The following is a 288,358-nucleotide window of genomic DNA, read 5'->3' on the forward strand; positions in this document are numbered from 1 at the left end:
GAGCCTCAGGAGTCCCCCTGGAAATCCCCGAGCGTCTACCCCCATAACCAGAGCCTGCCTACTTTACTACTTTGTGCTCTTACCTACACCTCTGACTTTACGGGGGGCTGTCCCCCACCACCTCTTTCGGAGAAGGAGTTAACCTAGAGCTCCAGTTAATAATAATTCCTGGGCGTGATAAGAGTGTTTTAACCTACAAACTCCTCTGAAGGTTCTCTAGCCTGCCTGACAGGCTCGTCCGGCCACATGTGATTGCTCACAGCCTCCCAACCAATCTTGAGAGGCGCAAGATGCTTTAAACCCTCTAAAAACAGGTTCCTTAGAAAAGTTAGAAAACTATAAGTATAGTGGGCTAATTAGAAATTGTATTGGTGAAGGGTTTTTCATTTGTTGAGCCAATGTTTGTTGCTAAGTCTCCATATCCCCTGCCCTTACACACATTAATGAATATATAGAATTAACCTTTGATATTAATCACGTTAGACCTTAGGCTAAGTAAATTCTTTCCTTAACTAAAACCCACTACACCCTCACCCTGTAGGAATGTAACTTTATTTGGGTGGCGTCTGTTTTGAGAATAATCAGCCCTGGAGAAATAAGTGTCCTGATTGACTGACCGCTGTCACAAAGAGAGGGTCGTAAATTGTCAGCAGGCCCCCCTGGCCAGAAGATGATGTAACACCCCTAAGACCTCTGTATACATTTGTGTGAAGCACCTGACTTTAATAAAAGTCAGGACTGCTGTCCCCACGTGACTTTTGTATAACATCTCAGTGTATAAAAACAGACTCTGGAAAATAAAGAATTGGGATCAGTTTCTCGAAATACTGGTCTCCCCATGTCTCTCTCTCACTCTGGTTGAGTCTCCATCTGGAGCGCGGAACCCACCATGCTTACTAATTATGCCTGGGCTTCTAAGATCCGACCGGGGAGGCCTCAGTGTCTCCTCTCCTTCGGGAGAACGGAAGGACGCCTGCGGCCTACGTAAGTGGTGCAAACTTCTTGTCTTGAAGTTTTATTGGTCTCCCGCGTAAACCAAGCTACTCAGCCTCTTTTCTCCACTGAATTTTCCTACTGAGCTATCCTTATTCTATTACTCTTTATATCTTTAATTAATATCTAATTGAAGCTATTGTATCCTGATCTTCGCCTATGCCGTCTCTCCTTCGAATACCCTGGATCAGCCGGGGCTGGTCCTCGGCAGTTGAGCATCTTAGATCTTGGGGATTCACAAACATTTTCTCACCTGGTTTACCAAACAAAAATGAGTATCATCATTCCATCATATTAGGTGCCTAGAATAAGCAAATTCCTATTGAAACTGAGGCTTTTATATCTTGTGACTTGACCAAAGTTGCACAGTTTTAAGAGTTAGAACCTGAAAGGATATTCAGGACTTCTGACTCCAGTGTCCCTTCTTGTTCTGTAAATTTTTAAACATCTTACAATGCAAGGCAACCTTAATGCTTTTTTTACATGGCAGGGTACAAGTCACAGTTCTGGCCAAAGCTTTCTGTTTGAAGCATGAATATTCTGGACACATGAAAAGCAGTACCCTTTCATCTCTTAAGAGTGGACAGTAGTTTCCACTACCCACATTCAAGGTCATGGAGAACACAGGTGACTTATCACTGAAAAATGTAACCATTTATTGATCAGGAAGGATCAGTTATAACCACTGATTCCCATTCAGCGCTGACAGTTCCAGAGAGCAAACAGAAGGCAGAAGTCTGGCCAAAAAAAAAAAAAAAAAAAGCTTCCATAATCTTGGACCTGAATTCAAATTCCTTTCTTCTGGGCTTAGTCTCACATTCCTAGAAAGCAAAGTTCCTATTTGCACTTGGAAGAAAATACATGCCGCTTATGCAAAATCGTTCATTTTTCTTTTTTCAAAAGCTCGCCACACGCCACCTGGTGGCAAGATTCTGAAAACGCAAGACTGCGTTTTTCCTCCCTCTAAGATGACTGATGATGCTTCTGAACTGTGGTGTTGGAGAAGACTCTTGAGAGTCCCTTGGACTGTAAGGAGATCCAACCCGTCCATCCTAAAGGAAATCAGTCCTGAATATTCATTGGAAGGACGGATGGTGAAGCTGAAACTCCAATACTTTGGCCACCTAATGCTAAGAACTTACTCATTTGAAAAGACCCTGATGCTGGGAAAGATTGAAGGCAAGAGGAGAAGAAGACGATAGAGGATGAGATGGTTGGATGGCATCACCGACTCAATGGACATGAGTTTGGGTAAACTCTGGGAGTTGGCGATGGACAGGGAAGCCTGGTGTGCTGCAGTCCATGGGGTCGCAAAGAGTTGGACACGACTGAGCGACTGAACTGAACTGAAAGATGACCTTTGCTCCAAGTCCCTTCCCTTGCTGTCCTTCTGTACTTGAAGTACCACAAGGTGGCAAGAATCAGTGTTTTCCTTCTGGCGACTGTGTATTTTTTTTTTCTTTCCAATTTTGTGTTCATGACATTGGATTTGGGGAAAGGAAGAAGTCATAAGCACGTGGAATTGTGATATCTTTTTGTCTTTCAAATGAGATCCAGGTTCCAATTGTCGTGAAATTCTAGATTTGGTTCCGAGGCATCCACCCCTACTGCTGGAGGAGGCGGGGTTGGGCTGGGTGTTGGGAGAAGTGCAGCAAATGGGCGTGGACTGGACCACGGAGGGCTCGGATTCAGAGCATCTGCGGCCCATCCCTGATGTCCTCAGAGTAGATACCATTCAGGAGAGCAGAGTTCTTGTGCAGCGCCGTTCTTTCCCAGACTTCAGAGACCAGGGTGAGAATCCAACCACAGCGACATCTGTCGGAATAGGTGCTGCAGCCACAGGGCACACCCTCTGCCATCCCGCCTGCTTCCTGCGGGCTTCAGAGAACTGGGGAGATGCGACTGCTTCCAGATCCAGACTGATCCAGATCCAGACTGCATCTGGGATGCAGATGCCTGCGACCGCATCCTAGCCTCCGGACACATTAGGACACACGCGTTCTTGGGACTGGGTGCTTTCCACTTGGCAGTCAGGCTTGGATCTGCAGGACCTTCTTTCAGACTGCATTCATCCAGTCCTCGGCGGATGGCTTTGCGCTGATGAAGCAGTTTGAGAATGGAGCAGGGTTTCTGATGAGAAAAATGGGCCGAGAGAGATTTTCCTGGCCTCTTTCATTTGTGAGGTTCTCTCTCAGCTTCCTTTCTCTCCTGGTCCAACTCACCAGTCTTGGCTCAGTCAGCTTCCAGCCATCAGAGGACTATTTCGCTTCTTTTCATTTCCCACGTGTAGGCTGCCTGTTTGTTTTTTGCATTTTTTAGCCGGGCTGTGCAGCATGTGGGATCTTAGTTCCCTAATTAGGGATCAAATCCCGCGCCCCCTGCTTTGGAGGAGCCAAATCCTAACCACTGCACCGCCAGGGAAGTCCTTAGAGTGAACTGAGCTGAGCATCAGGACATGTAGGACTGCTTTTCCCAGTTCTTCCCCTCTATTCCCCGCAGTTCTGAGCCTCAGTGAACCATCATGGGCTGTTTGGAGGGCTCCCGCTTGATTCAGTCATGCCCAACTTGCACCTTACCCCTTGTGATTAACCTGAGGATTTGGGGTCCTTTGTTTACATCTGCCAATCCCTTCACAGCTGCATCTCAAGTAAGATTTGGCTGGCTAACTGGGAGACAGGATGCTATGGACCATCCAGAGAATAATGATCACAATCTAGCCCAGATCATCACAAAACTGCTGTTGAAACAATTCACAAATCCAGAGTATAAATGATATGTTTATGAATTTAACTAAACGACAGACTGGAAATATTTTCACAGGCTTGGCTCTTGCTGGTTCAGTTGCCTCTTTATATGGCAAGAATGATACTATATGTTCTATAGAATGGATAGAAAATTATTTCAGCATTTCTTCCAGCACAGGTGGTCCTAGTGAGTTTGGCTGATCATTTAGAAAAGTTCCTTTCAGCTTCTCAAGTCCTCCTTGACTGGGCCCCTTCTTGGGTTCCAGCAGGTACCCAAGGTGCCAGGGGAGCCTCTGGGAATCCTCTCTTCCAGTTATGGAGAACAGCCTGTGTATGTGAGGGCCCTTGGGTAGGCTGAAAGTGGTCCTTCCAAAGATCGATTCCACAGAAACTGTACTCTTGTATGGAAAAAGGATTGTGAGATGGGGAGATTATTCTAGATTATCTGAGTGGGCCCTAAATGCAGTCCCATGTATTTTCATAAGGGGGAGGCAGGGACTTCTCTGATGGTCCAGTGGTTAAGATTCTGAGCTCCCACTGCAGGGAACCCAGGTTTGATCCCTGGTCAGGGAACTTGATCTCACATGTCAAAACCAAGACCCAGCACAGTCAAATGAAAAAAAAAATCTTATTGATGAGGCAGTAAAAGTTATTTTTTCAAAAGAAGAGGGAGGCAAAGGGAAATTTGACCATGGAGGCGGAGACTGGAGGGAAGTGGCCACTAGTCAAGGAGTGCTGGAAGCCACCAGAAACTGGGAGGGGCAAGAACAGATATCCTCTTATCTTCCAGAGGAAGTGTGGTCCTGCAGACCCTGTGATGTGAGCTCAGTGATTCCAACCTGAGACTTGTGGCCTCCGGAATGGGGAGAGAGTAAATCTGCTTTGGTTTAAGCTTCCAAGTTTGTGGTCGTTTGTTCCGGCCACATAGGAAAAGAATACAACCCTGAAGCTTCAGTTTTGTTAGCGTCACACCAAACCCAACTGTTCTGATATTTTAGGGTTTGGGACAAAAGACTGAAGGTTGCGGGGGGCCGGGACTTCATCTTCAGAAAGGTTTTGAAGATTCCACGTATCTGCTAAGAAAGGCAGTCAGGTTATGACTGTGTTGACTCTGGGTGAGGTCGGGGGGCTCTTTGAGATTGCTCAGTTCCCCACGGTTGGCCGTTTCTCTAGCTGTCCTGCTCACTTTTATCTTTACCAGGAATAGAAGGGCTGTAGAGACTGTAAAGGAGGTGCTGGAACACTGAATTCTTCCATACGGCCAGTCTGGGGAGAAGTAGGAATACAATCCTATGAAATAAAATCAAAGTGGCAGTTTTGAAGAGGGACTGGAGAAAGAACATACGTCTCTGGGGGCTCAACACAGGAAAATAGGAAATCTGGGACTGGGAGTATGGGATTAGCAGAGGCAAATTATATGTATTATATATAGGGTGGATTAGCAACAGTAGCATCTCTGATTCAATGGACCTGAGTTTGAGCAAACTCCAGGAGACAGTGGAGGACAGAGAAGCCTGGCGGGTTATAGTCTGTGGGATCGCAAGGAGTTGGACACGACTGAGCGACTGAACAAAAAGCAACAAGATCCTACTGTATGGCGCAGGGAACTATATTCGATAGCCCGTGACAAACCATAATGGAAAAGAATATGAAAAAGAATATGTATGTAAATATAGAATGTAGATAAAAGACTATATTTATGTATACATCTATGCATATAATTGAGTCACTTTGCTGTACAGAAGAAATTAACACAACATTATAAATCAATTCCACCTCAGCAAAATTAAAAAAAAAAACACACCAGACAACCATGAACAGACTTAATGCCAACCGGTGAAGATGGAAGAAGGAAGCTCTTGGTCTGTAGCATTATTGTTCCCAATTATTGTCTCTCCCCATTCCTGTAAGAAGAGTCTCCATCTCTGCTTGCTGTCATGGAGTTCACCGTGCATGACTTTGGGAGGAGGGTGCTTTCTCACCTCACTTGTGTCGGGCTTAGCATATGATTTGATTGTGCCAATATGACTGGAAAGGGCAGTGTGCCAGTTCCCTGGAGAAGCTTTGGGAACCATCAGAATGTTTCTTCTGCTTTCCCACTTCTCTTGTTCTAACAAGGAATAAGTAGGTTCCCCGTGGGGACTGTTCCTTTGACCTGCCACCTCCCTCTCCCAACCCCTGACCAGAGACAAGGAGGGAAGCCACAGCCGGCCCTCCTTCTAACAAGTAGTAAGAACAATCTCTGTGGTTCTCAGCCTTTGATATTCTTGGGTTGGTTTTTCCACAGAAATCCATAACTAAGTGGAAATGAGGGGAAGATGAGAATGGAGCCATCCCTTATCACATGGTCGTTACTGTAAGTGGGAAGGCAAGAATTACAGTGGTGTTGTAAATGCATTTTCAGAAAAGGAAGTTTGTACGGGTGGAGGAAGGAGCTACTGTGATCAGGGAGGTTGCTAATAAGAGGGAACTTTGGACTTTCAGAAGGATATGGAGGTGTTAACACAATGAAAAAATAAGGGGAAACACCCCAACAGAGAGTTGGGGGACACATCCCAGCAAAAGTAGAGAATTACATGTGAGACTGCTGTCCACAAAAAGCCCAGGTGGAATGACCGCACTCGCGTTGTGTTGTGAATTTCTTGCAAAGGGATTTGAATTTCATATCCAAATCTCTGGAAAGATAACAAAAGGTTTCAAGCAAGACCCATAGTATCACATTCTACTGGATGGAATGGATGACCTCTTGGGTAGGGGGATGTGCTCAAAACATTTATAGAAGGACTGAAAAGAGCCAGTGAGTTCTACCACGTCCAGAGTGTTCCAGGTGCTTGGTTTCCAAAGGTGTTCTCCAGTGACCTCACTAACGGCAGCAGTAGCAGATTTCAATTTCTATGAGCAAATACACAGAATAGTATTTGGACAGTCTTTGCCCTTTAAATGGGGGACAATATGAGGTCTTCTGAGTGTGTGTTAAATGAGTTCCTTATGTTTTTCCCCACTTGGCCAACGGGTCACTCCTTAGTTGAATGCCCTTGGCTATTTCAGTCTCAATTATCATTCACTCTATTCCCAGAATGTGCCATTGGTTGAAGAAAGGAAATGTAAGGAACACAGATTTTAAAACATTGCAAGTTAGCAGTAGAAATTGAAAATATTTCTTCAAATTCCATTCCAGTAGATCTTTATCATCAGTTTGAGTTATCTTCCATTACTGATCAAATGTTTTAGACATACATTAAATGTCTCTGGCTTAAAACGTAGGTTAAACAGAGAAAATAGAGTGGTGGGTATATACCAATTTTCCTTTTCATTCAATGGGAATAAATGCTATTCATACTCAAAGTGTGATTTGCAGAAAAGTACAGTTGACACTTCAGCAGCGTGGGTTTGAACTGTGTGGGCCCACGTGTACTTGGACTTTTTAAAAATCGAAATACAACAGTACTGCAAGATCCTGGGTTGTTTAAATCTGAGGATGCAGAATGTCAGATAGTATGGAGGAAACACGGACGCAGAGGGCCGACTATAAATTGTACACAGATTTTTGACTTGAGCAGGGTTGGTGCTTCTAACCCATGGGCTGTTCAAGGGCCAACAGTACTTGCAAATATCACGTTCTCTCATCTTGACAATTAGAAATAAAACATACAAATATTAAACCCCTCCAAATTTTAATGCAAAATAATGAATTCAGATGTTTAGGGAGTGTAGGCAGATTCTGCCTGTATTTAATAGCTTAACACAGGGCTGATCTGAATACATATTTTGACATAAATTCGGTTTTCAGTGTGATATGTTGCCATTTTAGCATTTTTGACAACAAAAATATTTTTCTTTTTTTAACTTAAAAAATTGTTTGATTGAAGTATAGTTGATTTACAATGTTGTATTAATTTCTGCTATACAACAAAGTGATTTATACATTTACATGTATATATATATTTATATACACACACACTTTGTTATATTCTTTTCATAGTGGTTTATCGAAGGATACTGAATATAGTTCCCCATGCTATGCACTGGGACCTTGTTGTTTATCCAGGACAGACTTTTATTCTTTAATTTTATCAGAGTATCATTGATTTCAGTTCAGTTCATTTCAGTTGCTCAGTCTTGTCTGACTCTTTGCAACCCCATGAATCGCAGCATGGCAGGCTTCCCTGTCCATCATCAACTTGCAGAGTTTACTCAAACTCATGTCCATTGAGTCGATGATGCCATCCGGCCACCTCATCCTCTGTCGTCCCCTTCTCCTCCTGCCCCCAATCCCTCCCAGCATCAGGGTCTTTTCCAGTGAGTCAGCTTTTTGCATCAGGTGGCCAAAGTATTGGAGTTTCAGCTTTAGCGTCAATCTTTCCAATGAACAACCAGGACTGATCTCCTTTTGAATGGACTGGTTGGATCTCCTTGCAGTCCAAGGGACTCTCAAGAGCCTTCTCCAACATTACAGTTCAAAAGCATCAATTCTTTGGTGCTCAGCTTTCTTCACAGTATTAATTTCTGCTATACAACAAAGTGATTCAAATATATATATATATATATACACACACACACACACACATACTTTTTTATATTCTTTTCCATAATGGTTTATCACAGGATTTTGAATATAGTTCCCTGTGCTATGCAGTGGGAACATATTGTTTATTCAGGACATACTTTTATTTTTTCTTTTAATTTTATTGGAGTACAGTTGATTTACAATGCTGAGTCAGTTTCAGTTGTACAGCACAGTGATTCAGTTATCCATCCACATGAATTTATTCTTTGTTGGATTCTCATATTCTCATATTCTCTATATGATAACCTATTTCTCATATAGGTTATTACAGAATATTGACTGTAGCTTCCTGTGCTGTACAGTAGGTCCTTGCTGGTAATCTATCTTATATACAGCAGTGTGTGTATGTCCATCCCCCAAATATTTTTTCTGTATAAAAAATTTAAGGGAAATTAAATGACAGATTTACTAAATGAGGATCAGTTAAAATGCATCTTTATGAGTTAGCACAGGATGAGGCTCACATCAGAACCTCAATCTATATTTATTGAATAAATGAATATATATTGTTAAGGGTATATTAAATAAATTTTATAATAACAATCTTTCAAAGCATATAGATCTAAAATAGTATATTTTTCTATATAAAATAACTTAGATATCATAGATTAAGTAAGAAGGTGAAATAATGTTAGAAAATCTTAAGAAAGCTTGAGGTTCCCTCTTATTAAAGGGCACCCATCCCCTCTGGTAACCCCAACCTTGTTCTCTAATGAGAATTAGTTGACTGTGTTAACATGCTGTCTTTACGATGAGGGATTCTAGGTCAGGCCCTCAGCCCTGGCTGTGGGAGGCACTGTCCAGACGCTGCAGTCTGTGCAGCCCAGTGTGGTTCTAGGTCGTGAGTACTGATGAGTGCACATCTGTGGGCCAGGAGCTTCCCTCTCCTGCCTGGAGCCTGAATCTAACCTACCCCCGCCCCACCCCCTCCACCTCACCCCCCCCACCAACCACCCCTCCCCCCCCCCCCCCGCCCCCACCCAACCCCGTCCCAGCCCAGCTTCCTTCCCTGCAGATCAGCCTGAGCCCCTGCCTGTGATTATGGCTGGGTCATGGGACTGTGATGCTGAGAAAAACTGTAACAGGAGAAGGTGTGTGTGCTCAGCGTCCAGGCGGGGCTTGGAAGGTGACCCCCGTGTCTATTACAGTCAGTGTATGACTTTCACTGGGCACATGGCAGCTGCGATCGCTCCTTTCTGAGCGGCCTGGTTGAGTCTTTATATACAGGTCATAATATGCAAACGTGTGTGTGTGTGTGTGTGTGTGTGTGTGTGTAGAAAGGAGGCGGGTGGGTACAGGAGAAGGGCACGAGTTCATAAAGAAAGCAGAAAGAATCACCAGGATGGGAGAGAGACAGAACTGGGGAAGCCATGAATCCCACCTGAACGAAAAATGGTAATTTACTCTGCGAAAGGGCAGAAGGCGTCATCTGAGAGCTCCCATTGTCTACTGGTGAAAGGAGTAACCTTTCTAGAGAGAGAGAGATGCACCTGGGGAAGGGGATGGGCAGGCGTTGTTCTTGGAGGTGCTGAAAGGGACTGTGGCTTTTATTAAAAGAAGAAAGGCTGGGGGAAGACAGGTGTTGAGAGCGGGCAGAGTTCTAGCGGAGACGTTCAGGTGCCCCAAACAGAGGTCTCACCTGTCGGCTGTGACTCCTGTGGCCACCACCACAGGTGAGGACGGTGGGGAACCCGCCTCCAGTTCCCACTCGGTCTCTCTGGGATGGATACCAGCCGAGCACACATTTGGTCTGAAACAGGCAGCCTGGATTCTCCCTGGTCTCTGGGAGAAGGAGCTCAGGTATTTACATGTATGCATCTCAGACGGTGAATTCCGCTGGGCTGACAATCCTCGCTGATGTTGCGTGTCTCTGCAGAAACGGTTCATTCAAAAGGTGTTCTGAGCTCTGTTGGCACCAGTGATCAGGGGACTCAGTTCATGATTCCCCTTTGTGAGCCGCTAAAATTCACTACTTGGAGTTCGTTTCTCAGCCAGAAAGTCTGTCGAGTGAAAGAACTGCTGTCCAATTTCTTGTTGTTTCTGGAAAACAAGCCAGGTCTTGTGAGGGTTTTATTGTTGCCTCTTATGGGTTGAATTATGTTTATCCAAACTCATACATTAAAATCTAACCCCCAATAGCCTAGGATAGGACTTAAATTTTTTTTATTGGAGTATAGCTGATTTCTTATGTTATATTACTCTCTGCTGTACAACAAAGTGAGTCAGTTACACATATACATATATCCCTTCTTTTTTAGATTCTTTCCCATATAGGTTATTACAAAGTACCGAGTAGAGTTCCCTGTGTTGTATAGTAGGTCTTAAATTAGTTATCTATTTTATATATAGTAGTGTGTATATGTCAATCCCAATCTCTCATTTATCCCTTCTTGCCTTCCCCTCTTGGTAACCAAGAGATTGTTTTCAGCTTCTTTAACTCCACTTCTGTTTTGTAGATCAGTTCATTTGACCTTTTTTTTTTTTAGATTTCACATATAAAGGCTTGTGAATAGGACCTTTTTTGGAGGCAGTGTCTTTGCAGATATAATTAATTATGACTTAGCCCTGCTGGAGTAGGGTAGTCCTTTAATAAAAGGAGATCTTTTATTAAGTCCTTAATAAGAAGGAAATTTGTATACAGACAGTCATACAGGGAGAATGCCATGTGAACATGAAGTTGCCCACCTATAAACCAAGGAGTGAGGCCTGGAACAGACCTTCCCCTCGGTCCTCGGTAGACACCAACCCCCTGACTTCTTGACCTTGGATATTGACCTTGGACTTCCAGCCTCCAGAATGGTGAGATGCTATGGCAGCCCTAGCAAATGAATACACTGACCGTCAGTGGTCACCAATCAGAAAAAACCAACATGTAGACATAGCAAAAGGAAGTAAGTTTCCAAATGGTGGCAAACCTTTACCGTCTTGGCGGAGCCCACATTGCCTTCCAGCTGTTCTCTGACTTTTGCTTTCAACTAGAGCCCCACAGATCCCATTTGAAATTCCTCAGAGCCATTATAATAGGTAATAGAGTATATTCTTTGTTTGCATTGTTTATTCTTTCTCCACCCATGCCGTGTCTTCCTGAGAAGAAGTCTCATGCCCATTTGACTGGCTTTGGTTTGGGCCTTATAACTTGAGTTGGCCAGTGGAGTGTGGGTGGATGTAACAGCTTCCTCTCTCTGCCAAACAGAGACTTGTTTTTTTTTTTTTAATGGGTGCACCGAGTCTTCATTGCTGCTCACCAGCTTTCTCTAGTTGCAGCGAGCGGGGGCTACTCTTTGTCATGGTGCAGGCTTCTCGTTGCAGTGGCTTCTTTTGTTGCGAAGTACAGGCTGTAGACATGCAGGCTCAGCGGATGTGGTGCATGGGCTTAGCTGCTTCAAGGTATGATCTTCCCAGACCAAGGATTGAGCCTGTGTCTCCTCCATAGGCAGGTAGATTCTTAACTACTGGACCACTAGGGAAGTCCTCAAACAGAAGCTTTCAATGGGGTTACTCTCTTTGTTCCACTCTCTGCCAAGAGCCTATGGGGTATCCTGGGTCCCGAAATGAGAACCTAAGTAGAGTCCAGCTTAGCCCAGGAGAACCAAGAAAGTGACAAGATCAAGGAACAAATGTTACAGGGTTCACACATTAATATGACGCAATCTGACACATACACAAATGCATAACATTAGCTCTGTCATGTTGGGTTTTGAGCTCGGAATTTCCATGTGCTGTATTTAATGTAGGTGGAGCCTCCATATTGCTGTTGTATTTCCAGTCCCATGTTGAGGAAACAGGCTCAAAGGGATTAAGTAAATTTCTTGAACTCCCATGGCTGGTTGTGGCAGAGCTAGGAAGTGAATCCAGGTTATGTGGACTCTGAAAGCAGTGTTCTGGACTTCCCTGGTGGTACAGTGGATAAGAATCTGCCTGCCAGTGCAGGGGACACAGGTTGGATCTCTTGTCGGAAAGATCTCGCATGCTGCAGAGCAACTAAGCCCATGCGCCCCAACTACTGAGCTCGTGTGCTGTAGCTACTAAGCTCGCGTGCTAGAGCTGGTGCTCTGCAACAAGAGGAGACACCGCAGTCAGAGAGTGGCCCTGGCTGGCCGCAACTAGAGAAAGCCCGAACACAGCAACAAAGACCCAGGACAGCCAAAAAGTAAAGAAATAAAGGGCTTAAAAAAATAAATAAAAGCAGTGTTCTCTCTCCCTTCAGGGATGCCTTCTTGTCATCAGTTATTCCTATGGCCCTATACATGCTGTCAAAGAATTCCTATTGCAATTGCTTATATTACACTGTGTGTGTGTGTGTTTTTTTTTTTTTTTTTTGATCAAAATCCTATTGGACCTCGCACTCCATTTTTACACCCAGGACTAGAATTCAGCACCTGGAGTCTGGCAGAATGTATCTCAGGCTATCCTTTCTAAGTTCTCAGTCAATCTCTCTTTTTCTTCCCAGTAGTTCTTTCAAAGTTTCCCATCCTCTTGAAGTCTTTAACCTCACCACTTCCTTCTCAGTCTTAGCAAATGAGCTTGTCTCTTTAATCTCAGACTTGTGCGTATATCAAGATTGTCTGTGGAATTTATTAGACAGATTTCCAGGCCCCATCCCCAGAATTTCTGAAGAAGTAAATCTTCTGGGGTAGCATGTTGGAGTTGACTTTTCCACTAAGTTCTTTGATGGGCTTCTCAGGTGGCACTAGTGGTAAAGAACATGCCTGCCAGTGCAGAGAGACAAGACAGATGTGGGTTTGATCCCTGGGCTGGGAAGATGCCCTGGAGGAGGAAATGACAACTCATTCCAGTATTTTTGCCTGGAGAATGCCATGGACAGAGAAGCCTGGAGGGATACAGTCCATTGGATCATAAAGAGTTGGACATGACTGAAGTAGCTTAGCACACCCTGTTTTAGAAACTAATGGAGGACAAAGATTATTTTAGAGGTCTGTGGCTGCAGACTCATCTCCACTGCCAACTTCAGTGATGCGAGCTGCGGTCCTCTCCCTTGTCTGGGACAGCGTCCACCTTCACAGGGGAAATTCATGCCCTGCTTTTAGGCAGATAAAGGGAGGACACAGAATTTCTCTTTCATCTGTTGATTATCAACTTCCTCCAGTCAAAATAATACTTATGCCAATGTGACTTATTTTGGGGTGACCAATCCTGATCCCCTTCAAAATCTTTATCTATAGCTCCATGGCCATTATTACTTACTGAGCATTTATCCTCTTCTCGGTCTCACAGACACTTTAAGAAGATCTTGTCTTACATTGAAGCCATCTTTTCTCTCTCCTTTACTAGGCTGAAGTCTCCTCTTAGAGTGTCTAATTGAGAATAACATCAGCATTACTCTGAATTAGCTAGGATTAGGATTGAATAAACCCCAAATAACAGTGCATTAAAAAAAGATGTTGGGCTTTCCCATAAGAGGAAATTCATAACCAAGCTAATTCAGGCTGGTATGATGGCTTCTTATGTCCACACACCTATCTTTCTGACCTAATGTTATAGAAGATGGTTTCTGTCATGTGACCCTGGCAGGGTCACAATTGGCAGGATCTCCAATGCCGAGATCCTGCCATTGTGTGATTCCAGGCATCAGAAAGGAGGAAATGAAGAAGGTCAGCTAAGGCTATAGGGGAGTCTGATTATGAAACATAGTGCTACCCTGGATTCATACAAATTGCCTCCATTCATACATCACTTCTTGCCAGAAATACTTCCTGACTTTCCTCATCACCCGGTTCAGGCTAATTTCCCTCCCTCTGGGCTGCCCTGACGGCCTGTATAGACTTGTAAACCAAAGGGAAGTAGGCACACTATTTTGTAATTGTCTATTTCTCTGTCCATTTTGTGGCTCAGCTGGTAAAGAATCTGCCTGCATTGCGGGTGACCGGGGTTCAATCCTTGGATTGGGAAGATTCCCTGGAGAAGGGAAAGGCTACCCACTCCAGTATTCTGGCCTGGAGAATTCCATGGACTGTATAGTCCACGGGGTCCCAAAGAGTCAGACATGACTGAGTGACCTTCACTTTACTTATGTCCATTTTCTCCCAGAGTCTCAGACTCTTTGAAGAAATGAACTATGTCTTAATTGTCTTTGCATTTCTAGGACCTACCAGAGTGCCTGGCTCTCAGTAAATGTTTGTTGAATTACCGAACATGCATCCAGAATAAAACAGGTTCTAAAGACATATCTATTTCTCTAGGATTAAATCATATTTACATCAAGGTTTCTAAAATTTTTAAAAAATGTAGTAGAAAATGGGCACAATGTCAGGATTTTGTCATAAAACAAGTCGCTGGTGCACTTGAGTGGGAAGAGATGATCTTACTTGGCATTTGAGGGGTATGGATTTTGGATAGGAATGTGTTTTTTTGTTTTTTTTTTTTTTTAAGGCACCTACCACCCTATTTTCACTTAGGTTTACTGGAAGTTGGTTAAAAAAAAAAAAAAGGAATGTGTTTTAATTCTGATTCTGACATTTATAGGGCTTCCCTCGTGGCTCAGATGGTAAAGAATCTGCCTGCAATGCAGAAGACCCAGGTTTGAACCCTGGGTTGGGAAGATCCTCTGGAGAAGGGAATGGCTACCCAGCCCAGTATTCTTGTCTGGAGAATCTCATGGACAGGGGAACCTTGTGGGTTACAGTCCATGGGTCACAAAGAGTCAGACGCAACTGAGCGACTAACACTTGCACTTTCACTGGCATTTGTAAGGCTTACAACCTCAGTGAAATTGTTTCACCTCTTTGAATTTTGGAATCCTTTTCAGTAGAAATGACTGCTTTTAGATTGGGTTCTGTCTCTGGGTTGGGAAGATCCCCTGGAGAAGGGAAAGGCTGCCCACTCCAGTATTGTGGCCTGGAGAATTCCATGGACTGTATAGTCCATGGGATTGCAAAGAATTGGACACGACTGAGGAACTTTCACTCACTCACTCATACTGTTGTAAGGAGTAAGGTGAAATATAACATGAGAAATCTTGTTGAATGCTTGCCATGTGGGAGAAAACCAACAATGCTATGGTTAGTTCTTTCTCCCCAAACTCTCAGTCTCTTTGCTTGATTCCTCCCATCTTGGCCCCCTTTCTTCCCAGACAGATATCAAGATTTTAAAAAATTAATTTATTTATTTGGTCACGCCACACCAGGATGTGAGATCTTCTAGGACCAGGGATGGAAACCATGCCCCTTGCACTGGGAAATTGGAGTCTTAACCACTGGACCTGGGAAGTCCCCAGAGAGACAGCATGTTGATGGAATACATAACTCTGGATATAAAGATGGGAGTTTGAATCTCAGCTCTGCCACTGTCTGTATTTGCTATGTTTTTGTACCATGTAAGCTGTATTCATTTTATTCCTTAAGTTACATTTCTTTGTTTCTCACCCAGCCCCTCCCATAGCGCTATGCGCAGTTTATCAGTCACATAGATTTATTCATGAAATACCCATTGGGCCCCTATGGTGTCTAGTTAAAGAGCCGCTCCTGGAGGGAGGATGTTCAAGGCAGGGGAGGGTGGACCAGTTCTGGGAGGAGGTGGCAGCTGCGGACCTGGCAGGTCAGGACCGGCCGGCAGCCATCCGCTTGGCCAGCACTTGATTGGTGGCACATAGAAAGAAATGAACACCAATCAAGAAAGATGACCTTTCGTGGAATTCAGCAATTTACAAGCAGCTGCAGATATCCTGGGACCACCACCCGACCCCCCGCCCCCAGTAAGAGCAAGCAGCTTTGCCTGGCTTTGCTGTTGGACTCGCATCAAACTTGTTAATATCAATAAGCAAGAAATTGAGCTTGTCTTTGTGGTGAGCCTAATGAAGCCTTTGTGGGTGCTCAGAATTTCTCCCTTTGATTTCCCTCTCTTTGCCTTTTTCTGTTTCGCTTGATTTAATGTCCTTCTTGGCAGCGGCTCTTTCACTTTTTATTTTCGAGCAAGGGAAGGGAGTTGGAGAAGAGAGAGAGAAGTTTAAAACCTAAGGAAGACTTTGAAGTGAATGTTTACACTTTTTCCAACTCTGATGCGCTTAGATCCTGCCCAGTTCAAGTCTGGGGACTCTCTGCCCTGGGTGGTGAGGGACAGGTGGTGACGCAAAGGTAGGGTCTGGTTATGTGGTGGGTTAGAATTCACTCCAAGGGCGAGCTGAGTCCCTCCCTCTCTGCTGAATCACTTCTCACTGTGCTGTTTCTCAGCTGGCAAGATCGGTAAATTATGCCCCATCTGACTTCTAAATGGTAAGTTATGTTGTGGATAATACGATATCCATTTCCAACTGACTGAAGCCAAAGGGAGACTTTTAGCTCATCTTGCTGAAAACTCCCAGAGTAAAGCTGGCTTTAGGTAATGTCATTAGAAATTGGTTTCTCTCCATCTCCTGGCTTTATAGTCAGATTTACTGGCAGGCTTCCTATGGTAGTCTTTAGCAACTGCAGGATAATATCTACCCAAGGTTAAGCTGGGCTTCCCTTGTGGCTCGCTGGTAAAGAATCTGCCCTCAATGTGGGAGACCTGGGTTTGATCCCTGGGTTGGGAAGATCCCCTGGAGGAGGGAAAGGCTACCCACTCCAGTACTCTGGCCTGGAGAATTCCATGGACTGTCCATGGGGTCCCAAAGAGTTAGACATGACTGAGAGACTTTCACTTTCACTTCAAGGTTAAGTTTAACAGAAGAAAAGAAAGACAGAAAGAGAGAGGGAGGAGAAGGTGGAGAAGGAGGAGAAAGAGAGAATGGATCCCTTTCCTGATCCCTGAGATCAGGAGCCCAGTGGAGGGGCCCGCCGTCTTCTAGGATTGGGGTCTAGACCTCGTTGGAAAGGGCATGTCTGTGGCTCACGGATGGCAGAGAAGTCACTGTGGGGCCTGGACAGTGTAACTTGTTGGAAATCTGTTCTCTAGAGTTTTCCAGAAATCCTCCCTCTAGGGTGCTGGACAAAGCTGTTGGTGGAAGGTGTCTTACTGCCAACTCTCCACTGCAAAACTGCTAGGAATAAGGCCCAGTAATCCCACTACTGGGCGTATACCCTGAGAAAACCTCAATTCTAACAGAGACACATGTATCCCAGTGTTAATTGCAGCAATATTTACAATAGCCAGGAATGGAAGCAACCTAGATCCCCATTGATAAATGAACGGGTAAAGAAGATGTGGTATAAATATATATATATATATATATATATATCAGAAGGGAATATTACTCAGCCAGACAAAGGAATGAATTTGAGTCAGTTCTCATGAGGTGGATGAACCTAGAGCCTCTTATACAAAGGGAAGTAAGTCAGAAAGAGAAAAACAAGTATCGCTTATTAACAAATATCATGTATATATACACATATGGAATCTAGAAAAATAGTACTGATGAACCTAGTAGAGAACAGACTTGTAGACACAGTGGGGGAAGGTGAGGGTGGGCCAGATTGTCAAAGTAGCATTGACACATACATATTGCTGTGTATAAGATGGATAGTTAGTGGGATGCTGCTGTATAACACAGGGGTCCCAGCCCAGCACTCTGTGGTGACCTAGAGGGGTGGGAAGGCAGGAGGAGAGGGAGGCTCAAGAGGGAGGGGAAGTATATATTTATATAATTATGACTGATTCACATTGATGTATAGCAGGAAACCAACACAGCATTGTAAAGCAATTTTTCACCCATTACAAAAATAAATTAAAAAAACACTTAAGAACACAACTGCATGGAGGAGGGTGATAGCGAAGTCTTCAGTCCTCCTGAAGTCTGCTGGGTGCTGGAGGCCTGCTGCTGCAGAACTGCCTGACTGTCCCCAGGGACAGTTCTGGGGAAAACTGTTGGTCTCAGGGTGTTGTTAACCGCTGCACACTGCAGGAGCCCCGCACGTGGGATCCGCCTGTGGTCAGACCCCTGATGAAAGAGCAGAACCGGGAAAGAAACCCCTTCCTTCTGAACAGTTTCTTCATCTTCCTCCCTTTACTGATGAGGCTTAATATTGTGTCAGCTGACAGAAAAAAAAAACATTAAAAAGGGCCCATATTCCTTTTTGCTGAGCAGGCAATCCATTGGTAACAGGTGCAGATCAGGAGTTGAAGGCAATCTGAGTCTCTCCAGGGAAGCAGGTTAAAAACCACCACTGTAAAGCCAAGGGCTTCGCTGGAATCTCAGCCTGGGTCAGGATGAGCCCCTGGAGAAAGAAATGGCAAACCACTCCAGTATTCTTGCCTGGAAAATCCCATGGATTTTGGCAGGCTATAGCCCATGGGTTGCAAAAGTCAGACACGACTGAATGACTAAACCACCACCATAAAGCCAAGAGGTGGAGAGGGACTAATGTGTTTGCTATGTAAGGATGGAAATAAAAGTAAATATAAACTAAATAAGGAAGTTTTTTACAGATAATTATGACAGTGTACCATGAAGAATGTGGTTAAATTAAATCTTGGCACATGAGTCTAAAATTTTTTAAAAATTTGCTTTTACCATAACAAATATTCATACAATATATTTTAGTTCAGTTCAGTTGCTCAGTTGTATCCGACTCTTTGCAACCCCATGGACTGCAGCATGCCAGGCCTCCCTGTCCATCCCCAACTCCCGGAGTTTACCCAAACTCACATCCATTGAGTCGGTGATGCCATCCAACCACCTCATCCTCTGTCATCCCCTTCTCCTCCCGCCTTCAATCTTTCCCAGCTTCAGGGTCTTTTCAAATGAGTCAGCTCTTCGCATCAGGTGGCCAAAGTATTGGAGTTTCAGCTTAAACATCAGTCAGGACTGATTTCCTTTAGGATGGACTGGTTGGATCTCCTTGCAGTCCAAGGGACTCGCAAGAGTCTTCTCCAACACCACAGTTCAAAAGCATCAGTTCTTCAGCACTCAGCTTTCTTTGTAGTCCAACTCTCACATCCATACATGACTACTTGAAAAACCATTGCCTTGACTAGATGGGCCTTTGTTGGCTAAGTAATGTCTCTACTTTTTAATTTGCTGTCTAGGTTGGTCATAACTTTTCTTCCAAAGAGTAAGCGTCTTTTAATTTCATGGCTGCAATCACCATCTGCAGTGAGTTTGGAGCCCAAAAAAATAAAGTCTGACACTGTTTCCACTGTTTGCCCATCTATTTCCCATGAAGTGATGGGACCAGTTGCCATGATCTTCGTTTTCTGAGTGTTGAGTTGTAAGCCAACTTTTTCACTCTCCTCTTTCACTTTCATCAAGAGGCTGTCTAGTTCTTCTTCACTTTCTGCCATAAGGGTGGTGTCATCTGCATATCTGAGGTTATTGATATTTCTCCCAGCAATCTTGATTCCAGCTTGTGCTTCATCCAGCCCAACGTTTCTCATGATGTACTCTGCATGGAAGTTATATAAGCAGGGTGACAATATACAGCCTTGACGTACTCTTTTTCTTATTTGGAACCAGTCTGTTGTTCCATGTCCAGTTCTAGCTGTTGCTTCCTGACCTGCATACAGATTTCTCAAGAGGCAGGTCAGGTGGTCTGGTATTCCCATCTCTTTCAGAATTTTCCACAGTTTATTGTGATCCACACAGTCAAAGGCTTTGGTCAATAAAGCAGAAATAGATGGGTTTTTTTTGGAACTTTCTTGCTTTTTTGATGATCCAGCAGATGTTGGCAATTTGATCTCTGGTTCTTCTGCCTTTTCTAAATCCAGCTTGAACATCTGGAAGTTCATGGTTTGCACACTGTTGAAGCCTGGCTTGGAGAATTTTGAGTGTTACTCTACTAGTGTGTGAGATGAGTGCAATCGTGTGGTAGTTTGAGCATTCTTTGGAATTGCCTTTCTTTGGGATTGGAATGAAAACTGACCTTTTCTAGTCCTGTGGCCACTGCTGAGTTTTCCAAATTTGCTGGCATATTGAGGGCAGCACTTTCACAGCATCATCTTTTAGGATTTGAAATAGCTCAACTGGAATTCCATCACCTCCACTAGCTTTGTTCATAGTGATGCTTCCTAAGGCCCACTTGACTTTGCATTTCAGGATGTCTGGCTCCAGGTGAGTGTGATCATACCATCATGATTATCTGGGTCATGAAGATCTTTTTTGTATAGTTCTTCTGTGTATTCTTGCCACCTCTTCTTAATAGCTTCTGCTTCTGTTAGGTCCATACCACTTCTATCCTTTACTGTGTCCATCTTTGCATGAAATATTCCCTTGGTATCTCTCATTTTCTTGAAGAGATCTCTAGTCTTTGCCATTCTATTGTTTTCCACTATTTCTTTGCATTGATCACTGAGGAAAGCTTTCTTATCTCTCCTTGCTATTCTTTGGAACTGCATTCAAGTGGGTATATCTTTCCTTTTCTCCTTTGCTTTTTGCTTCTCTTCTTTTCACAGCTATTTGTAAGGCTTCCTCAGACAACCATTTCGCTTTTTTGCATTTCTTTTTCACGGGGATGATCTTGATTCCTGTCTCCTATACAATGGCACGAATCTCCATCCATAGCTCTTCAGACACTCTGTCAATGAGATCTAATCCTTTGAATCTATTTATCATTTCTACTCTATAGTCATAAGGGATTTGATTCATATTTGACAATATATTTAGTGTCCAACAAATACTTGAGTTACCTAGTCTTTTGGGATGAGGTATATCTCTTCATTAGTTTGAAGACTAAAGGAAATATTACCAAAGCTGTGATAAGAAGAAAACAAACAAAAAAAAATAGAAAATTTAAAATATAAATAATTTTAAATCTATTTTAGAGAGATAAAACTTTTAGAATACAGAAGATTTATTTAAAAAGGGAAAAAGTGCACTGGGATGACCCAGAGGGATGGTGTGGGGAGGGAGAAGGGAGGAGGGTTCAGGATGGGGAACACATGTATACTAATTAAATAATTTTCTATTAAAGAAAAAAAAAGGGAAAAAGTCTGAAAAGAGATGATTTTCTTGGAGTCACAAGACTTGCTGATTCAATTATATATAAATGAAGTAAGAAAACAGTGAGGTCATAGAAAGTAGATTGTCACAAAGTAGATGGTTAAAATAAACCTTCTGTGAGAAAAATAGTTTGCAATCTAGTGTTCTAATAGTTTTCTGTAGGAAATACTGTAATAAATATTTATTTCCCAGGACTATTAAATCTCTCAATATCACAGGAATGTTCTTTGATATTCTTAGGAAACCTTCTCAGACAGAAACTCAACTTTATGCTGACAGGTCACAGCAAAAGTCTACATTTAACTTAGAGTTTTATCATGGGTTGCCTGTAAATATTCACCAAGCTTTTCCTGAAGCCTAAACAAGATGGAGTATCCAATAGAATACTTTGTCTTTTCAAAGTTCCCATTCAACTGTCTTCCGGTTTGTTTCAAGGGTGCTCATTATCCTGCTAATTAGGTTTTGTAGCCTTTGGCTTCAGTTACATTTTTTAGTCAAGGCTGAATTTTAAAATCTGGGGCACCCCTGAAGGAGAAATGCTATCAGCAGGCTGTGATGTCTCTGGTGGGTGCTAGGAGCCCACATGTACTGTGACTGTAAGGTATCAATCCGGACTTTTACATTTCAGCCTGCTGGGGACTGGAGAAATGAGTTATCATACCAAGGCTAAGTGTTTTAAAGTCAAGCATTCTGTTCTTTTTCCTTTGTGTTCCCCGAATGAATTGCAGATGTATAATAAATGCCATGTACGTACCAAAATGGATTCTCCTGCTCTTTTGAATTCAGCAGCCAAACCGAAGAAAATGTAAATAGCAGGTAAATAATGTTACAGGTGATGGCCCAGATCCCCACCTTGGAGTTTATGCTTTTGGGGTTCATGCTGTTGTCGTCTGAAATATTTCTGTGTGCAGAGTGATATTTTCTTGTGGGGCCCCAGAGATACCTTGTTTAAAGCTCAGAGCACACAATTTTATTTTAAGTGCATAACCGACATTATAGGATTTCTCTCTCATATATTCCAAGTTAGGGAGCAAATGGTTATTTACCAGGGCCAAATAGTGAGTGGTAATATGCGAATAATATCCATCTCTGAGCTTAGGAAAACAAATTCAGAAATTACTCAGCACCATCTGAATCTGATAAGAGATGCCATTCAATCTGGGCTTTGCTGGAGCTGTAAGGAAAACTCATCTGGCAAAGGGTCCTCCTACATAGTTATCCATTAAAATTTTTTTAAAAATCATTTTTATTTATTTATGTCACTGTGCTGGATCTTAGTTGTGGTATGCGGGATCTCCGATCTTCATTGGGGCATTTCCCAGGGATCCAGTTCCCCAACCAGGGATTGAACCCAGGTCCTCTGCAGTGGGAGCATGGAGTCTTAGCCACTAGACCACCAGGCAAGTCCCTGGGTTTCTTTTTTAGAGGGGTTGCTTCATCTAAGTCTTTTCAAAGAAACATGTTGACATATAGGGACAGCCTCCTGCTTTCAGTGTGGAAACTCAGAGCAAAAGTTATGGAACATTAACCCAACATGATGAAAGCACTTGCCTGATGGTTCATGCCAAAAATGATGTATGTTTCACTTTGCTACCAGGGCCACTCCACTGTGGGTGAAGGGCAGCTACTGTGTTTTTGAAAGAGCATGTGAACTCAACCAGGTACTGCTTCTCATCTCTTGCATGATTAGTGTCTAGAGACACTTAAGGATGTTTGTGTTTACAGGAGGATGGTGTGTTCTTTCCTTTGGGGAGTCTCCGTGTGTTTAGAGGTGTGGGTGTGTACGTGTATATAGGTATACAGCATAAACAGGTGTATGTGTTTAAAAAACCCTAGACATAGGTAAAACAGTTGGCCGTTGTCTATATTTTATGACGTAAATGCTGTCACTGAAAGCTTTTCCTCATCTGATCCATCTACGTATTTTCCCTACTGGCTTTGTCAGTATTCATGGAGCCTAAAATCCTGCTGGTTATTCATGCCTTTAATTAAGTGATGGGACTGACAGAGGCCTTTGTCAACATACAAATATTTGAGGGTAGCTAATGTATCAAGTAATTAGCTACAGTAACTTGGCTTTTGGTTTATGTGATTTGCCAGAAACAATTAAACAGATCATTCAGCAATTAAAAACCGGGGATTTTTTTTTTTAAACAAAAGGACTAGTGTATGTGTGTGTGTGTGTGTGTGTGTGAGGTTTTCTTTCTTTCTTTTTTTTAGTATTTATTTATTTGGTTGCTCAGGCAGCTCTTAGTTGGGCTTCCCAGATTGTGCTAGTGGTAAAGAACCCGCCTGCCAATGCAGGAGATATAAGAGATGTAGGTTCGATCCCTGGGTTGGGAAGATCCCCCGGGGTCCATAGGGTGGCACAGAGTCACGACTGAATTGACTTAGCATGCACGCAGGCAGGTTTTAGTTGTGGCATGCGAACTCTTAGTTGAAACATGTGGGATCTAATTCCCTGACCAGGGATGGAACTATATGGAGCCATATCAAACCCTAAAAAATGGAGCTGTATCAAATCCTAAAAGATGATGCTGTGAAAGTGCTGCCCTCAATATGCCAGCAAATTTGGAAAACTCAGCAGCGGCCACAGGACTGGAAAAGGTCAGTTTTCATTCCAATCCCAAAGAAAGGCAATTCCAAAGAATGCTCAAACTACTGCACAATTGCACTCATCTCACACGCTAGTAAAGTAATGCTCAAAATTCTCCAAGCCAGGCTTCAACAGTACATGAACCATGAACTTCCAGATGTTCAAGATGGATTTAGAAAATGCAGAGGAACCAGAGATCAAATTGCCAACATCCTCTGGATCATGGAAAAAGCAAGAGAGTTCCAGAAAAACATCTATTTCTGCTTTATTGACTATGCCAAAGCCTTTGCCTGTGTGGATCACAACGAACTGTGGAAAATTCTTCAAGAGATGGGAATACAGACCACCTGACCTGCCTCCTGAGAAACCTGTCTGAAGGTCAGGAAGCAACAGTTAGAACTGGACATGGAACAACAGACTGGTTCCAAATAGGAAAAGGAGTACGTCATGGCTGTATATTGTCACCCTGCTTATTTAACTTATATGCAGAGTGCATCATGAGAAACGCTGGGCTGGATGAAGCACAAGCTGGAATCAAGATTGCCGGGAGAAATATCAATAACCTCAGATATGCAGATGACACCACCCTTATGGCAGAAAGTGAAGAAGAACTAAAGAGCCTGTTGATAAAAGTGAAAGAGGAGAGTGAAAAAGTTGGCTTACAACTCAGCATTCAGAAAACTAAGATCATGGCATCTGGTCCCATCACTTCATGGGAAATAGATGGGGAAACAGTGGAAACAGTGGCAGACTTTATTTATGGGGGCTCTAAACTCACTGCAGATGGTGATTGCAACCATGAAATTAAAAGACACTTACTCCTTGGAAGAAAAGTTATGACCAATCTAGACAGCAAATTAAAAAGCAGAGATATTACTTTGCCAACAAAGATCGGTCTAGTCAAGGCAATGGTTTTTCCAGTAGTCATGTATGGATGTGAGAGTTGGACTATAAAGAGAGCTGAGCACCGAAATGATGCTTTTGAACTGTGGTGTTGGAGAAGACTCTTGAGAGTCCCTTGGACTGCAAGGGATCCAACCAGTCCATCCTAAAGGAGATCAGTCCTGGGTGTTCATTGGAAGGAATGATGCTGAAGCTGAAACTCCAATACTTTAGCCACCTGATGCGAGGAGCTGACTCATTTGAAAAGACCCTGATGCTGGGAAAGATTGAAGGTGGGAGGAGAAGGGGATAACAGAGGATGAGGTGGTTGGATGGCATCACCGACTCAGTGGACAAGAGTTTGGGTAAACTCTGGGAATTGGTGGTGAACAGGGAGGCCTGGGGTGCTGCAGTCCATGGGGTCGCAAAGAGTCGGACACGACTGAAGTGACTTAGCATAGCACAGCACAGCACGTGTCCATCAGGGAGGTTCCCAGAGTAGTAAGTTTTGATGAGGTGGTGGTGGGTGGTGCTTGAAGAGGAATCTGGGAAGGTCTGACTGAGTTTGCGAGGTCCCAGATTTTATAATATGCTTTGTTGAGTGTCTCAGAAAGACAACTTGGATGACTAAGGCTCATCAGAAGGTCATGGGCATGGAAGCAGGCGAGAAGGGACAATACATCTCCAAAAGGTGACCAGAATGCTGCAGATCAACTTGGCTTATGTCATAAGTTTTCTGAAATCTGGCTCTGTCTCTGCTTTGCTTCATTGTAGTTAAGGGTCAGTGTATGTACAATTCGGATGCAATAAGAGGATCTGACCATTTTATATTTAACAAATTATTAAAAATATTTATTTACTTATTTGGCTGCTTCAGGTCTCAGTGGTGGCACGTGAGGTTGTGGTTTGCGGGCTTAGTTGCTCCCTGGCGTGTAAGGTCTTAGTTCCCCGGCCTAGGATCGAATCCTCATTCTCTGCATTGCAAGGTAAGTTCTTAACCACTAGACCACTAGGAAAGTCCCCTAATTATTTTCTGCTGCCTACATATTAAGCAAATAGTCTCTCACTCAATATGCCTGCTGCTGCTGCTAAGTCGCTTCAGTGTCTCCGACTCTGTGCGACCCCATAGACGGCAGCCCGCCTAGGTGGATACATATATACAACTTAAAAGGAGATGTGTAATAAGTGCGTATTTGTATTCCCTGAGGAAGAAGTTTGCTATGCACTTATTATCTTACTCCCATGTACACAGGCTTTTTTTTTTTTTTTTTTAATCTTTTGGTTGTATTGCATGGCATGTGGGCTCTTAGTTTCCTGACCAGAGATCAAACCAGCGCCCTTTGCATTGGAAGCCCAGAGTCTAAACTTCTGGATCACCAGGGAAGTCTCTGCTTTTTTTTTTTTTTTAATTGAAGTATAGTTGATTTTGAGGAGGGCATGGCAACCCACTCCAGTATTCTTGCCTGGAGAATCTCCATGGACAGAAGAGCCTGGTGGGCTACAGTCCATGGGGTGGCAAAGAGTTGGACACGGCTGAGCGGCTAAGCACGGCATATACAATTGCCGTTGATTTACAAATGTTGTGTTTGTTTCAGGTGTACAGAAAAGTGACTCAGTTATACATATATGTTTGTGTATCTAATCTTTTCAAATTCTTTTCCTATTTAGGTTATTATAGAATAAGGAGCAGAGTCCCTGTGCTATATATAGTAAGTCCTTGCTGGTTATCTATTTTATATATAGTAGCAGGAGGAGAATGGGACGACAGAGGATGAGATGGTTGGTTGGCATCACAAGCTCAGTTGACATGAGTTTGAATGAACTCCGGGAGTTGGTGATGGACAGGGAGGCCTGGCGTGCTGCAGTCCACGGGGTCGCAAAGAGTCGGACACGACTGAGCTGAACTGAGTGGTACACAGGCTGTACCTGAGACATGAGGAGATGTGGCTCATCACTGTAAATTCTGACACTACAGTGTCAGAATATACATTAAATACATTATATACATTAAATAACCCATCTTGAGTCAATGAAATGAAAGAAACACTGAAAGTCGAGTTGTTGTATAAGAGGCAAAGTTAGTAAAACATGAAAGTTGGGGTAAGTTTGCAAAACCACCAGGTGAGTTTAGGTAGGTAGAAGGATAATCTGCTTCAATAATGTGCTGAGCTACTGGGATCGTAGAGCTCTTTACCCAAATCAAGGAACTCCTGGTTGCCCTGGCTGCCGCTGCTGCTAAGTCGCTTCAGTCATATCTGACTCTGTGCGACCCCATAGACGGCAGCCCACCAGGCTCCTCCACCCACAGGATTCTCTAGGCAAGAACACTGGAGTGGGTTGCTGTTGGCTTCTCCAGGTTGCCAGGGCGTCCGCAATCTTTTTCTTCTTTCCGTCCACGGAAAGCGATTTCACTTCCTTACAGCAGGTGGCAGCATTGCTGGCCTCAAGCGCTTCTCAGCCACGGTTGGCTGACTGTGTGTGATGCATCTGCCACGGCAGAAACGCTTGTTTGCATTACAACAGACTGTAGCTTTTTAGAATTTCATTAGGAAGAGAAAGACTACTCTTACTGCTTTACAATCGTTTAACATTTTCAGTATGTCTCTAGAGCAGGCAAATAAGGTAGTTGTGGTACAAGCTCCTGTGTGGCTATTTCAAAGTCAGAGATAAGAATTTGTTAACTTCTTGCCCTCAGTGAAAATAGATCTGCTTTTAATTGTATCTACAAAATAATGTTAGTGCCTACATCTTGGCCAGGCTGCAATCTGAAAATAATCATTGTGTTACTAAAGACCAACTCAGTTGTCAGCTGGAGAAATTATTTTTTTACATATTTTTTCCTGATTCTGTTCATATTTTGAAAAATGCCTTGTTAAACAATAGTAATTGGCAAATTCCTCCCATTTTCTGACTTTTATGCAGAACATTTAAATTCTTAGATTATCAGCTTCTTGAGAGTAGACATTGTGTCTTGATTATGGTGTATTATCAATACTGATAGAATATTTGTAAAAATCATGATATTTCGTACAAGTTGAGTGCCTACTCTGTGAAGGAGTCTTTGGGGCCTAGGAAAGAAAACAACAGTTTCAAAGGCCCTTGCTGAATCATCTAACTTCGGAGAAAACAAAACAGAACTTTAGGTCCCACCCTGATGCTCCAGGCCGGTTACATCTATCTGGGACTTATCAGTCCCTGTCCAGAAACCTTCCACCCCCTACACCTGCCCAGGAGACTTATCACCCCCTGTCCAGAAACCGTCCACCCCCTCAGTTCAGTTCAGTCGCTCAGTCGTGTCCGACTCTTTGCGACCCCATGAATTGCAGCACGCCAGGCCTCCCAGTCCATCACCAACTCCTGGAGTTCACCCAGACTCAGGTCCATTGAGTCAGTGATGCCATCCAGCCATCTCATCCTCTGTCATCCCCTTCTCCTCCTGCCCCCAATCCCTCCCAGCATCACAGTCTTTTCCAATGAGTCAGCTCTTTGCATGAGGTGGCCAAAGTACTGGAGTTTCAGCTTTAGCATCATTCCTTCCAAAGAAATCCCAAGGCTGATCTCCTTCAGAATGGACTGGTTGGATCTCCTTGCAGTCCAAGGGACTCTCAAGAGTCTTCTCCAACACCACAGTTCAAAAGCATCAATTCTTCGGCACTCAGCCTTTTTCACAGTCCAACAACTCTCACATCCATACATGACCACAGAAAAAACCATAGCCTTGACTAGACAGACCTTTGTTGGTGAAGTAACGTCTCTGCTTTTGAATATGCTATCTAGGTTGGTCATAACTTTCCTTCCAAGGAGTAAGCGTCTTTTAATTTCATGGCTGCAGTCACCATCTGCAGTGAGTTTGGAGCCCAGAAAAATAAAGTCTGACACTGTTTCCACTGTTTGCCCATCTATTTCCCATGAAGTGATGGGACCAGATGCCATGATCTTCATTTTCTGAATGTTGAGCTTTAAGCCAACTTTTTCACTCTCCACTTTCACTTTCATCAAGAGGCCTTTTAGTTCCTCTTCACTTTCTGCCATAAGGGTGGCGTCATCTGCATATCTGAGGTAATTGATATTTCTCCCAGCAATCTTGATTCCAGCTTGTGTTTCTTCTAGTCCAGCGTTTCTCATGATGTACTCTGCATATAAGTTAAATAAACAGGGTGACAATATACAGCCTTGACGTACTCCTTTTCCTATTTGGAACCAGTCTGTTGTTCCATGTCCAATTCTAACTGTTGCTTCCTGACCTGCATACAGATTTCTCAAGAGGCAGATCAGGTGGTCTGGTATTCCCATCTCTTTCAGAATTTTCCACAGTTTATTGTGATCCACACAATCAAAGGCTTTGGCATAGTCAATAAAGCAGAAATAGACGTTTTTCTAGAACTCTTTTGCTTTTTCCATGATCCAGCGGATGTTGGCAATTTGATCTCTGGTTCCTCTGCCTTTTCTAAAACCAGCTTGAACATCAGGAAGTTCATGGTTCACGTACTGTTGAAGCCCGGCTTGGAGAATTTTGAGCATTACTTTACTAGCCTATGAGATGAGTGCAATTGTGCAGTAGTTTGAGCATTCTTTGGCATTGCGTTCACCCCCTACACCTGCCCAAAAGACTTACCTCCTGCCCAACTACAAATGCCATCTCAACTAAAGTATACGAAAAACATCCCGCCTGATTAACGTGTCCCTTATCGATCACACAAACTTCCCTATAAATATGGAGCCTCCCTGATCCCTCTCCGCGCTCAGCCTGGTGCTTAGGCCGGCTGTTGCCCCTCCTTGCCTGAATAAAGGTAACCTACTTCTATTGAGGTCGTCTTTCCTCTTTCTGCCTCGGCCAGAACTATACCTTACACTCTGTGCTCGCCTCTGTTCCAGACATTTTATGTATATTAATACATTTAATTCTCATACCGTGGTCTGAGGTATCCCTCACAGGTATCCCCAATAATATCCAATATTATTGTCTCTATTTTATGGATGAGGAAATACAGGCATAGAGAGGTTAAACCTGTAGAAAATCTCCAGAATATGATAACCTTGGATAGTTTCTGGTTTCTGAAAAAAAAATTTTTTTTTTCGTTTGGTTTCCCTCAGAGTGCTAAATGTGTGAGTTCCTTAAAAGTTGATGCAAGGCAACATTTCACATATTTTAAAAATTGTATTTTGCCATTTATGCAAATATTGTGTGATTCCACTTGTAGGCGGTACCTAGAGTAGTCAAATTCATAGACAGAAGAGGCAGAATGGTGATTGCCTGTGTCTGGAGCAAAGGAGAAATGGCAAATTTTTAAATGGATGTAGAATTGTAGCTTTGCAAGACAAAAAAAAAAAAATTTTCTGGAGATCTGTCAGCAAAACAATGGGAATATACTTAATGCTACTGAACTGTACATTCAAAAATTGTTAAGATGGTAAATTTTGTGTTATATTTTTAGCACAGTTAAGAATTTAAAAAAAAAGTAACTTGTCCAAGAGGGACAAATAAAACATCGTATTTTGTCATTATGTAGTAGATTCAGCTTGTAGTTAATTAAAATTTCAATTGCAACTCTTAACACATTAAAATCATATTTGTTGGACCAGGAAGCAAAATAGCTTGTTTGCTTCTGTTCTTTTAATGTTTCTAACAATGAACATTTAAAGAAAACCCATTGAAATGCCAAAAGCCCTTGATAAGTAGCATTAATGGTAAGCAAACGTTTTTTTGTGTGTGTGGTAAAAAACACAGCACTAAATTTACCATTTAAACCATTTTTAAGTGAATATTCTGCTAAATGTATTTAATTGTAGTGCAACAGCTTTCTACAACTTTTTCGTCTTGCAACACTGAAACTCTATACCCACCAAACACTAATTTACTGTGCCCCTCCCCATTCCATTATATGCATAGATCACATTTTCTTTATCTAGTCATCTGTTGATTGACCTCTTGGCTATTTGTGTTACTTCCACTTCCTGGCTATTGTGAATGATGCTGAGATAAACATGTGTGTGTAGATTTCTCTTCAAGATACTGCTTTGAATTCTTTTAAATGTACCCCTAAAATGGGAATGTTGGATCATGTGGTAATTTTAAGTTTTTGAGGCACCTCCGTCTTGTTTTCCATAATGGTTGCACTGTTTTACATTTCCATCAACAAGAATTCCATTTTTTTCCACATCTTGGCCAACTTTTGTTATTTTTTGTTCTTTTGATAGTGACCATTCTGATGGGTATGAGGTGATAGCTCATTGTGGTTTTTATTTTCATTTTAGAGGCATTGTATTTATTTATTGTGCCAGGTCTTAGTTGCAACGTGTGAGATCTAGTTCCCTGACCAGGGATCTAACCTGGGCCCCCTGCATTGGAAGAGTGGAGTCTTAGCCACTGAACTACCAGGGAAGTCCCTGTGGTTTTGATTTGTATTTCTCTTATGATTGTCTGAATGTCTTTTATATGGCCATTCATATATCTACTTTGAAGAGCTGCCTACTCAAATCCTTTGCCCATTTAAAAATGGTTTTTTTTTTTTTTTTTTAATTGTTGAATTGTTGAAGTTCCTTATATCTTTGGGATACTAACTCCATGAGATATATGATTTGCAAACATTTCCTTTCATTACTTAGGTTGCCTTTTTTCTTTGTTGATTTTTTCCTTTCATGTGCAGAAGTTTTTGTTTAATTTGTCTTTTTTAGCTTTTATTATGGTGCTTTTGGTGTCATATCCAGGAAACCATCACACATCCAGGGTCCCAACATTTCCCCACAATGTTTTCTTCTAGTTTTATAGTTTTGGGTCTTACATATAAGTCTTTGGTTCATTTTGAATTAATTTATACAAAAATTAATTTACGAAAATTTTATACAAAAATTAAGGTATTAGGTAAGGGTCCAAGTTCATTCATTTGCATGTGGATATCCAGTTTTCTGAGCACCATTTGTTGAAGGGACTGTCCTTTCCCCTTATGCAGTCTTGGCCCCTTTGTTGAAAATCATTTGCCATAGATGCAAGAATTCATTTCTGGCTCTCTCTTCTACTCCATTGGTCTATAAGTCTGTCTTTACCATACTGTCTTAATTACTGTCATTTGTAGTAGGTTCTGTGACACTTCCAACCTTGTCCTCCTTTTTCAAAACTGTTTCAGTTATTCAGGGTTTCTTGAGATTCCTTATGAGTTTTAGGATGGTTCTACTTCTGAAAAAGTGCCATTGGGATTTTGACAGTGATTGCATTGAATCCATCGACTGCTCTGGGTACTATGGGTATTGGGTAAACAGTTTTAAAATTTATCTGTTTTTATCTTTGGCTGCCCTGGGTCTTTGTTGTTGTGCTTGGACTTTCTCTGGTTGCATTGTGTGTGCTTCTCTTGTTGGAGGGCATGGACTCTGGAGCATGGGCTCAGTAGTTGTAGCACATGGGCTTAGTTACTCCGTGGGCATGAGGAATCTTCCTGGACGAGGGATCAAAAGATTCTTAACCACTAGCCCACCCAGAAAGTCCTCGGTAAACAGATTTTAAATAGAGACAGAAAGTGTGGATCCCAGTACAATGTGTTAATTTACTAAGTACTCCTAGTTAGTAAAGCTTACCATGAATATGGTAAAGTAGGAAGAATCCTAGTCTTTGAGATGGGAGATTCGGATTTAAATAATTACTTTGCTCTGTGACCTCTCTGAGCCATAGTTTTTTCATCTTTAATGAGGATAATAATCCTTTGTGTCTCTCAGAATTATTGAGTGGATTGGATGAGTTAATGACAAAAGAGCATTTAGGAATATTAATAATTATAATTATGAAATTATAATCATACTGGTAATGCCTTACATTTATATGTCAAATTATATAGAAGTCTATGCTTTATGTCAGAGTAGACCCAGGTGGCGCTAGTGGTAAAGAACCTGCCTGCCAGTGCAAGAGAGATAAGAGATGGGGGTTCAATCCCAGGGTCGGGAAGATCCCCTAGAGGAGGGCATGGCAACCCACTCCAGTATTCTTGCCTGGAGAATCCCATGGACAGAGGAGCCTGGCGGGCTACAGTCAGTAGAGTCGCAGGAATCTGGACATGACTGAAGTGATTTAGCTCACATGCAGATTAGCTTAGCTTGTGAAATGACTGAAGGTGAAGAGTAGTGCGTGTTTGGTTTTTGTATGTGTCATGTAGAAACACAGCAAATTTATGAGCGAGCTCTTTGGTGGTGCTGACAATGCTGGTTAAGATGGTCTTGGATGATAGTCCCAACAGCAAGAGACAGTTTTACTTAGGAAGGAGATAAATCTGTAATTTGACTCTCTTCAGTAAGCCCACTTACTTAAGATAACCCCTTATTATAAGTGTGAACTTTTAAAAAAGTAGAATTTCTTTTTTTCATTATTGTTTTGCTCCTCTCACCACCCCATCACTGTTAACATTCTGGGGCAAACTTCCTTCCTGTTCTTTTTTATTCAGATTTTTACATGGCTGAGCTCACACTGTAGGTGTAATTTTGCATTCTACTTTTCGTATTGAAAAACAGATTGTAGGGACTTCCCTGGCTGGTGGTTCCTTGGTTAGGGCTCCCTGCTTTCAGTGCAGAGAGCTCAGGTTCAATCCCTGGTCAGGAAACTAAGATCCCACATGCTGCATGGTGTGGCCAAGTGAAAAACCTTCTGCAGTCATTTTCCTGTGTCTTTAACTCTCCATAAAATCACATCAATGACTGCATAATATGACGTCACTTGGAGTTATACTAATTCATTTAACCAATTGTCTAACATTGGACTGTTAATATTATTTGATTTTAAACAAAAGAATCTGCCTGCGAAGCAGGAGACCCAGGTTCGATCCCTGGGTCAGAAAGATCCCCTGGAGAAGGAAATGGCAACCCACTCTAGTATTCTTGCCTAGAGAATCACATGGACAGAGGAGCCTGGTGGGCTGTAGTCCATGGGGCTGCAAAGAGTTGGACACGACTGAATGCTAACACTTAGTTACCCCCATTATGGAAGCAGTGATGCAGCTCCGGCTTTGTTTCTTAAGAGGACGAGCCAGATTCTCTGGGTCTAAGAACTAGGGTTTCTATGAGAATTTCCCATTACGGAGGATGTGGAAGTCTCTCTGAGGTTCAGTGGGGTCTTCAAGGACTCTCTAAAATCTGTACCTGCGTTGGGCCCAGTGTTTTCTTTTGTAACGATGAGAACAGCACGTGGTGTTCCCATTTCCTCTTCTTAAACCATCACCAGGCTGTCATTTCAGCAACATCTTAACAAATGAAAATCTTCCTCTGAGTCAATAGTAATTATAGAGATTTATCACAATTGCCAATCAAGGTGTTCTGAAGAGACTCATCTTTCTGGTTAAATTAGCTTTCACTGCACGAAAACAGTGAGTTATCTTTAGGAAATCAATTGCAGGGAAATCACAGCTTTCACGGAGTGATATAACCTTGCCAACTGTCTTGTTATACATAATTCCTCTCCCAAGAAATCCAGCTGGGCTCATGTGACTTACTTTTTGCATTCGTATTTCAATGCAGAAAATATGGACAACTCAACTTCTAAAAGCCCAGGAAGGAGGTGGGGGCATGGACCAAGATACTTGCAGCTACTAAACCATCACTCCTGTAGAAGTCAGTAAGGTAGAGCATTCATCATAAAGGACTTTAATCCAGTGGATTTGGGGGAGAACAGTTGGTTACAGGTGGTGGATATTATTGGCTGCTGCTGCTGCTGCTGCTGCTAAGTCACTTCAGTCGTGTCCGACTCTGTGTGACTCCACAGACGGCAGCCCACCAGGCTCCCCCGTCCCTGGGATTCTCCAGGCAAGAACACTGGAGTGGGTTGCCATTTCCTTCTCCAATGCATGAAAGTGAAAAGTGAAAGTGAAGTCACTTAGTCATGGCCGACTCTTCGCGACCCCATGGACCCCCTGCAGCCCACCAGGCTCCTCCATCCATGGGATTTTCCAGGTAAGAGTACTGGAGTGGGTTGCCATTGCCTTCTCCGATATTATTGGCTACTCTTTACATACTTACACTAGAAGAAACTCTAGTTGAAAGGTGTATGTGTGTGCACTCAGTAGCTCAGTCGTGTCCAGCTTTTTGCAACCCCATGGATCCCACCAGGCTTCTCTGTCCATGGAATTTTCTAGGGAAGAATACTGGAGTGGGTAGCCATTTCCTACTCCAGGGGATCTTTCTGGCCCAGGGATCAAAATTGTATCTCTTGTGTCTGCCAATCCATGCATTGATGGTTTCTTTCCACTTAGGGTAATGACTGACCTCTTTAAAAAAAAAAAAAAGTAACGTAAAGATTTCCCTGATGGCCCAGTGGTTATGGAGCCCACAAATTCTGAAGCCCATGCACCACAACTAAAGATCCTACGTGATGCAATGAAGATCTTGTGTGCTGCAACTAAGACCCAACGCAGCCAAAAAAAAAAAAAAGAAGAAGAAAACAAAGGAGTAACATAGAAAGTTTTTCTGAAAAACATTGACTATATGGAGTGATCAGGGATCATTTCCTGCAGCAGTCGGAGAAGGTTCGTTTTAGTGTTTAATCTCTGCTGCAGGTTCCCACATCAAATGTATGGCTCATTGATGCTATAACAAGATGGTAATTAATATGCAATTAACCCAGAATTACTAGGGAATTACCATGTGATTTTTAAATGAACTTGACTTAGCAATTTTTATACTTATTGGCTGTGCCCAGTGCATGTTTTCTTCCTGGAACATTTGTGAATATACTGAGTGATGCCGGTGGTCATGAAAATCAGATAGAATCTTAGACTTTCACATTAGCCTGACTAGCCTTGGCTTGCATGTGCATAAAATAAATATGCTATAATACACTTTGCGATTGGGAGGTTATTAGCAGAAGGCAGAAGGACTTCTTTTAAGTTACGTGTCAGTATCATGTTAAACACTTCTTCCTTGAGTTGTCTCATTTAATCCTCACCTCAACACTCTGGGATCAGATTATTACTGTTCCCATTTTTACAGATCAGGAAACTAAAGCACTTGCCCAAGCTCACAAAGCTAGGAAATAGCAGAAGAGGGGTTTGAACCCAGCTAGTGGACTCTGAAGTCCACATTCAATGGCTCTTTCCTTCCTGTGTTCTCTAGCAAAGGCCCCTAGGGGCGGTGTGCTAACAGTCATTCATGAAAGCACAATAGCTTCATCATCTCAGTCTGTTGGGTATTGCCTTTCTTGAGAATATCAGAGGCACTTTCTCTGTATAGAAGCTTGCTCTCTCTCTGGTAGATGGGTAAAGGCAGGATCTGGGGAGGGACAGATTGCAAGGACTGCTCTCTCTTCCTAGTTTTGCCCAAACATTTGTCTGATTTGGGGTAAGTCACTTAATATTTCTAGCCTCAGTTGCTTCATTTCCTTTTTTAAAATAGGCAATTTAAAAGCTTACTTTTCATTTGCAGTTACTACAAAATATTGGCTGTATTTCCCGTGTTGTTTAATGCATCCTTGAGCCTGTCTTACACTCAATCCCACTTCCCCACCCCTATTTTGACCCTCCCTGCTTCCCTCTCCCCACTGGTAACCACTAGTTTGTTCTCTGTATCTGTGAGTCTGCTTCTTTTTTTGTTATATTCACAAGTTCCAAGTTCATCCATGTTGCTGCAAATGGCAAAATTTCATTCTTATGGCTGAGTAATATTGCATTGTATAAATATATATATATATATATAAATATATATATATACACCACATCTTTATCCATTGATCTGTTGATGGACACTTATGTTACTTCCATATCTGACTATTATAAATAATGCTGCTATGAGTATTAGGATGCATGTATCTTTTTAAAGGGCTTCCCAGGTGTAAAGAACCTGCCTGCCAGTGCAGGAGATATGCAGGAGATGTGGGTTTGACCCCTGGGTATGGACGATCCCCTGGAGGAAGGCACCAATAATCCGCTCCAGTCTTCTTGCCTGGAGAATCCCCTGGACAGAGGAGCCTGGCGGGCTATAGTCCATGATTGCAAAGAGTCGGACACGATTGAAACAACTTAGCATAGCACAGCACAGCACATCTTTTTAAATTAGTGTTTTTGGGTTTTTTGGCTATAAACCCAGGAGTGGAATTGCTGAGTCATGCTTCATTTTCTTTTTTGAAGATAAAATTGCATGAGATGAATTACATGAGATGAAGACTCCTTCCAGAAACTGGATTTTTAATTCTATGGAATGAATCATTTTAGACACCTTCCTAAATTCTCATACAGTTTCAGGGGCTCCATAGCATAGTTCTAAAATTGTGAATTTTAGACAGAGGGCCTGGTTAGGAGCATCATGACATTATTCTGAGAATCGCCAGGGTTGGAGGAAAGAAGGTGTGAGGCAAGGAAGTCGAGACTGGGCTCTGATGGGGAGAGTCAAGGAGAAAGGCTGGCATTCGTCAGGGGTCAGACACAGTGAAACTCGGAAGGGAAAATGACTGAACGTGAGAACTGTGGACGGCAGGACCTAAATGGAAAATCTGATCTGAAAGTTAAATGATGTCTAGGGCAGTTTGTTGGTGTCTAAAGAGTTTTTGGAATAGAATAGAATGGAATAGAATAAAGTAAAAGAATATAATAGAGTCAAATAAAATAAAATGCTAGGCTTCTCTGCCTGGACAGTGGATGCTCAGTTTTTAGGCAGATTTCTGTGCTGTTGGGATACAGGGCACAGATACGCGCTGGATCGCTCTCTCATTTTGCACAGGCAAGACCAGTGTTGTTGCATTTGGGGAGCTTTGCAGAAGTTTGTGCATTTGGGAAAGGGCTCCCCAGGGGCAGGCACAGCTCCTTAGGAATGTGGCTTGGGAGCAGATCATGTGTTTGAGAGAGAGGTGATCCTTCCCACCGGCCGTGGTCCACATGACAGAGACAAGACTGGGTGTGTGGGTCTGGTCCCCCGTTTCCTGCTTAGTCGGACTCCCTCATGTTTATATTCAACCTGCACGCCCACCCGCAACGCTGCCACCTTGGGAACAGGGGTCCTAATGTTGGAAGAATCAAAGGCTTAGCCCATGTTGCTACAGGGTTAAGGGTCCTCTATCTATGGGGATGCCCTTCTGTCTGCAGAGTGGAACTGAGTCTCCCTGATTCTGATCCTTCTGTTTATAGGCTGTGGCTTCTGATGTCTGTCGGGGATGCTAATACTCTTTGATTCTCCAGGTTGACAGACTGGGGAGATGGCACGAGGGCATCAAATCAACCTGCTAGTCCTCGTCTTTCCTCTGGATCTCATCGTGAGCTTAGGGGCCGAAGTAGTTTATGGCCCGCTGCTGCCTGGAGAGGTTGTTGGGGGAACCCCGCTCTGAGAAATAATGTCCTTGCACTAACTCAGCCAGCATCTGAGCAAATCAAAAAAGAGGGTCATAAGCATCCGGAGTCAGTACCTTTTCTTTCAGAACGGGAAGGGCGAGGGCCTTGGGAACCGCAGCCTTTGAATCAGAGCCCAGAGCCAAACACAATATGATGGCCTTGCCTGTGCCCTCAGCATCCCCTGGAGCCCTGACTCACAAATCTATAGAAGGCGGCAGCTCTTTACCCTGAAGGGGCCTTGGAGCATCCTCCAGTTCTATGGAAGCTTCTGTCATTGCTAGAAGCAAATGCTACCCTCGGGGCCCCCAGGGCTTAACGGTACAGGGCCTCTGAGCATCTTGGAAGCTGGATGAGGCAGGGATGGTGGGTAAGTAGTCAGCAGAGAAACTAGCTGATAAATGTTTACGAAAGAACGTATGACTTTTTCTCTTGTCCTCATTTGTTACGGCAAAAGCAATCCAACAATGTAAAATGAAATAAAAAAATAGAAAAACATGACCCCTAGCCCTACATCTCTATGCAACTATTTTCACTTTTGCACATTGACTCTGGTTCTTGTGTATAGTTACACAGTTGTACATCAGTGATGTAATTTGGATTATATTATGTGTCAGTAGCCGGATACTAAATCCCTTCTCCTATTTCTTCTTCCTATCTTCCTGTTTCTCAGTTTTAATGGCTAGATACTATTCATCTGTTAAAGTAAGAACATACTTTCAAAATCCTGCTCTTTAACTATTATTACTTCTCTGCCTTAATATCTTTCTTGACTTCATCCCACATGGACAGGAAGAAGTACATATCATGTTTAAACTTTAGAAAATACCCTGGGCTGGCCAAAACTGAGAAAATGGAAACACGAAGATCTTGCTTTCCATCCTTGTACTTTATATCACTTGTCATCAGTAAATTTATATTGGAAAAGCAGCCTGTAGTTTGTAAAACTATTTCAGGCATGTTATGAGATCCTCACCACAAGTGCATGGTAGAACTTTTATTACTTTTACAGATGAAGAAAAAGAGCCACATCAAAGGAAGCTGTGGTTGCAGGACATAAAGTCAGACTTCTGACTCACTGTCCAGTGAACTCCTATTCACCCTTCAAAGCCCAAATCACACATAATAATTTCTCAGTAACTTTTGTTACCAGTGCTCTCTTAAATTTCATTCTCATAGAATGAAAATTTCCCTTTCTTACTTTAAAAAATTGTGGTAAAGTGTACACAACATACAATCGATCATGTTAATCATTATTAAGCTCAGTGGCATTAAATACTTACAGACTGTTGTGCAACCATCTGTCTCCAGAATGTTTTCATTATCCCAAACAGAAACTCTGTATCCATTAAATACCAGACTACTTATTCCCTTTAACCTTTGCTTTTGAACTGTGGTGTTGGAGAAGACTCTTGAGAGTCCCTTGGACTGCAAGGAGATCCAACCAGTCCATTCTGAAGGACATCAGCCCTGGGATTTCTTTGGAAGGAATGATGCTAAAGCTGAAACTCCAGTACTTTGGCCACCTCATGCAAAGAGTTGACTCATTGGAAAAGACTCTAATGCTGGGAGGGATTGGGGGCAGGAGGAGAAGGGGACGACAGAGGATGAGATGGCTGGATGGCATCACTGACTCGATGGACGTGAGTCTGGGTGAACTCCGGGAGTTGGTGTTGGACAGGGAGGCCTGGCGTGCTGCGATTCATGGGGTCGCAAAGAGTCGGACACGACTGAGCGACTGAACTGAACTGAACTGAACTGAACCTCACTTATTTCTTCTGTTTTTATGAATTTGCCTTGAGTAGGTACAGCATGTAAGTGGAAACACATAATATTTATTCTTCCGTGCCTGATTTATTTTACTTAGCATTATATCCTCAAGGGTCTTTCATGTTATCATATGTATCAGAATTTCCTTTCTTTTGAAGGCTATAAAATATTCATGCGTGTGTGTGTGTGTGTGTATCACATTTTGTTTATATCTGTTGATGGAGACTTGGGTTGTTTCTCTTTTGCTTATTCTATATAATGCTGCTGTGAACGTGGGTGTCTAAGTGTTTTAGTCCCAACTTTTGTTTTTTGTTTGTTTGAGTCCCAGCTTTTAATTTTTTGAGAGTGGAATTGTTAAAATCTATGTTTACCTCTTTGAGGAGCCACTGACCAGTTTTCCACATTGGCTGTGCCATTTTATGTTCCCACTCGCTATGCCCAAGAGTTCCAGTTTCCCCTTACTAGAAGTTATTTTTGATAATAACCATTTTAATGGGTGTGAATTGGAGCTTCATTGCCTTTTAAACATCTATTAAACATGTCTCTGTTGATCACTCTATGCCTTGCCCCATCTTGCATGGTTTATATGCCTGAATCCTTCTGTATAATCTACAATATAATAGCAGTGGCTTCACAAAGATGCCCTTATCCCTGGCAGTTTTGAGTATGTTACTATATACAGCATGAGGGAATATGCAGACGGACTTAAAGGGAGAGTGACTCTGGATTAAGTGGGTTAATAATTCTGAATTATTATTTGAGTGGTCCAGTCAAACCACATGAATCCTTCAAAGTGGAAGAGGGAAGCAGAAGGTGGGTCAGATGTGAGTGAGGACTTGACTCCATATTGCTGGCTTTCAAGAAATATGGCAGCCTCTAGAAGCCTCTAGAAGCCGTGAACTGTTCTTAGCTACAGACGACAAGGAAGCCAGTTCTATGATCACATGGAACAGAGCTCTGCCAATAACTGGATGAACAAGGAAATGTACCCTCCCTTGGAACTTCTGGAAAGAAACGCAGCCTTGCCAACACCTTGATTTTAACTCAGTGAGTCTGTAGGTATGACTTACAGAACTGTAAGATAATGCATTTGTGTGTATATGCGTGTGTATTTGGCTGCGAGGCATGGGGGATCTTAGTTCCTCAAGCAGGGATCAAAACCCATGTCCCCACCAGTGGAAGTGTCAATCTTAACTACTGGACCGTGAGGGAAGTCCCTAAACTTGTGTTGTTCAAACTGCTAAGTTTGTGATAATTTATTATGGCAACAGAAAAGTTAATATAGTCACAAAGCTAGTAAAAGGCAAGGTTGTACCCGAAGTCATATTGCAAAGCCCATATTCTCGCCATATATAATGTTTCATATTTTAAAATGTTCCAAGTCCAGGACTATCCTACACTATGTTAAATTAGAAAATAGAAGATGTGGGTTTTTTTTTTTTTTCCCTTTGGAAATAACCTTATTGTTGAAAAAAAAAAACAATAGAGCTTCTTCAAAGAGAGTCAAACAATACATAAAAATGCACAAAATACAGTAAAAGCTCCCAGAGACTGCATAACCTAAAAATCAGCAAGCACTAACACCATTCTCACAAATGTCTTTCTAGAAAATCTGTTTTGCATGTGTGTATGATAAATATTTATATTTTATATACATTTCTGTAATTGCTTTCTTGACTCGACAATTTTTCATAGATATCTTTGTGTCAGTAAATATAGATCAAACCCATGATTTTAGGTGACTGAGTACTATTCAATTGTATGGATATTTCATAATTTATTGAAGCAATTCTTATAAATGGACATTTATGTTGTTTACACTATTTAGCTCTTAAAAACAATGCTGTGATTAATGCCTTTTTATCTCATCTTACTCATTAAATATCCTATAAAGGTAATTCCTGGGAGTGGAGATGTTCAAGGAGTATGCATAAATTACATTTTTATATATTTTGAAAAAATACCTTCCAGGATGGTTTTATAACTTACATTCTCAACAACACTGCATAAATGAGTCAGTGTTTCTGTAAAGTCATTATCACTAGGCTTTGTTAATCTTAGTCTTTGTCTACCTGATAAGTAAAAAAAAAATAGATAAATGCATCATTATTCTTTTGGCTTTGACTTTTTGGTTACTATCACAATGAAATTTTTAAAAAATGCTTTTTGATCCCTCGTATTTCTTTCTTCATGGGCTGCCTGTGAAAAATTGATTTGACATAGTGTTGAAGTATAGACTTTCAACAGACAAACCTGGTCTGAATCACTGCTTCATCATCTGTTAGTTGTGAGAGCTTGGGCAACTTACTCAAATCGTCTAAGCCTCAATTTTTCCACCTGTCAAATGAGTGTAACATTATTTACCTCCTAAGGTATCTGAGAGATTTAAGGGAGGTAACTGAATACTGAGAGAAATATCAACAACCTCAGATATGTGGATGATACCATTCTAGTGGCAGAAAGTGAAGAGGAACTAAAGAGCCTCTTGATGAGGGTGAAAGAAGAGAGTGAAAAGTTGGCTTGAAACTCAACATTCAAAAAGTGAGGAACATGGCATCAGGTCCCACCACTTCATGGCAAATAGAAGGGAAAAAGTGGAAGCAACGACGGATTTTCTTTTCTTAGGTTCCAAAATCACTGTGGACAGTGACTGCAGCCATGAAATTAAAAGAAGATTGCTCCTTGGAAGAAAAGCTATCACAAACCTAGACAGCATGTTAAAAAGCAGAGACATCACCTTGCCAACAAAGGTCCATATAGACAAAGCTGTGGTTTTTCCAGAAGTCATCTATGGATGTGAGATCCAGACCATAAAGAAGGTTGAGTGCCGAAGAACTGATGCTTTTGAACTGTGGTGCTAGTAGACTCTTGAGAGTCCCTTGGATTGCAAGGAGATCAAATCAGTTAATTCTAAAGGAAATCAACCCTGAATATTCATTGGAAAGACTGATACTGAAGCTCCAATACTTTGGCCACCTGATGTGAAGAACCGAATCGTTTGAAAAGACCCTGATGCTGGGAAGGATTGAAGGCAAAAGAAGAAGGGGGCTGCAGAGGATGAGTTGGTTAGATAGCATCACCTAGTCAGTGGACATGACTTTGAGCGAACTCAGGACCCAGTGGAGGACAAGGGAGCCTGGCATGCTGCAGTCCATGGAGTCGCAAAGAGTCGGACATGACTTAACGACTTGAACACCAATAACAACAATTGAAAGCTCTCAGGCTATGCCTGGCATCCAGTAAAGTTTTCATAAATATCAGTAATTATAATTAATGAGATCTTCTGTTTATTCTTTGTGATTTACAGGAGCTCCAACCCCAAAGAAAGGCAATGCCAAAGAATGCTCAAACTACCGCACAACTGCACTCATCTCACATGCTAGTAAAGTAATGCTCAAAATTCTCCAAGCCAGGCTTCAGCAATACGTGAACCATGAACTTCCAGATGTTCAAGCTGGTTTTAGAAAAGGCAGAGGAACCAGAGATCAAATTGCCAACATCCGCTGGATCATTGGAAAAGCAAGAGAGTTCCAGAAAAACATCTATTTCTGCTTTATTGGCTATGCCAAAGCCTTTGACTGTGTGGATCACAATAAATTGTGGAAAATTCTTAAAGAGATGGGAATACCAGACCACCTGACCTGCCTCTTGAGAAACCTATATGCAGGTCAGGAAGCAACAGTTAGAACTGGACATGGAACAACAGACTGGTTCCAAATAGGAAAAGGAGTACGTCAAGGCTGTATATTGTCATCCTGTTTATTTAACTTATATACAGAGTGCATCATGAGAAACTCTGGGCTGGAAGAAACACAAGCTGGAATCAAGATTGCCGGGAGAAATATCAATAACCTCAGATATGCAGATGACACCACCCTTATGGCAGAAAGTGAAGAGGAACTCAAAAGCCTCTTGATGAAGGTGAAAGAGGAGAGTGGAAAAAGTTGTCTTAAAGCTCAACATTCAGAAAACTAAGATCATGGCATCTGGTCCCATCACTTCATGGGAAATAGATGGGGAAACAGTGGAAACAGTGTCAGACTTTATTTTTGGGGGCTCCAAACTCACTGCAGATGGTGATTGCAGCCATGAAATTAAAAGACACTTACTCCTTGGAAGGGAAGTTATGACCCACCTAGATAGCATATTTAAAAGCAGAGACATTACTTTGCCAACAAAGGTCCGTCTAGTCAAGGCTATGGTTTTTCCAATGGTCATGTATGGATGTGAGAGTTGGACTGTGAAGAAGGCTGAGCCCCGAAGAACTGATGCTTTTGAACTGTGGTGTTGGAGAAGACTCTTGAGAGTCCCTTGGACTGCAAGGAGATCCAACCAGTCCATTCTGAAGGAGATCAGTCCTGGGTGTTCTTTGGAAGGAATGATGCTAAAGCTGAAACTCCAGTACTTTGGCCACCTCATGCGAAGAGTTGACTCATTGGAAAAGACTCTGATGCTGGGAGGGATTGGGGGCAGGAGGAGAAGGGGACAACAGAGGATGAGATGGCTGGATGACATCACGGACTCAATGGACCTGAGTCTGAGTGAACTCCGGGAGTTGGTGATGGACAGGGAGGCCTGGCGTGCTGCAATTCATGGGGTCACAAAGAGTCTGACACGACTGAGAGACTGAACCGAACTGAACTGAGAAGCTCTTTATCCTTTGACATGTCTTCCCAGGTGGCACTAGTGGTAAAGAATCTGCCCCCAATGCAGGAAACTCAGGTTCGATCCCTGGGTTGGGAAGATCCCCTGGAGAAGAAAACAGCAACCCACTTCAAAATTCTTGCCTGAGAAATCCCATGGACAGAGGACTTCAGTACCTGGGGTTGCAAAGAGTTGGACAGGGCTTAGTGACGAAACAACAACAGCATCCTTTGAGGTGGACGTTGCAAAATACTTTGTGTGAGTATATTTTAAACCTGTAGAAATGCAGAGGAAAAACACACCTGTACAGTCACATACCTGGTAGGGGACCACACCATCAAAACTTAAGCTGTACCCTAAACAAAACCCGGCAGTCTTCCTAACTGGTTAGATCTGGCTTCATAAACCCTTTCATTAGCATGGTATTAGCCTATCAAAGGAGAAGGAAATGGCAACCCACTCCAGTGTTCTTGCCTGGAGAATCCCAGGGACGGGGGAGCCTGGTGGGCTGCCGTCTATGGGGTCGCACAGAGTCGGATACGACTGAAGCGACTTAGCAGCAGCAGCAGCAGCAGCGGCGGCCGATCAAAACTCTCTGTCTTTAGGGAGCTGGGAGTCCTACGCTTTAATGCCCTCTCGGGGTCTGCCCTGGTGGCTCAGAGGTTAAAGCGTCTGCCCGCAATGTGGGAGACCTAGGTTCGATCCCTGGATCCGGAAGATCCCTGGGAGAAGGATATGGCAACCCACTCCAGTATTCTTGCCTGGAGAATCCCATGGATGGAGGAGCCTGGTGGGTTACAGTCCACCGGATCGCAAAGAGTCGGAGCCTTTGTCGCAAAGTCGGAGCCTCAGACTTCACTTTCTCACTGTCTTGGCTATGAACCCCGTACGGGGCTTTCTGGTTGACCTTCTGTCCCTGATGGGTGCATGTTTCCCTCGGCCTTGTTGCTCGGCTGAATGCTCTCTCCTCCCTCGGAGGCGCTAGCTGGCTCTGTTTGGAACAGGGGCCAAGGCCCTGCCCTCTTTCTCTGGCTGAGACTTTCCCTGAATCATCAGCTTCTTTCTCTTAACTGATTGACTCGGGGGCCCAGCCCGACAGCCGCTGACAGAGGAGTGATCCGTTGATTCATGTTAACAACTATTAATAGGGCTCATTATTTTCCGGGAAACCGACAGGATGACGCTCCTCCTTGTCTTCTGTTTTCAGGGCACAATTGATTCCTCTTCACCGCATTAAGTGGCAGCCGTTTAAATCATATTGATGCCTCCAGTTCACAGTGATGCCTCTGATGTCTCGCGTGTTAACAAATTAAATATGGATGCTGGAATCCTGAGCGCGCCATTTCCCTGTTTTGCCCAGGGGATGGAGTTCACTGCGTGGGTTGAGGCCCTGGGTTTTTAAAATGTTGAAGCATAAGGATGCCTATATAGCCTATTTGGGTGGAGTTTCCATACACATGTCTTTGTATCTGACCTCTGCCTCTGTATGCTTTGCCCCTCCCCCTCAGTTCCCTCTTTTTTTCCCCTAAGTTTTGGCCAAGTGGCATTTGGGATCTTAGGTCCCCAACCGGGGGTCAAACCGGCACCCCCTGCAGTGGAAGCACAGAGCATTAACAACTGGGCCATCAGGGAAGTAACTTTTATTTATTTATGTTTTGGCCACGGCGTTCAGGATCTTCCCCATCCAGGGATCAAACCGGTGCCGACTGCACTGGGAGCATGGAGTCTCAACCAGTGGACCTCCAGGGAATCCTGAATTTCCCTCTTTTTATTTATCGCGGTTTTAACACCCCCAGTGCCTCAGTGGACTTACTCAAGAGAATTTTTTTTTTTTTTTTTTTACAAGATTTGGCCTCTCTGGTCTTTTCTAGAAGGATGTTGAACTTGTTTTAAGTGCTTATGTTTTGGGCAGGTGGAGTGGACAGACAGGTGATTGTGAATAAGTAAAGTGGGCTTGGGAGGAGAATGCATAAGATTCAAGATCAGTTACCTTTAAAAAGATGTAAACAAAAAAAGACATTAACGCATATATATGGAATGTAGAAAAATGGTGCAGATGAACCTATTTGCAGGGCAGGAATAGAGACACAGACATAGGGAAGGGACGTGTGGACACAGCAGGGAAGGAGAGCGTGGAATGAACTGAGAGAACCACGCCGACGTACATACACTACCACGTGTAAAATAGATGGCTAGTGGAAAGCTCTGTATGGCGCAGGGAGCTCAGCTGCATGCTCTGTGATGACCTAGAGGGGTGGGATACAGAGGCAGTGGGAGGGAGCCTTAAGAGGGAGGGGATACGTGCATACTGATGGCTGATGCATGTTGTTATCAGGCAGAAACCAACTCAACACTGTAAAGCAATTATCCTCCAATTAAAAAAACGACTGAAAAAAAAAAAGAAAAAGGTGAGGCTTAAAGAAAGTCACCCCATATGGATAGCAGTGCAGCCTGAAAAAGTGCAGGACACTGGACTCTTGTGGCTTATTTTATTAAAGAAAGAAAAGAAAGTGAAGTCGCTTACTCATGTCCGACTCTTTGTGACCCCATGGACTGTAGCCTACCAGGCTCTTCCATCCATGGGATTTTCCAGGCAAGAATACTGGAGTGGGGTGCCATTTCCTTCTCCAGGGGGTCTTCCTGACCCAGAGATCGAACCCGTGGCTTCAGCATTGCAGGCTTTACCGTCTGAGCCACCAGGGAAGCCCCTATTTTATTAAAAACAAAATGCAAATAAACTAAACCATTGTCCTTTCAACTACCATGGCCTGCCTGCTTGCAAGAGGGGACACTGCAGATGGATGTCTCTTTTCTTCTGACGTGTCATCTCCTCAGGGCGGGCTCTGCACCATCTGACCTGGTCAGCGAGGCTGCAGTCCCCTCAGTGGTCCTGAACACAGGGGGAAAGTTGTGCATCTTCTTGAGTGTCTTCAGGAGGATGCTTCCCCCGCCCCAGGCAGCCTGGTTCTGTGTGGCTGCGTTTCTGAATATATGTGACTTGTCTGGGAGTTACGGGTTAGCCAAGTGCAGCATAAAGCCATCGAGGGAGGAAAGACCTCAGAAGGATTGATGTGTAATGGGCTTCATGCAGTGGACTGGGTTCAAACGAAACTGCCCGGAGAAGGAGCTGTGGTGGTGATTGCTTCCCTCAAACCCCGTGAGTCGGCGGCCCCAGCTTCTGTGGGTGGCATGCCCGATGGATTGAACATTTCAGCCTGGGAAAAACATGGGGAGGTGTGGCTGCGGTTGGTGGTGGCTGTCAGCCCAGTAAGTGGTGCCTAAGAGAGTCTGGGGAGGGTGTGAGGGTCCTGTTAGCCCAGAGCCAGGGGCTCCCTTTCTTCCTACTTCACTGACCCCTGGGCGTCCAGAGAGTTGAAGAACACCGAAGATCCTTGTGCAGACAACACATGCATGCGTGCAGGTGCACACACGTTGTACCTTCTGCAATCTCACAGCCAAGGGGCAAACAGAAGGAGACCGTCATTAGCTAGCTATTGATTGGAACAGTCACAGAGGAGTCCCTGCGTGCAGGCTGAGCATTCGGGGGGGACAGGGAATCCCCAGAAAAGGAATAAAATGGAGGCAAGCAGGAAACGCCCATTATATTTCCCCAGGGGACCCCACTTCCTCCTTCTGGGACAAGTTAAGGAAACTACTTTGGGTTGGACTGGCAGCCCTCCTGTTTTCTGAGGAGGTGGCTACAGAGGAGTATGGCCAGTCCCCAGACCCTTGCATCCCCTTAGTCTGCTGATGGATCGGTCATTACTTTGTCTCCTAGTTTAGAACAGTGGTCCCCAATCTTTTTGACACTAGGGATCGATTTTGTGGAAGGCAATTTTTTCACGGACCTGGTGGGGGGGATGGTTTTGGGATGACTCACGCACATCACATTTATTGTGCATGTTATTTCTGTTATTGTTACATTGTGAGATATAATAACTATACAACTCACCATCATGCACAATCAGTGGGAGCCCTGAGCTTGCTTTCCTGCAGCTGACGGTCCTATTTGCCGTGATAGGAGAGTGATAGGGAGTGGCTGTGAAGTTAAAGTTGCTCAGTCGTGTGCGACTCTTGGTGACCTCATGGGCTATACAGTCCATGGAATTCCCCAGGCCAGAATACTGCAGTGGGTAGCCTTTCCCTTCTCCTGGGGAATCTTCCCAACCCAGGGATTGAACCCAGGTCTTCCACACTGCAGGCAGATTCTTTTCCAGTTGAGCCACCAGGGAAGCCCAAGAATACTGGAGTGGGTAGCCTATGCCTTCTCCAGGGGAATCTCCATGACTCAGGAATCGAACTGGGGTCTCCTGCATTGCAGGCGGATTCTTTACCAGCTGAGCTACCGGGGAAGGCCTGGGAAGGCAGGGAGTGGCTGAGACCATCCCTGGGTTCCAAGGGGCAGATTCAAACAGTCCCTAATTAGGGAAGTGAGGGAAGGCAGAAAGTAACAATAGTGCAGCAATGGGCAGGGTCCTGCTCCCTCCTCCAGGGGTGTGCATGACAATTTCACACATGTCTCTCCGAGCTCCTCTACATTTTTTAAAGATGGTGTCACTGAGACCCAGAGAAGTCTAGTATAACTTGCCCATGTTGACACAGCCAGCCTGTGACCAATACCATGATAAAATTAGAGTCCATCTCTTTCAAGTCCAAGTTTAATCCTTCTTTGTTTTATGAATAGATTTTATTTGTTTTAAAAAATTAAAGAAAAATTCTTTTAGGTCATGCTGTGAAGCTTAGTTCTCTGACCAGGGATCAAACTTGTGTCCTCTTCATTGGGAGTGTGGAGTCTTAACCACTGGACTGCCAGGGAAGTCCTTAAACTTTATTTTTTTTTAAAGAGCAGTTTTAGGTTCACAGCAAAATGAAGCAGAAAATTCAGAAGTTCCCATACACATGTTCCCATTCTCACACATGGACAGTAGCCCCTGACCACAGTGGTACATTTGGTACCATCAAGCAATGTACCTCATCATCACTCAAAGTCCTTGTTGACAGACACTAGGGTTTGGTCTGGTGTTGCCCATTTCATGGATTTGGACAAATGTATGAATGACATATATCCATCACTATAATAATATACAAAATAGTTTCTTAAAAATCCTTGGTGCTCTATGTGTTCATCCCTTTCTGCCTCCTCCCTCTTAAAACCACAGACCTTTTTACTGTCTCCGTAGTTGTACCTTTTCCAGAATGTTGTAGAGTTGGAATCATCAGGCGTGAAGGCTTTTCAGATGGCTTCTTTTACTTAGCAATATGCACTTAATCAATCCTAAAGGAAATCAATCCTGAATATTCATTGGAAGGACTGATGCTGAAGCTGAAGCTCCAATACTTTGGCCACCTGATGTGAAGAACTGACTCATTGGAAAAGCCCCTGATGCTGAGAAGACTGAAGGCAGGAAGAGAAGGGGACGACAGAGGATGAGATGGTTGGATGGCATCATTGACTCAATGGACATGAGTTTGAGCAAACTCTGGGAGATAGTGAAGGACAGAGAAGCCTGGCGTGCTGCAGTCCATGGATCGCAAAGAGCTGGACATGACTGGGCGACTGAACAGCAACAATGCACTTCATGCTCTTTTCAATGTAGCTGATGCCTCTTGGGTCCAAAAAATTACCCACTGTTGGCCAGAGCATAAAGGCACTCAAGCCTGCAGGATTTGGTCATTGTAATGCATTTGTATAATAGCTACTTATAAGATGCCTTAATAACAGCCGATTGTGAACATGCAGTATGATTTCATTTATTCTGACTTCCCACCTCCTGATCCTCAGCCTCTCCTGAAGACAGGACGCCCCTCCCGACTCTCCCCATCCCCCCCACCCCGCCCGCCCCCCCCAAGCTGACAGCCACAGGACTCTGAACTGGTGGCTTCTGTATAACTAATGAGGTATAAATGGTAAGACAAAATGGCCAGAGAGAAATCAGGAGCCGGGGGACAAGGACGCAGACACAGATGCGGTGACCTCTGATCATCCAAAGTTGTTTATTGAACACATTTTTGTGCTAAGGCTGCCTGCTGTCCCCACTCTGCATGCAGCCTTCACTCCTAATTAAAGCCAGTGGGCTAGGATGGAAAAAAACAATTTCAAGGCGAGGAGGTGGGGTAGGGAGCCAACAATCACTTCCTTTTCTCTCATTTTAGGGAGACTCTGAGCTTTTATCAGGTGAAGCTGGCCTGAAGGACATGTCCAGGAAATGAAAATCCAGGGTAATAGGCATCCTTTGAATATACTGTGTTCCACTTCACTCTGGCCTCTGGGACTTCCCTGCTTGGTCCAGTGGTTAAGACTCTGAGCTCCTGATGCAAGGGGGAGGGGTTCAATCTCTGGTCAGGGAACTAAATGCTACACGCTTGTGGCCAAAAAACCCCCACAAACAAGCAAAAAAAAAAAACCAAAAAACCTCACAACTTGTCACCCAAGCCTCAGGGCTAGGGCTCCTCATGGGAAAGGGAGCCATAAATGAGGGCAAGTTAGCCTTTGTCAGCAGATGCTCCCAATGTGCATGACTGTCCTTGCCTGAATTAGTGCTGGAGCCTTAATCAGAGGCAACTACTGTTCAAAAATGACTGCAGTTACCATCCATCTCTCTCCTTTCTTCAGTCCACTGCACTGGTCCTCAAAGTCTGGTGGACATCAGAGGCTTTTAAAAATACAGACAACTGTATTTTCTGTAATATCTATCTGCTGCTAAGTTGCTTCAGTCGTGTCCGACTCTGTGCGACCCCGTAGACATCAGCCCACTAGGCCCCGCCGTCCCTGGGATTCTTCAGGCGAGAACACTGGAGTGGGTTGCCATTTCCTCCTCCAATGCATGAAAGTGAAAAGTGAAAGTGAAGTCGCTCAGTCGTGTCCGACTCTAAGCGACCCCATGGACTGCAGCCTACCAGGTTCCTCTGTCCATGGGGTTTTCCATGCAAGAGTACTGGAGTGGGGTGCCATTGCCTTCTCCAATATCTATCTAGATCTATTTATTTGTATATATTACATTTATATGTATATATGGTAGCTATATATAAACATATAAAAATGAATAAATATAAATAGATCATTCCTCTGTCCATGGGGATTCTCCAGGCAAGAATATTGGAGTGGGTTGTCATTTCCTCCTTCAGGGGATCTTCCCTGCCCTGGGATTGAAACCACATCTCTTATGTCCCCTGCAAGAATACTGGAGTGGGTAGCCATTCCCTTCTTCAGGGGATCTTCCTAACCTAGGGATTAAACTTGGGTCTTCTGCATTGCAGGCCAATTCTGTACTGTCTGAACCACCAGGAACCCCATATATATATATATAACTTCTTGCTATTTGTTTCCAAGATACACAATGTCAGATGCTCCGCTAGTGGTGGCAGTGAGGGGCCATGGGTGAGGGGGTGGACAACGGGAGGAAGGAAAGAATGTACCTGAAGGAAGAGGGGTCCGACAGGAACAGCGTCTCGGGGTGAGACAGGGGCCAGGCAGATAGATGCTCCTCATCCCGACGGCGCATGTCCCGGGTAAAGGGATTGATGAGCACAGGTAGCCTGTGGCCTCTTGGCCTGGCATCCGGTCCCATCCCTGTTACCTCAAGGCCTTCTAAACCACTGAGCCGACAGCAATTCATCTGGAAGGACAGACTCCATGACCTTCCTGTATCCTCACGCTGCATTCTTTTGGGCGTCGAGTCCCAACCAGTCCAGGACTGGTGAAGCTCTGTCCACATGCGGCTTTTCGAGAGGCAGATGAAACCTTTCGGGTCCCGGGTAGCTCACCTCTGTGGTTGTTTTGCCCATTTGCTATAAATGACTATCTCTAGCACTTGGTTAATTATGTGATTACAGCACCCAGTGACAAGGAGAAAATTAAAAATCCATGCTGCATTTTCTAGAACACTTTATTGCTCTATGCAAAAGAGGGCAAAGGCAATTTAGCTGAGCTGCTGTGAACAAGAGCTGTTTCCTTCCCCTTGCTTCGGCCCCTCCCTCACTTCGCCCTGGGGAGAAGCTGAGTTCGCAGCTGACTAAAGCAGGAAAGAGAGCAGGTGTGGAAGAAAACATAAATTACCATTATCTGTGACAATTCTGGGCAGGGCCCCCCACAGAGAACTCGCTCAGCCAGACGGTGTCCCCTCCTAATTTCAATAAAGCCCAGGAAGTTGTGGACTTTGGGCCAGTGCATTAGTGTCCAACACAGACTCAGCCTGGGCTCCATGTGTGATCTTTATTTCTTTATGTTCACCTGTTGTGACTGCGCTTCCTTAGAAAACCCCAGGAAGGACTTCCCTGCTGGTACAGTGGATAAGACTCTGCCTGCCAATGCCGGAGACACGGGTTTGATCCCTGGTCGGGGAAGATGCCTTATGTCTCTGAGCGACTGAGCCAATGAGCCTCAACTACTGAAGCCCGTGTGCCTAGAGCCTGACTCTGCAACAAGAGAAGTCACTGCAAGGAGAAGACCATGCTCTGCAACTACAGAGTAGCCCCTGCTCGCCACAACTAGAGGAAGCCCTCTCGCAGCAAGGAAGACCCAGCACAACCAAAAATATAATAAATAAATAAAAATTAAAAAGAAATACCCAAGAGACACCAACCAGGACGCCCTGCTAATATGTCAAGACTACATATCTCAGAGCTGAGAAACCCGAGTTGGCCTCTGAACTCTGCCCCGTGCCTGGTGTCTGCTGTTGGGCCAGTGCTCATGACCTCTAAGCTTTGGTTTCCTCGCTTATAAAATGGAGTTTGAAGATGCACATTTTTTTCCTCTCTCACATTTTACCATCTCTGAAATCAGGATGCCCTTGTAACAGATGGTGTTTGGGCAGGTGTCAAAGTTTCAAGGACCTCACTTTTTCTTTTTTAGTGTTCCATAAAATAATATTGGGTCTCAGAATTGGCATTTTAAGTTTGATGAAACAAGGTACTGTGTGGGCTCGTTGTAGGATCCAAAGTGGGAATGGATACAATCCACGTGACTGTAATACTGTAAGACTCCAAGGATATGAATACTAATTCTGGCACCTTGGTGTCTCTTAGACAAGTTATTCAAACTTCACTTCTCTCATGGGGAAAATAGAATAATCCCCCAGCTCTCCCTAAGAGTTGTCATAAGGCAGTCTAGGACTGAGAAACTAAACAAGGATTTTCTAGTTTAGGTTTCTGTGCCACCCCATAGACAGCAGCCCACCAGGCTCCGCCGTCCCTGGGATTCTCCAGGCAACAACACTGGAGTGGGTCGCCATTTCCTTCTCCAATGCGTGAAAGTGAAGTCGCTCAGTCGAGTCCGACTCCTAGCGACCCCATGGACTGCAGCCTACCAGGCTCCTCCGTCCATGGGATTTTCCAGGCATTAGGTGGCAATATTATCCGTACCTTCAACAAATGTTTGTGGATGAAAAGATTCATGGTGGGTACAAAGATAAAGAGAAGATAGTCGCAGGTGAGGCTTATAGTTTATGGGTAGAGATGGCCTACATGGACACAATAGTATCACTATAACATGTAATATTAATACACTAGAGGATGAGATGGTTGGATGGCATCACCGGCTCAATGGACATGAGTTTGAGCAAGCTCTGGGAGATGATGAAGGACAGGGAAGCCTGGTGTGCTACAGCCCATGGGGTCTCAAAGAGTCGGACAGGACTGAGCAACAATATTAATAACACTAGTACAAGGTGGGATGGAATACATGTGGTAACTGAAGTACAGAAAGCATTGTGGGAGGACTTCCCTGATGGTCCAGTGGCTAAGACTATACAGTTCAGTGTAGTGGACCCGGGTTTCATCTCTAGTCAGGGAACTAGATCCCACATGCTGCAATTAAGACCTGGCTGCTGCTAAGTCACTTCAGTCGTGACCGACTCTGTGCGACCCCAGAGATGGCAGCCACCAGGCTCCCCTGTCCCTGGGATTCTCCAGGCAAGAACACTGGAGTGGGTTGCCATTTCCTTCTCCAATGCATGAAAGTGAAAGTGAAGTGAAGTCGCTCAGTCGTGTCCGACCCTCAGCAACCCCATGGACTGCAGCCTTCCAGGCTCCTCCATCCATGGGATTTTCTAGGCAAGAGTACTAGAGTGGGGTGCCATTGCCTTTTCTGTAAGACCTGGCACAACCAAATAAATATTTAATAAATACATTTTATAAATAGATATTTTTGAAAAAGCATTGTGAATATAAGAGAATTTCAGCAAATGAATTCAGGAGAGAGAACAGTGGCTGTGAGTCTTGAACGGTGTCTAGGGTTTGAAAATGCAGAAATGAAGGAAATGGACAATGAAACATACTAGAAAAGAGTAGGTTGTGTGCAAGAGGTGACATGTGATCTAGGCTGACTCTAGGGTGCCTGGGGGCTTGAGGGGCACTCAAAGGACATGACAGAACTGTACAAATGGCACCGTGTCAGCCTGCTTGCTCTCGCCAAGCACTTGGAAGTCGTCTCTGATGTCTTTCCCTCCTCTGTTTCCTCTGCCTCCCATGTGTGATCCAAGAGCACATTTTGGCACTCTACATCTCCCACGTACCAAGAATCTGTTCATCGCTCTGACTCTCTTTCTCCCATCTGGTCCAACTCACCATTATCTCTCACTTGAACTTGACCTCAGCTTCCAACTGGGCTCTTTGCTTCCTCCCTTGCCTTGGTTCCATCTCTTGTCTTCAGAGTAGCCAAACTACCCCTGTGAAGTTGAATATCACAGTGGTTTGCTTCCTTGCTTAAAATCTGCTAATGTCTTCTCATCAGACATGGAAGAAAAATCTAAATTTCTCACCTTTCCTGCAAAGCCTAAGTGGTCCAGTTGTGGCCCCTCCCCATAGTCCTCTCACTGCTCCTCATGGATGAGTTAATCTGCCCTCTGGGGTCTTCTTTTTGGTTCTGTCAGGTCTTTATCTTGGCTGGTTCTTTATCTGACACCCTTACCCCCTAGAGAGTCATGTGACTTGCCCTTTGTTATTCACATCTCAGCCTAAATGTCACCTGCTCTGATGCTGTCCCTAATCACCCCTTCTAACCAGCTCCCCTGCCATCTTGTCACTCAATTTCTTTTTCCTGCACAGCATTCATCACCATTTAAAATTTTTGCTTGCTTGCTTATCTATTCTACTAGGAATCTTTTTAGAAAATTTCTAATTGACATTAAAACATTGAAGTATAGTTGATGAGGAATACAGCAAATGTTTTATAATAACTACACATGAAGAATGGAGAAGGCAATGGCAACCCACTCCAATACTCTTGCCTGGAAAATCCCATGGATGGAGGAGCCTGGTAGGCTGCAGTCCATGGGGTTGCTAGGAGTTGGACACAACTGAGCGACTTCACTTTCACTTTTCACTTTCATGCATTGGAGAAGGAAATGGCAACCCACTCCAGTGTTCTTGCCTGGAGAATCCCAGGGACGGGGGAGCCTGGTGGGCTGCCATCTCTGGGGTCGCACAGAGTCGGACACGACTGAAGCAACTTAGCAGCAGCAACACATGAAGAAAAATCTTTAAAAATTGAGTCACTATATTGCATTATATAAGTTACAGGTATGCAATATAGTGACTCAATTTTTAAAGATTATTCTTCATGTGTAGTTATTATAAAACATTTGCTGTATTCCTCATGTTATACAATATACCTTTGTAGCCTATTTATTTGTTTTTTGCTGTGTCGTGGGGCTTGTGGGATCTTAGTTCCTTGAACAGGGATCTAACCTGTGCCCCCTGCAGTGGAAGATTGGAGTCTTAACCACTGAACCACCAAGAAAGTTCCAACATATCCTTGTAGCTTATTTATGTCTCATGCAGCTAGGAATCTTGATGGTCTTGCATTCTCTAGTATCTCTCATGTCCAGAACAGTGCCTGACACTTACTAGATATTTACTGAATAGATAAGCAAGGCTGCAATAGCAGCTGGAGGTTGGGTTTGGGAGTGCTCAGGTGCCATGCTAAGGAATCTGGACTCTGCTTGATAATCAAGAGAAGAATTGTGAATCTTTGAGCAGGAGATTAACACAATTACAATTAAACGTCAGGAGAACTAGCTAGTGGTGGGAGGAGAGATGAATTAGAAAGGGGACTAGAGGTTATGTAGGAAACCAAACCCCAAGCACTAGAGTAACTGACTGTTCCTAAAATATTGTTGGTTTTCCAGCCTCTCCCTTTATCCTTGTGTGTAAGAAGTAGTATTTGGATGCTCACATAATTCCCTGATTTAAAATCAGCCCTGAATATTCATTGGAAGGACTGATGCTGAAGCTGAAGTTCCAATACTTTGGCCACCTGATGTGAAGAACTGACTCATAGGAAAAGACCCTGATGCTGGGAAAGATTGAAGGCAGGAGGAGAAGGGGATGACAGAGGATGAGATGGTTGGATGGCATCACCGACTCAATGGACATGAGTTTGGGTAGACTCTGGGAGTTGGTGATAGACAGAGAGGCCTGCTGTGGTGCAGTCCATGGGGTTACAAAGAGTAGGACATGACTGAGTGACTGAACTGACTGAATTTATAACCCCCTGGGGCTTTCCAGGTGATGCTAGTGATAAAGAACCCACCTGCCAATACAGGAGACACAAGAGATGTGGGTTCGATCCCTGGAGGAGGGCATGGTAACTCATTCCAGTATTCTTGCCTAGAGAATCCCCATGGACAGAGGAGCGTCCATAGGGTTGCAAAGAATTGGACACAACTGAAGCGACTTGGCATGCATGCACACATGATCCCCTGGGCCTGAAAATATTAGAGCATTCATCACTTTCAAATACTGCTTGTTCCTTCCTCCCTTCCCCCTACCACTAGACTCTGGGCTCACTGAGACTGTGGGTCCTGTCTTGTTCTCTTGATTTCAGAATCTGACACAGTGTAAGGCATATGGCAAGGGCTTAATAACATGTTTGTGGATGTGAGAAGTAAATCCCTTCAAGTGTTTGTGGAAGGCTATTATCCTGATTCATCTTGGGCTGGCGCATAAGCAAAAGCCTTTCTTGTTGCAGAAATCTAGAAATGAAGGGCTTTAATGACCTGGGAGGCTGAGGTACAGAGATGAAAGAACGATGAGTGAAAAGATGGAGAGCTTTTATTTCAGTCTCTCCTCTAGAGTTTGACCTATGATTACAGAGTTTTTCAGGCCATAAATGAAGAAGAGATGTTTAGATCATTTGTAGGAGTGCTGCAAAGGTAACTGTGGTCGTAATTCAGTATGTTTTATTTTGGGGAATGAGAAATCCTGCTTTCATTTCATTTGTTGTTTCTAAGCTCTGAAGATTGCCAATTAGCCCTTGCCCTCCCTGGATGCCTCGGTAAATTTTTAAAATTCATGGTCCTTGAGAAAACAAAGCAAACAACCCTATTATTTTTCTGCACTTTTGTATCTTTATTATAGTACTATTATAGCTGCCTGATATGATGGTTATTCGTTGGTGAGTCTTCTCCGCTCGACTGGGAAATTTTTAAGGGATTCATCTCTTAGCATGGAGCCAGGTACATGGAAAGAGCTTAATTGATGCAGGTTACATTGAATTTATTATAATTGTGCATTAAGACCCAGAGAAGGGACAGTTTAGCTTTTTGTTAGTCCCTATAGAAACAAGGAGGTCATGCCATGTTTTTCATCTTTCTGTTGAGCCGAAAACATTTGTACATTGCCTTCAGATAATTCATAGAATTTGTATATCTTTGTGTTGGTCTATCAGTTATGTATGGAAGTTTGTATGTATATATGTATTAGTCCATTTTCTATTTATCTATTCATTATTTAGGGCTTTCCAGGTGGTGCTAGTGGTAAAGAACCTGCCTGCCAATGCAGGAGACATAAGAGATGCAGGTTTGATTCCTGGGTTGGGAAGATCCCCTGGAGAAGGGAATGGCAACCCACTCCAGTATTCTTGCCTGGACAATCCCATGGACAGAGGAGCCTGGTGGGCTACAGTTTATGGGGTCACAAAGAGGTGGACATGACTTAAGCAACTTAGCACACACATTCATCATCTCTGTATGTATGTATTCATTATGCATATATGTATGGATCTATTTATTATCTATTTATCTATCTCTCTATCATCTGTGTATGTAAGTATGTATGTATACATATATTTATCATCTATCATGTATATAATGTATCTATTATCTATGAATTAAATATATATGTATATAGATATGTAAGTATGTGTGTGTCTGTCTATTATGTATCATCTCTGTGTGCATGTATGCATGTAGTATATACCTATAATCTATCTATTTGTCAGTGAGTCTAATAATACAGATGTCTCTCCCACATTAAATAGCTTTCCAGAAATCTGGTAGTATCTGTGGGATAAAGATTGCCCTTGAAAGACTTCTATTGGTATCTTTCTGAGATTTTTGCATTATTTTGCAGCTTCCAGGGTGTGGGCAGGAAGATTTTCCTGAATCCTTATCAAGGATGACTTCTGTGAAGTTTTCCTAAGAGGAGGACTCTCTTTGAAGTGGTGAACAGAATCCGAGCTTAAAGTGATTCTTCTTTGAAGAGTAGGTAGCTGCAAAGACTCTCTGTGGTCTTGGGCTGAACTTGGGCTATATAGATATATTTAGTCCTGGTGGAGGCCCTCAGAATTGCAGGAGATGTTGCTTCTGAATCTGGAGAGATCCTTGGAAATCCCTAATGGGCTTGCTGGAGCTACCATGATTGGTGCATTTATTCCCGAAGGTCTGATCTTCTAGACTCAAGGCTTGGTCAGGTAGCCTCCTTCTTGTTCACCTAAACTCAAGAGGAGATCAATAAACTGGGAATGGGAAAGCAAGTTTCCATAAAGCATCTTGGTAGGACCTGGGAAACATAGGCAGATTGCTGGTGGTAAATGGTCTTCTTGGCTACTTGACTGTGGTCATGCTGGAAATCAGGATTCAATCCATACGTCCAGGTAGAGATCCGAATTACTTTACTCCATGAGTCCCAGTTTCTTTAGGGCTTTGATTTTACGTCTATGTCTCACAGAGCTGATTAGAAAAATCATAGTGCTGATGCATGGATGGAGTGCTGAGAAGAGAAAGTTGGGGCCTCGGGGACATGCATCAGAGTGATTCTGGGAGAGAGTTGGTGCCCTTAAAAGATTCACAAAGGTGGCCCAGCAGTTAAAAAAAAGGAACCCCTGTGAGCCAGCCCCGAGTCAGGCATCTTCAACTGATAGCTTGGGAGGGAGATTTTCTAGCAGCTGTCCATTGGGTGGCTGATGGTTACTGATTTCTAGAGGAAGCCAGAGCACCAGGTGTAATTGGCCACAGAGAAGAGTATTATGGGCTTCTCAGCTGGCACTAATGGCAAAGAACCTGCCTGCCAATGCAGGCGACATAAGAGATGTGGTTTGGATCCCTGGGTTGGGAAGATCCCCTGAAGGAGGTCATGGCAACCCATTCCAGTATTCTGGCCTGGAGAATCCCATGGACAGAGTACCCTGGCAGGCTACAGTCCCAGGGGTTGCAGAGAGTTGGACACGACTGAAGCAACTTACCATGCACACGTGCATGAAGAGTATTATACAGATTGGTGCCTATATGAGCAAGTTTCTGATCCTCTCAAGATACATTAGTCTAAAAAATTTTTATGCAAGTGGTCATATCGATGATGAGAAAAATGATTAGGATCAAATGAATTTAAATTGGTTCTGGAGGCGGAAGAGAGAGGACCTTGGTCTGGGATGAACACGCCCACAAGCCAGGCAAGGTGATGATTTCTTGGTTTCTGGGTTATTTGCTAACCTGGGTCACTGAAGGGGACGGTGTTGGCCATAAAGTTCCTACTACACAGGTAAAAACCATCAATTTACTCCTGTTGTCAGTGAACCCACCCGTAGGGAGGACCTAGAGGGCATGATGCATAGCTCTTCCTCGTCTGGTGGGGGGTTGGTTAGAGACTGTTCAGCACAGAGACAGCAGAATGGCCAGACCCCCTTGCGACTCCAAAGGGATGGAGCCCTCGGGGTGGATGAACACAGAGCTGTGAGGCAGTGCCCAGGGAGATGGTCAAGAGACTGGCTGTGGGTCTGGGTGGTGGATCCCTCCCTGTGCAGCCAGCACAGGCACTCACTACCTTCAGGGACCTGGGTTAGTATTTCTCATTTTTGTGCCTCGGATTCCTTACCTGTCTAGTGGGCATAATAAAGGTGCCTCCTGCATAGGCTTTTTTTTCTGGGTGGGGGGAACCATTAAGTATTATTATAGAGAAGGTATCCACAAGCTATAGCCAGAGGGCTAAATCCAGGGGCCACCTGTTTTTGTAAATGAAACTTGATTGGAACTCAGCCACATTCACTCATTTCCCGATGTCTGTGGCTGCTTTCAGGTCGGAGTGGCAGAGCTAAGTAACTGTGACACACAGCATACCTGACATTCTTTGGCCCTTTATAGAAAAGTTTCCTGGCCTCTGTTACAAGGTATAAAAATCGGGATGAGCAAGGCCACTCAACAAACATGAAAGAGAATATGCAAGGTGCCTTAGGATTGGCAGCTGAGAAGACTGGGGGCGGGGTGCACAGGTGGAGGTGGGGTCTGACTCACGACCTTCATTTTTCCAAAATTCACGTGCGTCAGTCATGTTTAGAATGCAGCCCTGTGGGATTTTCCACTGCGTCGCATGCACAGAGTTATGCTGCTTGGCTTGTCAGCACACAGGGCTGTATACCTGCCAGGCAGGTGTGCTTGTTGACTGCTCCTGACTGGCTTCTCTTCTGACCTTTGGGCTTTCTACTGGTCCTTCCCTGTGAGTGTGAAACAGTTGTGTGTTGCGATCTTCCCAACCAGGATGGTAGGAAGGAGACTGCCAGAGCGGGAGACCCAGGGCTGCATTTTTGTTTATTGTGTTTGACCTAACGTGTTTCCCCAAACTCCCTTCAGGCAGAAGGCAGTCTGCTGTCTCATAAAAAATCAGGGTCCTTTCTGAGTCATCAGAGATTTGGGCTCACTCATGGGAATGTTCAGAAAAGACTTTGAATCTGAAGCCTTAGGGGGCAGGACCAGGCTTTGTGGTATAATTGGAAGAATTCACATAACCCAGCTTTAAGTCAAACATCCCTGTGTCCTCTTGGGGGCTGAAGCCTGAGGGTTGATACCTAACAGCCTTCAGGAATCATCCTGAAGGGTCCTTAGGAAGGAGACATGCATTTTGATAGTATTTATAATAGCGGTTACCTGGGGGAGCTGTCTCCTAGACTAGCCAATGCATTTGAAGGATTAGGGTCTTAGAATCACAAAATGACAGGATTGTGGAGACCATCCAACTGCGTTCTCTTCATGAGGCAGCAAAAAGCCCTAGAAATGAGACGAGACCAATCCAAGGCCATACCATCAGTCACACACCAGGGCTTGGACATTATGAAATTAAAGAAGGTGATATGAGGACCTTCCCTGATGGTCCAGTGGTTAAGACTCTACCTTGCAATGCAAGGGACCCAGGCTCGATCCCTGGTCAGGGAACTAAGACCCTCACATGTCTCAGAGCAGCTAAGCCTGAGCACCATGACTAGAGAGAGTCTGCACTGCAGTGAAACATCTCACGTGCTGTAACTAAGGCCGAATGCAGCCAAATAAATATTTTTTTAAAAACGAAAGTGATGTGAAGGGTCTGACTCAGTGGGACTCCTAGACCTCTAAGCTGTTTTGAAGTTTTTATTAGATTTGTGAGTGGTTTTCTGTACCTATATTTATCCATGTTTAGGTCAAATAGGTTAACTTGAATGTTGGGTTTTATTATTTTGGTCAGAAATGTATTAACCTAGTGTGTTAACACTGGTTCTTGCCTGCAACTAGAAAACTCTGGTTGGGATTATAATATGTTTATATATATATATAAAAGCTTATTTTTGTACAAATATAAAATAGTTATCATACAGTGTGAAAGTGAAAGTGCTGTTCACTCAGTCGTGTCTGACTCTTTGCAACCCCATGGACTGTAGCTGGCCAGGCTCCCCTGTTCATGGAGTTCTCCAGGCAAGAATGCTGGAGTGGGTTGCCATTCCCTTCTCTGGGGATCTTCCCAACCCAGGGGTTGAACCCGGGTCTCCTGCATTGCAGGCAGATTCTTTACCATCTGAGCCACCAGGGAAGCCCATCATATAGTATACTTATAGTTAAGTTGGAGACCTAATTCTATCCAGACTCAATGCATTTGATAGATACAATAATTCTAAGTATGGCACCCACAAGGTGACAGCTGATAAAAGGGATTCCCAGTGGGGAGATAATTTGGACCTGTTGATCTAGACCAGGCTCAACACACTGTAGCTGTTAGGCCAAACTGGTTTTTTAAAGTAAAAATTGATTAGAACCCAGACAAGCCCATTGTGTTGTGTCTGCTTTCCTAATGGCAGCAGAGATGAGAAGTTACAGCAGAGACCACCTAGCCCCCAAAGTCTAAAATGTTTACCTTCTGGCCTGTTACAAAAAAAGCTTGCAGATGTCTGACCTGGTCTACCCTCTCATCTCTCATTTCCTATGAGGACACGAGCCTGGGAGGTAGAGTGACCTGCCCTGGGTCCCGTGGCTGCACCAAGAAGAGTCTGAATGGAGAGCATCTTTTCTGTTTCTCTGTTTGTGCTTCGGGTCCTACATCCAGGGTATCAACCACAGCTGCTCAAGGTTCTGCTTCTCCAATTGCCACCATTTACATCAGGAGGAAATGGATCCTACAAAGAGTAAGTTTTTGAAAAGGGTAAGAGAGGGAAAGGTCTGGAACACAGTGACTGTTGGAGTCCAGGGAGGTCGTAGTGGGAGATTTGGGGCAGGGTCCACAGTAAGAGGGAATTCATAGGTGTGGCCAGCTTCTTCAACTTGATGTGTTTAGTTTTTTTGTTGTTGTTGTTTTTTGTAGGAGGCGTAGACTCCAGCATTTATGGGGCATTTACTGTGTGCCAAGCCCTGGCATTGTTTTTATGAGGATGTCACCGATTCTTATGACAAACATATGGGGTAGGGGGTATTTTTATTCCTATTTCAAAGAGGATGAGACAGAAGCACAGCAATGTAGTCGCATGGCCATTATCACAAGGCTGGAATGTGGTAGGGCTGGGGTTTGGACCTGTGAAGATAAACTCTGGGGTCAGCCTCATCTTTTTTACTTTAATTTATTTTTGGTCATACAACACAGCATGTGGGATCTTATAGTTCTCAGACCAGGGGTTGAACCTGTGCCCTCTGCATCAGAACTGTGGAGTCTTAACCACTGGACCACCAGGGAAGGCCCAGCCTCATTTTCATAGCCTCTTTAATGCAGTATTCTTGCTTCTTTTCTGATGCTGGCCCTGTCATGATGGGGAGAAGCACATATTCTTTGACAATGAAAGCAGAATTTACATTTATATTAACTCTAATTTCCTTCTCTGTAACTCAGCACAGAGAATCTTTCTTCCAGGGTCTGTTTTCTTTCAGGATGAAGCTGCTCATCCTTCATAAGCGTACAGAAGAAGTAACTAATATAATAATATTACTAATGATTACCTCCTGGTTTTACAAGACCCTTTTCCATATAACTTATCTCAAGAGACTTGGATGCTCTAAAACAGAGAAAGAATAAGATTAGTTTCTAGGGAAGGAAATTCTGTAACTGAACCCAGATTATAATTTAAAAATAATAAATCCAAATGGAATTATCTCTGAAGCTATCTTTAGTGTGATTAGAAAGAAAATTGTCTTTAGAAAAATATGTTGTTTAAAAACAATGTTTCTTAGAAAGTTACAAGAAAAAAATACATATATAGGAAAGACCCCCTTTTTTTTTTTTTTTGCAACGGTAACATCTTGCATAGCTAGAGTATAATATCAAGAGTACGAAATTGACATTGGTACAAATGTTAACCCACAAAACGTATTCAGATTTCAGTAGTTTTAGATATACTCATTTGTGTGCATATAAGCCTTTGACTCTGTGGATCACAATAAACTGTGGAAAATTCTGAAAGAGATGGGAATACCAGACCACCTGATCTGCCTCTTGAGAAATTTGTATGCAGGTCAGGAAGCAACAGTTAGAACTGGACATGGAACAACAGACTGGTTCCATATAGGAAAAGGAGTTCGTCAAGGCTGTATATGGTCACTCTGTTTATTTAACTTATATGCAGAGTACATCATAAGAAACGCTGGACTGAAAGAAACACAAGCTGGAATCAAGATTGCCGGGAGAAATATCAATAACCTCAGATATGCAGATGACACCACCCTTATGGCAGAAAGTGAAGAAGAACTAAAGACCCTTTTGATGAAAGTGAAAGTGGAGACTGAAAAAGTTGGCTTAAGGCTCAACATTCAGAAAACGAAGATCATGGCATCTGGTCCCATCACTTCATGGGAAATAGATGGGGAAACAGTGGAAACAGTGTCAGACTTTATTTTTCTGGGCTCCAAAATCACTGCAGATGGTGACTGCAGCCATGAAATTAAAAGACGCTTACTCCTTGGAAGGAAAGTTATGACCAACCTAGATAGCATATTCAAAAGCAGAGACATTACTTTGCCAACAAAGGTCCGTCTAGTCAAGGCTATGGTTTTTCCTGTGGTCATGTATGGATGTGAGAGTTGGACTGTGAAGAAGCTGAGCACCGAAGAATTGATGCTTTTGAACTGTGGTGTTGGAGAAGACTCTTGAGAGTCCCTTGGACTGCAAGGAGATCCAACCAGTCCATTCTGAAGGAGATCAGCCCTGGGATTTCTTTGGAAGGAATGATGCTAAAGCTGAGACTCCAGTACTTTGGCCACCTGATGCGAAGAGTTGACTCACTGGAAAAGACTGTGATGCTGGGAGAGATTGGGGGCAGGAGGAGAAGGGGACGACAGAGGATGAGATGGCTGGATGGCATCACTGACTCGATGGACGTGAGTCTGAGTGAACTCTGGGGTTGGTGATGGACAGGGAGGCCTGGCGTGCTGCGATTCATGAGGTCTCAAAGAGTCGGACACGACTGAGCGACTGATCTGATCTGATGTATATAGAGCACTTCCCAGGTGGCTCAGTGGTAAAGAATCTGCTTGCCAATGCAGGAGACACAGGTTTGATCCCTGGGTCTGGAAGATCCTCTGAGAAAGGAAATGGCAACCTACCCCAGTATTCTTGCCTGGGAAACTCCATGGACAGAGGAGCCTGGTGGGCTATGGTCCATGGAGTCGCAAAAGAGTCAGACACAACTTAGCGACTAAACGATAAGAACATGTATGTGCAGTTCTTTGCAACTTTATCACATGTGTACATTTATGAAACCATGGTTGCAATCAAGATATGAATTCTGTCATCACCACTAATAATTCCCTCGTGCTCTTGCTTTATAGCCACACCCGTGGCCGCTCTCAGCCCTGACCCCTGGCAATCACGCCTCTGTTATATCTCTCTTGGTAATACTATCATTTCAAGACTGTCATGTAAGTGCAGTCAAGCAGTATTTAGCCTTTGGAGACTGATTTTTATATTTTAAACTTAGCAGAACGCCCTCCAGCTCCATCTGTTACTTGTATCAGTGGTTTGCTCCTTTTCTTTATTTGACTGCCTTGGGTCTTAGCTGTGGCATGTGGGCTCCTTCTTGGGGACATGGACTCTCTGGCTGTGGCACCAGGGCTCATTAGTTGCTTAGGCATGCGGGCTTAGTTGCTATGCGGCATGTAGGATCTTAGTTCCCTCACCAGGAATCAAACTCGTGTCCCTTGCATTGCAGGGTGGATTCTCAGCCACTGAATCACCAGGGAAGTCCATTCCTCGTTTATTTCTGTGTAGTATTCCATGGTGAGGACGTACCACTGTTTAACCAGTCACCTGTTGAAGGACGTTTTGGTTGTTTCCATTTATTGACTGTTAAAAATAAAGCTTCTATGGATGTTCATGTACAGGATATTTTTGGACATAATTTTTTATTTCTCTGGCATAGATGTACAAGAGTGCAATGTCAGGTCATACAGTAAGGCCTTACTAGTTTCTAAGAAACTGCCAAGCTGCTTTCCAGAGTAGCTCAACCATTTCTAGCCCTACCAGCGGTGTGAGAGGTCCCGTTTCTCTGCATCTTCACCAGCATAAGATATTACCACTATTTTTCATTTTAACCATTTCAATGGCTGTGTCATGATGTATTATTATGCTTTTAATTTGCATTTCCCTACTGGCTAATAATGTCGAGTATGTTTTCATGTGCTTTTTTTGCCATATGTATATTCTTATCAGAGAAGTGTTTATTCATGTGCAATGCCAATTTTCTAATTGAATTGTTTACTTTTTATTGCTGATTTTTGAGACTCCTGTATATATTTTAGATCTGAGTCTGTTGTTGAATATGTAGTGTAATGTTTATTTTCTCTAACTCTGTGGCTTGTTTTGTCATTTTCTTCACAGGTGTTTTTTTTTTCTTTTTCAGTTTTTTATTTTCATGAGGTTCGATTTATCAGTTTTTTTCTTTTATGGTTTACACTTTTGATGTTACATGAAATGAAGGTGGGAGTTGGCTGGGAGTAGTGAGATGGCAAGAGCAGGGGGCTTAATAAAAGAGCATTAAAAGGCTAAGTGATATTTGTATTCTTCCTGCATGAAGGGTGGTCTTATGCTTTGTTGTAGCATCAAGCTATCGGGGAGTGCAAATGAAGCCCCTGGCATGCCATTAGGGTTCAGGAAAGGAGACGGAGGCGGGGTGTCAGCAATGTGGGCTCAGAATAAAATCCTCAAGTGCCAAGAGCTATCTCTGAGAATTAATGGACTGAGTTCCTTCAGCCTAGTCAAATAATCCAGCTCATTTCATGTGAGATAAATTCAAGGACCTTGTCACCCTGGCTCCCAGGGGAGGACACTTCTGTGATTCATGACACTCACCCCCTGGGAGCCTGAGGCAGGCGAGGACCTGTCTTGCTGAATGACGGCTTGTGGCCCTGTGACCTCGCCACAAGGCTGCTGCTCAAGCAGCAGAGGTCGGGGGTGGGGAACACGTGGAGGGGAGGATTTCAAATGTAGCCACTCATGGCAACAGACTGGGAGCTGGCCACCCAAGAGGGACAGTCTTTAGGACCACTGTCAGTTAAACCCACGGTCACTAGTGTTCTGAGGGGCCTGAGATGACTCGTGCAAAAGTCCCCAACAGTCAGTGTTTAGCTTGTGGTGCTCCACACTTGTGGGTGGTTGTGTTGGTTGGTGCTGTTGCATATGCATTGAGCCTGTGGGGGTGTTTTGCAAGGGAGCAGAGAATGCTGGGTGTATGCTAGAACTAATGGGGTGGGCAAAAATGGAATGGATCTTGATCTTGTGGTAACAAGGGATTCTACCAAGGGGAATGGGTATCTGGTCCTCTGAACAATGGAGATGAATGGAAATTAACCAGAGAGCTAATACTGTTCCCCAACCCCCACCCCACCATTGCCTCTTTAAAACTCTTCACAGCAGCTGGTTTTGATGCCATGGGATAACACCTCAAGCATCTGCTGACTTTTCTGGTCACTTGTAGGTCTTATAAAATCCAACAATTCTTTTCAGTAACAACCAGCCTATTAATAGTTACAGAAAGCAGAACGCCTACTGCCTGATAGTCACCAGTGAGTCAATTCTCACTCACAGCTAAGACTTCTCCCTGCTCCAGCCCTAGCCAAGTCCACAAGGGAAGCCTCCAGCAGATGAAGAGGGGGTGGTCAGCTTCTCCTACATCTTCTGTTTCTTTCTGTCTCCCTGTTATTTCTGATCCTTCCAGGTAAGAGATGAGAGACAGAAGGAGGGACCAGAAGGGTAGAATACTATTTAATGGACACTGTTGGGAGCTGGCTTCCAGCTAAGCTTGGGAGATACTTAAAATAGAATCTTTCTATCTTACACTACTCTGGTTGGCTCTTTGGACATGCTTTACCTCCTAGTTGCTGGAGATCTCTCACCAGCAGCTGGAGACACCTGCCTTCTGCCTGGTCACTTACTCCTTCCTCAGCGCTTGGGAATTTGGCAATACCTTCAGGCTTCCTGGCTTCCTTCATAGCTCAGTTGGTAAAGAATCCGCCTGCAATGCAGGGGACCCCAGTTTGATTCCTAGGTTGGGAAGATCCACTGAAGAAGGGATAAGCTACCCACTCCAGTATTCTTGGGCTTCCCTGCAATGTGGGAGACCTGGGTTCACATCTTCTAAAGGGCAAAGGGCAGCCTCACACAACAAAGAATGATCTATCCCTGGATGTCAGTAGTACCCAAGTTGAAACTCTCATACATCCTTTATGTTAACAAATTCCGGGCTTGCAGGTGGCTATCTTTGGAGTCTGTCTCCTTCAGCTGACTTGTCAACACTCAGCCAGCACACCCCCTGCCCAGATCCATCAGACTGCAGTTCTCTGAGTGGTCCTGCTGAAATCCTGCTTCCTTCATTTGGGAATGGAGCATACAGTACAACTTTTTAAAGAGAAATTTTCCTTCTAAATCTTTCCTCTTCTTCCACTTCTATGCCTTTGGTGTGGGTGAAGGTCATAGGAGTTATCTGAGCATAATAAAATATAAAAAATTTAAACTTTATATTAGAGTACAGTCAATTAACCATAACTAACCACTCTTGGCATCCCACTCCAGTACTCTTGCCTGGAAAATCCCATGGACGGAGGAGCCTGGAAGGCTGCAGTCCATGGGGTTGCTAAGAGTCGGGCACGACAGAGCGACTTCACTTTCACTTTTCACTTTCATGCATTGGAGAAAGAAATGGCAACCCACTCCAGTGTTCTTGCCTGGAGAATCCCAGGGATGGGGGAGCCTGGTGGGCTGCCATCTATGGGGTCGCACAGTGTCGGACACCACTGAAGTGACTTAGCAGCAGCAGCAACCACTCTTGAGAGTCCCTTAGACTGCAAGGAGATCCAACCACTCAATCCTAAAGGAAATCAGTCCTGAATATTCATTGGAAGGACTGATGCTGAAGCTGAAACTCCAATACTTTGAACAGCTGATGTGAAGAGCTGACTCATTTGAAAAGACCATGATGCTGGGAAAGATTGAGGGAAAGAGGAGAAGGGGATGACAGAGGATGAGATGGTTGGATGGCATCACTGATTCAATGGACATGAGTTTGAGTAAGCTCCGGGAGTTGGTGATGGACAGGGAGGCCTGGCCTGCTGCAGTCCATTGGGTTGCAAAGATGGGGACATGACTGAGCGACTGAACTGAACTGAAATCATAGTTTTGGGTGAACAGCGAAGAGACTCAGCCATGCATATACATGTATCCATTCTCCCCCAAACTCCCCTCCCATCCAGGCTGCCACATAACATTGAGGAGAGTTCACTGTATTATACAGTAGGACCTTGTTGGTTACCCATTTTAAATATAGCAATATATCCATGTTGATCCTAAACCCCCTAACTATGCCTTCCCCCTGTTCTTCCCCCAGGTAACCACAAGTTCGTTCTAACTGAGTATTATAAAATTTATCAGCTATTTATTGTCACAAGAATTCTGTCACAAGAACTTCATGGTATATAATGATGTGCATATTTATTGTCCGTGTCCTTCGTGTGGTCTGCTAGGGTGCTGTTCATCTGAGCTTGCTCACGTATCTGGAGGTCAACTGCGTTTCTGGATCTGGGCTGGGCTCGGCTGGGGTGATGGTGCTATGTGTCTTTCATCCACCAGAAGGCGTGCCTGGTCACGTATTTATGGCAATGACAGAAAAGCAGGAGTGTGAGCAAGTTCAATTATACAGCGCTTTTGAAGCCTCTGCTTGTATCATATTTGCTGATATTCCAATCACCAAAGTTAGTCACATAGCCAGATCCAGAAGTCCTGAGTCAGCGTGGCAGAGCACTGGAAGCCAAGTGGATGGATACAAGCCGTGGTGAAACAAAGTCATTGATTCAAGAAATGGATCCCTCTGGGAGTCCTGGTGTGCTGCAGTCCATGGGGTTGCAAAGAGTTGGGCACAGCTGAGCCACTGAGCAACAGCAATAACATTCCTCTTCCTTTCAAATGTCTACAATGTATTCACTTAAGAATATGGCATCTCTTAGTTTCAATACTCAGCTGAAACATACACAGGAAGATTCTCATGTTAACACAATAAGCACATACATATGTTTATCTTACCCATTGCTGTATGCATAGTTGACAGGGAACTGATGCCATTGCCTTTATTGAAAAAAAAAAACAAAGAAAATATATGGATGAATGGGTGAGTAGATGAATGAGATGGGGACAGCTTGCCAGCCAGCATCTGAGGAAGCAAACACCAGCAGCTCTATCTGACCTGGCCTCTCTCAGCCACTTGTCACCACGTTCCCAAGAAACACAGCTTATAAACCACCTCCCATCTCACACCTTAAAATCAATTGACTTTAGGGAAATAAAAAATAGAAGCTTTTCAGGAAGAAAACAAGAAACTCTGGAAGTACAGGAAAGAAATGTTAGGATTCTTTTGAATTCAGACAGGCACCAAAGCAGAAAAACTCAGCAAGACATCCTTGGATTTTTCTCACACCTGTCTTTTCTTCTGTTTTCTCTGTTATGTAACAATTGCAGACATTTATTGAGAGCTTACTATGGGTAAGGTACTGCATGTGAGTTTTACAAGCTTTATTTCCTTACAACGACTTGGAGAGGCATACATGATGAATATTTTATTACAGAGGAAACTGAGGCTTGAAGAGAAGTTACTGAACTTGTTGAATCTCAGAGAGCTGGTCATGAGTAAAAATTTTAAAAGTTGAGCTCAAGTCTGTCTGACTTTCAATTACTATGTTGTTCTGCTTCATATCTTAAGTTTGGGTTTGTTTTGTTTGGAAAAAAAAAGCCTCAAGCCATGTTTTATTCTTACCTACTTTCCTATATTTTGGTGGAAGAAATTGGTTGATACATTTCAGACACTGAGAAAGCTTTGCCCCTTCAAACATCAGCCCTTCACCCCACACCTCTATCACCCAGAGACGTGTTTTCGTCACCTCCTTCGGGCCACTTAATTATATTCTCTCTTCTTTAGGAGGAAAGCTGACATGTAATTATTTCCATGATTAGCACTCTTGTGCAGCTAATTGTAATTATGCCTTATAATCACAGTTATGATCGTCAATTACTCATTCCTGCCTCATTTGAATGTTTTTCTTTATCCCAGCTTCACAGAGTTGATGGAGGTAATGTGCCTGCCTGCACAGACAGACACACAGACACACAGATACACACACACACACACACACAAATCAGGCAGGGTCATCATTTGGTCTTCTGTTTGTTCTCATCTTTGTTCTTGTACCAAATTTTATTACAGTATTCCACCAGCCACTGGCCACTGCCCAGTTGGTATTGCCTCTCATTTCTGGCTTGGCTAGATTTAAATGTATTCTATTGACCCTATAAGTGAGAGAGGAATTCTTGCCCTAGAATTTCCAGGATGGCCAAACACGTGACACCAGATACTGGGAAAGCATATAATATTGACCTTATTTCAAGCCTTAGACCACAGCACTCCCACCTGTAAGTGAACACAGGGCAGCTGTAGAAGGAGAGGGAATAAGCCCAGGCTCTGGTGGTGGTGGTGTGCAAGTTTGCACTTCAATACTTAGCTCTTGGATGATGGGAAAGTTCCTTAACATTCCTGGGTCTTAATTTCCCCACTTGCAAATGGAAATAATTCTGTCTGTACTTCCTCTGCTGCTGCTAAGTCGCCTCAGTCTTGTCCGACTCTGTGCGACCCCATAGACGGCAGCCCACTAGGCTCCTCTGTCCCTGGGATTCTCCAGGCAAGAACACTGGAGTGGGTTGCCATTTCCTTCTCCAATGCATGAAAGTGAAAAGTGAAAGTGAAGTAGCTTAGTCGTGCCTGACTCTTAGCGACCCCATGGACTGGAGCCTACCTGGCTCCTCCATCCATGGGATTTTCCAGGCAAGAGTACTGGAGTGGGGTGCCATTGCCTTCTCCCTGTACTTCCTCAGGTTGTTGCAAATATTATGCCCGTTCCGTCTTGTCTGTAAGGTGTTTAGCTGCATGCCTACCCTACTGTATTGCTCCAGACATGAATCTAGTCTTCATCAGAAGATGTCTCGGGTTTTGATCTTTGAGTGAATTTTCTAGAATCTATGACACTTTCTCTATTTCTTTTCTTTCTAAGATGCTTAAAGAAAATGATGTAACTAATTGAGTTCTAAGGTTGCAGACTCAAAGTCCAGTGCCAGGCTGCACAGTCCCTGTGAAGAACCGTGGGTGGTCTAGGGACCTCAAATCTCTCCTTCTAGCCATCCTCCCCTCTGGGGCCATCTGATTATTTAAATCATAAGCATCACATAACATTCATGATTCCTTGAATATGCTTTGTCCTGGGCTGCAGCCTGAACAACTGTGGGGGCCTCAGTCCTCTCTTGCTTTTCAAGAGCTTCAAGATACATGGAGATGACGGACCACCCGGGGGCCTGAATATTATCTTGTTTTGCAGGAAATGCTGGGTTGGATGAAGCACAAGCTAGAATCAAGATTGCTGGGAGAAATATCAATAACCTCAGATATGCAGATGACATCACTCTTATGGCAGAAAGTGAAGAAGAACTAAAAAGCTTCTTGATGAAAGTGAAAGAGGAGAGTGAAAAATGGCTTAAAGCTTAACATTCAGAAAACTAAGATCATGGCATCCGGTCCCATTACTTCATGGCAAATAGATGGGGAAACAGTGGAAACAGTGGCTGACTTTATTTTTTGGGGCTCCAAAATCACTGCAGATGGTGATTGCAGCCATGAAATTAAAAGATGCTTACTCCTTGGAAGGAAAGTTATGACCAACCTAGATAGCATATTAAAAAGCAGAGATATTACTTTGCCAACAAAGGTCCATCTAATCAAGGCTATGGTTTTTCCAGTAGTCATATACTGATGTGGGAGTTGGACTATAGAGAAAGCTGAGCACTGAAGAATTGATGCTTTTGAACTGTGGTGTTGGAGAAGACTCTTGAGAGTCCCTTGGACTGCAAGGAGATCCAACCAGTCCATCCTAAAGGAGATCAGTCCTGGGTGTTCATTGGAAGGACTGATGTTGAAGCTGAAACTCCAATACTTTGGCTACCTGATGCGAAGAGTAGACTCATTTGAAAAGACCCTGATGCTGAGAAAGATTGAGGGAAGAAGAAGGGGACAACAGAGGATGAGATGGTTGGATGGCATCACCGACTCAATGGACATGAGTTTGGGTGGACTCTGGGAGTTGGTGATGGACAGGAAGGCCTGGAGTGCTGTGGTTCATGGGGTCGCAGAGAGTCAGACACGACTGAGTGACTGAACTGAACTGCTTGCTTCAGGGATCAGCCTCACTACTTTCCTTGGCTATCCAAAGCTCTAAATCCATTAATCCATTCTATTCTTCAAGTCCTTGATGGTATCTTCCCATGAAAATTTCCCTTATCTCTTAAGACATGATATTGTTGTTTTCTAAATGCCTCTATTCAAGGTCTGCTCCAGTCTTGGGCACATCCATCATTGCAGTGTCTTGTGTTGCTGATTATACTTTTATAAATGCAAACCTCGTCTGTCCATCTAAGATATAAGTCAGGTACAGAGTGGGTGCTGAATGCACGGTTGCTGCTTAACCTTCCAGAAAGAGTAAGGCCAGGTGAGATCGTGCAGATGGGCCTGTAGAAGGAGTAGGGCTCCAGGTTGTGGACAGGCAAAATCTCCGGGTTCTTATTTTTGGTCCTGCTGCTGATGCTCTGCGTGGCTCTTGCCATCTGATACAGGGAAGCTGATTCCGGGGGTCGTCACCATTTCTGGCCTCAAATCAGAGTCACACAGAAAAGAGCCCTGATCCTGGAGAATTTAGTAGCAGGTTTGCTGTGAAACTGACCTTTGGGAAAGCCGATAGGAGTGGAAGAAACTAATATTGAGTGCTCTCTATGGGAATCATGTGACAGTCATTACCTAAAAGTGGCATCTCTGTGTTACAAACGTAGTGCATACACATGGCAGGTTGGATTCTCCAAGAAGCAGGCTCTCAGGTGGAGACTGGCATGTGGGAAATTTACTAGGGAAATTTATTAGGGTTTAACGCCTGAGTTGGGGTAGGAATGGGAGGAAGGAAGCAGGCACTGGGTCAAGGGAAAAGCAGGGATGCAGTGTAGTCACTACAGAGGCCCCAGCAAGCCCACAGGGAGTTCTGGAGCTGGGATGGCCTTTCTGAGTCCCACACTGGGAGAGGGGCTCAGATCCCTAGATGTGTGGTGTCTCTGGGAAGGGGTGCAATTGGGGCAAAGCAAGATGGCTCCCCTTGTTCAAGAACAATTCCCAAAGAGTGCTGATAGCTGTGGGCAGCACCCCCAGACACTGAGGGAGCCAGCCATTCAGTTCTGAAGGAGGAATTTCATGGCACAGCATGGCACCCACTACATGTTTCTGATCTCCGTGGAGACCAGGCCCTTCGTCTCTGGAAATGCTTCTCTCTCATCAGGTCCCAGTGGCCATGTTTTCTTTCGATACCATTCTCCTGACCTTTGATGAATGGACCAGGCGTAGATCCTGGATCAGGTTAGGTCAATCAATCAACTGTTCTGCCCCAGGGATGGATACCAGTTGACTGAAGTGGTGACCATCGTTTTATGCCTTATGCCTGGAGATTCTGAGAAAGTCTGTCCGTAAAGAGACATAGATGTGATGACTCATGAGGTCAAAAGGAGGTGAAGGGACAGACTGGCTTCCTGAGCACTTTGTGTCTCTTGGCCTTCTTTGTCCATGAAGCCCGAGTGGACTTCCTGTCCTTGGGTTCTGTATAAAAGACTGGTGTTCTTATTTCTCATCTCCTTTTCCTCAAGTCAAAGGAGGCTTCTGTTAAGTGCAAAAACAATTTAAAAAGAGCATTGATTAAGACCACAGACGATGAAATTGAAGTTCAGAAAGGTCAAGGAACTTATCCCAAATCATGGCAAATTACTGACAGAATAGTAATTCAGCTTTTTCTTTTTTTCCAACAGAGAAGTTTTTATTTTTCTTTTTTAAAAAAATTATACAGTTAACACATTTAAAATAGACCAAAATGAAATTCAAGGTTTTGACTTATTATATTCATTTACATTTATCTTTTAAGGGTTTTTCTTTTTTTCCCTGCTGTTTTTATTTTGTTTACTAAAAAATTCTTTTTTGGCCACACCAAGAGGCATGTGAGATCTTAGTTTCCCTGACTAGGGATTGAACCTGCATCTCCTGCACTGGAAGAACTGTCTTAACCACTGGGCTGCCAGGGAAGCTCCTCTTACAAGGTTTTAAACTGCATTTACATTCAGCACTTTGTTAGATTTGCTCAACACATGAACTTGGGTGTTGACAGGGCAGACATTACAATTTTCATTTGCAGATAAGGACCCTGCAGCTAGAGAGAAAGTACGAGAGAAAGAGAGACAGACAGACTGAATTGGAGGTGGGTCCACCTGAGCCTACAAGGAAATATCTCTCTTCAATGCCAGCACATCCTGTTTTGGCCTCAGTACTGTTCTCTGGGTGAGCGGAGTTGACTCAAAAGGGACTGAAGTCAAAGGGCCATGTTAGGTGTTGGGTTCTGTGGAGTCAGAGTTCGGGGGAGCTTTCTGGCTGAAGGCTCATAAGATGCTGAAAACTGGAAGAAACAAGAAAAGTTAAGATCCAAATCCTGTGGGGATCAGGAACAAGTACCTCATCCTAGGATTGGAGGGAGTCTGTTGGATCTTGTAGATCCAAGAATCTGAAGAGGAGATGCAGGCAAAGCTCCAGGAGACTCCTGGGTCTGTGTGGCTCCTTGTCTGCCGTGGGGTTGGCAGTGATGGGGAAGATGAGCCTGAAGAACCAGAGGCTGGGAGACTGTTTCCTCCAGACCACGGTTGGTCCTGTGCACATTTTCCCAGTCAATAGCAAATTCTTTTTCAGAATGAGGCCACGTATAAACAAATTACAAACCAATAAAGGAAGAAAGAGTGCCTCTGGCTGATGTGAAATTTAATATAATCAACCCTGTTTCTTAGACCATGAGCTATTTCATCTTTTGAGTCTTGAAAACAGATCTAATATAAACCATGAATACTTTGAACTCTGCAAGTTGTAAGATAGGCATAGAACTGCTGGTTTCTTTATGAAAAGTTTCCACTAGTTATCTCCTTCTCTACCTATTCAGGATGTGCCTTTGGGAATTGAGTGCCGGCTGTCTTCTGGCATATGACAACTGGTATGTGTCAACGTGCTTTGTTTCGACCCTCATCACCCTGTTGAAGATTCTGGTGAGCCAAGACCACAGTTAACTGGCTAGGGTGGATCATCTTTTTCTAATATTCCCACATCCAGTCCTTATTCTTAAAGTTGACCCATTGACAATAGCAGATGAGGGAGCAGTGGTTGTCTGAAAGTTAAATGAATTTCTTTCAGGGGTCTATGATGGAATCTGATGCACAAGTCTTTGAAAAAGTAAATAAGCATCTTTAAGAGATACGAGAGAGAGGTTTGTTTGCCTGTGAGTGTGGTGGATTGAGATGACGAGTATATGGGTATGATGGATACAGAGTGGCAAAATGCCTTTGTCAATAAACGGTTTCATTCTTTTTGTTTTCTTCTCTATTTTTTCTCCCGATTGGAATCTGGATAGATTTTTGTGCAAATATGCCAAGTTAATTATTTCATTCTTTTCAACCAAACAAGGACAATTACAAAAATTACTAGTAGTCCTAGATTTCTCTGAAACTTGGAATCAGACCATGTTTCTCCCCTCATGTCTAACAGAGGGCACTGCGGGGAGGGGTGAAATTACAGCTCTAAAAAGATTCTTATTCCGAAGACGCCAGAATCCTTTTCAGATGAATACATAAAGAACAACCCTCTGTCTCTGAGGTGACTGCTTTCTTCATATAGGAATCTGTATACTTCTTATAGAAATATATGTTTACTTCTTATTTTTGATAATTTTTAAAATAAAATTAGAAGAGCATAGGAAAAAGAACAAAAGTTCTCATACCCCAGTTCCACCTCCCAGGTTTTTTCCACAGTCGCATTAAAATGTTCGTCCTTCTATAAATAGGCACTGTACATTTTGATAGAGAAAAAGGAGTAATTCCGTAAAATAGAATCCAGCCAATATTGCTGCTTTTTGTGCAACATATTAGCTTTAGTTTTATATGAAGTCAACGGAAGCAGAAGAAACAAGTGAATTTTTAGGTGTTGCTGGACTTACATAAATGTTTCCTCACCTCAAGAGTTTTTAGGTTTTGAAAAGATCTTGTTAAGGTTATGAGCAAAGACAAGGGAAAAAAAAATTAGAAAATGGAAACCCTTGTGTGTGTTTTACAACTCTATACTTCCATTTTTGATGGTGCTGAACGGCTCCTTACTATGAAGATGAAGAAATTAGCACTCCGAACAGCTTTCTGCACCTCCCCTCTCCTCCCAACCTCCCAACTACTATTTTTACTGTGTTGGTGTTTATAACATTTAATTCCATTCTTTAACCATGATTTTCACACTTATTGAGTTTAAGTTCTGTTTTGAAGAATTTTCAAGTTCCAAAGATGGAACATATATCTCCCTGACATTCCTTCTTCCATCCCTCATCAGACTCCCCTCTCCTGGAGCCAAACCCTGTCCAGATCCATCCAGTCCTTTTCTTTTCAAATCCTTCTAGTCTTTTTGTGGCTTTTCATTTCTCTCTTGGGTGGGATTCAAGGTTGCGTGGACCAAAAGACATCTTCTTTCTTGGTTCATTCCATGTATTTGAGAGAACATTTACTCAACTAACTTTGTGAGGACACCGTATGTTATGAGACTAGACTCCTTAAAAATTCTTGTGGGTTGCTGCATTTGGCAAAATCTAAAGGTTGACAACAAGCACAGGTTCAGATTTTAAAACTCCTGGCATGATTGTTCGAGGAGATGAGACATTCTTCTGCTTAAAAAATCTTTTATTTTCTTTAAAATAAAGCATGGTCTTTATAGTTTAGGAAATGTAGACGAACAAGAAGCAAACAATGCATCTCTCCCACAGTTCGACCACCCAGAGATAAGAATTTTAAAAATCTTAGTAATTAAGTTATTTTGTATTCTTACAACCTCCTTCTGTATTCACAGGAAAACATCTATTTATCTTTAAAAATAGAGATATGATTACACAATAATATTGTCTGTAGGCTGATTTTTAAAAACTCAGTGTTATTGGGAAATATCTTAATTGCATTTTCATTTATTGTTTTAAATAAGTGTAGCCTTTTAAAACCGATTCAGAGAATGTCAGAAGCAGAATGGCCTGAAATAACATTACCATTAAGTAATACTTTTATTTTAAATAGGTTTAAGGATTTTGCCTATATAATTATGCTTATTAAACACACACACATTCAAAAGCATGGAATTTGGAGGAGACATTTGTAAGTTGTTCAAATTTTTTCTTTTTTTCTTTTTGGTCATGTTTCATGTCAGGAATTGAAACTGTGGACCCTCCAGTGGAAACTCAGTCCTAACCAGGAAGTCCCTCATTCTTCTTCTGAACAAAAGAATTGGTACAGATAATGATTTGTATAGAGATGGTGATTGTGATGGTCAGTTTTATATGTCAACTTGACGGGGATGTAGGGAGCACATATTAAACTTTATTTCTAAGTGTGTCTGTGAGGGTGTTTCAGATAAGATTAGAGTTTGAATCAGTAGACGGGATGACCTTCCCTGATATGGGAGGATATCATCCACTCCATTAAAGGCCTGAATAGAACAAAAAGACTAGCCAGGGAGTCTTTCTCTGCAGGAAAGATACTTTCTTCTCTTTCCTAAAAGCTACATATCTCAAAGGTACAGTGATAACTAAGAAAAGCTTTTTATATTCCATCTGCCTCCATTTCACCATTGTCTAGTGAAAGTCTCGATCAGTGGTATGAGGTCATGTTTTCATGTAAAGTCATTTCACCGACCATTCAAACCCCCACAATAACAGTTACTATTTTTCTTTAGTTGCTCTACTGTTGGTAGCAGACCCCCTGGAGTAACTCTTAGGTCTAAAAGTAGAGGGGCCTCAATGGAGATGGCTGAAGCCACTTGAAGAGTCAGGGCGTCTTTCTCCACTTAGGGTCAACTACGCAGGTCAAAGGAAGCATTGAGAAGGAAATGAGAGAATGGCTGTATTCTTTTCCTAGAGCTGCCAAGACCAAGAACAGCAAACAAGGTGGCTAAAAACAACAGGAGCCTGGGGTGAGCACACACACAGGCATTTCCTCAGGCTACACCAACCTAGGAGAGTGGTGGGGAAGCCAGAGAATAATAAAGGCTTCCCAGGTAGCGCTAGTGGTAAAGAGTCTGCCTGTTAATGCAAGAGATACCAGAGACCTGGGTTCGATCCCTGGGTCAGGAAGATCCCCTGGAGGAGGGAGGACATGGCAATCCACTCCAATATTCTTGCCTGGAGAATTCCAAGGACAGAGGAGCCTGGCGGGCTACAGTCCATGGGGTCACAGAGAATCAGACACCACTGAGCAACTAACACACACTCACAACAGAATAAGAAACCATTGATCCCTGGGAATGGCTTAGAAACATTCTCTCCAGCTTTTTCAAGGGCTTAGGGACTTCTGGATGGCTTTGAGACTTTTTATCCCTTCAGTAGATTTAATAGAAAGTCTCCAGTTTCCTTCAAGCCTTTCTCTCCATGTGTGAGCATATATACACATGGTAATCTATACAGGCAAAAAGAGAACCTTATGAAGAGAGGGAGATTTTATTTATTTATTTAAAACGCTTTATTGGATTACAGTTGATTATGTTTTTCTAGTTTCAGGTGTACAGCAAAGCGATTCAGTTATACATACATTTATTCTTTTCAGATTCTTTTCTCATCTACATTATCACAGAATATTAAGCAGGGTTCCCTCTGCTATACAGTAGGTCCTTGTTGGTTATCTATTTTACATATAGTCCCATGTATATATGTTCATTCCAAGCTCCTGATTTATCCTCCCCACCCCACATTTCCCTTTTGGTAATTTTAAGTTCATTTTCCATACCTCTGAGTCTGTTTCTGTTTTGTAAATAAGTTCATTCATTTGCATCATTTAAAAAATTAGATTCCACATATGAATGATATCATATGTATTTGTCTTTATCTGACTTGCTTCACTTAGTATGATCATCTCTAGATCTATTCATGTTGCGGCAAATGATATTATTTCATTCTTTTTGATGGCTGAGTAACATTCCGTTGTATGTATGTACCACATCTTCTTTATTTACTCCTCTGTTTCTGGACATTTAGACTGCTTCCATGTCTTTCCTATTGTAAGTAGTGCTGCTATGAACATTGGGGTAGATAAACCTTTTTGAATTATGGTTTTCTCCAGATATATGCTCAGGAGTGGTTTTGCAGGATCATATGGTAGCTCTATTTTTAGCTTTTTAAGAAACCTCCAAACTGTTCTCCAATGTGGTTGTACCAATTTACATTCCCACCAACATGTAGGATGGTTCTTCACACGGAGGGTGCTTTTAAAAGGAAGGGAGATATAGGCTTTTTCTTACCTGGAGAAGGTTTACGATCTTCACAGTTGCCTACTTAAAACAATTTTAACAGTGATACATGCAGATGGAGCATACATCAGAACAACATAAAATGTACACGCTAACAATCTTGATTCTATTCATGTCTCCATTGCCCGTTTCCATCCTCTGCAAATAGGAACGTGTATTTTTATTTCCCCAACACACAACATTTTACACAAAAGGAAATACACCCAAACAGTCCTCTGAATCTTTTTTTTTTTTTCATTCAACAATGCATTTTGGAAGTCTTTCCATAACAGCTGTATATAGATAGCTTCTACATTCTAAGTCACACTGTGTAAGAATCTATTATATGAATGTACCGTAAGTAACTTAAATGGTTCCCCACCGAGGGAATCTTGCACTGTTCAAACACATTGTTATTACGGACAATGCTGGAAAAAAATGTTTACACACACAGTTAGTACATATGCAAATGTATCTTAGACCTGTTCCCAGAAACGAGGTCGCTAGGTCCAATGATAAATGGACAAACTTTGAAGATGCTCTATTAAATGAAAGCAGTCTGACACAGAAGGCCACATGTTGTCTGATTCCATTTAAATGAACTGTTCAGAATAGGTAATTTCAGAGAGACGGACAGTAGTTCAGTGGTTGCCAGGGACTGGAGGGAGGGAGCAAAGAAGAGTAACTGCTATGAATGTGGGCTTTCTTTTGTGGGTGATGAAAATGTTCTAAAATTACATAGTGATGATGGTTGCCTGACTTTGTGAATATACTAAAGCCTACTGAATTGTATACTTTCACAAGGTGAATTTTACGGTATGTGAATTATAGCTCAGTAAAACTGTGACCAAAAAATTAGTTAAGATATTAGGGTGCCAGCCTGGTGCTCTCTGACGACCTGGTGGTTTAGTCCCTAAGTCGTGTCTGACTCTTGCGACCCCGTGGACTGTAGCCCACCAGACTCCTCAGTCTGTGGGATTCTCCAGGTGAGAATACTGGAGTGGGTTGCCATTTCCTTCTCCAGCGGATCTTCCCGACCCACAGATTGAACCCAGGTCTCTGGCATTGCAGGCAGATTCTTTTCAAGCTGAGCTATCAGGGAAGCTCTTGTGATGACCTAGAGGGGTGGAATAGGGGAAGGGGAGGGAGGCCCCTAAGGGAGGGGATATATATATATGTGTGTGTGCGCTTGTGTGTGTGTATAAAATATATATATATATATGTATGTATGACTGATTTGTGTCGTTGTATAGCAGAAACCAACACAATGCTGTTAAGAAATTTTTCTCCAATTAAAATTAAAGATCTTAAAGTGTCAGAGGGCAGGAATAGTTCCTTTATCAGGCTGTGCTCACCTTCTCCAGAGAGATCTCATCAAGAGGAGTAACTTGGAAACACTCAGCCATGTCACTAAATTCCACTGTGTTGCCTGGAGACCTCTGCCCTAAATTATCCTGAAGACTTCGCCGTACCAATTCAGAGAATTAATTCAAAACCGGAATTGGGAGAGATTGTCAGGAGGCTAGGTATGTCTGTCACCGAGCCCCTTCTAACTTGCTAGAGACAGAATGAAGAATTGATCAGATGGAATGATTAGGAAGAGGTGCCATCTCCCCAAAGATTCCTATCTCGTTATTGCGGGCATCTTTGCTCATTATTCTGATGAAAGGTGTGAGCCTCTGCCTTTTGGTGCAGATGAAGATGGACGTGAGGTGTCTGCCGGAAGGTGACAGCATGCCAGCTGGCCGGGGGGCAGCTTATGGTACCCGCAGTCAGACTTAATCAGCGGCAAACACGGTCATCCACACCCCCTCTTCCTTGTTCTGGGTCATCCTGAAGAGGCCACCAGCTGGTATTTGGGGGACTGAGCCGATGAGATATTATTATCTGCCAGTCTTCATTTTCAAAAATAAAAAGAGATTCAGATGGATGCAGGGGACCCTTGTTAGCTTTCAGCCAAAGTGTGCACAAGGTTTTGGCAACTGTTTATAGAGTTTAAAGGGTAGAAGAACGGAGAACGGCAGTGTTCATGGGCAACCTGCTTGGGATCCGAAGAGGAGGCAAAATGTCCAACACACACCCCTTTTTCTCTTTTTTCTATCCCAACATCCTATTCTGTCTTTGAAATGTTTTGCCAAGTTTCTCTGACTTCACTTTTTGTTACTCTACTTGAACCACTCCGGCAAATTTTTTTTTCTTCTCAAATACACATTGGATGCTGTGACTCCCCTGCTGAAAAATCCCTGATAACTATAGAATAAAGTTCAGAATCTTTACTTAGGATTCAAGTTCCTCATCGGATCAGGATATATTCATCCACTTTGGCTTTTCAGCCATATGTCCTAAGTCCCTGATACATTTAAAGAGTTTAGGGAGCATCTGTATCTTCCATCACTTATGCTGGATATTCTTATTCATCCTTGAAGGCTCAGCTCAGATATGCCTTCTCTAAGAAGCCTTTTGCTGATTCCTCCAAGCAGGATTATATTCACCCACCATGGCTACACCTCATCCACCAGACAGATTGCGTATGGGGGTTCGGTCAGTTTTCTACACGAGGCTAAATGCCTAAGAACAGGCTCTTACTGGGCTCTGTATTTTTAGTTCCTAGTAGGGTATCTTGTTCATTGCAGGTTCTCTGTCTCTGCCTGTCTGTTTCTCTCTCTTTCTGTAATATATGAATGAAAAAGTGGACAGTGGGGCCAGATACATGAATAAAATATAGGCTAAGATGAAATTTAAATTGGGGAAAGATTATGCTAAAATTGGAACTAGCATCTTCTATTTTTCCTTTGCAAATGAAGGGTGCCAAAAAAAGCAGACACTAAAAAGGCAGCGAGAAATGCCAGAATTGTCAGGGGCCCTTGTGATTTGAAAATGGTGTCCTTACCAGGAAATTAAACTGAGCTCATTATCTCATTAACTTGTGACTGGAGAGGGAATATGCAGCTGAAATTGTATTATCTTTCCAATATGACAAGTTGGTAACAACCTGGGATTTTGAAAGACATTTTGTTTTCTTAGCAAGAATTTCCACCCATACAAATGAGGATCCATGGAGAGGAATCCCATTTGAGAAAGATTCTAAAAGGCAAGAACCATGTGTGTCTAAATTGCTTTGTGTGCATGATAAATCCCAGTGGTTGCTAAAGGTATCCTTACCCTAAGATTAAATCTCACCACCAACATATTGGAGTAGTTAAAATTTTAACTGCTATACAAGATAATTGTGCTTGACCAACCTTTCTCCTTCTCTCAAGAGATCCTTTAAAATGCAGATAGCAACGCCAGCATGCTTATTAGTGACCACCATTTTTAATGTCCTTCAATGTCTACTGGGATATTACAAAGTCTGTTTAATCAGATTGCTTACACAATGGCCTTGTTTTTTAAAGGTGGGAGGAGATGTATGGAGATTTTTAAACTGCGCACTGGTCAAACACTTACTGTGCAAACTAGAGGGGATCTGTGTTCCTGGAATAAATTATTTTATTTCTAAAAGTTGGAGAAATGGGATAAAGTGGCAAGAACTATAGGCTTAAAGTCATGGACGTGGGTTTTAATTTCAATTCTTCCCCAAATTTAAATTTAGTCTCAATTCTCTCAACTATAACATAGGTAGAAATATATATAAAATATTTTTGGGGAGTGGCTGCTAAATAGGATCAAAATAGTAGATTACTTAGATGTCTTATCTATCTCAGAAAGACCCTCACATGTTATCCTGGCTGGAGAAGGTCCTGCTGCTGCTGCTGCTAAGTCGCTTCAGTCGTGTCCGGACTCTGTGTGACCCCATAGACGGAAGCCCATCAGGTTCCCCCGTCCCTGGGATTCTCCAGGCAAGAACACTGGAGTGGCTTGCCATTTCCTTCTCCAATGCATGAAAGTGAAAAGTGAAAGTGAACTCGCTCAGTCATGTCTGACCCTTAGCGACCCCATGGACTGCAGCCTCCCAGGCTCCTCTGTCCATGGGATTTTCCAGGCAAGAGTACTGGAGTGGGGTGCCATTGCCTTCTCCGGAGAAGGTCCTAGAATATTCTAAGCAAATAGTTTGAGGAGTGATTTTAATTGGTGTCCTTCAAACAAACCACCTTGTATATTATACCTCTTAAAACTTGCAGTTAATACTGGTAGTTAGTATAAACACACACACACACACACACACACACGTTTGCTTGTTTGTTTTTTGGCTGAGTGGCATGGGGGATCCTAGATCTCCGACCAGGGATGGAACTCATGTCCCCTACAGTGGAAGAGTGGATTTCTAACTGCTGGACTGCCAGGGAAGTTTCAGGAGTTTACTATTAATATTTTTAAGCTCCCTAATGACTATCCTCAATGTTTTTAGGGTGAGTGCCTATAAACACTGCACTTGGACATTACAGCAAAAATCTAAGCAGACACCAGCAAGGTGACTTTCTTTCTTTGTTGTTCATTTATTTAAAAAAATTATTATTATTATTATTTTTTTGCCTACGCTACAAGGCATGTGGTAATTTAGTTCCCTGACTCGGAATCAAACCTACGCCCCTGCCTTGGCAGCATGGAGTCTTAATCACTGTATTACCAGAGAAATCCCAAGGTCACTTTCTTGAAAAGCAGGTTTCTTCATCCGTGTGAAGGCAAATTAAGGGAGTGCCATCAGGTCAGCCCTAAATTTCCTTTGCAAAATTATTTTGAATCTGCCCTCTCTCACAAAGTAACAAGAACTTGTGTTTGAGAAACTGAAATCACACCCTCTTCACCTAATACAGGTTTTTCTTTCTGTTTTCCATAGCAAGACAGGCATGCAACCTGCACAGTAAAGAGGTCATAGATAAAAAAGTTTAGAGAGTGTAGAGAAGTATTCCTTCTCCAGGATCCCTAATCAAGGTCCAAGATCTGCACTTGGAAATGAAGGAGCCAGGGGTGAAAGAGGTTGCTGATGAAGGCAAAGACACAGCTTTTCAGAGCTGGGGAAGTTCAAGGCGGGGAAAGCCCTTTCAACATCTGCTGATAACTTTGCACTGAGATGAGATGGTAACAACATCTGAATGAGTGTTACAGGTGGCTGAATTAATTAACTCCAACTCCCAACACCCCTGAACATCCGGTGCTGGGATTAGGGAGTCAGAGCTAGTTTACTAGAGAATCCCAAATCTCAGACATTATTTGGATTCAAATTGGAACTGTTGCTGAAAAATCCAGGTGGGAAAAGGTCTAGGGAAATGGGGTGGTTGGGCATTTTCTTTCTCCTCTGGGACAAAATGATTCTCTCCTTTCTTCCCTCTGTCCTCTCATCTTCTCTTCTGTCTTTTCTATGGACCGATTCTTCCTCTTTTCTTTCTTCCCTCCATCTACTTGTCTGTCTCTTTTCACTTCTGTTACCGTTGTTCTATCTCCACTCTTTTTCTTTATCCCTTCATTTGTGATTTACTTTTGCTTAAAGGCACATGTGTACTGCTTGAGGAGTTTCCCTTATTTCCAGAAAATCCTATTTAACTACAGAAGTGAAAAAAAATACTGCCTCTTCAAAAGGAAGCTTTAAGACTGGGAATAAACAGCTATCAAGAGTGGCAAGAATGTACTAAGGCCACTTTAAGGTAGCATGGGTTTACCTGCCACTGACTGAGCACATCGGTGGCTGGTGGGATTTTATTTTATTTTATTTTATTTTATTTTATTTTCATAAGGACTTATCATCCCATCAGCAAATGAAAGGATACTGGGTGTTCTCAGCTTCCATGGCAATGTTTCTGAAGGAGAAAGATGAAATTTAAGGGGAGAATCAGTCATTGAAATCTGATACTTGCATGGATTTTAGAATTAGGGATGGGATAAGTTTGATGAGAAAAGAAAATTTGGGTGCAGAGGTGGGGTGTTAATCTCAATTTATTTTTCAGTCTGGCTTCTCTGGGGATGGGTATTCGATTTCTACATGAGGGCGTTTATAATGAACTAGGCTTTGGAGTCAGACAAGACTTGAATTTTCACTTGACCACTTATTGACTGCTTGACCTTGGGAATAATATTTAAATTTCCTAAGCTTTGGTTTGCTCACCTTAAAAAGGGGGATGATGAAACCTGCTTCAAGGGATTGCAGAGAATTTGAATGACGTAACACCTGTGAAGTGCCTGCAACAGTGTGTTTAAGTGAGTTGTTACTATTTTCATCGGAAAAAGAGCCTATGTAAATACTTTGGTCATATTTTAAACAGCTTGCTACTGAAATAATCACCTGGAACCTTCAACTTCTTTTAGAAAGAATGCTTTATATGAACACGAGTGAGGAATTCTCTGGTAGCATTTGATATATTCATGGAGGAGCTTGGAAGGATTCTTTAGACTAGGCTCAGCAAACTTTTCTGATAAAGAATCAGCTAGTAAATATTTGAGGCTTTGTGGACCGCAGTCTCTGCTGCACCTATTCAACTCTGCTGCTGGAGTGTAAAAGCAGCTACAGACAGTATGTAAATGGATAAAGGTGGCAGTGTTCCAATACAACTTTATTATTTATGGCTGCTGAAATTAGGATTTCATATACTTCTCCTGTACTATGAAACATTATTTTTCATTTGGCTTTTATTCCCCCTCCAACCACTTTAAAAAAATGTAAAAAATCACTCCTGGCTAGTGGGTTGTACAAAAACAGGCAGCTGGCTAGATTTGACCTGAGCTGTGTTTTACTGACCCATGTCTTCGATCTACAAGATGTTAAGACATCAGTTTGCTTTCCTCCTTTGGGTCAGAGATGAGGACTCAGAAGCCCAAAGATATGGCGAGCTGTGGCTGGAGCCCCTCTTCGCTGAGTGGCAGAGCTGGGATTAGAACCCAGATCTTTTGACTATTGGTCTCGAGATCGGTCATTCCTACCTTTTGCTGATTTTAGTTTCTTTGTCTTCCAAAACTTCCCTTGGTCATGACATTCTTGTATTATTTGATTCTCTTAGCACACATTCTCAGTCATCTTGGGTGTTTCTGCCATGGTCCCATTGCTTAACAAGGGAGGCAAGCCCAGATGCCTCAGGGACCAAGAAATTAACAAACCTCATTACAAAACCATAGGGAGGGGTGAGGGATGTGGTGAATTGGAGCGCACGTGTCACGTCTAACAGAGGAAATTCTATTCCACGCAGATGACGGTGGCCTTTGGGAGTGAGTCAGAGATACCAGGTCTCCCGCCTTCTCAGAAGGCACTTGAAATCTGGATCTTCTGTGGAATTTTAAGATATTAGCATACTTTAAAAAAGCTTATTATGACCAAACAAGGCACGTCTAGGGATTACAAGCAGCTTTCAAGAGATCAGTTTGTGATCTTTAACTCAGACTGTGATTTCTTCTTGTCATGACAGAAATGTATGCTATAAATATTTTTATAATTAAAAAATTTTAACTATGATAAAATACTCATACAATTGATTATCTTAACCATTTTTAAACTTATAGCTCAATAATGTTAAATAGACTCACATTGTTCTGAAAAGAAGTCCCCATTTCCTCCTATTCTCAACCCCTGATAACAATCATTCTACTTCCTGTCTCTATGATTTGACCGTATATGCTCTATACTGGGCTTCCCTGATAGCTCAGCTGGTAAAGAATCTGCCTGCAATGCAGGAGACTCTGGTTGGATTCCTGGGTCAGAAAGATCTTCTGGAGAAGGGATAGGCTACCCACTCCAATATTCTGGCCTGGATGATTCCACAGGGGTGTTAGTGGTGAAGAACCCATTTGAAGATACAGGTAGACATAAGAGACGTGGGATTATCCCTGGGTCAAGAAGATCTCCTGGAGGAGGGCATGGCAACCCACTCCAATGTTTTGGCCTGGAGAACCCCATGGACAGAGGAGCCTGGCGGGCTACAGTCCATGGGGTCGCTAAGAATCAGACACGACTGAAGTGACTTAGCCTGCACGCACACACGCTCTATAGTGCCATGGAACAAATGGCAAAAAGTTAAAACTGAGACAAGTAAAACATGCTTTCTATAGATGGAGCAAACTCCCTCTTAAAGAAGAAATTGAAGCTTGAGGACTGCTGGCGTGAGTGGGCACTAGACCAACCTGTGCCAGTGTCTTTAAGCAGGCAGCCTCTGCCAAGGGGAGAGCAGGGAGGGACACATTGGCAGATTGGGAGCGACATATACACACTGCTATATATAAAATAGTCAATAAGCAACTTAAAATTATATAATTTACTTTACGTTTATATGAAGTTGCTGCTAAGTCGCTTCAGTCGTGTCTGACTCTGTGCGACCCCATAGGTGGCAGCCCATCAGGCTCCTCCGTCCTTGGGATTCTCAAGGCAAGAACACTGGAGTGGGTTGCCATGTCCTTCTCCAATGCATGAAAGTGGAAAGGGAAAGGGAAGTCGCTCAGTGGTGTCCGACTCTTAGCGACCTCATGGACTGCGGCCCACCAGGCTCCTCTGTCCATGGGAGTTTCCAGGCAAGAGTACTGGAGTGGGATGCCAGTGCCTTCTCCGTTATATGAAGTTACTGGAATACAAATGTCATTGGCAACATTCTCAACACTAGAATTACCCTGACAAGTATTGAGTTGAGAGCTTCCCAGGTGGTGCTATTGGTAAAGAACCCACCTGCCAACGCAGGAGATATAAGAGTCTAGGGTTCAATCTGCATGTCACTTTGGCATGCTGCAAGTGAAAATTAAATAAGAGCAATGAAGTGGGTGCCTTGGAATGTGCATATTGAATGCCTTTTGAAATAGACTGGTAAATTGCAAAATTTACCAAAATTTAAACCTGTTTGTCCTTGTTCCTACAGTGTAATGGAAGGTGCATTTTTCCCAGCCCTGCTCAGCTTGGAGATAATCTATATATGATTCGTCTTTGAAGAACTCAGGGCTAAGGATCCTGATCCTCTGCTCAGTGGAAAATCCAAGTGTAATTTTGTAGTTAACCTTCCTTATCTGCAGATTCAACCAAGTGCAGATTGTGTAGTAGTTTAGTATTTACTACTGAAAAATATTTGTGTATAAGTGGATCCATGCAGTTCAAGGGTCAACTATAGAAAACTTCAATACTCTTTCACGTCACTTCTTAGTTACTATCCTAGTTCGTGATGCCTACAAAGAGCCTTCATAAATATTATCCCTGTTATTGTCACAACAGTGCCATGAGTAGAAAGTGCAGATATATTTCTTCCCACTTAGCAAAAGAAGAGATCAACACTTGGAGAAATCAAATAGCTCACATGGTTTGCATGGGGAGTGAGAGAGCCCAGAAAAGAACTCAGGCTTCTGTGTCATCTCCGGGGCTCTCAGGCACCCTCTCCAAAGGTCTCCTTTGGAGAGAACCACGTGGGAGCTGGGGGCACCCCTACACTCCTGTTCTGAGCCGTGGTGCGAACCTGGAGATCCCAGCCCGGCCAGGCAGCTGCTGGCCTATCTGACGGGTCCCCAGTACTCTCAGGATCTTCCTTGCTTGGACTTCCTGTGAACTCACCAATATATCCCTGGCTTGTAAAGACTACTGATTTTTTTCTGTTTTTAACCTTTTAATTTTGTATGGGGTTAACAACAATTAACAACATTGTTGCAGTTTCAGATGAACAGTCAAGGGACTCAGTCCTACCTGTACATGTATCCATTCTCCCCCAACCTCCCCTCCCATCCAGGCTGCCACACATCATTGAGCAGAGTTCCCTGTGCTATACAGTAGGTCCTTGTGGGTGGTTATTTATTTATTTTTTTAATATAGCAGTGTGTACATGAGACACCCATTTTGATTTTATTCTCTTAATGGAAAGTCTTACTAAGGCAGCGTTGATGAAAACAGCTCAGCCACTTTCTTCATGAACCACAGTAGACTCTGTGACCCCAAGGTAAGGGGGAAAATAGAGGGAAGATGATCGGGAAGAGCGAGAGGAGAAGGCATATATTTCACTTCCTGCCTGGATGGGCACCCATGCTCTTCTCCGAGCTGCCAGCCAGTGTTAGCAGAGTGATGGAGAGAGCCCTGCCCCTCTGGCACACCAGCAAACCTCACTAATGTAATGGAAACGATGATTATTCCCAGGGCCTAGCATTTCCCTTCCTCCGGACTGTAGGGGTATTAAAGTTGATTGAACACATATGCTTCGGGTAGACAGCGCCTGCCATCACATATGGAGCCATCAGTTTTCTGTGTGCTCGGAAGGAGACACCGAGACCACGAGAGCCGGGCAAAGGCTGAGCCGGTTTAGGGGATTATAAACTAGGGGGTCCAAGTCTCTTTATGGGCCAGACAGGGGAAAAACCCGACTTTAAAAAAAAATTCCCCATGTCTCTGCACAGGAAAAAAAAAAAGCTCAAAAATACTTAGTAAAGTTAAAATTCAATTTTAATAATTTTAACAGAATCTGCATTTCCCCTCCTTTCTATATATATGTATATATGACAAAGATGAATAGGTTATACCTATTTATCTAAGATTTTCAATATAGGTACAAGTGCATGTATATATGTCATGGATTATGGAATGGGTCCATTTTACAGCGTGAATCCCATGTCCTCAGGATGTAATTATTTTTTGAAAAAATGTGTTTCTCAGAATGAGGGTTCCGCAACTTTTCTCAAAGCCAGAGTGATGCTTTTCTCCTTCACAATCATATGTCTAATGAATCACAGCTTGATTTTCCACACCGTTAGCATGAACAAATATGAGAGGCTGTTCTAAGCAGGCTGGGGAATCGGTGCTGCTGGGTGCTGAGACGAGACTTCTGGACACTCCACTGCTTGCTCGGAAGCCTCACCTCATCAGGCTCTCCCAGTCCCGACACAGTGAGGGGAATGCCCACAGCCTCCCTGGCTGGCTGGTTATGGTGGCTCCACGTCTGGGAGAGATAGAAGGTTTGGCTGTTTGTGCAACAGCTGGCTCTAATTATTCTCCTGGGTTATGGAGATATTTTGCTTGGCCATGTTTCACTTGCTTCAGAATAAGGCAAGTTTCTTCCCATTCCATGTATTAAAATATATGTGCTATATGGGGGAGGAATAAATTTGGAGTATAGGATTAGCAGATAGACACTGAGTGAGTGAGTGGTCGCTCAGTTGTGTCCGACTCTTTGCGACCTTGTGGACTGTAGCCCACCAGGCTTCTCAGTCCGTGGGATTCTCCAGGCAAGAATACCGGAGTGGGTTGCCATTTCCTCCTCCAGGGGATCTTCCCGACCCAGGGATTGAACCCAGGTCTCCCGCATTGCAGGCAGACGCTTTAACTTCTGAGCCACGAGGGACCATATATAAAATAGATAAATGACTAGGATTTATTGTATAGCACAGGGAACTATGTTCAATATCTTGAGATAACATAATAATGGAAAATAATTGAAAAAAAGGAAATGGCAACCCACTCCAGTGTTCTTGCCTGGAGAATCCCAGGGATGGGGGAGCCTGGTGGGCTGCCATCTATGGGGTCGCACAGAGTCGGACACGACTGAAGCGACGCAGCAGCAGCAGAAGCATACATATACATATATATGCATATCTGAATCACTTTGCTATATATCTGAAACTAACACAGTATTGTAACTCAACGATAAACAAAAAAATATTAATTAAGCCATATGTATTATATCTACAAGGAGGGAATTCATTTTAACTGTGTGCAAAAACTATTTTAAAAGAGTTTTATTTTTAAAGTGCTCAGTTTTGCCAATCTCAGCACCTTTGTATTTTTCATTCTTTAAGAAATACCTTTTTGTTTGCTGTGTGCTAATTCAGAAAAATTTAAGGAAAACGTTTAGGTCACTCTAATCCTGCCATTTGGAAATATGAAAGCTAATATTTTAGTGTATTTCCTTTTACTTTAGGCTGCACCTTGAGACTTGTGGGACCTCTGCCCCCCATCAGGAACTGAAGTACCTGAGGCAGTGGAAGCGCTGAGGGTTAGCCAGTGCGCCAGCAGGGAATTCCCTACCCTGACATTTTTAATAGGCATTTCCCCATATTTTCAAACTGTTTTAAAGTATAATTTTTAATGGTTTCACTCATCAATTAAGCTTTTAAAATAATATGAATTTTTTTGATTATAAAAGTAATGAATATTATTAGAAAATTCAGAAAATTAGAAACATGAAGAAATAAAATCACAGAAGAGCATGATAAAGAGCATGATTTATCAAATGATAAATATTTTTAGTGTATTTTTTCTTTCTCAGTCTCTCCCACCACACCCCTTATCCACGTGCATGTTAAACACACACACACACACACATTTGTGTGGATGCTAAATGTTGAAAAAAGTCAAATCGAGTGATTTTTACTCTTTTATTTAACACTAGTTTACAGGGAGCCCAGCCTGGTGCTCTGTGATGACCTAGAGGGATGGGATGAGGAGGGAGGCTCAAGAGGGAAGTGATATATGTATAATTATGGTTGATTTGTGTTGTTGTATGGCAGAAACCAAACATCACTGTAAAGCAATTTTCCCCCAATTAAAAAAAAAAACGAGTTTGAAATTTTTCCAATGGCATTATAAAATCTTTGACAACCTTAATCTAATAGAGCCATCATATTTTATCAAATGGAGGTATCATCATTCACTATTTATCAACCATCGTTTTATATTGTTGATATTTAGATTGGCTGCAAATTTTCACTCTTGTAAATAATGATGCAAACTACATTCATATGTAAAAACTTATCATATGTGAGCCAGACATGAGGGCCTTTCCTAGGACAGTTTCTTAGAAAGGATAGAGTAGGGTCAAAGGAGATATTGTGAGTCTTCTTTTGGATACCACATAGGCTTTCCAGCGGCTTTCCCCTGGATGTGCCCTCCTACAGCAGCCATCCCCATTGTTTTGGCACCAAGGACTGGTTCATGGAAGACAGTTTTTTTTTTCATGGACCAGGGCGGTGGAGGTATGGTTTCGGGATAATTCAAGCACATCACATTTATCGTGCACTTTATTTCTATTATTATTACATTGTGATATATAATGAAATAGTTATACACCTCACCATAATGCAGAATCAGTGGGAACCCTGAGCTTGTTTTCCTGCAATTAGACTGTTCCACCTGGGAGTGCTGAGAGACAGTGACTTCTGAAGTGTGGGGAGCAGCTGTAAATACAGATGAAGCTTCACTCGCTTGCCTACTGCTCACCTCCTGCTGCGTGGCCAGTTCCCAACAAGCCATGGACCAGCACCCAGCGTTGGGGACCCCTGTCCTAGAGGACGTGAGAGGGCTTGTTGCGATCAGCCCCACGGTAGCCCTCTGCACCTCACTACGGCTCATCTAGGGAGCAGCTGAAAGACTAGCGCTTCTTTCCTCTTTTAGATGAAGAAATGGTAGCTCAGGTAACCTCACCAGAGTCACAAGAACAAACAGTTAAGAGGAGTGGCTAAGTGACCTGAATCTTAACTTCCTGCTAGATCCTTGAAACAAAATAAAGTAAAGTAAAGGCCTTTTGTGAACCCCAGAGGCAACAAAACGGATACAAAGCAGCAAAAGAGATACAAATCAACAGGTCTTCTGGCATTTCACCAGCCAGTTGGTGACTCTAAAGGGAGAGTCAGAAATAGCTGTTGCTTTGAAATGTAATTGCCTTGGTCTGTCTAGGGAAAAAAGTGCCAGAGCTCTAATTTGGGGAAGTGACAAACTAAAGTGTTTTGAAATGTACTTAAGAAAAAAAAAATCAAAGTGCTGAGACAGCTTTGTTTCTCAAGAACCACAATAGAAATTTGGGATAGTTATAGTTTTTAATCAGATGTTTAGGGAATCCATGTGGTCTTTCTCTTGATGGAGATTGCATTTTTATTTTTTAATTTTTAAAAGGGAGCCAGACAAAAGTTCCTTCAGAGATAATGTCTCTGACCTATATTAAACAGAAAGTAAAACTCAAGCTGTTAACTCTTGGATGGCTCACAGTATTGGAAAGCAATTCTCAGAATTCCTCAGACTGGACACCGATCACAGAATTTAGTATCGATGCTGCTGGTGCTGCTGAGTCACTTCAGTCGTGTCCGACTCTGTGTGACCCCAGAGACGGCAGCCCACCAGGCTCCCCCGTCCCTGGGATTCTCCAGGCAAGAACGCTGGAGTGGGTTGCCATTTCCTTCTCCAATGCATGAAAGAGAAAAGTGAAAGTGAAATCACTCAGTCGTGTCCGACCCTCAGCAACCCCATGGTCTGCAGCCTTCCAGGCTCCTCCATCCATGGGATTTTCCAGGTGATGCTGGTGTATTCTATTCCACAGCTGCCCCCTGGACTTGCTGCTCACATCTGGATAAATTTCCTGAGTCCTGGCAGCCTAAGCTGATGTTTCATTGAGGGGTATTTACTCCCACACAGCTGTTCAGCAGTAGGAGCAGAAAATCAACTCGCATACAATTAATACTATGTTTTAATAAGGAGACATCACCAAGAGAAACAGTTGCTGAATTGATTCTGATGATGCGGAGGAGGATAACTACAATGATAATGGTGATTAATATAACCATTACTAGGTACAGACTCATAGAAGGAACATATTTTAGTCCTGGCTTTGTTTACACTGTTGCAATCTTTCATGCTCCAGTTAGGGAAGAAGATCATGCACAGCTGGAGATAAACTGCCCTGGTCTGAATTCTCTACGTAATTGACAAAAACACACTCAATATAATTCAGATAGATGATGGGAGGACAACCCAAATACCAGTATGTTTCCTCTCCCCCACTGGAGATAAACATCTGGATTTGCCATAGTTCTTATAAACCGAATCTCAGTAAGAATGCTCAGGCTGAGGAATCCCCTGGTGGTCCGGTGGTTAACCCTCAGTGCTTCCACTGCGAGGGGCTGGGGTCCCATCCTGCATGCTAGGTTGTTGTCCCTTAGTCGCTAAGTTGTATCTGACTTTACGACCCATGGAGTGTGTAGCCCGAGGGCTCCTCTGTCCAAGGGATTTTTCAGACAAGGATACTAGAGTGGGTTGCCATTTCCTTCTCCTTGGCCAAAAAAAGAAAAAAAGGTCAGGCAGTTGCAACTGAGTTAGAGAGAGCTGGGTGAGACCCTGATTACTCAGTATTCCTTCCTGTTTTGGGGGGAGGGGAACGCAGAACCATTAGAACTCTTGACCTAGATGCTGATCTACCTCCCCTATGGGTAAGGGGTTGTGTTTCTCCATGGCTACCATTCTTGTACCTGGAGGACAACTCTCCTGTATTGGACCTGTTTGGAGAGCTATGGACCATTTAGCAATTACACGTTCTACCTGCCCATAGTCCCCAGCCTCTGTGACAACCTAAAATGTTCCTGCACATTTCTCCTGGCGTAGAGCTCCATTGACCTGGGTGATGGGCTGGGGGTGGGGGGGGGTGGTGATCACTAGACTTTGTGCAATTTGACTCTTTTTTTTTTTTAATGGTGGTATTGAGAAAACACGTATTTATTTATGTTCGCCACACTGGGTCTGAGTTCCGGCTTGCAGTATCTTCCTTATGGCACGTGAGCTTTTTGGTTGTGGGATCTAGTTCCTGAGCAGGAATGGAACTGGGACCCCTTGCTTTGGAAGAGTGGAGTCTTACCCACTGGACCGGAAGTCCCTAACTGACTTTTCAGGTTGGTGGCGATGGTATAGTCGTTAAGTTGTGTCCGACTCTTGTGATCCCATGGACTGTAGCCTCCTCTTCTGCGTGGGTGAGTTGTGTGTCACAGAAATTTCTGTCTCCAACTTGACTGTGAAGGGACTATTACAAAAACAGATTCTGGGTTTCCAGTTTTCTTGGTTTCAAGTGGGTTCCAATGTTCTACATTTTCTTTTCTTTTTTAAAAAATATTTATTTATACATTTATTTTTGACTGTGTTGGGTCTTAGTTGCAGCATGCAGACTCTTCATTGCAGTAAGGGGTGGGCTTCTCTCTAAGTGTTGCCTGGGGCTTAGTTGCCCTGTATGTGTGGGATCTTATTACCAGGACCAGGGATTGAACCCATGTCCCCTGCTTTGGGAGGTGGATTCTTAACCATTGGACCACCAGGGAAGTCCCATTCTGCAATTTTAAACAAACTCCCCAGGCGATTCCGAAGTTGGCATCCAACTTAACAAACACTGACCCAGAAAATGTTTTCATTTTTTTAAAGATGAGAGAACACGAGGCTCAGAGCTACCTAGCATCATGATGGTAGCATGGGGCTCTGGAGCGAGGCAGCCTGATAACGATTATGGATTACATAAAGGAGCTCTCAGGAGGACAGACATCCCAGACTCAGTGTCAGAACTTCTTTATTTCTCTAGCTGTCTGCCCTTAGGGCCTTTCAGTCTTTTCATTTAAACTTCCAGCTCTCTAATTTGGCCATCAGAAGTAAATCCTGGAGGATCATTTTGTGAGCCATCTCTTAAAAGGAGTTTGAAACATTTGCTCTAATGAACAGTGGCATTTCTGCCCACCTGGAGAGAGTCAGAGATGGATAGAGAGGGGATGGGAAGGCCTTGGTCCCTGTATGGGGCCGCTGTGGGAGCTTTGGCTCCCTCCTTTGGCCACCTGCCACCCCACCTATTATGAGTATGTGGCAGGGAAATCTGTGAAAAATTCCAGTTACTGGGATCCTCTTTACTACAACATCGCTAAATGTGCTTTTATATTATTTTTAAGTGAACTTCACAGTGAGAAGGTAAATTTCTCTTCCTAACCCCCTGCCAGCAGACCCACTCTGCACCCTGCTTGCCCCTGCCAGTCAATACTCCCAGGCTGTGCAATCAGTCATTATGGGCGTTCTGTGCAGAGATGGTTGGATTCCAGCTTCCCTCTCTAATAAAATAAGGTGAATGACAATATTGGTGGTGGTTGTTCAGTCGCTAAGTCACGTCTGGCTCTTTGCGACCCCGTGGACTACAGTCCGCCCCTGCCAGGCCCCTGTGTCCGTGGGATTTCCCAGGCAAGAATACTGGGTTGTCATTTCCTTCTCCAGGGGATCTTCCCAACCCAGGGACTGAACTTTTCATCTCCTGTGTTGCAGGTGGATTCTTTACAACTGAGGGAAAACCCCCAAGCTCACCCCAAACAGAAGCAATATTGTAACAAATTCAGTAAAGACTTAATGCCCAAACCCGCCCACCCCATCCTCTTGCCAAATTCAACTGGAATCCAACATGGGCTGTCAGAAACAGAACTGAGGGGTGTATTTACTTGCTGGGACCCATGAAGCCTGGGAACCCAGTGGGACCAGAACCATGGCCTGGCAGCTGGTTTCCTTCCTCTGCTCTTGCCTTCTGTGGTGTAGCGATCGTTTAAAAGAACTTTGATCAGGTCACCCCCATCTCTGGTCTAAACTGGCCAAGGGCCAGAATAAAGTCTTCATAGTCAGAATAAATTCTAAACTTCCCAGGGCAGTTTGGCCATGCGCACTTGCCGAATATCCTCTCTCTCTGCCCCCTCACAGGCTCCACGCCAGCCACATTAGTGTCTTTGCTGTGACTCAGTGAGGCAGAGATAATCTTGCCTCGAAACTTCACATTTACCCTTTCCTCAGCCTGGAATGTTCATCTCCAGCCATCCATATGGATTGTCCCATCAACGTTCAAGTATTTCTTCAATATATTATCCATAAGACCATCCATAATTACTCTAAATATAACAACACCCACTCTCGTTACTCTTCACACCTTTAACTATTATTCGTTTCTTTATAGCACGTACAGCCAGATCTCTCAGACATTTATGTATTATTGTCTGTCTGTCCTGCAGTAGATGGTAAGCTGGGACATTATCTGTTTTTTGTCATCATTGCTTAGAAGGCTGCTTGGTACATGGTAGGTGTGACTCAGGCGTCTTCAACCAACAGTCTCTTGAGGCGATCAGAGATGACTAGATGACTTAGTGATTATGAAATCCCCAATCTTTTCCCTATGTCAGCACTTCACGCTTCTCACAACCATCTCCATGCATATCTTGGTGGAACATTGCAAGCAATGACCGCAATTTCTTACCCTCCCTGGATTCATGCCCTGGCAATGTGGCTTTGTAGCTTTTTTCAAAAAGGGAGTCTTTCTCAATTCTTCGGCTAGGTTTGTGCCTTGCTCTGAACATGAACAGACATAAAGCATTCACAGATTTGCAAGGTGCTTGTACGATGAGGGGCTTCCCTGGTGGCTCAGACGGTAAAGCGTTGGACTGCAATGTGGGAGACCCGGGTTCGATCCCTGGGTCGGGAAGATCCCCTGGAGAAGGAAATGGCAACCCACTCCAGTATTCTTGCCTGGAAAATCCAGGCAAGAATGGATGGAGGAGCCTGGTAGGCTACAGTCCATGGGGTCGCAAAGAGTCAGACATGACTGAGTGATTTCACTTTCTTTCACTTTGTATGATGAGACCCTGAACCTTCATGCGATCAAGACAGGGCCTCCCACTGTAGAATGGGACACGTGGCCCACTTTCCTTCCTGCCTCAGCTGGCACTGAGCCAACACTCAGAACCTCAGTCTTTGACTTCAGAGGCACAAATGATCCCAGCTGAGAGTGGGCTGAGCTCACATCAGAACTGCCCTGCTGAGTCAGCCCAGACAGTTGACTTGCAGAATCATGGCCTAAATGGCAATGCAGTTAAGCCACCATATTTGGAAGGGTTTGTTTCCTGGCAAAAAGTAACCGATACATGTGTGAGAAGGTAAGAGTTAAATAGTGAGAGAATGGGATTTTAGTTGGCTTTGACAGATGATGGTGTAAGATTTCATAGTTCCAATAACTAGGTCAAGCCCAAGGGGTAACATTATTACTGCTGGGCCACAGGGTGGATATACCTGGCCTTTAATGAGGGTTTTTTTTTTTTTTTTTTTTTATGCAGAGAATTAGTGCTTTCTTATTCTCCTGGTACCTTTTCTCTTTCAAAGGTAGAAAGGCAGGTCTGCAAAGCTGGTGTGTCTTTACAGCTTCAAGACCTTAGTGTGGTGGATCATATTAACAAGAGATTTGGATAATTTTTGAACTGAAAGATCACGAAGGTCTAATTTTTGAGAAGTTAAAATAGGGAATCCAGGGAATCAGCTAGCAGAGCCACTATTTTCCCTGGAACTGGTTATCTTAGGAGTTAGTTATCTCAGTTAGTTCAGTTGCTCAGTCGTGTCCGACTCTTTGCGACCCCATGGACTGCAGCACACCAGGCCTCCCTGTCCATCACCAACTCCCGGACTTTACTCAAACTCATGTCCACTGAGTCGGTGATGCCATCCAGCCATCTCATCCTCTGTCATCCCCTTTTCCTCCCACCTTCAACCTTTCCCAGCATCAGGGTCTTTTCTAATGAGTCGGTTCTTTGCATCAGGAGGCCAAAGTATTGGAGTTTCAGCTTCAACATCAGTCCTTGAGTAATCCCATCATAAATGAAAGGGGAGCCCAAGGAGAAGAATGGTTGAAAAATCAAAGGCAGGTGCATCAAGTTGTGGGGGTCACTTGTGAGGTCCAGCAAAGGAAGCAATGTGATCTTATCTCACTGCCATTAACCAATTTTTGTGGCTTTGTGAGAACATTTTCATACCTAGGAAATTCAGATCATTTATCCTAAGACACAAATATCTGGCTCCCTGCCACAGTTCCTGGATGGATGCTCTAGAAGTGGTCCTTAAACTGGGATATGCCAGTTGAGGGCAGCCTGAGGAAGGAGTATTGGGTAGGAGCAGTGTTGAATCTGTGCTGGTCCATGAGTGTGTTTGGGATGGGCTGGGAGTTTTCCCTTGTTCAGAACCCAGTTGCTGAGTCTAGGGGAGTGGTGGATATTTACAACTTCATTCAGGGATCAGACTCCAGGAATCTGCCAATGATTAAACTGTGTAATCCATTGAAAGTTATTAGAGACCTTTGGAATTTGTGCTTGTTGGCATGTAAGAGAATTGAAGGAACTTCTAGAATGTGTTTCCTAAATGCACATGTCCTCTGCATCACACCATGAATGTACTTCTGCTAAAAAAATAAAAACGATATTACATCAGGCTCAGAAATAAAACATCTGAATCAAGCTGCTCATATGACCCAGATGCTTATTGACTGAGGGATGATCCGTGAAGGGAAACCATAGGACATTGTTTTGTGACAAGTCAATCACACAGTGAGATGTGTGAGCTGTGAGGATGCATTCACTCATTAACCAAAACCTGTTCAAGGGTTTGGGTGGTTTATTGTCTACATTCCTGGAAGCATTCAGTGCAGAAAAGGCCAGTTTCTCCTTAATAATTCCAGCAGATTCTTCAGGATGTAGAAAGGAATGTATTTGGGCTCTGAGAGGAACAATTTTTTTGTTCAATGACTATTCATTGAATGTTGACCACGGGCCAGGTACTGTCCTAGGTTCTTAAAGTACATCAGGGGATAAAACTCACAAAGATTCTCTGTCCTGGGGATGGTGTGTGTGTGTGTGGAAACTGATAATAAATAATAAACATAATAAAGTAAGTAAATATAAAGTTTGTCAGAAGGAGACAGGTGCTAAAGGAAGAAAAATGCTAAGATAAGAGGTATCAGGAGTGCTGGAGGGGGACAGTGGCAGCATTTAGAAAGCAGTCAGGGGACTTCCCTGGTTGTCCCAGTGGCTAAGACTCCATGCTCCCAGTCAAGGGGCTGGAGTTCAATTCCTGGTCAGGGAACTTGATTCTGAATGCCATTAACTAAAAGATCCCACATGCTTCCACTAAGACCTGGCACAGCCAAATAAATAAATACATGAATATTTAAAAAATAAAAATAGTAGATAGTCAGGGTGGACCTCATTGAGAAGGGGAGATCTGGGCAAAGATCTGAAGGAGGTAAGGTCCACATGTCACCATGGAGAGATGACAAGCCCTCCTGTTTATCTCTGCATCTCTTCTCCCAAGAATCTAGTCAAATACTTTAGAGACAGTAGTGGTTTAGTAAAACTTGACATAAATTAAAGATGACCAGGCATTTCTTCAGTATGAAATGGGTGGCTTTTCAACAGATGAATGGATAAAGAAGGTGTGTTGTACAGATAGATCGAAAGATAGACAGGCAGATAGAGAGAGAGAGGAAATGGAATGGAATATCACTTAGCCATAAACAAGAATGAAATTTTGCCATTTGCAGCAACATGGATGGATTTGGAGAGTATTATGCTTAGTGACACAAGTCAGACAGAGAAAGGCAAATACTGTATGATATCACTTGTGTAAACAGTAAAACAAACTAGTGAACAATACTGAAACAAGCTCACAGATGTAGAGAAAAAAACTAGTGGTTACAAGCAGGTAGAGGGAAGGGGAGGGAATATTAGGGAAAGGGAATTAAGAGGTACAAGCTACTATGTATAAAATAATCAAACTGCAAGGATATATTGTACAGCACAGAGAATATAACCAATATTAAATAATAACTACAACAAAATTAAAGATGACCAGACATTTCTTCAGCATGGGCTGGGGTGCCTTTTCTCAGAAAGGGAGATGGATAGTTTTATCCTTGATGTGTCTCTATTTTCTTTTCTTTTTAAAATGTCTATTCATATCCTTTGTCCATTTAAACATTTTTATTTATTTATGTTTATTTGGTTGCACTGGGTATTTAGTTGCACGTGGGATCTAGTTCCCTGACCAGGGATTGAACTCAGGCCCTCTGCACTGGGAGTGCTGAATCTTTGTCACTGGACTTAGCCACCAGGGAAGTCCCTCTATTTTCTGTCTCTATTTCTGTCACTATCCTCTTGCCCTTTGCAATCTGGAGTCTGTCTGGATCACCGTAATGAAAGGACACCATTTTTGCCTCAGCCAAGCTCTAGTTAAAGGTGAATACTTTTTCTTTTCAGCAGCCACATTCTAGCTAGTGATGCTGCAGGAATGTGTACTGACTTTCCCCTTTCTGGTGGCCACAGGGCCAAGGCAATTCCAGGACAAAGCTTTTTTTCTTCTTCCTCTTCCTGCTATGAGAACCCTGGCAGGAAAGCAGGAAGAAAACCCTGCCTCAGCTGTCAGAGGGGTAAGCTGTTAAATTCCTTGATTCAAGGGGAAAATAGAATTGATTGACAGACTAGAGAGAGCTGTTCCTCATTTACCCACCAGAAGATATTATATGGCTGTAAGCAGTGTTCAGGAGCATGAGAAGGTAATAAACTATGTGTATAAGCTCAGTTCTCTGGGGAAGGAGAGCGGCTGCCAAACCCACACTCAGATTGTTTCTTTCTCGTTTTTTTTCAGGTCCTCTGTGCATGCCATGCTTAATGAAGGTAATAAAAAGGTAAGATTATAAAGAAGAAAGAGACCCATCAAGGACGGAAGTTGCTTTATTTGCTCTCCTGTCAAGGAATTCTTCTCACCCCATCGGCCTTTCAACACAGAAGGGGTCACTGGCTGACTGGCAGGTGTAGAAGAGAAGAGCGAATCAGGGTCAGATGCATTATTCAATGGATTTGCAGTGGCCCCAGCTTTATCATAGTTTTTTTCTGATGGATATCTACCCATCCACCTCCCAAGAGACTGATAGCTTGTTCTCAAAAAGTGGAGCAGTTTCCATTTTTGTTTTTGGCAAAACATGTGCAGTGCAGCATGCAGGATTTTAGATCCCTGAACAGGAATTGAACCGATGCCCCCTATATTTTGAGTGCTGAGTCCTAACCACTGGACCGCCAGGGAAGTTCCTGGAGCTGCTTCTTGATCTTTGAGTACTAGGTGATGTGTCAAAAACTGGGTCAGAGCTCAGACTCTGCTGTACTGGGTCATCTTAGACAGGTGGTGTGCTGCTTATTTGCATCCTCCACCAGTCTTGAGTGCACAGTTGGGTGAACTGCAGGCGCCAAGTCAACATGCATATAATTAGGCTCTTCTATGCTTTTGGTTGGAGAAGGCGATGGCAGCCCACTCCAGTACTCCTGCCTGGAAAATCCCATGGATGGAGGAGCCTGGTAGGCTGCAGTCCATGGGGTCGCTAAGAGTCGGACACGACTGAGTGACTTCACTTTCACTTTTCACTTTCACGCATTGGAGAAGGAAATGGCAACCCACTCCAGTGTTCTTGTCTGGAGAATCCCAGGGACGGGGGAGCCTGGTGGGCTGCCGTCTATGGGGTCGCACAGAGTCGGACACGACTGAAGTGACTTAGCAATAGCAGCATGCTTTTGGTGCCTCAGTTTCCTCAATTGTAAAATAGTATCTAATACACCAAAAATGCCCTCCCCATTTTTTCCAACTGTACATGAAAATACTTCACTGTCACATATTCACTAGACTGAGATTAAGTCTGTGGAGCTTATTAACTCCTTAAGGTAAGAGTCTGTATAAATAAATACTAGAGAGTATTACCTTGCCTTTCCTGGAAACTTCCAGGTCTTAGGAAGTCCTGGGAAGAGTTCTGACAGGACAGGATAATCATGTTACCATTGCAAATAAAGGACATATGTTGAACACAGTATATCAGATTCTGTGCTTCTCTGTGTTAATTTCTTTAATCCTCACAAGATAGGGGTGGGGACTACTATTCTCCCCATATTATAGATGGAAAACTAAGCTCACAGAGCTTGACTAGCTACGTTTCCTAACATAACAGTTAACAAGTAGCAGAACCAAGACTTGAACTTGGCCATCTAGCCCCAGAAATTTGTCTTGTAGCTACCAAGCTAGAACGGCTCTTCAGAAAAGACTTTCACTGGAATCTTAAGCAAGCTTTACTGTAAAGGAAATACACTGGCTCCCAGGTGACTGCTGTTTATTTAGTTTGTCACCTTTCTCTTCACTGCTCAATTCTTTCCCCCCAAGTTTAAATTTAAGAAGAATTGCTGGGGCAATTATTCGTTTTGACAGGCAATATAAATAGCCATAGAAACTCCTTCCTGTTCGTGTATTCAGCTAATACAGGCCACTGGATTTTCAATGGGCTACGGACAATGGGAAATATTTGGAAGCCACAATTTTTGTCCTCCAAGAGCTTTGCTGTTCATCAGAGAAACAAGAGCAAACCCCTGAATCCTGAAAGGACTTGGTGAAACAACGTGTTTTATGTATCCAAGGGGAGGACACAGACACTCTGCTTTGTAGAAATTGAATTTATAATGGAGATACAAAGTCAGGGAGATGTCCTGGGGAGGGGGCAACTTGAGCCCAACCTTGTGGGGTGGATAGGACTTTGATGGGAGTGGAGGTGACAGTGCAATTCCAGCCTAGTGTGTTACTGTCAGGGCTTACCCTAGAAGTTCCTGGAGCTAGACTGGTGGGGTTCAACCCCTGGTTCAATGACTTATTAGCTTCACGTCCTGAGGAACTTCCCAATTTGACCTCTTTGAAACTCAGTTTTCTCATCCAGAAGGAGGCAGACTGAGGGAAAGCGAGAGTCCCAACAGATGAAGGGTTCCAAATAGATAAGAGGAGCATGATTTGTTTATGAGCAACCTGAAGCAGTGGGGTGACGGAAAAGGGAGGGCTATTAACCTCATCCTCTAGAACTGAGGGAAAGAATGGTCATTAGAACCAGCGAGCGCAGTGTAGACGGAGCTGCCTTTCAGGGACCCCTGCCCTTTATAAGAGGGGCGCGGCTGCAAGAGACTAGGACAATGGACGCCTCAGCCGCGTCCCTCCGACCCGCCTGCCTGGCTCCGCCCCTCTTTCCCTATTGGTTGAGCCCAACCAAGACGCCACCTCCCGCGGGAACTGGATGGGATCCCACAGGTCAGGCCCCCAGGATGCGAGTCAGTGCAGACAGGTAGATCGCGGGTGTGGAGGGCAGGACAGAAGATACCTGTCACAAAGGGGGAACACCGAAGGCAGGTAAGGTTGGCTGGTGCCATCCTGTCAACTCTAGAGAACTGTGTGCTGGGATATGATTGTGAAGGCAGTGGGACCATGGAGAGTTTTTGAGCAGAAGGGACACAGTGACAGAATAAAATCAATGCTGGGATGGAGACCGTCTGGCTGTTTTACCTCAGGCTCCCTGCCTTCCGGTGTTATAACACTTTCCTTGAGGCAACCACAGCAGCTGTCAGGACCTTCCCTCCCACCCCTAAGGGCAGCAACTCCTGCCTTCAGTTTGTAGTGGGATTCCCCAAGAAAACTCTTTTTCTGGGATTGCCCCTCTGTCTCCTTTCTTACCTGTTTTAAAATCTTCTTGCGGGTTTTAAAATCTTCTTGCGGGTTTTAAAATCTGCCCTGATAACTGTAGCCTGGTTGGCTTTGAACTTTCTAGAAAGACAGAAAGCTGGATTTGAAGCAGCTCCTTGAACCACAGTCTCACAGCTGTGTTAGAGCCAAGTCACCAAACACTGTTTCGGAAGGAAAGGGAACATGCCTCATGATGGCCTGGCGCAGATCCCCTCTGACAGACACATGAGGTAATGACTCCAAATGAGCACCTTCCCACGGACAATTGTCAAAGAGATTTCGCATTGTTCTTCAGCCCGTAATTCGTTTGCTGTAGAAATGACTGTGTTGGTTGTACTGCACGTTTCCTCTCTGAACAATGCCTTTATTGAATCAATTTAAATATTCTTGGAAGGAAGCACTTTGTGACAGAAGCCATCTGATGCCTAGATGTGGGCTTGAAACATGGAGTTGACCCTGGAGCCCAGTCTTTAGGGCTGTTTCTCTACCGGCTGATGGCTGTGTGTACATCTGCCTTGCCACAAAGGACTTGACCCTGTCTTTTCCCATCATTTTTTGGGGGAAGTGGCAATGGAAACCAGCAACAGGGACCTCAGGGAATGGATGGATTTGCTCCTGTCCCTTTGTGAGGGGGCCTTTGAAGATGTTGGTCTAGAGATGGCTTAAGATGAGATCAGTTGGGAAGTTTCAGTTCTTCTTCCTTCCAGGTGCTAATTCCAAGCCTCTATACCCCAAACCAGGGGTGCCACTGCTTCCTCAGAAAAACAGTCGAACATTTCGTTCTAGAAAGATGTTAATTCTTTTGCCTCTCATCCGAACTGTAGGCCACTCAGAAAGCCGGCTGATTGCAAAGAGGCTCGATTTCAAGGTGGGAGGAGTAAATGAGACTCCATTTCTGATGAACACAGATGAGGTTGCAGTTTGCCGCTTTCAATCAATGACATTGGGTGAGAGCAGCAAAGGTCACCCCCTACCATGTGTTGTAAGAAAAATCTGAAATCCCTTCATATTCTGGTCCTCAAGGGCAGTTTTCTGCCTCTTTCTGCTGTGCCCCTTGCTTAGAGGATGACAGATGAATCTGGACTGGGCTTCAGTTTTGCTTTTGGTTGCACATAAAATAATTGCTTTAGAAACAATACCCTCATGATTAAAAAACCACTGCAGCTAAAAATATTGAAATCAGGAAGCATCCCAAATAAAGGATTTGCCAAACACATCAGCTAGGACAAAAAATTTTGCTGGCAGAACGTAAAATAAATATCAAAAGACTAAACTAATAAGGCACTAGGAAGCGCTGGAGTTCTACTGGTACCACTCGTCCAAGATGTTTATACATCTCCATGTAATTACAGATAATCATATAAACTCTTTGTTTCAGCTTGAAATCTGTTCAGGTTGACACCTTCACTTCTGTGTTGATTATTTCTTTCCCATCTTCTGATCTCCTTCTGCCTCTTTTTTTTTTAAAGAATAAATTATTGTCAGAGCATGGGCTTGCAAAGCAGGGATTTGATCCTATCTAATTGTTTTTTTCCCCTTTTCCTCATCCTTTTATTTCCAGCAACTCCAGATGCACCTCAGATTCTCTCAATAAATCCTTCTTATTTTATTTGTTTACCTGTTATGCTGATCTCCTCCTTTCTTCCACTCCCCCCCCCCACCTTTCTCATTCTTTCTTATTTCCTTAACTGCATTTTGTCTGTTTTATAGGATAGTTATAAGCTATACATATTCAGGTCTGGTGGATGGCTTGTTCTGTTTCGTGGGCTAAGGCAAATACATGTCATGATATCAACTTACTCTCTTGGAAGAGAAAGTCTGGAGATCCAGTGGTTAAGACTCTGCGCTTTCACTGCAGGGAGTGCAAGTTCTATCCATGGTTGGTTCAATCCCTGGTCAGGGAACTAAGATGCCACGTGCCATGTGGCTTGGCTGAAAAAAAAAAGAGAGGGAGAGAGAGAAAGACTTACACTGAAACCAAGACTATTCTTACTCCTTTGTTACTGCTTTTCCTGACTAACTGACCAAATGCAAGCTGGGCAACAGAAGGGGTGAACAATGGTCATGGTTGTGGTCATAATCCTATCCCTATCCCCAAGAGGGAAGCTGTACCCAAGGATTGGAAAGTTTGTGAATAGACAGAGGTGATCCATGAGAGAGATGGGAGTTTCTATACTTCTGTGGTTTGAACATCTGTGTTGCCCCCAATTCACCTCCAAGTGATGGCATTAGGAGGCAGGGCCTTTGGGGAATGATTAGGTCATGAGGGTGGAGCCTTCATAATTGGGGTTAGTGCCATTGTAAGAAGAGGGCCCACCCAGGGAGCTAAGTTGTCCCTTCGGCCATGTGAGGGCTTAGGGAGAAGGTAGCTTAGCTGTCCATGAAAAATGTCCTCATCGGAATCAGTCTGTTTGCATCTTGACTTTGGACTCTCCAGCTTCCAGACTGTGAGAAATAAATTTTTGCTGTTTATAAGCCACCCAGGTAACTGTATTTTTGTTACAGCAGCCTGAATGGACTGAGACAGATAGAGAGCAGTGTTTTTGAGACATGAAAGGCAGAAGCCAGATGATGCTAGGGTAGAACAGGGGGTCTGTCTCACCCATTCCTTCCTTCAGCACCTGTGTCCCCAGAATGGAGAGAGTCAAGGGCAACCGCAGGCACCAGGCAGAGCTGGTCTTCCTGTTGGACCTCACACCCCCCCGGCTCATCCCTCCCTTGGATCATCACTGTTGGTCGTAGCTAGGCGTGATCCCAAGGTTCAGCAGTAGGAAGTTTTACTTTCCTGTGTCCCAGAAAGGCCACTGGGATGTTCGAGTAACATTATTTTCAAATATTTTCCCTTCTGCAACATTTAAGTTTATTTGACGTTCTCCCTCCATCAACATCTTCAACGTTAAAACAATAGGGCATCAATTTCCATCTAGAATTTACTAGCTTCCTGCTCCCTGTGATTTCAAATTGCACCTTTTCCGATGGCTCAGTCCACAATGACCTTTCCATTTCGAAATCCTCTATGTAATACTCAAATCTCCACGAGGGTGGGCACTGCCTTTTGCTCTCTTTCAAATCCCAGCATTTAGCAAAAGGTATGCCATGGGAATGGAGCTCAAGAAATACCTTCCAGCATTTACCACCTATGGATGGTGTTAAAAAAATTTTTTTTCACTTAAATATATTTTGCTTTCCAATGGGATTGTAGCTATTAGAGGGTGTTGCCTGCATCACCACCCCAGAGTGTGCTGTTTTTTTAAAGTAGGTGCTCATTAGAGACTTGTTTCAATGATGATGATTAAACTCCACAAATATTTTATTGAATCCTTTCCCTGTGCTGGGCTTCCCTTGTGGCTCAGCTGGTAAAGAATCCATCTGCAATGCTGGAGACCTGGGTTTGATCCCTGTGTTGGGAAGATCCCTTGGAGGAGGGCATGGCAACCCACTCCAGTATTCTGGCCTGGAGAATTCCATGGACTGTATAGTCCATGAGGTCACAAAGAGTAGGACACGACTGAGCAATTTAACTTTCACTTCACTTTCTCTGTGCCAGAAAGTGTAGTGGGTACATAGGATGAAAGCATGAAAAAAAAAGAAAAAGAACTTTGGAAGTCATAATATTCATGGTAATAATAACATACCTCTGGGGTCTGGCAAAGTGATGCACCTTATTTGAATAGCTGTTGATTTAATCACCACTGTGTAGACCTGATTGCATTAGATGATTGAATGGTATCACTGATGCAAGGGACATAAACTTGGGCAAACTTCGGGAGATGGTGAGGAATAGGGAAGCCTGGAGTGCTGCAGTCCACGGGTTTACTCGACTTAGCAACTGAACAACAATAAACCCAATTTCAGAAGTACTCGGGATTTATCATCTGATCACCTGACATGATTAATGCAAGGCAGGGATTGAATTAAATATCTTTGAAGTGTTCTGAGTTTTTTAGTTTTTTTAGTCTGTGAACTGCATGTATTGCTTCTCATGTAATAACTTGCCCAAAGAAAATTCGAACCAACCATCCACACAGGCTCCGTGCTGGGCACTGGGCAGAGAGAGAGGATGCATTGGATAAAATACAAAGTCTCCAGGACTCATGACTGGGACTCACACCAGCACTGCTTACCCCTCCTGTGAGGCCGATCTGCTAAGTGCAAGAAAAAAAGATAAAAACGAAGTGTTACAGGAATGATTAATTTTGACTGCAGTGATCCTGGCAGACTTCACAAACAGACTGACATTTGAGTTGGACCTTGATATTGGATTTTGACAAGCAGAGATTGCAGGAAAGACCAACTCAGATAGGTGAAGCAAGATAAACAAAAGCATGGAAATCTGAAATGTTCTGCCCTCAGTAGGCAAGGAAGGTATAAGAGTTGGTTGGGGTTGGAAGACATTTTTCAGGGTCTGTGAATGACCCAACGCAGGGGTTGCCCTGGCATTTTGAAGGTCAAATTAGGCCTCTGGTCAAGTTTTATTTGGCTCAGCACTAGGTTTTACATTTTTTTTTAAATTGCTACCAGCATTTAAAAATCAGGTGATTTCACATACACCTACAGATTTTGGTGGTGGTTTAGTTGCTAAGTTGTGTCCGACTCTTGGGATCCCATGGACCACAGCCCGCCAGTCTCCTCTGTCCATGGGATTCTCCAAGCAAGAATACTGGAGTGGGTTGCCATTCCCTTCTCCAGGGGATCTTCCCGACCCAGGGATCGAATCTGGGCCTTCTGCATTGCAGGCAGATTCTTTACCGACTGAGCTATGAGGGAAACTTGTGTTAAAAAAACAATCCAGCAATACCGTGCCTCTGGGTGACAAGTGGCTGAAATTGAGTAATGGCTCTTCCTTACAGATAGGCAAGTGGAGTTCTGCAACTTGTTACCATCTCTGGCCAACTGGCCCCCATCAAATGGCACAGACAGGCAGGTGAGTTTGTACTCTCTGACCCAAAAGCTTTACTGACTGCTGTGTGCTGGGAGAGTGGGTGTCTGTTTCAGGGAGTTTGATCCAAGTGGGGGACTTAGATGCACATATGAATGGCTCTTGGGAGTTGGCAGACTCTTCAAGGAAGGAAGCGTGTTGGGAGGTCATTCCAGATGCTGCTCCGAGGAATCTTGTTTGTCTAATGAGATCCTCGGCTGACACACCTGGTGGATTTTGAAAGGAAGGGGATAATGACCCTCACAGTTTAAAAAGATCTCTTTCCATGGCAACCCACGATGCTTTTGTCAATCTGAGAGCTTGTTAGCCTTCCCGTCTCTGGTTTATCTTTCCCTGATAAGTGAGTTTTTTTTTTTTTTTTTCTTCTGGAATGCAGGCTGGCAGCGTGCCGGCAAGAATTGGAGTTCATTTTTGGAACAAAGGAGGACATGCAGGCATGTTTTTCTCTTTCATTTCCTTTGTTCGGCACTTATGCCAATCAGGTGTTCCTACTCCTTGGACCTTTGTGAGCTAACTTTTCACTTCCCTTTGGCTTGTGGAAAAGGGCACTTTGGGTGCATTGACTGACGCTCATGCATTTGTGCTAGACTTTGGACGTGAAGGCATAGGAGCGCCCCTAAAAGCAAGCATATGATGATACACACACAAAATGCAGATGTTTGTGGACTTCGCATGCGGGCAGACCTGTGAGCTCCAGTTCGCAGGCCAACAGGCTGAGCCTGCTGCCCGGTCAGAGTGAGAGGTTCCTAACTGACAAAACCTCCTTTTTAGAAGAATAAAATAGAAGGTTACTGAGTCTTCGAGCTAATCTGTCTAATTAGATGCCTCTGAGCAAAATGCATAAAATTTGCATGAATTATCCTAACAGGCGAAGCATAGGACAGAGGAAGGAAAAACTACAGGAAATTTGCATTTTGATGGGAGTAGGGGAGGCCTGGAGACTATGCTCCAGAAGGTCTTCTCTGCTTTTATGTTTAGGAGCTACACTCGGGAGGAGCTGCCCTGTGCTGCATGTTGTCTGCAAAGACGGCCCCTGGTATCCTCTGCTTTGCAGGCAGCTCTTCCAAGTCTTGTCTGCGGACTGCCTTCCGGGGAAGCTGGCGTCGAGCCCAGTGGGAGGAAGCTTCCTTAAAAAGGCAGTGCCAGGGGACGGGGTAATCCGTTTCAGTACTGGCCTCTCCCTGGCTGGAGGGACGGTTACTACCTCTTGGCCTCTAGGTGGCGCTGTTGCACCTGTTGTAAGAAGCACTTTGTAGCTACATCCCTGATATGTTTAAGATGGAGGGAGGGGAGAAAAAGAATATTGAATAAAATACAGCTGCCTCTTCCTGCTGCTCTCCTGTTACCCACTTCCTAACATCACGACCCTCTCCACCTAGGCACAGCCGCTCCATGCAGCCCAAAGGACACGATATGTTGTTTAACCTTGTATGCTTTGTTTAAAGCCAGTGGTTCTTTCAGTTCCTTTGCTCTATGTGCACATAGCAAGCTCAGGGATAATTCACTGGAGAGCTGAAGTCCCCAAGATAATATTCGCCTCTCTCCGTTTTACTTCCCCCGCCCCCACCCTCTCAGTTCTCTGTTGCTGGGATGTTTACTGCGGTGGGAACCTGGGCTGCGGTAGAGGCCTTTCCTTGGACCCGGAAGGCAGCGCTTAATAATGGAAATCAGGGCTGAAGGGAGCAGATGGGCAGTGATGTTACAGGGGAGATGGCAACGTGACCCAAATGGGGAAGGGACAGAGCGAAGAGAACCCATTACTGCCTCTCCCTGTCCATTCTTCCTGGCTGTCTAGAAAACCTGTCTCCTCCTCGGCTGACAGGTTTAGGCCAAGTGTGCGGATCACATTCTGATGTCTAACTAGAGGTAGTAACGTGGAGACGCAGGGGGACGTGCTCATTCATTCACACAGCCTCTGTTTTCCTGGTGCTGTGAACGGGGCATCCTACTGACCCGTTAGGCAAAGGCTTGAGAACAGTCCTAAAGGTGTGTGCAAAAAATAAGGTGGGAATTTTGGGAGACGGGACTAATTCTCACCACATCATAGCATATACAGTCTGCCCTCTGTATCTGTGGACTTTGCATCTGCAAATCTTATTAATACATCCGCAGATTTTGCATCCACGAGTAAGGAGGGCCAACCACATGCACTGTAGGTCACTGTTTTTCGTAAAGGACTGGAGCACCTGAGGATTTTGGTGTGAGCTGGGGCTTCTGGAGTCAAGCCCTTGCTCCTATGGAGGGGAGGGCTGACTGCAACGAACGAGAGGGAAAGATCTGGGGGAAAAAAAGAGATAATATTTGGCAGCACTATAAAGTTTGCAAAGACGTTTTCTCTCTGATATTAATCATCTCCTTCCCTCCAAATAGCAGTGTTATCCCTACTTCACCTGGGAGGGTCTTGGGTCCATTCAGTGACTTGCTCAAGTTCACAGAGTGAAGGAACAGAGCCACTTCTTAAAACCAGGCGGCCTGCCTCCAAGTTCTACACTCTCTCCATAGCTGTTTTATTTTTATCCGGAACAGATTCTTCAGTTGGGAAGCAATAATCAAGTCTAGCCATGAACATTTGCCTTACTTGCCACCCAAGAATCAAATCGAGATATGCCTAGGGCAAAGTAATAAAAGAGGCAACGGTCTTTTTTTTTTTTTTTTTAATGAAAATTCTGACTTTACTTTGACTTGAGAAGGAATAACCTTAGGGTATATTCTTTGTTGGCTTTCAATTTTGCTGTAGTTTTTTGTTTGTTTTGAATTTTAGTTTATCATTTTATCTGTTTGAGCCTTAATGGTACCCTCTGTAAAAGAGGTTGAATAAACTTTATCTAGGCCTTGGGCATCAAGGGAAAATAAATTAATGTTTTACGAGTCACTCAAGGGTCTTTGAATGAAAGATTCAAGACAAGCATTAGTTATTTTTATCATTGTTTTAATAGCAATTTATTAAGCCCAAACCTTAGGGAATCACGGAAGAATATATGATTTCCCCTGCCTGATTACATCTGTGAGTTTTGTAAAAGTTTATAATGGATGAAACAGTACTTAACAGCTTCAAAAACCAAACTGTTACGCACGTTTAAATGGTCTTCACTCTTATTATCTTAACTAATGAATTTTGCCAGGCATCTCTGCTATAGCTGTATGATTTATAAAGATTATATTTACTTTTTCTCCTTATAAGAACCTAATGAGACCAAATTGGTTGCATGTAATCAGCCACTGGCCTTTTTCATCTCTTTGGGTTTTATTTACGAAAGCTTATTAGAGCAAACGTACTGAGTAATAGGCAGCGATCACTAGGTTTTGCCTAATGATCCCAAACAGCCGACACAGAATGCAGATAATGAAATGACAAGCTGATTAAAATGCAAAGAGAAAAGGCAATGTACTGGGGCCCCTTTCGAAAAATCCTTTCCTAGGCAGAACACCCATTAACGTGTTTTCAACCTGAGAAGGTCTTCTCATATTGAGACTCGCAGTGAGACTGTGACACGTCTCAGACGATGCATGTTGAGCTCTTTGTTTTCCAACGGTGTGGGATTGGGTTACAATGCGCAGGTGACTGTGCAGAATGGTGACTCCAGTGGCACCAAAGTTTGGGTGACCCCTAAGTCATGAAGAGAAACCACAGGGAGTAGTCCACAGGGCTTAAACTCAACAGCAACAGAAATAAACAGTAATTTGGACTAACATGGGTATTTTCCTCCTAGAATCTCCTTATTAGAGCCAACATCTCATACAACTTGGGTCGATATGACCCAAGTTAGAATTCATCACATGTCAATCCAATCCCCTCTCAAAGACAGAGGCAAAGTACATCATGACGGGGCTGAACCAAACACCCGCTACCATCACTGGTGTAGCACAACTCCGCACAATCTTCAGTTGTCTTTCATCCAGAGCATCGTTTTTTCTCCTTGTTATGATGTTCCTTTCATTTTACTGAAATGAAGACTTGCCACACTCTCGGCAGAACATTGAGCCGATTTTTTCCTAACCTGACTTCAAAGGCCCTCAGGGATGAGGGCCAACTTTATTGTTTTCCCAGATGTAAACCTTCAGTGTTTCCAGTCCTCTATAATGTTGTTGCCTGTCATGATTTGGCCATTCATAAAACTTTCTAGAACTGTTTGAAGCGCTTATACATTTGTTTCCTCCCGTACGACCTGTTGGTGTAACGCATTGGCTAAGTTTATTACCCTTTGGGTAAACAACTTCCTCTGTAAAGTTTCAAAAGATATCCCCTTATACTAGTATTTTGAGACTTGGCAAATAAATCTGTTTTTACCTTCTTCACATTATTGAAGATTTTACAGTTTAATACAATGTTCTCTTTCTAGTCTTCACATTTCTAGGCAATGGATACTCTAAGACCTTGGACCACCACTTGGTTTGTGAAACATTCTCTTTAGGCTAGTCCATTAGGGGAGCAACATTTGGGTTATTTGTTGACTTATTCAGCCCTTTCTCTGAAAAAAATTTGTTTCCTTCACCTGGACTATACTACACTCATGTAGAATAACCAAAAGTGGAGGTGATGGAATTCCAGTTGAGCTATTTCAAATCCTGAAAGATGATGCTGTGAAAGTGCTGCACTCGATATGCCAGCAAATTTGGAAAACTCAGCAGCGGCCACAGGACTGGAAAAGGTCAGTTTTCATTCTAATCCCAAAGAAAGGCAATGCCAAAGAATGCTCAAACTACGGCACAATTGCACTCATCTCACACGCTAGTAAAGTAATGCTCAAAATTCTCCAAGCCAGGCTTCAGCAATATGTGAACTGTGAACTTCCTGATGTTCAAGCTGGTTTTGGAAAAGGCAGAGGAACCAGAGATCAAATTGCCAACATCTGCTGGATCATGGAAAAAGCAAGAGAGTTCCAGAAAAACATCTATTTCTGCTTTATTGACTATGCCAAAGCCTTTGACTGTGTGGATCACAATCAACTGTGGAAAATTCTGAAAGAGATGGGAATACCAGACCACCTGACCTGCCTCTTGAGAAACCTGTATGCAGGTCAGGAAGCAACAGTTAGAACTGGACATAGAACAATAGGCTGGTTCCAAATAGGAAAAGGAGTACATCAAGGCTGTATATTATCACCCTGCTTATTTAACTTATATGCAGAGTACATCATGAGAAATGCTGGACTGGAAGAAACACAAGCTGGAATCAAGATTGCCGGGAGAAATATCAATTACCTCAAATATGCAGATGACACCACCCTTATGGCAGAAAATGAAGAGGAACTAAAAAGCCTCTTGATGAACGCATGAAAGAGGAGAGTGAAAAAGTTGGCTTAAAGCTCAACATTCAGAAAACAAAGATCATGGCATCCGGTCTCATCACTTCATGGGAAATAGATGGGGAAACAGTGGAAACAGTGTCAGACTTTATTTTTTTGGGCTCCAAAATCACTGCAGATGGTGACTGCAGCCATGAAATTAAAAGACACTTACTCCTTGGAAGGAAAGTTATGACCAACCTAGATAGCATATTCAAAAGCAGAGACATTACTTTGCCAACAAAGGTCCGTCTAGTCAAGGTTATGGTTTTTCCTGTGGTCATGTATGGATGTGAGAGTTGGACTGTGAAGAAGGCTGAGCGCCGAAAAATTGATGCTTTTGAACTGTGGTGTTGGAGAAGACTCTTGAGAGTCCCTTGGACTGCAAGGAGATCCAACCAGTCCATTCTAAAGGAGATCAGTCCTGGATTTCTTTGGAAGGAACGATGCTAAAGCTGAAACTCCAGTACTTTGGCCACCTCATGCGAAGAGTTGACTCATTGGAAAAGACTCTGATGCTGGGAGGGATTGAGGGCAGGAGGAGAAGGGCACGACAGAGGATGAGATGGCTGGATGGCATCACTGACTTGATGGATGTGAGTCTGAGTGAACTCCGGCAGTTGGTGATGTACAGGGACGCCTGGCGTGCTGTGATTCATGGGGTTGTGAAGAGTTGGACACAACTGAGCGACTGAACTGAACTGAACTGAACTGAAAGGATAAAAGCAATCATGGAATCAGAATGTTAGAGGCCATTCTTACTGTAGGGTGAAGAAAAGTCAAGCTTAAAGAAAGAAGTTGAAGAGCGGCCTGGATTAGAACTGGACTCTCAGGCTGATATTCTTTCCAAGGTCTTAAGGTCAAATGGACCTGCTTTTTTTTGTTTTGTTTGTTTTGTTTTTATTGTTGTTGTTGCGCAAATGTGACCAAAAGTTCATGGTCAAAAAGTATCGAGACTGGGAATTCCCTGGCAGTTCAGTGGTTAAGACTTTGCCTTCCAGCTCTGGGGGTGTGCAGCTTTCCTGGTGGCTCAGTCAGTAAAGAATCTGCCTGCAATTCAGGAGACCTGGGTTTGAGCCCTGGGTTGGGAAGATTCCCCTGGAGTAGGGAATGGCTACACATTCCAGTATTCTTGCCTGGAGAATTGCATGGACAGAGGAGCCTGGCGGGCTATAGTCCACGGGGTCACAAAGTGTTGGATGTAACCAAGTGACTAACGCTCTACTTTCTACACTTGCAGAGAGTGTGGGTTTGATCCATGGTTGGGGAGCTGAGATCCCACATGCTGGGGAGCCAAAAAACCCCAAACATAAAAAAATAGAAGCAGTATTGTAACAAATGCGGTTAAGGCTTTAGAAAGGGTCCACATGAAAAAAAAATCGTAAATAAAAAGTATCAAGGGTGAGATTATAAGTTGGCTATCCCAGTCAGTGCTCCTCCATCCCCTACATACCTCCTGTTCTGATGAATGTGTTCCTGGACGTGCTTACTAAATGCCCGATGCCACTTCCTGTCTCCTCTATCCACCAATATGATGTATATGGGGTGTGTTCCTTGCTGTCCCCCTCTGACCTTTTCTGCTGCCCTCCATCAACGTGCCACGTGGCCCCTGCCTGGCAATTTCCTGATCTGGTACCATAGGGTGGCCTGGGGACTCTGAAGGATAACACTCTTACAAGATATACACCATTTCCAGCTGAGATACTCAGGGCCCCAAATTTGTGTTTTTTTTTTACCCCTTTCTTCCTCTTGTAGCCAGAAGTGGGGTCTGGATGCTCGTTGATCAAAAGCCAGTAAAGAGGCAAGTTTGGTGGAAAGTTTGCTTTATTTTAGATGCCAGCAACTGGAGTAGGGGAGGGCAGACTCCTGTCCAAAGGTGGACTCTCTCCCTCGCCCCCGTCACCCCCACTGACAGCCAGTGGACAAGGGTTTTATACACAGAGGGAGAGGGCTACATATAGAAACAGTTCTGACAGTCATCTTGAAATTGGTCAGCAGTGATCTGACCAGCGTCATCTTGATTGTTTTAAGTACAGTCAGTCTTCAGTTCCAGGGTCAGTTTGTTCCCAGTTCCTTGAGGCCAGTTCTTGGAATAGGGGCTTGATGTCATGGCTACAGTCTGGTCATCATGTAGTTAACTTCTTCCACCTGATGGGGGTTTCAGTATCTGTAAGACAGCTCACCGGATATGGGTCAGAATATTACCTATAGCTCTTGAGAAGGAATGAAAAGTCCTTGACTTTGCTTCATGGCTAAACTATCATTGTTTGGTCTCCTTTGACTGTTTCCCTTGTTTCTACATTTTCTCATTTCTCTGATTTTCTGGCAAAGTTTTTCCACAGACAAAAGACAGACTGAGGACATGGGGTGGGGGTGGGGGAGCGAGGACCATAAGTGTCTTGCTCCATTTCACTCTTATTACAATGACACAAAGTGGGAATATTGCGGAGCCCCGGACATCGTGACCACCCCATGGGATGATTTTGCATGGCAGAGCCTTTTCCACTGCCTTATGGCTTTCAGGAGTTGTCTTGAGGCTGCAGGTAGTCCTTCATGTATGATTCTGAACCTACCTTTTGCATCGAGGCTGCAGCTCTGCTGTTTTGATCCTCCTCCATCTTCAGGTCTTTTCCTCCCAGAGGTAGGCATGGGGGTTGATATGACTGGACATTGAGCTCAGCCAAGAGCAGCATAAGGGCCCCTGGGACAGGGCACTTGAAGGCAAGAACTCAAGGAGAGGCATATGGAGATAAGGGAGGAGGAAAGATAGGTTTTCCATTCCCACCGTTTCATTGTTGTGTTACAGCTCTCCTCCAGCAGTTGTGGTTCACTTCGTCCTCACTCTGTTGTGCTTTGTAGTTGTTAATCTCTTTCCTGAGCTTCTCCTGTTGTACTGCTTGGAATGCTCTTGTAGGCATATTTTTTTCTTGAATGGCTGAGCAATTTTTCTGTGTTGCATTGTCTTGGAGAAGTTTCCCTTCGTGAACTCTCTCCAATTCTCTGCCTGTTGGTGTTAGATGTTCTTCACATTTACTGGTGCTGTGTGGGTTTCTGGATTTGAAGCAAACATTGAGTCTTTCGACTTCTGAGTGTAGAAGGATGATATTTCAGAGCTCAGTGGCTTCCTTGGCTAAAAGAATTGCCCAGACTTTAATGCTGCACGTTTATGGGCATCTTGTAATAACAATGGTGGATGTTATTATGAGTCTGTTACCTTGAAGACTGCAAAGTGTATCTACAGGGCTTGCTTCACAGAACTGCCCAACCTGCCTGCCTGTGTAAAGGTTCCAGGTACCTCAGGGCTCTACCTTTCTTGTCACTGTGAACTCATCAGTAGAGATGACATAATTTCTCTTTTCCAAACTTTGCCCCCCCACCCCTGCCTTTTGAAGAATGCTCTCACAGTGGGCTCTCAATTTTCTAGATGGGCTTGTAAATCTCAATCCTTAACTTAAATGCCCCAGCACAGCTTTACTGTAATTTAAGAAAACCCAATATATAAAAACTAGAATTTACAGAAACATATTATTTGTATTACAAAAGGATTTATCATACAGCTTCCTCTAATAACAAACTCCTTTAGCGGATTCAAGTATTTTTTTTTTTTCTTAGAAGGCAATTTAATGTAAATGGAAAAAATAGATGAATTTGGCTAAGGGTCATAGTGATTGCATAAAACAGGAACCTTTGCTTCTTTGAGACTCAGGGCTAGGTATCTCTTTTGATCATATAATTTTGTCATATATAGAGGTAACTGTTATTATGAACCACATGTTCTCAATTTATGGAAATAGTACAGTAAGGTTAAGAAATATAGAACTAAAGAGCAGCCATCTCCTGGGTTTCAGCCTAGATACTAAGATCTATCCTATCATAGGTAACTTGAAAGGGAATTGCACACACACACACACACACACACACACACACATACATTCTCTCTTTCCTAGGTAGGAAGAGTACAGGGCACTGGCCTGCAACCCAGAATAACCCTGGCTTTGCTTGTGTACCTTCCCTGATGCTGCTCTGACCTGTCCTAAACTCCGTGATGCTCTATCTTTGCCCAACCTGGTGGACAGCTTTCCCAGTGACTGGTTTTTCCATTGGTCATGTATGGATGTGAGAGTTGGACTATAAAGAAAGCTGAGCTCCAGAAGAATTGATGCTTTTGGACTGTGGTGTTGGAGAAGACTCTTTCAAGTCCCTTGGACTGCAAGGAGATGCAACCAGTCCATCCTAAAGGAAATCAGTCCTGAATATTCATTGGAAGGACTGATGCTGAAGCTGAAACTCCAATACTTTGGCCTCCTGATGTGAAGAACTGACTCATTGGAAGACCCTGATGCTGGGAAAGATCGAGGGAGGGAGGAGAAGGGGACGACAGAGGATGAGATGGCTGGATGGCATCACCGACTGGATGGACATGAGTTTCAGTAAACTCCAGGAGTCGGTGATGGACAGGGAGGCCTGGCGTGCTGCAGTCATGGGGTCACAAAGAGTCGGACACGACTGAGCGACTGAACTGAACCGAAGTGAGGTCATCCCCCTGCCCCAGGGCGGAGTAAAGAAGCAGACTACAAGGTTCCCCAGCTGGCCCACCACCGGGCTCAGCTCAGCCGCGGTTGGAAATGCCCCGTCCCTCGCTTTTTCCTCTGATGGAAATAGTCGCGACCTCTCAGCCGTTTCTCTCTCACTCTCACTCTTGAAAGCCAATTTCCTGCTCCAATCTTATTCTTCTGAATAGAAACACGGAGCTTGCATGGAGAATGAGAAACTACTGTATCACAGGAAGCAATCACACAGAACACAAAAAGCCATTCAAAGTAATTAAACGACTCCCATCCCCTTTTCTCTATTTCTTTTCAGCTCCGCGCTGATGGGCTGTTTATCTTCGCCACCACAACAGCGGCAGCCTCAGCAGCTGAGGAAGCGGCGAGCCGTTTTCTGCCTCGGCTCCTGCCGAGAGGGCAGAATTAAGACAAACACTTTCATTCTTGGCTGCCAAAGCGTTTTAGCTTCTGAAAAGCAAGGCAGGTAAACGCCATCACCCTCGTAAGGAAATAAATAAAGCCCTGGTGATGAGAGAGAAGCTCTCTGGGTGATTTTCCACCGGGAGGAGGAAAAAGGGGTGGGACCAGTGAGGATAGGGTGGGAGACTGCGGGGAGGGGGGAAAGGATGGGGAGCTCATTGTTTCTAGCTCCTGGAAGCTTTTGTTCTCTTTCTGCTGGGGTAAGGAGGCTGGGGCTTAGGTTCCAGCTATGCGAGAGCTTGCCAGCGACCTAAAAAAAGAGTGATGTGTTTGCAGCAGGCTTTGCTGGAAAGCAAAGGGGACCGCCCTTTTCCAGGGCAGTTGCAGAGAGAGAGCTAAGAGGTTGGCCTGAGGGTTTCAACAATACCCCCCCACCCCCACCCCGCCTCCCTTGTCCTGGTCCCACCATGTCTGTGGCTTAGACTCGGAGAGAGATGGAAGATCTGAAAGTGGGTCACTGGTCTCCACTCTTCCGTCCACCCAGTCTCACTAATGCAGCTGGAATAAATTTGTTGGCTGGCGAAAAATCAATGTTTCTTCCAAATACATGGCATTGGGACGCTGGTGAGAGAGAGCCTGAGGAGGTTTGCCTAAGAAAGGGCTTCTGGGCTGTCAAAAAGTCGGTCACTCCGTCAATAGCACATTTTAGGTGGGACCTGAGAGGTGTCAGAATGCATCCACAGGAAAAAGCTCGAAACAGTGGAGTCTCCAAGGGGCAGGCTGCGCTGCTTTGGAATGCAATCCCCTTGCGTGACTCACACCTACTCTTACCCCTCAATACCAGCCATGCTGGTATTGACCCATTTTGGGTTTCAAGAAACTTTGGTTCCAGTAGACAACATTGCCCAGATAGAAAACTGTGCAGAAGACGGCCATAAAATGCCAGATCAAGCTACATGGACCATCTCAAGTCTACTTGAAGACTAAAGAACCTGCATTCCTTTACTCACTCACCACTGCCGCCATCGATTCACTGTCGCAGGTTTAGCTTCCGGGTTTCTGTCAATTTCGCTGCAGGTCCAGAGGTCCTGGATCCACTTCTTTCCCAGTTCCACCAGCCCTGCATGGAGTGGCCTTGTTTGGTTCAATCTGGGGAGCTGGCACCTCGCCCAGTCCCCACTGACAGACCTGCAGCATTCAGCACTCACTTTGCATCTGTCATTATCTTTCGTATGCTAGGAAGTTTAACGTGCACTAAATGCAAATGGGCAATGTAAATGTTGCATTTTATTATTTTGAGGCTTTTGTTGCCAGGGACGGTTCTGCCTTGCCAGGATTCATCCACAGGACCCTCGGTGCTTAGTTTCCTTTGCTTGCCCCTCCTCTTTTCTGAAAGCTGCATTTATCCAAGGTCTATTTCTGCGGAGGCCTCTGTGCCCTCCTGCTCTGGCCCATGGGGTGATGGGAACGCCCACACTTCAGATGGCAGAGTCTTTCTGGGACAGTTTACTTCAACCGTGACCCGGATTTTGGGGGGCGGGGTAGTGGAGAGGAAAAACTTATGTACCTGTCCCCTATCTTCTATGTGACTATTTCAGCAGATAGAGAACTATGAAAATATTTCCTGATAGGTCATATCGAATGATGCTGTCTAGACAGGAATGTGAAATCCTTTTCCCCCCTTTTAAACATTTTTAACAGGACCTAGTCTTGCTATACTTTCACTCGCTTTGCAAAAGTGTTCAATATGCTAAATGAAAATGATAATTCAATTTATTCTCTCAGTAGGAAACCTTGTAAGGTACAAGGGAGGTGGGGCATTGCCTACTGAAAATTAAATTGACTCTTTGGGGGCAATGGTGAAAGATCTTGGAAATCGTGACTCCCAGGGCAAGTGCCTTGACATTCCAAGGTCACTAGGGTTAATATGCCTCCTTAAACACTCACCTTACTCCTTAGGGTGGCTTCAGGTAATGTGACACATTTTAATTCTGACTTTTGGGTGAGAACTGGAACTAGTAAGTCGGTGCAAAATGCTTTCTTTCAATAATATTTTCTTGGAGATGTAGCCAGTGAATATTTCTGGTTTTAGGACAAGGGGGTATCCACAGTTGAATGTCAGACACCAGCAGGGACATCGTTCAAGGAGAGAGAGTCTGTCAAGGTCATGGAAGGTTGGGGTGACTGGAATTGCTTCCAAGCTGTGGTTGAATTTGAGAAGGCACTCAAGAGAACTCAGAGTCGCATAGCACAAAGGTCTACTACTTCATATATTTAGTTATACTCCATCAAATCAACCTTGATTTCAATAGGACTTCTGTGTATAGAATTTCAAGTTCTCTGTTTTTTGTTTCATAATATTCTTTTTTACAGAGTCTTTGTTGAAGTTGTTACAATATTGCTTCTGTTTTATGTTTTTTTTTTTTTTTGACCAAGAAGCCTGTGGGGTCTTAGCTCCCCAACCAAAGATTGAACCTGCACCCCCCTGCTTCGGAAGGTGGTCTTAACTATTGGACTGCCAGGGAAGTTCCTGTTCCATAATGTTCTTATCCATGAAAATGTTGACAATTCAAGAATGTTTCAAATTATCCTTGGTGTAAGCTCAGCGGTAAGGCTTAGCTCCTGTTTCTTGATTACTGTAAAGTCGCCATTGGTTTATCATTTGTTGAAGTGGGTTGACCCACCAAGGGAAAGCCTAGTGCAAATTAAATAGGAGAATACAAATTAAAAAAAGAATCAAGTACTCAAGGGAATTTGTTTTCATAAGTTTGAAGGCTACTTGTTTTGTTTGTATCTATAATGCTGTGATGGAGAAGGAAATGGCAACCCACTCCAGTACTCTTGCTTGGAGAATCCCGGGGACAGGGGAGCCTGGTGTGCTTCCGTCTATGGGGTCGCACAGAGTCGGACACGACTGAAGTGACTTAGCAGCAGCAGCATGATGCTGTGAGTCAGGGTCCTTGAGTGGGTCCTTTAGGTCCTTTGTACTTGAGTACATGTGTGAATGTTCCAGTTGCCATGACACCTCCCTCCTTCCTCTTTGTAATAAATTTCTCTTTACTTCCCAATAAGTGGGGGAGGCCTCCCGAACATTATCTCATGGGGGAATACCCATGCGACCCAGAGGGTCATTCTGATCCTCACTAACACTAATGGCAGCCTGTCCATCCAGGTGGTGCCAGTCTCTTGTACCCATTTTGCCAGAGTTACCTTGATAGTCTGGTTCATTCTGTCAACCATTTCTGAGCTTTGCGGCCTATTCACTGTATGTGGTTTCCATTTAATTACTGCTTTGCAAACCAATTGGAGTAACTCAGCCACAAATGCAGGCCCATTGTCTGATCCTATACTCCTCGAGGAGTCCTAGCAATAAAGGATTGGAAGCAGCAGACATTGTTTTAGTGGCTTGTTTTAGCAACTTGACTGGGCCACAGGGAATCCAGATATTTGATCAAAAATTACCCTGGGTGTCTGTGAGGGTGTTTCTAGATGAGATTAACATTGGAATCCATAGACTATGTAAAGCAGATTGCCCTCCCTATATGGGTGGGCTCCACCCAATCTGTTGAAGGGCTGAGTAGAACAAAAAGGCAGAACAAAAAGAACAAAAAGCAGAACAAAAAGACACATACATTTAGTCATATCCAATTCTTTTCAACCCCAAGGACTGTAGTCTGCCAGGCTACTCTGTCCATGAGATTTCCCAGGCAAGAATACTGGAGTGGGTTGCCCTTTCCTTCTCTGGGGATCTTCCTGACCCAGGGGTCAAACCCAAATCTCCTGCACTGGCAGGTGAATTCTTTACCACTGAGCCACCTGGGAAGCCCTTGTGCTTGAGTGACGTATAGGCTGTTCAGTAATCATTTTTTAAAACAAAAATATTATTTCTTCTGAATGAAAAAGAAATCAGTGCTTGTTTAGTGTTTGATGGTTAGGATCTACAGTTGCTGAATGGACATGTGGAAGTCTGTATTATTACAAATGGAGTCCTCATTCAAAGATTGTATGATAGTGGGCAGTATTAGTCCATTCCAGAGAAACAGAATCAATAGAAGAGGGAGGCGGGGTTGAGGGGGTGGAGGGTGGGAGAGAGAGAGAGGTAAAAGTGAGATTTATTATAAAGAAATGGTGCATGGGATTATGGAGGCTGAGGTTTCAAGATTTGCAGTTGGCAAGCTGGAGACATCAAGAGAGCTTATGGTACAATCCCAGTCTAAGTTTTGCAGGCCTTTTCTCAAAGGCCTGGGAACCAGGAGAATTGACCCTGAGTCCTCAGACAGGAGAAAACCATTATCCCAGCTAGAAGACATTAAGACAAGGAGAGTGAATTCTCCCTTATTCTGCCTTTTTGTTCTCATTCCTTTGACAGATTGGATGGAGCTCACACATATAGGGAAGACAATCTGCTTTACATAGTTTATGGATTCCAATGTTAATCTCATCCAGAAACACCCTCACAGACACCCAGAGTAATGTTTGATCAAATATCTGGATTCCCTGTGGTCCAGTCAAGGTGACACAGTTAATGAACCATCATGAAGCTACTATAGAAGCTTAGCTTCCTGAGTCAGCTCTGCAGTGTAAACTAAAAACCTAGGAAAATGACTTCGTAAAGCCTACCCAGCATAGCATGATGTGATCCCATCAATTGCAATCTTAAAGACATCCTAAGGAAAGAGCTGTTTCAAAGAGACAGAATACATTTTCATCTGCTCTGGCTTTCCCAGCTCATACTTACTCTGCCAATGTTTCAGGCTGCTCCTTATTATCAACTTACATAATTTGGGGGAGGTTGAAACAGTGCCCAGGATTCAGAATGGTATATGGATCTACTAATCCTTTCAGTGGGCAATTGGACTTTCCTTGAGTATACAGTTGGGAGCTAAGTTTCTCATGGCAGCAGTTGCTGCTGGTCCCGAATTTAATTATTACATACTTTTGCATTAATAAGTGCAAATGCAGCACTATTGGGCCAAGAATACAGCCTCCAATCTGTTCCCAGGCTTAAAAATCACCAGCGCCTTCAGAGGAGAAGCACTCTTCACATCACTAGTGCTGCCATTTTGGAAATGTCAATGATTGCTGGGTTTGTCCCATGGAAGACTTTGGCTCTGGGATATGAAATGAGAAAAATGACATTAGCTTTGTAGGACCCCTTGTAGAACAGGCAGCCTCTTTCTGCCATCATCTTCGTATCTCTTAGGAATTTTTTAAGCCCCTTTGGCAACTGAACACCCTTTCCACTGACTGTGGGATATTAATGGGTCATGTAAACAAAGAACCAGTGAAACTAATTGAAAACAGAAAAATTTAGTCAAACAGCCATTTAGGGTCCAAGGGAGGGAGTTGGAGAGGAAGTAGATAGCAGACAATAGGCAATATGATATCAGATAATCATTTTTTAAAATGTATTACCCCCAGTGAACTTATTGAATGTGTGAGCAGGTTTCCATGAAACCAGAGCAGCCAACTGAATGGTCAATTCAGTCAATTAGCACTGGCTTCTTTTCAGGCTTGTTCTCAGAGGTGTATATAAATTATGCAGGGTTGGCTCCAGGCTTTCATGCAGGTAAAACCTTTGTGAGAAAGCAACCTCTTTGCCCTCTCAAAATGTGCTCCGTTTGCAATTCCTAAGGCTGTGTGGTTTTCTATCATGGTAGGGTTGGACTAGAGATGGAAGTCTTTGCAGTTTGAAAACCTGAAACCAAGACAGTGTGGAGCCAGAAAAGAACAGGCCTGGTAATTACAAGTCTAACAGTTGTCTTCTTTCAACCAGACAGAAACTTGGAAGATGAGTAAAAAGGTTGAAATCTATACATATTTTCTTGCATGTTATTAAACTAAAGAAATAAAGCTTCCCTTGTGGCTCAGTGGTAAAGAACCCTCCTGCCAATGCAGGGGATGCAGCTTTGATCCCTGGGTCAGGAAGATCCCTCAGAGAAGGAAATGGTAACCCACTCCAGTATTCTTGCCTGGGAAATCCCATGGACAGAGGAGCCTGGTAGGCTATAGTCCATGGGGTTGCAAAAGAATCAAATATGACTTAGTGACTAAACAACACCCCTAGAATAGTCTTATTAAAGACTCAAAAAGTTTATGACTATTTCCCCAATCCTATGTCCTTCAATCAGATGTCAGTTCACCCTCTTTGAACCCCCTTGCAAAATTTTGTGCTGTTTCCTCTTCCTCCTCCTCCTTCCACTTCAATCAGGTACTACAGTTTTTTGAGGATTTATCTTATTTCATTTTACTTAATAAATCCTTCTTGCAATTCAGAAATGCCCATATTTATCTTCTTACATTTTCCAGACTCCCAGCACAATGAATGATGCATATATTTTGCAAATAAGTGAATGAATGAAGGTATACTCATCTTGACTTGAACTTTACTTGTAGAACAAGAGGCATGATTCAAATTCACCAAGAGACAGTACACTCTAAAATGCTGGGAGTTGAATTTGAATGTCAAAATCACTTTTTTTTTTTTAAGCAAAAAAAGCCTTTCCACATGGTACATAGAGGGGCATAGCTATTTTTGAAAATGTTGATAGACAATTCCTGCAGGTTTGTATAATGTGAAGAAAAAGTTTCAAAATTGTAACACTTTTGTCCTAAATCAATTGGTTTGGAGAATACCTCCTTTATTGCATGTCTTAAATTTTATCTTGTGAAACATGGCATGTATACAAAAAGGTTTATCAAATGTATATATCCAGTTTAAAGAATGATATTAGAATAAACATTCACATAACCACCACTCAGGTTAAGAAATAAACTATTACCTTAGAAATGCCTTTGTGTTTTCTCTGAGAAAGCCTTATCACACATTCCTCTCTTGTACTCACAGACGACCACTGGATGTTGAATGAATCATTTCCTGTTTTTATACTTTCAATTTCTTTTCTTTATACTTTTAATGAATGCATACCTATGAATAGGTAGTCAACAAGGTCTTGCTTAATGTTTTCTAAATTATATATAATAATGTTCTTGGATGGAAAGATTTAATATCATGACGATGTCAGTTATTCCAAGATTGCATTAAATTTAATTCCCAGATTGAACAAAATTTACATATATTTAGTAAATTTCAACAAAAATCTTAGTATTTCTGGAAAGCTTGGAAATATAATTCTAAAGTTTATGTAGAGTGGGGAAGGGTCAAAAATAGACAAGACACTCCTCAAAAAATGGCAAAAAATATGTTGTGTAGAATGGGGCCCTTACCTAATGGATATCAAGATTTTTCTTTTTAAAAAATTATTCTATCTATTGGAGTGCAGTTGCTTTACAACGCTATGTTAGTTTCTGCTGTACAACAGCATGGATCAGCTCCATGTACACATATATTCCCTCCTTCCCTGGACTCCCTCCCACCACCGCCTCCGTCCACCCCTCTAGGTCATCACAGCACCGAGCTGAACTCCCTGTGCTGTTCAGCAGTGTCTCACTGGCTCTGTTTTACACACGATAGTGTCTATATGTCAGTGCCACTCTCTCAGTTCCTCCCACCCTCTCCCTCCCCACCATGTCCACGAGTTCTTTCTCTGTTTGCATCTCTATTCCTGCCCTGTAAATAGTTCACTGTACATGCGTGCTAGGACACTTCAGTCTTATCCAGCTCTTTGCAACCCTATAAACTGTAGACCACCAGCTTCCTCTGTCCATAGGATTCTCCAGGCAAGAATACTCGGATGGGTTGCCATCTTCTTCTCCAGGGATCTTCCTGACCCAGGGATTGAACCTGTGTCTTGCGTATCCTGCATTGGAAAGTGGGTTCTTTACTTCTAGTGCCACCCGAGAAGCTCCAAATAGGTTCATTATAAAGCTAGAGCAATTAAGATGGTGTGGCATTGGTGTAGAGAACTGACAAATAGCCCCCTAGAGCAGGGTAGTTAGATCAGAAGCAGGTTCATGATTACATGGGAACTTCATATACAGCAGAAGAAGCACTGCAGACCATCAGATAGCAAAAGGAACTGTCTATCTAGCAAACCATGATCCATATGAACAAAATAAAATTGGATCTCTTACTTCAAACCATACACAACAATACAGGCCTACCGAATTAAAGATGAATATGAAAGCTGAGAGGGCTTCCCAGGTGGTGCTAGTGGAAAAGAACCCGCCTCCCGGTGCAGGAGATGTAAGAGACGCGGGTTCAATCCCTGGGTTGGGAATATCCCCTGGAAGAGGGCACGGCAGTCCACTCCAGTATTCTTGCCTAGGAATCCCAGGGACAGAGGAGCCTGGCAGGCTACAGTCCGTAGGCAGAGTTAGACAAGACTGAAACAACTTAGCACGAACACACGCACACATGAAAGTTAAGAGAGTCAAAACTATAAACATTTGTGAAGAAGTGTAGGAGCGTATCTATCACTTCTGGCTACGAATGACTTCTTTCACAAGATGATTGTTAAAAAAAAGCACAGACATAAAGGAAAAGTTTGATAAATTCAACTACATTAAAAATAAGAACTTCTGTTCATCAAAAGACACCATAAAGAGACAAACCATAAACTGAGAGAAGATATTTTCAATGAATGTAACTGACAAAGATTTAGTATCCTGAACATATAAAAACCTCTTGTGAATCATTAAGCAATAGGAAAACAACTAAATTCTAAAATGGGCAAAAGACAGGAATATAAATTTCAGAGAAGAGGTAACCTATAACCAATAAACATATAAAAAGATGCTCAATGTCATTAGTATTCAGTGAAATGCAAATTGAAATCACAATGAAACTTTATTGCATATCTACCAGATGGGCAAAAGTTAATAAAAGGTCTCTCTCTACCCTTTGTGAAAATGTGGAGAAATAGAACGGGATCTCTTATCCACTTCTGGTGGAATGTAAACTGGTTCAAAACAGTGTGACATTACTTAATAAATTGAAAAGCACCGTATTGTGCTGTCTTATTAATAGAAAAAAGTGATGACAGGGAAGGTGGTGATCTTTGGAATTATCACTAGATGCTCTTAGAAGTCAAACTGTTCGGAGGAAGGTTGGGGTATACAGTACTGGTTGAGAAAACTCTCAATGGCTTTTGCGAAGCTTGGTATTTCTGCACGGGTTAATTTGTTTCTTAGGAAAACACATGAAGTTTCATCAATTTCATAAATCTTTGGCACTAAGAACTGGCTTATATAACTAAAGTAATCACAGTATAGATCTGCCATGCACACAGCTTTGGTGGGACCTGTACTTGTGGTGTTAGGAGTGTATTAAGTTAGAAATGGTGCTGTGCTGTGCTTCGTCGCTCAGTTGTGTCCTACTTTTTGTGACCCCATGGACTGTAGCCCACTGGGCTCTTCTGTCCATGGGATTCTCCAGGCAAAAGTACTGGAGTGGGCTGCCATGCCCTCCTCCAAGGGATCTTCCCAACCCAGGGATTGAACCTGGGTCTCAGCGATTGAACCCAGGTCTCCCTCATTGCAGTCAGATTCTTTACTGTCTGAGCCAACAGGGAAACCTAAGAATACTGGAGTGGGTAGCCTATCCCTTCTCCAGAGGATCTTCCCAACCCAGGAATCGAATTGGAGCCTCCTGCATTGCAGGCAGATTCTTTACCAGCTGAGCTACCCAGGAAGCCCTAGAAGTGGTGGGGGATCTCAAAGCTTGTCCTGTCTAAAAGCTCTTATCATCTGTCTCAAGTGGGTTGGAAATTTCGGGTCCTGACTAATGGTATATAGACTGGGGAGTAAGTTAGGTGAATCATAATCCCTGAGTTAGAATTCTAGCTCTTCCAAGGGACTTTATTTATTTATTTTTAACATTTTATTTTATATTGGCATATAGCTGATTAACAATGTTGTGGAATTTTCAGATGGGCAGCAAAGGGACTCAGCCATGCATATACTGAAAGGACTTTAAAACACAGTGAGTTGACTGTACGTTTCTAGTGGCATGTACTGTAGGAACAAGAAGAACTGTTAAAAAAACACCTTAAACTGATTATGCTTTTAATATGATCGGCAATAGTTGTAGTTGCTCTTGTAAATATTGTGTATATTGTAGAATGAATTTAAAAAGTGTCTGTGGATAATCTAATTTTATCATTCCTGGCATCATTGAGAACTGTATTTCTTTATGTGGGAGAAAGGAAATAGAGATGTAAATTTGAAAATACTAAGTGTGAACTTTGACGTCTGAATTTGAAGTGGTATTGAAATGAGTATAAACTCATCATGTATTTTGTCTTAATTGTTTTCTTAGTTCTGTCCATGAAAGAGGTCTAGAAGGAATGCTCAATTCAGTTGTTGCTGTTGTTCAGTCGCTAAGTCATGTCCAAGTTTTTTTGACTGCATGGACTATAGCCTGCCAGGCTCCTCTGTCCATGGGATTTCCCAGAAAGAATACTGGAGTGGGTTGCCATTTCCTTCTCCAGGGGATCTTCCCCACCAGGGATAGAACCTGCATCTCCTGAATTGGCAGGTGGATTCTTTATCACACAGCCACTTGAGAAGCCCTGCTCAATTCAGTGGCAACGTGCAGATTGTTGTCTTTAAATACCACTTCTACTAAAAGGAACCAGCAATCCTTGGAAAGATGTCTGGGAAAGGAAATAACATGAAATTAATTTGGAAAATGTTGTCTGGGCAAATAGCAATGCAGCTATCAAGAACCACTAGGGTTTTGCCAAAAAGTTTCAGGAAGCAACTTGAGTTTCACCAAATATGGATTAAATGAATATCAGTAAACATAACTAGGCTGCTCTGTCCATGGAGTTCTCCAGGCAAGAATACTGGAGTGGGTAGCCATTCCCTTCTTCAGGGATCTTCCCAACACAGGGATCTTCCCAACCCAAGGATCGAACCCAGGTCTCCCTAATTGCAGGCAGATTCTCTACCCTCTGAGCCACTAGGGAAGCCCAAATTTAAATACACATAGAATTAAATCCATGAGTTTACCATCAGTTAATAATAACCCTGAGAAAACAAACCTAACTGTTCATCATGGAAGGTTGCCAGTGAATCCACTTATTTAGAAAACTGGTATTCTAAATACTAGTTTTAGAAAAAGAGAAAGAATTTAGAAATTAGAAAAAGGGAAAGAATCAAGCATTTATGCTGTTATTCCCATGAACTGTATGATTGGATAATTGAATGGTAGATTTAGGGAAAGTAATCATTATAGAAGTATTCCTGCTAGTTAATGAAGAAGGAAGATGAAATTAGAATATCACCATTTGTCATCCCCTAGCAATGGCACCCCATTCCAGTACTCTTGCCTGGAAAATCCCATGGATGGAGGACCTGGTAGGCTGCAGTCCATGGGGTCGCTAAGAGTCAGACACGACTGAGTGACTTCACTTTCACTTTTCACTTTCATGCATTGGAGAAGGAAATGGCAACCCACTCCAGTGTTCTTGCCTGGAGAATCCCAGGGACAGGGGAGCCTGGTGGGCTGCCGTCTATGGGGTCGCACAGAGTCGGACACGACTGAAGCGACTTAGCAGCAGCAGCAGCAGCAGTGAAACTACTGGATCTAGACGTTGAACATCTGTGGCTGCTAACACTATAAAAAGAGAAAGAATCAGGCGTTATGGACCTCATCATGGAAGAGCACACACTTCTCAAGAAACAGTTTGCTAAGAAATCAAACTTGAATCTGGTCACTCCTCTAGGTCAAGCCAGCAGTATAGGAAGTTCGAAGAACAAAGCAATACCTTTGACGACAACATGGAGGTGTAATTAGTGGAAGTCAGAATGTTGGAATCTGTACAAGACAAATGATTCGGTTTCCTTAACAAGTAATTTGCAAGATAAAAAGAAAAAGAAGGAAGAAAGGAGGACTTCCTTGGTGGTTCAGTGGCTGAGACTCCGTTCTTCCGATGCTGAGGGCCTGGATTCGATTCCTGGTCAGGGAACCAGATCCCACATGCTGCAACTAAGACCCAGAACAGTCAAATAAATAAATAAATATTTTTTTAAAAAGAAAGAAGGAAGCAAGGAAAGAAAGAGAGAAAGAAAGAAAGAAGAAAGACAGAAAGAAAGCAGGTGTTTATAAATTAAACAAGCCTGACAAGCCAAAATGTGCATCAGTTGGAAAGGCTGGGCTTTATCTGGAGCTTGATCCAAACAAGCAAACTCAAAGAGCCAATCAAAAGCATTAGCTTTGTTCTTGATGCTTAAAAGTATCTTCTTAAAAATAAGTTTGTTCTCTGTAAACCTTAGTTTCCCCATCTAGGTAATAAAGATAGTAAACACAGCCTCCCACATAGGACTTTTGTTGCTGTTTTGTTGCTAAGTTGTGTCCAACTCTTTTGAGATTCCATGAACTGTAGCCCACCAGACTCCTTTGTCCATGGAATTCTCCAGGCAGGAATACTGGAGTGGGTAGCCATTTCCTCCTCCAGGGGATCTTCCCAACCCAGGGATTGAACCCATGTCTGTTGCATCTCCTGCATTGACAGTTTACCTGCTGAGCCACTGGCAGAGCTGGCACTCAAATCCAGGTTTCCTGGCTGCCGTGTTCAGGGCTCTTTTTCCTCCCTCACACTCCATCATCATCCATGTCACTGAAGTCTAAATGGCAAAGGAAAAAAAGGCCTAAGTACGAAGGGCACATTATGATCTTTGCAATATTGCCAGAAATACTTGTGAAATAGGAGAATTTACTGAAAGATGTGGAAATAGTGTTGTGCGTCCTCCCATTCTGCCTTTATACTTTGAGTGTTTCCTGAATATAAGACCAGTTGAAAGTTGCCTGGTGAAACTCTACAACCTTAACGAGAGAAGAAGGAAGGAGGACATGCTCTTTAATCCTCAAAATAGCTTTGAGCATTAATATTATTGTTATAACCATACTTCAGATGAAGAAACCGAGGATTAGAAAAGTTAAAGTGTCAGCCAAGGTCACTTAACCAGGAGGCTGAGCTATGACTCAAATCTGTCAATGCTTTTTATTTTTTTAAAATCAGTTTTTATGAAAGTTGCAAGATGAATCAGCCATCAGTCCAGTTCTGTCGCTCAGTCGTGTCTGACTCTTAAGCCATGCATATACCAATAGTCCCTCCCTTTTGGATTTCCTTTTCATTCAGGTCACAGTTCACTCAGGGTTTCTATGCTATCTATACAGCAGGTTCTCATTAGTTATCTGTTTTATAAATAGTACCAATAGTGTATAAACCGTGATTTTTTTATATTCCATCATCACAGAGATAAAGCATAGACTTTAAAATGTGAACAGTTCTGGTATTTTCATAAATCGAGAGGCAAAACCTTGTTCACTAGTTAAAAGAAACTAGCTGTTTCTCTGCTCTTTCCCTTCAAAATGTGGCTTTAAACCCTAAAATGAGATCATTGTTAAGGCCAAAAGTAATGGCCACAGTAAGATCTCAGTTATTCCAGTTTTAAGTGCTTCACGTACCTATTATTCCTTAATTTAAGGCTCTATCCATTATCATCAGGCCCATCTGATGTGCTCTTACATTTCCCATCGGGGGCCCATTCAATTCCTCTGTGGTCATTATGCATTAGCAGAAGGAGAGAAATTTCACTGAAGACACTACCAGTATTAAAATTAATTTTTCTCTTATTCTTGTAATTTGCTGTTATTATCATGGAAATCATATCTTTTTAAGATGGTAGAAAATTCTCTCTTCTGGTTGTTTTAATAAATGATTGTATTTAGGGATGTCAGTTGAACCTTGATTGTGAGCTACATTTGAATTAAGGAGCTGAAAGAAACGAACTTTAGATTAACCAGCGTTCAGAAAGAAATCATCTTACTGTCACTATCAAGTCTTTGAATTCCCGGATGTTTGAGAGAAAGAAACTCTAGAATCACAGAATGAAAATTAGAGAATATTGTTTAAATGGGAGAAGAGGAAGACCAGTATGTTTTTTGATAGTTCATGAATTACTCTTTTTTTTTTTTTTTTACTGCATTTCTGTCACTTAGTTTTGTGTCTTAACAAGATCTACTATGCAGTCTGTATATTACACATTTCTAGAAACTGACCTGGACTGACTTCTTAACTACTAGCCCCTGTGCAGGATTGAGTTTTGTCATGGAGGCTTCAGAAATAATTTAAAATGATTAAACTATGTCACGTGATTGAGTTTACAAGAGGGACCTGCTGATATGAATGAAATCGACTCCACTTCTATCATTATAATGAAATATCTTTAACTCCCAAACAGATATTAATATCATTGCTGCTCAAAAAATCACTGCAGAACTTTTCATACCAGGGCATCACTCACAGAATTCCAATTTGTCATAGGTATTGCAAGAATCACTGAATCTTCTGAGCCAAAAACAAAACAAATAAACAAACAAAAAGCAACCAAATCAGTGCCAGGGCTCACTGTAACCTGGATCAGTAAAGATTTCCTCTAGTTCTGGATTTCAGTTAAAAGCTCCATCCTTGGGCTTCACTGGTGGTCCAGTGGTTAAGAATCCGCCTGCCAATGTGGGGAGCACAGGTTCGATCCCTGGTCAGGGAAGATCCCACAGGCAGTGGGGCGACTGAGCCGTGAACTGCAACCACTGAGCCACCACTACTGAAGCCATGAGCCCTAGAGCCTGTGCTCTGCAACAAGAGAAGCCACCACAATAAGTCCGAGCACCGCAACTAGAGAATAGCCCTGGCTTGCTGCAACTAGAGAAAGCCTGAACACAGCAACAAAGAGTCAGCACAACCCAAAATCAAAATAAATAAATAAACTATAGAAGAAGTTTCATCCTTGGTACATGAATCAGAGCAACACATCAAAAATGACAAGTTTTGATTTCAAAAGGTGAAGCTGAAACTCCAATACTTTGGCCACTTGGTGCGAACATCTGACTCATTTGAAAAGACCCTGATGCTGGGAAAGATTGAGGGCAGGAGGAGAAGGGGATGGCAGAGGATGAGATGGTTGGATGGCATCACAGACTCAATGGATATGAGTTTGGGTGGGCTCCAGGAGTTGGTGTTGGACAGGGAGGCCTGGTGTGCTACATCTCATGGGGCCTCAAAGGGTCAGACACGACTGAGTGACTGAACTGAACTGACCCCAAGTGCTCAGCCCTTTTATTTTATTTTTTGGTAGTATTTGGGGATGTAAAGTAGAACAACTTGTCTTTCACTTTGGAGGATGTCCAGTCTACATGACTGGACTTCCAGACAGGTCCCTGAGTTGAATCATCTTGGCGTTTATTGCCCATCTGCCGTCACACCTGTGTTTTACCAAGACATTTAAGGTACCTGGAGCTTCTTGTTCACCAGGTTCTACTCATGTGATGTCATCAGTAACATGGACCAGAATGATAGTCTAGGACATCGTGAGATCCTCAGAATCCCTGTGAACAAAAGGTTTGGATACTCTTTTTTTTTTAATTTTAGAAATTAAAAAAAAAATATTCTGGCTTCGCTGTGCAGCATGTGAGATCTTAGTTCTCCAACCAGGGCTCAAACCCATGCCCCCCTCAATGGAAGTGCAGAGTCCTAACCCCCGGACCACCAGGGAGGTCCCCAAAATTTGGATAGTTGATGTGGCCCTGGAGTAAGAGAGTGAAGTTATACTCCTGACCAAAAATGCAAAGTAATCCACTCCTGGTGATTTCTGTTCCATGCTTTAGAAAACAAAGCATTTTCCAGATCAAGGCTAATTTTCCAGATCAGAAGCTAATTTCTGCTTCTACCTGCTTTATTTTTTTGTGCTTTTTACTGTAGTTACCAGATGGAGAATGAGCAACCATGGGCCCTCCCAAAACAAAAAGGCTTTCTACTGAAAAAAAAAAAAATGGAATTCTCATTATTTTTTTTTTGCATAGCTGGGCTCTGAAGAAGAAAGATCTTCAAGGGGCAAGTTAAAAAAAAGAAGGAAATAATATAAACTGAAACTAAAATTGTAAACAACGAGCGCATTTGAAGAAACTGTCTGCAGGGATTTTACAGCACCTGCACCTGCATAACTCTCCTCTGTTAAGTGTGTTTTTTGAGGATAGGTGAATAAGGCTTTCCAGGCGGCGCAGTGGTAAAGAATCTGCTTTCCAATGCAGGAGACGTGAGTTCGATCTCTGGGTCGGGAAGATCCCCTGGAGAAAGAAATGGCAACCCACTTCAGTATTCTTGCCTGAGAAATCCCATGGACAGAGAAGCCTGGTGACTGAGCACACATGCACGCACACACTATAGAAACAAAGTGCTTTGGGTAGTTGAGAAAATGAGGGGGTTAAACCCTAGACTCCCAGATACACCCTGTGAGACTGGGAATGAATGGTGGAGATCCCAGAGAAGCTAGGCCTCTGAGCAAAATTAGAGCAAAGCTAAATAATAATATACAAATAGTGCTGCTTATTTAACTTATATGCAGAGTATGGGGTTCCCCTGGTGGCTCAGATGATTAAGTGTCTGCCTGCAATGCGGGAGACCCATGTTCAATTCCTGGGTAGGGAAGATCCCCTGGAGAAGAAAATGGCAATTCACTCCAGCACTCTTGCCTGGAAAATCCCATGGATGGAGGAGCCTGATAGGCTACAGTCCGCGGGGTCACAAAGAGTCAGACACGACTGAGTGACTTCACTTTCACATGCAGAGTACATCATGAAAAATGATGGGCTGGATGAAGCACAAGCTGGAATCAAGATTGCCTGGAGAAATATCAGTAACCTCAGATATGCAGATAATACCACCCTTATGGCAGAAAGTGAAGAACTAAAGAGCCTCTTGATAAAAGTGAAAGAGGAGAGTGAAAAAGTTGGCTTAAAACTCAACATTCAGAAAACCAAGATCATGGCATCTGGTCTCATCACTTCATGGCAAATAGATGGGGAAACAGTGGAAACAGTGACAGACTTTATATTTTTGGACTCCAAAGTCACTTCAGATGGTGACTGAAGCCATGAAATTAAAAGATGCTTGCTCCTTGGAAGAAAAGCTATGACCAACCTGGATAGCATATTAAAAAGCAGAGACATTACTTTACCAACAAAGGTCTGTCTGGTCAAAGCTATGGTTTTTCCAATAGTCATGTATGGATGTGAGACTTGGACTACAAAGAACGCTGAGCACCGAAGAACTGATGCTTTTGAACTGTGATGTTGGAGAAGACTCTTGAGAGTCCCTTGGACTGCAAGGAGATCCAACCAGTCCATCCTAAAGGAAATCAGTCCTGAAAATTCATTGGAAGGACAGATGCTCAAGCTGAAACTCCAATACTTTGGCCACCTCATGCAAAGAACCAACTCATTGGAAAAGACCCTGATGCTGGGAAAGATTGAAGGTGGGAGGAGAAGGGGATGACAGAGGATGAGATGGTTGGATGGCATCACTGACTCAATGGACTTGAGTTTGAGTAAAGTCCGGGAGTTGGTGATGGACAGGGAGGCCTGGTGTGCTGCAGTCCATGGGGTCTCAAAGAGTCGGACACGACTGAGTGACTGAACTGAACTGAATGTAAAGAGGAATGTCTTATCAATTTAGATTCTGAGGTTTTCCACAGGTCAAAATCAACATTATGAGCACACAAGTCATCTTGAGGGAGAGAGATAACACTTAGTTCTTTTGGACTCTGTGGGAGAGTCCAAAATGGCTGCTATCCAAAAGTCTACAAGCAATAAATGCTGGAGAGGGTGTGGAGAAAAGGGAACCCTCTTACACTGTTGGTGGGAATGCAAACTAGTACAGCCACTATGGAGAACAGTGTGGAGATTCCTTAAAAAACTGGAAATAGAACTGCCTTATGACCCAGCAATCCCACTACTGGGCATACACACCGAGGAAACCAGAATTGAAAGAGACATGTGTACCCCAATGTTCATCGCAGCACTGTTTATAATATCCAGGACATGGAAGCAACCTAGATATCCATCAGAAGATGAATGGATAAGAAAGCTGTGGTACATATACGCAATGGAGTATTACTCAGCCATTAAAAAGAATACATTTGAATCAGTTCTAATGAGGTGGATGAAACTGGAGCCTATAATACAGAGTGAAGTAAGCCAGAAAGAAAAACACCAATACAGTATACTAACACATATATATGCAATTTAGAAAGATGGTAACGATAACCCTGTATGTGAGACAGCAAAAGAGACACAGATGTATAGAACAGTCTTTTGAACTCTGTGGGAAAGGGAGAGGGTGGGATGATTTGGGAGAATGGCATTGAAACATGTATAATATCATATGTGAAATGAATCACCAGTCCAGGTTCAATGCAGGATACTGTATGCTTGGGGCTGGTGCACTGGGATGACCCAGAGGGATGGGATGGGGAGGGAGGTGGGAGGGGGGTTCAGGATGGGGAACACGTGTACCCCTGTGGTGGATTCATGTTGATGTATGGCAAAACCAATACAATATTGTAAAGTAATTAGCCTCCAATTAAAATAAATAAATTTATATTAAAAAAATAAAAAGCTTAATTATTAAAAAAAAAGATTTCAGACGATGAAACTATTATATATGGATATAACTTTGTATATTGATTTTCCATTGTTACTGTATCTTGTTAACACAAATCTAGTGGGTTAAAACAACACAGATTTATTCCTGTACAGTTCTGGACTTTAGACATATAAAATCAAGGTGTTGGGTGGAACGTGTTCATTTTGGAGGCATCAAAGGAGAAAAACATTTCTGTTACTTTTACAGCTTCTAGAGGATGCCTGCGTTCATTGGCTCACAGCCCTTGCCTGCATCTTCAAAGTACATCACTCTAACTTCTGATTCCGTTGTCCTATTTCCTTTTTCTGACTTCATTTTCTTGCTTTTCTCTTATAAAAGAACTCTTGTGATTATATTACTCTGGGCCAACCCAGATAATCCAGGATAATCTCCCCATCTCAAGGTCCTTAATCACATCTGAAAAATCCCTTTTGCCATATAAGTTAATATTCACAGCTTTAGGCTATTAGAATGAGAATATCATTGCAGGGGGTAGGGGGAAGTATGTTATTCTGTGTACCACACTATGCATGAATATTTAAAGATGGTTTTTTAAAGAATGGAATGACAAAAATGACAATGACCATGGCAATAGATGAGTAACCATATAGATTTGAAAACAACCAAATAAAAATGTTAAAGTAAAATGAAATTTTGTCAGTTAAAAAGAAGCAGACAATGTGGGCCAAACAACAGTATATGCAGCTGAAGAGAGAACTAGTGAACTGGAAAGTAAAATTGAAGAATAATTCAGTTGGATTAAAAAGAAGAAAAGAATAAAGAAACCAATATCAAGAATGAAAAAAAGGGCATTGCTACATACTTAACAGACATTTTTTAAAAATGAAGCTATCATAAATAATTTTATTTGAGAAATATTTTAAAAGTGAATAAAATAGATAATATTTTGGTCAAAAGCAAAGTCAAATAAGGGTGAAGACTAAATATAATCTGTAAATTTTGTGATGTAGCCATTGTACACTTAGGGAGAGCTGTTGAGGAGTAATGATGGGGCAGAAGCCAGGTTAGAAGAGGTTTACAGGAGAGTAGACAGTAACCATGGAGACCTGTGGCGTGGGCTGGTGCTCACTGCTTTTGGGCCCAGATGGTACTGCAACAATAGGTTTCAGGTCTTTAGCAGCTCTATTTTGGCATGGCTAGAGCAAGCATGGGCTGACAGCACGGATCCTGAGCTCTCAATATTAGGAGGCTTAAGTGTGGATTAGATAGCAATTCATGGCTTTATCTAGAGTTGGCTCCATAAACCACACATTGGTATTGCAGAGCTAAAGTATTTGGCTTGATTGACTCACCCTAGTTCCTTTAATGTCAAGCCTACAATAAAATTATTCTTGTTGATCCAGACCATCTGAGAATTTCCCACGCGATTCTGGTTTTCTTTCAACAGAAAGATTTTAGTCTTCCTCCATAGCAGATGTTTAAGCCTCAAAGGGAGTCTAACTTTACTACTTAATTAATAGTGAACAGGATCCAGTTATAGGATTAGATAGCCCAGTGCATTAAAACAGGCTTTGAGCCCAAGCTCCTGCCTCTAGTTACTTGCGTTTGGGGTTGGAGATTTGACAGGAAGGGGAGTTTTGCTCCTGCAGCCCATTTCCAGGAAGTGACTTTCATCTGAACTACATTGATGGTACTTCTCCTTGGCATCACATCTCTTGTGTTAGAAGATCTTGGTTTTACAGAACAGCTGCAGCATTGTTTCAGATGAGATTGCAACTAAGGTCATGGCAGGGAGTCTGTTAATGAGACAACCTCAAAAATTCAGCCTAGGAAAAACCTCCTTCCCTGGGGTTAGTATTAAAATTTTTATAAATAATGTCCACATGTGCTTAAAATGAAAGTGTTTGGTTCAGTTTATGAAGTTTACTTTCTGGATAAAATTCTAGTAATTTATTAGGCTTAGAACTTCCCTTGGTCCTTAGGGATCAACAAAGAAGGGCAAGAGGCACAAAACTATTCATGTTATTCCCCTGAGGAATAACTCAGGCAGAGAGCCAGCCAATAAGAGCCACTGTGCTCCTCCACAAGTTCCCCCTGGGTACCACTTGCTTGCTTGATTCTCTCAGGGTTTCTTTTTTTGGGTGTTTCATCCCACTTGATTATTATTTTTTAAATTGCATGAATTTATTATCATTATTAGGAAAAATTGGGAATTTCAGGGCATTTTTAAAAAGAAAATGTAAATTATCTTCAGTTCATCATCCAGGAAACTTCTGTTAATTGTCTGATATATTTCTTCCTGATCTGAGGAGTATGTCAGCTCTAGATTCCAGACCATCTAGGTCCAAATCCTGCAATATATTAGCTGTGTGACCTTAGGGAAGTTGTTTTCTTTCTTTTCTTTCATTTTTTAAAAAATGAAATATTGAAGAAGAAGAAGTGAAGTCGCTCAGTCATGTCCGACTCTTTTTGACCCCATGGACTGTAGCCTACCAGGCTCCTCAGTCCATGGGATTTTCCAGGCAGGAGTACTGGAGTGGGTTGCCATTTTCTACTCCAGGGGATCTTCCCGACTCAGGGATCGAACCCAGATCTCCCACATTGTAGGCAGATGCTTTATTGTTTGAGTTACCAAAAATGGAATATTACTCAGCCATAAAAAGGAATGAAATTTGGTCATTTGTAGAGATGTGGATGGACCTAGGGAGTGTCATACTGAGTGAAGTAAGTCAGAAATAGAAAAACAAATATCATTTATTAGCACATATTTGTGAAATATAGAAAAACAGTATAGATGATGATATTTGCAAAGAAGAAATAGAGACATAGATGTAGAGAACAAATGTATGGATTTCAAAGGCAAAAGTAAAGGGTGGGAAGAATTGGGAGGTTGGGATTGACACATATACACTGTTAATAAAATAGATAACTGTGATAGTGAAGGACAGGGAAGCCTCGAGTGCTGCGATCCAGGGGGTCACAAAAAGAGTCGGAGATGACTCAGCGACTGTACAACAAGAAATGAGAACGTACCGTAGAGCACAGGGAACTCTACTTAATGCACTGTGGTGACCGGAATGGGAAGGAAGTCCGAAAAGGAGGGGTTCTATGTCTATGCATGGCTGATTCATTTTGCTGTAACATTGTAAAGAAAGTATAGTCCAATACAAATTACTTAGAAAAAGTATTTCTTTGTTTCTTCTTTCCCAGGAAACTGGAGTTTCATCAGCTTGTTTTCCTTACCCTTAAATTTTTTTCCCCCAGTAACAACCTATTCCTACACTTCAAAGTAAGGACACTGGATAAAGAGGAAAAGTTGGAAGAGGACACCTGCAAATCTCAGACCAATCTAGACAGAGTCACAGTAGTTGGTCAGAATCTTAGGGACAGTGTATGAACAGGAAATGTTAGCTGATAAGAAAAAGGACTCCATCCTGAAATGTCTTCTTTGTGTTACTCTTGTTCATTCTCTATTTCTCATTTTTGTTCATGGCAGGAGGTATGTGTATCTTATATTAAAGAAATGATCAATCATTTTTTATAACCAGGAGTGTTTATCATTTGTCTTCAAGGTAAAATGTGTCCTACGGAATACAGAGTGTAAACATTTTTAGACTGAATTCATACACCTGATTCTTTATAGGAAGGGACAGTATCCTGTATCTTTGGGCAACTATATGATACTGGGCCACTTGGAAGATTGTTAACTTCCAATGGGTCTTACCTTATAGTTTTCAAGAACTTATGTATTCCTCTCCCACATGGACTTGACCTGGGTCACTGGCTTGCTTTGGCCAATGACCCAAGTAAGACAGTCAAATGCTTGCAAATTGGGGCTTTATTCTTGGAATGTGGCCCTGGGCCATTGCCATGTCAAAAGCCAGGATGAAAGGCCACAGAGAGTGAGGGGCTGAGCCATCCGAGTCTTTGCTGAGCCTCACTGCCAGCAGCCCCTCCAGCTGGGTGAGCCACATGGTGTGCACAGAGAGAGTTCTGCAAGGAGCACCCAATCAATTGATAAGATCCCCCAAAATAATGTCTCCTCCTAAGAAAAGCAGGAAGTTTGGGGGTGTTTTATTGCACAATAATAACTAAAATAGGCCAGTATCTTAAATTATCCTATTACATTAAAAAATTTAATTTATTTATTTTAATTGGGAGGCCAATTACTTTACAATATTGTAGTGGTTTTTGCCACACATTGACATGAATCAGCCATGGGTGTACATGTGTCCCCCATCCTGAATCCCTCTCCCACCTCCCTCCCATCCCATCCCTCAGGGTCATCCCAGTGCACCGGCCCTGAGTGCCCTGTCTCATGCATCGAACCTGGACTGGCAATCCATTTCACATATGGTTATATACATGTTTCAATGCTGTTCTCTCAAATCATCCCACCCTCACCTTCTCCTATTACATTTTTGAGCGTAATTATATTTATGATATTTCACAGTAAATCACTAAGTGTAGACCTATACATGTGGAGAAGGTGATGGCAACCCACTCCAGTACTCTTGCCTGGAAAATCCCATGGACAGAGGAGCCTGGTAGGCTGCAGTCCATGGGGTCGCTAAGAGTTGGACACGACTGAGCGACTTCACTTTCACTTTTCACTTTCATGCATTGGAGGAGGAAATGGCAACCCACTCCAGTGTTCTTGCCTGGAGAATCCCAGGGACGGGGGAGCCTGGTGGGCTTCCATCTCTGGGGTCGCACAGAGTCAGACACGACTGAAGTGACTTAACAGCAGCAGCAGCAGACCTATCCATATCCCTAGACGTATACATTAAGGACCAGATTGGTGGCTGTCAGGGACTCAGAGAGGAGGTGGAATGGGGAGATGCTGGTCAAAGGGTACAAACTTCCAGTTATGAGAAGTTATAAGATGAATAAGTTCTGGGAATCTAGTGTACAGCATGGTTACTCTAACTAGCAATATTGTTACGTGTACTTGAAAAATGTTCAGAGTAGACCTTAAATGGTCTCACCACACACACACATAACTAATTAAAAGTTAGGTGTCAACTAACTTTATTGTGGCCACCACTTCATAATCTATACATATATCAAGTTATCATTTTGTACACCTTAAACTTACACAATGTTATATGTTAATTATATCTTAAGCTGGAAAAACAATTTTTTTAAAAGACTAAATAGAAATGGGACAACATTCCATAAGGAAAACCCAAAATGTATGCGATTGTTCAGGACTCTATGCTTATATACTCCGTAATTAAGGAAGGTTGGGCCCAAGGGGACATGGAATTTGATGGCTAGAGAAGACATATGGATGTGTGTTTGTCATGCACACGTGCGTTCAGAGAAAATGAGAGAAAGAGAGAGAGCAATCAGGGAAATGATTGGAAGGAAGCTGGTTCAATAGATACGGTTCTCGGTGGGCGATGATGTCCCAAACAACGCAGGTGGGAGAAACATGCTAACTTGCGAGTTCAGGACTTAATGATTAAGACAGTCTCCACGTGATGTTTGAAGCGCCGGCTCATAATTAAAAGTCAGGTGAATAAAATCATTGGTGTTCCAGAGGATTCATTCCTACGATTCTTTTTTTATGTTTTCTTTATATTGGTTTGAAATTCTTTGCAAATTAAGTATTTAGTGTTGGAACCACAGAGAAAAACAGGGGGCTGATAGATACAGACTACCATGTATAAAATATATAAGTGATGAGAGTGTACTGTGTGGCGCAGGGAACGCTACTCAGGGCTCTGTAATGACCTAAGTGGGAAGGAAATCTAAAACAGAGGGGATATATGTATATGTAGAGCTGATTCACTTTGCTGTACAGCAGAACCTAACACAACCTTGTAAAGCAACTAAACGCAAATAAAAAATTTTAAAAAAGCAGATAGTCTTATTTTATATCAAATTGCCTACAGGACTGTTCTGCTGCTGCCAAGTCACTTCAGTCATGTCTGACTCTTAGTGACCCCAGGGACTGCATGGAGCCTACCAGGCTCCTCCATCCATGGGATTTCCAGGCAAGAGTACTAGAGTGGGGTGCCATTGCCTTCTCCGATAGGGCTGTACTGCTGCTGCTGCTGCTAAGTCGCTTCAGTCGTGTCTGACTCTGTGCGACCCCATAGACGGCAGCCCACCAGGCTCCCCTGTCCCTGGGATTCTCCAGGCAAGAACACTGGAGTGCTCCAATTTTTTTTTTTACTACACAGGATGCAGAAAAAATAGACTTTTCCCAACGAATAGGAAAAGACAATATATTAAAGGATATTCACGTTAGAATTATGTTTGTGAAGCAATGCTAAGCCGTATTGAAAACGTTCTTATGTGTACATGTATGCGCATGTGGGTTTTGCAAAGCACATTTTCAGTAGCTAGGATGTTTTCCAAGTTGAGGTTTCATAGCCCTTATACCATCATTGAGGGCACTGAGACTTTAGGAGTTGGACAGTCTACGGGTTACCCCCTTCTTGTCTGAACAGCTTCCCTCCCTGTATACCTACAGTGGTATTTTGCAGTGAAATGAAATGAATTGTCTTGCAATAAACACTTCCCACAGATCTGCAAAGTAGTCAGGAAACTATGAATAAATATGCACCTAATTACTTTTGATTTATAATAAGCAATTAAAATGTACACACCCCCCCATCCACCCACATCCACACTCGCATAGATACATCACTGCATATATGAAAAGACACCGCCACTCCTGTTCCCATTTGGGATCTAAGCCTCTTGACTGTTCTGGCATAGAAACCCACTTTCCTGTTAGATGAGAAAAACTGGAAGCGGTATTAATCAAATCCTTCTCACTGCTTCCCTAATTGTCTTGCTATTATAACAGCGATGATTTCTTGGGAAGAAATCACCTGATGTGAAGCGGAACGCTATTTGCCTAACACGCCATCCAGAGTCACCAGGTTAGATGGCTTTCTCTCTCCCTACAAGGTGGTGAGAGCTCACATGGAAAGAAAGCAGGAGTGGCCTTGGGATGTGGTGTGTCCAGCGTTGCTTGGGGTCTAATGATACCTTGCCCTGATGAGGGGTATGAAGGAGAATTTCAGCCAGCTTCTTTCTAAACGATTAGCTGAAGCACTCTTCTCTGCATTCATAAATCATTTTTAAATTACAATCTTACTTCTTCCCTCTTCTCGCTTTATACCCTCCACCTGCATTACAGGGCTCCACCACTCACATTCTCTTTGAAAACTGAAGCATCTCTAAGCCAGTGTCCATGAATTTGAGCACACTCTGGGAGATAGTGGAGGACAGAGGAGCCTGGCGTGCTGCAGTCCATGGGGGTTGCAAAGAGTCGGACATGACTTATTGACTGAACAACAACAATGCCAGTGTCCATGGTGATGTTGTTCACAGCGAGTTTGCAATGGCTTCGGGTTAAACGACCAGACTTTTGTTTAACAGCAGTGTGGCTGAAGGTGTGGTCTGGAGACCCAGTGCTTCTGCAGAGGGCAAATGGGACTCCAGGGACAGTGTAAGGTGTTTGCACTTGCTCTCCCATGGCTGTGCTAGAATTTTCCTGGGAAACACACAGCAAAAAAAGTTTCTGCATTCCTAGGAAAACCAATCTGAAGACCGATGAATCGAATTCTCCTACAGGCATCTTTGAAGTGCCTCATAACGTGTGCCACTCATCTTTTTTCAGTCCCCCTCTGCTAGAGACCAACTGCTTGGGTTCCTTGTTTAAGTTTCTTGTGAAAACAAGATCCTTGGAATCTGTGGGAATAGGAGGTCTAGCGTGGGAGCCAGGAGTCTGTGTTGTACAAGTACCTGGAAAATCCTTATGCTCACCAGTGCTTGAGAACTTCTGTTCAAGATGAGTGAGAGGGACTTCCCTGACTTGCCAGTGGTGAGGAGTTTGAGCTTCCTTTGCAGGGGCGAGGGTTCAGTTTCTGGTCGGGGAACTAAGATCCCATGGCCAAGGGAAAAAAAAAAAGGTGAGTGCAAGCTTAGGTAGCATGAGGATTAACACCCCGACACACAGGACTGCTCTTAGAATGTTTGTAATTCACTGAGGATGGTTTATTCTCCTGAAGTGATTTGTATCATCAAAGTCCTATTTGTGTGTGTGTATGTGTACATATATATATTTCTATCTATCAATCTGAGGCATTTGGTCTTCAGAATCAGTAGAAAAAGGATGTTAACATGTATCGAGTGTCTACCACCAGTCAGGTACTCTGGCCCCATTTTCCTGTTGTGCTCAGTGGCTAGTCGTTTCCGACTCTTTGCGACCCCATGGACTGAAGCCCACCAGGGTCGTCTGTCCATGGGATTTCCCGGCAAGATACTGAAGTGGGTTGCCTGTTCCTCCTCCAAGAGATGTTCCTTACCCAGGAATTGAACCGGAGTCTCAAGTTTCCTGCACTGGCAGGTGGATTCTTTACCACCGTGCCACCTGGGAAGCCCTTTACTGTTGTTACACTATTTTACATACATGCTGAACAGTAATGCCACCTTCATGTTATGGAAGGGATTGGAGGGCAGATATTAATGATTCACTTTGTGCTCATAATCTATCATATGTGAGCATAGCAGAGGCTGTCAGTGGTCCCCCTGTATTGATGGTCCCCTTCTTTCTATGTGATAAACTAAAGCTCTTTGTAACTGGGCACATGGACCTAAGGACTAATGATTGCATTCTCCAGCTTTCTTTGCAGCTGGATGTAGGCATGTGATAAAGTTTAGCTCTTGGTATATAAAGAGAAGCCATGCGAAGCTTCCAGAGCTATCCTTTTGATATTTTTCATTTTATTTGATTAACTTTTATCTTGCAGAAAATGCCAAAATTTTAGGAAAGTAGGAAGAATAATATAATAAATTGCTAGGTAGCTGTTACCCAGCTTTAACAGTTATCAACACTCTGTGAATCTTATTCTATTTCTTCCCCATCCTCTACCCACTTGCAATGCCCGTTACCCTCTTCTGGCCATGAAATACCTCTGAGAGGAGATATACATTGCCCTCACCTCTTGTTACTTCCTGCCAGCTGGAACACATATGTGACAGGTGAAACCTGAGTAAATATCTCCCATCACAGGTGAAAGCTACAAATTGAAGATGGCAGAGAAAAAAAGAAAGAAGGACCCTGGATTTCTAATAGGTTTTTGAATTCATCCTTACATCCTGGACTATACACTGCTAGACTTTGTGTCAGAGAAATATGTTTCTGCAAAGTTTAAGCCCCTGTTCTATAACTTGCAGCCAAAATTATCTCTAATGTTTACTGTGGGTCAAGTAGAAGACACCATTGCATCTTTCTTACCAAAACAAAACAGCACCAAACCATTCTTGTCCACATTCCTGCCTTAGAAATTCAATGTCACACACAAAAATGAAATTGATAATTAAAGATGTTCACAGATTCCAAATGATCAATCTGCTCATCAGTGACGTCTTTACTGTAGACTTGGTATATATAGGCCACCAAGTTGGAGATGTGTTGATTATAACATGACCTTAGTAGTTGAATAATTAAAGTTAGTTAATAGAAGTTGAGGTAGAGACTAATTATGATTTGTTCTCTATTATCTGCTTCCCCCCTCACCTTTACACTAGGCCTCAAGTGTTCAGCTGAGCACATGGCCCTAAAGTGTGCATTTCCTAGCCTTATTTGTGTCCAGGGGCCATCAGGTTACTAAGCTCTGAACAGTGGAATGCAAGTTGGAGAGATATGTTAGGCTTGAGGGAAGTGTCTGCAGGCGACAGACAGGCGCTTCTGTTACTCCATTCTCCCCTTCTTACTGCCTGGGATGCAGATGTGATGATGGGAGCATGCAGGCTTTTGGGACCATGATGTAAAAGCCTCATGTTGAGAGTCTGGAGTTAGAATGAGCCCAGCCCCAAACTGCTTACCTCTAGACATCATTTCTGTGAGAGAGAAATACAATTCTATTTTATTTAAGTCACGTTATTTCAAGTTTTCTATGGCTTGCATCCACACCTAATCCACTCTGATTAATATTCTCACACTTAAAAGAAAAAACCATGAAGTGTGACTGAAATTTGAATTTTGTTTAGGTTAGCTGGATTTTTATATAATCAAGGCTTACCATAATATTCTAAACAGATCATACCTTGAGTGCATGATTTATAATTTCTTTTTTTGCCATACTTCATGGCTTGTGGCAGAGAAGGCAATGGCAACCCACTCCAGTACTCTTGCCTGGAAAATCCCATGGACAGAGGAGCCTGGTAGGCTGCAGTCCATGGTGTCGCTAAGAGTCAGACATGACTGAGCAGCTTCACTTTCACTTTTCACTTTCATGCATTGGAGAAGGAAATGGCAACCCACTCCAGTGTTCTTGCCTGGACAATCCCAGGGACAGGGGAGCCTTGTGGGCTGCTGTCTATGGGATTGCACAGGGTTGGACAAGCTGACGTGACTTAGCAGCAGCAGCAACACGGCTTGTGGGATCTTAGTTTCTCGACCAGGGATTGAACTTCAGGCCACTGCAGCGAAAGTGCTAAGTCCCAACTCCTAGACTGCCAGGGAATTTCCTATGATTTATAATGTATAATTGCAAATATGTGTTGAGAAGGCAGAACAAGATATTAATCCTTGTCCTGAGTCTATACAAGAAAGTAGACTTGGTATAAACACAGTCCTTCCCATCTTTTTCTTATAGCTGTTACCTAAAAATTCCTTGTTCCCAAATCTTGTTTTGATATTCTTTTTGGAGTCTCCAGGGTAACTATAGACACTTGGTTATGGGAAGTGGAATATTCCCTGCTGTATCAGTAAACAAATGATGTCACAGTCATTAGCAAGTGTAGCCACCACAGATGGTGAGCCCTGAAGGAACTCAGGAAGGAAAGAATACCTGCCGTCTATCAGCCATCAGACTGCAGCCACTCCCCACGGTGAGCCCGGAGGAAACACAAGATGTGAAAACATAGGATACTAACCCCAGATAGCTGAAGGGCATATCAAAGGAATGATTTCAGTGAGCCCAGACTCTTGCATCTTCCTATACATAGAAAAGCACAAAGTTCTTTAGCTTGGGACATCTGGTTTTCTTTAATTTGCAATAATCTTTTGACATTCAGACTACCTGCCCTTTGTCACAAAACTTCTATATAACCTGGAACCTCCCTTCACCTCTGCAGAGAAGTTCTTTCAGGGTTAACTGAGATGTTGTCTCCTGGGCTTAAGTCCTAAAAATTTCTGCTGAATGAAACATAACTCTCAACTTTTAGGTTGTTAATATTTTTTAAGTCTACAGTTAAAAACTCTAGATTTTCATTGAATTAGAAAACAGATGAGTGGGTATGGTGAGTCTCTCCTTATTTCTTCTTTCAAGCCCACCCTCTGACTTTCTTTATCCCACTCTGTGCATTGGGAGACTGACCAATATGAAACCTATCAATGAGTTCTCTCACTTTGCAGTTAGATGAATAGCAGGCACTCACAGGTGACAGGAAAGGCAGGAAGAGTAAGTCAGGACATTTATTCTGATGACTTTCTACCTTGGCTGCTTCTCTTGAGTAAAAGTTTATATCAATCAGCAACTGCTACATTAAAAAAAGTGTTTCCCAACTTAATGACTGTTAAAAAAAAAACAAGCTTTCTTTAGATCATGGTTCTGTGGGATGGAAAATTATGTTGGGCTCAGTTGGCTAGTTCTGGTCTGAGCCTGGCGTGGCCAGGTCATTTTGGAATCTGCGGTCAGTTTGTAGGTGGCCTGGCTATTGATTGGTCCAGGATGGCATCCTTTAGAAATTTGGTGGTTGTCTGACTATCAGCTGGGACAAAGGAAATAAGGACTTTTGTGTCTCGTCATCCAGCAAGCCTCTAGGTCATTCTCAAGGAAGCTGGGTGGGTTTATTTATTTATTTTTGGCTTTGCTGGGTCTTCATTGCTATGCGGGTGCTTTCTCACTTGTGGTGGGCAAGATTCTCATTGTGGCAGCTTCTCTTGTTGTGGAGCACAGGCTCTAGGGCTCAATAGTCCTACATGGGTTTAATTGCACCACATGTGGGATCTTCCTGGACCAGGGATCAAACCCGTGTCCCCTGAATTGGCAGGCAAGTTCTTAACCACTGGACCACCAGGGAAGTCCCTGCGTGGGATTTTAAAGGAGCAAGTGAAACACACCAGAGGTCTTGGGGCCTCATCTGCTATATTCTGTTGACTGATAAAACACAAGATCAGCTCATATTCAAAGGCTGGGGCAGGGGAAGACACTCTGGTTTTTAGTAAAAAAACTACAAAGCTGCATTGCAAAGGGATGCTATGCCCTTGCACAAGAAAAGAATTGGGGCCCTTTTGATAATCTAATAAGTCACATCCTCCATCCAAATCTCTCTTCATCCAGTTTTTTCTCTGAGTTCATGTAAGTTTTCTCTGTTTTTGTTCATTACCCTTAGGGGTGCTAATGACTCATGCTGTCATTAGCAGATTGCTAAGCTGTCCTTGTTCATACCTTCCTAAAGAGACAGCTTCACTAAACTTTCCTGTTATCCAGCTTGAGCTTGTCTTCTGTTCCCCACCAAGATCTAGCCTGAACTACTGGAGTTTTTCTATGAAAGCTGGCAAACAAAATATCTGTTTTTACCTCTGGAAATCCTTCTTTGAGGAAAAAAACAAAAACTTTATACTCATAAAATAAATGTGAGAGCTAACAAATATTAAACAATCTTTTTGAAATATAGAACATTTTCCATCTTTATAGATGGAAACATAGAAATCTAAATAAAGCAGGAAATCAGAAATGAAGAATTTGAAGAAGAGAAAGCCAGCAAGGAACAAGTCTTGCTGCATGACTACCCAGAAAATCTGAGAAAACTGAGATACCTGAAAGCTGAGATAAAGGATGAGGAGAGGGACTTCCCTGGTGGTCCAGTGGTTAATACTTTGCCTTCCAATGCAGGGAGTGTGGGTTAGATCTCTGGCCAAAGAGCTAAGATCCCACGTGTCTTGTGGCCAAAAAACCAGAACATCAAATGGAAGCAATCTTGTAACAAATTCAATAAAGTCTTTAAAAATGGTCCATATAAAAAAATCTTTAAAAAAGCGGACGAGAAAACAGAAGGATTGAAAAAGGTCTGCAGGAAGGGTGACTAGAGCCCTTAGGATGCCTTCTAAACCCTTGCAAAGACACCTGGGTTTTCTAGAGAAATTGAATCCTTGAGAATCCGGATTTGTGGATAATGGGTATAGTGATGAGCAGGAGCAATTTGCCTTAAAAAGAACAGGAGATGTGAAATGAGAATGCATACACTAAAATGTCAGAACCCACGGCTCCCTGGCCATCTCTCAGCCCTCACCATTCCAAGAGTGCTTGTAGCCAGGTACTTACTGCTTTTATGTTGGCATGGCAGAAAATTGGGACCTTCCTCTCTGCTGAAGTTGGCTGTTCCTAGAAAAAAGGATCTATAGATACTGACATTTGGATGTCCCCCAGTGAAAAGGTCAGGCCCTGACAGATGATAGTGGAGCTCACTTATTGACTATCTACCTTATACCCAGAAGTTCCATTTAGCTGCTCAATGCCTCAGTCCTCAATATTGCATTAAGACAAGGATCACTGCATAATCAAGAAAAGCGTCAAACATGACAGTGTCAAAAATCAACCAAAGTGAGTAAGAATAAACTCGAGACCACAGAAACAATGCAGAGAGCAAAGGAAAATTTTAAAATAAAACACACAAAACAACCAGCAAAGCTATGGTCCATATTCTCAGATCCATAAAAGTAGATATATCCATAAAACTGAAATAGGATAGACTGACCAAAAGCAACAACAACCCCTGCCCCCTACCCTAAGGCAACATAAAGGAACCAGGCCTAACTCTTGGAATGTAAAAATATAACAGCAGAATATTTTTTCTTAAAAATTTTACGTTATTTTTAATTGGAGGATAATCACTTTACAATATTGTGATGATTTTCTGCCACTCATCAACGTGAATCAGCCACAGGCATACCCGTGTCCACTCGCTCATCAGCCTCCCTCCCACCCCTCTAGGTTGTCACGGAGCACCTGCTTTGAGCTCCCTGCATCATACAGAAAATTCCCACTGGTTATCTGTTTTGCATATGGTAATGTATATGTTTCAGTGCTGCTCTTTCAAATCATCCCACTCTCTCTTTCCCCACTGAGTCCAAAAGTCTGTTCTTTATGTCTGTGTCTCCTTTGCTGTCCTGCACGAGGGATCATCAGTATTCTTTCTAGATTCCATACGTATGTATTAATATACAGTATTTGTCTTTCTCCTTTGGACTTACTTCACTCTGCATAATAGGCTCTAGGTTCATCCACCTCTTTAGAACTGACTCAATGCATTCTTTTTTATAGCTGAGTAATATTCCACTGTGTATATATACCACAACTTCTCCATCCATTCACCTGTTATGGACATCTAGGTTGCTTCCATGTCTTCTCTATTGTAAACAGTGCTGCTCAGTTGAAGACTTAGAAGATAAAGTTGAAGAAAATTCCCAGAATGTATGAAATGAAAAAATGATAAAAATTGGGGGCTCAGTTTAAGAGCCCTGGTGTCAATTATAGGAATTTTAGAATAAAAGAAAAGAAATTATAGAGGGCATAACAAAGAAATAATTTAATAAAATTTCTGCAAAGTAAAAAGCATGAGTTTTCATGTATGAAGGATTAACTAAGTATTCACTGTAATTAATAAAAAAAGTTTGCATTGACTTTGCTGCGGGTCCAGTGGTTAAGACTCCAAGCTTCCACTGCAAGGGGCGTGGGTTTGATCCCTGATTGGGGAACTAAGATCCCTTATGCCATGTGGTATGGCCAAAAAAAGAAATATAAAAATGGGTCCAGCACTAGAAGGAGTATGACATGAGGTCCAGGAAACAAGATGCCCATGGGAGGGGGTGAGGGGCATTCCCATGACAAGGGTAGAAGGGTATTTTGTTACCCTTATAACAAAAATATTTGCAATAGGACAGAACAGAATTTTCAAAAGCAGCTGTTCCATACTGGAGCATTGCCAGGCAGAGGTGGATGAGGTTCTTCATCTGCCTGCATTCTGTGAGGGTGAAGAGCTCAGCTGTCAGAAGCTAGAATGCCTGGCTTTCAACTCAATTTATCACTTACTATCCTCATAGCCAAATTAATGAATTCAATTCTCTTTTTTGCAAAATGGAATAATAATGGTCCACCACATAGGGTTGAGGTGAGGATTAAATTCATACATGTGGAGGGCTTAAAATAGTTTCTGGTACATGTGCTCAATTGCTCTTGGCTTTTTATTAGTAAAAATGTTTCAGAGTTCTGTTGGATATTTTGGGAGAAGAATTACTGATAGGCATATGGAATATTGAACAAATATACCTCTTTCCATGATTCAGTTATAAATATTGAAGTAGTGCAAGTTACAGATGTCAAGGCTATTTACCATCAAAATTATGTGAGCATTTACTATTAATTTTACCAACACTGTGGTTTAAATGCTTTGGGAGGTTGGTGGAGGGTGTGGTGTGTGTGGTGGGGGAAATAAGTTAGGTGAATGGACATCAAATGATAAACTATAAAATTGTAAAATCAAGTATAGCAGTATAAGCATATTATTTATACAGGCAAAAGAGTTAATATTGTCTCTAGAATTGGGTATTAGAATGGAGGAAATATTGATTTCTATTATGAGCCCCATGACACTGTTTTTCTTTATCTTTATTTTTTACTTTTACTCCATGGCACTGTTCAATTTTTAAAAATATGTATGTGGGTACTTTGATAAAAATTTTAAAAAATAAATAATTAAATTAACATAAGCTATAGAACACATTTAACAAGGTAGGCAAGCCACATAAGCTTTATTATCAACAGTGATATATTTAAAACTCTTTGATTTTTTTGTTCAAAAATTAACTTCAGGGATTTGGAAATTGCAAATATTAAGCAATCTTTAAGTCTTGTCTCTAGCAATATTTCAAAGCCAGTAGTGCTCAACACGGCTGCAAATAAGAATCATTTGGGTTATATGTTGTAGTCACCTAGGGAAGTTTTAAAACTTCTAATGACTCAGATCAATTAAGTCAGAATCTCTGGGGGTGGATCCAAAAATCAGTATTTTAAAACTCCCCAGGTGATTATTATTTGTGACCAAAGATGCAGACAACTGTATGAAAATATTCTGAGTGATGTTTGATAGCTTTTTTTCACTCATAGGCTTTATAGTAAGCAATGCCCACATTTATCAGGAACAGATGTGAAACTGGTGATAGCTTACATAGATAGATAAATATAAGGATAAATATATGTATGTGTGGGTGGTTGTGCGTGTATGTTTCCTACATACTGTAATTTGGATTAAGATCACGTTTGAGCACTTCTTTGGTTAATTTTGTCAAACCATATCTTTACACTTTTTTTTTTGAGTTATTTAATGCATGAGTCAGATTCCCAAGTCTTAGAGGTTTATATAGTGATGTCTATTGTTGAAACACACTGATTTGTGTGAATACAAGATTTACTAATGAACTAATGAATAATAACTAAATTACACTGGGAAGACCTAGTATTAATTACCATGTAATTCATACTGCAGTTTATAAATCAGATACAAAATCCAATAATTATAGGACAATTGCTATGTAATTACCTTGACTCCACATAGTAATTACGGGGTAATTTTGTCAATAGTTCACATCACATATCCATAAAGAGAACTGCTATTACTTTGCAACCTGGAGTTGAAAATAACCAGCTAGATTATTTTAGCATTGCTTTAGGGGGGAAACAACATACGATCTTTAGTTTAGGATGTAGACATAATCTCAGATTTAGTTTGTAACCTGCTCAGAACTTGGCACTGTAGTCACTGATACAGAGATACTTAACACCTTAATGCAATTAGGATGGAAGGATTTAAGCATTCTATTATTCTGTAACATCTAATATTTAAATTAAAATCATAGCTAATGAAGCAGGTGAAAGTGGATGTGGAGGAATGCACTTTGATTAAGGACGATTATAACATGGTAGAAAATGCTGCTCTTTCTTTGAAGATACAGCTGGGAGAGTTTTATTCTCTCTGAAATGGAGTTGGTCAAAGTCTTCCTTAGCAAGCGGGTAGAGTATGACTTGCTTCGCTCTTTGCAGGGAGGTTTTTCTTTTTTCCAGATGTTTCAGCCCCTCTGGCAGCACACTGTGCTAGGAACTAAGAAAGAGACATCTAAGAGAAGGAGGAAGCAATAGAATTGCTGCGAAACGAGGGAAAAACCTAATACCGTCTTCTGCCCAGCAAAGGGGCTTACAGTCTAAGACCAAATCTGAAGAAGGACAGGGCCTTTCCTGGTGGTCCAGTGGTTAAGAATCTGCCGTGCGATGCAGGGGACACAGGTTCGATCCCTGGATGGGCAACTAAGATCCCCATGCCGCGGAGCACCTGAGCCGGCCCACAACTAGAGAGTCAGTGCACCACAGTAGGAGATCCTGAATGTTGCCGTGAAGATCCTGTGTGCTGCAAGCAAGACCTAAAGCAGCTGAATAAATATATAAATATTTAAAAAAAGGACAAACACATTTCTGCCCATGTGCAAGCAGAGCTGAGTATGTGGATTTTTTTCCTGTGGTTCAGCATAAAGATAACACATGTGCCAATGACAGGTGAGTCATTTCTGGGATTTCGCTGGAGTGATGGAAAAACAGTGTTAAGGCTTAGATGTTTATGTCATATCTCTACCACCCACACGAATGAGTAATCCTTGACAGACAGCATCCTGGGGGAACAGATAAATCCCACACAGGGTGGGGTTTAGGAAAATGTGCAGAAAATCCTCTTTTTTCATTAGGGTCGTGGAAGTCCTCAGGTACAGAGTTGAGAAGATGGTCCTTCAGAGACTCTAGGCTGAGGTACTGGATAACTCTGGATTTGGAATATTTTATTCTAATTGTTTATAGGAAGAACCACAACAATCTTGGACAGGTTATAAAAATGAAGTTCTTTATATATATATATATATATATATATATATATATATATACCATGCCTTCTTTATCCATTCATCTGTCAATGAATATTTAGGTTGCTTCCATGTCCTGGGTGTTGTAAACAGTGCTTCAACGAACACTGGGGTGCATGTATCCTTTTAGACCATGTTTTTCTCCAAATATATGCCCAGGAGTGGGATTGCAGGGTCATATGGTAGCTCTATTTGTAGTTTTTTAAGGAATGTATATACAATGGAATGTTACCCAGCCATGAGAAAGAATGAAATAATGCCATTTGCGCAACACAGATGGACCTGGAGAGTATCACGCTAAGTGAAATAAGTCAGAGAAAGACGAATGTTGTATGATATCACTCATTTGCGGAATCTAATTTTTTAAATGATGCAAATGAACTTTTTTTCTGAAATAGAAACAGACTTACAGTATGGTTACTAGGGGGAAGGGCTGGGGGAAAGGATACTTAGAGAGTTTGTGATCAACAGGTCACACAGCTGTATTTAAAATGGATAACTAACAAGAACCTACTGTAAAGCACAGAGAACTCTGCTCAATGTTATGTGGCAGCCTGGATGGGAGGGAGTTTGGGGGAGAATGGATGCATGTATATATATGGTTGAGTCGCTCTGCTGTGCCCTTGAAACTAATACAACAATGTTAATTGGCAGCATTCTGATATAAAAAGTTAAAAACATGAAGTTGAATTAAATGATAACACCCAGTCTGTTAACTCTCAAAGCTTTCTTGCTGGGTTAAGGATGCCCAAAACTCAGCTCCTGCAACCACGGGAAGGTTTGTAATTAGGAACCACAGAGGTGTTTGGAACATCTTTGAACTCCAGCAAAATAGGCTGCAGACTTCCTGATTCCTGTCCACCCAAACATAATGAGGTCATTGCTGGTGGATCGATAAAGCAGTGAAACTACAAGCAGGATGCGAACTGCGCTGGGCAAGACTTTGCAAGTGGAACAAATGCTTCTGTACATGTACCCTTGTTCCCCTGAAGTCTGAAATGCCCACCAAATTAGAGGGAAAAAGAAGAACTCCAGGTGAGGTCTTTAATGCCTTCCACTAAGTATCTTCCTGTTAACTGAAGTCTTTTCTCCCACTGTGCACTACGGATGTATCCAGTAACTCAGTCACCTGGAATCTCAGCTTTTGCTAGGCAGAGCTGGCAGTTTCCTGTTACCAGACTCTTCCCTTTATCTGAAACAACCCATCCATCAGTATGTCTCCTGCCCAAATCTTATTCTTTAAGGTCCAGCATAAATGTTCCCTCTGCCAGGAAGCAAATTCTTATCACCTCTGTAAAGATTCTCCTTTCTTGGAAATCCTAGACATAGTCTCTCTTTATTTTTATACACATCTTCTCTATTGGCTCTTAAGTTCCTGGGAGCAGGTACCATGATTTACACATCTTCAGATTATTGCAAGATATGTATCAACTTCCACAATACGGTTGAAACTGAAGTGAATGTACCATTGGTATTTCTTTTTTTAAAGTCTAAGCACTTTTAGGCCATACAAGTGACTGAACTCCCGGGGTGCTGATCCACGGAATAAACATTTTCATTGTGGGATTTTTGACCAAAAAAGGGTACATTTTATCCTAGAAGTATTTTCTTGTTATCCTTCTGATGTTAACAACTTGCTTCATTCCCCTGTAATTTCTTTTTTTCCTTTCTTTTTTTTTTTGTTGGAATATGATTGCTTTACAATGTTGTGCTAGTTTCTGCTGTACAGTGAAGTGAATCAGCTACACATATTCATACATCTTCTCCCTCTTGGCCCTCTTTTCCCCACTCCATCCCACCCCTCAAGGTCCTCACAGAGCACTGAGCTGAGCTCCCTGTGCTATACAGCAGGTTCCCATTAGCTATCTATTTTACACATGGTGGTGTATATATGGCAGTCCTGCTCTCCCAGTTCGTCCCACACTCCACTTCCCCACTGTCCACATGTCAGTTCTCTGCCTCTGTGTCTCTATCCCTGCCCTGAAAATAGGTTCATCTGTACCATTTTGACACTGAAGGTTCAAAGGTGATGTCTTTGAATAATGTTAACAGGAAAGCTAAGACTATATTATTAGACATAAGTGGCAATTTTGGAGGAGTTAAGGTATAGTTCCCTTATAGCTTTGCAGGTACCGTTAGATTTGAAAGTGGGAGTCTTGAAAAAGAGGTCATGTGTGGTGTTGGAGGAGCCTGGATGGGGGCTCAGGAGATCAGGGCTGCCCATTTCCCTCCATAACTAGCCTTGTTGTTTCCCTCAGTAACTGTAGGGCAGGCCGGGGAACACCTCCGTAAAACCAGGGATTTAGCTTAGGTGATCGCCAAGGCATCTCTGAGCTCTAAGACTTTGTGGGTCTTAAGACCAACATGCTGTGAATAAACACCTTGGAGAGAAATGCTCCATTGAAAAGGAAACAGAAGGTGGTGATGAAACCTTAAACTACTGTATTGGAAATGGTAAGTATGAAGCACAGATCATTTTTCCTTCAGATGTGGTCCCAGGAAAATTGTGGCTAGACATCCCTCTCTCCCTTTCCTTATTTCCCCAGTCATTTATCCTTGTCACAATCCCAAGGGCATTGTTCTCATATTTCACAATGGATCTCAATGAAAGTGGAGCAGAAGGCATGTTAAGGTATTGCTTCTCTTGCAGAATGGGAGGCACAAGAGGCCTGGCAAGTTTCCAGGGCCCCAAGAAGCAGGTTTTTAGGTATCCTCACATGGGACAGGCCCCTTAACTGTCATCCCATCCACCCTCATCTCAGGAAAGAGTTGAGCAATTAGGATATATCACTGGTTCTGATTATTTGAGAAATGTCTACTATTATAATTTCCACTATACTGGCACCATCACCTTCAAAACAGCTGAAACTATTTTAGCTGAAATCATTTTCCCAGAACATGTGGAGTTAAAATGTTTCAATTATTAGGGCACTACAGGGCTGAGGGATCAGCCAGGGAAGAGAGGTACTAAATTTGCTTTCTGCTCAGTCATCACTACATTACGAACAAGCATGAGGTTCCCACCGTCACAAAGGGACTGCCTCTCAGCTTTCTATGACAATGGCGATTTATCACAAGGGCCTGTGTGTGTTCCCACCACCTAAAACAAAGCCTGGCACAGAGTTGGATGTTAATGTACATTAACTGAAAAACAATCCTAATTGCGTTATGTAATTAATCAGTGTATTATACAAACACTCTTACCAGGTTGCTATTTCTATCTCCGTGGTGTAATTGACAAATCTTCTGAATTATATTAACGTAGGATGAATTAGAATCTAATTATCTGGAAAGTTCAGATTTTAAAGAAAGTAACTCAAGGTCTTATAAGCAATATTTTCTTGGAAAATTACAGGCTAGCAGCTGTATAGTTTCATTTCCCTGAAGTGACTCAGTTTTTCTTACTGAGCAAAGTATACATTCATTTTTACTATTTCTTGTCTTCTTAGTTGTTGAACATTCAATTGGCTTTCATTTCTCTTGACCAAGACTTAATTGAAATGAGCCTAGAGGTATCTTGCAAAACTGTATTAGACTTTAATGACAGATTGGAATATGGTGATGAAACATGATTTACAAAGTAAAGAACAGATCCTTTGTGAGGGTTTTATTTATTTGTTTGTAGCTTCAGCCTGATTGTAATGGGTGGTGTTTCTTCATTGGCTCCCAAAATATTTGACTGAAACAGACCAAGGAAATGCAGAGGCTATCCATTTGTCTGCTATAGAAGAAAGTAGTCATTCAAAGACTTAGGTTCCTACCCCAAAGGGAAAGGCCACTGGGATGAATTTAACTCAAGGCCATTTATAAATATGCTGAAGAGTAAAACAAGACTGGAAACTGTCATGATTAATTGTCCTGGAGACACTCATAAAAAAATACTACCATTTTTCTAGGGAGCATACATCCCTTACAAAATGAAGTCACCTCTCCCAGAACTACCCAATAAAAGTGGCCAGCAGAAGTGTACCCCCAAATAATTCAAAAGTAACTTTAGATGCTCCAGTTGATTTACCTTCCCAATTATGTTTCACATCACTTGACACCCAATAAAAACAGCATATTTTCATATTGTTTGAAGTTGAATTAATCTTTCAAAAAAAAGGTGAACATTTTATAATCTATAAAGTAGTTAGGAAAACAGATCTGTCAGATCTTAAAGGAAAAGGACCACAGAATCACAGCCCCAGACTTCATTCACAGCTGCTGTAAATAAGTTATATAATCTTCTGGAGATTATATAATCATTTGGCAATTTGAATGAAAAATTGTATAATATACATTTAAAGAAATACAGAAATTCCCATTCTAGGAGTTTACCATGGAGAAATAATGTGTGTATAAAGATATGCTGCATGTATCAGAAATATTCCACACAGTTTGGCTTATAGTGCCAAAAATTGGAGCCAAAGTAAATATTCAGGAGCAGAGACTTGGTAGCATAAATTAGTAATCATGAACACGGAGGGTGCAGATCTATATTTTTTTGGAATATAGTGTTAAGTAAAAACCAAAACAAAATGTAGGGTATGAAGCCATTTTATAATTAAAAATTGCTTTTTCAGGTATAGGAAGAAGTCTGGCGGGCTATGAATTAGTTTTCAACTGTGTTTTTATTTCTTTTTTTTGTTCATTTGTTTTCTTATTTTTGGAGTGTAGTTGATTTACAATTTTGTGTTAGTTTCAGGTGTATAGCAAAGTGATTCAGTTATACATATACATATACTCATTTTTCTTCAGATTCTAAGTGTTTTCCGAAGTTGCTGTACCATTCTGTATTCCCACTGGTAAGGTATGTGAGTTCCAGTTCCTCTGCCTCCTTGTCAAACACTTGGTATTGTCAGTTTTTTTTTTTAATAGTAGCTGATATCCGAAATATTTATAAATACTAACTTAATCCTATTAGATGAATAGTATTATTCCTCTGTAACTCACAATAAATAATAGTAATAAAAATTTAACAATTATTTAATAATAAATAGATACCTCATCAGTTTTACTGATGAAGAAACTAGAAGAGACATCAAATTACTGCCTTAAGATTGCACAGCCAGTAGGTGGCAGAACGGCACTGAAACCCAGGCAGTTTAACCTCAGAACACATGCCCTTAGTATTATACTCTGCTTTGATGGTCTTTCAATCAGTATAGGAGAGAAAGGCTTTTAATATTTCCTCTGCCAGTTTGAAAGTTCATCTATTTCTCATCTTGGAAAGTTGTGCAAAACTATTGAATTTCAATTTAATTTTTCCAAAAACTGTGCAGTGTGGTTCAGCATAGCACATTCCCATTCAGCTAATTAAAGGATGTCAGAAGGCTGACTCCTGAGAGATCTTTCAGAATGTCATGAACTTGCTGGGCTCCCCATGGCCCAGAAACTTGCTCTCAGCCCTGAAAACCAGAAGCCTGATCCTTTTGGTGTTCCAGAAATGAGTAAACTCAGCCACGCTGGAGAAATCAGGATACAAAGTTCATCAAACACTGATCCATGAAACACAATGGTAATTTATTAATTTACAGTGAGACATATGATGATCAAAGAGAACAAAATTTATTTCTATTTGAGGACACTCCTTCTCCCTGTAGAAAAGCTTTGTCGGAGCCAAATGATCATGTGAAGTTTTCCAAATGTGCCTAGAAACTTAAGTAGGAGAGTTCACTGTTTTTAATAGCCTGAGGGCTTTAAACACTTATTCACAAAACTAAGTCTTGGCAGTTTGTACCTGAAATACTCTTCTTTTTCATTTCCGTGGTCTGCATCAGTCTGCCCAGGGACCACTGAGAAAGATCAAATGCTTTGAATGAAAATGCCCAACATCTGCCTTTTCATCGTTTCACCTCTCATCAGCCCAATTCCTCACTGATATCACGTTTCCTTAGACATGGATCTTTGGCCTAATTAAAATCAATTCTTATTCATCTTCAACCATCTAATATTTGTTGATGATCTATTATGCGCCAAGACATTTTAGAAGCAGGGGATATAGATTATTCTAGGAATCATTCTATCCTTTTAAGATTTTGAGGTATCTCTTACATGATAAATAAGGCTGCCCTAAGAAGGTTATATATTGACATGAAATAGATCTATTTCCATGACGTGCTAATCTTTGATTTATCCTGGTTGTTAAACATAAAAAATTCTTTTATTTCCCCAATCTATAGAAACTCCACTCTTTTAGCAAATTCATTTTCCCCTTAATCCTTTCTTATTACCCCCAATCAGAAAAGTATCTTCTGCTGCTTTTGAATTAGGAAAGTACTTTCTTTTTAGGTCATATTTTACTGTGCTTCAGAGTTATTTGTATATATATTCCCCAGTTTTCCAGATGATAAATTTATCGAAGACAGAAGCTAAAGCACATTAGCTTTTAGTTTCCCATTCTCTAACAGGTTCTTAGCCACTTGAAGGAGCTTAATGACATAAATCTACAGAATGAAAAAAGGATGGGAGAAATTTCCTGGTGATCCAGTGGTTAGTACTCTGTGCTCCCAATGCAGGGGGCCTGGGTTCAATCCTTAGTCAGGGAACTAGATCCCATATACTGCGACTAAAGATCCTGTGTGCTGCAACTAAGACCTGGTGTAGCCAAATAAATATCACAAAAAGAAAAGAAAAAGAGAAAACGATGGGGCAAATAGTCACCCCAGTCCTATGTATGAGTCCTATTGTTCTCCATTCATCCCATCACACGACATTTTTCTTTAGCTCCATACATGTAGATGGGCCACTATTTTCAGGCGAGGTCCACATCTTGTTCCCTTCTGCCACCTTAAAGCCCTCATCATGGACCACGGCCCCAGGAGTGCCCTTCTTTCCTCTGGCTCCTCCCTTTCTGAATCTAATTACAGGTGTGTAATTAGATTAGGCTGCAGCCAGCCCTTCCTCCGTCCACTGGCTGCAAGGGAAATTCCTGACCTAGTGGTCTGACCTGCGATGCCACCGAGGCAGGTTTGTGCTGGCTCTCAGTCCTATGCAAACAGCAGAGAGAAACGACCATGCCCTGCTCCACTCCTCCCCAGTTAAGCTGTCATTGAAAAGGAAACACCTGCTACCCAGAGAGTCTTTATGTTTCACTTTACCACAAGAGTCTATGGTGGACTTGTCAACTGATGGCTCTGGGGCTAAGGTGGGAAAAAATTATATTACTTCCCCATGAAACTACCAAGGAGGGAAGTTTCCTGTGTATGATTGCATGCCTCCCCAAACAGGCTTATGGATGGTACAGAAGCACAAGCTGTATTTTAGAAAAGGAGCTGTTCTATGGAAGAGTTGAACAGGGGTGGACAGGATCATCGTGCAGGTAGAGTACTGGAGTCAGTGTGGGTCTCAGTTCCATAGCAACTTTCTCTGTCATTCCGGAATTGTCGAAAGATGGCAGCATAAAGCCCTGGATCTGGCATCTTCTGAATTTAGTATAGTTTGGGAGGAAGGAGGCAAAAGTGTTCAAGTCCCAACTCTACACCTTATTGTTTGACTTTGGGCAGAATGTTTAACTTCTTTGGAACTACTTCTTCATCAGTATTGTGAGGGGGTTGTTGTCCAGTCGCTCAGTCGTGTCCGACTCTTTGTGACCCCATGGCCTGCAGCAAGCCAGACTTCCCTGTCCTTCACCAGCTCCCGGAGCTTGCTCAAACTCAGGTCCATTGAGTCGATGATGCCATCCAACCATCTCATCCTCTGTCATCCCCTTCTCCTCCAACCTTCAGTCTTTCCCAGCATCAGGATCGTTTTCAACGAGTCAGTTCTTCGCATCAGGTGGCCAAAGAAAGTATTGGAGTTACAGCTTCAGCATCAGTCCTTTCAATGAATATTCAGGACTGATTTCCTTTAGGATGGACTGGTTGGATCTCTTTGCAGTCCAAGGGACTGTCAAGAATCTTCTCCAACACCACAGTTCAAAAGCATAAATTCTTCAGTGCTCAACTTTCTTTATAGTCCAACTTTCACATTCATACATGACTACTGGAAAAAACCATAGCTTTGACTATAGGGACCTCTGTCAGCAAAGTAATGTCTCTACTTTTTAATATGTGTGGGGGTTAAAGTTTGCCTAACTAGTTCTTCTTTTTCCTTTAACAAATACATTTTATTTTTTAATATTTATTTTATTTTTGGCTATGTTGTCTTAGTTGTGGCACACAGATCTTTGTTGACGCATGCCAAGTTCTTTCTAGTTGAGTTGTGGCTCACGAGTTTAGTTTTCTTGCAGCAGGGGGGATCTCAGTCTGATCTCAGATCAAACCCACATCCCCTGCTTTGGAAGGCGTATTCTTAACCACTAGATCACCAGGGAAGTTCCTGTCTAACTAATTCTAATAGTTTAAAACTATGATTAGTTAATGTGTCTCGACTCCTATACTTAACATTACTTAAAGTGCCAATCAGCATCACTTTTACAAGGGAGAAATTTTTCTTGAGATTTACAGGGAAATCTCCTGTGCTCGGGGGGTGGTGGGGCAGTGAATAGTTTGAATTATGGGATAGTTTTTCAGAAATGCCATTTTTATTACTTTCAAACGGGCACAGTAAATACGTTAGGCTAACAAAATGTTGCCAGGGTGTTTTGCCAAATATAGATCTTTGTGTGAATGTATCAGACTGATAGGTAATTAACTTTTATTGTTGATACATCAGTGTGAGCTCTGAAAATGTTTAAAAACTGTTAATTCCCTTAAGTGGTTTCACAAGTACCTTTGTCTCTAGACTCTTATTTACATGATATCCTGTGTAAAATTCGGTGCAGAGATAAAACTGAAATAGTGTTTTTCTCTACTACCAGACCTTAAAGACGAGTGTTTACTATGTTTGGAATGATGAAGAGTTGGTATTTTCAAGATTTTGCTGGATGCATTTTTCTGAAGCTTTTCCAGCTTTCATTTGCTTATTTGGTTTGCTGAATCTTCGTTGTTGCGTGCAGGCTTTCTCTAGTTGTGGCAAGCAGGGGACTACTCGTCATTGCTGTGGGTGGGCTTCTCATTGCAGTGGCTTCTCTTGCTGCAGAGCACAGGCTCTAGGCTTCCTGGACTAGGGATTGAACCCATGTTCCCTGCACTGGCCGGCAGATTCTTATCCACTGGACCACCAGAGAATTCCTGGATGCATATTTATCAATCATTATGAAGCTCTAGAATCCTGGAATCTTTGCAAGATTTCTCTTCATATCTGTGCCATTGATTCAGAAGTTTTGCTTCCTTGTTTGGTTCAGCTTGAAGTTTTAGCTTAACTTGAAAACTCCAAGAGGTTCTTTGGAGTTGAATCTCTTTTACTCAGCAAGTCACTGAGCACCCTCTGCTCTCCAGATTCTATCTTTGTAATAACTGGAACCTTCGTTCCTATTTTCTTATCCTATGGCTGCATGCTCAGCTGCTCAGTCATATCTGACTCTTTTGTGACCCAATGGTCTGCAGCCTGAAGGCAATGGCACCCCGCTCCAGTACTCTTGCCTGGAAAATCCCATGGACGGAGGAGCCTGGTAGGCTGCAGTCCATGGGGTCGCGAAGAGTCGGACACGACTGAGCGACTTCACTTTAACTTTTCACTTTCCTGCATTGGAGGAGGAAATGGCATCCACTCCAGTGTTCTTGCCTGGAGAATCTCAGGGACGGCGGGGCCTGGTGGGCTGCCGTCTATGGGGTCGCACAGAGTCGGAGACGACTGAAGCGACTTAGCAGCAGCAGCAGCAGGCTCCTCTGTCCATGGGATTTTCCAAGCAAGAATACTGGAGTAAGTCACCATTTCCTACTCCAGAGGATCTTCCAGACCCAGGGAACGAAGCTGTGTCTCTTGCTGTCTCCTGCATTGGCAGGTGGCTTTCTCTCTCTCTCTTTTTTTTTATCACCAGCGCTTCCTGGGAAGCCCATTTGTTGAATACCTACCATAAGTAAACTGCAGAGGACTGAACAAAGATGAATAAGACACAGCTCTGCTCTTAGGAGCTTGCTCACACCCTAGTAGAGGAGGCTAATTCCTTTATAATTAAATTTCTATTTTCTAGGAGAATTGATTTTCCCTTTGTCCTCAGGCTCCAGTATCCAGCACATTCTGCAGAAAGAAGCTATCACCTTTTCTGCAGTGGCAACAACAAGAGGCGCACTTTTGATTAGGCTTAAACTACGCCAAGAGAGAAATGACCTCAAGACAATATTACTTGGCTTAATTGCAGCTTCCATAAAGCAAACAATTTACTAAATTATTGGAAACGATAAAATGGCATAGTGATATATTGAAAATCCCAGAACAAGTGAATAGGGATAAAGAATAGTGGGATTTTTTTCATTTTTGTTTTGAAACAAGAAATTAAAGTCAGTTGTTGGTAGTGGGTGGGAGGGAAGGGATAAGGAGAATTTTGGCTCAAGTGGCATCAAGTGATAGCTCACAAGAAGGAAGAAAAAAAATGGGCTAGGGTCTTGACTACCCTTACCTGTTGACGGAGAAGCAAAGCCAGGTATGCCATCTGCGTAGTGTGACCTTAAGGCCAAGATGACTTGCCACGGTTCTTCTCCTGGATGGCAGCAAGCAAAACTCCCACCATTAGTGTTTGCAGGTAGGTGCTTTATGGAGATATTTACTCCACAGATGGATTAAGACTTTGTTACCTAGAAGGTTAATGTCTTAGATAGCTTATTATAGCACAGCTTTATTTATCTAGTGCTTGGTCAGTTGCTAAATCGTGTCTGACTCTTTGCGACCCCATGGACTGTAACCCGCCAGGCTCCTCTGTCCATGGGGATTTCCCAGGCGAGAATAATGGAGTAGGTTGACATTTCCTTTTCCAGGGGATCTTCCAGATCCATGGATTGAACCCGTTGTCTCCTGCTTGGCAGGAGGATTCTTAGGTAGCCCTAACAGCCCATAAAATTAAGTTTCCCCTAAGGGTGGCAAGATGGTTGGAAAGCATCACTGACTCAATGGACATGGATTTGAGCAAACTGTGGGAGACAGTGGAGGACAGAGAAGCCTGGCCTGTTGCAGTCCATGGGGTCCCAAAGAGTCGGACACGATTTAGCGACTGAACAACAGCAACAAAGGTGGAGCAGTGGTAAAGAATCCGTCTGCCAATGCAGGAGACGTGGGTTCCATCCCTGTGTCAGGAAGATCTTCTGGAGGAGGAAATGGCAACCCATTTCAGTATTCTTGCCTGAAGAATCCTATGGACAGAAGAGCTTATGGTCCATGGAGCTGCAGAGTCGGATATGACTTAGCAACTAAACAACAACAAGGGAGTGAAGTGAGCTGGGTGAAAAGAATGAGAAATTGATAAAGTTTGATGAAGGGTGGGTAGGAGAGAGAAAACAATTTAGAGTTGCTAATTGGCTTTAGAAAAATGTGTTGAAGGTTTTGATCTTCCGGGGGCCAGAGAAACTATAGTCTTGCCTTCTCTCTTCTTTATCTTTTCCTGATCCAGAGGGATGGCTGAGGTCACTCAGCATCAAATGGTAACATGTGTGAGCTTACTTGTAAGGTCAGGACTGATGGTTTCGCTATGAACCAAACCAGACACCAGGAGATTCCTGTCCTGGGTAGGAGAGTATTTCCGTGGGGCTGGAGATAGCACTGGACTGCATGCCAGGTTCCCTAGTGCCCCAGCTTGGCTCTGCCAGGATTTACTGGGTGGCCTTAGGTCAAGCTGTTCCTTTTCCTGGAGACCCAGTTTCACTAACTATCCATGCCAGGGGTGCTGGAGGGAGGGCGAGTATAGGAGTAGTTGTCTTGGCTCTAGTTGGACATCATGTCATGTTTTATAAAAGCAGAGAAATCTGTAGTATTTGAGAACTGGATCTTACCCAGAATGGTCTCAGAAATATTTAAACTTCGGTTTCACTGGAAGAAGTGGTTCTCAACTCCCACATGCTGTAACTAAAAGGAGGGTCCGGCTGCTCGCTGCTTAAGAGGCAATAGAGGGGCAAGGCTGGTGAAAGGGGAAGTTTGCTTTATTCTGAAGGCCGGCAACTAGGGGGCAGAGGGCAGACTCTTGCCCAAAAGCTGACTCCCCTCCTTGACAATCAGGGGGCAAGAGCTTTTATAGACAGAGGGAGGGGCTGCATGCAGAAACAGCACAGTCTGTTCTGGTGGTCACCTTGCAATTGGTCATCGGTGGTCTGACCCAAATAAAATTTTGGTTATTTCAGGTCCAGTTAATCTTCTGATCCAGGCTTGTTTTTTATCTCATTTCCTTGAGGCCAGTTCTTGGAGTTGTGGCAGTTTCTGTCATGACTGCAGTCTAGTCACCATATAGTAACTTCTTCCACCTGGTGGGGGTTTCAGTATCTACAAGACAGCTCGCAGGATATGGCTCAGAATATTATCTATAGCCCTTGAGAAGGAACTAGAGGCCCTTGACTATGTTTAGTTGTTATTGTTGTTCAGCCGCGAAGTTGTGTCTCTTTTGCAACCCCATGGACTGTAGTCTGCCACGTTCCTCTGTCCACAGAATTGCCCTACAAGAATACTGGAGGGGGTTGCCTTTTCCTTCTCCAGGGGATCTTCCCACCCCAGGGATCGAACCTGAGTCTCCTGCTTGGCAGGCAGATTCTTTACCACTGAGCCACCAGGGAAGCCCTTGACTATGCTTAATGACTGCATTACAATTATTTGGTCTCCTATGACTGTTTTCCTTCATTTCTGTGTGTTCTTACTTTTCTGACTAAACTTACTTTTGGCTAAAGTTTTTCCACAAGAAAGAAAAAACAAAGGCAGGTGGAGGATATGGTGGGGGTGAGCAGTGGGGAGGAGGGTGGAAAGGACCATGGGGACCAATTCCATTGCAGTGCTTCTTGGGGTTCAGTTCAGTTCAGTCGCTCAGTCATGTCCGACTCTGTGTGACCCCATGGACTGCAGCACGCCAGGCCTCCCTGTCCATCACCAACTCCCGGAGTTTATGCAAACCCATGTCCATCGAGTTGGTGATGCCATCCAGCCATCTCATCCTCTGTCATCCCCTTCTCCTCCTGCCCACAATCTTTCCCAGCATCAGGTCTTTTCAAATGAGTCAGCTCTTCACATCAGGTGGCCAAAGTATTGGAGTTTCAGCTTCAACATCAGTCCTTCCAATGAATCCTCAGGACTGATTTCCTTTAGGATGGACTGGTTGGATCTCCTTGCAGTCCAAGGGACTCTCAAGAGTCTTCTCCAACACCACAGTTCAAAAGCATCAATTCTTCAGCACTCAGCTTTCTTTATCATCCAAATCTCACATCCATACATGACTACTGGAAAAATTGCTAAGTTCTAATCCTGTTATTATACTTGGAGAGAATTTATTGTATACTAGGGTTGAGATTCAGGCTCCCCACCCAAAAGCCTTCCCAAACCTTCTTCACCTTCAGAGTCATCTTCCTAAGTCTGCATATGTGGCCCCTGGAATATGTCCAGCCTTGCTCTGAGCTAGGCAGCAAACATCTACTAAGGGCAGAGGCTTGGATTTTTAATATAACAACACAGCCAATTTACAGGAGTAATATGATTTTCTAAATCATTGGAATTAGCTAGTCAAGCCTGAGAGTTACAATTATTCAGAGACTCAGAAGCCCTAATAACATCTAGCAAACTCCAGCTGGGGGAGAAGGAAACAAAGCAAAAAAAAAAAACAAAAAAACAAACCCACACCATACACAACAAGCAGATGAACAAGAAACAAACCCAAGGCACCATCATCCATTTTTATTATGACGTCCTTAGGGTCACCATGTCAAGGCATGAACGGAGATTAAAAGGAAGCATCTGAGAGGATACTGCTTACAAGGATTCTTTACTTAGAGCTTGTTAATTTTCACAGTACAGTTGCCCTGGGTTGTGAATTAAAGAAACAGATGAAAAAAATATCACGCCTTTAACTGTACTGGAGGCCCCATGTATACTCCTGTGCCTTTTGATGAGAAACATTAAACATTTTTAATTTAGTACATCAATTTGAAAATCTAATTTTTTTTTAATGCTTTGTAGCGGCAGACGTGTTCACGGTGCTGTCACGACCATCGAAGAATTATGAGAAACTTGAACCGCAAAAAGTAAATTAGAAAAATCTCATTTCAGTTACTCTAAAAAGAGGGGAAATTAGATTTTGATTAAAATCACTCACACATACAATTTTAGGTAAACTAATTTAGCAAGACTGACTATATCATTTTTTTTCCTGCCAGTATGTCCTTTTAATACTGGTGGTGAGGTATTTGTACACATAACCTTTCTCACAACCAAAGGATGAAAAAAGGAACTCTAATAAAGTGGTCTCTTGACCACTGTGTACGAGGTCTGGTAGGGAGAGATTAAAGTAGTGTATTTGTCAATACAATAGACAGAAACTGGGAATGAATTAAGACTCCTTATACAGTCTTTTCAGCTGGCCCTCCGCTTTGGCTTTTCAACTTTTTTATGATTTCAACTTGGGAATTTTTACTTTAAGGAATGATGTGTCAGCTAATGTAGGAATTAATTGCATCATTAGTGCTGCATAATGTAGTCTATGGCCAGAGGCCTCAGTCTGGGTTAGACGAATACTGCCACCTCCAAGGTGAGACCAGAGAACAGTAACTCACGGTTCTCATTAATTACAGGCAGACCCAGGTCCTCTCCAAAGATGTTGCCAAGCTGAAGTGAAACGATGCATATGGATGTGTTTCGTAAACTGTAAAGTGCTGCTGAGGACTGTGGTGTCAGTATTATTCTGACATCTACGTTCGGATGACTGCCCCGTGGCGCGTGAGCTTGGCTGTCTGAAATCCCAGCCTAGAAGCTAGATTCTAAGGGGGGAAAAGATTGATAGAGCATTTTAGTTATTAAGCATCTCATACCAAATCTCATTTTGAAAATTGCATTGTTAATGAATTAGAAACTTTTAAATTAAAGCTGAGGGGTGAATTATTAACTCTGTAAGAACGGGAATGGCATGGATGGTCTACAGAAGATAGTGTCCAAAACCCATCTCCTTCCCAGCTGAGCCCTAGACGTGAAGACGCAGGCTTCCTTGAACTTGCCAATGAAATGTAATGAGACCTCCATGATATTAATGGTTGTGAGAGCCTTGAAAATGGCAACCTAATGTAAAGACAAAATATCACTTCAAAAGAAATAACAAACTCTATGAGAATTCCCTGGCGGTCCAGTGATTAGGACTCTGTGATCTCACTGCTGAGGGCCTGGATTCAACCCCTGGTCAGGGAACAAAGATCCCATAACCATGTGGTGTGGGCCAAAAGAGAAAAAAATAACAAACTCCAGAATAACAGTTCAATGTTAGCAGAGGGACAAGGAGAACAGAAAGAGAAATTTTTATTCACCAATCCCTTTATGGCCTCTGTCTCCCAATTCTGGTATTCCAAAGGAATAAGATTGAATCAGGAGATGGAAGAGCAGAGAAATAAATTAGAAAAGTTAATTAAACTATGGGCTTTGAGTGGTAAGGACATCAGTAGTGGTTCATCATTTGTAACAGTTGGACCACCCTGATGGGGCCTGTTGATGGCGTAGGAGCCTGTGCATGTGCAGGGAGCAGAGGGAATACAGGAATCCTCTGTACCTTCCACTCAGTCTCCCATGAACCTAAAACTGCTTTAAGAAGCAAAGTCTAAGGACTTCCCTGGTGGCCCAGTGCTTCAGAATCCACCTGCCAATGCATCACAGAGAGTAGCCCCTGCTGACCTCAACTAGAGAAAAGGTTACACAACAGTGAAAACCTAGCAGAGCCAAAAATAAATAAAATGAAATTTAAAAAGTAAAATCTATTAAAGAAAAACACCTAAGATACACGGATAAGCACCAATTAATAAATTGGAGGTTACCAGAAGAGGTTGTAATTAATATGGAATTTGAAACTAAAAAAAAAATTTTTTTTAGTCTGTTTCTTATTAGGGCTTAGAGTGATATGAAAAGCATGTTCTTGGCATTGGATACACTCATCTGAATCCTAACTCTATGTCATTTACAAACTCTATGGCTTTGGGCAAATTAATCTAAGTCTCATTAATCCCCAATATAAAATGTATACTGTATCCACCCCAATACTGGTTTCATGGCATTATTGACAAGATTAAATGACCTACGTATGTGAGAAATGCAGTGTGTTGGACTTGATAAGTTTTTAGTAAATGGTGGTAGTAGTGGTTTTGTTGTATTAATATTATAACCTTTGCAATGGTTAGGAAAAAAATGTACTGCTATGCGGTTATCATGTGCCATTTGTTGTTAATAGTTTGTAAAGTACTTTATAGATTGAGGTGTGTTGAACATTTTTTAATATTCACAACAGATCTGTCAGAGAGATATTACTGTCTTTTGTTGCAGAGATGAGAAGTTGTTTTCCTATGCAATTGACTTGCTTAAGATTATATAGTTAGTGTTTATGCTAGAGAGAAAATAAAAATAATACTCTGAATTTGAGGAAAAACAACTGAAATAAAAAGATGTAGGAATTCAATGACAAAAAACAAAAACGAAAAATGGATGGTAGAGTTCAGGAAGGGAACTGAAAACAACCAATAACATTTTATCAGAATGAAAGGCCATGTTAGAAGCAGTAAGTAGAATAGATGGAGTCTGAGGTATGGAGAAGATGCTTGAAAAAAATCACATAAAGTCAAATGGGGGAAGAACCAAGATATAAAAATGATTCTGTTGCTGAAAGCTCAGCTTCTCTGTATACTGGTGCCAAATGAAATCTCAGAGACAGAGTTTTGGGTGAAGTAGAAAAGAATAGCTTTATTGCTTTGCCAGACAGACACAGTGGGCCTTCTGCTCTCAAAAACTATGGGTCCCAACCTGGGAGTATCTGATGAAGGTTTTATAACAGTGGTCTAAACCGGCATGTGCAGTCCATGGGGTCACAAAGTCACGACTGAGCGACTGAACTAACTAACTAGATCAGGGTGTGATCAGGGCTTGCATTCCCTTACTCTCATCTCAGGTAGTTGGGCCCCAATCTTGATGAGCTTCTCTGGTGAATGACTACTGGAACTTGTAGTTGAGAGACTAGGCTCTCAGACCTTTCCTTGTATGGGAAAAACCCATTCAAGGCAATCCTATCAAGACCTGAAAGTAGGAACCTAACCACATATCTAGCAGTTAGAAATGATGCCTCCTTCTCAGGATCCTGCTCTCTGGTCATAGGCACGCTTGGCTGGTCAGGCTATGGTAATCTTGTTACTCTGGTGCGATGCACCCATGATTTCACTCCATCCCATTTTAGGGTGGTGTGAGTAGTAAGAAGAATGTCATAGAATCCCTTCAATTTCTTTTTAAGTTGCTGCTTACGTCCTTGCTCTTTTCATACTTTCAACAGCACCTGATCTCCTGCTTTGAAGGAATGAAAGAGAGCTTCCAGGTGAGGAGGAGACCTGTGGAACACAAACCCATTCATAGCAGTTAGCGATTGACCAATGCTTTGGACACCTGTTTATTTTCTTCCTGCATTAGCAATGTTGGTCTCCTGTACATAATTTCATAAGGACTCAATCCTAGCCCACTTCTAGGGGCCACCAGTACATTGTCAAGACCTTGTCCCATTTTAGATGAGTTTCCAGGCATAGCTTGGAGAGAATTTTCTTCAGGTGTGATTCATCTTCTTAGCCTTTTCTGCAGTTTGGGGTCCCTGTGATGACTGAAGTTTCCCTTTTAATACTAAAGCTTTATTTGCTGTTTGTGTTATTTCTGCAATGAAAGCAGATTCATTGTTGGCTTTGAATAGTAGAAGGAAGGTCTGTATATAGGAATGTCCTTAAGAGTTTTTGTCACTTCCACTGCTTTTTTCCTTCTGGCTGGAAAGGCCTCCACTCAACCTTGATCCAGGTGTAATCCTCTTAAATCTTTAGCCAAACTCTCTTTGAAGAGGGCAGGGGGAATTTTTAAATCCTGGTGGCATCCTTGAGTCTGACAAAGCTCAGAAAATTCAAGTTCACAACAATACAGGCCTGAAATCACATCCGCAGTGGCCACTAGTTTTGCCTTAGTAACTCCAGTTTGGCTTTCAGATGCCTTCCCCCCACCACTGTCAAAGCACATGCACAAGGCATGTGTGAAAGGCCGCAAAATAGGCTGCTTTTAAAAGTTAGACCGTGGACAGGCTGTAGTGACTTCCTCATACCTCACTACACGTAGATTTCTTTCCTCTGTCATTTCCCCTTTTGCTGCCAAGCCTTTCAATAGAAGACACTGATGATCAAAATGTCTATCCCTCGGTGCTGCGTTGATTTAGCTCTCTGCCAAGGTGCAGATCGTGTCCCTTGGTGCTAGACCTCCTTTATATTTGCCTGGTTAATTCATGCTGCGTGAAAACTGATCAGATATGTTGAACAAGCTCAGAGGTATGTGAATGAGGAAATCCTTTGTAGGCCGTCAGTTCAGTTCAGTTCAGTTGCTCAGTCGTGTCCGACTCTTTGCGACCCTATGAACTGCAGCACACCAGGCCTCCCTGTCCATCACCAATTCCCGGAGTTCACCCAAACCCACGTCCATCAAGTCGGTGATGCCATCCAGCCATCTCATCCTCTGTCATCCCTTTTTCCTCCTGCCCGCAATCCCTCCCAGCATCAGAGTCTTTTCCAATGATGGCAGAAAGTGAAGAGGAACTAAAAAGCCCCTTGATGACAGTAAAAGAGGAGAGTGAAAAAGTTGGCTTAAAGCTCAACATTCAGAAAACAAAGATCATGGCATCTGGTCCCATCACTTCATGGGAAATAGATGGGGAAACAGTGGAAACAGTGTCAGACTTTATTTTCTGGGCTCCAAAATCACTGCAGACGGTGACTGCAGCCATGAAATTAAAAGACGCTTACTCCTTGGAAGGAAAGTTATGACCAACCTAGATAGCATATTCAAAAGCAGAGACATTACTTTGCCTACAAAGGTCCATCTAATCAAGGCTATGGTTTTTCCAGTAGTCATGGATGGATGTGAGAGTTGGACTGTGAAGAAAGCTGAGCGCTGAAGAATTGATACTTTTGACCTGTGGTGTTGGAGAAGACTCTTGAGAGTCCCTTAGACTGCAAGGAGATCCAACCAGTCCATTCTAAAGGAGATCACTCCTGGGTGTTCTTTGGAAGGAATGATGCTAAAGCTGAAACTCCAGTACTTTGGCCACCTCATGCGAAGTAGACCATACACTGTATCATCTATGCCCAACTGTCACACAGGCATGGTACATGTGCTTTTAGCAGTATATCTAAAGCAAGCAGCGAGGCATCAAGAGTAATTACACTTTGATAACTTCACTATATAATTTTCCTCTTCTCCCAAACATACAGACTTTAATTAACAGATCAAGAATTTTACATCTTTTGAAACATAATCTTTTCCCCTAAAATTACCCTCATCTCCATTGAACATAGTCAAGCCAAGACTTTTGTTTTTGAAGGAAATCTAGTCCATTGACCAGACAGGCCCCTCCACAATGACTCTGGCATAATTCCTCAGGAGTCTCAGACTACATATCCAAAAGACCTCTTGGGTGCTGGAAAGTTATGCCAAAGGCCTATATCAGATTCTGTTTTGGTGGATTTCTCTTTTCTGCTGCTGTTGCTGCTAAGTCGCTTCAGTCGTGTCTGACTCTGTGAGACCCCATAGATGGCAGCCCACCAGGCTCCTCCATCCCTGGGATTCTCCAGGCAAGAACACTGGAGTGGGTTGCCATTTCCTTCTCCAATGCATGAAAGTGAAAAGTGAAAGTGAAGTCGCTCAGTCATGTCCGACTCTTCGCAACCCCATGGACTGCAGCCCACCAGGCTCCTCTGTCCATGGGAATTTCCAGGCAAGAGCATTGGAGTGGGGTGCCACTGCCTTCTCTCTTTTTCAGAAGTTCCCCGAATATCACATTCCTGCGCGTGCCAGCAGACAGTCTTTCCTATTCACCTGATAAGGTTGCTCAGAAGCCAAGAGTCTCCAGTTTCTGGAGGGACTGGGCAGAGAGAAAAAACTATTTCAGTTTTACCTGCGGATGTGTAATTTACCCAATTGCTCTAAGTAATAATTAGCCTGAGCAGGGGGTTGGGAAGAAGGCTTTCCCTATCTGGAAAACATAACTCAAAACCAGCAATAATTCAGATTTAAAAAAAAGAAAAAATGCAGAACTCCCAAACCCATAAACATTATAACTATACTCACCAGTTCACTTAGTAACCAATCCTTTGTTAGCTATTTATGACGGCATCAGATTCTTCATTAAGTATTTTTTTTTCCACATGCAGCTCAGCAGTATGACGTGAAATTTATCAGAGAACTTATTTGTCAAAAGGCATCCTTCACATAAGTCTTCTTGAAGATGAAGCATCTTTGCAAAGGCATCAGAGTACAATAATTATAAATGACATAAAGAGTTAAAAGGGTAAAATTAAGCACCTGATTTCAGTGTAACTTGGTAAATGAACTGGTAACAATAACTAGAATTACATTTAACATGCCAAATAATCTTAGTTAAATATAGATCACTTAAAGGCAAAGGGACTTACAAGCTGTTATCAAAAGCAGTATTCCAATAAAACTGTACTTAGTCCACTCCCAACAAAATCCACTTACACAAGTAGATTTAATCCAATCTTAGAAAATCCTGATCATGCACAACTCTAAAAACATATGTTTTCTTATGGAGAATATCTCAAAAAGGCATCTTTAGCTTTCCTCTCTGCCAAGGGGAAGCCACTATTCACTAATTAATGTTTCATATTTTATTTGAAAATGACCTACCTATTTAATTAAACTTCTAAGATTTAACTTAACTTTAAAATTTTAAGTTACCAAGTAGCTGAGGAGAATACTTTTAAGTACACATTCCTAAAACAATTATTCCTAAAGACTTTTTATTCCTATACACTTCTCTGGTAGCTCAGACATAAAAAATCTGCCTGCAATGCAGGAGACCCAGGTTGGGTGGGGAAGATCCCCTGGAGGAGGAAATGGCTACCCACTCCAGTATTTTAGCCTGGAGAATCTCATGGACTGAGAAGCCTGGCAGGCTACAGTCCATGGGGTTGTGAAGACTCTGACATGACTGAGTAACACTTCACTTCACTTACCCAAAAGCTCTTATCTCACTTGCATTGCTTCACCATTGGTGACTCTAAAGAGTTGTCTATATTAATCAAACAAATAAGCTTAAACTACCTTCCATAGCAGATATCAGTTCAATACTGAATATATCCCAGGTCATGTGGTCCTAAAATTTATCTTGATCAGTTTTCTAGACATTTAGGCTTATTTTTTAACCACTTACTTTTAAGTCAATTAAATAGTCAATTAGTGAAGTCAATTAAATTACAAATTAACTTTTACATAAAGATGTCTTTTTCATTATAGGGAACTGGAATGGAATAATAGGAAGTGAAGAGATACTTGGAATAACAGGCAAATTTGGCCTTGGAGTACAAAATGAAGCAGGGCCAAGCCTAACAGAGTTTTGCCAAGAGAATGCACTGGTCATAGCAAATACCCTCTTCCAACAACACAAGAGAAGACTCTACACATGAATATCACCAGATGGTCAATACCAAAATTAGATTGATAATATTCTTTGCAGACAAAGATGGAGAAGCTCTATATAGTCAGCAAAAACAAGACCAGGAGCTGACTGTGGCTCAGATCATGAACTCCTTATTGCCAAATTCAGACTTAAATTGAAGAAAGTAGGGAAAACCACTAGACCATCCAGATATGACCTAAATCAAATCCCTTATGACTATACAGTGGAAGTGAGAAATAGATTCAAGGGATTAGATCTGATAGAGTGCCTGAAGAACTATGCATGGAGGTTCGTGACATTGTACAGAAGGCAGGGATCAAGATCATCCCTGAGAAAAAGAAATGCAAAAAGGCAAAATGGCTGTCTGAGGAGGCCTTACAAATAGCTGTGAAAAGAAGAGAAGTGAAAAGCAAGGAGAAAAGGAAAGATATACCTATTTGAATGCAGAGTTCCAAAGAATAGCAAGGAGAGATAAGAAAGCCTTCCTCAGTGATCAATGCAAAGAAATAGAGGTAAACAAAAAATAGAATGGGCAAGACTAGAGATCTCTTCAAGAAAATGAGAGATACCAAGGGAACATTTCATGCAAAGATGGGCTCAATAAAGGACAGAAATGGTATGGACCTAACAGAAGCAGAAAATATTAAGAAGAGGTGGCAAGAATACACAGAAGACCTATACAAAAAAAGATCTTCATGACCCAGATAATCACGATGGTGTGATCACTCATCTAGAGCCAGACAACCTGGAATGTGAAGTGAAGTGGGCCTTAGGAAGTATCACTACGAACAAAGCTAGTGAAGGTGATGGAATTCAAGTTGAGCTATTTCAGATCCTAAAAGATGATGCTATGAAAGTGCTGCACTCCATATGCCAGCAAATTTGGAAAAGTCAGCAGTGGCCACAGGACTTGAAGGTCTTTTTTCATTCCAATCCCAAAGAAAGGCAATGCCAAAGAATGCTCAAACTACCACACCGTTGCACTCATCTCACATGCTAGCAAAGTAATGCTCAAAATTCTCCAAGCCAGTCTTCAACAGTATGTGAACTGTGATATTCAAGCTGGTTTTAGAAAAGGCAGAGGAACCAGAGATCAAATTGCCAACATCCATTGGATCATCAAAAAAGCAAGAGAGTTCCAGAAAAACATCTACTTCTGCTTTATTGACTACGCCAAAGCCTTTGACTGTGTGGATCACAACAAACTGTGGAAAATTCTTCAAGAGATGGGAATACTAGACCACCTGACCTGCCTCTTGAGAAATCTGTATGCAGGTTAAGAAGCAACAGTTAGAACTGGACATGGAACAACAGACTGGTTCCAAATAGGAAAAGGAGTGTGTTGAGGCTGTATATTGTCACCCTGCTTATTTAGCTTATAGGCAGAATACATCATGTGAAATGCCAGGCTGGATGAAGCACAAGCTTGAATCAAGATTGATGGAATAAATAGCAATAACCTCAGATATGCAGATGACATCACGCTTATGGCAGAAAGTGAAGAGGAACTAAAGAGCCTCTTGGTGAAAATGAAAGAAGACAGTGAAATAGTTACATTAAAACTAAACATTCAGAAAACTGATCATGGCATCTGGTTCCATCACTTCATGGCAAATAGATGGGGAAACAATGGAAAAAGTGGCTGACTTTATCTTTTTGGGCTCCAAAATCACTGCAGATGGTGATTGCAGCCATGAAATGAAAAGATGCTTGCTCCTTGGAAGAAAAGCTATGATCAACCTAGACAGCATGTTAAAAAGCAGAGACATTACATTGCCAACAAAGGCCCATCTAGTCAAAGCTATAGTTTTTCCAGTAGTCATGTATGGATGTAAGAGTTGGACTATAAAGAAACCTGAGCACCAAAGAATTGATGCTTTTGAACTGTGGTGTTGGAGAAAGATTCTTGAGAGTCCCTTGGACTGCAAGGAGATCCAACCAGTCCATGCTAAAGGAAATCAGTCCTGAATATTCATTGGAACGACTGATGCTGAAGTTGAAACTCCAATACTTTGGCCACCTGATGTGAAGAACTGACTCATTGGAAAAGACCCTGATACTGGAAAAGATTGAAAGATTGAAGGCAGGAGAAGGGGACGACAGAGGATGAGCTGGTTGGATGACATCACCGACTCAATGGACATGAGTTTGAGCAAGCTCCAGGAGTTGGGATGGACAGGGAGGCCTGGCATGCTGCAGTCCATGGGGTCCAAAGAGTTGGACATGACTGAGCGACTGAACTGAATTGAAAGAGAGAACCAGAAATCTCATGGTCTTCTGCTTGAGTTTGAAGAGGTCTTCTTTCCTCACCTTTTTCTTCAGTCTCAAAAACTAGAGACTGGTATAGATGAAGTGTTCCAGAGGGCCTGAACACAGTGGCAAGGAATGATTTCTTTTAATGGGGACATAGCTGAAGATCTCTCAGTTTTGTAAAAATACTCTGGGGTAGGGGGATTATAAGATGGAAGAGAGCTCTGATCACCCCTAACAAGGCTAGTCCAAAACGCAAAATCGCAACTAACATTCTTTCACAGGCAAAACCAGACACGATAGGGAAGGACACTCTGGTGTTGTCGCACATGAGCCCTTTTTTCGAAAACGGGTCAGTGTAAACACTGACACACTCGCACACAAACAGCAAACATGGTCCCACAAACACCACGTGTACAACTCTTTTCTGTGTTCCTAATTTTCCTTTCCTTTCAGAAACAACCAGTTCTAGACAAAATGTCTTTCCTTCCTCTTTGTATCATCAGCCTGCTACCTAGCTGCTCACTTCATTACAAACTGCATGAATGCCTGAACCTATGGAACTTCTCCTGTCTTTCTATTCCTGTGACAAAACAGCTCTAGCTGGAGAATAGTCTAGTGATTTAGGCTACCATTCAAAGGCCATCTTTCCTCATTTTCAGCCATGTATGTTGGGCAAACAGAATTACAATAGAATTTCTATTTTTTTCATAGTCATAGGTTTAGAACTACAGGTTGACCACTCTGCCCAGATTTTCTCTGGGGTTGGGGGCGGTGAGAACTATCAGTTGGAGGGAGGAGGAGAAGGAGAAGTTAAAAAAAAAGAAGGTGAAGGAGGTGGAGGGGAATAAGGAGGTGAAAGAGAATAAGGAGGTGAAGGAGAATAAGGGGGAGGTGAAGGAGAATAAGGACGGGGAGGTGAAGAAAAATAAAGTAAAAGGAGAAGGAGGTGAATAAGAAAAAGAAGGAGAACAAGAAGAAGAAAGAGAAAAAAAAAAAAAAAGAAGCAGGAGAAGATGAAGGAAGAGAAGAAAAAGGAGGGAAAGTCCTTCCCATGTTTGATCACTCACACACTGAAAACAAAACGGAATCCTTGTCAGCAGATGGAAGCCTTAGGCCAGAAAAAGCAGGTAGCAGAAAGCTCAGAGTAGCCGCTTCCATGTTCCACTTGGCCCATGACCTTCATCCAAGCTGTGCCTTACATTCTGGATTTCTGAAGCAGAAAAATCCCCAGATAGGAACTGGACGTTTCCCAGACAGAACCAAAGTTCCTCAGTGGGATAAAATCAAAGGAGCCTGGAAACGCACTCCCAGGGACTTACCCAGATTCCAGCAGAGGTGCGGCGATGTCGGATGCTATCTTTTCTCCTTCCCCAAAATCACTGAAAATGGTTTCTCAGAGTAGGAAGTCCGGCATGGTCCAGGCAGGAGGAGACAACTGTCCATGAGGCAGAAAGGGCCTGACAGCTGCTGGATCATCCCTCTTCCACTGTCTAATCCTGCCTCAGTATTCCAGCTGCTGGGATGGTGAACAAGGATTTGACCTGGGATTTGTCCTTTCCAGGCAAGGGTCCCAGGTAACCTGTCCTCTAGGAACTCCTGCCCCAAGACCGCCTCCAAGTCAGTTCCCTTGTGGTCACCAGAATTGTTACTGAAAGTTTGCCGAGTCTTGGAATCAGAGTTTGGGATGAAGCAGAAAAGCAGAGCTTTGACACAGCAGGCTCTTGCCTTGACAACTGTGTGTCCCAACCTTGGAGGATTTGATGAGGAGTTTATCTCTTCAAGAAAATTAGAGATACCAAGGGAACATTTCATGCAGAGATGGGCTTGAAAAAGGACAGAAATGGTATGGACCTAACAGAAGCAGAAGATATTCACAAGAGGTGGCAAGAATACACAGAAGAACTGTATAAAAAAGATCTTCACGACCAAGATAATCACAATGGTGTGATCACTTAACTAGAGCCAGACATTCTGGAATGTGAAGTGAAGTGGGCCTTAGAAAGCATCACTACGAACAAAGCTAGTGGAGGTGATGGAATTCCAGTTAAGCTATTTCAAATCCTGAAAGATGATGCTGTGAAAGTGCTGCACTCAATATGCCAGCAAATTTGGAAAACTCAGCAGTGGCCACAGGACTGGAAAAGGTCAGTTTTCATTTCAATCTCAAAGAACGGCAATGCCAAAGAATGCTCAAACTACCGCACAGTTGCACTCATCTCACACGCTAGTAAAGTAATGCTCAAAATTCTCCAAGCCAGGCTTCAGCAATACGTGAACCGTGAACTTCCTGATGTTCAAGCTGGTTTTAGAAGAGGCAGAGGAACCAGAGATCAAATTGCCAACATCCACTGGATCATGGAAAAAGCAAGAGAGTTCCAGAAAAACATCTACTTCTGCTTTATTGACTATGCCAAAGCCTTTGACTGTGTGGATCACAATCAACTGTGGAAAATTCTGAAAGAGATAGGAATACCAGACCACCTGACCTGCCTCTTGAGAAATTTGTATGCAGGTCAGGAAGGGACAGTTAGAACTGGACATGGAACAACAGACTGGTTCCAAATAGGAAAAGGAGTACATTGAGGCTGTATATTGTCACCCTGTTTATTTAACTTATATGCAGAGTACATCATGAGAAACGCTGGACTGGAAGAAACACAAGCTGGAATCAAGATTGCTGGGAGAAATATCAAAAACCTCAGATATGCAGATGACACCACCCTTATGGCAGAAAGTGAAGAGGGACTCAAAAGCCTCTTGATGAAAGTGAAAGTGGAGAGTGAAAAAGTTGGCTTAAAGGTCAACATGCAGAAAACGAAGATCATGGCATCCGGTCCCATCACTTCATGGGAAATAGATGGGGAAACAGTGGAAAGAGTGTCAGACTTTATTTTTCTGGGCTCCAAAATCACTACAGATGGTGACTGCAGCCATTAAATTAAAAGACGCTTACTCCTTGGAAGGAAAGTTATGACCAACCTAGATAGCATATTCAAAAGCAGAGACATTACTTTGCCAACAAAGGTCCGTCTAGTCAAGGCTATGGTTTTTCCAATGGTCATGTATGGATGTGAGAGTTGGACTGTGAAGAAGGCTGAGCACCGAAGAATTGATGCTTTTGAACTGTGGTGTTGGAGAAGACTCTTGAGAGTCCCTTGGACTGCAAGGAGATCCAACAGGTCCATTCTGAAGGAGATCAGCCCTGGGATTTCTTTGGAAGAATGATGCTAAAGCTGAAACTCCAGTACTTTGGCCACCTCATGCGAAGAGTTGACTTATTGGAAAAGACTCTGATGCTGGGAGGGATTGGGGGCAGGAGGAGAAGGGGATGACAGAGGATGAGATGGCTGGATGGCATCACTGACTCGATGGATGTGATTCTGAGTGAACTCCGGGAGTTGGTGATGGATAGGGAGGCCTGGCGTGCTGCGATTCATGGGGTCTCAAAGAGTTGGACACGACTGAGCGACTGATCTGATCTGATCTGAGGGTTCGAACTCCCTTAATATGGTCTCAGGTGATTAGACCTCATCTTGATGAGATTCTCTGGTCCCTTTCATCTTGCCTCAGGTGCTTTCTGGCTGTTTTTCTCTTGATTAGCCCCTATTCGAATCTGCCTTTTGGAACTAAAGGAAAGTTATGGAGGCTGAAGCCTTGCCTGCAAGAAACAAGGGGACTATGGGGTCTCGAGGCCTAGGAGCCCCACAGGGGCTCACTCAGTTTCAATTCCAAAGAGGAAACAGATATGTAAAACAAAGCAGAATTCAGTAAGTTAATAATTATTTTTAATGAGAGATAAATATGCTAATAAAACTAATAGACTAATAAAATCTAATAAACTTTTCTTGGTGGCTCAGACTGTAAAGCATCTGTCAGCAATGCTGGAGACCGGGGTTTGATCCCTGGGTCAGGAAGATCCCCTGGAGAAGGAAATGGCAACCCACTCCAGTACTCTTGCCTGGAAAATCCCATGGACAGAGGAGCTTGGTAGGCTACAGTCCATGGGGTTGCAAAGAGTCGAACACAACTCAGTGATTTTACCTACTTACTTACTTACTCAGGCAGTAAAGAATCTGCCTGCAATGCAGGAAACCTGGGTTTGATCCCTGGGTCAGGAAGATCCCCTGGAGAAGGAAATGGCAACCCACTCCAGTACTCTTGCCTAGAAAATCCCACAGACAGAGGAGCCTGGCAGGCTACAGTCCATGTGGTTGCAAGAGTCAGACATGACTGAGTAACTTTCACATGCAGTAAAACTTTCAAGAATTCATTGTCTTAAAAGCACAAGGTTTCAAGTAAAGAAAAAAAGTTCACAATAAAAGGTATTGAGTTGTAGCCTAATTAGTAAACTTGGAGGGAAAGAAAACTCTTGTAGAAATCCAGGTAGGAAAAGCATGAGGGTAGATGTGAAGCTTATTATGCTCTATTAATAGTATGTTATTTTAAAATAGAGCGGCTAAATGTCTACACATTTCTGTAGAGATGAAAAAAAGACATAAAAATCGTGTTCTCTACCAACTTGACTTTCAAGTGAAGAGAAAGGCATTCTTAAACATGCAAGTAATTGAAGAATGTAATGCTCATAAATCCTCTTAAACAATTACTTTATGATGGAATCTAGCAGCCAAATACAGGAAATTAAATAAGGGAATCAGAGGTGGCGAAGCAACAGTATGAAAGATCTGGAGGTGACCAGCGAATCTATTTAAAAACATAAGAAAGTTAAGGTATAAATAAACTACAGGAGTTCTGGTTACAGAAGAGGATGTAACTGATATAAGCCTTGACAATATAAAGTGATAGTAACTAGAAACTCTGCAGGGAGACAGGGAAGCGCGGAGTTAGAAGTACAAGAGAGGGGACTAATTTGTTCATCTTTCATAATTGGAAGTCAAAAGACACTGGACAGAGTTGATAAGTCAATAAACAGAGGTTGAAGCATTGTAATTTAAAAAATTATTTTTAAAATTTTCTGTGGCCTCACAACTTATGGGATCTTAGTTTCCTGATCAGAGATTGAACCTGCACCCTCAGGAGCGAAAGCATAGAATCCTAACCACTGAACCACCAGGGAGTCCCTCTGTGAATCATACAATTTAAAGTTATAGAGAACTTGGAAGAAGAGACTGACAACATATCTTTTAGATTATCAGAATGGAAAAAAAATTAGCACTAAGAAAATACTACACTACTAAGACTACAAGAAAAAAATAGCAACTAACCAAATTAAAAAACAGAACCAGTAACAAAGCATAATATTAATAAAATATTAATAAAAAATAAACTTATGTTTCTTATGAAAATGAGTATAAATGGAGTAAATTCACAAAGTAAAACAAAATGTCTCAGATTATATGAGGGGCAGATTTAAATAAAATAATTTGAAAAGATCAAATACAAATCAGTTGACAAAGCCGTCTTTGGCAGATGAATATACGCGTGTAAGTAACAGACAACACAATGGCAAACAAACCTCCAGACTAAAAATAACAGTGATAAAAGTCAGGGGTCGTAACCATTAATATTCGAAAACAAGAGTTCAAAACAAAAAGCATTACATGAATCCAAAATAAACAGTTTATATTAGTAATGGTGTACACCACCATTACACTGGAAATTTTGTACCAACTAACACAGCATCCAAATATTTAAGGCTAAAATTGCAGTAAATAAACAAGAAATTGACAGATATTCGAATGCAACTGCTCTTATGCAGCGACAGGTAACATAAATAAAAAGTAAAATTACATTGAGTTTTTACAGTATAAACAATGAGTGTTCACATACACACTTATACAAACACATATCTATACAAGTTCATGTAGTATTTTTAAAAAATTAATCATATATCTTCAGTTAGATCTACTCAATGAAAAAAATCAGCAATTTCTAGAAGTTTCTATCCCAAAATTTTGGCAAATTTTCCTGAAATCAGAGTTTCATAAACTTGGAGTTTGAAGACCTCTGGATTAGAAGCTAGACCTTTATTATTACATGGCAGCATGATAGGTTTCTTTTCGATATCAAGGAATATATATATATATACACATACATACATATATATATGGGATATATATATTATTTCAGAGAAAACATGGTTCTGATGACAGTTGTCTGGGCAGCTATTAGTTATAACCAATTCCACCATATTCTAGCAAAGGGACTAAAGAAAACCTAAAATCATAAATCATCTGTCAAAGATGATTTCAGTAATAATGTTTTACGTTGCAGTGATCTTGAGCTCATCAGGGACCAGCTGCTGTACTCATCAAGGTTCTTTGATGATGAGTACAAGGTTCCCCTGTAACACACTTGTAACTCACAAAGAGTCACTTTAATAGATGAGGATGTATTCCTGTTTGTAACAGAACTGGGAACTGAACCCATATCTTCTGAATCCCTGTCCTTCATTTCTTTAAGCACATATTGCTTTGCCTCAGCACACACAAGTACTGAGGATATAAAAGGAGTCTTCTTTGACTTAATGATGTTATAAGAGATGTTGGACTTAACTGGTTTTCTGACCAGGGCTCCTGTGGTTTCAGCAACTTTCCAAAATCTTCATTCTCAGCCTGAATGTCTTTGGTGTAAAATGTGTTCTAGTGATTTATTCTGTATAGTATATCTTGCTCATACCCGATTGTTGTTACCAGAAGAGAGCTGCAAGTACAACATTTCCCCTACAAAAATCTCTGCTCAGCCTTCTGCCCACACTAAACTAATCTGTCCCAGCTCTGTGCTAACATATCCTGGATACTAATCTAGTAGCTCTGGTCTCATGACCATGGCACTGCATTATATACATATATATTTCTTCTAACACACTGCATGTGGTTGCATGCTTTATGAAGACTGTTTTGTTTTTGTTTTCCTTTCTGGCCAGACCTCCGTCTGCACACTCCTATCAGTTGAGTGCCTGGCCAGGTGTGTAGTAGGTTCTGGGTGTTTTCCTTTACAAACATATTTCATTTATAACAAAAAGTGAAAAACTTCTTATTTAAGATTATTCAAAAAGGTCATATGGTTTAAAAATAAAGTTTTGATTTGTTTACTGTCTTTCTAGATGTCTACTCTGAGCTTTTTGGCTACTGTTGAGGTATGAATCTCTCATAAGCCACTGGGAAGCTCTCATGCTAACAAAGGACATGGGCTGGATATAGTAGTTGTTTCTAGAAGAAATACATGTTAATTTTTTTGTTTTAAATTTTATATTGGAGTAGAGTTGATTTACAATGTATTAGTTTCAGGTGTACAGGAGAGTGATTCAGTTCTTCATATGTTTATCTGTTCTTCTTCAAATTCTTTTCCCAGTTAGGTTATTACAGAGTTTAGAATAGAATTCCCTGGACTATGCAGTAGGTCTTTGTCAGTTATCTATTTGTATATAGCAGCGTTCACATGTCAGTCCTAACTCCCTAACTATCCATGCCCCCTCATTCTTCCCTAAGTCTGTGAGTCTGTTTCCATTTTGTAAATAAGCTAGTTTAAATAATTTTTTTTAGATTCCACATATAAGGGATATTATATGATGTTTGTTTTTATCTAAGTTACTTCACTTAGTATGAGAATCCTTGGGTCCATCCATGTGGCTGCAAATGGCATTATTTCATTCTTTTTAACAGCCGAGTAATAGACGGCTGGGTGGCATCACCGACTCGATGGACATGAGTTTGAGTGAACTCCAGGAGTTGGTGATGGACAGGGAGGCCTGGTGTGCTGCGATTCATGGGGTCACAGAGTCGGACACGACTGAGCTGAGCTGAACTGAACTGAATATTCCACTGTATGTATGTACCACATTTTGTTTATCCATTCCTCTGTCGGTGGGTATTTAGATTGCTTCCAAGTCTTAGCTATTGAAAACAGTGCTGCAAAGGACATTGGGATGCATGTATCCTTTCAAACCATGTTTTTGAAGAAATGCAATATTAACATGGGCAATAGCTTTATTTTTACCATCAACACTGTCTCTTAGCTATTACACTTGGGCCCTCCTGGACAAGTATGGGAAACTTAATATCTATAAAGCTGAAAATCTGGCTGCTTTAAAACCTGATGAAGAAAACTTCCCAGAATGGTGATTTTGTTAGTACAATGTACTGTCAGCATGCTATTTCTCATCTTTCCCATTGGTGTCCATTTATACATTTATAAAAACAAAAATTTAAAGCTGGAATAAATAAGCTTTGTGTCTTAGGGGAAATATATGGATTTTTTTTTTTTGGCCATACCTTACAGCATGTGGGATCTTAGTTCCCTGACCCTATGCCCCCTGCTCTGGAGGGTGAAATCTATGCGGAGATAATAATTTATTTCTGGTCCATGAGGCAGGCTTGCAAAAGTTCAAGAGAGTTGTTGATTAGTATCTGAGCTACATCATAGAATTGGCAGGAAATAACTAGTGCATTTTCATTTATTCAGTTATTCCATAAACATTTGTTAAAGTACTTCTGCTCCAATATACTGTGTAAAACTCTATAGGATGGGTGGGAAAAATAAAACAGGCATGTCTTCAGCTAGACTACCAGCTCACTGAGGCCAGCATACGCGTGCATATACGTTATTTTAATACAAAACAAGAAATATTAAGTATAATGAGATATGGACGTGAAGGACTTGGAGAGACCATGTGTGGCTAAGATAGTTTCTGGCTGGGGAATCTAAGAGAAGACAATTTTTGAGATGAAAAAGGAGAAGTAGCTAGGATCTTGATATGCTGAATTAGGCAACAATATACTTCCCTGGTGGCTCAGATAGTAAAGAATCTGCCTGGAATGCTGGAGTCCTAGGTTTGATCCTTGGATCAGGAAGATCCTCTGGAGAAGGAAATAGCAACCCACTCCAGTATTCTTGCCAGGAGAATCCCATGGACAGAGGAGCCTGATGGGCCACAGCCCATGGGGTTGCAAAGAGTCAAACACGACTGAGTGACTAACACACACACACACACACACACACATTTATATAGAGGCAGCATTGTGATCAAAGTTCTATCAACTTTTAATTGAACTATTTTTCTTAGGATCTTGCCAGAGAACCAGGTCCATTTTCAATTAGACACCAAATTTCTGACCAATAATAACTCTGATCTCTGTGTTTGGGGTGTGTATGGCTCTACAATTGCAACCCCCTGGCTAGATGACAGTAGCCACCTCTTCAAGGCTCTTAAAGCTTGTGGATCACTGAGCATGTGGTCAAGAGACTCAGGGCATTGCAACCCATCTGTCCTTCAGAGCCCCCGGCTGGAACATTCTCCTCCTGGCCATCTGCTCCTGCCTGCTATCCATCACCTTGGAAAAGACCTTCCTTTGTTGAGACATGTGGAACACAGGTATTGCTATGTGTTGGGTTCTGATTTTTTTAAAAGCATGGTAGGATATTCTACTATATGATATCATAATAAAGAAATTGGAGTTTTGCGGTAGTATCACTAATTTCTGTAATGATAGCAAAGTCAGTTTACATATCTGCATTTCAGTTACTCCATTTGGAAGATGGAAATATTCCCATTGGATTTGTTTCTGCCATTCATAGCAGTTGAGAGCATAAATGAGGTCCGAGGTACCTCTTTGACCTTGGATTTTTACATGAAAACAGATGTGTCTCATCCTTTGGATAGGGTTTAATTCTATACATTGAGCTATGGAATCGTTTCTGCAGATTAAAAAAATATGATTTTCTATCAATTTTCTTTATAAAAGCAGAATATATTCAGGGAGCGAGAAATTCAAGGCACAAAATCATAAGTAATGGTTAATGCATTTTCAAAATCTCACACTTCTTAGGTCATCTTTTTAAACAATCCACTAGTACCAATGTTAAAGATTTTTTAAAATGTGGACCATTTTTAAAGCCTTTATTGAATTTGTTACAAAACTGGGCTTTTGGCCATGAGGCATCTAGGATCTTACCTCTCTGACCAGGGATCAAACCGGTCGCTCTCTGCATTGGAAGGTGGAGTCTTAACCACTGGATGGCCAGGGAAGTCCAAGCACCAATATTTAAAATAAGCCACCCAGTAAAATAATACCCTTGAAACTAAGTTCCCCTGGAATTAATCCCACATGAGAATAAGATAGATAATATGGTTTACATGCCCTTTAAAATATAGCTTTCCCTTTCTAATAAGTTTGTAGGGTTCTCTAGCCATTCTAAGTGAGCATTTATTAAAACTTGGGGTCACTTTTCTACATGGTTGATGGGCCTGTAAACTTGAACAACTTCTTGGAGAGCAATTCGGCATGCCTGAGAATTTATCTTAAGGCAGTAACCAGAGATGTGCCCAAAGATTTATGCGTGATGATATTTATCACAACCTCTTTTTTTAAAAAACAACAGCAGAATGGAAATGACCTAAATGTCAAACAATGGAGGGGGGGGGGGTGTGTTGGTAAAATAAATTACAATACATCTATAGCCAGAATACTGTATGATCATTAAAAATAATGATCTCAAAGAACTTTTTAAGAAAATGCTCATGATATTTTATTAAGTGAAAAAGAAGAATTGATGAGCAGACACCATTTTTTTTAAAGTAGATATATCTCTACATGCAAAAAGATTATGGATGTACAGAAAAATGTTTATAGTGATTATCCATGGATGAAAAAAAGGACAGTTTTTCCCTTCTTTATACTTTTTCTCAATTTTTCAGTTCAGTCGCTCAGTTGTGCCTGACTCTGCAACCCCATGGACTGCAGCAGACCAGGCTTCCCTGTCTATCACCAACTCCTGGAGCTCACTCAAACTCATGTCCATCGAGTCAGTGATGGACAATTTTTTTTCTCAACCTTTAGGTGGAGAGTTCTGACAATATGTGGTCCACTGGAGAAGGGAATGGCAAACCACTTCAGTATTCTTGCCTTGAGAACCCCATGAACAGTATGAAAAGGCAAAAAGATAGGATACTGAAAGAGGAACTCCCCAGGTCAGTAGGTGCCCAACATGCTACTGGAGATCAGTGGAGAAATAACTCCAGAAAGAATGAAGGGATGGAGCCAAAGCAAAATAACAGCCAGTTGTGGATGTGACTGGTGATGGAAGTAAAGTCCGATGCTATAAACAGTAATATTGCATAGGAACCTGGAGTGTTAGGTCCTTAATCAAAGCAAATTGGAAGTGATCAAACAGGAGATGACAAGAGTGAACATCAACATTTTAGGAATCTGTGAGCTAAATGAACTGGAATGGGTGAATTTAACTATATCTACTACTGTGGCAAGAATCCCTTAAAAGAAATGTTGTAGCCATCATAGTCAACAAAAGAGTCTGAAATGCAGTATTTGGATGCAGTCTCAAAAATGACAGAATGATCTCTGTTCCTTTCCAAGGCAAACCATTCAGTATCACAGTAATCCAAGTCTATGCCCCGACCAGTAATGCTGAAGAAGCTGAAGTTGAACGGTTCTATGAAGACCTACAAGACCTTCTAGAACTAACACCTAAAAAAGATGTCCTTTTCATTTAGGGGACTGGAATGCAAAAGTAGGAAGTCAAGAGATACCTGGAGTAACAGGCAAATTTGGACTTGGAGTACAGAATGAAGCAGGGCAAAGGTTAACAGAGTTTTGCCAAGAGAACGCACTGGTCATAGCAAACACCCTCTTCCAACAACACAAGAGACGACTCTACACACGGACATCACCAGATGGTCAATATGGAAATCAGATTGATTATATTCTTTGCAGCCAAAGAAGGAGAAGCTCTATAGAGTCAGCAAAAACAAGACTGGGAGCTAACTGTGGCTCAGATCATGGACTTCTTATTGCCAAATTCAGACTTAAATTGAAGAAAGTTGGGAAAACCACTAGACCTAAATTTAGGTATGACCTAAATCAAATCCCTTATGATTACACAATGGAAGTGAGAAATAGATTCAAGGGATTAGATCTGATACACAGTGTGCCTGAAGAAGTATGCATGGAGGTTCGTGACATTGTACAGAAGGCAGGGATCAAGATCATCCCCGAGAAAAAGAAGTGCAAAAAGGCAAAATGGCTGTCTGGGGAGGCCTTACAAGTAGCTGAGAAAAGAAGAGAAGCGAATGGCAAAGGAGAAAAGGAAAGATATAAGTATCTGAATGCAGAGTTCCAAAGAATAGCAAGGAGAGATAAGAAAGCCTTCCTCAATTATCAATGCAAAGAAATAGAGGAAAACAAAAAATAGAATGGTAAAGACTAGAGATCTCTTTAAGAAAATGAGAGATACCAAGGGAACATTTTGTGCAAAGATGGGCACAATAAAGGACAGAAATGGTATGGACCTAAGAGAAGCAGAAAATATTAAGAAGATGTGGCAAGAATACACAGAAGAACTATGCAAAAAAGATCTTCATGACCCAGATAACCACAAAGGTGTGATCACTCATCTAGAGCCAGACATCCTGGAATGTGAAGTCAAGTGGGCCTTAGGAAGCATCACTATGAACAAAGCTAGTGGAGGTGATGGAATTCCAGTTGAGCTATTTCAAATCCTAAAAAATGATGCTGTGAAAGTGCTACACTCAATATGCCAGCAAATTTGGAAAACTCAGCAGTGGCCACAGGACTGGAAAAGGTCAGTTTTCATTCCAACCCCAAAGAAAGGCAATGCCAGAGAATGCTCAAACTACTGCACGATTGCACTCATCTCACATTCTAGCAAAGTAATGCTCAAAATTCTCCAAGCCAGCCTTCAACAGTACATGAACCATGAACTTCCAGATGGAACCATGAACTTCCAAGTTGATTTTAGAAAAGGCAGAGGAACCAGAGATCAAATTGCCAACATCCACTGGATTATTGATAAAGCAAGAAAGTTCCAGAAAAACATCTATTTCTGCTTTATTGACTATGCCAAAGCCTTTGACTGTGTGGATCACAAGAAACTGTGGGAAATTCTGAAAGAGATGGGAGCACCAGATCACCTGACCTCCCTTTTCAGATATATGTAGGCAGGTCAGGAAGCAACAGTTAGAACATGGAACAACAGACTGCATCCAAATAGGGAAAGGAGTATGTAAAGGCTGTGTATTGTCACCCTGCTTATTTAACTTATATGCAGAGTACATCGTGAGAAATGCTGGGCTGGAGGAAGCACAAGCTGGAATCAAGATTTCTTGGAGAAATACCAATAACCTCAGATAGGCAAATGACACCACCCTTATGGCAGAAAGCAAAGAAGAACTAAAGAGCCTCTTGATGAAAGTGAAAGAGGAGAGTGAAAAAGTTGGCTTAAAGGTCAACATGCAGAAAACTAAGATCATGGCATCTGGTTCCATCACTTCATGCAAATAGATGGGGAAACAGTGGAAACAGTGACAGACTATCTTTTTGGGCTCCAAAATCACTGCAGATGGTGACTGCAGCCATGAAATTAAAAAGCACTTGCTCCTTGGAAGAAAAGCTATGACCAACACAGACAGCATATTAAAAGGCAGAGACATTACTTTGCTAACAAAGGTCCCCCTACTCAAAGCTATGGTTTTTCCAGTAGTCATGTATGAATGTGAGAGTTGGACTATAAAGGAAGCTGAGCACTGAAGAATTGTTGCTTTTGAACTGTGGTGTTGGAGAAGACCCTTGAGAGTCCCTTGGACAGCAAGGACATCTAACCAGTCAATCCTAAAGGAAATGAGTCCTTAATATTCACTGGAAGGACTGATGCTGAAACTCCAATATTTTGGCCACCTGATGTGAAGAACTGACTCATTGGAAAAGACCCTGATGCTGGGAAAGATTGAAGGCAGGAGGAGAAGGGGATGACAGCAGATGAGATGGTTGGATGGCATCACTGACTCAATGGACATGAGTTTGTGTAAACTCTCAGAGTTGGTAATGGACAGGGAAGCCTGGCATGCTGCTGTCCATGGGGTTGCAAAGAGTCAGACATGACTGAGTGACAAAACTGACTGACTGAGATTTCATATATATTTATTATTATCTTCAGAAAAGGTTATGTATTGTGTTTGCTAGTCTTTTTAGACTGCTATAAAAAAAATACCATAGACTAGATAAGTTATAAACAACAGAAGTTTATTCCTGTCAGTTCTGGAGGCTATGCTATGCTAAGTCACTTCAGTCATGTCCGACTCCGTGCGACCCCATAGACGGTAGCCTACCAGGCTCCCCCGTCCCTGGGATTCTCCAGGCAAGAACACTGGAGTGGGTTGCCATTTCCTTCTCCAATGCATGAAAGTGAAAAGTGAAAAGTGAAATTGAAGTCGCTCAGTCGTGTCTGACTCTTAGCGACCCCATGGACTGCAGTCTACCAGGCTCCTCTGTCCATGGGATTTTCCAGGCGAGAGTACTGGAGTGGGGTGCCATTGCCTTCTCCAAAATCCAAGATCTTGGTTCCAGAATGGTTGTGTTGTAGTGACAGCCCCCTTCCCGGTTCATAGCTGGCTATAGGCCACTCTTAGGACCACAGAGGGGACCGAAGAGAAAGTAGCCATTGGTTGGAAGTCGGCTCATCTGAAGCAAAGAAAGGGGCTAAGGAGCTCTCTGGAACTTCTCTTAAAAGGCACTAAATCCATTCATGAGGGCTCCACCCTCATGACCTAAGCATCTCACCAAAGCTGACCTCCTAATCCTGTCATTTTGGGGGGTTAGGATGAACGTGGAGGCAGCACAAACATTTGGACCATAACATTACAGGCAGGCTTCGTTTTACTGTTCTTTGATTTATTGTACACATGGTGCAAACATAAATTTTCTATGTCCTGGGAAACCAAAAAATTCATGTGATTCCCTGTAGCGCTATATTGTCTCTATTGTGATGATCTGGAATTGAACCTGCAGTATTTCTGTGGTATATGTCCATGCTCAGTCACTTCAGTCGTGTCCAACTCTTTGTGACCCCATGGACTGTAGCCCGCCAGGCTCCTCTGTCCATGGGATTCTCCAGGCAAGAATAGTGGAGTGGGTAACCTATCCCTTCTCCAGGGGATCTTCCTGACCCAGGGATAGAACCCAAGTCTCCTGCATTGCAGGCAGATTCTTTACTGCTAAGCTACTGCGGAAGCCCTTTTTGAGGTTTGCTTCTATACAAATATTTTTTACTTTAATTTTTATTTTATATTGGGGTATAGTTGATTTACAATGTTGTGTTAGTTTCAGACATACAGCAAAATGGTTCAGTTATACATTTATTAAGTCTTTTTTAACTTAAATTTTATTTTTTTGGAAGATATAAACTTTTTTTGGGGGGAACTTTTTATTTTGTATTGGGGTTTAGCTAACAATGTTGTGAGAGTTTCAGGGGAATGGCAAAGAGACTCAGCCATATGTATACATGTATCCACTCTCCCCCAGCCTCCCCTCCGCTCCACATCACATTGAGATGAAGTCCCTGTGCTCTACAGTAGGTTCTGTATAGCAGTGTGTGCATGTCCATCCCAAACTCCCTAACTATCTCTTTCTGCCATTCTTCCCCCTGGCAACTGTAAGCTCATTCTCTACATCTGTGAGTGTCTTTCTTAACTTAAATTTTATTGGAGTATAGCTGATTTATAATGCTGTGTTAGTTTCAGGTGTACAGTAAAGGGATTCAGTTACACATATAGGTATATTCATTCTTTTTCAGATTTTTTTCCCACATAGGTTATTACAGAATACTGAGTAGAGTTCCCTGTGTGACATAGTAGGTCCTTGTTGGTTATCTGTTTTGTATATAGTATAGTGTATATATATTAATCCCCCAAATATATATGCCATATAATCTATTAACTTATGGCAAACATTTCCAAAATTTCCCTGCCTAATTCAGGAGATTCCTGACCTTTTGGTTGTTCTCCATCTTTTTTCCTGCTGGGATTCCCCATGAACTCCATTCTGACTTTGTGGTTCAGCATTGAGTTCAAAGAAACTATTTCATCAGTGACATGACTCTGGGAGATGGGCTATCACTAATCAAACTAAAAAAAAAAAAAAAGACTGATTCCAATAAAAATAAAAACAACAATTAATTAATTTGGAAAATGAACTGTAAGTGAACAGAATTTTATTGACTCATTGAAAATATGAGGGGGAACAGCTCTAATAATGACAAACTCCAGGATGGTTGGAGTAAATCTCCAAGGTTACTCTTTTTAATGAAATGTCTGTTGGGAGAACTGAAAGCCAGTGCTTATATATGCCAAATGTAAGGGTCCTTTCCAGTCCATGGAGAGAACAGGAAAAACCAATGAGTTCTGTTCCTTTATTCCAGATTTTCAATGTTACCATGTATGTCTGTCATTCTGACACTGTCTGGTTGCAGTTTTCTAAGACGATGGTTGCTCTTGGCATCTATATGATTCCTTCCTGATGACACAGAGGAAAGTACGACTGTCATTACATGTGACTCTCATGCTCTCCAGATATAGGGAAGAATTATTTGTGAACTTCATCCTTCTGTTGAGAAGTAATTCCTCTGTTGTGCGGGACACACCCTGCATTATCTCCTAAACCATGATGATATTTAAAATATCACAATCTAGTTGGTATTAGTACTTTGAGGTTTTGCTCAAAGACATCCAATAGGTCAGCATATGTGTTTTATGCTGACCAAAATCCTACATCTAATTTCTTTTCCTACAAGGGAATTTTCTTTTCATATGATATCGGGACATGAGAAGAGATTTAGGCTTTTATTTCTCTTATTTATTTAGATCTCAATTTTTGCTTGATGTGTTCCCTTTAAAGAGATTTTTCTGCATTTGGTCCATTATTATTGAAGCTGGTTTTTATATTACTTTGTAGGGAATATGGAAGGAGGATGATATGAATGTTGTAAAATAATTGAGTAAACATCTTATGACTTTTCTTCCTCACTGTACAAACCTTTCACCTCTAGGAATGGGAATTGGTCTGAGGGCCAGTGCTTGTGGGGAATCAACATAGATAATATCAATGCATGTTTCTATTAGATCCTGAACACCACCTGAAGATAATTTGGAAGGTGTAGCAGCAGAAAATTAAACCCTGTAAATGCTGCCTGGCAAATTAAAAGACATAATTGATTATATTAGCTTTTTAAAGTGCTTCTAATGGCCAGAGATAGGGTTTGCTTGGTACAGCTTTTCCACTTGCCAAGCAAAGTTTACACTGTCAACCAGCAAGGAATAGAAGTTGCCAAATGGCTCTTTCAAAAATTTTAACTATCAGGTGCTTCATTTTATTTGATATTTTGCTCCTGATGCCAGACTGTCTGCTGGAGGCTATGGTCAGTGGGAGGATAATAAAATCATTGTGTTGGAAGGGGTCCCCAGTGCCCATCTATTTATTCATCCACATTGCAGCCAGCAGTTCTAAACCCACAGCCAGGCAAAGAGATCCTCCAAAAGACACAAAGAGTGTCTTTTGAGTTGCTGATTGTGACGGTCACATCTCATACTCAGAGATCCCTGGAGAGGGTTTTTGGTCAGCACCAAGGCACACCATTCTCTCTCTTCTGAGCCACAGTGGTGGTTGCTCTGTGATGCAGAGAAATCACTGTCCCTGAATCAGTAGCCAGGACTGGAGGGCTCCGGTGTCACGCAGGCTGGCATTCTTTGGCAGTCCATTACTCCCTAGTGCAATTGGGCTGCTTTGGAACAACACTGGAACTCCAATTCCTGCATTGGAAAAGCACCCTGATCACTCCTGCTTACTCCCATAAAGTTCTTCATTACACACACACACGCTGCTGCTGCTAAGTCTCGTCAGTCGTGTCCGACTCTGTGCGACCCCATAGACAGCAGCCCACCAGGCTCTCCTGTCCCTGGGATTCTCCAGGCAAGAACACTGGAGTGGGTTGCCATTTCCCTCTCCAATGCATGAAAGTGAAAAGGGAAAGTCAAGTCGCTCAGTCATGTCCGACTGTTCACGACCCCATGGACTGCAGCCTACCAGGCTCCTCCGTCCATTGGATTTTTCCAGGCAAGAGTACTGGAGTGGGGTGCCATTGCCTTCTCCAACACACACACAGTACCCAGAGCTGTTTAGGATGAAGCAACGAAGGATTCTTAGGTCCCCTCCACCTGGATGCAGTTGCATTTGCTTTCTGAATCCTGTCTCTGCTGTTAATGAATCACTACATATTTATTGGTTACTTCTTATGCATACATCACCATCCTAGATGCTCCAGGGGAAGTGACAGGAGTATCAGTCAAAAGTTTGAGTCCTCAAGGAGTTTACAATGTGTTAGGGAGACAGTGCGTGTTCAACCTTAAAATAGCTACACATAAGTCAGTTATTTGTGTCAACTGACATGCCTTAGGGACTTGTTCTAAATTCTGCTGCATTGTAAGTACAGAGAAGGTAGAGGCTCAGAATTCCTGAAGGCTAACTTGGGGTCGTTCCCTTGTGTCTCCTCAGCAACTCTGCAAAGAGAGAGCACAGAACATAACGTCATTGTGCTTCGCAGTTGAGAAATTTCCAAATTCAACAAATGATGTCTCCACTGTTGTCTTTTTCTACCTGGGCGTGGGTATGTGTCACTCAGTTGTGTCCGACTCTTTGTGACCCCAAGGACTGTAGCCTGCCAGGCTCCTCTGTCCCTGGAAGAAACAGTAAATGGTCATTGGCAAGCTAGTTCCTGGCCTGCCAGCTCTGTTTGGAAATATCACTTACTGGAGGACTGGAACAGACACAGAGCCAAGAAAATTTTGCTGTCTTTACGTGCTCTCACATTTGTATGCTGAGCCTGGTACCAGATTTTCTCAATTCAGATGAAACTGTGACTGTGAAAGAGTATTTAAAAGCATAAATAATAGTAATCGCCAGCATTTATGAGCACTGTGACCCAGGCACTTGCTAAGCATTTTGTATACCTGATTTATTTTAATACAGCCCATATATATGTGATTTATTTTAATCCTTATGACAACTTTATGAAGTCAACTACTATTTTTGGTACCACTATTTTACAGATGTGAGTACAGAGCTTTAAGTGGTGAAGTTGCTTGTTCAACATCACAGAAGTAATGACAACTGGCAGAACAAGGATTCTAGCCTAGGTCAGGGTAACACTGGTACTCAGGTTCTCCAAAAGTGTTAGTTGCTCATCGATGACCGACTCCTTGCAACTCCATGAACTGTAGCCCACCAAGCTCCTCAGTCCATGGGATTCTCTGGGCAAGAATGTTGGAGTGGATTGCCTTTCCCTTCTCCAGGAGGTCTTCCTGACCCAGCAATTGAACCTGGGCATCCTACATCGCAGGCAGATTCTTTACTGTCTGAGCCACCAAGGAAGCCCTTTAAATAATCTCTGCTAAAATATTTTATTTCTCCAATGATTTTACAAATAACGGTGGTGGCAGTTATTTTCCAAGGGTAGAGAGGGGCTCTCTGGCGCCCCCTGTTGGGTTCTCCTGTAATCCCATTTTGTCCTCATTGACCTTAGCAGGATGTGCTGGACACAGGTATCACTTCCCTGCTTTACCCACGGAATCTGGGCAGGTCCTCATTCAGACACAGGGTCCTGCCTTGAGACAAAAAACCCTTTGTCAAGTCGGATCACACCTTTCACTTGGGCTCGTGCCAGTTGCTGGCTATTTGTGATTCTCTGATTACAGTTGTCTGAGGACAACATAAGCCTTCCTTTGATGCTCTGGCATCTTCAAGTTGGCCGTGTCTGCTCATAGTTTTTCGCTGCGCCTGTAATTGTGGTTGTGGGTCTTTGCCTTCCAGATTCCTTCTTTCTCTTCAATATCACATCACTGTGTGTTTCGCTGTGGGCTCATTCTAGCTTTGCTGCTTACTGGTAGCATGGCCTTGGGGAAGGAAAGTGAAAGTGTCAGTCTCTCAGCTGTGCCAACTCTTTGCGTCCCCATGGACTCTAGCCCACCGGGATCCTCTGTCCATGGAATTCTCCAAGCAAGAAACTAGAGTTAGTTGCCATTTCCTTCTCCAGGGGATCTTTCCAGACCCAGGGATTGAACCCGGGTCTCTTGCATTGCAGGCAGACTCTTTACCAGGTGAGCCACCAGGCATTACTTGAAATTTCCAAGCTTTAGCTTCCTCATATCCAAAATAATTTAGTAGTTTGAGTGATGGTGAAGATTAAAGAATGCTTATAATAATGCTTCCTTGGTGACTCAGATGGTAAAGAATCTGCCTGCAATTCGGGAGACCCAAGTTCAGTCCCTGGGTCAGGAAGATCCCCTGCAGGAGGAAATGGCAACCCACTCCCACCTGTTGCTTCTAACTGAACCCTTTGGTAGCAATGCTGCAGCCACCTCAGGTCACCCGATTGAAAGTGGGAAGAAAGCTTTAACTTTTCCAATGACCTGATCCAGACCATCTTCCTTGGCCACACATGGAGAGTTGTTCTCCTGATGACTATTTTCATGTAATAAATCTCTGTGCCTCACTAGTGATATAAAGCCTCATTAATTAAAGCCCCACTGATTGAGAATTTAAGATAATTTGTTCACAGGCCAAGCTGAAATTTACATTTGTACTATCTATGGAAAAAAAGGTTCATTAAGTAAATCAATAAAGTAAAGAAGATTGCAGGAAGCCTGTTTAATCTAATTAAGAAAACAAACTATTTTCAAGCCCTTCGTAATACCATTGACATATAAACAATGTGCTCATTACAAATGACTTTTATGTGTTCATTAAAGCATATTGAGGGAGATTCCTGTTTGACAACTTAAAAATGAATAGTGCAAGTAAATGTATTTAATGGAAAATAATGAAACTGCTTTTAAAAATACTCTGCAGTTTTGCCCTCTCCTGTCATGAAACATAAAGTAAGGTGTTGGTTGAGGGGAGAGCAGACCTGGGAATCAGACAGACTTGACTTTTCTTCTTGGCCTTGCCTGTGAACTTGGGTGTCAACTGGAAAAAAAAAAGCACAACCTAAAAATTGGGATAGAATCTATGTTCTATTTGTCAGACTTGCAGAGCCCTTAAGTCTGGAAGTCAGCCTTTTAGGTGCCTCTGAGGGACTGCTCCTAGGAGATGAGGAAGGATTCAGGATATATAGGAGTTTTTGCAACAAAAACTTCCAACTATAACTGTTAATTAAAGGAAACCAAACATCTCAGGTTAGTAAATTTAGCGTTTTGCTATGCATGGGAAGATGGAACAGTCTGGGCTCATCAAAATCATTCCTTTGATATGCCCCTTAGTTTGATCCCTGTGTCAGGAAGATGCCCTGGAGAAGGGAATGGCTACCCACTGCAATATTCTCATCTGGAGAATGCCATGGACAGAGGAGCCTGGTGGGCTACAGTCCATAGGGTCGTAGAGAGTCCGGCATGACTGAAGCAACTTAGCACAGCACACGCTTAGTTATTTAAGGCTGCTGCTGCTGCTGCTAAGTTGCTTCAGTCGTGTCCGACTCTGTGAGACCCTAGAGACGGCAGCCCACCAGGCTTCCCCCGTCCCTGGGATTCTCCAGGCAAGAATACTGGAGTGGGCTGCCATTTCCTTCTCCAATGCATGAAAGTGAAAAGTGAAAGTGAAGTCTCTCAGTCGTGTCTGACTCTAGCGACCCCATGGACTGCAGCCTACCAGGCTCCTCCGTCCATGGGATTTTCCAGGCAAGAGTACTGGAGTGGGGTGCCATTGCCTTCTCCCTATTTAAGGCTAGTATCCTGCTCTTCTGTATCCTGAATCTCCCCCCACCCAGGGTGCACAGTTGGGCCCCTGCAGTGGGTGATGGCTTGAAGGCCACAGCATCCTTTGTTTACTTATATGGCAGGGTCAAAATCATCCATGTGGGCAAGGTATGTCCTTTTTTTTTTTTTTGGCCACACCAAGTTGCATGTGGGATCTTAGTTCCCCAACCAGGGATCAAACCCTCACTCCCTGCATTGGGAGCTCCGAGTCTTAATCACTGGACCGCCAGGGAGTGCTTCAGTACTAAGTCGCTTCAGTCGTGTCCGACTCTTTGTGACCATAAGGACTATAGCCTAAAAGGCTCCTCTCTCCATGGGGTTTTCCAGGCAAGAATACTTGAGTGGGTTGCCATTTCCTTCTCCAGGGGATCTTCCCGACCCAGGGATCTAACCTGCGTCTGTCACGTCTCCTGCGTTGATAAGCACGTTCTTCACCACCAGCACCACCTGGGAAGTCCCAGGTATTTCTTTTCTATAAGCTGCGATTTCCTTTTCTCAAAGGAGTTTTGAGAAGAGTAAATGAAATAATATATGTAAAGTGCTTTTCGCTGTTCTGGACATATAATGATAAAGCAACAAAAAGTAGCTATGTTGTCTCATTTCACCCATATCCGAGAACCTAAGAAAATTCTAACTATTCTCATTTTACATATGAGGAAACACGGGCTCAGAATAACTTCTCCTGGTACTAAGTGGAGTGGCACAGGCACAGACTCAGATTGCCTGGTTCCTCGAATACCCTGCCCAGCTTGACTCACCATGGGGTTCTCTTTGGGTGGCTGCCAGCGGGGTAACCTGCACCTCAGACACCCCACAAAGACACGGGTGTGTTCTGCTGAGCACACAGGCTCTACTGCGTTAATCATCAGCCGTCGTGGACAGCTTGTTCGTCTTCTCTTCAGGGCAGAGAAAGAACAAAATCTTTTCTCTGTCGCATTTATTTTACTTGTAAAATTTGGAGGAGGACTCACTCGGCAGTGAGAAGAAAAACAAGATTAAGGATATCTGAAATGCGGCTTTTGAGAGGAGCAGGAAGATTCTGGTGTCTCAGAGAAGGGAGGGAAGAGAAAACCAACCGAGTGGTATTGAAAGCACGAGGCTGACTGCAATCATGGCTCACAGGAGCCAAGAGCCCTCGCTTTCATCCTGAAAGCAGAGCTTCCAAAATGATGGAAATCCATTGTTGACAGGAGGGAAGAAATATGGATTAAACCTATAACTGTGTTTAGAGCATCAGGGGATGAATTAGCCTAATTGGAATATTAGTCTCAGTTACAGAGAGTAATTGCTACAGGCTGCCTCTGTTTTCATTAGAAATTTAATTAAGTTTATCAATGTTTGGCTTCTCCAGCCTTCATATTCCAGACTCTCCGTGGACAGCACTATTGTTTACGAGGAGTTTTCTTTCTTTCTGTTTTGTTTCCCAGGAACAACACGGGTTTGGGAGACTGCCCCTTCCCGTGGAGCCTGGCTTCTCCCACTCCTAGACTGGCTGACATATCTAACAGGGATACGCTTAACCCAGCGTAAATCAAACGTACCTCAGTAAAAACCACCACCGCAGCCAGATTAAAACAAAAGAACACAGGGACTTCCCTGGTGGTCCAGTGGTTAAGACTCTGAGCTTCCCTTCCACTTCAGGGGACCCAGGTTCGATCCTTGGTTAGGAAACTAAGATCTCACATCCCACACACCATGCAGTGAGGCAAAAAAAAAAAAAAAAAATTTTTTTTCTGAATTCTTCATGAATTTTTCTTCATAAAAAATTCAGTTATAACCACATGCCCTAATTCTGAACATTTCTGAAAAAATATATATTACTATATATTGGCTTAGTCATAAGTCGTGTCTAACTGTATATGGTAGTTTAGTTGCTAAATCGTGTCTGACCCCATGAACTGTAGCCCACCAGGCTCCTCTGTCCATGGGATTCTTCAGGCAAGAATACTGGGGTGGGTTGCCATTTTCTTCTCTAGGGGATCTTCCTGACCCAGGAATCAAATTCAGGTCTCTTGCATTGCAGGCAGATTCTTTACCAACTGAGCAACAAGGGAATAGTAATATTGCATTCCTTAAAATAAAATAATAAGGTAAAGTAAAATAAAATAAATAAGATAAGATAAAATAAAATAAAACAGATGCACTTATCCAAGTCAGTGAACTGAGTATTTTCTAAGTCAACTTGGGGAAATGCTGAAATGTTTCTTTAGCCACTTCCAAGAAGAGCTCAGAGCTTCTCAGTTCTGTGAGGAGGAGCCCTGGCTCCCTCTCTGTTTTCCTTCTTCTTCCTCTCCTCCACCTCTGGCTCCTCACTTCCTCTCCCCTGACCTTCACCTCTAGCGCTTTCCACTCCGTCCTCCTCCTATTCCTTTTGCAATGAGCTGATGTCTCTAATGAATACATTCCCTTCTGCTGCTGCTTCTCTTTCTGGCCACTTCCACCATTTTATTTAACACCGTTTTTGAATCTATAGATAGTTACTGTCTTGCCACTTTTATCCTCCCACCTCTCTCCACATGGGTATAGATCTGCTTGTAAATATACACGCATTGTTCGTTTTAGCTGAATCATTTTTAAAAAATTGAAAACTTTTATGTATACCACATTTTGTACATTCAACTTCGAAATCATGTAAGTATGTTACATAATTATAAGAGAATAAAAATTTTAAAAGCCATCTCTACAAACCAAAATCAAAACAAAATGAAACAAAGGAACAAAATAGTATTTCAAGTTGGGAAACCACATAAAACAGAAATTACTTCAAATGGCTCCAAAATACCTTAATTTGGCTATAGATCACTAGTGAATGACTCTAAGGAGAAAGAGAACCAAAAAAAAAAAAAAAAGCTATTTTCAATAAACATATACTTGGTGGTAGTATTGTTATTTTTGGTATTGAGACGGCTATGTGTATCCTAAATGGGTAATTATGTTGATTTTATTTATTTTAAACTTTTTTTTTGTTGGAGTATAATTGCTCTACAATGTTGTTTTAGTTTCTGCTGTACAACAAAGTGAATCGGCTACATATATACCTATATTACTTAAAGTAAGTGAAAAACATCAATATGCTAAACTTCAATATCTCAGCGTGTAAGAAGGCTTGTTCTGAAAGGAATTTTAAAACAGGGAATGAATGACTCTGAACATGAAGTATAAGGATCTTCTCTCTACTGGAAGAATGCCTTAAAGGGGGTCGTTTGAGTACTCAGGGACGAAGAGGCAACATAGGAGTTTAATTGCTGAAGACAATTTGTACCAAATGGGTGTCATGATTCTCTCCATCTCTGTACCAAGAAAAAAAGAAAACAGAAAAGGTCTTTCTTGCCACCCCAGCAAGTGGCAAAGTTTTTTCAACATTTTGTCCTCTTTGACAGAATAACTGGTCCATTTCATCCCTTTTCTCTTGTTCCATGCCTGGTTGTAAAAAAGCAAAGTGCTCTAGATTAAGGTTTTAGGACCATCTCAGTGACATTTACCAGGGCAATGAGACATCGGTGAAGACATTAATCTCTCTAGTCCTCAGTTTCTCCTGTTGAAAAATAGGAGTGGGAGGGGATAGATCTCTTAGGAACTTAAAACAGTCAAATTTACTGACTTACGTACATATAACAACATGAACTCATTTTAAGTATACAGTTCAATGAATTTCGACAAATGCAAGCATTTAGAAGAATTGATGCTTTTGAACTGTGGTGTTGGAGAAGACTCTTGAGAGTCCCTTGGACTGCAAGGAGATCCAACCAGTCCATCCTAAAGGAGATCAGTCCTGGGTGTTCATTGGAAGGACTGATGCTGAGGCTGAAACTCCAATACTCTGGCCACCTGATGCGAAGAGCTGACTCATTTGAAAAGACCCTGATCCTGGGAACGATGGAAGGCGGGAGGAGAAGGGGACGACAGAGGATGAGATGGTTGGATGGCATCACTGACTCAATGGACATGGGTTTGGGTGGATTCCAGGAGTTGGTGATGGACAGGGAGGCCTGGCATGCTGTGGTTCATGGGGTTGCAAAGAGTTGGACACGACTGGGAGACTGAACTGAACTGAACATAACCACCACTCAAATCCTTTCTCAGCTCCTTTCCCCCCAAGTTCTTTCTATTTACAAACTAGTATATATTTTTCCTCTTTCAGATCTATGTCCATATTTCTGGTAGCCATATCTACGTTTGTATCTATATTTGTTTCTGTTTTTGTATTTCTATTTATAAATTTTAATTTTATGTTTGTATATGTTTGTTTGAACCTGCATTTTTTACCTATCTCTGTTTCTATCTATTTAATACAGATAAAGAAAGGCAGTATAGTCTAGGATTTGAGGGTCAGGCTCCTGGGGTTTGAATTCCATTCCACCAATTATTATGCATCTTTGGGAATGTTATCTGATCTTTACATACCTGACTTTCTTCACCTATTAAATGGGATAACAACTTATCCCATTTAGAAATGTCTATTTCATGAGTTTGTAGTGAATAGGAAATGAGTTAGTATACGTAAAGTACTTAGAGGAGTGTTTGGTGCATAGTACTGTTTAAATTGTCGGAGTTCATAGTTACATTTGAGTATTGAGGGAAGTCTTACTGAGTCCTGGGACTAAATTACTTGCATTGCTGTGCTCGGGCCTCCAGCTCCTTGATTTGCTTTCTGAAACATTTAGAAGTGAATTTGCTATTTCCTGGGTGAATGGAAATGATGTGACTTTGAAAAAAAGAAAGGTCTATTTGCATTAGGTCGTTATCTTCTCAGGAGCAAAAGACATTCTAGGGAAGCAGTCTGGTCTCAACAAAGACTCATGCCAGCGGGGGTTACCTAATGCTTGGCAGTGATTCTGTTGAACATTATGTTTCTCAAGCCCTTTTACTCATAACCCTACATGGTGGTACTCACGGTGTAACCCAGCTATCAGTTGCCTCTATTTTTTGTAATTGTAGCTATTTATTTAGTGGCTGTGCTGGGTCTTCACTGCCGCGCAGGCTCTTCTCTAGCTTTGCCCTCTAGCCGTGGTGCACAGGCTTCTCCTTGCGGTGGCTTCTCCTCTTGTGGGCTCTAGCGCATGTAGTTGAAACTCCTGGTCTCTAGAGCACAGGTTTTGCTCAATAGTTTTGGTACACGGGCTTAGTTGCTGCCAGGCATGTGGGCTCTTCCTAGATCAGGGATCGAACTCATGTCTCCTACATTGGCAGGCAGATTGAGCCACCAGGGAAGCCCTCAGTTGCCTCTTCGAAAAGTCTCTTCCTCTTTCCACATCAGACTTAACACTCAGCCACTGTGGCTTCTGTGTGTGCCTTACACGGCCTTGCCCAAGGCTTCACAATCTATTACAACGGGCTTGTGCAGAGCGATTGATCTCTTTTCCTGCTTCTATTTCCTCATTTGCATGTCCTCCCCTACCTAGCACATTCTTCATCCAAAAATGCTTCTTTAGTACCAGGGTCCACCGTCCTTAGAGCTCAGTGAGGAACTTTTGATAAATAAATGTGTCCTTTTGGTTGATGGTATTAGCAGAAGTATCTCAGAAATGATGTAATTATTAGGGATAATAATGCTTTAAGGAGTAGAGAACACACACAGGAACACATAGTATATTTCAGAGTATGATCCCAATTTCAGCTTGCCTGTCCCCAGATCTAAAGTGTTTGTATTCCTCACATCAAACAGTTCAGATGGTTCCATTAAGCCTGGGGGAACCCAACAGTCTAGGGACACAAAAAATGGAAGCTGAAACCTACATTTAGTCTTTTTTTGGTGTGTGTGAGAGCTTTTTTTTTTTAAATCCCCTGCTTCATGTACAAGTCACACTTCCTCTTTTTCTTCCAGTTTTGGTAAATACATATAATATTATGTTATATGTCTCTCTGTTCTTGAGTCATCAGAATGGATACCCAAGGTAATGGAAATTTCATTCTTCCTATTAAGCCTGCTGGACACCAAGTAAGTGGTTGTTTTCTTCTAGCTTCTTAATTCTGGTGCTGGTACTCCTGAGATATTTTTTCTCCTCGAGGAAAATAAAGGGATGGGAAAAAACATTAGAAGTTTTGAATCCATTACTTGCAAACTCTCAGACTGATGAATGTTTTTTTTTCCACGTGGCACTGACAGGCTAGGACAGCTTATGTTGCTCTTTGGTGTGTGATGCAGTTGGGTACCCCAAGAGCGTTGTGTTGCAAGCATGCTATTTTTAATGGAGAATTCAACTCTCTCTAACTGAAGCTTACAGGGTTTTGCTTTATGCAGTCACACTGGTGAGAAACAACTGGAAAGTGGACTTGTTCCAGACTGCAGAAATGACTGCTGAGCCCTGGCAGGATCACTGTGGCTTTCGAGTCTCACCAATGACATCGCTTACTGTACTGGGTGTGTAAATGTAGACAGTGAAATAATAGCTAGCATTCTTGTGTTTGAAAACCAGAGCCTATGATGGATCATCCTGCGACTGAGCTTTGCTGAGGACCAGAGAGGGAATTAACGTGGGTTGCATCTAGTGTTTGTCAGATACTGGAAGCTGGTCTTCGTTGAAAAGGTAAAACGAAGTGTCTCTTTTCTAGTAAATGCTTTACTGTAAGCAGATATTAAAAGATGACACTGTTGATAGATCTTCCAGGTTCTCTATCGGTAGGACATTTGCATCTTTAGGATTCATCATGTTAATGTAGAGGCCTGAGGGTGACACCTTACTTTATCATCACACCTTAAAGACCCAATACATATGCACAACTATGCAGCCTTGCTTAGCATTTGTCATGAGAGCAAAGGGGTCTGGCAGTGGCTACATACCCTGGTGCATTGTCTAAATTAATCCATTGAGGGATATTGAATCACTTAATCACAACGCATTGCTGCCTTGCTAGGCACGCTCTCCCTTCATTAGGTTTAATATATTTCTCATTATACAAATCTGCTGCTGTGACAATAAGTCTTGTTCATAAATCAGTTTGCCCTTTTGCTTTGTGGATGTGGAGAACTTTCATCAAACAAGACATAAATGGAGCTGTTACACAGGAGGGTCAGAGCAGTCATCACCAGATAGTAATATCTATTCATTAAGATGATTTTTAATAGCACATTTAAATGGGCAGAGGTAAAACAATTATGATCTGAACTTCCTGTTTGCACTACAAACAGGAAAAAGGAAATGTAATAACAAGGAGTACTTGGAACCCCTCCAGTAAATCCCCAAACTTCTTCCTCTTGCTCCTGCTGGATGTAAACCAGATGCTTGGGGACACAGAGTTGGCACGTGTGGTCTCTCAGATGATCATGGTGCTATAAAGGCTGATTTAAAGTCCAAGGTGTAGGAATGATATGCATATAAAGATATGCAAAGTGCTTGGAAATCACTTGAAAAAATAACTGTCAAACAATGGAGCTAGAATTATGGTTATTGACGCCAGAAAAAAAATCCACTTTTATTCTTTCCCTTTCTCTACCCTAGTACTCTGTGGACCAGAAAATTTGAATAACATTTTTGTAAGACAAATTCTGATTGATTGCATATTTAGGACAGCTCCTGGCACACTTCTGGTCTTTCTTGTTTTCTTGATCATATTCTCCAAAGGATTGTCTCTGTTATTGATCTTTTCAAAGAACAAGCTTTTCTTCCCCATTGATCAATTCTAATGTTTTCATTGTGTTATTATTTTATTTCATTAATGTCTATTTTTATCTTTATTCATCTCTCTTCTTCTCCTTTATTTGGATATTTTTCTTTTTAGCTTTCATGGGTTGGAAGTTTCTCTATTTTCTGTTCATTTACCTTAGATCTCAAATGCATAAAAGTAGATTAATCATAGTCTTTGGCTCATGACATACCATCCACTCACATTCTGTGTTAGATTACTTATTTAACATAAAAAGCTCTTGTAAAACTACTGTCCTACATGAAAGCTGGGACCTTGCCAGTCTTCATCTACCCACGTGGCCTCTCTATCCTCTCTCCTTTCCTCCCTGTACTTGAGGTCACCATCTTCATTTTTTGTTTAAGCTTTTTATTTTGTATTGCTGTTGAATCGCTAGGTCATGTCCGACTCTTTGAGACCCCATGGACTGCCGCCCACCAGGCTCCTCTGTCCATGGGGTTCTCCCAGCAAGAATACTGGAGTGGTTTGCCATTTCTTTCTCCAAAGAATACTGGAGTGGGTTGCTATGCCCTCTTCCAGGGGATCTTCCCAACCCAGGGATCAAACCTACATCTCTTATGTCTCCCGCGTTGGCAGGTAGGTTCTTTACCACTAGCACCGCTTATAACTAAAATTATATATCTTTATTTTAGTTGTTTTATGCTTTATGAGAAGAGAATCATGTATATAATTATTTGGAACTTTCCTCCCATTTAACATATTTGAAGAAATTAGAGAAAACCACAAGGCCATTCAGGTATGACTTAAATTACATCCTTTGCAATTATACAGTGGAAGTGACAAATAGATTCAAGGGGTTAGATCCAATAGACAGAGTACCTGAAGAACTATAGACAGAGGTTTGTAACATTCTACAGGAGATGGTGATCAAAACCATCCCCCCCCCCCCCCAAAAAAAAAGGCAAAATGGTTGTCTGAGGAGGCCTTACAAATAACTGATAAAAGAAGAGAAGCCAAAGGCAAAGGAGTAAAGGAAATATATAAGCATCTGAATGCAGAGTTCTAAAGAATAGCAAGAAGAGATAAGAAAGCCTTCCTAAGTAAACAATGCAAAGAAATAGAGAAAAACAATAGAATGGGAAAGACTAGAGATCTCTTCAAGAAAATTAGAAATATCAAAGGAATTATATTTCATACAAAGATGGGCACAATAAAGGACAGAAACTGTATGGACCTAACAGAAGCCAAAGATATTAAGAAGAAATGGCAAGAATACACAGAAGAACTATACAAAAAAGATCTTCATGACCCAGATAACCATGATGGTGTGATCACTCACCTAGAACCAGATATCCTGGAATGTGAAGTCAAGTGGGCCTTAGGAAGCATCATTATGACAAACGCAAGTGGAGGTGATGGAATTCCAGTTCAGCTATTTCAAATCCTAAAAGATGATACTGTGAAAGTGCTGCACTCAATATGCCAGTAAATTTGGAAAACTCAGCAGTGGCCACAGGACTGAAAGGTCAGTTTTCATTCCAATGCAAAAGAAGGGCAATGCTAAAGAATGCTCAAACTACCACACAATTGCACTCATCTCACATGCTAGCAAAGTAATGCTCAAAATTCTCCAAGCTAGGCTTCAGTAGTATGTTGAACTGAGAACTTCCAGATGTTCAAGCTGAGTTTAGAAAAAGCAGCAGAATCAGAGATCAAATTGCCAACATCCACTGGATCATAGAAAAAGTAAGACAATTCCAGAAAAACGTCTACTTTGGCTTCATTGACTACTCCAAAGCCTTTGACTGTGTAATAAACTGTGGAAAATTCTTAAATCTCATCAAGCTAGTAAAACAAAACAAACAAAAAAAAAACTTAAAAGATAAAAAAAGAAGAAACACAGAATTTTCAGCCCTATCCTGTACCTTCTGAATCAGAATCTCCAGGTGATTCACTTGTTCATTAAATTTTGAGAAATACTTGTGTATAAAACAAAATGACTGTAATTGTCCAACTCCTTTCTTAATGCTGCAACTGTAACTGTCTGAATTTACACAGTCTTTGTAAACTTGAACAGCAGGACATCATATGTCCCTGGATCTTTTCCCCCCTGAGGGACAGAGGATAATTTCCTCATAATTATATTTGTCTCAGGGCAGGTAGCCTATGAGTCAATAAAGAATAAGCCCACAGCGAAGATTCTGATTGGCTTCTGCTCCATTTACTTCTGCATTTCCTCTCATCAGATACAATTGCAAGAAAAAAAATGGGCTTCCTCAAAGGGAGAAAGCAAACATCCACAGGAATCTGCTCTGGATTTCCTTTGCCAACACAGTGTTTGCAGATTGCATTTGAACAGTGTCTCTGCTCTGCCTGAAGGAGAGCTGATCAGCAGAACTGAATAGTCATCCCATGAAACCCCTACTTCAAAAAAGTAGTTGGATGAGAACGTCCCTGATGGTCTACAGGTTAAAACTCCACCTTGCAATGCAGGGTTTGATTCCTGGTCAGGGAAATAAGATCCTACATGCCATGGAGCAACTGAGCCCACGCAGCACAACTAGAGAGTCCTTGGGTCAAAACAAAAGAGCCCACATGGTGTGATAAAGATCCTGTGTGCCAGAACTAAGACCAGTTCAGTTCAGTTCAGTCGCTCAGTCGTGTCTGACTTTTGTGACCCCATGAATCACAGCACGCCAGGCCTCCCTGTCCATCATCAACTCCTGGAGTTCACTCAGACTCACGTCCATCAAGTCAGTGATGCCCTCCAGCCATCTCATCCTCTGTCATCCCCTTCTCCTTCTGCCCCCAATCCCTCCCAGCATCACAGTCTTTTCCAACGAGTCAACTCTTCGCATGAGGTGGCCAAAGTACTGGAGTTTCAGCTTTAGCATCATTCCTTCCAAAGAAATCCCAGGGCTGATCTCCTTCAGAATGGACTGGTTGGATCTCCTTGCAGTCCAAGGGACTCTCAAGAGTCTTCTCCAACACCACAGCTCAAAAGCATCAATTCTTCGGTGCTCAGCCTTCTTCACAGTCCAACTCTCACATCCATACATGACCATTGGAAAAACCATAGCCTTGACTAGATGGACCTTGGCAAAGTAATGTCTCTGCTTTTGAATATGCTATCTAGGTTGGTCATAACTTTCCTTCCAAGGAGTAAGTGTCTTTTAATTTCATGGCTGCAGTCACCATCTACAGTGATTTTGGAGCCCAGAAAAATAAAGTCTGCCACTGTTTCCACTGTTTCCCCATCTATTTCCCATGAAGTGGTGGGACTGGATGCCATGATCTTCGTTTTCTGCATGTTGAGCTTTAAGCCAACTTTTTCACTCTCCACTTTCACTTTCATCAAGAGGCTTTTGAGTTCCTTTTCACTTTCTGCCATAAGGGTGGTGTCATCTGCATATCTGAGGTTTTTGATATTTCTCCCGGCAATCTTGATTCCAGCTTGTGTTTCTTCTAGTCCAGCATTTCTCATGATGTACTCTGCATAAAAGTTAAATAAGCAGGGTGACAATATACAGCCTTGACGTCCTCCTTTTCCTATTTGGAACCAGTCTGTTGTTTCATGTCCAGTTCTAACTGTTGCTTCCTGACCTGCATATAGGTTTATCAAGAGGCAGGTCAGGTGGTCTGGTATTCCCATCTCTTGAAGAATTTTCCACAATTTATTGTGATCCACACAGTCAAAGGCTTTGGCATAGTCAATAAAGCAGCAATAGATGTTTTTCTGGAACTCTTTGCTTTTTATATGATCCAGTGGATGTTGGCAATTTGATCTCTGGTTCCTCTGCCTTTTCTAAAACCAGCTTGAACATCAGGAAGTTCACGGTTCACGTCTTGCTGAAGCCTGGCTTGGAGAATTTTGAGCATTACTTTACTAGCATGTGAGATGAGTGCAACTGTGCGGTAGTTTGAGCATTCTTTGGTATTGCCTTTCTTTGGGATTGGAATGAAAACTGACCTTTTGGAACTAAGACCAGATGCAACCAAATAAATAAAATTTTTTAAAAGAAAGAGTAGCTGGATGATGGCTCCAGAAAGCCAAAGGAGCAAAAAGATTTTCTCAAAACCTAGTTTATAAAGACTTGTAATCCTTTCCACCTTAGGACAAATGTTTTACCATTTTCTCTTCTTTATCTATTTGCTTTAAAACATTTAATCTGGGCTTTCCATCTCCATCAAACTTTTCAGGAATAAAAAGATCTGTGATCATTCAAGGCAACCAGCACTGCTGTAGTCTTTTTTCTTACTTCTGATCTACACGTGATTCTGGACATCATTTGGTACCTTTCTCCCCATTTTCCTGTTAAGCCTGGACAAGAAGTAGAATTTTTATCCCTCAAGGCATTTATTTCCAGAATTGCCGTCCAGCTGCCGCTGTTTTCCGTGTCTTCTGTCCTGAGAGTCTTGAAGAACAGCTGCCTAGCACAGGTAATAAGGCTGGCAAGTCGCTCCCCGTTTCTGACACTTTTGAATGCAATTAAGAAGTGACAACTGTGTGGGCACTGCTAGTGTTGTGGGGTTTGGGGGTGAATAAGCTCTAGATGCTTGATTCATCTCTCTCTCTTTAACAGTTGTCCTGCCTTAATCTGTCTGGGGTTTTCTGAGGGATCTCCACATGACCTAAATGGCAGAACATTTTTTTCCTTTCCTTTGTCTTTTCTCAATGACCAGCCTCTGAACCATCTTTCACCTCTGCATTTCCACTTTAAAATACATAGAGAGTGTTGGGTCTTCTCTCCTTGGGTGAAAAAAAAAAGGCAAGGTGCACCATATCTCTTCTTTCAGGTTTTTTCTCCTTTTTTTCTCTACAGTTACTATTGGTTCTGCAATCTGGTGATCGTTCCCCCTCTTGATTTGAAATCTTTGTCAGCCTGAATCAATTAAAAAATTGAATTATGCACATGAAAATCATGGCATAGCAGAACAAGATGGACTGCTAATGATGTAAACACTGAACTTCTCAGGATCCTTATGAATTTGGGAAATTTTAATTTCTTTGAGCCCACTTTTTTTCATTTTTTAAAACTGGGATTAATTTAGCTAAATTAATCAGCTATATTTAGCTGACCTAAATATTTCTTGAGGGTATATTGAGGAATCTATGTACTTGAACTCAGAGCACATTTTTATGCTTTTGTTATGAGACAATTATAGATTCATAAGCAGTTATAGGAAATAACATAAAGAAAGCTTGAAAATCTTCATTTCCCCCTACAGTAACTCTTGCACAACTATAGTACCATAGCACAACCAGAAAACTGGCATTGACGCAATGCACTGACCTCTGATTTCCCTGTTTTACTTATTTATTTAAAAAATTAAAAAAACACTTTTTTTTGACGTGGACCATTTTTAAAGTTTTTATTGAATTTGTTACAATCTTGCTTCTGTTTTATGTTTTGGTGTTTTGGCAGTGAGTCATGTGGAATCTTCTCTCTCAGACAAGTGATCGACCACACCGATTGGAAGATGAAATGTTAACCATGCACCACCAGGGAAGTCCCAGGTATGACTGCTTCTTAACTCATTACATCTGTGGTGACTCTGTTTCAAATAACCTCATAGTCTGAGGTACTGGGGATTAGGATATCTAGGACTAAGATATTAGGATATCTTTTTGCAGCGCAGGGGGAGACACAATTCAATCCATAGGAGTTCTGTGCAATGTTATGACATGTATAAATTTGTGTAACCAGCACTACACTCAAGATAAAAACAGTTTCATCACTGCAAGGATTTTTTTTTTTTTTTTTTTTTTTATAGCCACAGACCCCTTCTTCCCTCTCCTTTCTTCTCCCCTTACACGCTCTTGGAGTATCTCTCATCTCTTCTCCATCTCTGCAATTTTGTCATTTGAAGAATGTTACAGAAATTTCAATTATACAGACCACTTTTAAAATCTAAAACTCACACACAAAGGTATTAAAGGGGACTTGAATGCACCTATGAATTTTCTAGACCATCAAATGGCAAGAGTTTCATCCTTGGTTTCCCCAGTTCTTTTCTTCTGGGCTCTTTGCTGGCCTGTACAGAGCATTAGTTAGCAGTTCCTTCTTCCCCATCTTCTTTGCCCAGGGAGGACTGGGGAACATGAGACATGTTTGCTCTCTGAGGAACAGATTGAAACATCTCACCACCACACTCCTCTGTGGTAAACCTGTTCTTATTGCAGCAGACCCCTGACTTGGATTTCCAACATGCAGAAGAGTTGTCAGTCTTAAGACATGAAAGATCATGACCCTCCCAAGGGCTATTGATGGCAAAACACATTAACATATCAGCAATAGAATCACACAGTCTTAGAGTTATGTGGAACTGTGAAGCCATTTTGTTCCTTCTCTCGCCTTTATAAAGGATTGCTGCTGTTGTTTAGTCACTCAGTTGCGCTCAAATCTTTGCAACCCCATGGACTGTAGCCCACCAGGCTCCTCTGTCCATGGGATTTCCCAGGCAAGAATACTGGAGCGGGTTGCCATTTCCTTCTCCAGGGGATCTTCCCAACCCAGGGAGTGAACTCATGTCTCTTGCGTCTCCTGTGGCAGGATTCTTTGCCCCTGAGCCACCCGGGAAACCCTTATCAAGGATGTATTCACACTAATACAGATAAGACACATTCTGCTGCAGATACATGATTGTTCTTTAGGATGTTTTTGGGAGCTTGGTAGGTTCTTAAGAGGTTGAATGCCCTTTTGTTGGGTCATTTTACGCTCTTCTTATCTATCTATTTTTACTGTCTAATAGTCTGTTTCCCTGAATCAGCTCATGTGCATTTGCCTTATTTCTGGGAATTAGAATAAAATTAGAAGTCATACAATGTGCTTTTCCACTTTCAGAATCTCCAAGCATAAGATATCAAATTATATTTCTAAAGAGAAAGCATGAAAGCAAGTTTTGGATGCTTCTGAATGAAGCCAAAGGTCAATCATCCACTGCGGTCCAGAATTGCCAAAGCATTTTCTTACTGGACAGTAAGTGGGACTGCTCTCAAACCATCTTCGTTGTCCAACATTCCAGCCATTTTTGTCCCTTACAAATATTGCAGCAATTTAGCAATCTATCGACTTGACTTTTTTTCCCATAAACATGCTGCCTGATAGATGCATAATTCAAATTCACACACAAACCGTGAGATGTTTGCTTAGCAAGAGCTATAATTTAAACGTAACCTCTGCGGAAAGCCATTCAGTAGCGCCTGTGTGTAAAGTGTAATTTAGTCTGTAGAAGCAATCTCCCCGCCGCCATTCTAATATGCGAGCTTGTTTGCTAAATAATCATTGTGGCGTTTTGCTCAAAGCGGTGGTTTTATGTATTTTTCCCCCACTACTCGTAAATGTTGCCAAGGTAAATGAGAGGTCTTTGGAAACTGTTACTGTCATATAGTTTTCATTTGAAAATGTCACAATAAAGCAATGTTCTTTGATGCCAAGAAGCATAGAACATTAGAACATGATAACCATAGTACCTAAACACAGTAAAATGACATAGCACAAATGGCTTGATTCTCTCTTAAAATGAGAGGCTTTTTTGCTGTTTTTTTTTTTTTTTTTTTTTTATTCTAAAGGATCTGTTTGGAGGACAGAACTGGGAGTAAGATGGAGTGTATAAAAGAGCCGCCAAGGTGGGAGTTTGGAAGAAATTATTATTATTTGCAGCTTGGGTCGAATGGAAAGGAAGAGAAATTTGGGAGAAAAGTGTACTCCAAATAAGAGAGATGGAGATTACAGTTCAAAATACGCCATTAACACCAAATTACAAAAGTCTTTCCAAGAGCCAGACAGAGGCACAAAGTAAAAGTGAAGTTTTAAAGGTATAATTTGAAGAGTCAGGAAAACACACAAATAGAAAGTAAAAGAAAAAGAGGAAAGTTACATGCAGCCAGATAGGAAAGGACACGATTTTTCCAAGTACACTTTGGGTACTTTTTCTTGTCCTGCCTACTACATTAAGGAATATTATCTATACTTTTATTGGTGTGTTTGAGAGTCCTTAAAAAACTTGGTGATTGTTATATTATCCCTTGTATTTTTTTTGAAAAAAATATGATACTTTGTTTTAAAAAATAATAATTTCATTTGTTTGTTTCTTTTTTGGCTGTGCTGGGTCTTTGCTGCCGTGAGGGCTTTCCTCTAGTTGTGGCGAGAGGGGGCTTCTCACTGCAGTGGCTTCTCTTGTTGCGGAGCACAGGCTCTAAGGCACGTGGGCCGCAATAGATGCAGTGCGAGGGCTCAGCAGTTGCGGTTCCTCAGCTCTAGAGCACAGGCTCAGCAGCTGTGACGCTCTGGCCTAGGTGCTCTGCGGCATGTGAGATCTTCCAGGACCAAAGATTGAACCTGTATCTCCTGCACTGGCAGGTAGATTCTTTACCACTGAGCCACCAGGGACGCCCCTCGCCCAATTATGATAATTTCTAAATTAAAAGATGGACTTGGGAATTTGAGTTTATTAAAAAGACTCCAGGAATGGTAAATGAATGAGATCATCATGTAGGAATATTCTAAATGCTATCTGCATTGCTTATATATATATGTATGTATGTTGCTGTTCAGTTGCTAAGTTGTGTCTGACTCTTTGTGATGCTGTGGACAGTAGCACGCCAGGCTTCTCTGCGGTTCACCATCTCCCAGAGTTTGCTCAAATGCATGTCCATTGAGTCGGGGATGTTATCCAACTGTCTCAGCCTTTGCTGTACTCCTTCTTCTTTTTTTGTGGCTCATATATTGGGAGGCACGATTATTGTCTTCCAGCAAGATAATGGAAGCAATTTGCTTCAGTTTCATCCTTCAAACGTTTGTTGGGTGATTACTACATGCTATTCTCTGTACTGGGCACTAAGCGTTCAAAAATGAAAGATTTTGCTTTCTTCTCTGGAAAACTCAATATCCTGCTAAAATCTAGGAGTGCCCACAGTGGCTTATTTTCCTTTCTGGAGAGTTCTGTGTCTAATGTTTCTCATCTTATTTAGTCACTACTTTTCCCCCTATCACTTCTCATCACATCATGAATGAACAAAAATTAATCTTCTCCTATTATAGCTTCACCTTAATTCTGATTATTCCTCTTAAGTAAAAGTTATTTATCTTCAAACCTTACGATTGCTTTCAAAAAAACAATCACTGCTGTCTGGCATTTTCAACCACGGGAGATTTTTGAAAGAATGGGTCTAATGCTCTAAAGCCAAATTTAAAGCAAGATTTCAAAAGTGTTTTGAGCAATGATAGCATTAGTAGAATAAGTACTCTCCTAATCATCACTTTACAATGAAAAATACTCATCAGACGCTGATGTTTTGAGATGTTTCTTTAAAAAAAAAAGTTATAATCACATTTTGTGTATAAGTTTTGTGTGCTAGTGTGGGTGCCTGCAAAGTCATGTCCAACTCTTTGTGAATCCATGGACCATAGACCATCAGGCTCCTCTCATCCATACATATTGCAAAGTCATTGATGGGTCAATATTCACTATTAATATGCTTTAACTTATGATTGTCTCTTATCTAGCAGTTAGTGAGAAGATCAAATACAAGAAAAAACATGACCTTCACCTGTGAACCATTGAACTTGCTGGGTGCTAAAAGTCATTGTCTGGTCTCATGTAATGGAGAGTGTTGGTCCTTAGAGAATGGTTCACTCCATCTTCATCTCCATCCTCTGAGATGGCAACTTCTATGCGTTTTCCTTAGCAACACCATCCCTGTTCTCTTGGTCACATTACCTCTATGTTCTCAGAGCACCCACAGCACCTCCTTATCTGAAAGTATAATAAATAACAACCCTTTAATTGTGCATTTAGACATTAGGTGTCCTCAGGGCAGGGTTTGCTTCTATTTTGCCCACCACTGAATCTCTGACACCTAGCACAGTGCCTAGCACAGAACAGTAAATTAAAATATACTGAATAGAGACTTCCCTGGTGGTCCAGTGGTTAAGACTCCATGCTTCCAATGCAGGTGGTGTGGGTGGGATCCCTGGTTGAGGAACTAAGATGCTACATGCTTCATGCTTCATACTGAGTAAATGAATGGATGAATGAGTGAGTGAAATGCTAAAATTTATTCTTTTTTTTTAAATTTTATTTTATTTTTAAACTTTACAATATTGTATTAGTTTTGCCAAATATCGAAATGAATCCGCCACAGGTATACCTGTGTTCCCCATCCTGAACCCTCTTCCCTCCTCCCTCCCCATACCCTCCCTCTGGGTCGTCCCAGTGCACCAGCCCCAAGCATCCAGTATCGTGCATCGAACCTGGACTGGCGACTCGTTTCATACATGATATTATACATGTTTCAATGCCATTCTCCCAAATCTCCCCACCCTCTCCTTCTCCCACAGAGTCCATAAGACTAGAAAACTATAAAACACTGGTGAAAGAAATCAAAGAGGACACTAATAGATGGAGAAATATACCATGTTCATGGATTGGAAGAATCAATATAGTGAAAATGAGTATACTACCCAAAGCAATTTACAGATTCAATGCAATCCCTATCAAGCTACCAACGGTATTCCTCACAGAGCTAGAACAAATAATTTCACAATTTGTATGGAAATACAAAAAACCTCGAATAGCCAAAGCTATCTTGAGAAAGAAGAATGGAACTGGAGGAATCAACCTACCTGACTTCAGGCTCTATTACAAAGCCACAGTTATCAAGACAGTATGGTACTGGCACAAAGACAGAAATATAGATCAATGGAACAAAATAGAAAGCCCAGAGATAAATCCACGCACATATGGACACCTTATCTTTGACAAAGGAGGCAAGAATATACAATGGATTAAAGACAATCTCTTTAACAAGTGGTGCTGGGAAAACTGGTCAACCACTTGTAAAAGAATGAAACTAGAACATTTTCTAACACCATACACAAAAATAAACTCAAAATGGATTAAAGATCTCAACGTAAGACCAGAAACTATAAAACTCCTAGAGGAGAACATAGGCAAAACACTCTCCGACATACATCACAGCAGGATCCTCTATGACCCACCTCCCAGAATATTGGAAATAAAAGCAAAAATAAACAAATGGGACCTAATTAAACTTAAAAGCTTCTGCACAACAAAGGAAACTATTAGCAAGGTGAAAAGGCAGCCTTCAGAATGGGAGAAAATAATAGCAAATGAAGCAACTGACAAACAACTAATCTCAAAAATACACAAGCAACTCCTACAGCTCAACTCCAGAAAAATAAATGACCCAATAAAATTTATTCTTATACTGTTCTCTTGTTTCTTCTTTTCTTTAAAGAAGATATTTACGTTTCTCCCTTTAGCTGAAAATACAGAAAAGACAGAATTTTCTAAATGGCCTTTCTTGGTATCTGAGTTTTACATGAAATCTCTTGACAGTGTTTTATTTTGATTTTTCAGAATTTTTTTATCCCTAAACTAGAATGTATATAGAAGTTTGGTCTCACAGAGATTTTAAATATAGCAGAGTTGTGGTTTTGAAACAGTAGGCAAATAAGTGTCCTTATGTTCCCTGATCATGTAATATAATTTGTTATTTTGCTCACTGCCACCTCTTTCAGTGTATCTTAGTTCCCCAGAGTCCATAAAATGGTTGAGAAAAAGAGAAGGTACTTCCTTTGGTTTACTGAAAGTTGTTTTCTTACTTTTCCAATGGAATAAATATTAGATTCTATGGTGCTTTCTACCTGGAACTAATCAAAGTGTGAAATTCATGTTTTATGGCCCTTGCTGGTAGTAATTAACATATATAAGTTCTTTCAAAATGACTTTTGTAATTGCATTTTTTTGAGATTTCAGACATTCAGTTTTTTGTTACAAAATTTTGAATTCTCTAAGAAATATTAAGTTCTGTTCCTAGTAACAATTCCTTAAAAAAAATAAAATGCTGTTTCTTTAGAATTGGTCACTTGGTTAAATGTTTATCCAAGATTTTACTGAGTTATTTAAAAATACACCTACCATTTTTAGATCAAGCCTTAGGGAACTTATTATGCTTAAGTGTGTAAATTGTGATATGTTAATATGCTAAACTATGATGAAATCATTGAAGGCATCATCATGTGAAGAAAACCCCAGGGAGGTTATTAGCAATTTAGCATTTACAGTTCATGAGAGAATGCTAATTTCACTTACTAGAGGAAAGTACAAAGATGGTAATCATTATGAATAAGACCCAATGATTGTAAAAGCCTAAAAATGGGAAGTTGATGATTGTACAGATATTCTTAGAATAAATGCATCTGATAGTGTAGAGAAAATGGAACATCTCAATTCAGTTGAATTTCCTTCCAATTTATTATTATTATTTTTTTCTGGAAACCCAAATTGCAGTGAACTGCCTGCCTTGAATGTATATCCCAGTCCTGTGATTTTAACCTGTACGGGTGAGCACTAGCTATTGTTGCTACTCTTTAGTTGCTCAGTCATGTCCGACTCTTGCGACCCCATGGACTGTAGCCCTCCAGGCTCCTCTGTCCATGGGATTCTCCAGGCAAGAATACTGGAGTGGGTTGTCATTTCCTTCATTTTCCTTCTTCCCCACCTAGGGATCGAACCTGAATCTGCTGCATTGGTGGGTGGCTTCTTTACCACTGAGCCCGCAGGGAAGCCTAGTGCACTAGCTATAGATTAGGATATACGAGCAGATGGTGGAGTGTCACATAGTAACTCTAAAAGTCTTACAGAGTAACACCATGTTGGGACTTCCCTGTGGTCCAGTGACTAAGACTCCACACTCTCAGTGCAAGGCCCTGTGTTCAATCCCTGGTTAGGGAACTAGATCACACATGCAGTGAATAAAAGAACCCATGGGCCGTAACTAAGACCTGGCACTGTGAAAGAAAGCAAGCAAGCAAGAAAAAAAAATATTTTAAAAGTCATCACTGTGTCTCCTGAGTGATTTCTATCACCCACTCTTTTCTTGGCCCTGTCATCAGGACCAGCACCTCATTGCTCACAGTCTCATCTTTTTTTCCCCATCCTTTTCCCCCTACCCACTAGCGCTCCAGGATCTTAACCTGATTGCAAGATATTAAGAATGTATACATATATTTTAATGCTCTTTTTCAAGAAAAAGTCCACCATGTGATATACAAGTAGGGAAATTGAGGCCCAAAGAGGTAACACAAATTGTTCAGTTAGAGAATCAGTTAGTGAAAGCCAGGCTCTTAACTCTTAGCTTGATGTTTTTTTTTTTTTTCTAGTATGATATCTTGATTATTTCAATGGTGCTACTAGCTATTCCATTCTCACTGGTAATGAGAGCTAGATCAATCTTACACAGTTGAGTAACAATGTTGCCTATCTTTTTTTGTTGTTCAGTCACTCAGTTATGTCTGACCTTTTGCAACCTCATGGGCTACAGCATGCCAGGCTCCCTAGTCCTTCACTGTCTCCCAGAGTTTGCTCAAACTTATGTTTACTGAGTTGGTGATGCCATCCAACCATCTCATCCTCTGTTGCCCCCATCTCCTTTTGCCTTCAGTCTTTCCCAGTATCAGGATCTTTTCCAATGAGTCAGCTCTTCGCAGCAGGTGGCCAAAGTATTGGAACTTCAGCCCCAGTCCTTCCAATGAATATTCAGGTTGATTTCCTTTGGGATTGACTGGTTTGACCTCTCCACTCCAGTGTTCTTGCCTGGAGAATCCCAGGGACAGAGGAGCCTGGTGGGCTTCTGTCTATGGGGTTGCACAGAGTCAGACACGACTGAAGCAACTTAGCAGCAGCAGCAGCAGCAGCAGGTTTGAACTCCTTGCAGTCCAAGCGATTCTCATGAGTCTTCTCCAGCACCACAATTTGAAAGCATCAATGCTTTGGTGTTCAGCTTTCCTTATGGTTAAAATACCTCATTCAAAACTGAAGTAAATCACTAGTTATGTTTCTTATACAGATTAAAAAGGGCAAAATATGGGAAATTGGCAGACCAATACACAATAGTATTGGAAAAAGAGAACAGGAATAAGAAATATAGAAGTGATGCAAATTGAGAAGAGCAGGAATGAAATGAGATGATGGAAGTAGAGAAATTAGTGACCCTGTGACAATCAGCCTTTCTGATGAGCTGCTCATCACAAACCTGCAAGCCTGAAGAACAAAGAAAGAGCCTGGAGACAGTGACATCAGTGGTTTACTGGATAGGGGATCGTGCATGTATGAAGCAAAAAGGTCCTGGAGCAATACTCCACAGTGGGTGGCCAGTGAGGGGCTGGACATGACAGCATGGTGGAGTTAGAGGGAAAGAGGTTACCAGGTTACCAGTTACAGAGCAAATTTGACTTCATGTTGGCTCATTGGTTACCAGGGAAGCCAAGAGTGAAACATGTCCCCTTCGCTACCTCTTTGATAAATTATCATAGAAGAGACATTCTGTTATAAAGATTAGAACTATCCCTAGCTGGGGCTGGGGCAAGTAGGCATTTATTGTTTAGGCTCTATGATTAGGAGGGAAGTCAATCATGTGAGTAGAGTGTAAATAAATCAGGGACTGATGAGTAGAGGATGAGCAGAGAAGAAGAGAATAGCATCTTGGGTGGTTCTGACCATATACTTTCAGACAAGAAATCATGTAAGATACCTTGGGTTTTAGGTAAATTATTTTCTTCTAAAAGGCATTTTTTTCATTAATAATAAGCACTCAGTAAATGTTAGTTATGTGTAGGTAACAGCACTAAATCAGTGGCAAAATTATCTTGCTTAATCCTCTGTATGTTCACCTGAGGAATAGCTGTTTAGTCCCCACTTTACCTAAGAGGAAACTGTGGGTAGAAATGTTTTAGAACCGTGTCCTATGTCACATGACTAATCAATAGCAAAGCGAAGATTTAAACTTAAGTCAGCTGAATTTCTTTCAAGTTTTTTTTTTCTTTAATATGATCAAACGCAGGCAAAGATTGCACTGACCTTTCAGTATCAAAGACTGAACCTCTATAAATTTTGTTACCTGAAAACTGGATTTGCCTCTCGGTGGGTGTCAAGCCAAAAGACACATTCAAGTCAAAGATTCATTGGAGGAAGGATTTATTACTTGAAGCAAGTTCGGTAAACATTGGGGATCTTTCCCAAAGCAGTGTCTCCCCAACAGCAAAATTGCACGCTCAGTGCGATAGTTCTCTCCTTTCAGCCTCGTAGATAAAATCACTTGGAGGCCTTGTGGAAACGGATTGTTGGTTAGAGTTTCTGATTTGGTAAGTCCCGGGTGGAGTCTGCACAGAAGGCAATGGCACCCCACTCCAGTACTCTTGCCTGGAAAATCCCATGGACAGAGGAGCCTGGCAGGCTACAGTCCATGGGGTCACGAAGAGTCGGACACGACTTAACTTTCACTTTTCACTTTCATGCATTGGAGGAGGAAATGGCAATCCACTCCAGTGTTTTTGCCTGGAGAATCCCAGGGACGGGGGAGCCTGATGGGCTGCCGTCTATGGGGTCGCACAGAGTCCGACACGACTGAAGAGACTTAGCAGCAGCAGTAGCAGCAGGGTGGAGTCTGAGAAACTGCGTTTCAAAGAAGTTCCCTGGTGATGCTGCGGGCTGCTGGTCTATGACATTTCCGGGGTCACAAGCTCAGGGTTCAGCCGGCAACCCAGCGCCAACACCCCTCATGACCTCTAGAGGGCGCTGAGCAAGACTCTGCAGGGGCTTGGCAGTCGGTGGCCTTGAGGCAGGCTGTGGGTTTTCTCTTTTCCGGTTGATGGTGGTAGAAGCTCTTTTTTTTTTTCCTTCCGACTGCCATCTTTAAGAAGCTCATTTTGCTCACTGGAGATAAAGATTGCCACTGTTCCCAGTTTTCCCCCTTTTCCTCTGTATTTTTCTGAGCTGTTTGCTTTGAATAGGCGCTTCATCTGTCTGTGAGATGGCGCTGTTTACCCTCCATTCGGTGTGGTGATTTCCAGCCATGCAGAAGACGGTGACTCTGGGATTTGTCATTGTTAGCCATGGTCTTCGATTTCCTTCACACGCTTAGTTGTCTGTTTCCTGAACTGTGTATGCGTGTGTACATGGAGAGACGTAAAAGAAGCAGGTTTGTTTTATTTAGTGAGTTTTTCATCATGTCCAGCGTATTTTTTTCCCCTTAGGAGAACTCTGGTTGAGGGCTGATGCTTTTCGACGCTGTCTTGAAGCTGGGTATTACAATTTAATGCTAACTACTACCAATTATCATAAAAGAAAACTAAGAAATTATGTTTATAACGTTTGGTTTTGCAGGCCTTAAATTGGTTACAATGGCGTACATTATCATTATGGACATTAGTGTTAAGTGGGTGCATTAATATTTTACTTCTGTATTATCAGGGTTGAATGATAGCAAACACTAGCGTACAAAGAACTGAAAGGTTTTTTTTTCCCCCCATTACTCTTTTGCCTGTTTGTCAACTTACGTAATATGCACACACTCCAAACCAGTTATTCCAGCCAGCTCTGTAATCCATTTGGACCACTCTGTGATTAATCTGGCCCAGACAATCAGTAGCAGGGAGGAAGACGAAGGAAATAAAAGGTCACTGTAGCCCAGTCCAACTGCCCACTGGGTAGACATAGCGTCAGAACTCTGTTCTAGAGAGTTGTGTGACTCGGCCAACATTCTGTATGTGTGTGTGTACGTAAGCATACAATACTATATAATCTCTTAAAAGAGATCTTACAGGACTTCCCTGGTGGTTCCCTGGTTAGGAATCTGCCTGCCAATGTAGTGGACAGAGGTTCAGTCCCTGGTCTGGGAAGGTTTCACAGGCCACAACTACTGAGCCCAGACTCAAAAGCCCTTGAGCTGCAACCACCGAAGCCTAGCGTGCCTAGAGCCTGTGCTCTGCCACGAGACAAGCCATCTCGTTGAGAGACCTGAGCACCGCACCTAGGGACCAGCCCCTACTTGCTGCAACTAGAGAAAAAGCCTGTGCAGCTCCAAGACCCAGCACAGCCAAAAGTATTAAAATAAATTAAAAAATTTTAAACATTGAAAAAGATTATACAAACATGTAGCATAGGTTCGACAGCAAAAGAAAAAGATGTAAAGGGAATTGCTCTTTTGCTCATTAACTGTTACTTGGTCTCGGTTGTTAAGAAGCTGCTCTTCCAAAAATATAAGTCCTTCGTGAGGCAGTTATGCCAGTCATCTATTCACTCAACAAATATTTACTAAGTGCCTTCTATGCGCCCAGCATTTGTACTAGCAGCTGTGAACGGAGCAGTAAATAGTGTGTAGTTCCTCTCCTCATGGAGCCTATAATACGCTGAAAGAGATAAGCAATAAAGAAGTAAATAAACAATTGAGCAATGGTAGAAGTGCAACAAAAGAAGCAGGGTGATGTGATAGAGGACAGAGGATGGGGGAAGGACGTAGCATCCTTGGTTGGGGTGGTCAGGGAAGGTTCAATGAGAAGATGACATTTAGCTGATGCAAGACAAAGGGAGCCATGTGGGTAGAGAGGACCGCATGTGGGAAAGCCTTAAACTACCAGCACCCTGATCAGAGGGTCTCCTAAGAGCTGCATGTTTGAAGGGATATGTTCTCACTGATGGGTAGAGGCCAAAGTAATTTTGGATCTAAGATGGTGTCAGGGGAAAGTCGAGCTTGGTAGGCAGTCTGTGGTCATTGTGAGAGCCATGGCTGGAGGGAAACACGAAGGAAGTGTGACAAAGGCCCATTTGTTGATTTTGCAATTATGTCTAAAAGCCTGTGATGCCCCCGGCAGCCTATGTGCTAGAAAAAGCTTGCCCTAGGACAGTATTCTCTGAGATAGGGCAGAATTCCTTAACTCCTGGCCTCTTATTTGGCTGGCTCTGTGGTGTGGCATACCCTTGGAGACAGGTGCACCCAATGTTTTTCCTTGTGGTCCCACCTGCTTGCCTGGGTTGTGGGCATGATGGGCTAGTCCACCTGTATAAATAATCCAGGCCTGTTTTGGAATGGCCCATCGATCTGAACTGCACCTGCTTTGGCTGTTCAGCAAAGACAGAAGGTCAGTCTTGTGTTCTATGTTAGGCCATGGCTCTATCCCACAATACTACTCAGCTGAAGAGTGAAAAATCTATTCAATTAACCCATTGTTTAGTACTCAAAACATTTAGACAGTTTGCGCTTTTAACTGAATTGGCCATAATTTGAATGGGCATAAAAGACTGTTCAAATTAACCAAAATGAAAAGGGGGGAGGTGATTAAGACAATTCATCTAGTCTAACCATTCACTCAAACATTGAATGAAAAACAATCATGTGTCATTGAACCCATCTTATTCTACCTGGGGGAGGGCGTTTTCAGAGTCAGGGCTGCTATTACACAGTAGAGCCTGCTTGGCAATGAGAAACCCAAACCAGACTCAATCACTTTCCCTGTTCATACCCCGGATGTGGAATTTACTGACGTATTGCCAGAAGCTCACAGCAGAGATCCAGTTAGAGCTTTGGGGACTGATTTCTCAATGTTTTTCGAAGGGTAATATAGTATCTACCACTTACTGATATGAATGGGATGTTACGAGATGGTTAGGAAAGAAGCTGTCTAGACAAAGGAAATAATATATTTTGGGGTGTTGATGCTGGAGAAAAGTTCAGTAGGCTCACAAATGGTTATTCATTTGTATGCTAGAACACAGATGGAAGAGAATAATGAGGAAAAAAAAGGTAATTGGGGCATATACCTAGAGAAAACCATAATTGCAAAAGATCCATGCATCACGATGTTCATTGCAGCACTGTTTACAATAGCCAAGACATGGAAGCAACCTAAATGTCCATAAAGAGAGGAATGGATAAAGAAGATCTGGTACATAAATACAATGGAATATCACTCAGCCGTAAAATGGAACAAAACCGTACCATTTGCAGAGATGTAGATGGACCTAGAGAGGGTCATACAGAGTCAAGTAAGTCAGAAAGAGAAAAGCAGATGTCATATATTAGTGCATATATGTGGAATCTAGAGAATGGTACAAACAAAAATGGTACAAAATCTTTCTCTATTTTCAAAGAGAAACAGAGACACAGATGTAGAGAACAAACGCATGGACACCAAAGGTGGGGGAGGCGCAGTGGGATGAATCGAGAGATTGGGATTGACATGTCCACACTACTATATACCAAATAGACAGCTAACGAGAACCTGAAAGTGTTCAGTCATGTCCAGCTCTTTGCGACCTCATGGACTGTGGCCTGCCAGGGTGTCTGTCCGTAGAATTCTGCAGGTGAGAATACTGGAGTGGTTAGCCATTCCCTTCTCTAGGCGATCTTCCTGACCCAGGGAGTCTCCCATATTGTAGGCAAGTTCTTTATTGTCTGAGCCGCCTCCCTGATGACTCAGACAGTAAAGAATCTGCCAGCAATGAGGGAAATCCAGGGTCACAAATAGTCAGACACAATTGAGTGACTAATACTTTAACGAGAACCTACTGTACAGCACAGGGAACACTACGCCATGCTCTGTGGTGACCTAAATGGGAAGGGAATCCAAAAAAGAGGGTTATGTGTGTATGCATAGCTGAGTCACTTTGCTGCACAGCAGAAACTAACATGACACTGTAAAGCAACTACACTCCAATGAAAATCTTTAAAAAATGTTAATAGTTGGGGCAAGTTTATGAAGGATTTATAAGCATCATGTTGGGAACCATGAGTTTATTTTTCAGGCTAGTGGTTCTGAAACTTTTGTGTTAATCACAAATCACAGGGTAGGGGAGAAGGAAGCAGTGCTTACGGTGCAAATTCCTGTCTTATCTACTCGGATGACAATTCAATAGGTCATGAGCGAGGCCAGAGTAAGAATATGCCTTTTTAATGGTTCAGGTGATTTAGATGCACGAGGTCTAAGAATCACCGTCCCGGAAGCTTTTCTGTAGGTAACAAGAAGCTCTGGGAAGGTTTAAAGCTCAAGAGTGTCTTATAGGATTGCACTCTTCTGGTCTAGCTGAATTCTTCCAATTATTTGCTGCATTCTCAGCTTTCCCGATGCTATGGTATATGACCTGCTCTTGTATACTTCCTCATTGGTTACTGTCAGAGGTTACCCACAGGAGACTGATATTAATTTTTTTTTTTTTTTGTATTTACTTGGCTGTGTTGGGTCTTAGTTATGGTACTTGGGACCTCCACAGCATCATGTGGAATCTTTGGTTGCAGTGCACGGGCTCTCTAGTTGTGGCATGTGGGCTCCATAGCATGTGGGCTCACTAGTTGTAGCATTTGCGCTTAGATGCTATGTGTCATGAGGGATCTTAGTTCCCCGACCAGGGATTGAACCCTCGCCCCCTTGCATTGCAAGGCAGACTCTTAACAACTGGACCACCAGGGAAGTTCAGAGACTGATATTAATGATAACAGGAAGTAAGATTCTCTGTTACTGCAATGTTCTGTGGCTACCATGAAAATCCTTCATGCTGAATTGATTCAATTTTAAAACTTCCCCAACCACAATGAAGTTTTACCTACATTTGCATGGCGCAATTATGCCCAGTACCCTGGTGATTCATTGGCTAATCCAAATGTTTTTGTCAAACTAATTTTCTACCATTAAAGCCACTCAGAGCTCCCAGGGTCTCTGGGAGGACCCCTCGCCGTCCCTTAGTGCAATAACTTCTTATCTCGTCTCTAACACCAATCTGCGGCTTCTCAAATCTAATTTTCATATGACTGTCAGAGTTGATTTTTTTAAAACTCCGGTAAAGATCATTTAACTTCTTAAATACAAAACAAAACCAAAACACCTTTATTTTTAGAAAGGGAGCTAATTTACATCATCTTCCTACTTTGTACCTGGAGGTGAATGTAGCAAATTACAGCTAATCTTTGTGAAGCAGGTCTTGTTATTTCCATTTGAGAAGGAAATCTTCTGGGAAGCAACTGAGCTGAAATCTAAACTCAGGTTCCAGAACTTGTTCTCTTTCTAGTATGTTATCAAATGGTTCAGTTAAAATAGAGGTAGCAGAACTACTTCAAAAAGAAAGTTTGGTTCAGGACTTCCTTGGTGGTCCAGTGGTTAAGCATCCGCCTGCCAAAGCAAGGGACACAGGTTTGATCCCTGGTCCAGGAAGATCCTACATGCCTTGGAGCAACTAAACTGGCTTGTTACAACTAAGACCCGACGCAGCCAAATAAATAATAATAGTAATAATAAAAGGAAGTGGGGGTCACCTAGATGGTAAAGAATCTTATTGCAATGCAGGAGACCCAGGTTTGATCCCTGGGTTGGGAAGATCCCCTGGAGAAGGGCATGGCTACCCACTCCAATATTGTTGCCTGGAAAATTCTATGGACAGAAGAGCCTGGCAGGCTACAGTTCATGGGGTCACAAATAGTCAGACACGACTGAGCGATATTAACACTTGGCTCAGTGGAAAAATCATTGACCCAGGAGTGAGTCATGAGGGTCCTAATGAGTAAATGCTTGTTATCTTTTGTATCCTCTGGCTTCTTAGCTGTAAAACAGAGATGGACTCAAAGCTGATCTAGAATGTACTTTTTTATTTTTATTTGATTATCTCTCTCTCTCCTAGATTATAAACTCCACTCCAAGATGGTAAGGATTTTTAAATTGTGGTAAAAATATATAACATGGCATTTACCACTTTAACCATTAAAAAAAATTGTTCCTTTGGGTTACCACTTGCCACTCAGAATAGCCACGGAATTCAAGGCAGCTTTGCTTAACCAGCAGATTTTTCTCTTTCTCGAATGCCCTTTTCTCTACTCTAATTGTGGCAATTCTACTTATCTTTTGTAATTCTTCCATGAAGACTTTCCAGATTCTCCTGGTCCTAAACAATTGTTTTGTGCTCTCTTTACTGCACACTTGACCTCCACTATATGGCTCAGATGGTAAAGACTGCCTATAACTTGGGAGACCTGGATTTGATCCCTGGGTGGGGCAGATCCCCTGGAGAAGGGAATGGCAACCCACTCCAGTATTCTTGCCTGGAGAATTCCATGGACAGAGGAGCTTGGTGGGCTACAGACCATGGGGTTGCAAAGATTTGGACATGACTTTCATATTTTCACTTCCATAGATCTAATTTAGTTTTTCCATATGACATACAGCAGCATATATTACCACATTTTACAGATGTCTCCCTATTCTTCTGTCCCTGGTTCATCCTCTCCATCTTCTGAGGCTGGGGGTATAAAAGTGCCTTAAGGTTTGGTTTCCTTCAGGCTGATCGAAGTGGAAGGCAGCATACATAAATCTTTGTCCTGCCGGTCTGTGTTCACCAAGCTGGGTTGTGCTAAGTCGTGTCAGTCGGGTCCGACTCTGTGCCTCTTTAAGTCTCCCACGTTTGTAGGTAGATTCTTTAGCAAACTTCCCTGGGGGCTCAGACTGTAAAGCATCTGCCTACAATACGGGAGATCCAGGTTTAACCCCTGGGTCAGGAAGATCCCCTGGAGAAGGCAATGGCAACCCACTCCAGTATTCTTGCCTGGAAAATCCCATGGACGGAGGAGCCTGGTGGGCTACAGACCATGGGGTCACAAAGAGTCAGACATGACTGAGCAACTTCACTTTCACTTCTTTACCACTAGCGCCACCTGGGAAGCCCTTGTTCTCCAGGGTAGCCTCTTTGGAAGCCCTTGTTTTAACAAGCAACTCCCAAATCTCAATGGATTAACTTAACAGAGGTTTGTGTTTCTGTGCCTGTCCTGGTCCAGGGCAGGTTGATGGAAAATCTCTGCTCCCTAGTCACATCCCCAGACCCAGGATTCTTTCTAGGGCCTCAAGTAGGGGGGTTCCTGAAATCCTGCTTGAGATTTCTTTTTTTTTTTTTTTTTGCCTCAGGCCAGTAGGCAAGGGAAGAAAGGACTGAGGAGGGTTGAATGGGTCTTTCATGGGTCAGGCTTGGATGTGGCAAAAAGCACTTCTGCCTATTTTCCTTTTTCCAGAGTTTGGTCTCATAGCTTTTCCTGATTATGTGAGAGGCTTGGAAATGAACTTTAACTGTGAGCCCAGAAAAAACAAAAAAGCAAGTTTGATGAGCATTTAATTAAATTCTCTCACACAGACTAAAAGCAACTTGAAATCTCCTTAAGAGCTGTGTCGTAGTACATAGTTCAGGGGGAGAGACTTTCTTGGAAACAATATAAGTGAAGTCGCTGAGTGGCCAGAGAGCATCGTATGTGTAGGAGACTGGCCAACAGTATTTGGTGTAAATTGTGTGTTGGTTACCCTGATGGCACCCCTGTTGAGGGAAGACCCCCCTCTTACTAGGTTAGAGTCAGACCAGAGTCAGGGTGTTTTGTTTGCTTATTGGTCCAGACTTGCAACTTATTTTATTTTATTTATTGGAGTATATCAGTTCAGTTCAGTTCAGTCGCTCATTTGTGTCCGACTCTTTGCAATCCCATGAACCGCAGTACGCCAGGCCTCCCTATCCATCACCAACTCACCCAAACCCATGTACATTGAGTCAGGAATGCCATCCAACCATCTCATTCTCTGTCGTCCCCTTCTCCTTCTGCCCTCAATCTTTCCCAGCATCAGGGTCTTTTCAAATGAGCCAGCTCTTCACATCAGGTGGTGAAAGTATTGGAGTTTCAGCTTCAACATCAGTCCCTCCAATGAACACCCAGGACTGGTTTCCTTTAGGATGGACTGGTTAGATCTCCTTGCAGTTCAATGGACTCTGAAGAGTCTTCTCCAACACCACAGTTCAAAAGCAACAATTCTTCGGTGCTCAGCTTTCTTCACAGTCCAACTCTCACATCCATACATGACCACTGGAAAAACCATAGCTGGATGGACCTTTGTTGGCAAAGTCAAGTCTCTGATTTTTAATGTGCTGTCTAGGTTGGTCATAACTTTCCTTCCAAGGAGCAAGTGTCTTTTAATTTCATAGGTGCAGTCACCATTTGCAGTGATTTTGGAGCCCAGAAAAATAAAGTCGGCCACTGTTTCCACTGTTTCCCCATCTATTTGCCATGAAGTGATGGAACCAGATGCCATGATCTTAGTTTTCTGAATATTGAGCTGTAAGCCAACTTTTTCACTCTCCACTTTCACTTTCATCAAGAGGCTCTTTAGTTCTTTTTCACTTTCTGCCATAAGGGTGGTGTTATCTGCATATCTGAGGTTATTGATATTTCTCCTGGCAATCTTGATTCCAGCTTGTGCTTCATCCAGCCCAGCATTTCTTATGATGTACTCTGCATATAAGTTAAATAAGCAGGGTGACAATATATAGCCTTGACGTCCTCCTTTTCCTATTTGGCACCGGTCTGTTGTTCCATGTCCAGTTCTAACTGTTGCTTCCTGACCTGCATACAGGTTTCTCAAGAGGCAGGTCAGGTGGTCTGGTATTCCCATCTCTTTCAGAATTTTCCACAGTTTGTTGTGATCCACACAGTCAAAAGCTTTGGCATAGTCAATAAAGCAGAAATAGATGTTTTTCAGAACTCTCTTGCTTTTTTGATGATCCAGCAGATGTTGGCAATTTGATCTCTGGTTCCTCTGCCTTTTCTAAAACCAGCTTGAACATCCACTTGGAGAATTTTGAGCATTAGTTTACTAGCGTGTGAAATTAGTGCAACTGTGCGGTAGTTTGAGCATTCTTTGGCATTACTTTTCTTTGGGATTGGAATGAAAACTGACCTTTTCCAGTCCTGTGGCTACTGCTGAGTTTTCCAAATTTGCTGGCATATTGAGTGCAGCACTTTCACAGCATCATCTTTTAGAATTTGAAATAGCTCAACTAGAATCCCATCACCTCCACTAGCTTTGTTTGTAGTGATGCTTCCTAAGGCCCACCTGACTTCACATTCCAGGATGTCTGGCTCTAGGTCAGTGATCACACCATTGTGATTATCTGGGTCATGAAGATCTTTTTTGTACAGTTCTTCTGTGTATTCTTGCCACCTCTTCTTAATATCTTCTGCTTCTGTTAGGTCCATACCATTTGTGTCCTATATCGAACCCATCTTTGCATGAAATTTTCCCTTGGTATCTCTAATTTTCTTGAAGAGATCTCTAGTCTTTCCCATTCTATTGTTTTCCTGTATTTCTTTGCATTGATTGCTGAGGAAGGCTTTCTTATCTCTCCTTGCTATTCTTTGGAACTCTGCATTCAGATGCTTATATCTTTCCTTTTCTCCTTTGCTTTTCACTTCTTTTCTTTTCACAGCTATTTGTAAGGCCTCTTCAGACAGTCATTTTGCTTTTTTGCATTTCTTTTTCTTGGGGATGGTCTTGCTCCCTGTCTCCTATACAATGTCACAAACCTCCATCCATAGTTCATCAGGCACTCTGTCTATCAGATCTAGTCCCTTAAATCTATTTCTCACTTCCACTGTTTAGTCATAAGGGATTTGGTTTAGGTCATACCTGAATGGTCTAGTGGTTTTCCCCACTTTCTTCAATTTAAGTCTGAATTGGAGTATATAATTGCCTTATAATGTGTTAGTCTCTGTTGTACAATGAAGCAAATCAGCTACATGTATACATACATCCCCTCCCTCTTTGACCTCCCTCCCACCACCCGCCAGTCACCCCTCTGGTCATCACAGAGCACCGAGCTGAGCTTCCTGCCCTATACAGCAGCTTCCCACTAGTTATCTCTTTTACACATCGTCATGTAGGTACAGCAACCCTAATCTCTCCCAATTAATCCCACCCTCCCCTTCCTCTGAGTCCATACCTCCCCTCCCCCCTCCTCCCCCCACCCGCCCCAACACACACACATCTACATCTCTATTCCTGCCCTGGTAATAGGTTCCTCTGTACCATTTTATTTTTTTCTAGATTCCACACCTATGCATTAATATATAATACTGGGATCTGGTTTTTATAGTGAGGCTCCCAGAGCAGGGGCTTCCCTTGTGGCTCAGCTGGTAAAGAATCTGCCTGCAATGCGGCAGACCCCAGTTTGATTCCTGGGTCAGGAAGAATCGCTGGAGAAGGGATAGACTACCCCCTCCAGTATTCTTGGGCTTCTTTGGTGACTCAGCTGGTAAAGAATCTGCCTGCAATGCTGGAGACCTGGGTTCAATCCCTGGGTTGGGAAGATTCCCTGGAGAAGGGAAAGACTACCCACTCCAGGATTCTTGCCTGGAGGATTCTACCCACTCCAGAATTCCATGGACTATGTATAGTCCATGAGGTTGCAAAGAGTCGGACACGACTGAGCGACTTTCACTTTTCACTCCCAGAGCAGAGGGCATTCAGTTTGGAAATGAATGGAGATGCTCCTCCTTGAAATGGAACCGACTAGGCTTCTGCATTTATCTGGATGGACCTCAGTAGCCTGCCCCGTCTGTGTGCAAGACAGCTGCTCCAGGCAGGCTCCGCGGGATTTACTGGAGGTGGAGGAGGGCACCCGGTCTGCCTAGCAGTTGATGGATCAAACCGGTTTCCTTCCGAGGCTCATGCGCCACACCAGTCTCTTGTTCCTCACTCAATCCTCCGGCTCTCCCCAAATCCTTTACACCAATGGGCACTTTTGAGTTTGACAAATGGCACTGTCTGCCTGGAGACAGAAAGAAAGCGATCCGATTCTTATTTAAACCCAGCACATCTGCGGCAGCCAGACATGTGTTGGAGCAGACAGCAACACCTGGAGCCTGGCAGAACACAGACAGGAAATGGGGAGGGCTGGGAATGGGGGAAGCCAGGGATGCCCAGAGGCTTGTGCAAACCATTCCCCCAGCCTTTAGGGAGGAAGCGACCAGATAGTCTGATGTTCTTATTAACAACCCTTTCCAATTCTGAGGCAGGTTCCTTGGGGCCCAGTCCAGTCCAATATTGCTGTGGAAACGAATCTCCTGTTCCTTTTCTCTTACAGGACACAGGGGTCTCTTGAACGTTCTCCTTTGTCACATTGATTTGTTTCAAGGCAGGCGTTTGCTGACAGCACCCCCATTAAGATGACCTCCCTGATTTATCAATCCGGTCAGGCTCCCTGACAGAAAGGGGGTTTGGTGCTTTTAAAAATAAGTTTTCTTCCCAGATGAAGCAAAGCGTGGAGAAAGGGGAAAAACGAGTGAAATGTGAAGCTTGTCAGTATGAAAGGCAGTTTCATTGTTTGTCCTTTAACTGGATTTTGTTCCCACCAAGGGAGTGTTTGGGTCTCTCCCCAATTTGCTAGAGATGAAAGCCCAGTTGCCCAACCATGAAAGACAGGAAAGGACATGGGGAGGAAGGGTTTTTCCTGTACTGATCCTTGGTCCTCAAATTGAAAGAGGACCCGGGGACCAGTTACGGTTGCTTAATCTATGTGGGAACATTCCAAATATGAATCTGCAAGGCTTTGTGTCCTGCAAAGTTCTCTTGGACACCTGAAGTCCCCAGGGATGGGAAATAACATCCTTTGTAGAGAAATTTTATTTTTTCAAAGCTCCTTTTGTAAAACGAACTCAAATCTCCTTATTCTTTTTTTTTTTTTTTTTTTCTCTCCAATTTTATTTTATTTTTAAACTTTACATAATTGTATTAGTTTTGCCAAATATCAAAATGAATCCGCCACAGGTATACATGTGTTCCCCATCCCGAACCCTCCTCCCTCCTCCCTCCCCATACCATCCCTCTGGGCCGTCCCAGTGCACCAGCCCCAAGCATCCAGCATCATGCATCGAACCTGGACTGGCAACTCGTTTCCCACATGATACTTTACATGTTTCATTGCCATTCTCCCAAATCTTCCCACCCTCTCCCTCTCCCACAGAATCCATAAGACCGTTCTATACATCAGTGTCTCTTTTGCTGTCTCGTACACCGGGTTATTGTTACCATCTTTCTAAATTCCATATATATGCGTTAGTATACTGTATTTATGTTTTTCCTTCTGGCTTACTTCACTCTGTATAATAGGCTCCAGTTTCATCCACCTCATTAGAACTGATTCAAATGTATTCTTTTTAATGGCTGAGTAATACTCCATTGTGTATATGTACCACAGCTTTCTTATCCATTCATCTGCTGATGGACATCTAGGTTGCTTCCATGTCTTGGCTATTATAAACAGTGCTGCGATGAACATTGGGGTACACGTGTCTCTTTCCCTTCTGGTTTTCTCAGTGTGTATGCCCAGCAGTGGGGTTGCTGGATCATAAGGCAGTTCTATTTCCAGTTTTTTAAGGAATCTCCACACTGTTCTCCATAGTGGCTGTACTAGTTTGCATTCCCACCAACAGTGTAAGAGGGTTCCCTTTTCTCCACATCCTCTCCAGCATTTATTATTTGTAGACTTTTGGATCGCAGCCATTCTGACTGGTGTGAAATGGTACCTCATAGTGGTTTTGATTTGCATTTCTCTGATAATGAGTGATGTTGAGCATCTTTTCATGTGTTTGTTAGCCATCTGTATGTCTTTTTTGGAGAAATGTCTATTTAGTTCTTTGGCCCATTTTTTGATTGGGTCGTTTATTTTTCTGGAGTTGAGCTGTAGGAGTTGCTTGTATATTTTTGAGATTAGTTGTTTGTCGGTTGCTTCATTTGCTATTATTTTCTCCCATTCTGAAGGCTGTCTTTTCACCTTGCTAATAGTTTCCTTTGATGTGCAGAAGCTTTTAAGGTTAATTAGGTCCCATTTGTTTATTTTTGCTTTTATTTCCAATATTCTGGGAGGTGGGTCATAGAGGATCCTGCTGTGATGTATGTCGGAGAGTGTTTTGCCTATGTTCTCCTCTAGGAGTTTTATAGTTTCTGGTCTTACGTTTAGATCTTTAATCCATTTTGAGTTTATTTTTGTGTATGGTGTTAGAAAGTGGTCCAGTTTCATTCTTTTACAAGTGGTTGACCAGATTTCCCAGCACCACTTGTTAAAGAGATTGTCTTTAATCCATTGTATATTCTTGCCTCCTTTGTCGAAGATAAGGTGTCCATATGTGCGTGGATTTATCTCTGGGCTTTCTATTTTATTCCATTGATCAATATTTCTGTCTTTGTGCCAGTACCATACTGTCTTGATAACTGTGGCTTTGTAGTAGAGCCTGAAGTCAGGTAGGTTGATTCCTCCAGTTCCATTCTTCTTTCTCAAGATCGCTTTGGCTATTCGAGGTTTTTTGTATTTCCATACAAATTGTGAAATTATTTGTTCTAGCTCTGTGAAGAATACTGTTGGTAGCTTGATAGGGATTGCGTTGAATCTATAAATTGCTTTGGGTAGTATACTCATTTTCACTATATTGATTCTTCCAATCCATGAACATGGTATATTTCTCCATCTATTAGTGTCCTCTTTGATTTCTTTCACCAGAGTTTTATAGTTTTCTATATATAGGTCTTTAGTTTCTTTAGGTAGATATATTCCTAAGTATTTTATTCTTTCCGTTGCAATGGTGAATGGAATTGTTTCCTTAATTTCTCTTTCTGTTTTCTCATTATTAGTGTATAGGAATGCAAGGGATTTCTGTGTGTTGATTTTATATCCTGCAACTTTACTGTAGTCATTGATTATTTCTAGTAATTTTCTGGTGGACTCTTTAGGGTTTTCTATGTAGAGGATCATGTCATCTGCAAATAGTGAGAGTTTTACTTCTTCTTTTCCAATTTGGATTCCTTTTATTTCTTTTTCTGCTCTGATTGCTGTGGCCAAAACTTCCAAAACTATGTTGAATAGTAATGGTGAAAGTGGGCACCCTTGTCTTGTTCCTGACTTTAGAGGAAATGCTTTCAATTTTTCACCATTGAGGATAATGTTTGCTGTGGGTTTGTCATATATAGCTTTTATTATGTTGAGGTATGTTCCTTCTATTCCTGCTTTCTGGAGAGTTTTTATCATAAATGGATGTTGAATTTTGTCAAAGGCTTTCTCTGCATCTATTGAGATAATCATATGGTTTTTATTTTTCAATTTGTTAATGTGGTGTATTACATTGATTGATTTGCGGATATTGAAGAATCCTTGCATCCCTGGGATAAAGCCCACTTGATCATGGTGTATGATCTTTTTAATGTGTTGTTGGATTCTGATTGCTAGAATTTTGTTAAGGATTTTTGCATCTATGTTCATCAGTGATATTGGCCTGTAGTTTTCTTTTTTTGTGGGATCTTTGTCAGGTTTTGGTATTAGGGTGATGGTGGCCTCATAGAATGAGTTTGGAAGTTTACCTTCCTCTGCAATTTTCTGGAAGAGTTTGAGCAGGATAGGTGCTAGCTCTTCTCTAAATTTTTGGTAGAATTCAGCTGTGAAGCCGTCTGGACCGGGGCTTTTGTTTGCTGGAAGATTTTTGATTACAGTTTCAATTTCCATGCTTGTGATGGGTCTGTTAAGATTTTCTATTTCTTCCTGGTCCAGTTTTGGAAAGTTGTACTTTTCTAAGAATTTGTCCATTTCTTCCATGTTGTCCATTTTATTGGCATATAATTGTTGATAGTAGTCTCTTATGATCCTTTGTATTTCTGTGTTGTCTGTTGTGATCTCTCCATTTTCGTTTCTAATTTTGTTGATTTGATTTTTCTCCCTTTGTTTCTTGATGAGTCTGGCTAATGGTTTGTCAATTTTATTTATCCTTTCAAAGAACCAGCTTTTGGTTTTGTTGATTTTTGCTATGGTCTCTTTTGTTTCTTTTGCATTTATTTCTGCTCTAATTTTTAAGATTTCTTTCCTTCTACTAACCCTGGGGCTCTTCATTTCTTCCTTTTCTAGTTGCTTTAGGTGTAGAGTTAGGTTATTTATTTGACTTTTTTCTTGTTTCTTGAGGTGTGCCTGTATTGCTATGAACTTTCCCCTTAAGACTGCTTTTACCGTGTCCCACAGGTTTTGGGTTGTTGTGTTTTCATTTTCATTCGTTTCTATGCAAATTTTGATTTCTTTTTTGATTTCTTCTGTGATTTGTTGGTTATTCAGCAGCGTGTTGTTCAGCCTCCATATGTTGGAATTTTTAATAGTTTTTCTCCTGTAATTGAGATCTAATCTTACTGCATTGTGGTCAGAAAAAATGCTTGGAATGATTTCTATTTTTTTGAATTTACCAAGGCTAGCTTTATGGCCCAGGATGTGATCTATCCTGGAGAAGGTTCCATGTGCGCTTGAGAAAAAGGTGAAATTCATTGTTTTGGGGTGAAATGACCTATAGATATCAATTAGGTCTAACTGGTCTATTGTATCGTTTAAAGTTTGTGTTTCCTTGTTAATTTTCTGTTTAGTTGATCTATCCATAGGTGTAAGTGGGGTATTAAAGTCTCCCACTATTATTGTGTTATTGTTAATTTCTCCTTTCATACTTGTTAGCATTTGTCTTACGTACTGTGGTGCTCCCGTGTTGGGTGCATATATATTTATAATTGTTATATCTTCTTCTTGGATTGATCCTTTGATCATTATGTAGTGACCTTCTTTGTCTCTTTTCACAGCCTTTGTTTTAAAGTCTATTTTATCTGATATGAGTATTGCTACTCCTGCTTTCTTTTGGTCCCTATTTGCATGGAAAATCTTTTTCCAGCCCTTCACTTTCAGTCTGTATGTGTCCCCTGTTTTGAGGTGGGTCTCTTGTAGACAACATATGTAGGGGTCTTGTTTTTGTATCCATTCAGCCAGTCTTTGTCTTTTGGTTGGGGCATTCAACCCATTTACATTTAAGGTAATTACTGATAAGTATGTTCCCGTTGCCATTTACTTTATTGTTTTGGGTTCAAGTTTATACACCGTTTTTGTGTTTCTTGTCTAGAGAATATCCTTTAGTATTTGTTGGAGAGCTGGTTTGGTGGTGCAGAATTCTCTCAGCTTTTGCTTGTCTGAAAAGCTTTTGATTTCTCCTTCATACTTGAATGAGATCCTTGCTGGGTACAATAATCTGGGCTGTAGGTTATTTTCTTTCATCATTTTAAGTATGTCTTGCCATTCCCTCCTGGCTTGAAGAGTTTCTATTGAAAGATCAGCTGTTATCCTTATGGGAATTCTCTTTTTTTTTTTTTTTTTTTTTACCAACCATCAGCCAAATCATTGGCCTGCACCACCATCACCCAAGACACGCACATCATTCCAATGATTCTGGGAAAAACAGTCATCCGTGTGGGAATGGGAATGGGAGCTAAAGATGGAAGGATGAGCTAGTATCTGCTGTAGATCAACAGTGTGGTGTAGTAGAAACTGCACTGGGTCAGTTTGTGACTGGAAACCCGAATAGGGCCTGCATGACATCTTTCCAGCTCTCTGGCCATGGAGAAGCATTCCCACAATTTGGATTTCATCTACTGCACTGTAAAATGTGGCTAGAGTGATATAGGTTATTTAGCTTCTGTTACGGAGAAGACAATGGCAACCCACTTCAGTACTCTTGCCTGGAAAATCCCATGGACGGAGGAGCCTGGTAGGCTGCAGTCCATGGGGTCACGAAGAGTCGGACACAACTGAGCGACTTCACTTTCACTTTTCACTTTCATACATTGCAGAAGGAAATGGCAACCCACTCCAGTGTTCTTGCCTGGAGAATCCCAGGGACAGCGGAGCCTGGTGGGCTGCCGTCTATGGGGTCGCACAGAGTCAGACACTACTGAAGTGACTTAGCAGCAGCAGCAGCCTCTATTAAGGTCTTCCTTATGATGAGGTTATATCCCCATAAGCCATTGTTAGGTTAAAAATGCATCTGAGGGAATTCCCTGGTGATCCAGTTGTTAGGACTGATACTCTTGCTGCCAAGGTTCAGGTTCAATTCCTGCTTAGGGAATGAAGATCCCAAAGATCCCACAAGCAGCTTGATGCAGCCCCCCACTCCAAATGCATTTAATACCCCTAACCTACAGCATATCAAAGCTTGGAGCAGCCTACCTTAATTGTGCTCAGATCATTTCTATTAGCCTATAGTTGGGCAAAATTACCTAATACAAAACCTATGTTATAATGAAGTGTTGAATATCTCATGTCATTTTTAAAATACTGTACTGAAAGTGGAAAGGGGCATGGTTGTCTGGGTGCAGAATGGTTGTAAGTGTATCAGTTGTTCACTCTCGTGATGATGGGGCTGCTGGGAACTTCAGCTTCCTCTGCTCAGTATCTCAAGAGAGTGGGTCACTAGCCTGGGGAAAGATTAAAAGTCCAAGTACAGTTTTGGATGTTCAGGCAATCTGATTACGACATTTATCACCCTATTGATCGCCAGGGTTGATTCGGCTGATCTGGCTGGCTGGGCGACTGTCCCCTTCCTCCCTCGCTGCTCCGTGTGCACCCCTCCCGAAGCTGCATGCTTGGCCGAAGAGGACAACCATCCCCGAGAGAGGAGGACCAGTCTTCAATCAAGGGTATACAAGTAGCTGCTCTCCCCCGCTAGAACCTCCAAACAAGCTCCCAAGTACAGTTTCTGCTGAATGTGTATAGTTTTCCCCACCACCATGAAATAGAAAAATCAAAATTTCATTAGGTTGTTGGTTAATCATTTAGCAAATTCCCATGTTTTCCGAGGACTGAAGCAGATGCCTCAGGGTGCTTAATGTTTAGCGTTTTGATAAAGGCTGGTTGTCTCACCCTCCTGGTATTCTTTAAATATGCTTTCAGAGTGATCCAAAAACCACAGATAAAAGATACGAATGAAAAAAAAATTAGCATATTTTTCTTCCTGTGTAGGTGGATGCCTATGTAAATGTGTATTCTGTGCTCTCAGTGTGTGTTAACACAGGAGCGTGTGAGTGAGTGATGTATGAAAAACAGTGGAAGCAATTGAATTAATTCTACTGACATTGTTATGCCTCAAAATCCGAGGAAGAATGACGATTGGAGCCACCTAGACGCCTCCATGACTGCTACTGATGTTTTTTTCTACCCAGTAAAAATGGAACTACAAATGAACAAAACCAACCAACCCCTGGCAGATGATGACTGATTAATGATCAAACCTCTGAGGAAGTGGGAAGAATGACCTCCTTGTCCCAGAAGGGAAGGACTTCTCAGTCTATGCCCTCCATCCTCTAAGAACAAGGAGGAAGAAGGTGTTTCCGCCGAAGGAAAGGAGAGAGATGTCTGTGGTGGAGTTACTCTGTGGCTCCATAGAGCCCTGTCATGTCACCCCTGCTAATTAGCAGAAATGCTTTCTTGACATCCATTATTAGAGGCAATTTTAGCCACAAAAGTTCTGAAGGATGAAACCTTAAAGAAAAAATCCACAGAAGGATAAGAAAACTGGGTCAACCTGCAGGGCTTTATTTGAGTTGTCTGCAGAGGTGGCTGAAGCTCTGGAAACTAATTAATACTCATAAAAATGTTTAGTTTTCAAATGGTTTATTCTAGCACCTCCAGGGAGATGGTAGATGTATAAGTAGGCATTGCCACTCACTTGGGCAAGTCACGTAACCTCTTTGAGAAGTCCTGTTTTTTAAAATTAGATTGCAAGACTGAAGAATGCCTAAGCACCTTATCAAGTCTGCGTTGCATAAATCTGTCTGTAGGACAATGGTTCCCAGGGAGAGGTGGGGAGTAATTTGTTCCCTGGGGAAATTTGACAGTGCCTAGAGACATTTTTGCTTGTGATGACTCCGGGGAAGGGGAGATAGACTGTAGGGCTCGTACTGGCATCTCATGGGCAGAGGCGAAGGATGCTGTTAGACACCCTACAATACATGCGATGCCCCCTCTTCCCCTACTAACAAATAGTTGTCTGGCCCAAAATGTCAATAGTGCCATAGAGTAACTCTGCTCTAGAAGTGAACAGTGAACTTATATGCTTGATTTTACTACTAAAATCCCTTGGAAAATTAAAATGATACAATTTCTTGATGATTACCACCCAACGTTTTGCAAATATGATGATTTTCAGAGGCTAACATTAGGTCCAAAAATAGTTGGTGGGCTGGGGGCAGGGAGGCATTCCCTTATGATGGAAGCATGATGCAGTTCTAGGGAAGGGGCTGTGCCTAAGGCCCAAAGAGCTTAAGGTTGGATTAGATAAAGGTACTTAAAAGTAATTTAATTGATGATGATGATGATGATTTTTGGTTGCATTGGGTCTTTGTTGCTGTGTACACAGGTTTCTCCAGTTGCAGCAAGCAGAGGCTAGTTTCTAGTTGCAGTTCAAGGGCTTCCACTGAGGTGGCCTCTCTTTTTGCGGAGCACAGGCTCCAGGGGGTGAGGGCCTCAGTGGTTGCAGCCCCCTGGGCTCTAGAGCACAGGCTCAGTAGTCATGGCACATGGGCTTAGTTGCTCTGCACCATGTGGGATCTTCCCAGATAAGGGATCGAACCCACGTCTCTTGCATTGGCAGGTGGATTCTTTATCACCAAGCCACCAGGGAAGCCCATAGATAAAAGTACTTTCAATCATCCTGTATATGGGGCTGTTTGTCCTTGTTACAGGCATTAGGTGACAGAAAGAAAGGTTAAAATAAAAACTATTTCTTCAAGCTGCTGATAAAGCAGGTACTTGAGCTATACTTCAGCTATTTATGCAAAAACTGATAATCAAGTACCCTTCGGAGTCAAAGCTGCAACAAACTTAAGTGGCCTACAACAGCAAAAATTTATTATCTTAAAATTCTATAGCTTAGATGCCCAACATGGGTACTGATGCAGAAAATGTGGCCTCTGTGCACTGGTGCTAAATCGAATCTTGGAGACAAGAGTTTTGGATGAAGTAGAAATGAACAGAGGAGCCTGGCAAGCCGCAGACCATAGGGTCGCACAGAGTCAGACACGACTGAAATGACTTAGCAGCAGCAGCAGAAATGAAGAGCTCGATTGCTTTGCCAGGCAAAGAGCGACACAGAGGGCTTGAGCTCTTCGAAAACGGTGTGTCTCAAATCTGGGGAATTTTTTATAGCAAAGGTTCAAATTTAGTCTGTTTGACCCTGACCTTACCTAGGGCAAAATGTACCCTTTACACATGAGATTAAGGTTAAGAATCCTGAGATGGAAAGATTTTCCTGGATTATCCTTGTGAACCCATGAGTCTTTAAAAGAAACTTCCCTGGTTAAAGGTTCTCTGGGCCCACAGACATGATCCATTAACGGCTACTGTAAAACTATTAAAGGTTCCCCTTGTAGGCTAATGTTCTTCTGTTGCTTAAAGATAGTGCAGAGGTCTCTGCCTTGCAAGACATGAGCATCCCCCTTAGGACCTCCCATCCTGGTCATCAGACTAATAACTAGGGTGAAGTTACAGCATAACTTGGTCATGGAAGTTCTGGACCAGCTAAGAGAAAATGAAGGAATGTCAAGACTTACCTAACATGTACTTGCGTGGTCTGGGTTACATATGGGACTGAGTCTTGAGATGCTGGATCAAGGTGAAATATAAGATTGGATAAGGAAGAGTTTATCTTTATGGAAGTGCCTCATCATACAGGATTTTAAAAGCTTTCAAGTTATTTTCTCAACACCCTACTGCTAATCAAGGGAGAAAGAGAAATGAAAGATCATGAATTCAGTCCTAGCTTGAGGGTAGACCCCTCAAGCCTTGGTGATAGAAGCCTTGTTATAGAAATTTCAATCAATTAGGTATATAGAAGTAAGAAATGAATTAGGACCAAATTATTCTTTAAAAATTTATGACTAATTTCTGGAGAACCAAGACTTGGGTTCGTACCACAGCTTTCTTATCCATTCATCTGCTGATGGACATCTAGGTTGCTTCCATGTCCTGGCTATTATAAACAGTGCTGCGATGAACACTGAGGTACACGTGTCTCTTGCAATTCTGGTTTCTGGAAGATCCCCTGGAGGAGGGCATGGCAACCCACCCCAGTATTCTTCCCTGGAGAATCCTACAAACAGAGGAGGCTGCTGGGCCACAGTTCATTGGGTCACAAATAGTTGGACATGACTGAAGCGATTTAGCACAGACACACTTGCTTTAATGATAACAAATCTTATTCACCCCAAACCTACATAATTATCCACTCCCTAGATGATTTTATGTGACATGCTATATACAGCTATTCCAGCAACTAAATTAACAAAGTTAAAATTCATTTTTAAGAAAATCTGTGAAATCATATAATTTTAAAGCTGAGAGTAGCATGGAGAACATTCAGTTCAAAGCTCTGTCACGACTGAGCTCCTATAGGGTGATGACTGTATCCCCCCAAATGAACATAATGCTGAGAACTGACTTTTGCAACTCAGTGTTCTGCTCCCTGATGAATCCCACAGATGTTACTTAACATCCCCAAGGTTGGACAGCATGTTCGTGGCAATGCAAAACTTAGCCTAGTTTTATAGTCATGACTCTTTTTTAAAAAAGAATCTTTCTTCTCCATTAACTATTCCTTAGTTCACTGAGAGATCAGCCATAAAACAAAACAGCCTTAAGAGAAGAGCCACACGTTCACATTATTCATGGGGAATTAGGTCTGTTTTCACCTTGGGTTAATGGAATTCCATCAGGCAAATAGATGATGAGAGACTTTTGGATGAGTACAAGAGGGTCTTTTGGTACCTCTAAAATCTCACCTCCCTGATCCTTCCTTTATCTGGCTTAATTTCCTTTATCTAAATTTTACTGTGTATTTTGGTGGTGCTGGTGGTCTTGGAGGGGAGAGCCAAGGGAAAAAGTTGAAAATGGGCCACTGAGATCTTTTGTTGTGGGCAGTATAATGATGATCCCAGATGTGGCCTCTCTGGATCCACCGTCACAATCATGTCAAACCCACATTTCTTTTATTATTGTTACTAATAATTATTTATTTTTGGTCGTGTCTTCGTTGCTGCATGTAGACTTTCTTTAGTTGCAGTGAGCAGGGGCCATACTTTGTTGGGACGCACAGGCATCTCATCGCTGTGCCTTCTCTTTGTGCAAAGCACAGGCTCTTGGCACGTAGGCTTCAGTAGCAGCGGCACGTGGGCTCGGTCGCTGTGGCTCACAGGCTCAGCATGGCTCAGTAACAGTGGTGTACAACGGGTGGGCTTAGTTGCTCTGAGGCATGTGGAATTTCCCAGACCAGAGATCGAACCCATGTCCCCTTCATTGGCAGGAGGACTCCTATCCACTGTACCACCAAGGAAAGTCCATCAAACCCACATTCCTTTGGACTGCTCCCCAGCTACTGAGTGTGGATTGCAATATTTTGAAGGATAGTGTATTTTGGCAGCATCACAGGATTCTTCCAGCAGAGGATGTTTGTTTGGAGACATCCCAGCAGGCTGCCTTCTTAGAATCGTGCTGCCATTGAGATCTCTTCCTGGCCACTCCTCTTCTTTTTCCTTTCATAGCATCATTTCTGCATTCTCATCTGAAGATTCTCCCACCTTACGTTGTTCCTCTTGCACTTCAGATCCTGTCTTGACACCTGCTTCTCAGTAGATCCACACAAATGTAAGTGGTCCTGAGAAAGCTCCGAGAAAACAGAAAAAAGATGAAGACTTGGGACTGGCTAGCTCCTTTTCTGGTGGACAAAGAGAACCATGTCTTGAGTGTTGGGTTGGCTGTTGATGCCCATGGAGCAAGGTGGTTGCCTGGTTGCAAAGGATTTCACTGGTGGGCAGGTAGAAAATGTCCTGATGGAAGGGAAAATCATTGCAGCTGACATGGAAGAATGATGTCTACAAGGACAATGGAATTGACTGATTACTGCTAAATTCCACTGAAGCTCTGCAAAAACATAATGAGAAATTGAGGACTATGGGGAAATATCAGTGAGTAGGAACCATAAAACCAGACACAGGTATATAAACCATACCATCAATTTTGTGCCTTGTAGCAATAGATTTCCAGTTACTAAAATCTCTGCACATTTGTGTGTGTATAGCCAACTTCCAGACCTGAATTGAGGCTAAGGTATAGAAGGAAAGGAGGAATGAGACTTCCCTGGTGGTCCAGTAATGAAGACTCCATTGTTTCAGTGCAGGAGGTGCAGGTTTGATTCTTGGTTGGGGGACTAAGGTCCACATGCCTCGTGGTGTGGTGGAAAAAAAAAATTAAAAGTCAACTATACTTCAATAAAATTCTTTTAAAAAGGAGGAAAGGAGGAATAGACATTACATTTCTGAATCACACCCTTGTCTTCTAGAGAGGAAGATTAACTCATCCAGGGGATAATAGCATTTTTTCTAATCTTAAAGTTTATAGAAGGCATTATTGATGATATTTATTTCTATCTTGGATTTACATGGTAGTTTTCTTCCAAACAATCTGGAACCCATACAGACGATGTTAAAAGCATGATTCATTTTGCTTGAAAATTTTATTAGAAAAATCTACTGCTGATTTGGTTTGCAAAAAGCTGGACTAAGGTCCCTGTATAACGTTCTCTCCTCTACTATTTTGATTCTGTCTTCTTTGATTGAATGATTTCTATCCTTTTCTCTCTCATTCTTCCTCTCTCATCTTTGGTATAGATTGAGCAAAGGAGATTTCCTCAGCGCTGATTGCTCATGTTACTAAATTATTTTCTCAACTGCCTGAAAACAATTTTTCCTTTACTTTGGGACCAACCTCAGTTTTTTGTTACATCTTCAGTTCTGAAGTCGCTGATACAAAATGTTTCTGAGTTGCAGCTCATAGATCTTGCTTTTATTTAATGCTGCTTGATTTTTGTTCTCGTTGCTCTAAATGATTAAAGACATTTGGGCCCCCTTATTTATCATGTAGGAATAGTCCACAAACTCTTCGTACAAAAAGTGCAGCTTTAAATTATTGCTGAGGGAGTGAGTTGTTATAATTATAGGAAGCTAAAGGCTTCTGGTCAATGTAAGAAGCTGGCAGTATATTCTAGTTCGAACTCTTCCTTCCTTCAGTGAAAAAACCAAAACCTGTTGCTATGGACTGAATGTTATGGACTGAACTCCAAAATCTCTACGTTGAAATTCTAATGCCCATTATGATGGCATTTGAAGATGGTGTCTTTGGGAGTCATTAGGTCATGAGCATGGAGACCTCAAGATGGGGTTTGTGCCTGTGTAAGAAGAGACACAGAACAGCTTGCCTCCTCTTTCTACTCTCCACCATGTAAGGAGAAAAAAAAAAAAAACAAGCTCCTGCCTCAAAGGAATTTTAAAGGGACAGTTAATTTTCTCAAATTAGTAAATTGCTGGAGGTGGGAATGAGACACTTTTAAAATGATGGGACTTGCCCGATAGTCTAGTGGTTAAGACTTTGTGCTTCCACTGGAAGGGGCGTGGATTTGATCCCTGGTCAGGGAACTAAGATCCTGCAGGCAGGAGGCCAACAGAAAACATGCCCCTGCCACTCCCCCCCAAAACAAATAAACAACAACAACAACAAAACCATATCACATGCATTTCATGCGTCCATATGTAAGCCAAGTTTTGAAAAGAAAACAAGGAAAGGCATACTAAGACAACCAAAAATAGCTCTTTTTATTCCAATCTACTGTTCCAACACTCCCCACCTGCCTTGTGCCCTTAAATCTTTATTTGGAAATGTGAGAATCTTGTAAATACAAGAGTTAGAACTACTGTAACAATCATTGGTGAAGCTATTTTTAAAACAATTTTCATAGCATTTCCTTTAATCATGTTGCTAAAACAGAATCTCTTCACCATGCAATCCAAATACATTATTGAGAGGGTTGACAATCTTTGTGTCTGCTTGTGTGAATATTGAAGTTCTACTGTCAGCAAATTTCAATTGTATAATATAGTGTTATCAACTTTAGTCACCATGTCACGCATTAGATCCTCAGAACTTATTCTTCTTGTAACTGAAAGTTTGTGTCTGTTTACAAACTGATTCTAATTTTCCCTCATCTACCCGCTGGTAACCAGTGAAGTTATTATTTTTTTTTGTACGCCATCAATCATTTTTATTTTTTACTGACAATCTTCCTAAATGAAAGAGAATTAATTAAGTTAATTTATAAGAAAGAGATTAAAAATCAAGTATAGATCTTGGTGATTCTAGAATTATCAGGAAAAAGAACCATCTCCCTTTTATTAGCAGTTTACTCTCATAGCAAGAAATACAAAGACCTGGAAACGTTTTCTAAGTATCAGGAACTTGAAGGACATATCAATGGCACCGTTCCCAGAGGGAGCAGAATAGACTATGCTCATGGATAATGAAGCAGGGCATCCCTGTGCTTCAATAAAAGTCTTTCAAACAAGCTCTTGAAGTTGTCTCTTGTGCTAAAGGATTAAGCCATTAACCTTAACTGTGCCAATGTGTTTTTACTTTCAAATCCCACTTAATTAGTATCCAAGGTAATATTTAGTACAAACTTCATATAGAAGAACGTGTAAAAGCATTAGCTGCTCATAAACATGATGGTCTTTTGAGACGCCATAAAGGAAAAAGATGCCAGGCAGAATATAAACTGTTATCTACATAAATGTGTAATACAATTTGAGCCAAGAGGATACGTTGCCAGAAGGCTTGGTAACATACTAAAGGGTAGCACCATCTAAAATAACTTTCTATGATGGTAGAAATGCTCTATGTCTATCTGTTCAATAGGACAGCCAGTAGCCACATGTGGCTGTTGAGGATGGAAGTGTGGCTAATGCAACTGAAGAACTAAATTTTAAATTTTATTAATTTTAAGTTTAAATTGTTGCATGTGGCTCAGGCTACCATATTGGACAGTGCAATTATAATGACTTATGATAAATCATTGCAATACAATTGCATGAAATACTGATCATGTTTAGGTGAATGATTGCCATATTAACAGCTCTTTGCCACCGTTGCCTCCTCTGCAACTCCCTCCCACTACCCTCCCCCTCCCACTGCCATCCCCGACAATGGGTTTCACTGTATGGCTCAGTGGTAAAGAATCTGCCTGCCCATGTGGGAGACATGGGTTCGATTCCTGGGTTGGGAAAATTCTCTGGAGAAGGAAATGGTGACCCACTCCAGTATTCTTGCTTAGGAAGTCCCATGGAGGAGCCTGGTAGGCTACAGTACATAGGGTTGCAAAAGAGTTGGACAAGATTGAGCAACTAAACAATGGCACCAACAATCTTCCTTGAAAACCTCTTTGTTTTTAAATGTAGTTTGCTTGGCTGTGTTGACAAGTCTCGTGCTTAAGGAAAAGTAAGATCTTGAAGTCAAATCTAGCCTCTATACCCCAAAACGGAATTAAATCTCTGAGACAAGAGTTTTGGGTGAAGTAGAAAAGAAGAGCTTTATTGCTAGGCCAGGCAGAGGGGGCCTAGCAATAAAAAAGTGCATGTTCTGACCTGGAGGGGGTAGTGAGGAGTTTTATAGTTGTGGTTTAAAGATGTGATCAGCTCATGGACATTCTTCTGATGGTTGGTGGTAAGGTAAATGGGAGTCAGCATCATCAACGTTTCAACTGGTTTGGGGTGTAGGTGCTTGTGGGCATCATGCCATTAATTTCTCCCACCTGGCCTGAATTTCAGTTTCTGCAAAACAGCTTGAAGATATTGCTATGTGTATCCCTTGAGGGGGAACCAGGACTCTATCCCAAGGTTCCACTATTATTTCTTGACTGTTCCTCCCTGTCTCTACAGCCCCTCCCTTCCCTAATTAGCATCTGTTTGGACGTGCCCTTTGGAACTCAGTGAAGGTCTTTGCCAACAAATGTCCATCTAGTCAAAGCTGTGGTTTTTCCTGTAGTCCTGTATGGATGTGAGAGTTGGACTATAAGGAAAGCTGAGTGCCAAAGAATTGATGCTTTTGAACTGTGGTGTTGGAGGAGACTCTTGAGAGTCCCTTGGACTGCAAGGAGATCCAACCAGTCCATCCTAAAGGAGATCAGTCCTGAATATTCATTGGAAGGACTGATGCTGAAGCTGAAATTCCAATACTTTGGCCACCTAATGTGAAGAACTGACTCACTGGAAAAGCCCCTGATGCTGGGAAAGATTGAAGGCAGGAGGTGAAGGGGATAACAGAGGATGAGATGGTTGGATGGCATCACCGACTCAATGGACATGAGTTTGAGGCGTGCTGCAGTCCATGGGGTCGCAAAGAGTTGGACACAGCTGAGCGACTAAACTGAACTGAAGTGAAGGTCTTAGAGGCTAAATAAAGCCCATTTCCTATAATCAAGAAATGAAGGACAAAGAAAAGCTATTGTGCCCCGGGGCCCCACAGAGTCCTGCTTGGTATCAATCTCAGGCCTGCTGTTGACTTCCGAGGCCAGATGAAATGGAGAGATGAAGCTATGTCTTAATATCTTTTAAAAAATATCTTCCTTCAGAAAAATTTCCCCTGAATTCCAGATTGTGTTAGGTTGATTAATTTCAGTCTAACACCATTCTCTCGCTGTGTTTGCTGGTTAGAGCAGTGAGCTGATGTATAATTAGTTTTGTATTCTGAGGCCATGACTAATTTGTCAGGAAGTTTTCTTTATTGCACAAGCTCTCAGAGGTGTTTATAGATGTATTTGAGTTCTCTTTATGGCTCCTAGGATGCACATATCTGAATCATAGCACCACCTTCATCCACTTGGCTTATTATACACAAAGATGTACAGGACCATCTATAAAAGGAAGGACAAAGACCACGTTTGAAATACCCAGAGGCCAATTATCTTCACAGCATCTAGGTGACACTATATGGGTTAGGTTATGGATCAAGTTATTTTCTAGTTGCTCTGCTTGCTTTTTATCTAACAACTGCCCACATACCTAATGCAATGAGTGTCTTTACCAACAAGGAACACAATTAGCCATCTCTTCTCTCTGCTTCCCTTCTACTCTCTTCCTTCCTGTAACCTTCCAGAGTGATTACTACTATGTATTTTGGAAAGGCTCTGTGCTCTGCACTGTGGAAGGGCCTGAGATAAAGCATAGTTGGTTTTTGCTCTCAAATAGCCTAGAATTTGTCAGAGTTCTAAGTGTGTAGAGATTGTTCTATAAATGTTGGTTACCAGAACTTGCAAATTACTGGGGAATTAATGCATGGGAGGAGTGTTTATCGAGACCCTGAAAAAAAGTGAAAGTTGCTCAGTTGTGTCCGACTCTTTGCAACCCCATGGACTGTAGCACACTAGGCTCTACTGTCCATGGAATTCTCCAGGCAAGAATATTGGAGTGGGTAGCCATTCCCTTCTTCAGGAGATCTTTCAGACCTAGGGATCGAACCCAGGTCTCTTAATTGCAGGTGGATTCTTTACCGACTAAACATTGTACATATTCTCTGCCTTCGGGGAGCTGGCAGTTTAGGCAGGGAGGGGGAAAAAGTAGCACACATTAAATAAATATCGAACAATTAAATTTAAACTGTGAGACGGTGATTATTTTAAATATAAATAGGCATTTTAAAGGAGAAAAACTAGGGAATTCCCTGGTGGCCCAGAGGTTAAGATTTCACATTTTCACCACTGAGGGCCTGGAATCGAGGCCTGCTCTGGAAACTAAGATCCCACAAGCTGTGTTGCATGGCAGAAAAAATTTAAGAATGAAAGGAGTGAAACTAAAGAGAAAAGAGGGAGAGAAGAGGAGGTCTCTGTTCCTTTTTGGCTTCTTTTATGCAGACAATAGCTTTGGTCTATGATTAGTAGATAAACTAAGCCAATCAAATCCATGACCACTGATGAATCTGTAACCATTTACATATTAGCATTGTACACTAAATTTATTGAGGTCTTAATGATCCTTATAGTTTAAGACAACTATTGTTAATCATGAAAATTTCCACTGAGGCTGGGGAATAGTGCTAGGCAGGGGGTGATTGTGTTGTAGCTCTCAGAGAAGTTCTGAAGATTAGAAGGACTGAAATAGGAGACAAAAGAAAATGCCCGATAGCTGCAGAGTCTTTGGCTCCAAGGAATCAACATAGGGTACCTTTGATCTGGCCTTTACAACTGTTCTAAGTCCTGCCCTGTGCCTGGAGGTTGACCAGTGTAGATGAAATCAAGAGATGCCTTGGCCTTCTGCTTTCCAGCTGGGCTTGGTCAATGGATTAGGCTGGCAAGGCACCAGAGAGAGAGAGGCGAACGGAGTCAGAGTATTGATTCCTCTGGCTTTCTACTTTGGAATCATGATGGGTTGGCTGCCTTCATTAACTAAAAGGTCACAACTCCTGTTGGGGGTCCTTTTTGTGTAGCTGTCACTCCTGATTCTATTAAGTGATCCTTGCCCCTTTAGGTCTAGAGATGAACCACCTACGAGTCCTAAGGTACTGTACAAATCCTTGTTGACTTCCTGACACCCTGCCTGAACTCGGGTAGCCTCAGCCTGCAACAGCTTGAAGTGGGGCTTGGGTTCCCAGCTGGAGATCGAGGCTGGGTCCCAGTGGTGAGAGCACCAGATCCTAACCACTAGACCAGTGGTCGGCGACAAGGGCCCTGGTCTTTTCAGCTTTGCAGAAAAGAATTCCTACAAAGACAGGAAGTAGTGAAGCAAGTAAAGTACTTCTTAGGAGAAAAAGAGTACTGTAGGTGTGGACAGACACATGGGCGGGCTCAGAGAGAGTCGCTGAGGGGCTCCCTTGTGGCAGCTTGAATTACCTTTGTGGGGCATTTCTTCTGGGTTTCCCTTGGCCAATCATTTTGATTTGCCTGGTTCACAGCCCATATTTGGCTTATCTCAGGATCCTCCCTCGTGTGCACACACATCTCTCTGCCAAGATGGATTCTGCTGCAAAGGCCTGTGGGCAGAACCTCCCTTGACAGCCCTCATCTTTGACCTGCAAGGAACCTTTCTGTGCATGTGTGGTCCGGGAAGTCTCCAGACTTCAAGAACGAGAAATACATGGTCTGGGCAGGGCCCAGCTTCCTCCCTTAATTGCCCTACTATTCCCGTCTTGGAGTTTCAGTCCACATGGAATGAATGAATCTCCAATCTCTTTACCCTGGGTGTGAGGGTCGGGGGTGGGTGGGGGTGGAAGGCATCTACCTCCTGCCTATGTCCATTGCTTGGTAAATAGAGTTGTTATTACACTCAAGTACCCAACTGCAGCAAGCTGCTGATTTCCAGTTTAGTGTAGATTCTGGGACGGCAGAGGAGCTTTGAGCGGTTACATCTACCCATCAGACCATTTCTTCCAAGCCAAGCTGAGATGCTAACTCGGATGGCATGTGAGTTTTTCTTTTCTAAACATTTATGAAACAAACACAACATTGTAAAGCAATTATCCTCCAATTTAAAAAAAAGAGGAAAAAGCAAATATTTATTTATTTGGCCGTGGGATCTTCAATCTTCATTGTGCATGTGGGGTCTTTAGTTGTGGCACGTGGACTCTAGTTGTAGCATGCGGGATCTAGTTCCCTGGCCAGGGATTGAACCCAGGTCTCCTACATTGGGAGCACAGAGTCTTATCCACTGGACCATCAGGGAACTTTCAGCATGCGTGAGTTGGAGCGTGGAGTAAACCTAGTTGATGTGATGACAGTGGTTATAACCAATCATTTGCTGGAAAATACTGTGGACTCCACCCCTGAAGAGAGTTCCAGCATGCAAGGAGACCGAGCCACCCAATTGTAGGCAAACGGTGACTGCCAGCCACGCTTGTCAACGTTTTCTGTAGCTACACCAGGATCACTTCCCATGTGCGCTTGCAAAAAGCATTGAATTGCACTCACTGCTTAATTAGCTAAAGCTCTAACAGCCCTATTTGCATGTGAAAAATGCTGTTTGCACGAGAAAATACAGAGTTTTGTGCACACAAATGATTTGCTTATACAAAATTGTATCTAACGTTTTGGGTTCTCAAAAACTTATTACTTAAAGCTCATGGTCTTAGAGCAGTTATCACAAGATGGCAAAGCAACCTGATGACAGTCTTTCTTTACCCACATGTGGTTTTATCCCAGGCCTTCACATCCTATCTGTCTTTAACTGCTCTCTTTCTGAATCTGCCCAGGAGATTCAAGGAGTTGGGGTGGGGGACAGTGCCGGGGGGCGGGGGGGAAAGAAACAGAGGCTGACATCCTGCTTCACTTCGCACTGACAGCTGAGCTCTCATCATGGTGCCTTGCAACCAACATTGATGTGCAAATCAAGATCTCACAAGGGTTTGTAAGTCCCAGGTGGAACTCATCGCAAAAGCATTTTAAAAACAAAATTGCCTTTTGACATGTGAACTGATTAAGTGTGAAATGCCCTTCCCTTTGAGGATAAACTTGGAGAACTCTGAAGTAAGACCCACAGGATGGCTGGTCAGACGTTAGTCACTCAGTCCAAGGTGGTATGTTAACATCCCAGAGCAAACTTGGGGCTTTACTCTGGAGCAAAGTAAAATTATGGCACCGAAAACCTTTGGACTGTCTGTGTTGTTGTTGTTGTTGAGTAACTAAGTTGTGTCCAATTCTTTTCCAACCCCATGGACTGTAGCCTACCCTCTGTCCATGGAATTTTCCCAGGCAAGAATGCTGGAGTGGGTTGCCATTTCCTTTTCCAGGGGATCTTCCTGATCCAGGGATTGAACCCTTGTCTCCTGCATTACCAGGTGGTGTCTTTATCACTGAGCCACCTGGGAAGGCCTTCAGACTGTCCGTGGCCTTCAGACTGTCCGTAACCCACATGATTTTGTTTTAGCCGTGAAGTGATATTTCCTATTCAAATAAGGAATGTTTGGTATTGAAACTGTTAAGTAGTTTGAAAAGCTTACAATTCGTGTAAGTCAATCAACCAACTCTGTCAAATAAATATTTATTTCCTACTGTGGGCTGGGTACCATCTAGGCTGCCAAAGTGAAAATAAAGTGAAAGTGTTAGTCGCTCAATTGTGTACTCTTTGCAACCCATGGACTGTAGCCCACCAGGCTCCTCTGCCTGTGGGATTCTCCAGGCAAGGATGCTGGACTAGGTTGCCATTTCCTTCTCCAGGGGATCCTCCCAAACCAGTGATTGAACCCCGTGCTCTCACACTGCAGGCAGATTCTTTACCATCTAAGTCACCAGGGAAGACTGCCAAAGAAACACTAAAAAAGTTATGGTCCCTGACCTCAGGGAAATTATATACTTACTGAGTTAAAGGAAATACATATGAAATGAGATAAGTGGTGAAGAATTATGGTAGAGTGTTCTATTCATATTGATATTCACTGAACGCCTATTAAATGTTAGCCATGGGAGTAGGGGTAAAATGATTGGACTTTGCTTTGATTCAGAGGTGCTTACTATCTGATTGGTGAGTGATGTGGGCATAGGTTGTATTTGTTAGAGAATTTGATAAGGGGGAGGGCATAGTAGGTTGGGATAATTGAGAAACGGCAGAATTTCAGCTGACTCTTAAATAATGGGTAAGATTTAGGTGGTTGAAGATGAGGAGTCAGCTGTAATCGAAGAGGAGGAATATAGGGCTGGAAGCTGGAAGATACATGATAAAATGGGTTAGAAAAGGAGCTGACTGGCTTATTTTTTAAGAAAAATATTAATTATTTTATTGAAGTGCAGTTAATTTGCAGTGTAACAGATGTACAGCAAAGTGATTCAGTTATACATCTACTAGACATGAATATATATATATTCAGATTCTTTTCCATTGTAGGTTATTACAAAATATCGAATACATTCCCCTGTGCTATACAGCATGTCCTTATTGGATTTCTGTTTTATATACAGCAGGGTGTAGCTGTTAATTCCAAATTTCTAATTTATCCTTTCCTTGCCCCTTCCCTTTTAGTAACCATAAGTTAGATTTCTAGGCCTGTGAGTTGATTTCTGTTTTGTAAATAAGTTCATTTGTATCATATTTTAGATTCTACCTGTAAGTGATGTCATAGGACATTGCTTTTGTCTGTCTTCATTTGGTATGATAATCTTTAGCTTCATCAGCATTGCTACAAATGGCATTATTTCATTCTTTTTATAGCTGCATAATTTTCCATTGCATATGTATACAACAGGAGAGGAAATAGCAACCCACTCCAGTGTTCTTGTCCGGGAAATCCCATGGACAGAGAGGCCTGGTGGGCTATGGTCCATGGAGTCGCAAAGAGTCAGACATGACTGGGTGACTGATCTCACACATGTATACATCTTCTTTATTCATTCATCTGTCAACAAATGAATGACACGTTGTGTCCATGTCTTGGCTATTGTAAATGCTGCTGCTATGAACATTGGAGTGCATGGGTGTTTTTGAATTAGGGTTTTTATCTTTTTGGGCTTCCAAAGTGGCTTAGTGTTAAAGAATCTGCCTGCCAATGCAAGAGATGCAAGAGACATGGTTTCAGTTCCTGGGTACGGAAGATCTCCTGGATGGGGAAATGGTAACCCGCTCCAGTATTCTTGCCTGAAAAATCCCATGGACAGAGGAGCCTGGCAGGCTACAGTCCATGGGGTCAAAAAGAGTCTGACAGGACTGAGCGCGCACGCGCTTTGTAACTTTTGTCTTTTAAACTGGTTTCTTTTTTTAAGACAGGAATTGGTTTGGAGAGTAGTAGGGGATGTGTCCTTCTCTCTTTGACTTTGCCCTAGAAACTTTAAAGACAGGGACCATCAGGGTACACCTCGGTGGGGAACATCAGTTAGGTGGCATGTCATGCTGCCAGCAACTGGATTCCTTTCCACTCCTTTCTCTTTAATTGCCAGGCGTCTATCTTTTACAATAGAGTGCCTTTTCTTCTGCAGATAAGCGCCAGGTGAGCTCTCTTTTTATATGTGGGAATGTATCAGCAGTGTCCTCAGCAACAGCCCTGTCATCAATCACACATGACAAAGTCGGGGATTCGGGAGGAGGGGAGACGTTTGCTTTTCATTTAGGGAGGCACAAAGGTCAAAGCCAGCTTTGCTCTCAGTAGGGTTTTCAGTCCCAATATTCTGGTCTACACCTTTCTTTCTCTCCTTGTCAGACTTGTAGCATTTTTTTCTGCCCCTTTCCACTTCTTTCTTATATGAAACGTATTTTACAAGTCTCTGTCAAGTCCTATGAAATATCCTTGATGCACGAAGTCTAGAGGGCCTTTAAAAAATTCCCTCATCTTGTATTATTCAGGGAACACTGATCAGTCCTTTCTTGTCTCTACATCTCCCTTCTTGGCTCTGCTGTGAGGACAGGGCTGGGACAGCCAGAGTGATGGAGGAAGGGAAGAAGAGAAATGGCAAATGGAAGGAAAGTAATTATGTGTTGGGCCAGCCACTGGCTCATGCTCAGAGCGGGGCAGATACAAGGGAGCAGAATGAAATCGCAGAGAAGTCTTGGACTGGCTTGGTGGGATGGGAGCAGTCCAAGCTGAACAACAGAGTGGACCTGCTGAGTAATTCAGATTGGACCTCAGTCTAGCCTGGATGATCAGTGCAAGTTAGAGAATTAGAACCTGAGTGCGGGCGAACCAGAGGCTTAGCTTAAGCTCTGTGATGGTGAGTCAGGGCCAGGCATGGGTCAATGAACCAGTGAAGTTGCTCAGTCGTGTCCGACTCTTTGCTATCCCACTGTAGCCTACCAGGCTCTTCCATCCATGGAATTTTCCAGGCAGGAATACTGGAGTGGGTTGCCATTTCCTTCTCCAGGAGATCTTCCCCACCCAGGGATCGCACCCAGGTCTCCCGCTTTTCGGGCAGATGCTTTACCGTCTGAGTCACCAGGGGTCAGTAGTCAGATAAAATTCAAAACCAGGAAGACATCACAGCACAAGGAAGAAGGATGGGAAGGCACTCAGTCCAGGTGTAGAAATGGAAACTGCCTCCTTCCTGAGACCCACAACAGAGAGGAAAACATGCTGTCCCCTGGGAACAGGACTTAACAGCATAGGCGACAAAGTCAGCCATCTGCAGGGCCAGGCAGGTACACAAAGAGTGAGGAGAGCGTGGTGTAGGAATGCATACAGGAGTGGTGGGGACTGTGGCCAGTCAGAAGCTGCCCATCCTGTCTGTCTGAAGGGAGAGGTTGCTCCTCAGGGCTAATAGATACCTAGTCACCCAGAGGAAAACAAGCCAAGTGTTGCCAGTTCTGATGTTTTTCAAAAGAAAAAGTAAAAAAAAGAAAAAATTGGATTTTTGAAACGAATCTGCCTTTAAAAAAATCTTGGCAATGAATTCACATTTTTTGAAAAACACCATAAGGCCAGGATTGTACTGGCTAAACCAAACAAATCTGTGGGCTGCCTGTGCGCCAGTCCCGTAAGTGGGAAGAACGGGCTCCCTGCCACTGGACAGAACTGACGTCTCCACTCCCTACTGCCTGACTTTTTGGACCTGTGTTACTAGCCCTTTGAAAGCCTCTGGATCCTCATAAGCAAGAGGTAGACAGTAATAATTTAGTTATAGAGTGCTGTAATAATTACAGGTGATATATGTGGAGTCCCTTATCTACTTTATTCTTTTAAGGACTTTAACACTAAGCTTTACATATTTCATGAACACAGTTTGATCTGTTTTGACATATGCATACACCTATGAAACCATCACACAATTTAGTATAAGCAAGTCAAGTATTTTCTTGTACTTCTTTGCATTCTTGTCTGGAAAATCCCATGGACAGAGGAGCCTGGTGGGCTATATAGTCCATGGGGTCGCAAAAGAATCGGACATGACTGAGCAACTGAACCGCCCCACCACTAATTCTGCTTGGCTCAAGAAAAGGCATCCAGGGACCAGGGAGAGGCTGATGGGATAGAGAATTCATAGAAGTGGGCGGAAGGGGAATCTCACAGGACAGGTCAGTCAACCAAGTGGTCAGCGAAATCGTGGTTGCTTTCAGAGCACTTGGTGGAAACCAGGAGCCATGCCACCTCTCTCTAGGGGATACAAAAAGGCAAGGATGCCTACAGTGGGAATCGAGTCTCAGATAACTGAAAAGTAAATAACACAGAACACAAATGTACACACGATAGCAACCGGTAGTAGAGGATTAGTTTTCAAATCCTCGTTGGCTCCAGCACCAGCAAGCAATTATTGTATTTACTGATCTGGCTATGAATATGACAACAGTAACTTACCATGTCAAGGACTGAGGAGGCTATCTTACTTCCTCAGTCTAAGAGTGGAGAATCTACCCTACTTAGTAACCAGTAATGCCCACCCCCGCCTCCTATTCACCTAGTTCCCATCCCCCACCCTCTCCCACATCACCATTCTCCATTCTTTCTCAAATCTGTTTCTCTTTGTCTTCCTGTCTTCCATCTGCTGTCTTATTCTCCTTTCTTCTCTCATCCAAAGGGCTGTTAAGTCCTCCTATATGTTCTCCCTCCTATATATCTCTTTAAATCTGTCCCTCTTTTTAATTCTTGCTGCTGCTGCTGCTAAGTCGCTTCAGTCGTGTCCGACTCTGTGCGACCCCATAGATGGCAGCCCACCAGGCTCCCCCGTCCCTGGGATTCTCCAGGCAAGAACACTGGAGTGGGTTGCCGTTTCCTTCTCCAATTCGTGAAAGTGAAAAGTAAAAATGAAGTCACCCAGTCATGTCCGACTCTTAGCGACCCCATGGACTGTAGCCCACCAGGCTCCTCCATCCATGGGATTCTCCAGGCAGGAGTACTGGAGTGGGGTGCCACTGCCTTCTCCACTTTTTAATTCCTAGTGTATATAAATTTCTCTTTTCCCAATTTACTTTGCTTGATCTAGAATTATGTGTCACCTTGATGCCTTTCTTCTCACCCCCCCCCGCCCCCCCCCCTCCCCCCCCCCCCCACCCCCCGCCAAAGCTGACGTGACTCTCTACTGTCTGTTGAATGAAGGTCAGACTCCTTGACGTACTATTCAAGGTCCTGTATACACTTTTCTGTACCTACCCCACAGACCTATTTTTCCTTCTACTCCCTTCATCCTGCAAACCCTGAGACCCTCACTTCAGAAGCTCTTTGCTGGGAAAGACCTCCATAGATTACATTCATTGTTGAAGGACAATTGATTCTGTGATTTGTCTTAGATCCTATAATAACTGGGTTTGAAACTGTTATTACTTTCTGCTTAGGAATATATATGCTTCCCTAAAACATGTCTCCCATCCCCCTTAATGTTAATAACTTAAAAACATCCCAATAACTTAATCCATCATTAGCTAAGGTCTGTTTGGTCATTTTTCCAAGAGCCAAGCCTGTTTGATGCATTGCTCCCTACTTGGTCATGACAGTCCTGTGATGCATTATGTCACTCAATATTTTCACCCCAGAATAATAAATTGGAGAAATGAGACATCTGCCTACAATTTATTCCTGTTATGTCTTTTCCTTCCTGAAAAGGAAATGCCAACACTTCTAAAATGAGAAAGCTGGGTCAACTTAACCCTTTAAAAAGTTACCACGGATCCAAGGGACAGTCACTTCATTTTTTTTGTGTGTCTTACATGTTTGGTTGAAACACAAAAATATTTTTGCCTTTAGCTTGAAAAGGTGTTACATTAATGAATTAAGAGTGAATGCGATCTTAGGTGTCACTGTACTCACTCACCACAGGGACCATGGACATGTAGACTGGGCCCTCGAGGGAGGTGGTTGAGAGTGGTGGGTGGTTGAGAGCATGGATTTTGGACTCAAGCCCTTCTTCTTTTGTTTACTAAGTGAATGCTCTTGCATCTATGATTGCCGAAGTCTTCAGTTCAAAAAAATGAAAATGACTGTCTATATCACATAGGGTCCAGGGTGGATGAAATGAGCTAGTATAAGCAAAAATCTAACATATATATATATATATATATATATATATATATATATAAATATATTAAAAAAATATATAGCAAACTCTTAGTAAGTAGTATTATTTTTAATTTGGTAGACAAGTATAAAGACTATGACAGAGTAAATATTGCTATGCTAGACATAAACAAAGTAGCTGTAGAGAAAGAGCATCTAACAGAGTTTTGGGGTAGATTTCACTGATATTGTAGGAGTGTCTAACATTTATTGAGTGCTTATAATGTGCTAGGAAATGTTCAATTCTCACCACAAGTTTTTGAGGTTAGATGTGATTGCTCAGCTCTGTTTCACAGAATCTGAAGGCACAGTGAGGTTAAGTAACTTGTGTAAGGACACCCAGCTTCTTGCAAGGCTCAGGAAAGACTTCCAAAAAGAGAAGTGCCTCTTGGAGTTCCCTGGTGGTCCAGTGGTTAAGAATCCACCTTGTGATGCAGAGGCCTCGGGTTTGATCTCTGCCTGGGGAACTAGGATCCTGCATGCCGCGGAGCAACTAAGGCCGTGTGCCAGGACTACCGAGCCTGCACACGCCGGTGCCTGCGTGCCACAACCGAGAGTCCGTGCACCGCGATGAAAGAGCCCACCTGCCACAGCTGACCTCCACACACCAACTAAATAAATGAATACTTTTTAAAAAGAGGGACACCTATGGCCATATCAGCAGATCCCCATACATATGAAAGTTAGTAACTGGTTATGTTTGAGGATAGGAGGCAAAAGATCTCTTGTACAGGGGTCGAGGTGATGTGCTTGAGGAGTTGAGAGTCCTGGTGATGGAGAAGAGAGGAAGAAATCTCTACCAGGTCTAAAGGGGAGAAAGCAGGGACCGGCTTCATGCTTCTTTCCTATGATTTCTAGGGGCTCTCCGAGTGCTTGACTCCATAGACGGCAGCCTACCAGGCTCCTCCATCCATGGGATTTTCCAGGCAAGAGTACTGGAGTGGGTTGCCATTGCCTTCTCCACTTGTATACAGTAGTTAACACTAAATTAATGAATTTAGAAAAATAATCAGTAAAATATGGTTTGTCACAACCAGTATATTCAGAGGAAACAGCAAGAAGAAACATCCATATAAATATTATGCTTTTAAAAAACTTGAATGATTAAAATCACTAGTCGCTCTTTGGGGAGAGGTTTACTGTCTCAGGGGAAAATTGTTTTCAGTAAAGAAGCTGGAAGGACCAACCATGAATTATCTGTTGATTTTTTTTCTTCTTCTTCTTCTTCTTTTTTTTAATAATAGAAGGCACTTGGAAAACAGGGAGAGAGGAGTAGAAGACCCAAAAGGTAACAGGTTAGGGTTAGGGTTAGGGTTAGGGTTAGGGTTAGCAGACGGGGGAGAAAGGCACTTGGTGCTGGCTCTATGGTGTCTTGCTGCTGCTGCTGCCGCCAAGCTGCTTCAGTCATGTCTGACTCTGTGCAGACTGCAACCTGCCAGGCTCCTCTGTCCATGGGATTTTCCAGACCAGAATACTGGAGTGGGTTGCCATGCCCTCCTCCACGGGATCATCCCGACCATGGGATGAAATCCAGGTCTCTTGCATTGTAGGCAGATTCTTTACTGTGAAGCCACCATGGCTTCCCTGGTGTCTTGGTGGTGCTGCTAAGTCACTTCATTCATGTCCGACTCTGTGCGACCCCATAGATGGCAGCCCACCAGGCTCCCCCGTCTCTAGGATTCTCCAGGCAAGAACACTGGAGTGGGTTGCCATTTCCTTCTCCAATGAATGAAAGTGAAAAGTGAAAGTGAAGTCGCTCAGTCGTGTCCGACCCTCAGCAACCCCATGGACTGCAGCCTTCCAGGCTCCTCCATCCATGGGATTTTCCAGGCAAGAGTACTGGAGTGGGATGCCATTGCCTTCTCTGCCCTGGTGTCTTACTTTGAGCCAAACTCACTGGTCCACTGAAAGGGAACAAGCCGGCTAGCTGAATGATGTCAACACAAACCAACAACAGAACCTGGAGAGCTCCTCAAAAATCATCCACTCAATCCAAATTTAATCTCATCAGTTGTCTGACACTGAAGACTGAACAACTGGTTACCTTACAGGGTCTTCAAACTTTTTAGCAGCTTTTGTTGGATGGTGCACACTGTCTAGGGCCTTCCTGGTGGCTCAGCGGTAAAGAATCCTCCTGTAGTGCAGGAGCCATAGGAGATGTGGGTTGGATCCCTGGGTGGGAAAGATCCCCTGGAGGAGGGCATGGCAACCCACTCCAGTATTCTTGCCTGGAGAATTCCATGGACAGAGGAGCCTGGCAGGGTACGGTCCATGGGGTCACAGAGAGTCAGACACGACAGAAGCGACGTAGCATGCATGCATGCCCACTGTCTGCAGACTGGCTGCCAGAGGGGACACAGCTTGCAAAGGAAGTGCCATCAACCTGGGGCACCCTAATCCCAGACACCCTCTAGGCTCCGCTTCTAGAGGAAGGTGTGATAAAGTTCCAGTCACGTTAACAGCACCAAGCTTTTAGGTAAAACTGTACAGTCTACAAAGCGCCTTCACATACTTTATCCCTTGGGTGTCATAGAATCCTGATGAAACAGACCTTATCACCCAATGTATTAGATTTGAAGGACTGAGTCTCAGAGCAGTCAGCTGAAGTGTCTTGGGTTGTGCGGTAAAGCTAGGATACCCATCTCCACCATCAGACTGGAAGCTCAGTGCTTCTTCCTTACGATCATTTGCTTCTGCAGAGTGGTCATTGGGGTTATTTCTAGAGCTGAGGTCTGTTCCCAGGTCAGTGTCCAGAGAACCTAGAAATAAGGAGGGCACATACTCTGTAATGATTAAATGAGCTTCTGTTAGTTAGGATTCTATAATTATTTTTAATTAATTAGTCCAGTGGAGTCCATTCAATGGAAGAATCTACATATACTAATTGAAGAGTGTTTTTTTTTTTTTAAAGCTCTTTAAGAATGCTTGAATCTATTCTGTACAATGATTAATATATATGACTTCTACACACACGTGGGCCTCCCTGGTGGCTCAGTGGTAGAGAATCTTCCTGCCACTGCAGGAGATCCAGGTCCAATCCCTGCATCAGGAAGATCCCCTGGAGAAGGAAATGGCAACTCACTCCAGTATTCTTGCCTGGGAAATCCTGTGGACAGAGGAGCCTGGTGGGCTACCGTCCTTGGGGCTGCAAAAGAGTCGGACTCAACTGAGTGACTAAACAACAGCAAACAACACACACGTTATAAGTGCCATGCTCTTCACTGATATGGCTCTGTTTGTTTTTTTTCACTAAAGAAATTCCAAAACGTGCTAACAAGTCTGTGTACAAAGAGTCCTGGTTTCCTCTAGACCAGAGCTGTCCACAGACATGTGATGGTGGTGGTTTAGTTGCTAAGTCATGTCCAGCTGTTTGACATTGCTTTACAATGTTGCAGTGTTTCTGCTCTACAGCAAAGTGAGTCAGCTGTATGTACACATATATCCTGTCTTTTTTGATTTCCTTCTCATATAGGTCACCACGGAGCACTGAGCAGGGTTCCCTGTGCTGTACAGCAGGTCCTTGCTGGTTGTCCGTTTTAAATATAGCAGTGTGTACATGCAGATCTCAAACTCTCTGACTATTCCTGCCCCCTCCCTTCCCCCCAGTAAAGTTCATTCTCCAAGTCTGTGAGTCAGTTTCGTAAATAAGCTCATTTGCTTAATTTCTTTTCAGATTCCGCATATAAGAGATATCATAAGATATTTCTCTTTCTCTGAGTTACTTCACTCAGTACAACAATCTCGAGGTCCATCGGCATCAAACGTCAATTCTAAAAAGATGAGATAGGTCATAGAAATGTGTGGATCTAGCCAGGTGTGAGAAAAAAGAAGTGGTTGAATCTACAGGGGATTTGGAAAATGTGGGTCCAGCCTAAATTCAAAATTAAAGCCCCCAAAGAAACAACAACTCTGGGCCAGTCTAAAATTTTTTGGGGGACAGTATTATCCTCAGTATAACCCAAGCAATATGCCTGCATTCTCTTTGGCACCAAAATACCCTGAAATATTGTCTTAATGTTCTTCCACTATTTCCATTATTCCATCCCTACCTTCTGGTAGCAGTAGCTTGGAGCATTACTGCTTGAATTTATGATTAAAATATTACTCTTATATCATGTGTAATAATGCATAGTCTGGAGACGATCCTGTGGGCATTTTCCCCTATGATATTCTCTTTTTTGGTTATGACAAGGGGTCTTAGCATGGTGATAAGTGGATGTGGGAAAGGCCTTTTTCACTGGCTTGGGAGATTTTGTCCACGAGGCCTTGTGGAAGAGTCTCTTCCTAGTTAGTTAGAATTCCCTGGGTGGAGGGGCTTCACTGGTGTCCGTACATATTTTAACAATTGTGTTTATTTTTATGCTGTGCTGGGTCTTCGTTGCTATGCTCGGACTGTCTCTGATTGCAGTGAGTGGGGCTCCTCTCTAGCTGTGGTGTGCAGCGGCTTCTCGTTATGGTGGCTTCTCTTGTTGCAGTGCACAGGCTCTAGTGCCCGGGTTTCAGTAACGGCGGCTCCCAGGCTCCAGGGCACAGGCTCAGTAGTCACATGGGTTTGGTTGCGCCTTGGTATGTGGGACCTCCCCTGATCAGGGATTGAGCCCATGTCCCCTGCATCGGCAGGCAGACTGCCAAGCTCTGGAGCACCAGGGCCATACTGGTCTCCATACCTGCCTGCCCCAGGTATGCATTGCCACTCAGGTTGTGGTGACTTACTATCACTGTGACAACTAGGTAATGAGAAAAATCTGTGTTTGGTCACACAGAGGTGTGCGACTGGTTATTATATTTCCTCATCTGGGAGACAATTCAGTATAACCCTGGGGTCTATCCTCTCTCCTCTCCTGCTTGCTTTTTCTGCAGTTACAGATGCACAGCTCCTTAAGCCAGTTGAGGTCTAAAATGTTACATTTTCAGGGAAGGCATCTAAACAATTAAGAGGTTAAAAAAAATCTGCCTCTCCCTTCCCATGTATGAAATAAATATTGGTTATGCCAAATTGGCTGTCCTGTGCCCTGTTAACAGTCTTCTGGTTATCCAAAGCATGGTCTCAATGGCTAATCAACAGTGCCCCAGGGAATATTTATGCAATGTACAGAAGGGAATAATTCCACTCCAACAGGAAAGTAAATTTAGCATCTTTAGGCAAATCCTTACATGACTGAAAAAAATGTGTGAATATGTAGGAGTATGTATGTGTGTGTGTGTGTGGCGAGAAAGATTTGGTCAAGTCAAAACTTTGACTACTTAATCTATTTCCTTCTAATCCAAGCTTGGGCCATCTAGTTATCGGCCTATGCCGATATATATATATGGGGGTGGGAGGGAGGAGCTGTGGAGAGGAAGAAGTAAACAGCAAAGCTTCACATTATATATCTGTTCCTTATTGCTTACAGCTCCAGGCAGCCTTAAGAATCAACTTTTATTAGCTCCCTATTAGGGGACCATTTCCCTTATAATTTGATTATTAGAATGGATATATTTGAAACCTACATTTCCATATAGATAGAACCACTCCATTTTTATGACCCTGATGCACTCTTAAAAACTCACTGAGAGACTCCATCTAAGTTTCCTCAGTTGATTGTTTTCAAGAATGAAATGAGAATAAAATCCAAGGAGCTCAGAGAGAGAGGGTTGAGGCCAGGAAGTGGAGAATGGTAAAAGTTGGTGCTTGGAGCCTCATTAGATACAGAAAGTGTTTTATTTTTGTTGATCCTTGGCCAAAGACGTCAATTAAGTGTTACTTTTGGATTTTTCTCTCTTTGCTCTATCCAATGATATTTTAATTTTTTCCTTTTTTTTCCTCTTTTCTCTCCCCCTTCCACTTAATGTACATATTGAGGATGCTCAAACACCTGCAGAAATCCTGCTGACCTGTCTAGTGCTAAAGAGCTCGTTTCCTGATTCTGTGCTGGCATTAGTAGTAACAGCTAACACTCATGAACATTTTACTGTATGCTGAGCCCTGATGACATTGCCTCATCTTCACAAGTACTGATGTGACATGTGCAACTATCCTTCCCATCCAACAGATGAGTAGGAATCTGTGGATCAGGGTGTTCAAGCAAATCACCTAAGGTTATGTACATAGTTTATAAAGGATGAGTTGGAAGTCAAATTCAGGAAGCTAGTCCATTGGCCAAATTCTAGACCTTTCTGCCTTACTGCCTACAAAGCATATCCATAACCATTACCTCATTTCATTCCCACATCAGCCCTGAGATAGTTGCTGTCATCACTCCAGTTCTAAAGACACACATATAGGTTCAGAGGTATTACATCGTTTGGACCAGCCCATTTAAATTTTTGTTTTATATTGTTGTATAATTGGTTAATAATCTGTTTTAGCTTCAGGTATATAGCAAAGTGATTCAGTTATACATATGTAAGTATTCTTTTTCAAATTCTTTTCCCATTTAGGTTATAATGTGATATTGAGCAGAGTTCCCTGTGCTATACAATAGGCCCTTCTTGGTTATCTATTTTAAATATAGCTGTGTGTATGCATCAGTCCCAAACTCCCAATCTATCCCTTCCCCCTAGTAACCATAAATTTGTGTTCTAAGTCTCTGAGTCTGTTTCTGTTTTGTAAATAAGTTCATTTGTATCATTTTTTCCCCTAGATTCCACATATAAGTAATTTGTCTTTGACTAACTTCACTTAATATAATAATCTCCATTCATGCTGCTGCAAATGGCATTATTTCATTATTTTTTATGGCTGAGTAATATTCCTTGAGTATATGTACCACATCTTCTTTATCCGTTTCTCTGTCAGTGGACATTTAGGTTGCTTCCACGTCTCGGTCATTGTAAATAGTGCTGCATAGTGAACATTGGTGTTCATATGCCCAGGAGAGGGATTGCTGGATCATATGGTAGCTCTATTTTTAGTTTTTTATAGGAGCCTCTATACTGTTCTCCATAGTAATTATACCAGCTTGCATTCCCACCCACAGTGTAGGAGGGTTCCCTTTTCTCCACACCCTCTCCAGCATTTACTGTTGATAGACTTTCTTGATGATGGCCATTCTGACCTGTGGGAGGTGAGTCAGTGTCTTTAAAGTCACTGCTTTTCTGCTCCTCATGTTGAGAGAGGTTTTGAAGAAGGTACAGATCCTATCTCCAGTCAACAAGGAGGAAGTTCCCAAGGGGATGCTATCCCTTGGGATATTCTTCACAGATATGAAACTCCAGAATACACTTGAAGTTTAAAGTAATGTGAAAGGTGGAGCTCTGTGGAGACAGAGGGTGTCGTATACCTTGTTATGTCTTCCGTACCCTAATCATTTCTACTTCTACTTGATCATGGTTGGAAAATGCTACTTCATTTGAGACAGTAAGAACGACAATGGGAAAATTGTTCTATTAGCAGAACAAGGGGAAATTAATCCCTTCTAGCATTCCTCCCTGCTTTGGCCAAAACTTTGAATTGAAGGCGTAATAGTGAGTAGAAAAAAATTGATTAAATATGGTCATATAAAACCAGAATTGCTCCAAATTGATTCCCTTCTCATTATTTTTTATTCCATTTTATATTCCTGGGGCACATTCATTGAGAGCAAAAGGCATCCTCTTAAAATATAACACTAGGGGTTGTTCTTAAAATTTGGATGAAAAAGAAAAGATGATTTGGTTGGGTTTAAATGTAAGTCCTTTTTTTTTTTTTTGAGTTTCATTTTCACTATGTACTTCAAAGGTGGGTAGACAAATATACAACGGCTATCATCACGTAAGACCTGGGAGTTGGAGCTGAAGTAGATAATACTTCTCTGCAGTGAAGGGAAGATTTCCTCAGTAAGAATCCTGGTTATCATTTTATTAATGATAATGCATAGGTGATCAAAAGTGCATTAGGTGTAATCTAGTCCAAATCCCTTATTCAGTAGGTGAGTTAACTGATACTTAGAAAAATGGACTTGCCCAATCTCTTCTCAGGATAAGATATGCGGGGAACCAGGACAGGGTGGCAGTGGAGATAAAGGGTAAGTATCGGGCTGGAAGAGAAACGTGTCCGGTGGGTTCTTCGAACAGAGGAAAGCTAAGAGAATGTTCAGGATCTAAATGTGTTACTGGAGAATATGAGATCAGAGAAACAAAACTGAAACAGCGGGACCTCCCTGGTGGTAGGAATCTGCCTGTCAATTCAGGGGACATGGGTTCCATCCCTGGTCTGGAAGATTTCACATGCTATGGGATAACTGAGTGTCAGTACTGCTGAACCCATCCGCTAGAGGCTGTGAGCCCCAACAAGAGAAGTCACGGCATGAAAAGCCTGTGCACTGCAACTAGAGAAAGCCTGAGCACAGCAGTGAAAACCCAGCAGAGACGAAAATAAATAAATACATTGTTGTTGCTGTTGTTTAGTTGCTAAGTTGTATCTGATTCTTTTGTGATCCCACGGAGACTGTAGCCCACCAGGCTCCTCTGTCTGTAGGACTTCCTAGGCAAGAATACTGGACTGGGTTGCCATTTCCTTTTCTAGGGGATCCTCTCAATCCAGGGATCGAACCTGAGTCTCCTGCATTGGTAGACGGATTCTTTACCACTGAGCCACCAGGGAAGTCCAAAACAATTAAATAAATGAAGACTGAAACAGTGATCCACGTGAATCCCCAGAGCAGTGATATTCTCGTGTGTCCCTCCCTGTAGAGACATTTGTAGCACCCAGAGCCGAATGGACAAGTCTTCATTCAAGGGGTCACACAGAAAGTCTGAGCAGAACCAACATAAAGTCCTGTGTTTCCATTTTTCCTGCTACCCTGTGGCCCTCTTTCTGCAAGGGGTGTGCTCTGGGTAAATCACTTGGACTCTGGACACTCAAGTCAGACATGGGATCAGCTTTCAGGTCTTTGACTCTGACCATGGCAAATTACTCCTCTTGGTTTTTTAAAGGTTAAGTTGGGATACTACCTAGTCGGGGTGTATAGATACAATAAAATAATATATGAAAAGCATTTAAGACAGTGTCTAGCAAATGTGAGCTTGCTATGATAAGCACTGTCGACCAAGAAGACATGCCCAGTGCTTTCTGTTTTTATTGTGAGCTGTGTTTCACTCTGACACTGATCTCCTTGATACCAGGGTCCTGCGTCTCTGAGAGCAGTGACTGAGGAGAGGATGCCATCATGACTGTGCAAGGGGATTTCTCTGGGTGAAATTGGCTCCTGCAGAAATGGGCCTTTGGCTTAATCATCAGCACATTCTAACCAATTGAACACATGACTCAGGTAAGAAGCTGATTGTCAGCTGAAGTCACAGCTCAGAGTTTGAAAACTTAGTCTCAAGTAGACAGGCTTCCCTGGTGACTCAGATGGTAAAGAATCTGCCTGCAGTGTGGGAGACCTGGGTTCGATCCCTGGGTTGGGAAGATTCCCTAGAGGAGGGCATGGCAACCCACTCCAGTAACCTTGCCTGGAGAATCCCATGGACAGAGGAGCCTGGTGGGTTACAGTACACAGAGTTGCAAAGAGTTGCACAACTGAGTGACTAAGCACAGAACAGACAGTACTAGTTTGGTAGGAAAAACCAGGATTTGTAACTATGATTAGGGATTAGGCACAGTTAATGAATGGAAATTCTTAGGACTTTTGGACATAGCCTTTTGTTTCTCCTTTCCTGAGATATCAGTAAAAAATAATCACATGGACAAAAGGTAAATAATTTTATGTGAAAGAGAATTGATACTCTGCTTAGAAGTACCCTGGAGAGGAGAAAATTGATATCAAAATACTATTATTTAACAATTCATTTGAAAATATCATAAAGTAATAAAATTTCCTAGTGAGGATATTGGAAAGAGAATTTATCTGCTTTTTTCTTTTTAATATTCACTTTTATAAAAGTATAATTAACAAATAAAATTGTAATGTGTTTAAACTGTACAGTTGATGATTTGATATATGTATACTTTGTGAAAGGATTCACAACATTGAGTTAATTAACACATCTAATACTTCACATATCTACCAGTGAGTGTTTTGTTTCTCTATTTTTGGCTAAAACACAAGTTCTACTCTCTCAGCAAATTTAAATTAAAGCTAAGTGTTATGAACTATAGGCGCTTCCCAGGTGGTACAGTTGTAAAGAATCCACCTGCCAATGCATAAGACATGAGAGACGTTGTTTCAATCCCTGGGTTGGGAAGCTCTCCCGGAGAAGGAAATGGCAACCCACTCTAGTATTCTTGTCTGGGAAATTCCATGGACAGAGGAGCCTAGCGGGCTACAGTCCATGGGGTCACAAAAAGTCAGACATGACTGAGTGACTGAGCATGATATGATTATAAACTAGTTACCTTGTTATACTTGAGATTTTCAGAACTTGTTCGTCTTATAACTGAAAGCTTGCTTTCTTTTTCCGACCTTTATTTCCCCCACTCCTCAGTCCCTGGCAACCATCATACTAAGCTATATTACTATGTATTACTAACATGTATTACTATGAGTTTGACTTTCTGAAAAATATATTCCACATGTAAGTGACACTATGCAGTACTTATCTTTCCTGTCTAGCTTATTTCCCGTAGCGTAGTGACCTGCAGATTCATGCATTTTATCTCAAGTGGTACGATTTCCTTCTTTTTTTAGAGACTAATATTCCACTGTATACCACATAGTCTTCATCCATTCATCCTCTGATGGACACTGATCGTTTCCACATCCTAGCTATTGTGAATAGCAATAATTATTGTTAATAATGGTCGATAATATGAACATGGCAGTACATGTAGTTCTTTGAGATAATGGCTTAGGTGCCTTCAGATGTATTTCCAGAAGTGGGATTGCTGGATCATATAGAGTTCTAACATATGTGTTCTCCTAGAGAATAATCCATGTGTGTTTGAGAAGAATGTGTCCTCTGCTGCCATTGGATGGCATATACATATATGTATATATGTCTACTAGTTCTGTCTGGTCTACTGCATAGTTTAAGTCCAATGTTTCTTTATTGATTTCCTGCCTGAATGATCTATCCATTGTTGAAAGTGTGATACTGAAGTCCCCTACAAATATTCTATTCATGTCTCTTTCTTCCTTCAGATCTGTTAATATTTTCTGTACACAGTTGGGTACTATGATGTTGAGTTCATAAATATTTATAATAGCAAAATCTCTTAAAGTTGTTAATATTTATGATTCTTAAATACTGACAATTACTATAATTGAACTGACCTCCTTATCATTATATAATAATCTTCTGTGCCTCTTGTTACTGTTTTTGGCTGAGATTCTATTTTGTCTGATATAACTACTCCTGCTTTCTTTTGGTTTTCTTTTGTGAAGAATATCTTTTTCCATTCTTTCACTTTCAGTCTGCATGTGCCCTTACTTCTGAAGTGCATCTCTTATACATACCATATGGTTGGGTATTTCTTTTTAACCCATCCAGCCATTCTATGTATGAGATTAGAGAAACAAGCCCATTTACATTTAAAGTAATTACTCATAGGTATAAACTTTCTATTGCAAATTTGTTAATTGGCTGTTTTATAATTCCTTTGTTCCTTTCTTTTTTTAATATAGATTTATTTATTTTAATTGGAGGTTAATTACTTTACAATATTGTACTGGTTTTGCCATACACCAACATGAATCCACCATGGGTATACACATGTTCCCAATCTTGAACCCGCCTCCCACCTCCCTCCCCATACCATCCCTCTGGGTCATCCCAGTACACCAGCCCCAAGCATCCTGTATCCTGCATCGAACCTGGACTGGCGATTCATTTCTTATATGATATTATACATGTTTCAGTGCCATTCTCCCAAATCATCCCACCCTCTCCCTCTCCCACAGAGTCCAAAAGACTGTTCTATACATCCGTGTCTCTTTTGCTGTCTCGCATACAGGGTTATCATTATCATCTTTCTAAATTCCATATATATGCATTAGTATACTGTATTAGTGTGTTTCCTTTGTTTCTTTCTTGTCCTCCTCATTTGTCATTTCATGATTTTCTCTGATGGTATGCTTGATTCTTTCTCTTTTATATATCTCCTATACATTTTTGTTTCATAGTTACCACGAGGCTAACATCTTAGAGCTACAACAGTCTATTTTACTGATAACAGCCTTATTTTGAACAATACAAACACTATACATTTTACACCCTCATTTTATGTTTTTGATGTCACAATTTACATCTTTTATGTTTTTCCATTAGCTGATTATTGTAGTTATAATTATTTTTAATCCTTTATGTTTTAACCTTTTTACCTTAGTTATAAATGATTACCATCCACCACGATATTATTGTTGTTTAGTCACTCACACTGTGTCTGACTCTTTTGTGGCCCCATGGACTATAGTCCACCAGGCTCTTCTGTTGGATTTCCCAGGCAAGAGTTGCCATTTCCTTTTCCAGGGCCTCTTCCCTGCCCAGGGGTTGAGCCTGCATCTGCTGCACTGCATAAAGATTCTTTGCCTCTGAGTCACTGGGGAAGCCCAGTGATATTATTAGAGACCTCTGAATTCAACTATATATTAACCATTTAATAATATATTAACTATTTAACTATAGTTAAATATTTAACTGTAGTTAACAACATATGAACTATTTAACTATATATTCCTTTGCCAGGGAGTTTTATTCTTTCATATGTTTTCATGTGACTAATTAGCAGCCTTTCATTTGAGCCTGAAGAACTCCTTTCAACATTTCTAGTGCCAGGCTAGTGGTGATGAATCTTTCTACTTTTGTTTATCTGGGAAATTCTTTATTTCTCCTTCAATTATGAAAGACAATTTTGCTGGTAAACTAATTTTGTTTGGCAACTTTTTTTTTTTTTTCCTTTCAGCACCATGAATACAACATCACATTCACTTCTGGACTGCAAAGTTTCTACTGAAAATTCTGCTGCTAGTCTTATGGGCATTCCCTCATACTTAACAAGCTATTTTTCTTTCCTTTTTTTTTTTTTTTATGGCCATACCTTGAGGCATGCAGGATCTTATTTCCCTGACTAGGGATGGAACCCTCACCCCCTGCAGTGCAAGCATGGAGTCCTAACCACTGATCCATCAGGGAAGTCCCAACAAGTTATTTTTCTTTTGCTGCTTTTAATATTCTCTCATCGTCTTTAACTTTTGACTATTTAATGAGTCTCAGTGTGAGCCCTTACAGATTCATCTTATTTGATCTTCTTTGGGCTCCTGGATCTAGATGTCTGCTTCTTTTCCCAGGTTAGAGACATTTTCTGCCTTTATTTCTGTGATCCTGAGTTTGCATATCTTAGTCCTTCTGGTGATGTCCCATAAGTCCCTTAAACTATCTTCCTTCTTTTTCATTCTTTTGTCTTTTTGTCTGATTGGATGAATTCCACTTTTCCATTTTCAAGTTTGCTGATCCTTTCTTCTATTTAATATAGTTAATTCTGGAAGCCCTGTATAGAAGTCTTTTTTTTAGCTCAATTGTTATATTCTTCAACTTTAACCTTTTGTTGTTGTTGTTGTTGTTTTAATATTTTCTATTTCTTTGTTCAAAGTGTCATTTTGTTCATGTCTTGCTTGCCTGATCTCAGTGAGCATTTTTTTCTGACTGTTATTTTGAATTCTAGTGAGTAAATCACTTTTCTACATTCTTTAAGATTGGTTTTAGAGATTTATCTTGTTCTATGGTTTGGAGCATATTCCCCTCCACATTTGATAAAGGAGTCACCTATCCCAGTACCAAGAGACGAGTCTCATGTGGGAGGTATGCCTCCGTAGTCCCATCCGAGCACCTTTGTGATCGTCCAAACTTCTGTCTTTGTTCTTAGTGGCTGCTGGGAGTTAAGGGTGTGCCAACACCCACCAGTGCCCCCAAAAGCATGCAAAATGCCCAGATGTCTCTTTAGGCTCCTGGAGGAACTAATTGCCTGCCCCTTCACCTCCCTAATTGGAGGCCCAGGATTCATGCCGCATCTGGAAAAGTCAGAATGTTAGATTTTCAGTCTAGCTCTTATTTGGAAGAAATCAGGAGCTGGTGGGTTTTTATTTGTATTTTTCCTCTGTTACTCACTCTGTGCTGAGCCAGATTGAATAGTCATTGGAAGAGCTTGTGCACCCAGATAGAATTGTTTCTTTGTTTTGTGTGGTCCCGGGGGACTCATAATTGCCAAGCTCTGTCAGCTCCCAGAGCTAGGTGACTTGGGAACTTGTCTCTTGGGTGGCAGCAGTAACGGTTAGGGTGCTAGGTGTGTTGACAAGTTCCTTCCAGGAAGAAGCTAGAGGCTTAGTTCTGAGGAGAGACAGCAGGAGATGTGACTACCAACTTTATCAGGCTCCCAGGAGGATCCTAGTCAACTTCCACATGTAGGCTTATTAGGAGATGAAACCTCAGGCTGCAGCTGGGAAAACATCCCGTCAAATCCCTTCCAGGAAGAATGTGGGAGGTGGGTGTTTTTGCTTGCTCTGTGTTGAACCTGGGGAAGACAGCTGCAGGGAGTACTTATACACCTACTGGAAAATTGCTTTTTGTTTGTTTAATACGGACTTGGGGACTCATGAATGCCAAACCCTGTGGACTATCAAAGATAGATGGCTGAGGGGCCCTTACTCAAGTGGCAGCTATATAAGCTAGGGCACCAGCTGTGTGGACAAGCCTCTTCTTGAGTGATGACTCAGTTTGCTCTTGGAGTGAGCTGGGGAAAGAATGTGTGAGGGAAGTGTCCACAGACTCTTTTGGGCTTTAGAGAGGATCACAGTCAGATCCTAGATTAGAGGCTCATCAGAGGCTGAACCAGTTGGTGGTCCTGGGCTGCTTGTTAAGAGAGAATGCTTGAGCTGATACCTAAGGGTGTGGAGGTGTGCTCAGTCGTTCAGTCATGTCTGACTCTTTGCGACCCCATGGGCTGTACCTAAGGGATGATTTGTAATTACATGATAAGGGAAAATGTAGCAAGAGAACATTTGCTAAGTAAAGGGAACAGTTGTCATTAATCCTAAGGAAAGAGAAAGTATGAAAATGGTATAATCTGCTTAGGGCACAGAATTAAGTGTGAATAGTGGTGGTGCTTGGGGCAGGGAGGGAAAGCAGGGTCTGTATTGTTAAGGGACTTTATCCAGAGAGCAAGAGAAGGAATAGATGAGTCTGACAGATTAGACTTGGTTTTTAGGGAGGTTGCCCAGGCAATGGGCTTCCCTGGTGTCTTAACGGTAAAGAATCCACCTGCAACATAAGAGCATCAGGAGATACAGGTTCAATCTCTGGGTCAGAAAGATCCCCTGGAGAAGGGAATGGCAACCTACTCCAGCATTTTTGCCTAGAGAATCCCATGGACAGAGGAGCCTGGCGGGCTACAGTCCATGGGGTCGCAAAGAGTTGGACATGACTGAAACGACTTAGCAGGCATGCATGCATGCCCTGGCTATACTGTGAAGGCTGAATTAGAGTGAAGAAAGGGAAACCAGTTAGCAGACAGTGCAAGAAATGATGATGGTTTGAACTTAAGGACAATACAAATAGGATAAATTGAGAAATATCAGAGGGAGAATTGACAAGACCAGTAATTACTGGGGTGTTCAGTTCAGTTCAGTTCAGTTTAGTCGCTCAGTCGTGTCCAACTCTTTGTGACCCCATGAATCACAGCATGCCAGGCCTCCCTGTCCATCACCAACTCCCGGAGTTCACTCAAATTAACATCCATCGAATTGGTGATGCTATCCAGCCATCTCATCCTATGTTGTCCCCTTCTCCTCCTGCCCCCAATCCCTCCCAGCATCAGAGTCTTTTCCAATGAGTCAACTCTTCGCATGAGGTGGCCAAAGTATTGGAGTTCCAGCTTTAGCATCAGTCCTTCCAAAGAACACCCAGGACAGATGTCCTTTAGGATGGACTGGTTGGATCTCCTTGCGGTCAAAGGCACTCTCAAGAGTCTTCTCCAACACCACAGTTCAAAAGCATCAATTCTTCAGCACTCAGCTTTCTTCGCAGTCCAACTCTCACATCCATACATGACCACTGGAAAAACCATAGCCTTGACTAGATGGACCTTTGTTGGTAAGGTAATATCACTGCTTTTCAATATGCTATCTAGGTTGGTCATAACTTCCCTTCCAAGGAGTAAGCATCTTTTAATTTCATGGCTGCAATCACCATCTGCAGTGATTTTGGAGCCCCAAAAAATAAAGTCTGCCACTGTTTCCCCTGTTTCCCCGTCTATTTCCCATGAAGTGATGGGACCAGATGCCATGATCTTAGTTTTCTGAATGTTGAGCTTTAAGCCAACTTTGTCACTCTCCTCTTACACATTCATCAAGAGGCTTTTTAGTTCCTCTTCACTTTCTGCCATAAGGGTGGTGTCATCTGCATATTTGAGGTTTTTGATATTTCCTCCAGCAATCTTGATTCCAGCTTGTGCTTCACGCAGCCCAGCATTTCTCATGATGTACTCTGCATATAAGTTAAATAAGCAGAGAGACAATATACAGCCTTGACGTACTCCTTTTCCTATTTGGAACCAGTCTGTTGTTCCATGTCCAGTTCTAACTGTTGCTTCCTGACCTGCATACAGGTTTCTCAAGAGGCAGGTCAGGTGGTCTGGTATTCCCATCTCTTTCAGAGTTTTCCACAGTTTGTTGTGATCCACACAGTCAAAGGCTTTGGCATAGTCAATAAAGCAGAAATAGATGTTTTTCTGGAACTCTCTTGCTTTTTGATGATCCAGCAGATGTTGGCAATTTGATCTGTGGTTCCTCTGCCTTTTCTAAAACCAGCTTGAACATCTGAAATTTCACAGTTCATGTACTGCTGAAGCCTGGCTTGGAGAATTTTGAGCATTACTTTACTAGCCTGTGAGATGAGTGCAACTATGCGGTAGTTTGAGCATTCTTTGATATTTCCTTACTTTGGGATTGGAATGAAAACTGAGCTTTTCCAGTCTTGTAATGTAGGGTAAGGAAAAGATGACTCAACAGTGACTCATAGTTTTCTTCATTGGATAACTGAGTGGATTAATATGAAATTCAAATGAGTTACAGAGAGCAGCCAGTTTCAAAGCCAAAGGGGAGATGAATTTAGCTTTTTGTATGTTGACTCTGAACAGCCTGTTAGTTATCCAGGTGATGGAGAAGGGTGCACATTAAAAATAAGAGATCTGAACTTGAATATACGTTTGGCATTTATCAGTATACAGATAATACTTGAGGTCTTGAAGAATATATGGGGTTGAAAGAGAAGAGGGCTGAGTAAGAGAGCAAAATTAGACGACTTCCCTGGTGGTTCAGGGTTAAGAATCCCTTGCCAATGCAAGGGACACAGGTTCGATCCCTAGTCCGGGAAGATCCTATGAGCTGTGAAGCAACTAAGCCCACGCACCACCACTACAGAGCCTGTGCTCTAGAGCCCAGGAGTTGCAACTACTGAAGTCTGTACTGTGGAGCCTGTGCTCCACAAAAGAAAAAGCCAGCACAGTGAGAAGCCCGCACCCCACCACTAGAGAGCAGCCCTGCTTGCCGCAACTAGAGAAAGTCGGTGCACAGCAACAAAGACCTACCGCAGCTGAAAGTAAATGAACAAAATCATTGAAAAAAAGAAAAGCAAGAGAAAGAGGCACTTCATATGTTACACTGAGCTCTTGATCTTACCCTTCTGCCTACATCCATTGCTAAGATTTAAAATTCTACATTAAAGCAAAGATAGCCATGTCCTAAAATAGAGATTTCTAAAGAATGAGGAGTTCATTACCTTGGATACAATTAAATTGTTCAGGTGTTGAGTATCCGTGAAAAGATAATATCATAAATATCATTTAGGGATGTTGATCATATGAACTCCAATCTACTGAAATAATGCTTAGGATTACATTGGAAAAAATGAAATAACCTTGCTGAAGCTAACAAGAAAATTGTAATTACAACTGTATATATAATATGAAGACATAAATAATAATAAAAACATGCAAATAAATAGCCACTACTCTTCAGATCTCAAACCCTGGAACTAGGTTAGTAACTCCTTTCTCCCAGGTATTATAAAATGTAATTACTTGAGCTTTGTAATTACCTAAAGTCTGAGCTTAAATCAGCCATGCTACCGAAGGCTTTTTTATAATCTATCACACACCAAGAACACATCTCAATTTATTTGTCTTCATTTGAGGAAGAATAACTGAGCATCAGGGTAAGTCAATCAAGAAACCAGAAAAAGCGCTGAAGATATAATGATACATGCATGATGAATCCAAACGAGGTAAACTAACTTCTAGCCGAACTCTGTATCTGTCATCCTGCGGATAGACGGGCATGTTTCACTTTATATTTTGTGAAGGTGTTAATTTCCTGCCTCAGTAAGATTGGCTCTAATGCTAGGTGGTTCCAAGGATTTTCAAATTCAAGAATATAAGAAGGCATCCTGTACTAAATCTTAATAGGTAGGGCTCTCCTTTCCATTAGAGCAGGGGTTCCCAACCTCCAGGATCTAATGCCTTATGATCTGAATCCAAGCTGATGTAATAATAACAGAAATAAAGTGCACAGTAAGTGTAACGCACTTGAATCACCCCGGAACCATCGCTCCCCTCTCACCTTGTCCATGGAAAACTTGTCTTCCACGAAACCAGTCTCTGGTGCCCAAAAGTTTGCGGATCACTACACTAGAGGCAGATTTAAAACCGCATGGATTAATATTAGAAGGATAGCAAATGTTTCAATAAGGAGTTTCAGGAATACTGACACCATGGACATTTTCGAGACTGATTTTACTCTTTATTAGTAATGGCAATGGCAATTAGTGAATTCTTCTCAGACATTTTCTAGAGTGCTGACATACATGGCTTTGCCTCGGCTGGACCAGAAAGCTCATATCAGGACTTGGACAAAATCCAATCGATTGGAAGTATTGTGCATCCTGCCTTCATGTTCATCATCACAAAACCATACAGAGAAGTCTCCTTTAGTTCCATATTTCTTGATGTTATCTTCTTCCAGAAAGCGCTTGGATTTCTTTTTTTTTAATGTTTATGATTTTAATCACAGCAGCAACAATAATAGTAACAATAACAAGCATTATTAGAATGAGTGACTTTAGTGAAGTTGCAGTGTCTGTATATAAAATCTATTATAACTTCTATATTATTGGGGCTTACCTGGTAGCTCAGAGGGTAAAGAATCTCCCTGCAATGCAGGAGATGTGAGATGCGGGTTTGATTCCTGGGTCAGGAAGATCCCCTGGGGGGAGGAAATGGCAACTCATGCCAGTATTCTTGCCTGAAAATCCCAGGGACAGAGGATCCTGGTGGGCTACAGTCCATGGAGTTGCAAAGAGTCGGAAACGATTGACCGACTAAGCACAGCACAGCATATACTAACCACAAACAAATAGAGTATTTAAACTGCTTTGTTGGGGTACAGTTGACATATAATAAACTGCATATATTTAAAGTGTACAATTGGATAAGTTTTACATACACGTACATTCATAAAACCATAACCACAATCAAGAAAATGAACTTATCCATCAATCTCAAAAGTTTTCTTTGACCATTTGTAGTCCCTCTCTCTCACCCCTCCATGCCCTTTCTCTACTCTCATCTGTTTTCTGTCACTGTAAGTTGGCTTACATTTTCTAGATTTTCATAAATATGAAATCATAGTCTATGCGTTCTTTGGCTGCTTTCACTCAGCTTTATTTTGATGTTCATTCACGTTGCTTGGGGTGCTTCAGCACTTGGGTTTCTATAGCCATCACTGTCTACTTTTTTTTTTTTCTCTTTCTCCCACAAAAGAACAAAAGGAAATATTTTATCGTGTCTCACTCAAGCCCTGTAGGTAACAAAAACCCTCTTCTCCCATTTCAAGGAGCTTGTGCAAGCAAAAATGAAAGACAATTGCTGTCTTTTTTTGGTAGCATATAGGAGAAGAAGCTTTTTATACCAGAAGAGATGAATAAAAGAGGTCACTGTTCATGGACCTATCTCTGGGTTAGGCAGTTCTGTTCTCAGCACTTTGTGAATGCTAAGGTTACTGCATCCCTATGGCTACCAGAATATGAATTGTACGGCCTTGAAAATGCCTAACGGTGCTACCTGTCCATTTTAAGTTTAAAAGTATATCACTCATACAGTTGGCTTTAGTCTGCAGCACTGGGTACTAGAAGGGCAGAAACTGAGCTGTTCTCACAGCTTGTGGTGATAAGTGAACTGCTCCAGGCAGACTATCATTGCCATGGGTGTGCGGTCTAATCTCCAATGTAATGGGCATTTTACAGCTTTGTTTAGCTTGGTGTATTTTCTTCTCCCTGAGCACTAGTGCCTGGAGAAGTGTCATATTCAATGCTTGCCTCTCATCTTCAATATCCGGGAGTACCGTGTTTAAACTCTGATGTGCTATTGGGACACACCTTTCAAGCAAGAAGTTTTGAAATGGGAATACCAGAGTTCAGAGGGTTACCGGTGCAAAGCGAATCAGCCCCAGTGCAGCTCAAGTTTCACCCAAGGTTCCAAATATATCTCAGAATTATCCCAGAAAGAAATCTTAGCTACCCTATTAGGATGGATTCAAAGAGACCTGCTGAAGGATTGTTTGTATACATTGGCAAGATGAAATTTGTATGGCAAGTTATCCTGTCTGTATGAACAGAGAAGCAAAAAGCTTTACCAAGGTCAGTGGGAGACTCAAGATGAGCTTGGGTTGCATATATTCTCTGTGGCAGACATAGAACCTCTTTATCTGTCTGTACCTCTGTTTTCTCAAATCAAAGAAGTTGGTGAAGTAGTTAATTGACCCCTAAAATCTGTTCTCATTCTGTCTATGTGTCGAAGAGCTCGGGATTCTCAATTTCAGAGCTGCTTTCTTGGCCCATGACTGCTTGGTTTCTATCTTGGGATTTCTTGGAAGTGTATCTGAGAACAGAGAGAAGTACATCTAAGGATTGTTTAACATTTGCTTATTCATTTGTTTTCATTCATTGCACCTATTAGATATTCAAGCACCTATTATAGGATGGACACTATCAAGGCACAGGGGTTATACTTGATAAGGAAAAGATAGTATATGTATGCACGTGTGCGATCTTGTCTGACTCTTTACGACCCTTTGGACTGTAGTCTGCCAGACTCCTCTGTCCATGGGATTCTCCAGGAAAGAATACTGGAGTGGGTTACCATTTCCTTCTCCAGGGGATCTTCCTGACCCAGGGATTGAACCTGCATTTTCTGTGTCTCCAGTTTCTGGCAAATAAAGAGTTTTTCAGTGGGAAGAATGGTCAAATAAGCTTCAAGTCCAACCAAGCTGAGAAATGAGGTCTATATGATACTATAACTGTGGTTCTCAGTGGAAATTATTTTGCTCCCCGGGGATATTTGGCAATGTCTGGAGACATTTTTGGTTGTTACATCTTGGGGGGAGGGTGTGGTACCTAGTGGACGGAGGCGAGGATGATGCTGAACATTCTACCACATTCTGGATGCCCCCACAGCAAAGACTTGCTGCTGCTAAGTCGCTTCAGTCGTGTCCGACTCTGTGCGACCCCATAGACAGCAGCCCACAAGGCTCCCCCATCCCTGGGGTTCTCCAGGCAAGAACACTGGAGTGGGTTGCCATTTCCTTCTCCAATGCATGAAAGTGAAAAGTGAAAGTGAAGTCACTCAGTTGTGTCCGACTCTTCATGACCCCATGGACTGCAGCCTAGCAGGCTCCTCTGCCCATGAGATTTTCCAGGCAAGAGCACTGGAGTGGGGTGCCAGACTTATCCGGCCCCAAATGTCAGTATGGCTGAGGTGAGGAACAGCAAAAACGTGAAGTCAGTCTAATTAAAACCAGAGGCCCCTGGAGGCTTATCCAGCTTTCAAATGAACTCTACAGGAGTGTCTAGGAACAGTGGCAAGAGACTTGGGGATGATTTGAAGTTTTGGTTGAGTCATGAAGCATGAGTAGAGGTGAACCAGCTGAACTAATGAAGAACGGGAGAGAAGAAGAGTTTTCCAGGGCGAAGACCCATGCAGAATTGGAGGGCGAGGGATCCTGGGATTGTGACTGAGTGGCAGGTCTTTCTACACAGTGCAGAGCCCCTGTGGGATCCATGTGGGCAGAGGTGGCATAGTGACAGGTCCTGGCTAATTGCTAAAAATCTTGTTTTTTCTTGAAAGTGATGGTGAGATGCAGTGAATGATTTTAAGTAAGACAGTAACTTGGTCAAATCTCTGTCGTTTTTTTTTTTTTTTTGGCCCCTCCCAGTGGCATGTGGGATCTTAGTTCTCTAGCCAGGGATCAAACCTGCAATGCCTGCATTGGAAGTGCTGAGTCCTAACCACAGGACCACTAGGGAAGTCCAAAATCACTGTTTTCTAATAATCAGTCTTTGGGGAAAGGTGGTTCTAAAGGAGTGAGAGAGGGAGGCAGTGATAAGTCATTTGTATGTAGCCCAGATGTGATGTGCTGAAGACCCAAATAGGCAGTGACCATGCAAATGAAGATAGAATCACAGGTTCAAAACCTTGAGACTATAGTGTTGTCACAAGAGGTGGCCAGTCAGAACAGAGAATCCTAGAGGATGACTCTCAGGTTCTATCTCTACTAGATAAACAGTGATGGCTTTTTACCAAGATAGGAAACATAAAAGGAGGGGTGGATGTGGATGAGAGAGAGTGGTGGGGGACATGGAATTCCTACCTTGTTGGCAGCAAACGTGAAGCCAGCTTCATTAAAACCATTGGTCCTTGGGGCCTCATTGAGCTTTCAAACTTGCCTTTGCATGGAACACATGGAATGATTTCCTGAAACGTAACCTGATGTATTAGCTTGGCTTAAAGATGGAAATACAAGAAGGCATCTATTCTGACAGGTTTACAAGCAGCACAAACTCATAAGGACACCCCTGTCAGAATTGTCTGCTTGGCCTTTATCGGAAGCAATTATTCCAGACAACTGAAGCATATTTATAAGGGCACCAACTAGACATAACTCAGGCTGTGTTATCTTGATGGCTGCTGACTCTTCACCTGCAGACCATGATGGCGGTCACAGGTGGAGGAGGCCCTGCAATCACCTGGTTCTGCCCTCCTTTGATTGGTTACTAGGGTTGGGATGAAGGCTCCGTCTCCAGGGAAACAGAGGCCTCTGGGCTGATCAGTTTGGATTACCCTTCTCTAGGTGCTCTGGAAGTTTCTTGGCCACTTAGAATTACAAGAGACTTTGGTCTTTATGAAATTGCTTCTGATTTGTCTTACCAGAAGCATTTCCTTTGGGTAGAAATCTAGCTGGCAGGACATTGATTTGTTCATAATTTCTGAGATTCGAATGTGTGTTCCTTGGTGTTTCCTGCATAACTTGGTTGCCATCTTGACTTTGTCCTTTTCTTGGGTTCCAGGAATGGGGTAGGATTTTATAGTTGGTGTGAGAAGATCTATTTCACCCCACTTCTAAGAATAGCATCCTACGTAACTAAGCACTAAGATATGTGCCTTTACTTTCTCTCTCTCTCTCTTTTCTTTTTTTTTTTTAACAATTTTTAACTACTTTATAAAAATTTTTTAAAATTTATTTTTAATGGGAGGATAATTGCTTTACAATGTTGTATTGCTTTTTGCCGTACAACAACATGAATCAGCCATAAGTATACAAATATCCCTTCCCTCTTAGAGCATCTCCCCAAAGCCACACTGGGCTCTGCATCTTTAGCCTCCCATCACCAACATTACCCACCTAAGCACAAAGTTTGTGGCATTAGTAACTTCCCTCTGAGCAAAGGCAGTTCTGGCATCTTGGTTGTTATCTTATCTCTCTGCTTATCCTCTCTCTTCCATAAACTGTTTTTCAGATCTTTGGTGGTTTTTTGTGCATTTATTTATTGGAATAGTGTTTATTCAGCACTTTATCTTGGGTATCTAAAAATAGGTTAGAGAAATTGGAGTATTATTGACAGTGATAAGAATTGTGTTGATAAAGACAGAATCGAGAAAAAGAGAGCCTTGCATTTTAAATTATACTAGGAGCTTATAAAGAACGAACTGGAGTGTATTGGAGGTCACTGGGAGGAAGACCAAGGGGCTTAAGTTATCGGAAATCAACTGAGTCTAGAGGTTGGTCCAAATCCTGGGAGGTCAGCAAGTGAACCAACTCAGTAGGACCCATCAAAGGCTGTATTAATAAAATAAAGGGGTTAAGGCTTGGACAGAAAGCCTAAGAGATAGTCTTCTTGGGGAGCGCTAAAGGCAAGGAAAAGAATCTGAGCAACCCTATGTCTACAATAATAATAAAACTTTTATTTGCATTATGTTGTGCCATTTGCAAAGTACTTGCAAATACTCTCCTCTTTGTTTCATTTAATCTTAACCACAGTCTTAGGAAGAAAGTTATTACTATCGACATTGTACACCTGCGCATAGTAAGTGGCGGAGCTTTGAGAAGAGAGCCCTAGTCTTTTGACAGGAGGTTCAATATCCTCCCCACCACCTCCATATCCCATCCGTACCCTGGAGGGAGTGATTTCTTGCATTCTAAGCTGTCGGTTCAATGCGATGTTATTGATGAGCTCATATCGCAGAAGGAACATAGAATACAATTAAGGACAAGGATTCTGCTGTTTGGGGATAGTTGTCACAGTAACTCAAGGGATTCTTATAGGTTATAAGAGTTCAATAGGAAAGTTATCCTGAAGCACAATTCTGATTTCATAATGTCTCTGAAACGTAGATTACCAGTCTGTGGCTGAGGCTTTCCTTTCTCTGGCTGATACTCGCCACTCCAGCCTCTTTATTTCCCATCGTATATGTGGGTCACACAGCTGCACCAGATGACCGGGCAGGCTTATTAGCCCTTTCTTATTTCCATCGTGCTGCAATGCTCTTTTCTTCTGTTTCCACCTGTACAATTCTACCTGTCAGTCAATATCTGACTCATACGAAGTCTTTTCGCATATGGCCTCCATTTCCTCCTGCCCACCAGCTGCCTGTCCATACTGTGTATTCCCACTGCATTTTTTTGAATCTTTTTTTAAAAATTATTTTTATTGATTCATGTATTTGGGTGCTCTGGGTCTTAGTTGCGGCATGCGGGATCTAGTTAACCAACCAGGGATCAAATCCGGGCCGTCAGCACTGGGAGCTCCAGAGAAGGCCCTTGTTTGCATTTTTATAGCATG

The sequence above is a fragment of the Bos indicus x Bos taurus genome, chromosome 27 (assembly GCF_003369695.1).
Source record: "Bos indicus x Bos taurus breed Angus x Brahman F1 hybrid chromosome 27, Bos_hybrid_MaternalHap_v2.0, whole genome shotgun sequence".
Taxonomy (NCBI): Eukaryota; Metazoa; Chordata; class Mammalia; order Artiodactyla; family Bovidae; genus Bos; species Bos indicus x Bos taurus.